Source organism: Pyrus communis, chromosome 10, assembly GCF_041283825.1.
Source record: "Pyrus communis isolate YQ-2024b chromosome 10, ASM4128382v1, whole genome shotgun sequence".
Taxonomy (NCBI): domain Eukaryota; kingdom Viridiplantae; phylum Streptophyta; class Magnoliopsida; order Rosales; family Rosaceae; genus Pyrus; species Pyrus communis.
The window spans coordinates 27641508-27885300 of NC_142574.1; the positions used below are offsets into that span (position 1 = coordinate 27641508).

At 37.3% G+C, this 243793-nt stretch overlaps 28 protein-coding genes, 2 long non-coding RNA genes, 2 other non-coding genes and 3 pseudogenes across 59 annotated transcripts; 16 read left to right on the forward strand and 19 right to left on the reverse strand.

The window, feature by feature from the left end:
• LOC137728491 (putative germin-like protein 2-1) overlaps positions 1-367 on the reverse strand; it is a 759-nt pseudogene extending 392 nt beyond the window's left edge.
• Positions 368-10092: 9725 nt separating this feature from the next.
• On the reverse strand, positions 10093-11929 carry LOC137730124 (putative germin-like protein 2-3). 2 transcript variants are annotated; one of them, XM_088678603.1, is made up of 3 exons: positions 11792-11929; positions 10875-11016; positions 10093-10787 (listed from the first exon to the last, which is right to left on the reverse strand). In XM_088678603.1, exons 2-3 carry the CDS (start codon positions 10987-10989, stop codon positions 10249-10251), a joined length of 654 nt encoding a protein of 217 aa, XP_088534729.1. In that variant the 5' UTR covers positions 10990-11016; positions 11792-11929; the 3' UTR covers positions 10093-10248. The 2 variants fall into 2 exon arrangements, with proteins under 2 accessions (XP_088534729.1, XP_068325289.2); XM_068469188.2 differs by having other exon boundaries at positions 10875-11030; positions 11792-11919.
• On the reverse strand, positions 11735-15261 carry LOC137728492 (small RNA 2'-O-methyltransferase-like; annotated as a pseudogene). The gene is made up of 5 exons (XR_015952657.1): positions 15216-15261; positions 13394-14721; positions 13168-13287; positions 12574-12707; positions 11735-12424 (listed from the first exon to the last, which is right to left on the reverse strand). The product of XR_015952657.1 is annotated as a small RNA 2'-O-methyltransferase-like (transcript).
• Positions 15262-16299: 1038 nt separating this feature from the next.
• LOC137729047 (LRR receptor-like serine/threonine-protein kinase GHR1) lies at positions 16300-20874 on the reverse strand. 3 transcript variants are annotated; one of them, XM_088678606.1, is made up of 4 exons: positions 20555-20874; positions 18856-19934; positions 17212-18735; positions 16300-17038 (listed from the first exon to the last, which is right to left on the reverse strand). In XM_088678606.1, the coding sequence occupies exons 2-4, from the start codon at positions 19913-19915 to the stop codon at positions 16455-16457; spliced, it is 3168 nt and encodes a 1055-aa protein (XP_088534732.1). In that variant the 5' UTR covers positions 19916-19934; positions 20555-20874; the 3' UTR covers positions 16300-16454. The 3 variants fall into 3 exon arrangements, with proteins under 3 accessions (XP_088534732.1, XP_088534730.1, XP_088534731.1); XM_088678604.1 differs by having other exon boundaries at positions 18856-20422; positions 20555-20681; XM_088678605.1 differs by having other exon boundaries at positions 18856-20425; positions 20555-20674.
• Positions 20875-23671: 2797 nt separating this feature from the next.
• On the reverse strand, positions 23672-29379 carry LOC137727953 (obg-like ATPase 1). Its single transcript, XM_068466815.2, has 12 exons — positions 29094-29379; positions 28598-28765; positions 28327-28450; positions 27914-28005; positions 27638-27736; positions 27091-27204; positions 26423-26487; positions 25905-26021; positions 25424-25499; positions 25192-25284; positions 24301-24351; positions 23672-24025 (listed from the first exon to the last, which is right to left on the reverse strand). Exons 1-12 carry the CDS (start codon positions 29178-29180, stop codon positions 23927-23929), a joined length of 1185 nt encoding a protein of 394 aa, XP_068322916.2. The 5' UTR covers positions 29181-29379; the 3' UTR covers positions 23672-23926.
• A 1374-nt stretch (positions 29380-30753) lies between these two features.
• On the forward strand, positions 30754-33392 carry LOC137729337 (GDP-L-galactose phosphorylase 2). Its single transcript, XM_068468262.2, has 7 exons — positions 30754-31241; positions 31458-31600; positions 31687-31746; positions 31838-32068; positions 32368-32544; positions 32647-32895; positions 33048-33392. The coding sequence occupies exons 1-7, from the start codon at positions 31175-31177 to the stop codon at positions 33243-33245; spliced, it is 1125 nt and encodes a 374-aa protein (XP_068324363.2). The 5' UTR covers positions 30754-31174; the 3' UTR covers positions 33246-33392.
• A 705-nt stretch (positions 33393-34097) lies between these two features.
• LOC137728785 (putative receptor-like protein kinase At1g30570) lies at positions 34098-37559 on the reverse strand. The gene has a single exon (XM_068467550.2). It carries the CDS (start codon positions 36774-36776, stop codon positions 34212-34214), a length of 2565 nt encoding a protein of 854 aa, XP_068323651.2. The 5' UTR covers positions 36777-37559; the 3' UTR covers positions 34098-34211.
• Positions 37560-43225: 5666 nt separating this feature from the next.
• LOC137729184 (myosin heavy chain-like protein) lies at positions 43226-48091 on the forward strand. Its single transcript, XM_068468038.2, has 6 exons — positions 43226-43480; positions 44007-46579; positions 46762-46888; positions 47244-47345; positions 47726-47802; positions 47951-48091. Exons 2-5 carry the CDS (start codon positions 44148-44150, stop codon positions 47783-47785), a joined length of 2721 nt encoding a protein of 906 aa, XP_068324139.2. The 5' UTR covers positions 43226-43480; positions 44007-44147; the 3' UTR covers positions 47786-47802; positions 47951-48091.
• A 556-nt stretch (positions 48092-48647) lies between these two features.
• Positions 48648-52073, reverse strand: AAE14 (acyl-activating enzyme 14). Of its 3 annotated transcripts, none has more exons than XM_068468039.2 (10): positions 51676-52073; positions 51260-51332; positions 50995-51166; positions 50799-50900; positions 50584-50681; positions 50247-50440; positions 49958-50085; positions 49381-49769; positions 49048-49262; positions 48648-48935 (listed from the first exon to the last, which is right to left on the reverse strand). In XM_068468039.2, the coding sequence occupies exons 1-10, from the start codon at positions 51873-51875 to the stop codon at positions 48806-48808; spliced, it is 1701 nt and encodes a 566-aa protein (XP_068324140.2). In that variant the 5' UTR covers positions 51876-52073; the 3' UTR covers positions 48648-48805. The 3 variants fall into 3 exon arrangements, with proteins under 3 accessions (XP_068324140.2, XP_068324141.2, XP_088534479.1); XM_068468040.2 differs by having other exon boundaries at positions 51662-51800; XM_088678353.1 differs by having other exon boundaries at positions 51256-51332; positions 51662-51800.
• Positions 52074-53905: 1832 nt separating this feature from the next.
• LOC137730013 (uncharacterized) lies at positions 53906-54649 on the forward strand. Its single transcript, XM_068469075.2, has one exon. It carries the CDS (start codon positions 54090-54092, stop codon positions 54525-54527), a length of 438 nt encoding a protein of 145 aa, XP_068325176.2. The 5' UTR covers positions 53906-54089; the 3' UTR covers positions 54528-54649.
• Positions 54650-56456: 1807 nt separating this feature from the next.
• LOC137729515 (ADP-ribosylation factor GTPase-activating protein AGD12) lies at positions 56457-60725 on the reverse strand. 3 transcript variants are annotated; one of them, XM_068468478.2, is made up of 9 exons: positions 60424-60725; positions 59612-59722; positions 59251-59332; positions 58920-58995; positions 58226-58389; positions 57980-58130; positions 57745-57864; positions 57382-57477; positions 56457-56889 (listed from the first exon to the last, which is right to left on the reverse strand). In XM_068468478.2, the coding sequence occupies exons 2-9, from the start codon at positions 59649-59651 to the stop codon at positions 56608-56610; spliced, it is 1011 nt and encodes a 336-aa protein (XP_068324579.1). In that variant the 5' UTR covers positions 59652-59722; positions 60424-60725; the 3' UTR covers positions 56457-56607. The 3 variants fall into 3 exon arrangements, with proteins under 3 accessions (XP_068324579.1, XP_088533439.1, XP_068324580.1); XM_088677313.1 differs by having other exon boundaries at positions 59612-59679; positions 60424-60552; XM_068468479.2 differs by having other exon boundaries at positions 60365-60504.
• A 1945-nt stretch (positions 60726-62670) lies between these two features.
• LOC137728733 (ferredoxin--NADP reductase, root isozyme, chloroplastic) lies at positions 62671-65338 on the reverse strand. Its single transcript, XM_068467483.2, has 5 exons — positions 65011-65338; positions 64789-64851; positions 64116-64448; positions 63601-63820; positions 62671-63468 (listed from the first exon to the last, which is right to left on the reverse strand). The coding sequence occupies exons 1-5, from the start codon at positions 65032-65034 to the stop codon at positions 62969-62971; spliced, it is 1140 nt and encodes a 379-aa protein (XP_068323584.2). The 5' UTR covers positions 65035-65338; the 3' UTR covers positions 62671-62968.
• A 9530-nt stretch (positions 65339-74868) lies between these two features.
• On the forward strand, positions 74869-79252 carry LOC137729177 (nuclear transcription factor Y subunit A-7). Of its 6 annotated transcripts, none has more exons than XM_068468027.2 (6): positions 74869-75042; positions 76246-76312; positions 76960-77105; positions 78068-78169; positions 78292-78456; positions 78552-79252. In XM_068468027.2, the coding sequence occupies exons 2-6, from the start codon at positions 76285-76287 to the stop codon at positions 78735-78737; spliced, it is 627 nt and encodes a 208-aa protein (XP_068324128.2). In that variant the 5' UTR covers positions 74869-75042; positions 76246-76284; the 3' UTR covers positions 78738-79252. The 6 variants fall into 6 exon arrangements, with proteins under 6 accessions (XP_068324128.2, XP_068324129.2, XP_088533443.1 ...); XM_068468028.2 differs by having other exon boundaries at positions 74902-75042; positions 76960-77084; XM_088677314.1 differs by having other exon boundaries at positions 74956-75215.
• A 10575-nt stretch (positions 79253-89827) lies between these two features.
• Positions 89828-96657, forward strand: LOC137729513 (homeobox-leucine zipper protein HOX32). Its single transcript, XM_068468475.2, has 18 exons — positions 89828-90825; positions 92452-92611; positions 92717-92832; positions 92921-93011; positions 93127-93222; positions 93307-93420; positions 93564-93647; positions 93761-93916; positions 93996-94070; positions 94158-94264; positions 94385-94571; positions 94698-94886; positions 95020-95100; positions 95191-95325; positions 95424-95749; positions 95872-95983; positions 96086-96235; positions 96329-96657. Exons 1-18 carry the CDS (start codon positions 90596-90598, stop codon positions 96473-96475), a joined length of 2556 nt encoding a protein of 851 aa, XP_068324576.1. The 5' UTR covers positions 89828-90595; the 3' UTR covers positions 96476-96657.
• Positions 96658-104822: 8165 nt separating this feature from the next.
• LOC137729821 (kxDL motif-containing protein LO9-177) lies at positions 104823-107921 on the forward strand. The gene is made up of 3 exons (XM_068468865.2): positions 104823-104985; positions 106623-106775; positions 107524-107921. Exons 1-3 carry the CDS (start codon positions 104870-104872, stop codon positions 107621-107623), a joined length of 369 nt encoding a protein of 122 aa, XP_068324966.1. The 5' UTR covers positions 104823-104869; the 3' UTR covers positions 107624-107921.
• An 825-nt stretch (positions 107922-108746) lies between these two features.
• Positions 108747-109808, forward strand: LOC137727509 (uncharacterized). The gene is made up of 2 exons (XM_068466359.2): positions 108747-109237; positions 109361-109808. The coding sequence occupies exons 1-2, from the start codon at positions 109013-109015 to the stop codon at positions 109643-109645; spliced, it is 510 nt and encodes a 169-aa protein (XP_068322460.2). The 5' UTR covers positions 108747-109012; the 3' UTR covers positions 109646-109808.
• Positions 109809-109917: 109 nt separating this feature from the next.
• Positions 109918-113408, reverse strand: LOC148693823 (DNA-damage-repair/toleration protein 111-like). Its single transcript, XM_088678587.1, has 2 exons — positions 112200-113408; positions 109918-110434 (listed from the first exon to the last, which is right to left on the reverse strand). Exons 1-2 carry the CDS (start codon positions 113043-113045, stop codon positions 110138-110140), a joined length of 1143 nt encoding a protein of 380 aa, XP_088534713.1. The 5' UTR covers positions 113046-113408; the 3' UTR covers positions 109918-110137.
• A 3654-nt stretch (positions 113409-117062) lies between these two features.
• On the forward strand, positions 117063-126218 carry LOC137728682 (uncharacterized). The gene is made up of 19 exons (XM_068467417.2): positions 117063-117531; positions 118426-118529; positions 119400-119486; positions 119576-119651; positions 119755-119829; positions 119964-120017; positions 120758-120817; positions 120968-121084; positions 121450-121544; positions 121637-121839; positions 122027-122124; positions 122346-122449; positions 122527-122692; positions 122825-122947; positions 123119-123201; positions 123482-123623; positions 124264-124293; positions 124427-124497; positions 125162-126218. Exons 1-19 carry the CDS (start codon positions 117493-117495, stop codon positions 125760-125762), a joined length of 2328 nt encoding a protein of 775 aa, XP_068323518.2. The 5' UTR covers positions 117063-117492; the 3' UTR covers positions 125763-126218.
• Positions 126219-127253: 1035 nt separating this feature from the next.
• On the forward strand, positions 127254-133625 carry LOC137729187 (30-kDa cleavage and polyadenylation specificity factor 30). Of its 2 annotated transcripts, none has more exons than XM_068468042.2 (7): positions 127254-127924; positions 128308-128700; positions 130387-130549; positions 130658-130768; positions 131327-131395; positions 132121-132207; positions 132552-133625. In XM_068468042.2, the coding sequence occupies exons 1-7, from the start codon at positions 127527-127529 to the stop codon at positions 133356-133358; spliced, it is 2028 nt and encodes a 675-aa protein (XP_068324143.2). In that variant the 5' UTR covers positions 127254-127526; the 3' UTR covers positions 133359-133625. The 2 variants fall into 2 exon arrangements, with proteins under 2 accessions (XP_068324143.2, XP_088534661.1); XM_088678535.1 differs by having other exon boundaries at positions 127380-127924; positions 128308-128736; positions 132552-133622.
• Positions 133626-134407: 782 nt separating this feature from the next.
• On the forward strand, positions 134408-138595 carry LOC137727900 (U3 snoRNP-associated protein-like EMB2271). The gene is made up of 7 exons (XM_068466764.2): positions 134408-135031; positions 135514-135856; positions 136461-136685; positions 137000-137228; positions 137344-137522; positions 137619-137684; positions 138035-138595. The coding sequence occupies exons 1-7, from the start codon at positions 134601-134603 to the stop codon at positions 138131-138133; spliced, it is 1572 nt and encodes a 523-aa protein (XP_068322865.2). The 5' UTR covers positions 134408-134600; the 3' UTR covers positions 138134-138595.
• Positions 138549-140730, reverse strand: LOC137727901 (accelerated cell death 11). The gene is made up of 4 exons (XM_068466765.2): positions 140456-140730; positions 140158-140330; positions 139345-139490; positions 138549-138771 (listed from the first exon to the last, which is right to left on the reverse strand). Exons 1-4 carry the CDS (start codon positions 140636-140638, stop codon positions 138665-138667), a joined length of 609 nt encoding a protein of 202 aa, XP_068322866.1. The 5' UTR covers positions 140639-140730; the 3' UTR covers positions 138549-138664.
• Positions 140731-141913: 1183 nt separating this feature from the next.
• Positions 141914-154839, forward strand: LOC137727989 (187-kDa microtubule-associated protein AIR9). 5 transcript variants are annotated; one of them, XM_068466855.2, is made up of 39 exons: positions 141914-142208; positions 142338-142470; positions 142719-143586; positions 143762-143833; positions 143985-144050; positions 144204-144275; positions 144376-144441; positions 144573-144635; positions 144732-144797; positions 145023-145122; positions 145360-145461; positions 145945-146177; positions 146271-146385; positions 146519-146639; positions 147014-147189; positions 147359-147494; positions 147707-147807; positions 147913-147960; positions 148209-148393; positions 148494-148611; positions 149022-149149; positions 149372-149540; positions 149788-149906; positions 150159-150327; positions 150561-150645; positions 150757-150830; positions 150914-151033; positions 151219-151414; positions 151515-151636; positions 151993-152200; positions 152361-152434; positions 152530-152668; positions 152941-153122; positions 153348-153503; positions 153646-153777; positions 153896-153954; positions 154060-154092; positions 154196-154327; positions 154558-154839. In XM_068466855.2, the coding sequence occupies exons 3-39, from the start codon at positions 142753-142755 to the stop codon at positions 154732-154734; spliced, it is 5148 nt and encodes a 1715-aa protein (XP_068322956.1). In that variant the 5' UTR covers positions 141914-142208; positions 142338-142470; positions 142719-142752; the 3' UTR covers positions 154735-154839. The 5 variants fall into 5 exon arrangements, 4 of the variants coding, with proteins under 4 accessions (XP_068322956.1, XP_068322955.1, XP_068322954.1 ...); XR_015952301.1 differs by having other exon boundaries at positions 141995-142208; positions 142391-142470; positions 152530-152789; XM_068466854.2 differs by having other exon boundaries at positions 141995-142208; positions 142374-142470.
• Positions 154840-155167: 328 nt separating this feature from the next.
• On the reverse strand, positions 155168-159507 carry LOC137729258 (cationic amino acid transporter 1-like). The gene is made up of 3 exons (XM_068468129.2): positions 159224-159507; positions 158713-159127; positions 155168-156748 (listed from the first exon to the last, which is right to left on the reverse strand). Exons 2-3 carry the CDS (start codon positions 159125-159127, stop codon positions 155319-155321), a joined length of 1845 nt encoding a protein of 614 aa, XP_068324230.2. The 5' UTR covers positions 159224-159507; the 3' UTR covers positions 155168-155318.
• A 3800-nt stretch (positions 159508-163307) lies between these two features.
• Positions 163308-164302, forward strand: LOC148693824 (uncharacterized). The gene is made up of 2 exons (XR_015952251.1): positions 163308-163482; positions 163830-164302. It is a non-coding gene; the product is annotated as an uncharacterized LOC148693824 (long non-coding RNA).
• Positions 164134-174079, reverse strand: LOC137729021 (cation-chloride cotransporter 1). The gene is made up of 13 exons (XM_068467839.2): positions 173533-174079; positions 171691-171837; positions 170939-171017; positions 170500-170591; positions 169669-169783; positions 169185-169285; positions 168951-169012; positions 168556-168774; positions 167799-167913; positions 167195-167389; positions 166097-166497; positions 165651-165812; positions 164134-165476 (listed from the first exon to the last, which is right to left on the reverse strand). The coding sequence occupies exons 1-13, from the start codon at positions 173700-173702 to the stop codon at positions 164386-164388; spliced, it is 2949 nt and encodes a 982-aa protein (XP_068323940.1). The 5' UTR covers positions 173703-174079; the 3' UTR covers positions 164134-164385.
• Positions 174080-175600: 1521 nt separating this feature from the next.
• Positions 175601-179956, reverse strand: LOC137728810 (BTB/POZ domain-containing protein At1g30440). The gene is made up of 4 exons (XM_068467581.2): positions 178940-179956; positions 178051-178120; positions 176573-177796; positions 175601-176367 (listed from the first exon to the last, which is right to left on the reverse strand). Exons 1-4 carry the CDS (start codon positions 178996-178998, stop codon positions 175819-175821), a joined length of 1902 nt encoding a protein of 633 aa, XP_068323682.2. The 5' UTR covers positions 178999-179956; the 3' UTR covers positions 175601-175818.
• Positions 179957-184932: 4976 nt separating this feature from the next.
• Positions 184933-185035, reverse strand: LOC137730365 (U6 spliceosomal RNA). The gene has a single exon (XR_011068127.2). It is a non-coding gene; the product is annotated as a U6 spliceosomal RNA (small nuclear RNA).
• A 2769-nt stretch (positions 185036-187804) lies between these two features.
• LOC137729675 (protein ALTERED PHOSPHATE STARVATION RESPONSE 1) lies at positions 187805-192951 on the forward strand. 3 transcript variants are annotated; one of them, XM_068468678.2, is made up of 7 exons: positions 187805-188381; positions 188732-188858; positions 188971-189920; positions 190251-190435; positions 190582-190805; positions 191333-191663; positions 192294-192951. In XM_068468678.2, exons 3-7 carry the CDS (start codon positions 189164-189166, stop codon positions 192741-192743), a joined length of 1947 nt encoding a protein of 648 aa, XP_068324779.2. In that variant the 5' UTR covers positions 187805-188381; positions 188732-188858; positions 188971-189163; the 3' UTR covers positions 192744-192951. The 3 variants fall into 3 exon arrangements, with proteins under 3 accessions (XP_068324779.2, XP_088534480.1, XP_088534481.1); XM_088678354.1 differs by having other exon boundaries at positions 188190-188420; XM_088678355.1 differs by lacking the exon at positions 187805-188381 and adding an exon at positions 188404-188460.
• Positions 192952-193781: 830 nt separating this feature from the next.
• On the reverse strand, positions 193782-195167 carry LOC148693825 (uncharacterized). The gene is made up of 2 exons (XR_015952553.1): positions 194526-195167; positions 193782-194318 (listed from the first exon to the last, which is right to left on the reverse strand). It is a non-coding gene; the product is annotated as an uncharacterized LOC148693825 (long non-coding RNA).
• Positions 195168-195749: 582 nt separating this feature from the next.
• Positions 195750-195852, reverse strand: LOC137730364 (U6 spliceosomal RNA). The gene has a single exon (XR_011068126.1). It is a non-coding gene; the product is annotated as a U6 spliceosomal RNA (small nuclear RNA).
• Positions 195853-198894: 3042 nt separating this feature from the next.
• LOC137730099 (protein ALTERED PHOSPHATE STARVATION RESPONSE 1-like) lies at positions 198895-203435 on the forward strand. 3 transcript variants are annotated; one of them, XM_088678356.1, is made up of 7 exons: positions 198895-198974; positions 199311-199437; positions 199550-200478; positions 200807-200991; positions 201138-201358; positions 201896-202226; positions 202843-203435. In XM_088678356.1, the coding sequence occupies exons 3-7, from the start codon at positions 199692-199694 to the stop codon at positions 203260-203262; spliced, it is 1944 nt and encodes a 647-aa protein (XP_088534482.1). In that variant the 5' UTR covers positions 198895-198974; positions 199311-199437; positions 199550-199691; the 3' UTR covers positions 203263-203435. The 3 variants fall into 3 exon arrangements, with proteins under 3 accessions (XP_088534482.1, XP_068325264.2, XP_088534483.1); XM_068469163.2 differs by having other exon boundaries at positions 198956-199437; XM_088678357.1 differs by having other exon boundaries at positions 198956-199437; positions 202846-203435.
• LOC137730098 (ABC transporter C family member 12) lies at positions 203373-213145 on the reverse strand. The gene is made up of 27 exons (XM_068469162.2): positions 212914-213145; positions 212089-212629; positions 211793-211971; positions 211496-211535; positions 210987-211143; positions 210731-210845; positions 210562-210642; positions 210392-210416; positions 210209-210265; positions 209951-210016; positions 209680-209754; positions 209409-209516; positions 209118-209252; positions 208877-208983; positions 208701-208794; positions 208383-208550; positions 208071-208211; positions 207681-207881; positions 207490-207588; positions 206862-207400; positions 206563-206743; positions 206133-206456; positions 205283-206039; positions 205058-205179; positions 204719-204964; positions 204082-204511; positions 203373-203761 (listed from the first exon to the last, which is right to left on the reverse strand). Exons 2-27 carry the CDS (start codon positions 212434-212436, stop codon positions 203676-203678), a joined length of 4881 nt encoding a protein of 1626 aa, XP_068325263.2. The 5' UTR covers positions 212437-212629; positions 212914-213145; the 3' UTR covers positions 203373-203675.
• Positions 213146-214493: 1348 nt separating this feature from the next.
• LOC137730100 (ABC transporter C family member 2) lies at positions 214494-228244 on the reverse strand. Of its 2 annotated transcripts, none has more exons than XM_068469164.2 (28): positions 227962-228244; positions 226830-227251; positions 226126-226304; positions 225920-225959; positions 225322-225478; positions 224793-224907; positions 224628-224708; positions 224475-224499; positions 224060-224116; positions 223389-223454; positions 223012-223086; positions 222170-222277; positions 221680-221814; positions 221340-221446; positions 221160-221253; positions 220705-220872; positions 220224-220364; positions 219720-219920; positions 219356-219454; positions 219101-219253; positions 218197-218609; positions 217783-217963; positions 217300-217623; positions 216382-217138; positions 216132-216253; positions 215742-215987; positions 215111-215537; positions 214494-214985 (listed from the first exon to the last, which is right to left on the reverse strand). In XM_068469164.2, exons 2-28 carry the CDS (start codon positions 227160-227162, stop codon positions 214894-214896), a joined length of 4896 nt encoding a protein of 1631 aa, XP_068325265.2. In that variant the 5' UTR covers positions 227163-227251; positions 227962-228244; the 3' UTR covers positions 214494-214893. The 2 variants fall into 2 exon arrangements, with proteins under 2 accessions (XP_068325265.2, XP_068325266.2); XM_068469165.2 differs by having other exon boundaries at positions 227760-228038.
• A 5797-nt stretch (positions 228245-234041) lies between these two features.
• Positions 234042-237886, forward strand: LOC137729746 (pentatricopeptide repeat-containing protein At4g21065). Of its 5 annotated transcripts, none has more exons than XR_015952790.1 (3): positions 234042-234163; positions 234683-236478; positions 236851-237886. XR_015952790.1 is itself a non-coding variant. In XM_088678820.1 (3 exons), the coding sequence occupies exon 2, from the start codon at positions 234728-234730 to the stop codon at positions 236420-236422; it is 1695 nt and encodes a 564-aa protein (XP_088534946.1). In that variant the 5' UTR covers positions 234042-234163; positions 234683-234727; the 3' UTR covers positions 236423-236454; positions 236851-237886. The 5 variants fall into 5 exon arrangements, 3 of the variants coding, with proteins under 3 accessions (XP_088534946.1, XP_088534945.1, XP_068324866.2); XR_015952791.1 differs by having other exon boundaries at positions 236854-237886; XM_088678820.1 differs by having other exon boundaries at positions 234683-236454.
• LOC137728493 (uncharacterized) lies at positions 236946-237886 on the forward strand (annotated as a pseudogene).
• Positions 237887-243793: the final 5907 nt, after the last annotated feature.

The following is a 243793-nucleotide window of genomic DNA, read 5'->3' on the forward strand; positions in this document are numbered from 1 at the left end:
TTGACAGGGGTGACTTTTCCACCAACAGGGTTTGAAGTGTTGCGCGGCATGTGAAGTCCACTGAAGAAGAAATGCTCAGTTGTTGCTAGCTTGGAGTCCAAGCAAGGTAGCCCATTCACTCTTACTACTGTAATATATGCACAAATACGATTTACAACCAAGAAGTTAAAGTCAGTAAGAATTGTACATATTTCCAAATGCAAATTAAAGTTTATGATCTTCACATGATTGGTTGAAGATATTGAAACAAACCTAGGCTAGTAGCATTAGCAACGCAGAAATCCTGCAACGGGCTAGGCTCAAAAGCAACAACCAGAGAACATGTTATGGCTAGGAGAGTAGTCAATAGCAGTATTAGGCTTGCCATCTTAGTATTTCAACTTCTTGTATGAGATTATATTTACTTCTATATGAAGTTAGTGCAAATGAGAGATTGAAAGGATTGGAAGAGAGGTGAGGGAATTGAACGTTTCCCTTTGGTTTCCAAAATACTGATCAACACGCATATATATATATATATATATATATATATATATATATATATATATATATATATATATGTATATAGTACGTGTTATATCAAGCCAAAGCTTTATGCTAAATTATACGAGTCCTATCTGATTGACTTGTCTCCAAAGTAACATACGTTCCATGCTAAATACACATACTAAAGTTATAATTATATCAAATGGAAGGCGTCTCTGTCTAGGGTTTACAGACCATACGAGGCTGAGGCTGAAATGGTTAGATAGATTATCAGGTATAATATCGCCTTTTTTCTTTCTCCGTTTGCAAACACTGGCCAGATCTCCCTAACACTAAGTCAGTAAAAAGAAGGATATGGAAATTAATATACATTATTGTAGCATAGACGTGAGAAAAATATGGACTAACCAGTATAAGTTCGACACTCTTCCTGCAGTTTTAATTAATTTAACATAAAATATCGCTTGTTTCAAAACAAATATTTCATTAGTTAAACAATTAAATCCTGATAATCATGATTCATTAACCATTTACAAATATATAACCCACATACAAAAAGAAAGCCGAATAATAGGTAATGACTAACCCAAGATAGTGATCCATAATGCTAATATCAATCCATGATCCTAACAAAATCCTTTTCAGTCCATAGGATTTCCGGTCGGGTCTTAAAACCCTTCCATTTCGCTACTCTATGGGATTGTTGATTACTTGTTTCTGAATATTTTGCATCGGGTAATGCTAAGGAAACTAAATTTGGAGACAAAATTTACAAACTAAATGATGTATTACTAATAGGAATGAGCACGTTTATCAAGATTAAGTAATAAATCAATTATCAACTTCCATGTCATTTAATTTCTAAGATTTTGTCTACAAATTTAGTCTCTCTAGTACTACCCTTCTACATCAATCTACCAATAGCACAAAAATTGATATACACGATATGTTTACAATTTTACACTAAAAAATAAAGGAATACAACTAAACAAATTAACAATTTTTTAATATAACTGATACATTTACATTAGGGTTGTCTTGTTACATTCAGTGGCGTATCCAAGGGGGTCCTTTGGGTCTCGAGACCCTACAAAAGTCAAGAAACATAGAGAGAAGGTCACCGGACTCTATAACTATGTGGTATGGGACCTGAGAATACCCACAAACTTACATTATTGTGCAAAGGGAAATTTTATTTAAACTCATCCAACATATTTCTACACCCAACTTGTTCTTTGCACCATTTGATTTTTAACTAAACTATTAATATATCTTTAAACCCAAATTTAATACCTAATATACCCCCATAAACCCAATTCAATATGTGGATTTATTTTTTTACACCCATTTCTTCAACAATTGCTTCATAAGTTAATATCTAAATAGGCTTGATCCTAAAGATGGGCGTTCAGTGGTCCCATCATTCATGTGACTCAGTGGCTCCGAGACCACCTGAAGAGCAAGAAGGACCATGTTGAGATTCTTAATCCTAAACTTCAAGGTTACCCAGACACACAGGAACAATAAATGCTCCAAGCTCTTGGAATCTCACTCCTCTGCACCAGCAACCGGGCGGATGACCGTCCCACGATGAAGGACGTGGCTGTTAAAGATGCTCCATATGCAGTGCACTGTGCTTTACGGATTCCACTGTGCTTTACAGATTGGAATATGGTTCCCACGTTAAGGATGTATGATTATTCTAAACAACAAGGACACATGCATAGTGGACAGCAAGGCCACTGCATGTGTATACTGACTGATGTTTCATAGACAGCAAGGATGCCACTTCCAGTTGTTTTGTTTATTTGCATGCGTGTGTAGTAAACTGTGTATAAAACTCTGCTGCAATTGCAGCAGATCATTATTCAAAAAAAAAAATATAGATTGGATCCAAGTTTAATATGGTATCAGAGCACCGATCTTGGTGACTCTAGAAAGCTCATTCTGCTTCTGCCACAAACACAACCAGTCCATCTTCATTAAACACAGCCACCATGGGCGACGAAAGACCAACTGAGACGATACCCCATGTATCTGATCCTCTCATTCTGCATCATTCAGACTCACCAAGCCTTGTCTTAGTCTCACAACTTCTTGATAGACACAACTATGGATAGTGGAGCCGTTCTATGCGAATCGCCCTCAGCGCCAAAAACAAACTAGGGTTCATTGATGGATCAATCAAGAATCCCGCAACCACTGATGCCAAGTATCCAATTTGGCAAAGATGCAATGACATGGTCTTGTCCTGGATTTGGCAATCCGTGCAGGGCAACATTGCCCACAGTATACTCTACTGCAAAACTGCATCAGCAGCATGGAGAGATCTTGAGGATCGTTTCTCGCAAGGAAACGATTCCAGGATCTATCAAATTCGACAAGAAATTGCCGAACACCGACAAGGACAGCTATCTGTTTCAGATTATTACACAAAATTGAAAGCTCTCTGGGATGAATTAGCATCATATCATGGGCCCATTGCCTGTGAATGCGAGGGATCCAAGGCACATGCAGACAGGGAAGAAAAAGAGAAAGTCATGCAGTTATTAATGGGTCTGAACGAGAGTTACTCAATCATACGAGGTTCTATCTTGATGATGAGCCCACTTCCAGATACACGACGAGTCCATGGATTGGTTCTTCAACATGAACGCCAATTGGATGTGGTAAATCGACGTGAACCTATCGCCCATGCAATGCAAACCAGTCATTCGACAGCACCAAAATGAGGCTATGGTGCCAACAACCCTAATTCATGGAAGATATTCAAATGCAGCTACTGTGACGGAGGACATCCAGTCGAACGTTGTTTTTTCCTTATTGGATTCCCTGAAGGACACAAATGGCACGGGAAGAATGTGCAGCCCAGAAATAGACGTGCACCTCCAACTTCCAACAATGTTGAAGCATTACCGTCGCCAGCTACCAAAGCAACAACCTCTAACAAATTTGATGCAACGTTCACAACCGAGGAGTACAACTAACTCATGGCTCTCCTTCGCAATAAGAATGGTACCGATCTGCCCCTTGCACATGCAACAGGTATCTATACACCCAACTGCAATTTTGCACATTATGATCCAACATTGTATTGGATCGTGGATAGCGGGGCCACAAATCATGTTTCTCACTTATCACTCAGCCATAATCACATTAAAACCCAACATGATTTTGTTGGTTTACCAAATGGCGGACAGGCTGCGATTGAAACCATTGGGTCCATTAAATTGTCCCCCGAGATAACTCTTGATGGAGTTTTACATGTGCCACAATTTCATGTGAATTTGTTATCTGTGAGTAAGTTGACCTGGGCATTGAAGTGCATTGTGATATTTTACCCGGGTTTTTGTGTTGTGCAGGACATGGCCACGAAGAGGATGATTGGCCTGGGCAAGCAGTTTGATGGACTTTACTACCTCACTCCAACACAAAACCCTCATCTCGCTCACCATGTCAAACGTACCTCGGCACTTTGGCATCAACGTCTTGGGCACCCATCCTCGGCTCCCCTTCACTCTTTATCCCAGACTATCCCAGAAATTATCTTTGATTCTACACATGTTTGTGATGTTTGTCCTTTAGCAAAACAAACTCGTTCATCTTTTGTTTCCAGTTCAATAAAATCAGTTGCTCCTTTTGATTTGATCCATTGTGATATTTGGGGGCCACATAAAATCCATACACACTCTGGGGCACGCTACTTCCTCACCATTGTAGATGACTTTACCCGTTTCACATGGGTTCATCTTATGCGATTTAAATCAGATACACAAACCTTGTTGCACTCGTTCTTTTCTTGGGTCAAAACCCAGTTTCATCGTGACATTAAAACCCTTCGTGCAGACAATGGGGGAGAATTTGTATCTATGCGTTCATTTTTAGACACTCATGGCACCCTTTTTCAACACACCTGTGCACACACCCCTCAACAAAACGGGGTAGTTGAACGCAAACATCACCATCTTTTGAACGTTGCCCGTGTCTTACGATTTCAAGCTAACCTACCCTTAAAATTCTGGGGGGAGAGTATACAAATTGCATGTTACCTTATCAATCGCCTTCCAGCACCCTTACTTTCCCACAAATCTCCCTATGAACTCTTGCATGGGACACTACCTACATACTCTCATCTCCGGGTTTTTGGGTGTTTATACTATGCCACCAACCTTACCCCCTCCCACAAATTTGATGCTCGTGCTCGTCGCTGCCTCTTCCTGGGTTATCCCCTTGGCCAAAAGGGCTACCGTGTTTATGACCTTGATAGCAAACGCGTTTTTTCCTCTCATGATGTCATCTTTCATGAGCATATTTTCCCCCTTGCTACCTCACCACCAGAAAAAGACCTCGACTTCCCTATCTTACATATCCCTCATGACGATCCCACTCCTGCACTCCTCTCAACTCAGCCCCTTCCAACTCATGACCTCCCTCCCACTGCCGATATCACTCCTTCACCCCCAGACATCCCTCCCTCGCCAGACATCTCTCCCTCGCCAGCATCTGCTCCCTCACCTTCGCAACCTCCTTCTCTTCGCCGGTCCGACCGCATTAAACACCCACCTGCCCATCTTCGTGACTACCAGACACATCATGCTGCTTTGCTTCAGCGCAGCGTCATCCCTTCCACCATGTCTGGCACCCGATATCCCCTTCATCGGTATGTTTCTTACTCTCATCTCTCTCCTGCTCACTGCTCTTTTGTCCACAACATCTCTCACTTGGTTGAACCAGCCTCTTATGAGCAGGCCCGTCATGACCCTCACTGGCTTGCAGCCATGAACTCTGAGATTGAAGCCCTTGAAGCCAATCACACCTGGACTATGGTTCCCCTCCCTCCTCACCAACGACCCATTGGCTGTAAATGGGTCTTCAAAATCAAGTACCATTCCGATGGTACCATCGAACGCTACAAGGCCCGCCTTGTCGCCAAAGGGTTCACGCAGCGCGAAGGGATTGATTACAAAGAGACGTTTGCTCCAGTTGCTAAACTCATTACCGTCCGCTGTCTCTTGACTGTTGCTGCTGTTCGCAGCTGGTCTCTTCATCAAATGGATGTCCAAAATGCTTTCCTTCACGGTGCATTGCATGAAGAAGTCTATATGATACCGCCTCCTGGATATCGTCGACAGGGGGAGACCATGGTTTGTCGACTCCACAAATCGTTATACAGACTCAAGCAAGCTTCTCGCAGCTGGTTCCAACGTTTTTCATCTGCCATTCAAGAAATTGGCTTCCAACAGTCCCGTGCGGATTACTCGTTATTCACTCAGGTCTGTGGACAATCTATTATTGTGGTATTACTCTACGTTGATGACATGATCATTGCAGGAAATGATGAGGAAGCCATTAGTCGACTCAAGAAGTTTCTTAGTGGTTGTTTCCGAATTAAAGATCTCGGACCATTAAAATATTTTCTTGGTGTCGAAGTTGCACGGTCCAAGGCTGGGATCTCCATTTGCCAACGTAAATATACCTTGGATATATTGGAGGAAGCTGGTTTGCTTGGAGTAAGACCTGCCAAGGTACCCATGGAACCTGATTTAGTGTTGACAACAACGGGTAGTGATGCTCTCAAGGACCCGACTCGATATCGACGTTTGGTTGGTAAACTGATCTATCTCACCATTACAAGGCCAGACGTTACGTATGCAGTAAATAATCTCAGTCAGTTCATGCAAGAACCCAAACTTCACCATCTTAAGGCAGCACATCGCCTTCTCCAATATCTGAAAGAAGCACCCGGACAAGGCTTAATGTTCTCTTCCCAAAGTGAATTACATTTAATCGGTTACTGTGATGCAGATTGGGCACGTTGCCCCATTACCCGTCGATTAGTGACAGGTTATTGTATCTTCCTTGGAAAGTCACTTGTGTCCTGGAAAAGCAAGAAACAAGTTACAATAGCTCGTTCCTCTGCTGAAGCGGAGTATCGATCCATGGCTGCAGCTACTTGTGAATTAAGTTGGCTGCGATATTTGTTGAAAGATTTACGTGTTGAGCATTCCCAACTGGCAAAGTTATTTTGTGACAACCAAGCGGCTTTACACATAGCTGCAAATCCTGTGTATCATGAACGCACAAAGCATATTGAGATCGATTGCCACACTGTTCGTGAGAGGGTTGAAAGGGGAGAAATTAAAACTTCCTATGTCGGAACGGGAGAACAAGTCGCAGACTTGTTTACTAAGCCACTGCGTGCGCCTATTTTTCAAACGCATCTAGGCAAGTTAGGCGTCATTGACATTCATGCTCCGACTTGAGGGAGAGTGTTAAAGATGCTCCACATGCAGTGCACTGTGCTTTACAGATTGGAATATGGTTCCCACGTTAAGGATGTATGATTATTCTAAACAACAAGGACACATGCATAGTGGACAGCAAGGCCACTGCATGTGTATACTGACTGATGTTTCATAGACAGCAAGGATGCCACTTCCAGTTGTTTTGTTTATTTGCATGCGTGTGTAGTAAACTGTGTATAAAACTCTGCTGCAATTGCAGCAGATCATTATTCAAAAAAAAAAAAATATAGATTGGATCCAAGTTTAATAGTGGCTGCATTGTTGGGAGAAATTCGACACGATCAGGTCCCAGTGGGAAGCGAGGTGCATAAGCCGGCTACCAATGCCTTGAAGAGTTCATCGTCTTCTGTGAAGTCCAGAAATATGTAAAAAAAATTTACCCCAAATTTGGACAGAACTTAATTAACACTAAACTTTATTAATTACAGTAAATCATATTAGAGTCAAACTGCATTATAATTAAAGTGTGAAATCGTAAATACTAGTTTAGTACATGAAATTTTAAGAGAATGTAGGAAGAGAGAACAATATTGCTGTTATGAACAGAACATCGAAAGGATAAAATCAAAACTGGAAAGATGCACGAGATCAAACTGCGAAGTATTGTGACTATCTTGTTGGCAAATCAGGATCACTGCAGTTTACAAGCCCGGTACTACCACACTGATGTCCCCTCGAGCATTCGACAAAAGTAATTGGGCATCAACCGACATACATATTTACACTATTAAGACTAACTTAAATAAGGTCTGAGTTTCGTGCATGATACACAAATTGAGGTTCATGGGTGTCGAGAAATGCTTCGATGTTTTAATCATCTTCAAGATCCAAAATATCATTAGTGGCTACATTCTCTAGCCCTCGAAATTGCTTAAATTGATCCACACGCCCTTGGTATTTTGAGTACAAGTTTTTCACTTTAATATCACTGCTCGTTTGACTCTTTTTGTGCCACATGGTAGAAAATGGTGGTATAGTGTGACCTCCACACAATGTACCTACAATACAAAGTCATGAATCAATTTAGAGTTATCAAATAAGATAAAATCACAATCTTATCTTCACCTCCTAAATCAGACATTTTAATAACAATTACCATATTATTCAGCTTTCCCTATTCACGAACCCATCTAATCAACGCATCTTTTCCTTTGAATATCTGCACGTAACACATTTTTTATTTAGAAGTAAAATTCTAAAATTAACTAACATGTCAACGACACTATAAATATATGATTAACTCATAAGTTGTAAATTGGTCAGTATAATCCACTACACATTCTTGTCCAACCTCGTTGCCTCGATCAGAGTCATCATTGAATTCTTGTTGCTAAAAAAATAAATAACAAAAATATGATTACGGTAACGAGGAAACATGAATTCGCTTGAGTCTAGATAATGTTCAATATGTATATAGATGCAGAATTTGTGTTTGTGCAGAATTTGTGTTTGTTCAATATCTAACGAGGAAACATGATTACGGTAACAAGGAAACACGACACTATAAACATGAATTCGCTTGAGTCTAGATAAAGTAACTGGTCTATATTCAATATGTATGTAGATGCAGAATTTGTGTTTGTGCTGGAGTCTAGATGATCTGTATTTTTTGCCTTGATTAGACTGGGCGTTAGCCGAGCAAGATATGCAAAAGAATTCGCTTCAAGATGCTTTCGTTCTATTTGTTGAAAAAATTACAGTAAAGTAACTTTTACCCTCTAAAAATCAAAATCAAAGAACAAAAAATTCATAAATTGAGTCATACCTTGGTTGGAGGATTCAAAACTTCAAAGTCACCATCCATCAATAAAAAAACTTATTTTTCTCTATGAGAGTTATTAGGGTTTTAGCCAGAATAAACGTAGGATAAACAAAGATTGATCGTAGGGTTTAATTATAGTGTTTGGTTTTATTGATAAATTTGAGTTTTATTATTAATTTCATTTTGTACTTAATAGTGATTATGCAATAGGGTAAAATAGATAATTAACATTTAAAATTTAAATTAGGTGTAAAAAGTGGTTAAATAGGTTTAAATAAAATTTCTCTTGTGCAAATAATGAGAAAGCGTGCATGTAGCGTGCATGATATTGATATGCCATGTCATTTTTATGGTAAGAGATATCATGTTTTTTATATGGTCAAAGAGATTGAATGTCTATTTCACTCCTAATTTTCATAAAGAAGATAGATTTCGAACAAGGAGCCGATCGAAGGAAAAATTTCAATTATCTTAATTTCATATTTGATTGATCAAAATCATGTGGGAATGCTTAACCAAAATGAAATATTTTTTGAGGAATGCATGCTTCTATATTTGCGAATTGGATTCATATAAGATGTTGGAGCAATACCAAAGGTTACAGTTTTCTTATTAGATCTGCATCCTTAAATTTCAGTAGACAATTTTTAGTTTCTAAGATTCTTGATTTCCCTTGAAAGAAATTGCAAACTGATTCAAAAAATCAAATATTATTACAAGCAAATTTTTTTATTATAAAAATGAATCAAAGTTGCAGAAATCGCATGATCTATAGAAAAACGCTAGCATTTTTTACGATTGATACTATGATAATAATACCAAGAATCATGAAAGGATAGAGAAGTTTAGAGAATTGTTTGGAGAAAAGAACAAAAGGAGCCACTTTTGAGGTTGCAGTGCAGGGTTTTGTTAACAGAGAGAATGTGGTATTGAGAAAATAACAGCACCAACTATCAAAAAAAAAAAAAAAAAAATTATTCTCAACCACAATGTCACATGCTAAACCAAATAGTTCTAAATAATTTTAAGCATATGATTTATTATATTAAATCTTTACATAAACAAATGAGATTTTTGAAAGTTCATCCAAAATGTATGTTTAACTTTTTGTTACTGTTTCACTCCAACACATTCTTTGTCCATCTCAAACTAACATGCATATTAGCATTTTACAGTCTTATCATTCTGACAAAGTTTTTTTCTCCTGCTGGATAGCTGCCCCTTTCTCTTTTTACAGTATCGTAGATGGATGGAAGAAGGGAAGTTACAAATACCCCTTCCTCTCTTCACAGCCTCGTAAACAGATGGAAGAAGGAAGTTACAGAATGAGACAAGAAGTGGAGAGCGAGCTGTTATTAAAATATTATGAACGTGATAATTATCATAAAAATTTTCATGTTAATTCCATACAAATCAGTACTATAGCACTGAAGATGAAATATAGAGTCGAAAACATTCATTTTCTTGCCATGTATATTGAAAAACCTCAGAAATATCACAATAAAGTAAACAATACTGATAAAAATTGAACAAAGCATAAGGAGCAATTGGATATAAATCAAGATTGATATCAAAGAATTTCATACAAGACCACTCAATTTCATGGAGACTTTAGTATACACTTCTACAAATAAGTATAAACTGAGGAATGATATGAAATATCATAAGCCAATTTAATTCCACATGGAAAAACATCTAAAATTTTGCTTGAAGATCCCTAATTACGGATTGTTCCGCTTGTAAAGACTTGGCCAAAACATCCTCGGAAATAGCAGGATTGGACCCAAAAACAACATTGGCAATGGTGTTGACTCCAGGGTTTTGGCTGCTCAAGGAAGATAGAGAAATGGCAGTTCCCGAACCCAGGTTTTGCTGATAGTGAACTAGTCCAACAGGGAAAACAAACACATCACCCTTCTTAAGGACCTTGGAGATGAGCTTGTTCTCGGGGTTCGAGGTCACAAACCCAACATTGAGCTTGCCTTTCAAGACCGTCAGAATCTCGGTGGCGCGAGGATGGGTGTGGGGAGGGATAACACCCATTGGTGCGTAGTCAATGCGAGCGAGTGAGATGCCGAGGGTGTTGAGTCCTGGAATCTGAGCCACATTGACAGGGGTGACTTTTCCACCAACAGGGTTTGAGGTGTTGCCTGGGATGTGGAGTCCGCTGAAGAAGAAATGCTCAGCTGTTGCTAGCTTGGAGTCCAAGCAAGGTAACCCATTAACTCTCGTTACTGTTACAATTTACAAACCAACACAAAAAGTTAAGCCATTGTGAAATTAAAGCTTATCTTAACATAATTAAACATTTCGACATGAACCTGAGCTAGTAGCGTCAGCAACACAGAAATCCTGCAATGGACTAGGCTCAAAAGCAATGACCAGAGAACATGTCATGGCCAGGAAGGTAGTTAACAGCAAGATTTGGTTTGCCATCTTAATTTTTCAGCTTCTTGTACGAGACTGTAATTCCAGTTCTTGCAAATATGGAAAATGGAAAGGATTCAGAGAGATGTGAAGCAATTGTTGGATGGACTTGGTTATTTATAGACAAGGTAGAATTAGTGATGGCCTTCAATGAAGAACAACCATACAAAGAAAACGCGGCCGGCCGCCCAGCCGGCCTTGCATTCTAGACACCGGAAGACTGAGGAGCTTTGAGTTAAAGCAAAATGTAAACATGTACATCCACTAAATCCAAATTTGTTCATAGATAATCCTTTGTTCATTTTCTACTCCTTGTTAATGTGATGTGCGTTTAGAAAACTTCATGGATATGTTAAACATATCAAGCCAACATCTGGGTCTAATTTATACCATATTTTAAGAAACCGTGTAAAGAATCTGTAATTTTAAAAAAAAAAAAAAATTTTTAAAAAAAAAAAATCAATAACTAAACCATGGAAAATCTTAAACTCAAATTACAACTAATTAAACAACTAATTAAAGGCGCTGCCGTGTTTTTGTTCCAGCATCCTGCTCCGGCTGGAGCTGATATGGTCAGATTATCAGTCATATATTTGCCGACTTGCAACTTCTGGTCAGTTTATTTCTAAGACTAAGTCTTTGTGGGAGAAGGAAGAATGTAAATTATGTTGTCATTTTTCTTTCCGTTGGCGCAATCGGGTAGTTGGTTGTCCGACGGAGTAGGGCAAACATAAAGGCGGGAAGGGGATCGGAGTTGTACAGGAAATTACTTAAAAGAATTTGAGATGAGAATAAGTAATGCATTGTGCACCTGAACAGCCGCAAATTTTTTAAGATGTTCTAAATCTGCAATATAGGAAGATCATCTCCCGGAGGTAGGGATCCCCGCCTTCAAAACCAGGTTCTCAGTCAGAAGATCCACCGAATCCAGTTCCATGTCAAAATAAACCACCATTTCATTGGTTCGGAAATGCTGCATAAATATCTCAGTTCGTCAAATAGCAGACCTTGGCCTATCTCTGCTGTTCCATTCCCATATAACTTGGTAAGGTTGTTCCAAACCTGAAACCTCTAGAAAAGCAACTTCTTTAGTTGCGAGTTCATGTCTAAAGACAGCAATCTGGGAAGCAAAACCTGGTTCTGTATCACCGGAACCCCCAACTCCACTGAACTCAACACTGTAATTGTGCCTCGCAGCCAATTCAGTTGCCCAGCAATTGAACTGCTCTCTTGTCCACTCGAACTTGTGGCCATGGTTACGAAATTTACGTTGTGCTTGACTTTTGTACTCTTGGTCATCTTCTTGGCTTGACAAATTGGATTTCTGGAGTATCACTTTGTATTCATAGTTTGGAGTGGAGACAATAAGAACCCTTGGACGAAATAAACTTAGTACCACGTTTCCAAACTCAGATGCTTGATCTTCCTCCATATGCTCTATTACCTATGATTTCCAATCAGAGTAAGCAACATCATAAACCAATTACAGTACAACGAGGGCACTTCATTTCTGTGCAAACAGGAATATTTACAGGTTTTATGTGGCAGAACTTTCTAAAGACGGGTTTAAAACAAAAATATGTTAGAAATTACCTCTAAGCAAGTGCCAATATCAAATCCACTCAACCGGGAATCAAAATTTGTAATCGAACCATCATAAAGAATTGCAGATTTCATGGCTGACGTACTGGCATCTGAATTTGAGTTTAACTTGGAATGACGTATATCTGCAATATTAGCAGAAAATTAAGATTCATGGCCAAGGCAAGTGTTTAACTAAACAAACTTTATGGGAACAACATCTCAATCAGCACACTTACACACAAGGAAGAAACAGTTCTATTTCGTTTCCTGTACCCACCATGACCAAGCAATCAAGCATACACACGGATAAGGTTCATCCAAACAAAGGATTTTTTAAAATTAGATAAAACCACTATTAATCCTCGCAACCATAAATTAGAACAAACTCTGTCTTAACAAAGTGTATCACATGTCTACTGGCAAGGCAAGATGTCACCCACTGAGTTTTCTGGTGGCAAAATCACCAGCTACTAATTATATGTGTAGGACCCGGAATATCTATACATCATTTCTTCCTGTAAATGTTTTAATTAAAAGATAATAGCAGGAAAAAAAATCAGATATATACACAAAATGAAAAAATCAGTAGTTGAATTATGATACAGACCTTTGCCGCACGGGCAAGACTCTTTTGTGAAATATAACACCAGCAATTTTTTCCAGAGAAGTTGGATAGTTTAGTAAAGAATCCAACAAACTACCAGAGCCACATCCAAAGTCAACCTGCACCAATTACAAAGGACGTGAAACTTAATGTCATATAAAAAGGGGTAAACTTTTTCGGCTTGATAAACTGTGTAAAGCCAGAAGATGATAAAAACTCATTTACCAAAGTAGTTGCACAAGATTTTTTGATGCTTTGCACTGCATATTCCACACGCTGTTTTGAAAGTGGAGGGCTGAAAAAAGCCTGCTCCATTGTATCCTCCAGTGGTTCGGTTACCCCCAACAAAGTTATAGTGTACTCCAAATAGCAGGTTTCTGAAGACAAAAACGAAAGCATTCAAGCAGAATTGTCAGCTGCAGCAAAACCCAACTCTTGAGGTGGCAAATCCATACTGAAGAAAGCCGATTGACCAACAGTCATTTGTGTGATAACTGACTAGAGATGTGGAATCACTGCTCCAGATGCTACTTTCCAAAAGTTCTTTCATATGTTTTCCTTCAGTCACCAAAGAAACAGAATAACTCGCACATGCTAAGGACCCAATAGATGGAAAAACACCAGAATCCGGTCCTTCTATACTTAAAGAACGAAGTTCAATTCCAGGGAGAACAAATGACGCATTCAGAGTTGGAATACGCTAATTTGCCATCTTCGGTCTCTTTATGCCCAACATTATGAATATGTTGGCACACCATAAATGTTTTAATAAAGGTTTGGGAATCGAATCTAATGTTATGGCCATCAGCAGAAGCATTTAGTCCCTCTAAAGGCACAGTTGGATCCCCAAAATATGCATTTAACCATAACAGAACTTTCAAAGAAGCATTCTGGATAGCATCACTCTGCTTCTTAAAAGTCTCTTTTGGTGAGCACTCTAAAATAATATCCTCAAACTTGGAAATTATTTTTACTTCACATCTAAAACTACCTCCGGATTCAACCATCTCATTTACGCCAGCATCAACAACACAGCCATTTGCACATTGTGTCTCTTTCCCAGCCAAGTCTGTCACCTTTAACTTCTTGTGTGATATTGGTGACTCGGATGATTCTTCTAGAGTGCTTCGAGTAGTGAACATGGTACATTTATGGCTTCTTGAATGATATTGTGTGATAAGGATTACTTTTTCAACCCTCTTTTCTAAAGAACATGGTACATTTATGGCTTCAATTGAAAAGTATTCTCTGGAGTCTGATTGCTCCACAGATGATGACTCTATTATTTCAGGGGTGTATGGATTTTTCCTCCTGATCCAGAGCTCTTCCTCACAAGTAGCAAGCAGTCCAGATAATCTAGCAGCAGCCCTCATAACATATGATATAACCAAGAAACGATTTGACTCCACCTCAGGATCAATGGATTTACACATATTACAAAGTCCTGCATCAAAGACGGCAATGACAGAAGCAGGAATCTGACCAGAAAGGTCACCTTCTCTCTGCAAAGCTGCTCTGAAGTGACCACTCAGAGGATGAAGAGATGGAAGAAACTACAACAGTGAAACATAAGAGAAAATGTGAAAATAAACTCAAATCGGCTTCAAGAATATCTCAGAAACTTATTTCCTAAAGCAATCCAGGTCAAGATAAAACACATCAAGACAATTCCTTCCATCTCCACAAAGTCGAAGCAAATTGAGTCCTTGAAAAAAAAATTACAAGTAAAGAAGAAAGTGAAAGATAGAGAGAGGTTAGAGAGTAATTTACTGAATAAGCACAAGAATTTAAGCATGAGTTACTACAGATAGATTTAGGAACAAAGTTTCAACGTACATATATGTTAATGCATACGGTTGGAGCATGACTGATATAATCAGCAGAAGGGGCTTTCAAAGCTCTCAAATTGAAAGAGATAACAGGGATGCTAGGTCCAAGAAAAAGTTTACACTCTTGTCCAATTGAGAAAGGTAACCATCATATGCTTTTTGCAAAATTAAATGTACACACTTATATGTTGCAGAACATGTATTAACTGTTTACCAACCTCGTCTTCCAAGTGATAACCGTCGGCTCTCTAGTGGTCTACTCTCTAGTAATCGATTCTAGTGGTTAGCTCTTCAGAAGACCATCTTCGAGCGGTTAGCACCACGAATGAGCACCTTGGAAGACCACTTGGTATTGGTATGGTATCACCATTTACTCCAATTGGCAAGCACTCCGAAAAGATCACCTCTCTCAAGTGCTCTGAGGACGACGGCATCCCTGTGCGCTTTTTATAGACTACCATTAAATGAAGACCCTTTGACTATTTGACTAAGACTAGATATTTGTTAGTCTCTAGTATTTGTTGAGCTTTAGATATTTATTAAGTGTTTATTAAGTGGTTTACATGAGGCCACGTCATCTTGTAAATGTGGGTAGCCCCTTGCCACATACATGACCTTTTGGTGAAAGGTCTCTCTCCTTTCCTATTCTCATCCACGTACCTCCCCTCCTCTTACATTTTACTTTTTGTCTTATCGTATTTACAAAAAAATCAATATAAAATGTTGACGTGACTTAACCGTAACCGTTCAAGCATGAGGAGAGAGAAATTAGGAGATGAGAGAATCATCCCCCATATAAAAGGGCTATCAAGTAGAAGAAGGGGTTGCACCCTTCTACCTCACCAAGACTCCTAAGCCTAGTTTACTACAGCGGACCACCCCCATTTATGGATGAACTTCTGTACATCCTCGTGTTTACTCTAGCATCCCTTAAAGTTAACTCCCAGTTTTGAGCGTTAACAACGTGGGTCGCAAGTCCTGATAGACTCGGTTTGGAAGCGAGTCTGGCTACGTGGCCAAGTCACAGTTCTTTACACATGGTGATACCCGATTGGTTGAAATTGACGTCCCGCCACACCTGGCTTTCGGAACAAGTGTCGTTAGACTCGTCACGCCGTCAGCATATGCCTCGCCTCCGAATATCAACCTTAGATCATATGGTGCGTGCGATCAAGAATTCCTCTTCAATTTGATTCGAGTAGTTTAGAATATCGTATTAAACTACATATAAACGACTTGGGGCAATGTATGTTAACTTGAAACGGCCAGTGCTGGTGGATCGTCGTGGAAGCGATACAGAGCTAAACAGAAATTTGCATCCCTTGAAATATAATACATTTCCAATTTTCCAGTGGTTAGTTCAATTAGCTGATCACACTAGAAAAACCAAACGACGTACAAAAAGGGAGGCCAATGAGATATTAAAACTTCCCTCCCACAAACAAGCTAACTTCAAACTATATGGAGGAGAGATCCTCATAGATGTTCTTAATACCTGGCCTCTCCCCAACACTTCTTAAACATCGTAACGATATTCCAAGGACCTCCTTCATTCCCTTCTCTGTTGCTGGCATTCCCATTTCCGGCACCAATGCAGCATCAAAACATTCAGAGCCGCGCCCTTCTGATACCCTCAGCCGGACCCAGTCTGTCAAATCAACCCCACTTCCTTCACCTGAAATCACATCGCCCGCACACCTTCCAGTTAAGAGTTCCAGCATTACCACTCCAAAGGCGTAAATGTCTGACTTGAAGGAGGGAAGCGGCTTCTTGGAAGCAGCCAACTCTGGTGCACGGTAACCCAAGACACCAGCATCAAGAATCTGTTCAATGGTGCCAGCTTGTGTCATGAGGCGGTGGAGGCAGTAATCAGCAACACGGGCATTCAGGTCTGGCCCGTCCAACAAAATATTTGATGCTTTGAGGTTACCGTGTGGAACAGCACGGTCAAAATGGAGATAGTTCAGACCACGTGCAACGTCAACTGCAATTTTGAGCCTTTGGGCCCAGGTCAGTTGTGGACCCTTTCTTCCTGGTCGATCTGAAAATAGTTTAGGCTCATTAGAAATGCAAAGGGAAGTTACCTAAATACAAACACGCGCACAGATAGATACGTGGGATAAAGATCATAATACACGTCTGCATTCTTTAAGAGGAATGTATTTGATCAGTGCAAGATAAATAGGCCAAAGAGACTAATAGAAAACAGCTTACCATAAAGAAAGCTTGCAAGACTTCCAGGTGAGATATAATCGGAAAGAATGAGCTTCTCATGCTGTGTGGGGCCCCAATAGTACCCTTTCAAACCTACAACATTTGGATGCCTCATGTTCGCAAACTTTTTAGCCTCCTTAGCAAACTCGTTTTTCTGTTTCGCCACCCCTTCTCTCAACCACTTCACTGTCAAGAGCAACCCGTTATCAAGTGTTGCCCTGTAAGAAGTCCCATGGCTACTTCTTCCCAGAACTTCAGCAGGAGCCCTTGACAGCTCCTCGGGGGTCAATGCGATTGTGTCATCAAGAAAATGCAACTCACCGACCAATTTATCCGGCGACCTCACATCCAGTCTTGCAAGGTTTTCTGTAGTGACCGACTCTCCAGACTCTGGTGACCAAGAGAAATGGCTGTGCTTTGAAGGAGAAAAACCAGCTACAGCTGCAACTTTTTTGTCGGGGCTGACAATTTCAGATGATGATCCTTTTTGTGAAGCCATGAGATCCTCAGCTGAAGTTCCACGAACACCAGATTGAGTTGGTTGAGCATGCCTGTGGATGTCTTTGCTTGTGGTATGCTCTGACGGGATTCTTCTTGACATGCGGATGTAGTGTACGAAGAGAGCAAGCAGAAGAAGAATGAAGACGGCAACCACACATGAAACTATAATGATTACTTTGACCATTGTGCTGATTGGTCTCCTCTTTGAACTTTCATTTTCAGTACCATTGGATCCCGGAGGACCATTTGGAAATTGTAAACGTGCATTCCCTGGGAAGAAGGAAGATCTTGGAAACTTTCTCAGATTTTCCGGGACATCTCCAGAAAGATCATTGTATGAAGCATTAAAACTTTCAAGACTAGTAGGCAAGTTGTTCGGCAAAGGACCTGTAAAATGATTCTGTGATATGTCGAATGAACTTAATGTGCTGATGTTGGTGACTGAAGTTGGAAGGGAGCCAGAAAAATTATTTCTAGCAACATTGAATACTTTAAGTCCCTTCAATGAACCAAAATGATCAGGAAAATAGCCACTAAGCTGGTTCTGAGAAAGATCAAGAACCTGAAGATTAGACTCACTTGACACAGGAGATGAGATATTAATAGACCCGGTGAGAAGATTATCACGAAGGTGAAGTTCTTGTAAAGTGGGCATTGCTAGCAATTCGGCTAGAATTGTTCCATCGAGATGATTGGAACTGAGATCAAGCACACTAATCTTTGGATACTGTGTTATAACACTTGCTATAGAACTATGAAGGGTGTTATGGGAGAGGTTGAGATAATTTAAACGCAAGAACTGTGGGGTAACATCAGGGATGGGTCCTGTCAAACGATTTTGACTCAGATCAAGATATTCGATGTTCCCCCATTTCACCATCCTGGTTAAGTTTCCTTCAAATTTGTTATTCGATAGATCAAGCACAGCACAACTTCCGGTCAGCAAGGGTAACTCACCAGTTAGCCCATTTGAGGAGAGATTGAGGAAACGCAAATTTGTTGACGTAATCATATTTATTGGCCCTGAGAGATGAACTTAGATGTGAGAGGCAAACTAAAACACACTAAACACACATGACTAAAGTAGAGGCCACAAAAACATATTTGTAACAAACGCAAAACGTAGTATGTAGATAGAAGTACCTGAGAGATTGTTGCCGCTCAAATCTAATTCACTAACAACCAGAGAATCACCTTTTAAAAGACCATTAGGAATATCTCCAGTAAATCTGTTGTTGCTCAGCTTGAGGACTTCGAGGTCATACACGAAATTAAATCCAGGCAATTCCCCTGACAACTGGTTATAGCTGAGATCCAACACCTTCAAGTTTTCAAACATCTGTAGCTCACCGCTGCTTACCAGGGACCCATTGAGCTGATTGTGGCTAAGATTCAAGTACTTTATAGTCTCCGAAAGGCGAGGCAGAAATTTCTGCTGTTGTGAACTGGAACTAACAAACATATTGCCACTCAAATCAACATGAGTGACCTCAGATAGCATCAAAAATTCCAGATCCATATTACCATCAAGCATGTTGCCATGCAAGTCAAGCACGTCAAGACTTGAAATTAGCTCAAACCCCTTTGGTATTTGCCTGGTAAATCCGTTCAATGACAGATTTAGAGACACCAGTTTAGGCAGCTTTGTCAATGCTGCTGGCAGTGGCCCGGACAAGGAGTTGCGACTTAAGTCCAATGACTGAACTGAGGAAAGGCCTGAAATTGAATCTGGAATAGAGCCTGAGAAGTTGTTACCAGCTAATGAGAGGTTCCTTAAGCTCCCTAACCTACCAATCCCAGGCGGTAAAGGTGAAGAAAATAAATTGTTGGACAGGTCAAGAAACTCAAGGCTTTTGAAGTCAGCTATGTTGCCGGGAAACTTCCCCATTATCGAATTGTTGGCCATGGAAAGTCTCACAAGCTTCGTCAGATTCGCAAACACGCTCAAGTCCACATCCGCGGAGAGACTCAAATTATCAAGGACAACTCCGGCAACATTTCCGCCATTACACACGACTCCATTCCAAGAAGAAGGGCAGCCATCAAAGTCAATGGACTCGTCATTCCAAGAATTGAGAACATAGCCAGTGGGATCATGCTTGATACCCTTCTTGAACTCCAGCAGCGCCAAAATATCCTGCGAAGGGAGCTGCCCCATGGCAGAAATAAACAGAAGGGACACCACAAAAAGCCAACGGAGCATACTTGGCCTATATCAATGGCTTAACCCAGTTGAAATGAAAGCTCAAGTTAGAACAAGAAGTAAACTTTAAGCCTCAACAACGAACAAATTCAAGCAGGAAAACCAAACCAATATTCCAACACCAACTAAAGCACAACGCAGAACCCTTGCTTTCGATTTCGAATATAACGAGAAATAGCTATCAATTTTGTGAACAAATGGGGGGGCTTTTGAGCTCTCAAATTCAGAGTACAAGAAAATTTTCAGACTTTTTGCAACCACGACAGTTGGAATCAAACATGCAATCAGAACCCCCAAATGCTCATTAAAATAACACCTTTTTCCTAAGAAAAAGGCCAAACCTTCGAACTTTGAAGAGCTTCAAAGAACCCAGATTCTCCTTCTCAAAGAACAACAAAAATGATTTCACCAACACAGCACAGCATCAAGTTACACAGACTGAAAGCAGTAAATCCCAGAAACAAGCAGCAAAAACTGAGTCACTTTTAGAGATCCAGAAACATTTTCCTGCTAAAAGATCCCGAACTTAGCAACAATGTAGCACTGTAAAAACTATTTTTCTACAAAGATTCAAGCTTTGAAGCAAAACCCAGAATTTGAAACTGCTAAAAAATTAGAGATGGGATGTAAAGGCCTTACCTTTTCCACATTGCTTCTTCACAGACCTAACAGTTCAACCAGCTACAGAAAACCCATGAACAAAAACTAGAAGTGGGTCTTTAAAATATAAGCCAAACTGCAATAAATCAAGGGACCCAGAAGAAATATACCCACAAAAACCCTGTTAAAAAAAAGTACTTTTGGACTTTTCTTAACTGTCCAGAAACTTTGCTCCTTTTTTAATGAAAGTAAAGAAAGGCAGTACCAAGAGATGCATGTGGAGACGCTAAAGAAAAAAACCAAAGAGGTTCTGTGGCATCGGGGGATTAAACAAAAACCCTAAAAAAACCCTAGCCTTTGTGCCCTTTGGGGTTTAACTTCTTTTAATAGTAGCAATTGGAAAGTAAGCGGGAAAATATGAGGGCTTTTTTTATAGAAAAATTAATGAAAAATGTTTGAAAATTTTGAATTTTAACAATAAAGATAAAATAAAAAATAAAATGAATAGTATTAAAATTAATTTTTTAATGTACAAATATAATTTTTCATTAAAATAAGTAATATCAGAAATTTCTTGTTAAAAAATTTTTTTATTAGGATAATACTAGAGGATTACCCGCCAAAACAGGGGACGGAATCTCTCACTTTCCTAGTGGACGTCAAAAGAATTTATGAAATCCAGTTTAAGATTTAGGTTTCACTTTTTGGGGGACTTAAAAATGTCTGAAAAATTAATGGCACGGAGGATCGTGAGGCCAGTGCCAGGTAGGACTGAGTGTGGGCTCCGCCACTGCCCCTTTGACGAGGGTTCTTCACTCCTTTCAAGTTCCCATAAGACCAAAGAGGCGGAGTAGGTGGATGCATAATGATATGTTGTGGCAGTGGGACCCTGAAGCAAACCAGCAGGACCATTGTGGTAATGACACGTGGGAATGATATGTAGGGAAGCTAGACACACGTGACCTGCCTGATAGACTTGGATTACATTTGCGGGGGTGATTGGAGAGGATACCATTAATTAGGGATGAGTTCGGTTTCATTAAGTTTGGGTTTTTGTCAAAATCGAAATCAAACAAAAACTAAGGTTCGGTTCGGTTCAATTCAATTTTTTTTTAGTTCCTTTTTTATTCAATTTGATTTTGTTCGGTTCGGTTTTGGTTTTTTATTTTATTTTATAAAACTTAACCTTTATTTAATGAAAATTTTAATGACAAACTTTCGGCACTATTCATTTTACTCTTTATTTTGTTCTTATCGTTAAAACTCAAAGTTTTCAAGCATTTTTCATTAATTTTCCTTTATTTAATATTGTAATTTGGAAAGAGGCTTGCATTGGTGGACTAATAATAAGAAAACGGGGAAAGTGAAATGTGGGAAGGTAGTTGTATATATACAAGATCATATAAATCAATCATATTCTATCAACAACCTCAATTGCAAAGAAAAATTATCACCGTATCCACCTCAAAAAACAAACAAATAGAGAAGCTCTTTCAGGTTTCAGTCTTCCAAAACTTTTCTTTATAACCAATGAAACATCCTCCCTAATTGAACAAGTATACTCCTTGAAAAAAACCCTAGGTTAGTTTCAAACTTGGCAACAAAGTTTCACAAAAGAAACATCATGGGCATACATTCATGAAGTGTAAAGGGATTCGGTTTGATTCTGTTTGGTCCGGTTTTTTAACCTCCAAAATTGAAATCAAACCAATAAGGTTCGGTTCGGTTCATTTTAGTTTTTTCTTTTTCGATTCTTTTTTTTTTTTTTCAGTGCTCAGTCTGGTTTTTTTTTTTGGTTTTCAATTTTTTGAACCCACCCCTACCATTAAGTACCCTGGCTCTTGGGCCTTTTGGTCATGACTCATGGTGTTGGAGTCATTGTTCTAAAAATTATTGCATAGACCTATTTAGCCATCCACTTAGCCGCCTTGATTTGCTGAAGTATCTGCCTAAGTCGCAACTTTCACATATACAAAAAATAGATAACTTTTATTTTATTTAATAAATTGTAAGAGACTTGTTGAATATTTGGATGAACACTCATTATATGCTTAGTATCCTACCCACCACCCAATTTGCGCCTAACGACTTGTATAATCTTGGTATTTTATATTTTATGTAACCTTCTATTTTGTATTTTACATTTTCCAAATTTCCTATACAAGTATACATTTTTTAATAGGCACTTATTTATGTGATATATAATAAATATAATAAATTTAAGTCAAATCCGTCTAGTCCATCTAGGGGCCTAGGCGCTAACTTCCAGTCTGCCGTCCAACTGACACCTAGCATTTTTTAGAACATTGGTTGGAGCGGAATTGTCTTTTAAAGGATTAGTTATCTTGCAAGAATGCTGGTATTTGTTGTGTTTGGGGGGGGGGAAGAGATTTGATCCTACAATCAACAATAAAAAATTATTGTAACTTTCAAAGGTTTTCATTAACTTTTCTACTTTTGATTGTAGGATCAAATTTTAAAGACCATGATTATTTGATACCTAAGCTCTGAATGTATAGATCTGGAGAGAATCTCTTCCCGTATGAGGGGATCACCAAACATAGGTGATAAAGCCAATCCAATTTCACTACTAATGCTAACTATCAAACGAGAACTTAGATTAACACGTATGGAAATAACAAAAAGGGATGAGGAGGAAAAGAAGCTCAACTCCCTAAAAGGAATTGGGAAACCTCAGTGCTCGGCCAAAAAGCACACCCTTTATGCTGCTAGTGGGAACGGGTTGGTAACCAACACCTTTATATGATATCAACTTTCACATTTTGTCATGCACTATCCTCCTGCAGTTGTTTGTCTCTTGATTTCTCGTTAATTTAAATCACGCGGATACAAACAAGATCAAGGGGCCGAAGAGGACCAGAAAATACTTCCTTGCCACAATTTTACCATCCCCTCTTCCTTCTCATCAAGAAAGAGGGGCAATGGAACCGGGACACGGAAGTCTCTCCTCTAGGTCGCGGGTGTTTGGTACCACTGTTCAACAAAGGTTTTACCCTCCCCAATCCCAATTCTACGAGCTTGGCAGTCGGCAGCAACTCAATGTCCTCATGGAGGGGTGTAACTTGGATAATTGGATTGTTGCAATTGATGTAAAAGATAAGGGGGAGTAAAAGGAAATCAAATTTAGAATCTGGATGGACAGGGAATTTCAGATATATCATGTATTTATATATTTGCTCTCCACAGTCTACATTCAACTTCCCAACAAATATCAGAGTGGCAACTGAACTAGCCGAACAAAAATTTAGCCCCGAAGCGAAGATACAAAACACAACACGCTACCGCTTGTTTCGCCATTTTCACGATGCAAGTGTACAATCGTATGAATGACATCGAAATGCATTCTCAGAATTAGCAAATTAAGATTATATGCTGTGCTGGCGATGATGCTCACTTCTTCCCACCCCCAGAAACATTAAACTTGAAGAAGATGACGTCTGCGTCTTGGACCACGTATGTCTTCCCCTCCTGTCTGTACTTACCAGCAGCCTAAGCAGAGAAATTACATGAAATTAACTAGCAAAGTTAAATCCATGACAATTCCTCACCTGGTAGAGCAAATAGCTGTGCCGAAACAGCAGAAACTAATTCCTTATATAATGCAAAGCCATGGGTGCTAAAAGCCATTGGGTGAGCAACGACTGGCTATCTAGGGATTATGAATCATAGGAATACGATCCTACGATTTGCATGTCATGAAAGCAATGATATGATGAGAATTATATTTAAAGCCTACAAGACATTGTTCAGAACGTAGCCCATACCTTAACAGCTGGCTCACTTCCGAGTTCCTTCAGATCATCAAATTTCATCACCTGCCAATCAAGAAAGAATCCCAGTCAATGAACTTGAGGGATCTGGTACATCCTCTATTCCGAACAGGTAGGAGCACTTTAGTAATGATAACAGAGAAGCAGTAATATAATGGCGACAGCAATCATAGCATACAGGAATGTTGTGGTCCTCTTACAGCAACATGATAACGGTTATAGAATAATAAATAGTTATTTTCATGATTATTCCAATTGAAAATAGTTGTAGACACGTTAATATGATTCTTGTAATAAATTTGTTACAGTGCCAGACTACTAGTATCACCTTTATTAACCACAGTTACCATACAATAAAAAACTCGACTCATCAAGGCCACACCAAACAGGCACTAACGATGCTCCAAGCCTTCAACATAGGTCCACATATATATATATAGCACTATATGAGGTTGCTATTATACGACCAAAAGAATTATAACAGTTGCTATCGCCTGTTGGAAATTATTTTCTCTCAAGGAATAATGTTTGTTGATACATACTGATATTTCAGAAAAGAAATGAAATAGATGACAAAGGGAAGGTGATAGCTCTTTAAAAGCAAGAAAGAAAAGAATGGAAAATGTAAAGTAAATACTACATTCACGCTAAATATAATATTTTTTATCCATATGACAACCTTCTAAATTTTTCTCTCTTCAATTTCTTTTTCATGCATAGTTTTGAACAGAAAAATCATTCACCAATGCCATTTTTCTTTTAATTTTGACTGCACGTGTAGAGAGCCAAGCCATCTCTTGTATTTGTATATCATAGATTAGAGCTAAAAAATATTAATAAAGAAGAATTATTGCCAGACAAGATTTAATATGAGCAAGAAATAACCTCAGCACAGATGAACCCTCTCTCGAAATCAGTGTGGATGGCCCCTGCAGCTTGAGGAGCTTTTGTCTGCCGCCTAATTTGCCAGCACTTAACCTGCCAAATGCGATAGTAGTTGATAGACTCAGATCAAGTACATGTAAAAACAGCTAATCAAAAAGAGTAACCCTAGACAAGTGGCATCAAGTTTAACTTCAAAAGAATAGTAATGAGAACGAATATTAGAAAATTTTACCTCATCTGGACCAGCCGTGAAAAAGTATATGAGATTAATCGCTGAAAATCCAGTCTTTATGATCTTTGTAAGGGCACTGTAGAAGATTTGAACCAGTCAGCATACAAATTACATACTACATATCCACTCTGTTCCTACGCTACAAGATCCTAAGGACTTATTGCCGATGCAGAAAGACATTAAGGGACTCTTAACAACAAATAATCAAACTGAATCTGACAATTACTCAGGAGAATCAGAGTAAAAGTAGCCAATAAAAGATTGGCAACGTCCCCCTAACATGGACAGTTTAACATAAACTTGCAGAAAAAAAAAGTAGCAGTGTGTGCCAGTGTTTCTCTGCATTGAAATAAATATAATTTTCTTCCAAGAAATAAAACACATTAGCTACTAGTCCTTACTAAAATAATGAAAGATTTAAACCATATGCTAGCATTCATTCACTCATCCATTGACACAACACATTAAAGGTTGAACTAACCTTTGCACGTTGTTCTGCTCGCAATACTTTGCTGCTTCTTCAGGTGGCAAATCAGTGAGATTCCTTTCTAACGCACAGCTGAATGGAATAATTGGTTCAGCTCCATGTTCCTGCACCCTATGAAATGAAAAGGGCAATGTTACCTTCACCACATGATTGGTTTCAAGATGTAACATATTTAGGAAAATTAGAAGGAAAATGGTAAAATAAAGCCTAAGAAAGCTAATGTAATGCATACACTTTAAATCAATCTATGAAGCATCTATCTGTTTTAAGCTTTTCATAGCAAAAAGCCTAACCAACAGTATGAATCCCGTAGTAAACTGTGTGAAAATTGAAAAGGATGTGAACTGTAAACACACAAAAAAGTTGCACTTTCATGTATGAACATAACTACCTCCTGTGCACACACAGATAGACATGCACAAGGATGCAAACATACTGACAATGCATGCAGAAGCACGCAAATGCACAGAGCAAGAGAGAGTGGATGGAGAAAACAAATATCAGAAGGTTACCACGCATGGATCTTTGGCAAGAACTTGTTCTTTTTCCTCTGGTAATCTTTCTCATTCATGTTAACCTGTGGAAATATAGTTACAGATATCAAAAATCATCATCCACACCTAAAATAGCTAAAAGCGAGATCCAGAGCTTGAAATCCAGCTAAAAAAACATAAGCGCACAAAAAGGCTGGTAGCAAAACAATTTCTACAATCTGACAATCTAATTTTAGAATCAAAATGTACACAACTAGAATGGTGCTTTGCACATTTATACATGTTTCAGAAATTTTCTTTCGAGGAGTACATTACTATAATTATTAATTATTGTCTATTCAAATTTCTGAAAACAAGATAAAAATAACAAAAACTCTTTCTTCTAAATATTTTGTTAAATGTCCCACCACAGATTCTTCACTTGATTAATTCTAATATATTTTAAAAGAAAGCGTGATACGCTCATGGAAGAACAAGACATTAACGATTCCCACTGATTTTTCGAGGAGGTCAACATGCAGAAGATATACCAACGCTTCATTTTGTTTACAAGAAAAAAGAAATTATCGTTTACGTATGCTGATTTTAGAAAAACTGTGAAGTAGAAAATACTGAACATGGATGATAGATATAAACTGCAACATGCACAGAAAAATTACAAAGCCACCATGGTAAGGAGAATTTACCAAGTAAACAACAGGCTTGGCTGTCAGCAATTGAAAGGTATTCAGGATCTCAACTTCAGCAGCTTTCCAGTCCCCAAGACGGACATCTTTTCCATCCTCAAGCCATGCCTTGATCTTTAGATCCACGGTCATTGTTAAATATTAGTGAGTAATTGTAAATAAATATAAAACAATAATAAAATGCATGCTAGACCATTTTAGAGATGAAAGCATCATGAAAAGACAAAAAAATACTGATGATCCCTTTTACCCCACCTTGCTATGAAATAAAGTTAGTGTGGAAACATTCCAGTTGTGAAATGTAAGAAAGGAAACAACCTCATTTTTTTACATGATTTGTTTCTCATCTCCCTTCTACATTGTTATGACTAACTTTTCTAAATATATTATGTCATCCCAGCCATCATACCCATGCAAAACAAATGGGTAGAAACTAGAAGACGTATATTGTTCACAATGCCTCGGAGAAACTTAATTGATTGTCTCAGTTAAAGGAACTAAAATCATATGATTGTATATTAGACAAGATTATCTCATACACTCAAACCTTTTGGCACAACTCATGTTCAATCTTTAATGCCATCTCATTGCTTCTCTTCATGCTCTTTTCTAGATCTTCTATCCTCCTCTCAATGAATTCAATATCCTGCAAAACATAAGATGTAACTCTCTTAAAATTCAATATGGACAAATAAGTTAACTGCAAAGATAGACAACAACCAAGATGAGATCATAAGCAAATCAAATGATAGTTTTGAATATAGATCACATGCAACAATCAAGAATCAATCATAGTTAGAGAATTATTGACTATAAAGCTCACCTTTAGGCGTAATTCTGCGCTGATAATCTCCAAATCCCTCACAGGATCCACGGTATCATCAACATGGATGATATCCGGATCTTCAAATGCACCTAGAAAAAATGGTAAAAGAGAACAGTGAATTTCATAGTAGCATTACACTCATATAATATCACAAAAAGAAGAAAATTCCCGAAGAAAAAAAGAGACAGACCTCTCCAGATAATTCCCAATAAGATTGCAACACTAAAGAACGTAAATCAGAGTTTACGAATTGGCTGTAAGATAGAGGGAAATTTCTTGTTTCTAAAAACTAAAAGCGAAGATGGGCAACGTCTGGGCAAAATAAGTGATTTTGGAAGTCACAGAAGTGCTATAACTACTAATATAACAGTATTCAAGCATGAAGTACATCAAAGTTATAAACATCTTACGTAGAACGTGAAAAATGCCATCAACTGCACGGATATGGGATAAGAAACTGTTGCCCAACCCTTGTCCTTCATGGGCACCTCGAACAAGTCCAGCAATATCATGGATTTCCAAAAAAGCTGAGACCTGCATGCCAAGAAAAGTTCAAAAAAAAACATAAGAATTCTAGATGCATGAATAATAAACTCATACCAAATCAGAAAGCCAATGGCCTTGCGGAAAAAAAAAATCACAATTCATATTTACGACAGTAGATCAAGTGAGCGGACAAACCTCGCTTTTCGGCTTGTATAACTGGCAAAGCCAGTCAAATCGCTCATCGGGAACATGGACTCGGGCTTCATTGGGTTCAATTGTGCAGAAAGGGAAGTTCTCGGCAGGTATCGACAACTTTGTGAGAGTGTTAAACAGAGTGGATTTTCCAACATTCGGCAATCCAACCTAACCAGAAACAAAAGCTTAGATACAATCATTCCATGCACGATACTTCACCTTAAAAACAAATAAATTAATAATTTTTTGTTAATTTCAAGCTTTAAACTTCCATAGAAGGCATATTAACTACAACTAAACCCAAAAATTAGTATACGGATACGGAAATGACCCAATCAAATACGAAATTCCTTATAAATGAATCGAAATTACTAATAACCGCAGAGCACATGGATTCACTCCGATTCAGTACAATATTTCTCCAGCTCAGTTCCTAATTTTCTCGGGAAACAAACAGAAAATAACAAACGGGGAGAATCAGAGATTGTGAGCTTACGATGCCAATCTTGAGGTGAGAAGAGAATCGGCCGAGGATGGGTCGCTCGGCTGGTGCTTCCTTGGATTTTGCAGATTTCGGAGGCATTTTTGGATTCCGAGAGAGAGACGCAGACGACGGAGTGAGGGTTCTGAGAGTTTCTAGGGGTTTTGTACTGAGCGAGTAATGAGGTGGTTCAAGAAGGAGGAGAGTGAGAAATGTTTCAGCTATCAGTTCCGGGCTTTCTTACACCCAAACGGTTCGAACCCTAGTCCGAGCAGTTGGCACGCACTCGCGTTACCCCAACGCACCAACTAAATGTACTTTTGAGAAAATTATTTTTAAATTAATCACTAGTAAAAATCTAAATAAATTTTAAAAAATTATTTAAAGTGCTTTTTATGATAAATATATAACTGGTGTTTCTTGCCTGAATCATTTTAAATACTTTTAGAATTTAAAAATATTTTTTCTAAAATTATTTTTAGTTATTTTAAAAATATTTTCAAACGAGCCAAAAAACTATTTTTTGTTCAAAAGCACTTTAAATTGCAAATTTTTTAAAATATATGTGTTTTCTTAATCTAAATTTTTTCTTAATGCTAATTATTGTCAAAAAAAAATTTGATGGTTTGAAGCTTTTAGTTATTTGAAAAATACATTCAGATGGACTCTTAACTTACTGGTAAATTGAATAAATAAATTGTAACAAAAAAACTAGGCTTAATTTTGCAATGGACCTAAACTTGATTCCGAATTTAATTTTTGGTTTGAAGTCCAGTATTAGTTTTTTCTGTACTTTGATTTAACCATGTATTATATTGTTGGTTCTTTTTACTAACTTTATCTATTTTTCTGTTCAATCTCACTCACGTACATGAGTTTCTCACATTTTATGAACAATATTAGCCCATAAATTGACGAACAAATAAAGTAATTATTGTATTAAATACATGTAGTATGATAACAATTATATAAATCAATGTTACGGTCTGAGTCCGAGCTACATACAGATCTACAGTAGAGGCATTCACATCATAAAGTAAGTTGATTATACGATTCAGTTGGCCTTCGGGTTCAGAGTAATGATTTATAAGGACAGTCAAGGGTAATTGAATTTCAATTAGAGGTGAAATTCTTGAATTTATGAAAGACAAACAATTACAAAAATGTTTGCTAATGATATTTTCATTAATTAAGAACGAAAATTGGAGACTCAAAGACAATCACATACCATCGAATTTCACCTTAAGGCTCCGCCAACCCAATGGGCTTTGTGATGTCATTTATGTTTCAGCCCGATGCTCTTCTCGAAGAAGGATCCTCTCAGAATCCTCTTTGCGAGAATTCTCAAATCGTGTTTATTTAACTTACATCAGCCAATTTTAGTCAGTTATTGTTTATGTTTAATTTTAAATAAAAATATTTAAAATGATTTTTGACCGAATCGATGAAAGAAGACGATATAAGAATATCCTAAATTCTCATAGAAAATATCCGAAGAGGATCCTTATTCGCCCCCTCTGTACCCAAAAAACCAATAAATAGATCCGACCGAATATCCAAAATCCAAAAACAGTTACGTAATATCTTTACACATGAACGGTTGGGATCGGTCAAAAGACGGAAAACCAGAACACGTGTCCGTCTCCCATTCGCCCCGGTAGCAAACCGTAGATTCAGAACTCTGTATCGCGAATTCAAAAGACGTCACGAGATAGAAGAAGAACAGAAAGAGAAACAGAGATAGACATTTGATACAGATTTTCCGATCGCACAATCATCGACATTCTCGACCAATTTGAAGACTCGGAATCGCTGGTCCGGCGAGGGCTGGCTTCGTAGATGCAATCACGGCTCTAATCAAAGCAATCACCAGTATTAAGATTTCGAGAGGCAGCAGAGAATGCATGAGAGCCTTCACTAATTCGCTGCTTGCATGCCCTTCGTTTCACGGCGGTCGCGGTGCCCTACCATCCGCCGGTGGGCATCCATCCGATCTCACCTACCTTGCCGGCGGCGGTTGCTTCTGAAAACGACGACCGCCTGTGTTTCCCCTTCTGGGTTTTGAGTGTACTTCGTTTTTTATTAAGAAGTAATCAATGGTTACGGTTAAGCAGCTTCAAGATGGTAACTTTACGTCGCAATTCCCTCCATTTTCTCTGCAAGGTTTGTGATTTTTCTTGCTTTTGATTTGATGGGTTTGAATATTTCTGATTGAATTTGATTGGGTTTTATCTGCATTTTATTTATTTTTCTTACATTTGTATTGTTCATGTTGTTTTTCAAGGATCAATCGGTTTATATATTCAGAAGGACTTCAAATTTTGTTGCTTTTATCTTTCCCATGGATTTTTTCGAGTGTTGATGAAAGAATTTTCACAGGTATAAAAATCCCCTTGTATCGTTTTAGTAGCAATTCGATACTGGATAATGGTTGTGTTGGAGGCATTTCGTGTGTGGTCGAAGAAGAAGGAGGAGAAGAAGGAGAAGAACAGAGTGTATTGGATTCTATTCTTCTTGCGCAGGTACGGTTCATTACAAACTATAAGTTATAACCTTGACAGTTTTAGACTTTTGTCCTTGATTTATGTGTTTTTTCCCAATTTGGCAGTGGGAAGATCGAATGTGGAAAGGTCTGTTCAGATACGATGTGACAACATCTGAAATCAAGGTCTTTGTTACCCTATAGCCTGGTGATTCTTGTAACATTGATGATTTAAGTAAAGGCACTTATAGTTGGAGATGGTCCATGGCTTGTGCAGGTCATCGGTGGCAGGAAGAAGTTTATTGCTCAGTTTAACGAAGGATGGAGTAGGGATTTTATTCCAAGGATGGGCAAGAACAAGAATTTCTGCCAAGAAGATGCGTTCAAGTTTAGTTGGATGGAACGGCAAGAGGAGCTACTCTTTTGTGTTTCAAGTGGTGAAAAGTCAAACCCTGAGCTTGTTCTTTCAGCTGCTGTGCCTGATTGTGCCTTATTGATTGCTATCAATGTAAGGCACTGTTTATCTATTTTTGTCACCTGGAATGATCATAAGTTGATAATCATCTATTTGAAATGTCACCTCAGATGGTGCAAACCGGTGATTGTTCAGTAGCTATACCAAATGATCTTAACCATGCAAAGTGTAGATGTTTATTTGTCTTTTGATTTTATATCTTCTTCATGTAGACGCAGAGGCATTAGAGGCTCTTAGTATGTGATGAATTGTTTTGAGGACTTAAAGTTTTGTGGATATCCTGAAATCATGTATCGAGGTAAGAACTAATCAATCCTTTGCTTATTTTTCAGGCATCCCCCGTGGAATATGGTCATGTCTTGTTGGTACCACATGGCTCTAAAATTATTCACCAGTACCTCGATAAAAGGTCATTGGAACTTGTCCTGCGCATTGCTGTTGAAATAAATAATTGCTCTTTTCGCCTATTCTATGACTATTCACCTAGTGCTTCTCCTTTATATTTCCAGGTACAGAATGGCTTATACTGGTTCCTTTTCTTCTTCTTTTTACAATTCAGATCAAAACTTAATTTTTCTCCTTGCAATAATTAAAAATACAATTGCGTGCAGGCTTGCTACCTTCAAATCCCTTTGCCTGTTGAGTTCATGCATTTCGATACAATATTTGGTGCTGGGAAAGAGGGGATGCGCATCTCTTGTGTTGCAGATTACCCCATTAAGACCCTCGTATTGGAGAGCAACCACTTTAATACTATGATGGAGGTTCTTGCTGAGATATGTTCGTGTTTACAGCAAAAGCTCATTCCATACAATCTGCTAATATCTGATCATGGCAAAAGGATATTCTTATTTTTCCAGGTAAATGGCTAATTGTTTTATTTCAGCTGAAAACCTCAAATTTATTGTGCATGTTCACTCTTCACTGTGACAGTGGTACAACGAATATCTTGCTTTTGTCTATAAAATACGTCCACAGTTGATTTGCGTACTAACGAATTTGTTTTATGCAGCTACATACATTAAAAGACTCTTGTACCCTTTCTGCTTGGGAGTGTGGGGGGTATTTCTTGTTTAAATCGAGGTCTGAATTTGATCAAGCTACTGAGCAGGCTCTGCTAAAACAGCTAAGTACCGTCTCCCTTGACGACAAAGGTTTCCAAGCAGTGAAGTTGCTCTGTTGCAGCATTGCGGGTAAGTTTGTATGTTGAATTTGGGAGCTGGATTATTACCCGTGTTGCTAAATAACGAAAAACAGAGTCGATGAAATTCTGTATTCGGATGAAAGTGTACAACTCTGTAATCTGGGATGAAATGAAGTGTATATTTTTCTTATTAATGTAAAATCTATTGATGTATGATATGATTCCGAAAAATCATTTATTCGCTATGGAACCTCTACTTTCCCTAAACCCTTGACATGTCCAAGATGGGTCACAGATTGATGGATTTGGATCCTCTCCTGGGCCAATGGAGAGGATCCTCCTGACCAAGCATTGTGGACCGTTGGATTTTTAATGCTTGGTCAGAAGGATCATCTCCATTGGCTCAGGAGAGGATCCAAATCCCAGATTGACATCTAGTTATCGTTACCTCGGACTTTTGCAACATGGAACCTCTACTTCCCCTATATGTCCGAGATGGGTCACATATTGACATCTAGTTATCATTACGTCGGACTAATGCAACGGTTGGTGGTGTCCAGTTCAGGGAAGTCATCATAGACCGGCACTTTACCTTCTTCTCTTGTACTGCTGAGAAGAGTTTGTGGAACTTAAATCTGGCTTCTAACATGTTACAGATTGCAAGGTTTTTCATCCTCTCATATTAATGTGCACATGATTGACAATAGCAGTCGAGATAGCGTATGTGCTCAAAAAGTCCCTTTCTTTTCCTTTGGTATTGGGTTAGGTCAGTTAGTCATGATAGTATGCCCGCTTCAATGCACCCCAATTCGAAATTCCAGTTAGTCATTTTTCTAAACAATTTTTTGGCTCCTTGTGATATGGTAACAAGGCAAATTTCAAAATTGCCCCAAAACCTCAAAGCAATTACATGAAGTCTTAAGAAGAATCTCAATATATATATATAACATAACTTCAAATTAATATACAGCTACATAAAACAATTATGAAAGAATTATAGTGGAATAATATAGTGAATACAATTTCACTTCCTCAATTTTCATGCCTCTCACCTCCGTCTGCAGATTCATCGGATTCTCTTGTGGTAGACTTTCCGCTGCAACCGGCCTCTTCATCAAAACTCGGAGCTCCTTCCTTCTCTTCTGCTTCTCCCCCGAAAACCTGACTACTTGTAAAAGAATTGTCTCCAGCATTGGTACGCATCCACGGTTCGTGGAGTTGCAAGGCATACTCCAAGTGCCACAGAACTTCCCCCATTGTTGGCCGGCTCTTCCCCTCATCAGCGAGACATTTCTCCGCTATCTCCCCAAACTTCTTCAGTGCCTCGGGACAATAATTTCCTTCAAGACGACGGTCAATGATGGTCTCAAGGGACCTCTTTCGTTGCCACATCATTGCCCACTCTGCAAGATTGATCTGATCTTTTGGCAAGGTTGGGTTTATAACAGGCCTAGCACAAACAGCTTCAAACAGCACGACACCAAACGAGTAGACATCAGATTTCTCTGTCAACTGCTGTCGTCGATAATATTCAGGGTCAAGATATCCGAAGCTTCCTTTAACTGCAGTACTAACATGGGTGTGGTCCAAAGCCGGACCTGTTTTAGACAATCCAAAGTCGGACATTTTTGCGACAAAATTTTCATCTAGCAGTATGTTGGTTGTCTTAACATCCCTGTGAATTATTCCCCTATCTGCTCCAGTATGAAGGTAATGGAGTCCTCGTGCAGCACCAATGCACGCTTCTAGTCGTTGCTTAAAAGTCAGCGGTGGGAGATCACTCCCAAAGAGATGGCTTCTAAGGGTCCCATTTGCCATGTACTCGTAAACCAAGATCATCTCATTTTGTTCTTCACAGAATCCAATCAATGACACCAAATGCCTATGCCTGAGCTTCGAAAGCATCTCAATCTCCGTCTCAAATTCTGCCAGTCCTTGCTGAGATTGGGGGTTGGCTCGCTTGATCGCTACGAGAGTGCCATCATCAGTCTCCCCTTTGTACACCTTACCAAAGCCTCCAAGTCCAATCACTAAACTGTCATCAAAATTATTCGTTGCTGCACGAATCTCTGGTAACATGAACCGCTTCCCAGCTCTGATAGAGGCCACACAACCAGAAGGATTCTGGCTTCCTGCTCCCTTGGCATTGACATTGCTGTTTAAAATGGAGCCATTAAGGAATAACGGCCTCCACCGAGCGGGGGTGTTTTTCGTGTCACTTGATTTTCCTCTCAGTCTTTTGCAGAAACAGTAAATGACAATGGCAAGAATGGCAACAGAAGCGATACCTGCTCCAACTCCCACCCAAAGCATTTGATTTTTTGAACTCCGTGGTGAAGTAACACCTGAATCATACTTCTCAACATACGCGAGATTCCCATTTCTACTGAGCTTGAAAATCTCCAAGCCATTCAAGAGAGCATCAGTTCCTGCAGCCCCAGCTGCTGTGTCAGGACCCAATTGAATCCATAGTGTGTCAACTTTCGGAGACACCACATCGAAAAAGTCCCGATGATACGCTTTGTTCTTGCCCCCCGCACGGACAAAAACATTGAAATTATCTGCTGCAGTCCTGTTGTTTATGTAAATTCTGAAGATCCTCTCGTTTGCTTTGTCAAAAATCAGCTCGCAGAAATGCAGTCGAACTAAATAATCGAAATCAGGATGAACTTCAAACTTCCACGACATGTTGAACCTTTTCTCCAACACTTCAGTGTTGACCATAGTTCTTGCAGTTTCATATACAAGAAGAGGCGCCACCGAGGAATCATTTGCGGATGAAAAGGTAATCTTTGAACTGTTATTGATTTTCAACCCGGCATTTTCTGTGATCATGTAGCTAGAATCCACTTCCCATGTTCTCCAAAGATCTGCATCCTGACCGGGATCAATTTCCAAACCCCCAACATTCAACCTATACATAGTCTCAATCCCTCGCCAACTTATACTCTGATTTGCACCATTTCCACCCACTTTACTAACTGATCCTGCAAAGAATGTATCCACCGCCGGAACAATTTCAATCGCATTTACGAATCCAAATGACCCCTTAACCGGGATGAACTCCAAAACAAGTACATCCTCTTTGATGGCCAAAATGTACTCCTTAACCAAGAAAGAAGTTAAATTGCTCCCTGAACTCAACAAGTACGCATTTTTTCGCGATATCTCACCCGAAACACTGAATTCAGACACCAACTTCAGACCATTTGCAACAACTCCAAATCTAGATTCATTCACATTGTAATGATCAAATGGGAAAGGACAGAAATGGAGCCTAACAAAATAGCTCCCCCGAGTACCTGGGAACGAGTAGTTCAAGCCACCATCGAAAATTCGCGCCGTAACGTACAGCGGCTCGTAAGTTGTTGAATCAACACTTGAGGGAGTTGTGGATGCAGCATTCGCAGGGGAGCTGAGGGTGATGTTGTTGTTGGGGTCTAAGTCACCAACCCATTTCCTACCACTCACAGTGATGCTGGAATTTGTGCCACAATTTATCAGAAAAGATTTTGATTGAGCTTCTGCAATCCTTGCAAATGCAGAGAAAATCACCAGAAAAAGCAGCCCAAAAATCTCCCTGACCGGAAGCGCCATCACCAAATTTCTAAAAGTGGTATTTTTCAGTGAAAAGAGAGGTCCCAATGGAAAAACAAGAACAACCCAATTTCCAGAAGAGCTCAAATTATACTAAAACCATGAAAAACCCCAACCTTTAATTTCTCAAATTTCAACAAAATATTGAGAAACCCCATCAAGGTTTCAACTTCATCACTCATGTTTTTGCATTTAAATTTCCTTGTTTAGAAACATGCCTGCCATGAAGAAAGACTGGTTTTTCTGCAAATTTATATTGCACTCTCAGAAATCAGCAAACCCAATTTCTTTGCAGATCTGAGGCAAGAAAATATGGAGGGCAAAAAGCAAAGAAATGTCACAAAAGGTGGCAAAATTGACAAATTTTTCATCAGTGAGACTAACCAAAGAGAAAAACAGGAGAAAATAACTTGAAAAAAAGGATTACAGCAAAAAAGATTGCAACAAAAGGTGGCAAAGGTGACAGATTTCTCCACCAATGCAACCGAAAATTCAACAGAACAAAAAAAAAAGCTTGAAAAAAAAAAAAGGTTTTTGCTTCAGCAATGGGGGGTTCTATGAGAATAAAGAAAACAAAAGAAGAAAGGGGAACATGGATTGCTGATGTAACAGAATGGAAATGTTTAATTCATCTTTTGCTTTGTCCTGTATATTTCCCCAAAAGGAACCAGGAATCTGACAAGTGACAGCATTAAATTTCTGCACTTTATCACTACATTTAAACTCTTTAAAATTTTAAATTGTAACTGCTGCAACAGGTGGTGTTTGTTAATGCAATTTTCATTTTCTGGTCAAGTTTTGTTTTTTAATTTAAATTTGTTCAAAGTATTTATTATTATTTTTGTTAATTTAGTGAGTGAGAGTTTGTAGCCGTTTGCAGCCTGAGATGGGGTTCCATTATTTATGAAGTGGGTCACATGCTCATGTCTGGAAGATGACAAACATTTGGAATAATATACTTTGTATTTATTCAATTATTGTTCTTCTAAAGAATTTTCAATGTGCCTGAAATATTTCGACACATTAAGTATAACAATATAATTTGTTAGACTCTTGAAAGAAAAAAAATTCAACAAATTGTATTATAATATTTGGTGTGCAGAGTTGTGTTTCCAACACACTTAAAATTTTCTCATTCTTATGGCATATTTCTATTCTACCTCTTGTTCTCGAGAAACTTAAGTCATGAGACATTATTTATTTATGTACTATAATATAAGTTGAAATTAGCGTATTTAGTTAATATTAATAATAGATAGATTTTTGAGTTATAAACTTAAACGTGAGGAAAATTCATTCCTACCGAAAAATATTTGAAGAAATTGTTAATATCCCATGACATCGTGAAATTCGAACCGAAAACTTCTCTTTGTTTTATACTTATCAAAAGCGTGGTGTTATTTGCATATTTATTTTTATTGTTTATATAATTTTTTCGATTTTCAACGGTCAGATTAAAAGAACTAAAAATGATTAATGGATAAAAATTAACAAACGTGCGTAAGAGTTAAAAGAATGGCATGTAAATGATCCTACTCAATAAAAAATGAATAAAATAAAATAAAAAAACTGTGATTTTGTAGTTTGTACTGCCCCGTACTTAGAGTGTACTTGGAAATCTGTGAATTTTGGTCAGGAAAAAAATAGAAAACAAGAAAATTAATTGTGTTTGCCATTAATTCAGGTGAGCCATGTTTCTGTGTTTTGCTATGTCTCCGGCTCTTTGTTTTTGGTTCCATGAACCTTTCCATGTTACATTTGTTACGTTAATCTGAACAAACCTTGGCTTTGTCTGATATTTCAATTTTTGAAAGGGGACAGGATGACAAGTTTTGGAAAGCAATGTTTCATTAGATGAGATCGACGGTATGAATCTTCTAACGTTACTCTGCTCGATAAGCAAAGTCTTTGGCTACCTCATCTTTTTAAAAATTTGTAAATGAATCTACTAGTAAAAACTAAAAACCCATGCTTTTTTTTTTTTTTTTTTTTTTGGCATGGCTAGGAAGTTCTCAAACAATTTAATTAACAGCTAATCAGTGACTAAACAAAGTTACCAAAACAGTGATGGATAGAGAGGTTGGAAAGGGATCCCTTTCGAATCCCTTCCACTAAGTTCATTCATCTGGACCATTGAAATTTGATCCAACGGCTACAACACAAGGGGTTCTATTAAAAGTTATAGTAACATTAGTCGTTTGATCAAATTTTAATGGTCCGAATGGATGAACTTAGTGGACTTGATGGAAAGGATCCGGAGAGGATCCCTTTCCAGAGAGGTTATGACTTATGACCCCTTGGAAGGACATGGACTAATAGGTATAAGTTGCCATCCAACTTTAATATTCTTTTAAATTTTTATCCAAGATGGGTAGATTCTTATTAGGTAAGATTTTACTTGTTTTGCTTCTCAACACCCTTTCAAAAACACTTATAATACTTTATGTATACTTTTTAAACAAGTTTTCTCCACTTTAGGAGGGGAAGAACTAGATAAAATAAATAAATAAATAAAAACAAAACAAAACAAAATTCAAACTCCTCATAAGAAAACGAGCACTTTACTCTTAATTAATTGATTTAACAACTGTCTGCAATTCACAATACTGTCTACAAAGATTAGAACTTAAGTTAATGCAAGCCCCACCGACTTCATCATTCCGCTCCAACAGAACTTTAGCACGTGCGGGTTCGTAAATCTACCATGCAACGCACCAAAAAAGTTAGAAATGGATAGCAGCTGAAGGGAAATTTCCTCAAAACACTGTTAATGAACAGTATTTTTCAGCTGGCTTTTAGTGTAAAGAAATATGGAGTCTATTAACTTGAAGAAAACAAATTTTGGTAAAACAATCTAAATCTAATCCAATGGATGAAGTGACTTGCAGAAGAGAGCCACAAAAAGTTCATAATTTAAGATTTGACGCGCCAACAACCTTGAATATTTTTATCTTAATTTAATTGCATGGTGATCTTATGAATCTTTTTGGTCTTTAAATTGTTGCTAGCAATTGTTGATGATGGGTTTGTCAGTTTTTGTCGTATATCATTGCAGAGGTACTTGGCATATCTAACCCATATGGATTCCAGTTTTGATTTACTGTTGATTTTGGTCCAAATTCGCAAATTTTTTTGCATGTTATCTAAAATATTTTAACGGATAGCATGTTGGGTTTTTATCTATATATTTCTTAAATTATTGTAATAGTTTCGAATCATTTTACTCTACTTAATAATAATATTTTTTTTGTAGATGATAATTATTGAGTTAACCCTAAAAATTGGTACAAAAGGGCAGAGGCATAAAGGAACAAAATTTGGTTGTTCTTTCCGGCATAAAGAAATACAAATCTTTAAAACAATAAAACCTACTAACCAACTAATAAACAAGAAATCAATCAATTCATACCAAAAAAATGCAGAAAGAAATGAAACACAATCCTACGAAATTGCATTAGTGCCAAACCTAGATCAGCAGAACAACCAAACCATGAGCAATAATCAAAAGGACAACCACCCCACCAGAAATATTAATAATTTGTTGGCCAAATTGTTGTTGGGATTATGATTTCCCACATTATTTTTTTTCTCTCTTTTTATACATTTTTGTTCATTTTTTATTCTTTGATTTTGTCGTAATTTGCTGAATTCAGAGATAAATGTGTGCATGTGGAGAAAATTGGAGTACATAAAGCGAAGTTCCAGTAGTTTTTATTTCGCGATTTAAGGTGTGAAGTTTACTAATTGTTGCAATTCAGAACCAATAACTTAAAGTTATCAATTTTGAGGCAAAATTAACATATCAAGAACACATGTGATGGTAAATTAAACTTCCTACAACAATTACCAAAATCATAATTTTCATAAACCTTGCAATGCGCGTATTAAGAGAAAGCGAACGTTCTAGAAAGGACTAACTCATAGCATGGACTGATTCCTTAACCGTTAAATCCTTAATCAAGTATGAAACAATTATAAGTTCTAATTTATGTTATAAGTTGGTAGATACTGGAGACCCAAAAAGAGCTAACTTCACACTCAAATGCTCCCAAGTCCAACTCATATTGCAAAACTCATGTTCCACCAAAAAAAGCCCAATCACGCCAGCGAGAGTTGACTTAATTGGTAAGGTTCATATCTTGTGTGTCACCTAATCAAGGTTCGAGTCACGCTGCTAACAGTTCTCGTTTGTGCTGATTTATAAATTCCTACGTAAATCTGTACCGGTGGCACCTCGCAATTAATGTCACGCATAAGTCTTTCTGACTCGAAATTGTGGGTATTGCATGACGCTGGTAGTGAGATTCCCTAAACTTTTTTTTTTCACCAGAAAAAAAACCCCAATCACCACAAAACTCCCAAGTCCAACTTATAACATAAGAAAACACTAGTAAGAGAGTTAGAACGCGCACCCGAGATCTCATGTTCAATTTCTCATTTTCCCGCTTAGCATTGAATCGAGAGTCAAAAGAGATGATGTAACTTTTGGTGCCAATGGAATACTATGTGTTGGGGAACATGATTGTATGGGTCCTCTGGAATTGGAATGCTAGAAAGAGGGGCAGAAGCTGAAGAGAAGATGCCCGCAAGAGCCTATACTTTAGTGACAAAAATTCAAAAGTAATAGGACCCATCACAGCTTATAATTTGCTGGAGCCTGGAATTATCAATCATAGATAATGATACAACTAACAAGCAGGCCTGTCTCAAAACATATTAGGTGCAGAAAATTAGATGAAGTTCATTTGATTAGGTAAACCTTAGGCCATTTTTAATGGGATTAATGATACTTTGTCTGTCAGGTGTACTAGATTTTGAGTTGAGATCCGCCGGACCTCTGTTTTCGGAGTCGAGGGATTCGGAAATCCGAACTGTTCAAAAAAGGGAGAGATTCAGGTCGTTCAAAAGCTTGGTTTTATGTGAAGTGAGCCAGTAAGATTAACTAATGAGGTCCCAACATTTAAATTGAGGGGGTCCGGTTTTTTGAGTCCAGGGGTTCTAGTCAAAAAAATCCGAAGAGGATCTCAATTACATGACAAAATACAACAAGTTAAAGATTTAAACTAAAGTTAAGTAGGAGGAATGATTATCATATAAAATAAAAAGTAGAAAGAGACAGCACTTGTGATGATACAAACATGATTGCTTAGATTAACTAAAACACTTGTAAAGATTCTTGACTTAAATCTTGGTCTTACACCAGCGGTAGGATGCGCCTCAACTAAATTAATCATCTAATAGAAAACTTAATTACATACGACCTCCTCCATTCTTTTTAAATTACCTAAATTAAATTTGAGCACCATTCATTGACTTCCCATTGGTCCTTAAATTACCTAAAGTCTTTTTTTTTCTTTTTTTTTCTTTTTTCTAACAAACAATATTATTCTACACTAAGAGGGAGGAGGTGGGCTCAGCCTCACAATGAATTAGTAATAATTTAGTTCAAACTCGTATTTGGTGAGACTTGAACCTAAGATATATCATTTACAAGTTAAAATGAATACCACTGGATGATAGTACTAAGTGGCAAAGTCACATTTTTTTAAAACAAACTATTATCTACGCTAAAAGAAAGAGGGTAAGTTTAGCTTCACAATAGACTAGCAAAAAACGTGATTCAAATTCATTTTTGGCAATAATCAAACCTAAAGTCACGTTCAACTCCACAAATGTTTAATTTTTGGATATGCTAACTCCTTTCTTTTTTCACAAACTACAAAATAAAGTTACCTCATAACAAATATCAAAGTCATTACAAATATATGTTGTTCTTTTGCCCATGTAAGTCAAACACAACGTCAAGTGAAGAAAACTATCGTTACTTCGAAAGCTAGTCGATACAAGCTAACTCTTAATGTGCTGCTGATATATATTCTTTTCCATATTTTGAAAAGGTGGCAACGTTGAATCCACCATCAGCATTAACAAAAACAAATGTTTATATTTACGAAAATTCTAGAATAAATCGACCCATGTAATTGTTCTAAAGTCTTGACCCCTAAATCCTTAACTGAAAATCCAACGGCTAAAAATCATAACTTCTGGCCTGGTCATTATATAGTTCTCAAATCAAGAAGTACGAGATCTCAGCCAAAAATTGAAAATAAATATGAACTGATCAGAAAAAAGAGAAAATAATATAGTTGGAGGCTGTCCAATAACAGTATAATAAAAACGGAAAGATATCATTTTCGGATATCTTCCACTAAGATCATCGGATCAAATGATCAGGACTTTGAAATTTCATATAACAGCAGAAATTTATTATAACTTTTAATGGATCAAAATAGATAGGTTGTTGGATGAAATTTCAAAAACCTGGATCAAATGATCCGATGATCTTGATGGAAGAAATCCGATGCAGATCTCTTTCCAATAAGAACAAATTAACTATACGCTTACGTCACGTCGCAAATTTAGGCACCAATTCTAAAGCTGGGTCAACCCTCGTAATTATGGAGAACAACGGGGTCAAACACATAGCCTCCGTCTCCCGCTCCCCAAATCCACCCCAAAGCCCAGAACTTTTCTCTTTGTCCATGAACCCTAAAAAATCAGACCCCAGAATTAGAAAAGTTTCCGTTCAGACGAAAACAAGCAGCTTTGCCCAAAATTCACAGTCGTCTCGGGATTTCCAAACTCTCCTTGGCCGTTGATTTTTACCAGTTGAAGTATCATCGGTGGATTCAGCTTCTTCGTTGGTAAGTAGCTTTTTTTTTGTGCTTCCATTTTTAGGAATTTTGGATTTTTAATTATTTTTATTTTTTTTGGTATCCTGGAATTGGTTTCGTGGAAGCTCTGTTTGGCTGTTGAGAAAATAGTCTAAAAGCTGAATTTTGTAGTTCGTTTTGTTCTTTGAGCTTGTTTTAGCTCTGTTTGGTTGGTGAGAAAGTGTAAGAAAGTGAAAGTATTAAGATAATTTGAATTGTGTACTGGATTTTTTGCTGGCTTAACTTGTATGTTACTAGAAATGAAAAAAATTTCAAAGACTGTAGACTTAGAGATATATATGTGTGTGTGTGTGGGTGTATATTTGTTTTTGCATTTTTTTAAATGACTTGTTACAATTTTATCTTATGTTTTCTTCCATTTTTATTAGCACTTAAGCAGGTTCCTTTGTGATTTGATTCACATTTTCATGAAATTTAGTTGAGTCGACAAGATTATAGTTATTGGGACTTTTTTAATTGTGATTTTTCATAATTTTTTTTTTTTTAACTTTTGCAGTTCAACGGGTCTGCGCAGTGTATTGGTAATTGTTGAGGACGAAGTGATTAACCTTTTGGAGATTGTATATTGGTAGTGGTTATTCTCTGCAATGTCTTGGTGGTGATGTTCGTTTTATATGTGTGAAGAACCGAAGAAGTTATGGAGAGTTTAGAAGTCATGAGTAACGGTGTTGAATCATGCAATGGAGATTCTGTTCAGCTTAGCAATGATGTGAAAGAAAATGATAATCGGGATCTTGACCTTCTCCAGGATTTGGATTCTTATTGGGAAGAAATCAGTGACCGGTTGACCATATCGAGGATGGTGAGTGACTCAGTCATCAAGGGGATTGTTAATGCAGTAACCAACGACGCAGCAGAGAAAATTGCTCAAAAAGAACTAGAGGTGACTAAGCTGAAGGAAATGTTACATGTTTACCATGTGGGTGGTGATGACAATGAATTCTCACCCATGCAGCGAGAGTCAAAAGGAACTGAAGACAGACCTATTAAAAAAGGTGCCAAAGGTGGCATGCGTCCTAGCTTTCTTGAAGCTGTCGTACAGCATGATGGCATAGAAAAAACTTTGGGCATCTTAAGAGGAACAACTGAAGAGCACTTCAGGAAGCTCAAGAATGAAATTGATGGGATTAGAGGGTGTAGTTCGATCAAGAGGATTGGTTCTGGTTCTCAGTTGTTGGGTTTTGGTGACATACTGCAAGATAATGTATCTGACAGATGGATTGCTGTGGATAGATTGCTCGATAGCCTAAAAGGTACAATAGAAGCTGTCTTTCAACGGGTGGAAGGAATGGTTAGCTCGGCAAAGGCATCAGTCTGTGAATGGCAGCAGGAGCAGGATTTTAAAGCAGAAATAGAAGCACTGGTGATGAGGAATTGTATCTGGAGTGTTGAAGAAAAAAATTTGGACTGGTTTCATGGCGATAAGAATTTGCACTGGCTTGGAAGGATGGAAGAGATATCAAGTTTACGTGAGGAATTAGATTCCATTTCAAAATCACTATCTATTTCTGACATTGGGCACCTATCTTCTCACGGGTCCTTGGAAGGTGATGAAGAGAGTAATAATTATAAGAAGGGTGACCGTTTGCATCGCAAAGTTTCATCGTCATTGCTATCATCATCAACAGTAACTTCAACTTCAACACCAACATCAACATCATCATCATCTTCATCATCTCTTTGGGAAGAAAATGGAAAACATGATGAGTCAGAAATAATGCAAGAACATTTGAATGCCACCCGGCTTAGGCATATGTCAATAGATGAGTTGACAAACTATTACAATAATGAGATGATTAAATTGAAGAGAAGTCATGAATCTGAAGTGCTAAATTTGACTGAGCAACTATTCAGCCTCAGAAGAGAATTTTTCAGGGAAAGGGGATCCTCTTTGCCATCAAAGAAGAGTAAGGAGTTTGACTTGTTGAGGAGGCGAATCTCTGAGGTTATTACTAAATTAGATGAAGTGCTTGTCGAAAAGGCGGGCGTGGCTACATTTGATATTTATGAAGAAAGTCTTAGCAGTTTGAAAGACAGACTGGAGTTACTCATTTCAGAAAATAAGCACCTCAGATATTTGCTTGCAGATAAGAAAAGGGAAGTTAAGTGTCTTTCACTTCAAGTTTCTGAGGCTGCTAGGAAAATGTCAGAACATTCCATGGCTGAGGCAAAGTTGTTAAAAACAACTGCTAATCTTAAATCAGCTGCTAAAGATGCGGATATTGAAGCTTTAATTGTTGAAGATACATATGCTTGTATTCTCAGGGGAATGATGGATCAAATTAATTGTATCGCTGAAGAGTCACATATGGAAAATATTTATATGCAAGAAATCTACAAAAGTATACTTAAAGAAGCTGCCCATAGTGCTCAACCTGCTAGCCAATGTGAAATTGAAGATTTGAGTATGGAGTACACTATCAAGCAAGAAATATGTGTACTTGTATTCAAAGAAGTCATGAAAGATGCTGAGAAAAATCTCAACAACCTGAACTTGAAATATATAGAAGAAAATGAACTCCGGGTTTTGATTGAGATAGAAAAACTAGAAAAAGAGAAACAATGTGAAGTGGAGGTTGCAAACACAGTGAGATTAAAGCAAGAAATATTATCTCTGTCTGAAGAAAAGGAGCAGTTGGCGCAGGATGCAACAGCTGCATTGGAAAACGAAAAGGAGCGATATGAATTAGCTGCTCAGGAGCTACATAATTTAAGGGACGAGACATGTCGGCAACAGAAATTGATTTCTGACAGCATTGAAGAGTCAAATGCTACAAAGCAGAACTTAACTGATGCATTGGAGCAAATTGAAAGACATAAGGCTGACATGTGCATGTTAGATCAGAAGCTTGAACTAGCAATGAAAGAGTTAAGCGAAGTTAATGAGGAGAGGAGAATGCTTCTTGATGCGAACCAAGAGAAGCAGAATGCTTTATCTTTGTTGGAAGCAAAAGAAAGGGAACACAAGCAGCAATTGGAATCAATGGCCGTGTATATCCGTGAATTATTGAAAGGGGTTGCTGAATTTGAATGTAGAGTAACACAAGATATTTCAAGGAAATGTTCAAGGTACTTGCTCAGTTATTTTTATCTCTTATTGCTTCGTGTAAATTCTTTTGTGCTCTAGTTCTGTCAGTAGATTTGCTTCCACATTCTTATATGATTCCTGGATGGGGTGATGTTTTGTTAATCTAATGGGATGTGTTTCTACATTCGGAACCCTCATAATGTACCTGTGGCTTTGTTTCCAGGTTGAAGAGTTTGAGTTCTCAATTCCGTTTTCTTAAACAAAAAGCTAATGTCATTGTAAGAAGAGGTTTGCTGTACCGGCAGAGACTTGAAAAGAAATGTTCTGACCTTGAAAAGGCAGAAGCTGAGGTATGTGAATTCGAATCAGATAAGTATTATGCATTCATATGTTCCAACTTGATATTTTGGCGTCATATTATATTTCGTGCTATAAAACCCATGGAATTGAATTGATGCTTGCATATACATGTGGAAGAAGCTGTTTGAGATGCCCTGCTGGATGACGGAACAGTGTAAATATGATTGGAAGTTATCTTCCATTACTGACCCTGAAATGACTTCTGTTTCACAGTGTTATGTTGTAATTTTGTAATGCAAGAAAAGGAATTACATCTTTAAGTATATTGTTAGATGAACTTCTGATTACGAATCAAAGATAGCTTTTATAGTTTGTTATAATTGAGTTTTTGTCATTGAATTTCAGGTTGATCTTTTGGGGGATGAGGTGGGGACTCTGTTGAGCCTTGTTGAGAAAATATACATTGCTCTTGATCATTATTCACCAGTATTGAAGCATTATCCTGGAGTAAGATGCTTTCTTCTATTCATTGGTTGATCATGTTAGCTCTATATAGCTTCTAGATTTCAGGGGAACCGGTGTACAGTATGAATGTATTGATGTCTGCGGAAGTATCAGATGCCCGTGTTTGAAAAAAGATTGATGTCGGTGTAAATATCAATTAAAATTGGCGGAAATGACAGAAATTTATCCCAAGCATGAAAGTTAATAAAAACTTATAATTGATTCTGAATTATAATAAAAATGTTGTGCTTTTAACAAAAGCGCTTCTGCAAATAGGCCCTTGTGTATTTTGTAAGAATTAGTGCGAATATAGTGTGGTGAATGCTTTGATGAACGGAAATAACATCTGTATATTGATCGCGTATTCTCTCTTGCGTTTGCAGATAACTGAAATCTTGAAGCTGATAAGAAGAGAATTAACCGGAGAAATTAAAGCAGCTTGATACACCCTTTTGCCTTGGTAAGGTTTCTAATTTAATGGTCTCGTCTTTCGACAACAGCTCACCATGTCACATAACTCCTATAAATGTGTTTAAATGTTACTTATTTGAGACTGTTGGGTCGAATACTCTTAATGATCTCGCCCTTGCATCTTTCGTGTGACGCATTGTCAGCAGAGTAGTTGTAGGCAATTCATCGCCTTTGTCAAAACAAACATCCAAGAAAAAGTTGAGGAGCATGGAGATATAAATCCCGTATGAGAGACATGTTGCAGAAGCAAAATTTGACGGAGGAACGAGATGTGAAATGGTTTGCAACCAACAGGGGCAGTGCGAAAATCGAAATTAGTGAGCTTGGTTTTTGAAGTATAGTTTTTATTCGATTCTTTTTGTCTAGGTGCCGAGCTAAAACCTCGTCTGGAGTTGACCACTTGTTCCTCCTTCCATGGTTGGAAGAAGTTTTAGAGTCCACTTTGATAGCAATACTACATGTCTGTTTTTTTTTTAGGGGGGAAAACTTGTTTCAGCGCTGCTTTCTGTTGTAAAGTTAAAACTCTCTTTCATAAAATAAATTAATTAATTAAGACAGCGGATCCGGAACACTACTTTTTTTTACACAAACATTTGACACGTTTTTGTGAAGCTTATTCTGTAATATATTTTAACGATCCGAACCGTCTATCTTTGAGAACATCATTCACAGATTATGTTTGCAAAAAGTTGAACAAATTCAAAACGACAAAGGCATTCATTTGTAATAAAGAAAATGAACGAATACGGTTCTACAAAGAAATCATAACCCTTAATTCAATGGTCATATAGGTTAGATTTGGATTTTTAATGAACATGATCTTTGAGAAAGATATAAATGATAAATGATTCGAATCGTTAAAATATATAACGGAATAAGTCCTACAAAAATAGTGTAAAAAAATAGTTGTGCCACAGATCCTTCCTATTGATTAATTAAAATGACAACGAACCGAAAATTCCAACTTTTCTTTTTCCTGTTGAAAAATAGAATCATAGATTGCTATTCAAATGTTGCAGATGAAATACAGCTTCTCCCCGGACTTGGTCTCTTCTGATCTTTCCGGTCGTAGTCGCCGGAAACGGCTTCTTCCATAAAATGAATATTTTTGGTATCTTAAACCTGCAAAGATCATAAGATTAATGTCAACCATTATATTGTAATTGCATACGTGCACAAAATTTTCCGCATGAAGCTAGAACGAGAAATTCGAGAACACTGCTTGGCTCCTTACCCCGTCAAATTCTTTTGTTTACAATATTGACAAAGAATCTCACTGGAGATGTGTGGCATTTGTTTTGAGACTGAGTGTTTGATGGTTGTATTCATCCACTGCCAATCTTCTCTTATTTGAACACACGCAACAACCATCTCGGTGAGGCGAGAATCCGGAATTCCGACGACAACAACGCCGGTTACCCCTGGATGTTGTAATAAGGTTCTCTCCACCTACGGATCGGAGATAAGTAATGAAATAAGTAAATATACTTTTTCTAAATTGGTGAATCCGCGACAAAAAAATTTAGACTGTATGCGCCGGTTATATGTAACTTCGAGGCTCACGTACCTCTTCAGGGTAAATGTTCTCCCCTCCGCTCTTGATCCGACCGTTTGCTCGTCCGATTAGCCACACATTGCCATAGTCATCAACGGATCCAACGTCGCCGGTGTCAAACCATACTTCATTGCCGGAAACTGACTCATTTGGTGGACTTCCGTGCCAATATCTGAGCATCACATGTTGACCTCTAGTTAAGATCCTTCCCACATGAGAAGAGCCATCGACCGAGATCTTTAGTTCCACATGAGGAGCCGGCTTCCCAACACAAACACCCCTTTCTTCATGAGCTGAATGCAGTTTTCGTTCATCATTCAACCGTGGAGGGCCGCCAGAGTTGTCAACGCTTGGATCATACAGAGTCATGAAGGTTAATGACGAGCATGTCTCCGTCATTCCTTAAGTTATCGGAAGGTAAGGAGAAACAAAATCGTAAGATTTTCGAATCAAATTTTCGAGGACTAATGGCTCGTCTGGTGTCTAGGACTAAATTGGATTGGATAACTCATAAAACCAATCAAATCCAACCCTAGACACCAGACGATCTCTAAATAACGAGGGAACCTGCTGGATGAAGAGAACTTACCATAAGCTGAGAGAAGCTTAGCTTGTGGGAACAATTTAATGGCAGCTTTGGTCAGCTCAATTGACAAGCCTCCACCTCCATTCAATATCTTCTTCACACTATCCCTCCCTTTCCATGTTTCCTTCCCCCTGACAGATTCCAGAACATGAACACCGAAAAACAATGGCCGCAAGGCACAATACAAATCGAAAGTACAACACTAAGCGATCCAAAGTACAAGGCCTTGGAAGTCGATCTTCTTTGGACTCGTGCGTGCATTACTTAGAAAGAAAAAAGGGTCATCATTTACCTGAATTTAGAAACCAAATCAGCCATCATTGCAGGAACGGTGATCAGAGAAGTCACGCTATGTCGCTCAATGGCTTCGAGGGCAGATTTAGCCTCAAACTTGGGCATCAAGACATGGCGTGCTCCGATCATTAGCATTGCCAGGGCGGATGACAACCCACCAATGTGGCACAATGGAGCAGTATGCAAGTAAACCTGCAGATATCCACACAATTCAACGTTAAGAAGCCGTTCAATTTTGTGGGCTGAATCTTGTTCAAACCCCGCTTTTGTGCAAAAACCTAGTCCGAGCATGCTCTACTACCTAACTGCAAACTACGAAAAGAACACTTGCGTACATCATCCTCACCGTAGCCAGCAACAGCGATTTTCGCTAGGGACTGTATGATAAAAGCCGAGTGGCTTAGGGTAACTCCCTTTGGCCTTCCAGAGGTTCCTATATATTTAACAAGAACAAATCGATAACTAAAACAAATTAGTGACCGGATTATCTTACAACTAATATCTGAAAAATCTTTTGAGAACAAATAAACACAGTAGAGAGAGCTCGTGCCAGAAGTGAAGCATATGATCACAGCACCGTCAGGTGCCCAGGAGTAGTTCAATGGCAGCGCAGCTCCTACGGAATGCTTTTTAATCGACTCAGTAGTTAACGCTGGCCAAATGAAGAATGAAGATGAACACATTAACCCAATTGGTTTTCATTACAATTTTCTAAATGTGAAATACATGTCTTAGAAACTACATACGATTATTCGAAGCCCTTAAGACATCTGAGGAAGGTGAATCCACCGAAACATGCCACCTCAGAGAAGGTATATCGCGAAGTTGAAGCTTTGAGTACCAAGGGATGCAGCTATCATCAGTCACTAACATTGCTGGCCTCACTACTTCCATTGCCAAAAGTGCTTCTTCATAGCTCTGCAGGGGTGAAAACACAAATTAAACAGATGTTGGGTCAGATTTTGTTACAGAAAAGTAATTGAATTATGGTTTCAAAGTTTACTTACTTACCCATCGGTAATTAAGAGGAGCAGCTATGGCACCAACATATGCAATGGCTAGTAACCACTCCAAATACAACTCACTGAGCATAACGAAACCAAATATTAGTACTTTAGCCATGTTTTGGAAAGGCTAGAAGTGCTTTCAGATTACCAAAAGCGCTTCTAACGTAATTAAAAGAGATAACTAAATGTGTTTATGGACGATAAAAGCACTTTTTCAGCTTTCTCTAGAAGTTTTAAGAGATTTTTTGTGTGCTTCTAATAACGTTATGAGCAAAAGTGCTTTTTAAAGAAACGTTTGAATTTTAGTAAAAAGTTTGTTTCGCTTCTGGTAAAATTACGAGTAGAAGTGCTTCCTAAAATCCTGAACGAGTCCTTAGGATTGACTATCTTTGAAAAAGCATCTTACAAGCGAAGCAGCACCTGTTGAAGGCAGCAATCGAAACGACGTCACCAGAACGTATGCCGAGCGGAAGCAGGCCTCGGGCCAGTTCCATGGCACCCTCCACGAACTCCTTGCCCGTCTTTTGGCGGTTGCCGGTGACCATGACCACTGAATTGCGCCGGAGAGTAGATAGGAGGCTCATGCACTGGCAAATGTGGGCCTGTGAGTAATTACCCATTTCTCTAGGGTGCAAACTAGTAATCTACTAAAATTGCTGTTCTTTTGTGAAGCTCTGAGAATTCCGTTTGAAAGAAGGAGCGGGGAGAGAAAGAGAGGTCAGAGCAGAGTGCCATTGGAAGACTGGATTTCAAGTTATCTTATCTTATGGTACATAATAGCTAAGTTATGAAGCAACTCCCAGCAGCTATGTTACCACACCGATAATATTTTAAGTCAATCAATTATTATTGTGTGTTATTTTTGTTATTCAAATGTTTTAACTTTCTTACATAACAGTACGTGGTTGACTTAAAAATCGCACTAAAAAAAAAAATCATGTGAACGAAAGTTTTACTGTAAAAGTTTGATTTTTCTCCTTTTTCTTAGAATTTAAAGGAGGAAAAAGAAAAGAAGGTGTGCATAGCTATTATTACTACACAAAAACAATGAAGGAGAAGTAACTTGAGTCCGGATTCTCGCCGGAACCTCTTTGTGAGGATCCTGGGAATCTGTGAATCGTATCCGTTTATCGTACATCGTACGGTTACAAATTATTTTAAATATTTTTATTTAAAAATAAACTTAAATAGTATTTGACAAAAACTGACCGTACAATATACAATGAACAGACACAAATCTTCAGGATCCTCATCAAAATGATCCGGAGAGGATCATGTTGGGAGTAACTTGGCATCAAAGTTAAGCCCATAGTAATAATTTACCCAAAAAAAAAGCCCATCTTAATAAATAAATAAATAAAATGTTAAGCCTCCAAATTCTACGCATGGATAAGGATTTGGATCCTCTGGTCATGATCCTCTTAACCAATGTTAGTAGACCGTTGGATTTTTATCCAATAATTATAATTATTATAATTTTTAGAGGGCTTCCATGTTTGTAACCGTTGGATAAAAATCTAACGATCTACTAAAATTGATTAGGAGAATTCCGACCAGTTACCTCGGAAGGATCCAAATCCCATGGATAAAGCTAAAGTCATCTCCCATCACATATAATATTAATAACACCATAAAGCAAACCGTGACAATCTACTTTTGGCATCACGAATGAAATATGACTATTTCTTATCAAGCTCTACAAAAAGAGAGAATACCATTCTTTGAATCTAAAACCAGAATCCAAACTTTACAATAATACAAAGCAAAAGCTTCACCGTCACAACAGATAAAAGTTGCTATACCTAAATTAACAGCCACACCCATCTTTTCATGTCATGCATCGTGCTTATGTTTAGTGTCTCGAATTAGATTGAATTCCGAATCTCATAAAATTTAAATATGTTAAATTGGTCGAAGGCCAATTTTTAAAATTATTCAAGTCATCATCCGAGACTAGTCCGTTCTCTAATTCAACTAGACAAACTCAGTACTTGACTTCCATTTCTTCCTTTGGCATATTGTGAGCCTAAGTACTGGTTTGGTACTGTGATGCTTTTATAAAAAGTAGGTATCAAAAAAAGTTGAGCTCAAAAAGATATTTGGTAAACACTTAAAAACAGCTTATTTTCACAGTTTTGGATGAAAAAAAAAAGCTGAAAACGTGAAGCAGCAAAAATGAGATTATTCTTACAACACAGCAAAAACAGTTTTTTTTCAAAGCACAACAATGCCAACCCAATGCTGAGTAAAAATATCAGTACAGCTAATTGATAAGGATATCGCATATCTCAAATGAGGTCGTATGGAATTAAATGAGACTAAATTGTAAGCAACCCACATAATTGTAAGACTATTGATGACAATCTAATCAAGTTTTTTCTTTTAATTCTAGTGAGCTATCAAATCCAATACTAATCACAGAACGTGATTAAGAATAAGACTTCCCATTTGTTCTCGATGAAATTATGCCCTTTTTCTTCTTTTATTATTTACGGGGTGTAAAAAGTAAAATCCAAAAAAAAGTAGAAAAAGTGCATGTGATTTAGGTTGGCGTGCGAGCCTGTGAATGGTTAATAGCAGAGTACAGCAAATCATACGACGACGTTTGGAGGAATTGAAGCCAATATATGTTGACTTCTGAGTTCTGCCAATTCGAGAGAGAGGAGAGAGAGAGAGAGAGAGAGAGCGCGACCGCCGCTCACTCCCCACTCGTCTCCGACGAAGGACAACAAACTTTAGACTTATCGCTTATCAGTGCTCATACTCTTATAAAACGACGCCGTCGCAGGACCTGAGCCCACTGGAGACAGAGGAAGAGGAAGAGAGGGAGAGAAATGGCGTTTCTCATCGAAATTGGTGTAGCAGCGATCGCGGTGTTTCTGATTGCGGTGGCGATGGAATCGGACGGCCGAGAGCTGCGGCCGTCGGATCACGGCCTCGTGTACCAGGACCAGGCGCCGGCGAGCGCGAAGTCGCCGACGGAAGAGAAGTCGTTCTTCGTCGGGGGAGGAGGAGGAGGAGAGAATTCGCCAGCGGCGGGCGACGCGGCACAGCCGAAGCCGAAGGCGATGAACTCGAGCGACGAGTCGTGGTGGAAGGGCGTGGTGGCACGTGACGGTGGGAGGGGTAGGGATCTCGTGAGGGACGTGCTGCTGGTGGCGAGCTTGCTTTGTGGGATTGCCGGCGTGGCTCTGTTTGTGGCCTCTGCTTTCGTTTACGTCTTGAGGTACCGAAAGCATAAATCTTTACCGTCAGAAGCTCCGTCATCGTGAGGTAATAATTATATCAAGAAATAACTAATGTTCTTGGGATTTTTTCCCTTCAATTTTTTTTTCCACTTTTTTTCATGTAAATAAAATTAAGAGGTGAATCATATGTGATAGAGGATATTCCACATTTTTATTTACATTAAATTTATCTAAACTTTGATAAATAAAGCGGAATTCAAACTTTACTGTAAAGAGATATATAACGCTCTAACCAACTTGACTAAACCGAAATCTACTGAACATTTTTTAGTATTAATCAACATTTATTCAATTGATACTTTTTATCACCAAGTTAGTGGAACATATTCCAAGTTTACATTTCCTTACCTCCAAATGGATAAAAGTTTTAATTAGTGAAGTTCATATCACTGGCTTGCAAGGATTTGTAGCCTTGATGATCAAAATTGTTTCCTCAAACAATATGAGGAGATGATTTTTATTCTTTTGTAACGATACGTCCTAGCAATGATCTAATTATTGCAAGATCTCTAAATTTTATGTGTAAAATGTAAATCGTTGATTTTCCGAACAACTCTATGGTAGATACCATGAAAATAGTTGTTGAATTTATGTTACATACTTATTTTAAGATCTAAATTATAGTTACACTAGGTTGGTCATGTATCGATGTATAGCTTTTATGTGGCATTAAATTGTTAGAGAATGCGAACTATGCATCCTCGTGGTATGTTCCGATATATACAATAAGAAATGCTAAGGAGACTCTTCAGATACTTTTTATCACCTCATAATTTATTGTTAATTTCATGTCAATATCATAAATATTAAGCTAAAAACGTAAAAGTAACATAGAGTCTATAAAGAATTTTATTTTTGAGAGAGTCTCCTTAATATTTCTTTTATATATAATGAATGAAAATATTTTCATGTTTGAAATGGAGGGGGCATTGTGAGGATTTTGGGAATTCTTAAATCGTGTCCGTTTATTGTACATCGTGTCAGAAATCATTTTAAATATTTTTATTTAAAATTAAATATGAATAATATCTAACAAAAATTGATCACACGATTTATAATGAACGAACACAATTTGAGGATCCTACACGATTTATGTTGGCTGGTGAGGTTATAATCCAGGTCACATGACATGGTTGACTTTGGGTTAGCTTGTGGTCCACGTCACAAAGAATCAAAGACGATAATGAACTTAAGAATGCCTGCCTTCAATTCAATCTCCATCACCATTCATTTCATGGGGTCCTTGGCATACAAATCAGATAATGATAAACAACCAAAGAACATGGTTATTTGCGTCGGATCTTTTCCAAAGAATCGGATTCGGTTTAGTGATACCTTTCTTCCCGTTAATTAGTTCTTAGTTTAGCTGTGTAATTTTACTTCAATGTGAAAAATCTCAAGTTTGAATTTCCGTCGAGAAACTTAGCTTGACCCATTACTTTCAAATCAAAGATTTGGTTTAACTTGTGGCACAATAGCCGTATTTTCTTTTCTTTTTCGTCCCATGGACGGAATGGGGTAGCAAAACCTCTCTACGTTTACTAAAGCATGAGTATTGAAATTATCCTATTTCTTGACTCCTCTGCGTTTACTATCACATAGAATCATAAAAGCGTGGGATTTACATTCAAGTCCCATAATGAAATACTTAAAATTTAAAAATCAAGAATTAGATTGACTAGGTGGTACTAGTTGATCCCGAACCATGACTTTTCCGGTTCCAAGTAAACATGTTGTCAAGTCGTGGAAACAGTCTCTTTGCAAAAAAAAGAATTATGATATGATTTTTCTCAATCAAATAGCTATCCATTTGTGACCGAAAGGCTACGGATTTGAGTCGTGTAAACAGTCTGTATGCAAAAAGAAAAAGGAAAAAAAAGGATAAAACTGCACAAACTCTCGCAAAGTGAGAAACTTTGTTGGTTTGGGGTCCCCCTTTTAAAGGGCAATCCATTAACCAGAGAGACAACTGAATTTCTATAAACAAGTACAAAAGAATGGAGACAAGTGTATGGTGCCGTTCCGTACAAAAATATATATAACTCAACCAAAAATTACAGGTTTTTATTAAATAAGATGGACGAAAAATAATTAAATCGTTTACCTATTGCTCAAGGGGCATCCACTCTAGTTCTAAATCTATTTCTCCACACTCAACATTCTGGAGCTTCAAAGACACCTCCTGTTTTACCTTCCCGTCGACAATGTTAACAGTGCTATCGTCTATGAGTGCATTGTCGTGCGACTTCAGCCATTTCCCTATTTGCATGTTCCCAAACATTCCTGCATCCCCGAATGCCATCGCAGATGTTATCAATGGCTGAAGATCAACCTCTGCTTCTCCCATTATGTCATCAGCCGAGAACGTGTCGTGATCAAACACCTGCTGCAATGTGACAAGCAGAAGGATTTCCGTAAAATACTTCCCATGTAATACACAAAGGGTTCTGTTTAGACCAGAGGCAGAGGCTAATCTGCAATCCGTGTATACCACAATTTACAAGTGAAAAAAGGATAAAAGGAAAACCTTTCGGAAGCAATCAGATTGCATCAAAGTTTTCCTTGTCATCAACACAAATTTTGTTATGACATTTAACGTAGGAATAGCGGGAGGCAGACGTGACTGCTTCCGGTGAGTATGGAAGAATGAGAACAAGAATGGCTATTCTACCATGAACGGCTAAGCAAGTTGTAGAAACATGTAGCAACCTAGGTTTAATTTGTGTGTGTGTGTGTGTGTGTAGAGAGAGAGAGAGAGAGAGAGAGAGAGAGAGTGTGTTATCCACGTACGAGTACAAAGAGATGGCAGAGTAAAACATCACATCAAAAACAAAATGTTTGCAAAGATGAAGAGGAAAAAAGGCATAGATATGCGTACCAACTGTAAAGCTCCAAATCGCTCAGGTACAGACAGCATGAGTTCCTCATTCCAGACGGGATTCAAGTTACTCTTTATTACAGTCGTCCGAAGAGTCTACATTATCACCAACATTGTCATCATCAAATAAAGAAATGTCAGTCTCAAATGAATAAAAATTCAAATTTTCTTATTAACATATCAGTTCGCAATCTATAAATAGGCTAATACGCTTAATCAAATCTAGCCGTTCGCATGTGTCAACAACCTTGTTCTTACCCCCATGTTCTTTGTTATATGCACAAAAAAAAAAAAAAAAAAAAAAAAAAAAACAGATTCTGTAGTTTCAATACCAAGGGAAAAGAAAATTGAAGAATTATTAACCTGCTTCCCAAGAGTCAGGATGACATAAGGATCACTTGTCATCATATCTCGAATGGCTAAATTTGTGCCTCTAATCACCTTAACCTTCAATAAACCAATAAATTCTACCATGCCTTCCTGCTGCATATTCAAGAATGGAACAAAGTTATATTCCACTCTCACAACGTATATGAACGTTTACTTTAATACTCAAACTACATAATTGAAAGGCAGACATAATGCGTGACAATATTACCGATTTCTGTGAAGAATTTGAACGGAAACTATCAATAATCTTTCGAGAAAAACTATTTGATTGGAGAGTGCTCTGGAGAGAGTTCTTTCTAGAAGGACCTGAGTTAATCCGCAAGCTAGGTTTCAGAAACTCTTGAAGCTCATACTTTGACCTACATGAATAGGTGACTACTTTAAACATCTGAAAAATAACCCAACAATTGAATCTGCTCCATGGTAGATTCTAGAATTCTATATCATAACTAACCGGATGAATTTTGAACGTTCCTCATGACCGGCATCTGGTCCAGGCTTTGAAAGTCCCTCAGGAATAAAAGCCTCGTAAATTGAATTAGCAGAAGAGTTTCCTCCAACTTCTATCATTGCATCAATTTCATCATCAGACCATTCATCCAGGGTCACAGACAAAACCTGAACATTTCAAATTCATGTTGTTTAAGACAAATATATAATTGTAATAATGCACACGACTGGAGACATCACATCAGCATATAGAAAACATAAAATAATAATGAATATTGATCAATTAAGCAGCATTTGACAGATCACCGAGCAAGCCTGAAATAGTTCTACCATGCCTGTCATCCTAGAAACGAAAGAAGGAAAGCCAAAGAGAGATTTTTTTGGTAAAAGGACTGAAATAAACTTTCCCAGTTTCCTTGCATTGCAACTCAAACAACCAAGGATGAACAATCAAATGAACTTCCTTGATGAAAGCAGATTGGGATCAATCAGTTATTTCGTTCACCGAGTTACAAGTTCCCTTTTGGTCAGTGAATTTTGTATCGTTAATTTTGTTTGTTTAAATTTAGTTATATTACAATCCTGCAAACAAAACCCCAAAGTATGAGTGTCCCTAGCTAGTTTCATGTTTTCAACTGGCAAATTGTTTCCATTATAAAAATTTTAATTGGATGCATCCAGCAATCAGGAGCGGTTACCTTTGATATATGAGTACCAAGACTCCTGTGCACACCACAACATTTTAAGCATATAAAAACTCCAATGTTTGCTGACCTGCAAATGCAGTTACGAACAGGATACCTTCCAAGTCAGAAGGATATAGGATGGAAAGTAAACTGTCCTAAGAATATACATTTATTTTCAAATGTCCTGAAACATGTGTATCCGAATTTGGGATGTCAACTAATAGCTTTACACAACACCCTCATCATTAAGCTCTCAAGCTTACGTACGAAACAAGCATGTCTCAAATTGACTTGGTACCATACAAAAACCGATGCAAAGTTGTATCAATGGGAAAAAACTTACGCCCATTTAGGATCAGGAGCACCACAATCAGCACAATTGCGATTATCTTTTTGCACCAATAAATCTTTTAATCTTCTTTTACCTGCATTGAGACTTGCATGTCATTCAGCTTCTAGATTAAAGTAAAAAGCAAAAAGACACTCTTTTTTTATGCCAAACATGTACAGATTTAGGTCAATAAACCACAGTAAGAAAAGTTGTACAGTCCAGTGACTAGTACACAAACAACGGAAAGTCCCTTCCTTAACCCGAATATTATATGTAATTATGGTGCATAATTCATAATACCTAAAAAATCACAGTTTATAAGACCCTATTCATAATATATTTCTCTTGTTTGAATCAAGTTTTACAAGCATACCTGAGGCAGGCCTCCCAAGATCCATTGGACGGTGATTCATTGCTCCGTTAGTAAATTACGATCATGCACTGGGTGAAGCCTGTTCTTTTCAAGTAATCAGGACACAGTGACCTGAAAAAGAAAAGTAAAACAATCAACCTGAGCAAAAGCGTTCCAGAAACGAAACAACACCACCCAATTGAATGCTTCAAAGTTTGTTCTTCTTTAGCATAAAGTACCCAAACAAGCTAATCTTGTAGAGCTCAAATTAAGCAAATTCCCCCGCATATATGAGCAAAAATTAGTTTGAAACCAATGAAATTCCCAGTGCCACTGAGAATCTGCAATAATCGTTGACGGGTTTTTACCATCATTCAAAGTTGAAGGCAGTCCAGTAATCGAAACATCCACATCAAATTCATAGTAAATTAATGAACAACATACTATTTCGCTTGGCTACAAAAACTTCATAAATGGATGGAATACGTCAAATTATTTATTTTTTGTTGATTTTTTCAGGTTCCAAACGGTGAAAGCTCCAATCAAATGCAACAAAATGAAAAAAATGATTACAAGAAACAAAACCCAAATCAACAACGAATTGGTAATTAATTAATAATTATAAATGATGGGTTCATTCAAAACTGTTAGAGCATGCAATTAAAGGCGGAAACTTGGTCCAAATCAAAGGTTCCAAATCCATCTAAATCATTCACATATAACCAGAAAAAAGAAAATGACAGAAACCAATCATCCAAAAAATAAAAAACTAACCTGACAAATAAAAATATGGAGATTGAGTGAAAGATTGAGGAGAAAGATAGCAAATTTACCAGTGGATTGAAGAAATGGGAAATGCCCTTTTTAGAATGATTGATTCTTCAGAGAGAGGGAGAAAGGGAGGGAGAAAGGGAGGAGGAGGATTGTTGAAACAAGTACAACTGTGTTTTTGTTTTTATTTTTATTTTATTGTATTTTATTTTGTTTTTCTATTTGTTGAATATATTATATTAATTATTTTTAAATTGTAAGATGAGAGGAGAAGGAATGAATAATGAAATAAGGATACTCTTCAAATTCCTTTTGTGAGGATTCCAAAAATTCTTCAATCACATCCGTGCAATGAATCAATAATGGTCGAAGGAGGGATGTGAGCAGTATAAATAATTGGCTTCCCTAAAATAACCAGAACACTTGTGCTCTCTGCTGCTTCCAACTTCCAACTTGGCAGTTGGCTGGCAGTTGGGCAAATATTCATTTATTAATGTATGTTTTTGTAGAGTTATAACGTTTGATTCTTAAATAATTAATTGTTAAGGGGGAGGAACATTAGTGGGAGATTGAACCTGTGTCATGATGGATAGATATATTTTTTCTTAATTAATAGAAAAAATATATATCTCTAATTATAATTTGTCCACCTTTTTTTTTTAAGAACAATATTTATTTTGTCACTAGAATTATGATTCAGTAGTATTATTCTTCATCTAAGGTGGGGTGTTGAGCTACATGTAAATTGAAGGTAGTCATGACCCTTCAGCTCTGCCACTGCTTATAGTGGTAGGTTTCACTTTCAACTCCGGTGAATAATGAATTTAAAATCCAACAAGTGAAAAATAAACCAAAGACAAATTAATTATGTTGGCGACAAAAACAATTCACTACTTGCACACATCGATAGTATTTAGACAATTACTTCTGCAATTGGTAAGTAGTAATAAAAACGAAGTTTGTTACTTTGGTCCCAAAATAATTCAATTTCATTTTGATTCTAGGAATATTCCCCCAATGTCAATATCTAGGTTTGAATATCTAATATATTTCACTTGGTCGGTCATCCAGATCTTAAATTTTATTTTTATTTTTTGAACAATTTTTTTATTTTTTTTATTTTAAGTATTTAGGTTTGATTCATTGCCTTTCTAGAAATAGTTGTAAATGATTGACATTCTTCTAATTTAAATTTCATGAGTCATAACCAGTAATTTTCTTTTTCTTTTTTTTCTTTTTTTTTCTCCCGTTATTTAAGCAAATAAAATGTCAATGTTTAAATATTAAACCTGATTTAATCATGAATTAACATTGAAAAAGCAGCGGTGTGGAGTGTGGACACAATGCCAATTGTACATGAATTCCAACCTGACAGTTGTTCCTGTTGACAAAGTTTATAGTATATGATGTTTGCATGACATCATGACAATTTTTTTTTTTTTTTTTAACAATCAATATTACTAAGGAAAAAAACTAGGTTAGTTTTACAATGGACTATCAATAATATGGTTAAAATTCACTTTTGGCGAGAATCGAATCTAAGATCTCTTAATTACAAGTGAAGAAGAATATCACTATACCATAGTACTAAGTGTCATCATGACAATTGACACAACAAAATGTAAAGCCATGAATAAGAATCATGCCAAACATCAATCAATGGAGTCGACTAACAACTTACATAACACGAGTACACCATTAACGTAATATATCATGTCAATGATATAAAGACATATATGTTTTCATCCAGATAACATTGTATCATCGATGCAGAACGTCAAGATAGCCATGTCCCTGTATCATGTAAGATATTATCGTCATCTTGAGACAATAGAAATTTTGACAGGATAAAAAGACAACCACAAAATTTGTGAGAGATTCTTTGTGTTCCAGCGTTATATAGGGCAACAGGCACATGGGGTGAGACCGGACGAGCGAGCGGTGAGAACAAACACAGGGAGTAGGGCATTTTGCGAGCAGCCGGGCGGCCACATGGCCTGGACGTAAGGTTAAAGATGAACCACCACTCACTTGCCCAAAGAAAATAGATGATGAAATATCAGTCAACAATTAAAGCGTTTCTCTGTTTCTGTAGCTAAACAGAAAATCTCAATGGCTAATGCAATCAAAGGCTGAGGTACAACGGAAGCATTTATGCGACCGCAAGGCTTGGCCACTTTCAATTCAAGAGTGTCATTTAACAAGTAAACGACGTTAGAATCACCTAACCTCAAACGTGATTCAGGAATCGAATAAATCATCCAGAGAACGTTGACAGGACAATTGGACAGCTACAGATCATACGAAAGTAGACAACCTTTCTGATTGTTACATTTATAAATGCTTAAAATACTAAACAGCAGCAGAAGATAAAACATCAATCGACAATAAAAAGGGTTTCTCAACATGGTTCAGCCAAGATGATAGCTTGCCTTGTCTAAAGAGTAAAGATACAGATGAATGCTATTGTTGCTCAGGTTCCTTAGCTAAAGCTGATAAATGGGCAACTTACAAAGCAAAAAGAAACCGAAAATTTTACCTAGCATAAGATGCTTGAGAGCATTTCCTCGAGAAAGAGACACGAATCAGTTCTGAAACAATGCATCATCAGTAGACTTCCACATGCCATTGCTTGTTCTTTTTCAGCTGTGAAAGCTTCTCCTCCCAGCTCTCCCCTCTTTCAACCGCAACCCTCTTCAAGGTTTCTTGAATCCCAGGCATCATTCCCTTGAGCCCGCAGAAGTATATGTGGGCCCCGTTGTCCAATAGCTTAAAGATCTCGTCACTATACTCCTCGATTTTATCCTGAACATACATCTTCCCTCCTCTCTGGTTCTTCTGTTCTCTGCTAAGTGCTATGTCGTACCGGAAATTATCGGGGTAGTCCTTGAGATACTTGGTGAATTCTTCATCATATAGGAGACTATCAGTGTTGGCCACACCAAGGAATAGCCATGCAAGGCCGCCAAACTTGAATTTGGGAACAGATTCCATGAACATACGACGGAGGTAACCTCTGTACGGGGCAATACCAGTGCCAGTGGCAATCATAATGTGGGTGGCATTTGGGTTGTCTTCAGGCAAAAGCATGATCTTGCCAGCAGGCCCTGCCATGTTATAAGTTGAATTAAGTACAAGATAAGGAATGCATCTTAACTACCAGCAAGTGCCAAATCCATAAAATGAAAAGGATGGACCAATAAAAATGTCTGACAGTTCTTTAAAAATTAGGCTCTTACCTGTGATCTTAATTTTATCACCAGGTTTGGAGTTGCATAAAAAGGTGCTGCATACACCATTCTTGGAAGGATCCTCCTTTCCTGTCTCAGGATCGTAATAGACAGCACGACGAACACACAAACTAGTTGTCTTGCCATCAAAATAGTCTCCATACCTTGTGGATGCAATTGAGTAAAGGCGAACATTGTGCGGAGCCCCAGGTTTCTTTGGGTTTTCCCCCTGTCATGCCAGTAAATAAATAAGGTACTGCAATGCAGATGGATCTAATAGCATGACAGAAACATGATTTAAAACTATGCGGTTTAACTGAAGAGATAGACCAAACATCAAATGGGGATGAAAACAATTATAACATAGTCCTCTTAATTTTCAAATCATAGATGCACCAAAAATAATCTCTTAATCACGATTAGTTCAAAAAGACAACCTGAGTGAACTTTCTCAACGAATTTTCTAGGCCAAAAATCATGCAATTATTGATGAAAACATAAATACTATGCAACAAGTTATTTACCGGAGGAATGACACCATAACTTTGCCCTTCCCAGTAAGGCACATTACCACCATGATCAATCACAATATGGCAAGTCTCTCCAGGAGCATTTGGGCCGACAATCCTCTCAACAGAAAGAATGGTTGCAGTATAAGGTTCCTTAGGTTTGTATGTATTTAATGGGGGCTCATTAGCATCCTCAAGTTGTAGAGGAGCTACATTAACTTTAGGCGCACTTGCTTGTTGCACTGACATGCATAGAATGCGCTGATTTCTCAGCCGTCCCTTCTTCGTTTTGAAGTCCAAGGGTAAAATAGGAGGCCATGATTTATCATTAAAGTTAACACTTCGTGCCTGCAGCCAAATTATAAGCAGTTTCAGTGAAAAATCGACAACTATCGACGACCATTGCAGAACATCAACATCACATTTGAATTCAATAGCTAAAGCTGGTTTGTTTGTACTTTTGAAACTAAATTATTAATATACAATGCACACCAAGATTCACAACACTTCTCAAAAAGGCGAATTAGAAAAACTAAACAGTAATTTTTTTCCTATCAGCTTCATCCATGAAAAGTGCTCCTAAGGTCGAGCGGAGAACCCAAGAAATGCTATAAACCAAAGCTAAAAAACAAACAAACAAACAAACACAACTTTACGAAATTAACACCACCAAAAACAAAAATCACACCTTGAACACAGATCTTCGGAGGGAGAAATCACTTCCAAGCGGAACAGTCACAGTCAGTGAACCCTGCAAACAAAACAATCAAAACCCAATTACAAACACAGCATATCTAATCAAATATTTGCAATTTATCCAATTGGGTAATCACAAAACGACCAAAGACTCAATTTTTCTTGCATTTTCTCGGGAAACAAACAGGAATCAGAAAAGGGGTCCGGGGATTACCTGAGAGAGAGCCAAATGAGACATGATTGGATGATCGAGGGTGGTATGAATGAATTGAGAGGGCTTCTGGTGGTGTGAGGGCCGAGGAGTTAATATAGGTGATGGGGGAGTTGGATCATGCAGGAGAATCCCAAGCAGAAGAGTCGTTGAGAAAAAATGGGGAGAAAGGTGATCCTTCCGAGAGTCCCAAAGGTCGGGTTTTTGCTTTGCCTTTGGCTCCTCGGGCTCTCTCTCTCTCTCTCTCTCTCTCTCTCACTGCGATGCTTCACTCGACCTGACGACTTGAAATAATTTATTACGATGATCCGTGGCAAATTCGCATTGGCATATGGTCCACTTTTGTTTTATTACCAAGTATGCAAACTCCAAACTTTTTTTTTTTTTGGAAAAATCCTGTATTTTTCTAATACTCTTTAGATTAAACATTGGTTCTATTTTAAAATTTGATTAGGACGCCTAAACAATAGTCATTTCAGTATTTTTATATTTATTTAGATTACATGTAATTATTGTGTTTTTTTAATTTAAAATGTTAATTATTAAATTCCATATATATAGGTTGATAAATTTCTGTACGTAGTCTTTTTTTTTAGGAAGCCAGTTTCTTCTCCCACGTTTGAGCCGTATGGTTTCTTTTCTCACGTTAGAATTCTATGATCCTCATTTTTTAATTTTGAATGGACTTATCCATTTCAATTAGTGGTTGTTTTCACTATTTTATATTGATATCATGTGAGATAATTAGATGTATTCTCTATTTTCATAGGGTTGAGGCTGGTACGTTCAGATAATATATTTAAACATACCGAATACGTGCCAAAAAGATATATAAAGTAACGTACCAAATATGTTTTTTTAAATAAATATAAACGTACCAAAATAATATATAAATGTACCAAATACATATAAAAAAAATATGAACGGACCAAGAAGATATATAAATTAACGTACCAACTATGTACCAAGGACAAATATATGTTTAATCAAGAGGAAATATATGTACCAAATATGTTTTTTTCTAAAATAAATATAAACGTACCAAATACATACAAAAAAGAAAACAAACATACCAAATATTACCAATAAGATATATTAAGTAACGTATCAAATATGTACCAAGAAGAAATCAACGTTTCATGTGTAATTTGAAAGACTTTTTATTAAAATTGAATACTACAATATTTATCTACAAGATCTAAGGAGTTTTGAGATATTATCTAAGAAATTAAAAGGTATATTAAATATAATGGCAAGTCGCATTTATGTGTATTCTGAAAGACTTTTTATTGGAATTAAATTCTACAATATTTATCAACAAGATTTTAGGAGTTTTGATGTATTATCTAAGAATTAAAAGATATATTTATATAATGGCAAGTTGGGTAATTTAAATTATAAAAAAGGCTACTTCTAATCCATTTGGCACCTAAATTGTAGGAAGATGTTTAATCAAAATTCTAAAAGGCATAAATGTTTAATCTCAAAATTTTAAAACTTAGGCGTCTGTATCAAACCCCCCCCCCCCCACCTTTTTTCAGGTGGTGTTAGTAACACACTAACTTTTACTTTTCATATGCCGTTCTCCATTTTTAACTGTTAGATTGAATAAATTAAAGAAGATTAATGTATAAAAATTAATAAGAAAATGTGAGAGATAAAAATGATGTGTGAATAGTACTACCCTAAAAAATTTGGTTTCAAAAAAACTAGATCATTTTTATGAGAAAATTAGAGCATCATTCTATGAATATGATCGAATTATAGCTTCTGTTCATAAAGTAGGATAATAAGTTTAAGTTCAGGATTTGAAATTCTTCAATATACTATTGTTAAGGATACAATTAGAACTAATCAATGATGTATCTGTTTAGGATTTTACTTAGCTGTTAAGCTATGATTGTTATAGTCGGTTATTAGAATCTGTAAAGCTATTTATATTGGTTGTACACACGGCTTGTCTAATTGTATAGAAATCATTTTTCCACAACAACTTCTCTCTCTAGATTTTCTCTCTCTCTCTACCTTTAGCATTTCTCTCACAGATCTATAACTTTCTACATGGTATCTTTCGCCATAGTCCACCGACTTTGATCCCTCGCTTCCCCTTTCTTGCATTTTCTTGCATTTTCTCGCCTTCCAAACACGTCTTCTACGCCCTAATTCTCTTCAATTTCTTTCTTTCTTTCTCAATTTCTCTCTATTTCCTACAATGACGACGGCTGCGCACTCCTCTTCTCCGGCTGCTTCTTCTGGATCTCATGGCGCTGTCACCAATTCGTCAGTTCAATCGCTCTCGTCTATTACTGTTCAGAACATCACAGGTATGGTTGCGACGAAACTCAATCGTCACAACTATATCACCTGGCGTAGTCTCTTCCTCCCTGTTCTGAAACGATTCAAGCTTTTAGGGCTTGTTACTGGATCTGATGTGTGTCCTTCTCAAGTTCTGCTTGATTCCTCTGGATCTCGATCTCTAAATCCAGCGTATGAGGCTTGGTGTGAACGAGATCAAATCTTGATGATTTGGATTAATTCTACTCTATCTGAAGATCTTCTTCCCTTGACGGTTGGCTTTGATGATTCCAAATCTCTCTGGAAATCTCTCGAGCGTCGCTTCTCTGGTGCATCTCGGACGCATGTTCACAGCTTACGCTCAAAAATTCAAACTATTCAGAAAGGTGACTCCTCGATGACGGATTATCTCAATTCTCTCAAGGAAATTTCTGACAAACTTGCCGCGGCTGGGGAACCGATTTCTGAATCAGATCTTGTTGCATATACTCTTTCTGGTCTTTCTGATGAGTATGAGTCCTTTGTTGACTCTATTGAAACCCGACTTGAACCTGTCAATTCTGATGAACTACACGACATGCTTCTCAGCAAGGAAATTTCTCTTCAAAAACGCAAGACCAGACCATCCTCATCCTCTTCTCAACTTTTCATGCCTATACCGCTCACCAAGGTTTCTCTGGTTCTACCAACCACAGAGGCAACCATCGTGGTCGATTTCAGAATCGGAATAAGTTTCATCAAACTCGGAATTCTGGAGGTAATCGCAACAACTATAACCCCTCAGGAGGTATTCTTGGCCCTGTTCCATCTCCTCGATCCACATTCTCTGGTTCTCAGTCTGCCAATTACAGCTCTGGAAAATCCTTTCAGTGCCAATTGTGCCTCAAATATGGCCATGAAGCTCTCAATTGTGAGAAACTCTCTCAGTTTGCATCTCAACGATCCAATGTTGGTCCTCCATTTGGTATGACTGCTACTACTTCTCCTCCACCGAGCTATTGGCTAACTGATAGTGGTGCCTCTCACCATGTCACACCTGATCCAGCTTCTCTCAACTCTGCCATTCCATACACCGGCAGTGATCACCTGTTTGTTGGTAATGGTAAAGGTCTGTGTATTTCTCACACTGGCTCTGCTTTAATTCGAACTCAAAATGCTACCTTTAAGCTTAATGATGTGTTATTAGTTCCCAAAGCTTCACACAACTTACTGTCCGTCTACAAGTTTGTCTATGATAATTGGGCATCTCTGACCTTTGATCCATTTGGGTTCTATATTAAGGACCTAAGAACTGGGAGGATGCTCTTCCAGGGCCCCTGTGAAGGTGGTTTGTACCCTTTCTACTGGGATGCATCAAATGGCACATCTGGAGTTGCACTCTCTCCTCAGGCATTGCTCGTTCATAAAGCAGATATTCATCTGTGGCATCAGCGATTGGGACATCCATCGAGCCAAGTATTACATACTATTGTGAATAAACACCAACTACCTGTCCTTCGTTCTGTACCTCAAGGTTCTATATCTCAAGGATCTGTTTGTACTGAATGTAAATTGGGGAAGGCTTCTAAGCTACCTTTTTCTGTTTTGCCTTGTATATCTACTAGGCCTTTTCAATTACTGCACACTGATGTTTGGGGCCCTTCTCCCATTGCTTCATGTACTGGTTACAAATACTACCTCATTTTGGTAGATGATTATACTAAATACAGTTGGTTATATCCTATGGTTTATAAATCAGATGTGTACTCAGTTTTCACGACTTTTGTGCTCAAAGTTCAAACTTTTTTTTCTTGTCGCATACAATGCCTACGGTCAGATTCAGGGGGTGAGTACTTGAGCAGGAACTTTCAAACTTTTCTCAATGATCAAGGCATTACACATCAACTCAGTTGTCCTCATACACCTGAACAGAATGGGTGTGCTGAGAGGAAGCATCGGCATGTTGTTGAAATGGGTCGAACTCTCCTTTCTCAGAGTGGATTGGCAACCAAATTTTGGGTTGAGGCTATCTTATCAATCGACTGCCTTCTCATTCTTCTTCCATTAGTCCTTGGGAACAACTTTTTCAAGCTCCTCCACGGTATCATACTCTGAAGGCTTTTGGATGTGCTTGTTATCCATGGTTGCAACCGTATTCAGCTACCAAGCTTGACGCAAAGAGCAGATTGTGAGTTTTTCTGGGCTATAGCCTTAATCATAGTGGGTACAGATGTCTTGATCCTGTTACTAATAAAGTGTATATTTCACGGCATGTTACGTTTGATGAGCAGTTGTTTCCATTCAAGCACGGCATGTTCTCTGATTTCAACCCACCACAACCTGCCTCCTCTACAACCTCTTCTCCTACCTCTGTGACTATTCCAGTTCCTGCTCCTTCCAGTACACTTCCATCTGTCACTGCTGCTCTCCCTCATTCTACACATCAGGACTCTCTCTCACCGGCTCCGTTTACTACACTATCTGCCCCAATATCTCCATCTTCCTTCCCTGCTTCTTCTCATAATTCATCGGCCTCTGTCCCTGCACCACCACCATCTCTTAATTCTCACCCAATGATTACTCGAGCTAAGTCTGGCATTCACAAACCAAAAGTCTTTACTGCCACAAAACATTCTCTTCCTGTGTCTGTTGATTCACTTGCGTGTCTGCCTCCTACTCCTACCACATTTCTGCAAGCTTCCAAAAATCCACATTGGATGGCTGCAATGAAGGATGAGTTTCACGCCTTGCAGTCCACTGGCACATGGGATTTGGTTCATTTTCATCCCAACTTAAATTTAGTCGGCTGCAAATGGGTGTTTAAAGTCAAACATAAGCCTGATGGCTCCATTGAACGGTACAAGGCCCGTCTAGTGGCTAAAGGCTTTCATCAGCAAGAGGGCATTGATTTTTCTGAGACTTTCAGTCCTGTTGCTAAGCCCACAACTATCCGTATTCTGTTATCCATTGCTATTTCTTATGACTGGTTCATTCATCAACTTGATGTCAGTAATGCGTTCTTGCACGGTACTCTGAAGGAAGCTGTATACATGATCCAGCCACCGGGATTTGTTGATTCCACAAAACCCCGCCATGTTTGCAAACTTAACAGATCTCTCTACGGTTTAAAACAGGCTCCTCGGGCCTGGTATGAAGCATTCTACACGGCTATTCTGTCCTTGGGTTTCTCCTCTTCCTCTTCTGATACCAGCTTGTTCATCAAGAAGGATTCTTCCATCACCTTTATTTTAGTCTATGTTGATGACATTATCATTACTGGTAGTTCCCGATCTGTTTGTCAATCTATTATTGCTCAGTTACAAACTATGTTTCTTGTGAAGGATTTGGGTGATCTCCACTATTTTTTGGGCATTGAAGTACACAGATCTGCTAAAGGAATGTTTCTTCACCAATCCAAATATGCTCTTGATTTGTTGAAGAAAACAGATATGATTGGTGTCAAGCTTTGCTCCACTCCTGTTGGTTCTGCAAAGTTAGATCACTCAGGCACTCTTCTCTCTGATCCCACATTTTACAGATCCACTGTTGGTGCTTTACAGTACCTAACCTGGACGAGACCTGATTTGTCATTTGCTGTCAATCAAGTATGTCAGTACATGCATTCCCCTCGTACCATTCACCTGCAAGCGGTCAAACGGATCCTTCGTTATTTGAAAGGGACTCTTGATGCTGGTTTATGGTTTACCCCAGGGTCTCAATGCCTCACTGCATGGTCTGATGCCGATTGGGCTGGCTGCCCGGTTGACAGACGATCAACAAGTGGATACTGTGTTTTCCTTGGTCCCAATTTAATTTCTTAGAGTGCAAAGAAACAGTGCACTGTTGCCTGCTCTTCTACCGAGGCTGAGTATCGGTCGCTTGCCAATACAGCTGCAGAACTCAGTTGGGTCTGTAAAATTCTGCAGGATATCTCTTTTCCTATCCTCCACACTCCTGCCATTTTCTGTGACAACCAGAGTGCAATTGCTCTAGCCTTTAACCCTGTCTTTCATGCTCGGACTAAACATGTGGAAAATTGACTATCACTACATCCGCGAAAAGGTTCTTGCTGGTCAAGTCAGTGTGCACCATGTTGCTTCTCTTCTTCAACTCGCCGACATTTTTACTAAATCCTTGCCATCTGCTCGCTTTGCTGAGTTAACTTCCAAGCTTTCAGTTCGCTTTCCTCCCTTTAGCTTGAGGGGGTGTGTTAAGGATACAATTAGAACTAATCAATGATGTATCTGTTTAGGATTTTACTTAGCTGTTAAGCTATGATTGTTATAGTCGGTTATTAGAATCTGTAAAGCTATTTATATTGGTTGTACACACGGCTTGTCTAATTGTATAGAAATCATTTTTCCACAACAACTTCTCTCTCTAGATTTTCTCTCTCTCTCTACCTTTAGCATTTCTCACAGATCTATAACTTTCTACAACTATAACAAAATTCCATCAAATTGGTATACAAATTTTCACAAAATGTGAAGCATTGGTCATTCAAGCCAACTCCTTGAGAATTTCTGGTAATATTTACCGCATGAAATGCACATGAGCCCGAAGGACTAAGTTGGAGGATTACACATATGCCCTTTTTAAGTAAAGGTGTGTCTCTAAATCAGTGTTAGACTAATTAAGTAGCGCATCGATTGAATCTTTTAAAATTGACATAATGCATTGTGTTTAGTCATTTCAAATACCTCTGTTTAATTTTTTGCAATGCAATGCTGTTTGATATTGATTCTTTAGCTATGCATTTTGATTTTGTTAAGTTTGGGTTTGTTCCGCGAGAAGGTAACTTGGCTGCTTTGTTTGCTACTAAGCTTGGTGCCGAGTTCCTTTGGGATGAGATTGTCTGGAATTTCTTATTTAATATTCTCGCAGCTGATGAAACCTTGTCATTTGACTTTAATAAATTTCTATCTATTTGAGAAAATAAAAATTACAGTATATTCCTAATTAATTTATCTTAATTAAGATGTATATTGGATTTTTTGTTCAAATAAGAATCTAATAGTCATGAAATACTACAATGTAATAATATTTTTTTATTTATAAATATAGAATACATTCGTAGATAAAGAATTCAATATTAGATTATTATGACAATTTATATTGTGCTTAGCTCAAATTTCCACAAATAATATTGTTATATTAACAGGGAAAAAATCCACACCAAAGTGCAGGCCAAGGCCCATAGACCACATACAAAAAGGCTAAGAGAGAAGCAGGAAGCCCATAACCAGGGGACTGGAGTTTGGAGGATTTTGTAGATGGAGTTTTAACGAAACACTATTGGTACTGTTCATTTTTAACGAAAAATGACATTTTTATCTTTTTATGGTACTATTCGCTACATATTTATTTTTCATTTTTCATTAAAACTAAAGTTTTTTTAAATTTTTCGTTAGTTTTCTTTTTTGTAGAAGACTCCAGATATCCAGCCAAAATTGCATTATATGACCTTCGAATAAGACTCGTCAAATCTTTAATACAAGCCTAAGTGAGCAATCTCAATACATTTTGTTTCAGATGAAAAATAGGTGTGCAGAAATCATTCAGTTTAATTTTTTTTTAAACTAGTTGATGCAATTTTCTTTTTTATAAGTGATAGCATTATCGAGTTAAATAATTAGTTATTTGGAGGCAGGAGAATCGGTAGAGATTGAATCTACACTAGAGTGCATAGACATGATTGTTTTCCACTACTACAGTAAAACGTCATCCGCAAGAGATACAATTTCTTTCTTAATAACATGAAATATTATTCACAATTAGACATCATTCAGTCCTCAATAAATTTCTATAATTTATAAATGTGAGTTTAAAATTTATTAAAGTTGACTTATATGTGACTTAGCTTAAATTTTTCTGAGAAATACTAAGGGGATTTTGGTATTTTTTATGAAAAAAAGACTCCTTAGCATTTCTCAATCTTTCTTCCACAACTATCATGCTATGAAAAGAGACTCTAATTACCAAAAAAAGGGATTGAACCGTCCAAGAACAAATACTGATGAACTTCCATAATCCACATATGCAGTCAATTATTATGAGGCTTTTTTAAAACTAAAAATCGAAGGTTTTGGGTTTGAAACCCGTTATTGGTATAGAAGTTTGACTTGTGGTCAGAGAGAGACTAAAATGCTTCTGTAAATCTTCATGACCCCTAAAAAAATTGATAACTGTAGCTTGTCATCAATTATCTCACTTTTTAAAGAAAATAAAATAAAAGTAAAGTATGATCTAAAATATTTCAACAAACCAAAGTATAACGACCACACCAAACACTTGTCACTCGATATTGCCACCATAATTTTTAATCCATAAATAAATCACTTACCCTTCCTAATTCCCATACGGACTATTGTTGTTTATTGCCTATTTTATTTTATTTCTACCTTTTCTTCTTGACTCACATTGGAGAGGGGAATATTTTTGCTCATCGTCTGAAGGGATAGTAATACAAAAGTTATTCGATAGATGTTGTTTTCATGCTTGTTTAAAATACGAATCGTCATATTTAATATTGTTAAATGTGTTTAAATTTTAAAATTTATAGAGTGAAAAACATAATTATTAAAATTTAAATTAATTCAATAATAATAAGTAGGGTAGCGACCGCCAATCTAGGCGTAGCTAGGCAGCTACTCTTTATCTTCCATTTATTCTTCTGGACTTGGTATTGTGAATGCAAATTTCTGCTGTCTTCTCCTTTGATGAAAATGTACTTGCAAAATAATAACACCTAAAATTAAGACCAAAAGGTCTCACGCACCCACGATGAATGAGGGGTTTTGGCTGAAGAATCTCCAATGCCAAAGTTAGAATTGGAAAGATAATGTGTTTGAGAATTTTTGGGTAGAGAATGGTCTAGCCTTTTAGTGGGAAAGTATGACTATTTATAAATGAGTGACCGACCCTATTTGGAGAATAAGGGCCAGCCACATATGGTCAAATTGTGAGTGTAATTGCAAGATATTATTCACATAATATTTTGCAATTAACTTCGTAGTTAATCCTAAATTGAATAGGAAAAATAGGAATCACCTTTTGAGTGAAGATTTGATGAGGAGTGATGAAAGAGTTTTGAATAAATACAATTTTGATTACCCTTGACTCTTTCTTGATTGAGTCGTTATTGTTCGTTGCGTACGTATGGAAATCCCGTATAACTTTAGAGTAATTTTATCATTTTCACTCAAAAGTTCACATGTCATCTCTATAATTTTTTTAATTATTTTTTGCTCCACAGATACCATCACTAGAAAAAGAAACAATAGACTAAAGAAAGTCTTTCGAACCAACAAAAGCAGCCATTGGATCAAAAGTTTTCAATTGAGAGTGATGAACAAAAATGTACACGAAAGCTAACCAAGCTCAATGGTTGCTCTCTGATCCCCCAAGCCCACCCGCGTAGTGGGCTCCATGGAATTCATGGTTCAGATTATCTCCCGGGCAGCACATGCCCCCTGCCCGAAGCACACCCCTCCATCCGACGGCCCACATCCCTCCACCCTTGCCGATCCTGCTCGACACTTAACCGATTAAAATAAAATAAAAACCTTCAGAAAAAGGAAAAAAAAAAAAAAAAAAAAGGAAAATGATGTATGGTTGAAAATAGGCATGCAGTTGAAAGTAGAAATAATATGGAAAGATAGAAAGAGGAATTCTGTTTCCGTCGGACGCCATTTTTGTACCCTGCACTGCAGAAAGAAGCAGAATTTTTACTAAATTAAGAAGCGGCAACCGGCGAGTAAGGTAAATTTCCCAAATTTCAAAACCCTAGCTTTTTTTTGCTCTCTAATTTCTTCTGCCTTGCCATTTATGGGGAATTCTCCAATTGGTGTAATTGGGGGGAAATGCATGGAACTGGGGACTTGATTGTTCTTCGTGATTTGGTGGATTTTATGATTTTTGAGCTATTTCGTGATGTATTTTCAGAGTTAATTGAGCTGAATTTTCTGGGTTTAATCGTGTGTTTCTTAATTTTATTTACTTGATTATGGAACTGGGCATGCAGATGAACTTAGTTAGTTGGATTGGAAATTATTGAGATAGGTAGGGTTTGCTTTCGCCCGTTAACACTCTGAGTGAATCTTTTTTCGCCTTTTCGGAGTTTTCAGGGTACCTCCAAGATTGTGTTTTATGAGTTAAATTAGTTGTTTTAAGGCATTCATTGAAGAATTGTTAAGTACCAATCTGCAGCTGTGGCTAGTGGCTACAACTTATTAGTAGAGGGAGGGGATTCTTGTTTAATGATGATCTATTTATCTATTTATTTCGAACCTAGACGCAATGGTAAGATTGCTCCTTGTGATCCGGTGGTCACGCATTCTAAATGGGAAAAAACCTTTCGAAATGGGGGTAAGGATTTTTACATCCATTCCACCTCGGACTCTCGGTGAAGACTGGAGGGAGACAAAGCCTCCGAACCCCCTTTTTTAAATCTGTTTCTATCCAGTATTTTTATTATGCTTGAAAATGGAAGCTACACTTCGGAAATTAGCAGTTCATACTTGAAGGCAGTTGTATCAATGTCATCGCGTATCTTTGATTGCATCTTGTTCTTTCATTTTGCTGATATGGTTCTGCGATATCAGTTTCTAATTCCCACTCCTAATTGCCCCTACTGTTTTTTGTGGTTCTCAAATATATGTGGTTATACTGCTGTATCAGCGAGCTTTTGGGCTTCTTTGTGGGCATCGATAAGCAGCTGAATTTAAGGGATATTCTTTTCTTCACACTAATTTCGATTCCTTGGTGTTGGTAGATTGGGTCTGCTTGTAATTTTCCGTTTTGGAGATCTTTTCTTAGTGTTATCTAGATGGTGAAACTAATAGAAGATATTAGTTATTGTACAATTCTAATTTCAACCTATAATCTCTTTTTTGATCTAACTGTAGCATACTAGTAGCATGTTATGTTGGTATGACATTGATCTGGGTGATTATTACTTTGCAGCTACATATTGTTTTGGGACTGTTCACATACAACATCCTCATGATTTCTTCTGTGCGCGATCATTCTGGTAATTTTTTTTCCCAAAATTCAAAATATCATATATTCATAATTTCATAGTATCATATGATACCTTTAAGTGATTTAGTCCGTTCAACTTGCTGTAAATGGACACGGACTTATGTTTCTGGCATTTAATTGAGCTGGAGTAGTTAATGTAGAAAGAAATTGAATCACTTCTTGTTTGGATCTTCTGCTTCTTTGATATAAATAATGGTTTCAGTTCCACTCCTTGACTTCCTTGGTTATTCCTGACTTCGGTTTATGACTTCCATAATTTATCATCCACTAATAGCCCATTTACCCCTTTAATTTTAGGTGGGCCCTTAGGAAGACTCTACCTTGTGTTGTTTTAGTCGCCCTTAAGGCCGTCTGGTTATGCTGTTCTATCACGTTTCAGTTAAATGCTTCATATATTGCTCTTATGCTACATATGATCGAGGTGGTGGTGTAGGATTTACTACTCTTTCCTCATATTTCTGATTTTATAGCATTGAAGCTTGGGCTTCAAAGCTTTCAATTTTTTGTCATTAGTTTTGGTTTTTATTTCCTTGTTTGATGCTTGATATCATGGTTTCTATTTCGTCCTCCTTCACTTGTGTAGTACAACCAATTCTCAAATGCAACCTTATATACTTTATGGTATTGGTTTTGCAGATAATAGTGATTCTGATGACCAGCAAAGTCATTCAGAGTCTCAAGTTCATTCATCCTTACCTGCAATTGGAATGTCACATCCTGGAGTTCCAACTCCAAATATGCAGTATGCAGTACCTCCACAGGTTGGAACAGGACATGCAGTGGTAATCCACCTAATTTTTTTTAATATTGACGTGTTTTCATACAAGAGGAAGTCCACTACTTGTTCTACTCTATTTTTGTGCCATCCAGTGTTTGTGTGTGTGTAAGTGTATTGGTGATCCTTTATACCATGTTTGAACGTCAAGACTTAGAATGTGCTGAAGCATACATGTGGTATTAGTTCATCAAATAATATACAGTAATTTTGCTTATTAATGATTTATTAAGTTGTCACTTTATCAAATATGAGATGTTTGCTTATTAAACTTGGGTAACTGGCCCCAAAGAGAATTTGTATAAGTTTGGAAAGAAAGTCTTGTTTACACTTCTTCTCCTCCTTTCCATCCCTTTTACCAAACAAGAGGAAGGAAAAGTCTCCTTCTCTTTAAAACATTCTTATTCTAGAATGTTAAGTATCATGAGTAAGTTTTGCTACTCAAGCTAAGTTTCATGTAAATATTTGTTTGTAATATTGATGTAAATGCTTTAGGTTAGTCTTAAGATATCTGACACATTTGCGTTAATAGTCATAGGAAATCATATACAAACTCTTATATATAGTTGGTACTTGGCATAGATTTTGAAATAAATGTCCCGTGAGGTATCTTTTGTATGTCTCCTCTTGGCCTAAAGGTTCATCTGATTCTTTTTGCTACCTACTCCATTGTAAGAGTTCTTAGCCCTAGACATTAATGCGTAGTTTTTCCCTTCTCCGTTACCTCTTTAGGTGAGCCTTTCCTGTACTACCCTTGTGTACTTTCACTTTCAGTTTGAAACTATTGACCTTGTTTGAACAAATTGGTTGCTGTAAGTGCTTCTGTAACTGAATAAACAGCATATCAATGTTCTGGTTCTGGCCAATTAGATTTACAACTTAGAGAGCTGGAAGAGGAAAAATTTATCATCTGTACCTAATTGAATTTCAAATCTTTTGATACATTATCTTTCGCTTGTCTAATTGAAGGCACAAGGAGGTTACCCCTATCCAGACCCTTACTACAGAAGCATCTTTGCTCCCTATGAAACACGGCCATATCCTCCACAACCCTATGCAGCGCAACCAACGGTATATCTTCCCCTTTCTTATAGATATCCTTTCTTGATAATAGTACTTGAATATGGCGAGTTGAGACCGGATTTTGCTTATGAGCATAAAATTTTATGGTAATTACTGTGTTTTCATTTCAGGTTCATCTTCAGTTAATGGGAATCCAGCAAGCAGGTGTTCCACTGCCATCAGATGCAGTTGAGGAACCTGTGTTTGTAAATGCAAAACAGTATCATGGTATCTTGCGACGTCGGCAGTCTCGTGCTAAAGCAGAATCTGAAAATAAAGCACTTAAGAATCGAAAGGTAATATTGTGGATTGTAAATCCTTGCATCTTGTGTTCAATGAAATGTTTTGGCAGGCTTCATTTATCCATTGACACTTCAAACTACTCTGGCAGCCATACTTGCATGAATCTCGACACCAGCATGCATTGAGAAGAGCTAGAGGATGCGGGGGTCGCTTTCTTAATGCGAAGAAAAATGGGAACCAACAGGATGAAATGACATCGGGTGACAAATCCCAGTCAAATATCAATTTGAACACCGATAAAAATGAGCTTGCTTCCTCAGATGGAACATCCTAAATACTTAAGAAGCAATTGCAACACTCAAGGGGCCACATGAAGTATTTAGTCATCCACAACCGCCAGGAATGGAGGTCCCAATACCAGCGTCGTTAGTCCCGGTAGTGCTTCACTGTGGCTCGACACTTGAGCTTCATTAGTAATAGCATGTGTATAGGTTCTTCAGTAGTAGGCTTGTAGGGAGTTTGCGTGGCGGTGTCTTATTGAAGCGCAGTGATATAACCTTCTCGGCAATGGGTTTCTTTGCAACCCTCTCGCTTTCTTTCACACGAGAGTGAAGCTTGCTGTGTGGTTTACGCTTGCACTTATACTTGTTTGTGAGGTTGGAAACTTGTCCGGCAAAGTTTAGAGTTATGCTGTTTGGTTTGGTAAATGCCTCTTTAGATTGGCAGAGATTAGGTTGGCTGCTGCTTATGTATTAGTATTTAGTAATAGTAGTTATATAACTTCTATTCGTTTGTTATCAATTGGGACAATAAGTTTAATGGTTAATAAAATTGGCATCGATTGAAGAACCTCTGAGCCTGTGACTTGTCATTTGTGCAACTTCTGTCTTGCTGAAGATGAAGGATTTTACTTGATGGGAAATGATTTCTGCACTCTCGTCTCCCGTTTCTAGCGATTGTAACCGAGAGGAGAATCGAGCAACCTAATTAAGGGGAGGAGTGTAGAAAGCGAACAGTTGGTGTTTTGTTTCTTGTTCAATGATGAATGGATTTTGAGATTTCTTCCTATTTCTAAAAATAAAAAATAAAAAAAAGGGATATCACTCGACTAAGAACTAGCAAGTGTAGCAGATGCGTCAGATGGGCTATAAAACGTAGGCTTGATTTGCTAATCTTTCAAAGTACGTTTATTTGAGATCCATGAGGGACAAGGATTGTCTGCCCTCCCATTTTCTATTTCTAAAAAAAAAAAAAAAAAAAAAGGGATATCACTCGACTAAGAACTAGCAAGTGTAGCAGATGCGTCAGATGGGCTATAAAACGTAGGCTTGATTTGCTAATCTTTCAAAGTACGTTTATTTGAGATCCATGAGGGACAAGGATTGTCTGCCCTCCCATTTCCGATGTCCTTCCGTGCCCTCCTGTTTTGTGTGGTCACGGTTAAGACACGTCAACATTTTATATAGTTTTTTTTTATAGAGATAATGAGACAAAAATTAATAGTAATATAAAATCTTGACGTGATTTAAACGTGACCCCACAAACAGGAGGGCACCGGAAGTGGGAGGGCAGAAAATCCTTGTCCATCCAGGAGAGGATTGAAAAGCTTGAAATTAGTCGATGTGTGAAGCTTATGACTTCCAGCAATTTCTGGGTTTTTATTCATCTTTTGGTAAATAATAATAATAATAGTTAATAAAAATAAAAGTCATACAAAATTCTAAATACTTTTAAGATTTTATTGACTTTTTAGCAACAATAATCTTTGAAATTGACATAACTCTTCACTTTGGTCCTAATAAAAAAATGATAGAAGTTGTCCTAATTTGCCAATCCTAATTATTTTGATTTTTTCGTGAAAAGCTGGCAATATCCACGTTAAGTAGAAGAGTTGATTTGACAAAAATATCTTTTAAAAGGTGGTTACTGATAAGCTCATATTTACATATATTTTACATCAAATTCACTTGTCTTTTCTTAATTAGTTTCTTATATTTTTGAGTTATTTACTTTGGTTTTGTGTTTTGTAGGATTTGTCAAGCAAAGAAAAGAAAAATAGCACAGGTGGGATTTTAAGTAACAAATTCGTCAAAATTGCATGTGCGGATCAGCTGACTTTGGAAGCAAGTTGTGGACAGCTCATAATGAATTAGATAATGAGCCTTATATGCTTGGAAAGCTACAGATGTCAATTTTCTGGAGCATTTCGCGGATTGTTAATATCATTTTTCTAGAAGAAGTTATGACCAGTTTAACACTAAAAGGTTCACAAGAGGCTGAGCAGTTTGTAACTGCTATGAAAGCAATAAACCCAATAAATCTAGCAGCAAAAACTGATGCAGCCAAGAACAAGCCAGCTGACACCTAGTCAAATATCAGAGGAAATGGAATTAAAGATGAGGATTAAGTGGGAGTAATTGTCATAAAGGTGAAGGAATACGAGAGAAAAAATAGAACAAAGAAAGAAAAAAATGGAAAGGTGCAGCTGATGAAAATGGGAGGGAAGAAAGCAAGATAGCAAGAAGTTAGACGAGGAAGAAGGCTGAAGCATTGAGGAAGGAAGGAAAGAAGAGGAGACTCGATTCTATCGGTTATATCTTCTCAAACCTAGGTTTTACTTTTAGTTTAATTTTAGAATAATGTGTAACTAACTTTTTAGTAGTTAGGGGTTGTTGTGAAGCCCCGAATATGATTGCGAATGTGTTATGACATTTCGTTGAATTACTTTTATGAATTGGATAAAAATTGGTTCACTACTTATGTCAATGATGAATTCTTTATGTGTTTTCTACGGGGGCATAATTTTAATGCTATAAATATGTATGTGCCTGCCCTTGTCGAATGAGGACTTACATATGTTCTAGAGTAGTACTTGTTAATTGCGATTAACATGTAAACCAATTATAGGACAAGTAAGACAACGCTAGTACTTACGATGCCTTGTGATGACTCAAACTCTTTTTGTTCTTAATGATTTCTACTTGTTAAATTTATGAACACGCCATTCTAGATTGCATGTTAGGGACTACGTTAAGTTGAAAACATCATTCTCTTAACATACTACATAAGAAAGAGTAATAGGTTGAGTTATAACATTGAGCCAACTTGAGCATCTTCATCCGAAAATAAAAGGAATTTGAATAAACATAACATGTTTACATGATTATTTGGTGGTGGATAGCAATTTCCCTAACTCATTTTCTTAACTTGTGAATTACAATCTATTTTTATTCTTTAAAATTTGTTTCTGTCCTTTTTTGTTCGATTTAATTTAAATAGCAAAAATCAACTCTAAAAATCCCAAAAATTTGTGTGAGTGTAGTTCTGTATGTCTAGCATCCGCATATAAAATTTCGTAGACTTTAGATAAGTGGAAGTCGGTCTAATAATTATTTTTCGGTGGCTAGTCACTAGGGACAGCAACCCAGTTTTTGTGACATTTTAAGTTATTAGATAAAACAATCTTCTGTGGGAAATACCCTTATTTTCATATGCTACAATTGACAAATCTTAGTGTTAATAAGGAAAATCAATAGGAAATTTGTGTGCTACTTTGTGGTGTGCTTTTAATTCTATCAGTTACATGATCGTTTACATGATAATTTAACTACAATATTGAAAGATTTTTCACAGAATAACCAAAATGGTTTACGATGGACACACTTAAGGACGAGTTCTATCAATTTCCATTGTCAAATACCCAAATAAGCAATTATGATAATCTTACAGGCCATTTTAACAAAAAATCAAATTTATTATAATAGTTAGCATGGAGAAAATTAGAAGAAAAAAAAGAGGAGAAAATAAGAAGATATATATAAAAATAAAAAAGTTGGCTTAACTGTTGAGCATCATGTCAAAGAGTAAAGGGACATTCAAACAACATGATTAATTCCTGTGAATTATGTGTTGATGGATCAAATTAAGATTTTGGCTTCTTTTCTCTACATTCAACGTATCACTATTTCCTCCTCTTTTTTCTTCTACTTTTATTTACATTATCTGATATTATTCCCAAATTTTTCTTCCATGAAATCATTTCGATTCTTGTCTAAAAGCCCTAACGTCGTCGGAATTTGTCTTTTTCTGGACTAAACTGCATGAATATTTTCAACTCTTGTATGAATTTTAGGGTTGTTGGGAATGGACAACTAGCAAATGTGGAAATGGACTAATAGTCGTATACGTATTGAAGAGTCTTGTAATTAGTCGTGCATGAGCGCGTGAGTTGATTTTGGTCATTTTTGTTTTGTGAATCTTACAAGTATGAATGGTTATACGAATGGTTATAATCAGTATGCACACGCATTTCCAACTAATCTTATCATTTTTATGCTCACGTAATAATATATAGATTTATTTAGTATAAGAAAGTTCTAAAATGCAAAAGTCAGGTGGTGAGCAGGAGCTTAGAACCTAGGTGTCTAGGTGGGACCTAGGCGAAGGCCTAGGTGGTTTTTTATATTTAATTAAATTTATTATATAACATATACATAAACAGACCCTTTAAAGAAATGAATCTTTTTTTTTCTTTGAAAAATGAGGATTAATTGTGGGAGCTACTCCACATTCAACTTCAACAATCCGAATTGGCTATTTTGTAAGTCTCGATTCATATATTATAATTGCAAAAATTCAATTCAATCCGAAATCATTTGTCTATTTAACTACCACAATAAAATTTCCATGTTTCTTAAAGAACAAAGTGTTCTTCAATTCTTGAACTCAATTAGATCCTCAAATATTTTTTATTTTGCTATAATTTTTCAAGGATGATCTATGCGGTGCAACTTGAAAAATAGACGGTTCGGATTGTTAAAGTTTAATGTGGTGCATGCCCCACAACTAATCCCCATTTTTATAAAAAAAAATGGGGATTCCTTCCCTTAAAGGCTTTATATATATATATATATATATATATATATGTCTACTTATATTTAACTGTATTATGATACAAATGTATAAATTATAAAGTATTATAACATATTGAAATCATGGGGAACAATCATACAATGAGTGTTTATCCAAGTATTCAACAAGTCTCTTACAATTTATTGATAAAATAAAATGCAAAATGAATATGTATTTTCTGTCTAAGTGAGAGTCGTAATCTAGACGGGTGTTTAGACAGGTCTGGGTGAGTTAAGTGGGCGCCTACACAGATCTAGGTGTTTTTTCTTAATTTTCAAACGCCTATGAATTAATTAGGGTGATGATCAGTCTAGGACCTAGGCGGAGAATTTTAAAACAATGAAGAATATAACATATGGAATTTTAATGGAAAGCCTGTGGCACTGTTTACTTTAACGAAAAGCCATATTTTTACACTAAAAAGTCAATCATGTACTATTCATTTTACCTTTTATTTTGTCCTTATCGTTAAAACTCAAAGTTTTTAAGCTGTTTTCATTAGTTTTCCTTATAAAATAATCTAAGATGTTAATTCTATTCAAACAAACAGCTTATAACTTTGTTATCATACATAAACCACACCAGAACAATCCATGAATCATTTCCTTGGGAAACGCATGACAAGTTTCGTTGTAATGTTTGGTGGGAAGTAAAATCATGGGTGCCAAAATAAAGGACATCAGGCAGCTTAATTGTCCATTGAAAAGGTAATTAATTAAAAAAAAAATTAATGAAAATGATTTGAAAATTTTGAGTTTTAATGATAAAGATAAAATAAAGGGTAAAATGAATAGGACCATGATTGATTTTTTAGTGTAAAAATATGATTTTTCGTTAAAATAAACATTACCGTGAGTTTTTTCTTAAAACTTCCATTAATTAAAGTCACGTAATATTTACTAATTATGGCTTAATTGGTTACCATACATCACTTCAATTCAATGCAGCTAATACGTCCAATCTAGCTATGCTTTGCATTTGCCACTACGTATAGTTGGATCCTTGGCGAGGTTAACCATTTGGAATCCAGATCCTTTTTGTGAGGATCTTGTTAAAATTGAACATAAACAATATTTAACGAAAATTAATCGCACAATGTACAACAAATAGACACGATTTACGAATCATCAGGATCCTCACAAAGAGGATCCGAAGAGAATCCTATTGGATGATTTTGTGCCTTCTAATTAGCTACGCGTCAATTTGTTTTTATAAATAATAAGATTGTACATTTTTTTTTTCTTTGGCCCTCGTAAGTTTCCATGCATCATGATAAGAAATGAAAAATGCTTTCTACATATGTGTTTATTGCGACGGCAAATCAACCTCCCTTGAAGGATAATTAAGTTTGCATGTAGTTTGTAATTCAAATTGTTACGTATTTTATCTGCACGTGAGGTCACGGTTACGTCCTCTCAATATAGCAGTATGTAATCAAAATAAGCACTAATTAAACTTGAGAAAAGGTTTATATGTAAATGAATGCAAATATGTGACACTACTTATTTTACGTAATTTTATTTTTTGCACATGTTTTTGTGATGTCTATTATGCAATTTATTTTAACGATTCGAACTGTTTATCTTTTAGAACATCATTCATAGATCATATTGCAAATGAGACATCCAAAACTATTTAGACAGCATTTATAGTGAAGAAAATGGACGAAAATGATTCTACAAAGAAATCCTAGACCCTTAATCCACCATTCATATGGTATACTTAATCTTTGAGGGAAAATTTAAAAGATATATGGTTTGGATCGATGAAATACATTACGAAATGGACCTCATCAAAACTTGAATTAAAAATTGTATAAAAAAATGGTGCCATAGAATCATATCATATATTACACCTACACCACCCAAAGCTAATCAACCAAAAGAAGCTTCCGAAAATATCCAAAATGCACATATGTAGTGCCATAATTTAAAGAGTGCATGGTGATCATTTTTGTCATGTTGGTATACAGCTGATGATCACAAATGCCACTAATATAGTCTCTCTCTCACTCTCTCTCTGTCTCATCTCATGAAACCCTTTTAATTTGTTATCTCTCATGGTTTTGACAAAAACATATTCACATACTTTAATCCCACTCCTAATCATTTCAAGTATATATATATACACACACACGATATTGTGCCATAATTAGTAGCAAATTAAACATAATAAACTTTTCCCCCATCACATGAGCAGATCCTATCAAGTTGGGTTCCTCCTCTCTATCGATCCAGGTCAACCTTTACACCTCTTTAACTTCATGCATATGGACCAGAGAGAGGAGAGAGAGAGAGAGAGAGAGAGAGAGAGAGAGAGAGAGAGATGTAAAATGGAAGCAAAGGGGGAGGGTGGGGGGGTCATCCTCTCCACTCCACCACCAAAGGAGAAAAAGGAGAAAACAAATGAAACTTTTGGGTCCCTTTGGATACAGATGGGGCTTCTGGATAGGGACCTCCACGTACCTTTAATGTTGAATTTGCAAAATCACGCAAAATGTCTCGGTGGGGTTTCTGTGTGTTCCAAACCCTAAAACCTTATTCATTATATATTGTATGCTCCTCTTCCTTCTCTTCCGTCTCTTCCCAAAAGGAAAAAAAGAAAAGAAAAAAAGGAAAGCTAGTTAAAAGAAGAAAAAAAGGGAGAAGCAAAGGGCTTCATTATGATCATAATATATATAGGTAACCAAGGAGACAAGAGGACACCAACTGAGTCTGTGTAGCTAGTCATTAACTCTCTTTTTTCGGTAACAAAAAGTTTAGGGGGAGGGAAGGTGACTTACAGAAGATGTCTATAACCTTTTTTTTTTTTTTTTTAACCGATCACCCATTAAGAGGGATTGCTGGTAACGGGACTAGCCTAGGCCTTGGTTTAGCGAAGATAACAATCCTTACCAACTCAACCAACCCTCGTTGGTATTAACTCCTCTTTCAACCTCATCATAAACCCATTAAACCTATACATATGATACATGTAACATCTTACATCGACCGATGAAGAAGAGGTGATGTGCCGTATATGTACATGCTCCCCTTCCTATAACACAACGCCTTTTGGGAACTCACTGACTTTGGATTCCATTGGAACTCCAAAGTTAAGCGAGTTCAAGCGAGAGCAATCCTAGGATGGGTGACCCATTGGGAAGTTCTCGTATGAGTTCCCATAAACAAAACCGTAAGGGCGTTGCCCAAAGTGGACAATATCGTGCTGCGGCGAAGCCGGTTTGGGATGTGACGATGAGGACGTCGGGCCCCTAAGGGAGGTGGATTGTAACATCCCACATCGACCAACGGAGAGAGGATGATGTGCCTTATATGTACATGCTCCCTTTCCTATAGCACAATGCCTTTTGGAAACTCAGTAGCCCAAAGAGGACAATATCATGCTACGGCGGAGCCGATCTGAGATGTGAAAGAGGAACTTAATTTGAAGGGGTATGTAGTGTTTTGCAAGCTTTGGATGCTTTCAATATATGGACCCTTTATGTAAAATGTCAACCTTGTGAAATATGAAAGTCAATTACTTTTCTTATCCATCATCTCTCTCCTTTTCTCTCTCTCACTCTATTGGATTCTTGTGAGTGAAGAGATAGATGTGGGACACACTCTCAATTGTCGCCAAAAGGGTGTGCCATGGTTGGTGCTGGTCGACCTCCTAACCACAAAAGTGAAACTTAGGGTTTAGCTTCTTGCTTTGTAAATTTAAATTGTTTCAAATAGGTCGTAGTTGGTAGAATGTTAGCATTCTACTTAAATTTAACGTTGGTCGACCTTAATCACAAAAGTGTGTTTTAGGGATGTAGTTTTGAAAGTTTAAATTGCTTTAGATAGATCATAATTATTGGAATATAAGCATCTAACTCAGATTCAATCTTCAACGAATAGAGAAATTCAATATATATTGAGTACTTTATGCGACCCTCACGTGATGAGACTCAAAACCCTAGTACTATTTTTCTCATGCCCAATTGGCAATTATAGTCTCATAGACAACCGTGAGCATCGATAATTAATTAAGTTAGGTTTCCGTCTCAAAGTTGTTTGCGAAACGTTCGAATTCGCACATAGTACCAATTGTGTTCGTGTTTGATTCAGTGATATCTGTGTATTTTGAATTTAATTTTTTTGCAAAGGAGGATAAAGAACGAGGAGTTTCAGTTCACCTGTAAAATTTGAGATTTCGGGGAGAGAAGAAGGATGAGAGAGTGCAAGAAGGAGAAAGAGGAATTTCAGAGGATAGAGACTAGTTTGACCATGAATGTCATGTCATTAAAGGTTGCTTCATGAGATTTGTCCACGACATTTGATAAAAACCGATCTTGATTGTCACGTAGGTACTTGATAGTTCTCTTAACTTGGAACCTAACGGAAGTAATGTATATATTTTTTATACATTGGATGCTCTTTTAGAATGTTTGAAAATGTTGAGACACATTTAGAATCACACCAAAAAATTAGAAGAATTTGAAGTACTTAATTCTAGATATAATGATATCATGAATTTTTTTAAGTTGAATTATCTTGTGAACCTATAAATTTACCCTGAGTACGCCCATCCCGTGAGTTTCTCCCCTTCGTTTGACATGCATGTCTCGCTCCTTCGACAAATACTGCCAACTACAAATGTCCAAAACTTGTTTACTTTACAAGTTATCCAGATTTTGGTTCGCATCACAATTTACCCCATTAAAGGTGGTACTCGGCTCCACAAAAATTTTACAATTCCTACACAAAAATATAAAATACAATGGACGATTCATGAGATTTTTTACTTATAATTGGAACTATATATATTTATAAAGATTATTTATTTAAAAAATAATTAAGGATTATGGTAGTTTAGTCAATCAACTGTAGCAAATGAATAGACAATTTGTAATATTTTTATAATTTTATTGATCCTAATGACTGTATGTATTTATACATTTTGATGACAACTGTTTCATATTTTATTAATTTTTGTAGAAATAATCTTTACATAGTGAATTATAATATAAATATTTCAGTTATGAATAGAAAGGTATGTGAATCGGCAACAAACTGTTTTTGTGCAAGAACTCCTCGACACTTATGCAGAACCAAGCATCTCCCTTGATATATTGTCAGATCACTTTGAATCTTTCCATTTCTTAAAAAATGACATGTTTTTTATTTGTGATTCCATTTTTCTTTGTATCCTTAACGTGTTACATATGTGCTATCATGTCATGTATGCACTAGTGTTTATGCATTTATCACGTGTCTTTCCTTATACGACACACATATTTGTTGCATATAAGTTTCTTTCGGACGTAGAATATTGTTGACACAATATTTATTAGGCCTCAATTACACAAAATAAACACTTGCATTTGCTTGTGATCAAACTGTTTAAATTTTAAGGATCATCCAACCCACCCATTGGAAGAAGGGCTATTACATCCCACAATTAGTGGCCAATTTTTCCTTATTTCTTTCTTATTTTCTTTGTACTTCTAAATAAAAAGGAAAAGAAAAAAAAACTTCCAAACCCCTAGAATTTGGGCCTATTGACAAAAAAAAAAAAAATCCAAGATCCGGGTTAAAACCCGCCCAAGTAACAATGAACCCATATACCCAACCCAAGTAATGCCAATTGTCAAGCGTTACTCTACTTTTGTCCATATTTTCTCTCCCTTCACGCTTCCCATGCAAATCCCACAGCCCACAGTTTTCTGTCACTCATGCATGCATCCATATGTTACATACAAAACAACATCCATTCATACATACATACATGCATCCCATGCACATACATAACGTCACCCTTTCGTGGCCATGCAAAAACATGTCCTATTTAATTTGCCATTTGTTCCAATGTTATTAAGGCTTATTATTTAAAGATTTAAGCAGTTCCTGGAAAGAAGTCATACTCATATGAGTAATTTTTCAAAAGCGCTACACATATAATTAGAAGTGCTTTTATTAGAATTTCGTCAAAAATTCTCGTTACGTTATTGAACATTGTGAGAAACGTTTTAGTTGTTAAGCAACACTTTCAACGCAGTGCTGGTAGAAACAACCCAAATAAACCCTTGTTACCTTAATTGTCCAAAAAAAACAAAACCCTTGTTACCCTGTACCGTTGATTAAGTAGATTCTGAGATGAACAAGTTTTAAGATCAGAGATTTCTAATCAAATCACAACATTAAACAAATTACTAGATCTGAAAAACGTCATCTCTCTCTCTCTCATCAGTGGTTGCTTTTGGGTCCTCTCCGCTCCCTCTCACAGCCTGCAGGCTCGTATCATTTCATATCAGCAGTCAGCTCAGCAGCATGCTGCTTTCCTCATTGATTTATTCTTTTCCCTGTTTTTCTCTCGTTTTCGAAATTGTTCACATCACACAAAGTCACAGAGAATGAGAGAAAAAATGTTGAATTCCCATCTCTTTTATTTAGTTGTTTGACTAAAAAAATAAAATAAAATAAAATAAATACAAAATAAATTCATGGAAAATAAAGTTTAAAAGAAAAGAGAGAGAAAAAAAAGGACAGACAGAGCCCTTCACAGTTCAGAGCTGCCGTTCGAGATTTGGCATTGTGTGTTTGTTTTGTTGTGGCTTGCTTGCTTTGCTATCTCTGTCACGACATACAAACCCACAAACAAAGAAACACACATTATCTCTCTTCCCCCCTATCTATCCCTTTCTGCTATTTCTGTGGGTTTTTCTGTTTCCATTTTCTTAATATCTTAAAAACACAAAACATACATACTCTCTCTCTCTATCTCTATCGCTCTCTTAAAAGAAAACTCTCGAGATTGGAGCCCCAAACCGCAAACAGGGCCACACTTTAACCACTGTTGAGCAAGCTAGGAGCTTTTTCCAACTTGGGTTATTCAGTTTTGGAGTTCTTGAGAGAGAAAAAAACCAGAGTTCTAGAGAGAGAGTGAGAGAGGGGAGAGAGAGAGAGAGAGAGAGAGAGAGGGAGGAGAGATAGGCATCTGATGAAGGAGAGAGGAGGCTCTCTTGTCGGAGAGAGCCTGCCCAGCTGCACTAACACCACCACAACCAAAGAAGAAGACGACGACGAACAACACCTAACTCAAACCCAACCATCTTTCTAGACCACCAAACCAAACGTTTCCCACCATTTTTCTTTCCCCTCTTCCAAAACAGTGAGCTCGAAGCCCACATCTTTTCTGGGTTTCCTCTGGTCTCACTTGTTTCTGGAGATTTCCTACTTTTCGATCTATTGGTTTTCGTTGCTTTTCTTCACAAATCTTCTTTAGCTTTTGGGTTTGTTTTGGTGCGTCCGTACAATGGCGCTGGTAATGCACCGAGACTCGCCGGGAAGCAGCAGCGGCGGGAGGCAGCAGATGGATTCAAGCAAGTACGTTCGGTACACGCCGGAGCAGGTGGAGGCGTTGGAGAGAGTCTACTCCGAGTGCCCCAAGCCCAGCTCCCTGAGAAGGCAGCAGCTCATCAGAGAGTGCCCCATACTCTCCAACATTGAGCCTAAACAGATCAAAGTCTGGTTCCAGAACCGCAGGTAAAAACAACAGAATTCAAACCATTTAATTTTTTTTTTAAGTTGGAAAAATAGTAATTTCGATTCTCAAGCTTGCCCTCTTTTCTGTCTTCTTCCATTTTTTTTCATAATTTCTGTAAAGTGATGGACTTTTATTAATTTACATTGTCCTTGTAAAGGTATATATAGAGTTGAAGAGAAAATGTGTTTTGTTTTTATATTTCAGAAATGCATCTTTAACCGTTTTCTGTCCTTTGGAACAAGCAGAGTTCTTTTATCTTTAAACAGGAAAAAAGTTTGCCCTTGTTTCCCTTCCGTTTTCGTGTGTACATATATATATATATATATTTTATTCCTCTGGTCTGCAAATCTGAAGCTACTTTCTTTTAAATTATTTGTATTTGTTATGGAGTGTTTAATGGATATTAATTCAAAAGTAAAACATGTATATTGGTGATTATGGCATACCAAGAACAGGCGAGGAAATTGAACCATATATATGAGTGGTATTAGGGTTATCTATAACAAATAATAAACAAAATTGGGCACGAGGAGGAGACAAGAAAATTGTTGATTACCGGTTGTCTTCCTTGGAAGAGAAACGAGAAAAAGATTTGGCCATCCAGAAAGAAGAGTTCCTTCATATCCAAATCTACCTGTCTGTTTAGAAGAAGAGTTCGTTCGTACCCAAGTCTGCTCATATTTTGTAGAGGGAGGAATCACCATGAAGTGTTAGGGTAGAGGCATGATCTGTGAGGGCTTTTGGTATTTATATTTTTCACTCTACAACCACATTGAAACATTTTTAAAAACTCGGGATTGAATACTACCAGATTTTGACAGATTCTTTTAAAAATCAAGTTTGAATGCCACCAGGTCGACATATTTATTAAAAGTCTTAATTGAATACACCCGAATCTCTAAATTCTTTTAAAATCTATCAGAATATACCTGAATCTCTAATTTCTTTTTAATGCTTCTACACCTCCCACTTCACATGGAATTTGGTATTTGGTATTTTCTCTCTCTTGTTTATGTTTATTTTTAGATAAATGATGATCTTGTTGACATGGAGTTGTGTGCTTACTTTAATTTGCGATTGAATGGAAGAAAACGACAACAATTGTTAAAAGGTAAAACTTTCACTGGGGTTTTCATATTTTATCTTTTGCAGAAAAGTGACTGTAAAATTTTAAACCTGCTTTTGCGTCCTTTGGACTTTTAATGAAGGATAATGACATCTCAATCCACTTTCTTTTGTTGTTTATTAATTTTATTTTTGGGTTCTTGTAATTTGTTCTTTCTTTTCCCGTATGATTCTTTTGAGCCAAGTGACACCTTTTTGTTTAATTAATGCCATTTCTCGAGTTTAGAATTTTCAATGTGTTGGGAACACCGCCTGGAACACTGAAATATCTCTCCATAAACTGAAGTTAAACGTCTGTTCTTGCTAAATTATTTCCAATGAATTAATTTATGCATACCAAACGTATCCTTTTTCTTATTGTGCAAGTGATGATATAAATCGGTATTTTCCAGCGTTCAGAAATGAGTTCTGAGTTGTTTCCGAATGAGATTTTATGTGCTATCAACTGGTAGATTATTCTCTAAACCTTGTGTTTTTGCGTGTTGTTCTTGCTTGTATAGATGCCGGGAGAAGCAGCGGAAGGAATCTTCTCGACTCCAGACAGTGAACAGAAAGCTGACTGCGATGAACAAGCTGTTAATGGAAGAAAATGACCGCTTACAGAAGCAAGTTTCTCATTTGGTTTACGAGAATGGATTTATGAAGCAGCAACTGCATACCGTAATTCCCTCCACCTTCACTACGATGCCTCTTCTGTTCTACGAAATGTTGCATGATTTCAACAGTATAGTACTTATTCTAAATTCGTTTGATAATAACATGTAGGCATCAGGAACGACCACAGACAACAGCTGCGAGTCTGTGGTCATGAGTGGTCAGCACCAACAACAGCAAAACCCAACTCCCCAGCACCCCCAAAGGGATGCTAACAACCCAGCTGGGTAAGTCGTTAATGTCCGTGGAACAATTAATAGAAGCTAATTAGTTTATGATTAAGTAAACTAGCCTATGGTATATTTTTCGTTTCAGTCTTCTTGCAATAGCAGAAGAGACCTTGGCAGAGTTCCTTTCTAAGGCTACTGGAACTGCTGTCGACTGGGTCCAGATGATTGGGATGAAGGTAGCTTCCTTTCTTTTAAAGCAATGAGCATGCATGTGTTCATAATTTACAGTCTCTATTACTTCATATCTGCTAGACCAATTTGAAATGTAAAATTCCCAGCAATATTTTGTAGCCTGGTCCGGATTCTATTGGCATCGTTGCTGTCTCCCGCAACTGCAGTGGAGTAGCAGCACGAGCTTGCGGTCTTGTGAGCCTAGAGCCCACAAAGGTAAATTTTCACGTGGCCTTTGAGAAGTTTGTGTTTGTGCATTTATTCTTCGCAGTCTAAAATGTATGTTTACTTACATTATAGGTCGCCGAAATACTCAAAGATCGTAGATCTTGGTTTCGCGATTGCCGATGCCTTGAGGTATTAAGTCTAATCCCTGCGGGGAATGGTGGAACAATTGAGCTCGTATACATGCAGGTATGCTGTTTTAATCAATTGGTGCTGTGTCATTGTGCATTCAGGCATCAAGTGTTTTTTATTTTATTTTATTTTTATTTTATTTTTGTGATAATTGTGTGTTGTTTTGTATACTTAATCTGTAATTTTTTCTTTGCAAACAGACTTATGCACCCACAACATTGGCTGCGGCACGTGACTTTTGGACATTAAGATATACTACAAGTTTGGAAGACGGCAGTCTTGTGGTAATTTGATAAGTGGTTTCTTTCTTGTCCTAGTTACCAGAATTCAAAACCTCCATAGTTCAACAATCATGTATGTATGTTTGTGTCTTACTGTCTCAAAATTACATTTACAGGTATGTGAGAGGTCATTGACTTCCTCTACTGGCGGCCCACAAGGGCCAACGTCTGCAAGTTTTGTCAGAGCTGAAATGCTTCCTAGTGGCTATCTTATCCGACCTTGTGAGGGTGGTGGTTCCATTATCAACATTGTGGATCATGTTGATTTAGACGTGAGAATATATCATTACTATTTCTTCCTGAACTCTTTAGTTATTCGTTTGCCTTATTAAGTGCCTTTTATGTCTTAAGGCTTGGAGCGTTCCTGAAGTTCTCAGGTCACTTTATGAATCCTCCAAAATCCTTGCTCAGAAAACGACCATTTCTGTAAGAACTTTTGTGCAAATTTCATTTTACGCTGTAGTTTATTCTTACTTTTCATTCACAGTTTAACTTTGTAAATTTGTTTTGTAGGCCCTGCGACACATAAGACAGATAGCTCAAGAGTCTAGTGGAGAAATTCAGCATGGTGGAGGTCGCCAACCTGCTGTTCTGAGGACATTTTGTCAGCGGCTGTGTAGGTATGCCCTCCACAAATTTTCAGTCCAAACAGGGTGGTTGCAATATGAAGTGCATTTGTAAACTTGCAGTTGGGGTTATATTTCTTCATTCACTGAGAATATTTTGGAATTGGGTTTCAGTGGGTTTAACGATGCTGTTAATGGGTTTGCGGATGACGGTTGGACACTTATGGGTAGTGATGGTGTGGAAGATGTTACCATTGCTATTAACTCATCTCCGAAAGTGCTTGGTTCCCAGTATAACACTTCAATTTTCCCACCTTTTGGAGGAGGCGTGCTGTGTGCCAAGGCATCAATGCTGCTGCAGGTAATTCCCTAGCAACTAAACTCAATTGCGGCTCAGTTCTTCCTTCAGTTTTGTATATTTATCCTTGTTCCTTTTTGAGTTATCTGGTTTCTATTGTTGACTAATAACTATCATTTGGTTAATCAGAGTGTTCCCCCTGCTCTGCTTGTTCGTTTCCTGAGGGAGCACCGGTCTGAGTGGGCTGACTATGGGGTTGATGCATACTCTGCTGCATGTCTTAAAGCTAGCCCATATGCAGTTCCTCTTGCAAGAGGTGGTGGCTTTCCGAGCACCCAGAATATTTTACCACTTGCACAAACTGTGGAGCATGAGGAGGTATTGACCTTATCATCCTATGTAAACTCATTTCAGTTACTGCACTTTCTGTGTGTTAAACTCAATTCTATTACTGCTTATTCCCCGTGTTTAAAGTTAATTGTGTACTAATTGGTGTCATTTACTCTTACAGTTTTTAGAGGTAGTTCGGCTAGAGGGTCCTGCTTTCTCTCCTGAAGATGTTGCTTTGACACGGGATATGTACTTATTACAGGTTAGTGAACTGATTTTGCATATCGAATGGATTCATTTAGTGTTCGCTGCTGTTGTTAATTAACAGTGTTCCTATAATATATTGTTGCAGTTGTGCAGTGGAGTTGATGAGAATGCAGTTGGTGCCTGCGCTCAGCTTGTATTTGCACCTATTGATGAATCATTTGCTGATGATGCTCCTCTGTTGCCCTCCGGTTTTCATGTCATACCTTTGGATCCCAAGGCAGTTAAGTGATGTCTCTAATCTTACTTGCATCAGCGTGTTTCTTGTATGCGTCTGTTGTGATTAATCTGATTTCTTTCACTTGTTCCTTATGATGGCAGGATGGACCTACTGCAACTCGCACATTAGATTTGGCCTCTACGCTTGAAGTAGGAACCAGTGGTGCTCGTGCCATTAATGACGCTGATGGGAATAGTTACAACCGTAGGTCAGTGCTAACCATAGCCTTCCAATTTACCTTTGAGAATCACTTGCGAGACAATGTGGCTGCAATGGCTCGCCAGTACGTGCGTAGTGTTGTAAGCTCTGTTCAGAGGGTAGCTATGGCTATTGCCCCATCCCCGCTCAGCTCCCAAATAGGACCAAAACCCCTTCCTGGATGTCCCGAGGCTCATACTTTGGCACGATGGATTTTCAGAAGCTTCAGGTAGCTATGGCTATTGTCCCTTCCCAGCTGAAACTCTTTACTTGAGTGTTTATTTGCATATAACTGTGTTAGAAGTGTGTGGTACTGTTTAGTTGAATATCGCTGAACACATGGCATTTCAGGATTCACACTGGGGGAGAGCTCTTTCGAGTCGATATCTCATCTAGTGATGCTATTTTGAAGCAACTTTGGCGCCATTCAGATGCCATCATGTGCTGCTCTGTTAAAACAAATGTAGTTACTTATCTTTTAAGTTATTTTTAACTCTTAAATTGTAGGCTAGTAAGTACATGCTTAGTTCCCTTTTCAACATGTTTCTTGGACATTCAACTGCAGACGTCGCCGGTGTTCACCTTTGCAAACCAGGCTGGCCTTGACATGCTCGAAACCACTCTTGTTGCCCTCCAAGATATCATGCTCGACAAGATTCTAGACGAAGCTGGACGAAAATTTCTCTGCTCGGAGTTCTCCAAAATCATGCAACAGGTAATAATTCCCCTAATCGTGCTCTCATTGCTTTCCTATTTTGAATTCTTTGTTCAAACAGCTTTTCAACACGCTCTTTTTCCGAATTTTTAGGGCTTTGCATATCTGCCAGCCGGAATATGTGCCTCCAGTATGGGGAGACCGGTGTCTTACGACCAAGCTGTTGCATGGAAAGTTGTTGACGACGACGAATCCAATCACTGCCTTGCATTGATGTTCATGAACTGGTCCTTTATGTGATTGTGATGGATGATAGATCTCACTAACACTTTTAAGTTATCGATTATGTAGTTCCTTCTTATATGAGTACTTCTAGAACTTTTGAAGTCAAAGTAGTCAATAGCAGGATATTTCACGGATACTTTTCGGAATGTCTGTTTATATTTTGGATCAATGGATATGGTATGCAGTCTGCTTTAACATATCACGATGATTTGTGAATGCTGAACTCTCTCGCAAAAAGTGTGCGACCCTTTGTATTTTGGTTTCGCGCAGTGTGAGAGCTGTTCTATTCCGTCAATAGTACTCGGAGTTTCTCTCAGGGTGGTTGGTCTAGTTTTGTAACTTAGTTCTAGGATCGTTTTGACATTTAGGTAACTTGGCACCTGTGTTCTGTGATCATTTTGACATTTACGCTTTTGTTTTAATCGTTCACTCGATGTAATGGATTGTCATGATTAATACGAACAACATAAAAGACTAAATTGGCCAAATTGAAAATCACATGACCATTTTAGTAATTTAACCTTAGAAAAGCCGAGACTCGTTTCTGAACATGTACACTGCCAAAAACGTCTTGAAGATGAAAAGTGTGAGTATGGAATCAGAAACCCCGCTTTTGTTTTAATCGTTCTCTCGATGTAATGGATTGTCATGATTAATACAAACAACATAAAAGACTAAATTGGCCAAATCGAAAATCACATGACCATTTTAGTAATTTAACCTTAGAAAAGCCGAGACTCGTTTCTGAACATGTACACTGCCAAAAACGTCTTGAAGATGAAAAGTGTGAGTATGGAATCAGAAACCCCAGTCGCTTTTAAAACTGCAACAAAATACAGCAGTTCACTAAAAGTGGAGGGCAAGTTTGAAATATTGAATTTACCCAAGGGACCTTGTAAAAAAGTTCCACAGTAGTCAATAACAGTGTACTTTACAATTTGGTCCACTGACATGTTTTGATTTTACTTTTAACCCCAGAGAGTCTCTGCATTTTGCAGTGGCCTGTAAATATAGGTGGACGAAATAATTGAATTAAGGCAATTGAATGCAAAAGATAAGACGGAGAGAGAGGATGAAGATCCTGCCCTATTGCCAAAACTGCAACCCTAAAATCTCTGTGAAACTTTCAGGACAATAATGATATGGTATGAAGAGGCAGACCAAATCTCTCTCACTCTCTCTCTCTCTCTCTCTCTGTGAAAGTTAAGCTCTAACCAGACAAACATCTAAACATGGTATACAAAAGTTAGATCATAAATTAGCTACTATTGGCTTAAAAAGAATAAAACCCTACATCAAGACCATCTTTTTCTGTTGTTTTCTTTTCTTTTTTTTTAGTTAAAAATGAGAATGCTTTGAATCTTCGTTGTCACGGATGAGATTATAATACTCCGTAGTATTGTAGAATTTTTTTCGGTTTGTTACATTTCTTTTATAGCATCTCTTTAGGGATTTAACCTACAAAGCCAGCAAAACTAATCGAACCAAGCTGCCTTCTATATGGTAGGTCAGTTTAACCAACCAACTAGTGATCAGCAAGTCTTACAAAACGTTAATCTTCTGCATTGAGAGTTGTACTTAAGCAGGACGAAATGATACCTAAATACAATGAAAGCATAATTCTTTGTGAGATTGCTTCAGGATCTAGCTTGTCACACTGCTCTATTCAAGTCTTTTCTCTTTTATATATCCAAGTTGGTTCGATTTTTGAGATATGATTTATAAGGGTTAAAGTTTATACCGTCTGATCCGATCCGACTTGTGTCCATCCTTAACTAACATCTGTCAACTACCCAAAAATGTAAGTCTCTCATATATAACATTTTACTAAACAAGAAATTAAAATTTGATTTGAATTTTGAGTCTCGTCCGAGTGAGATTAAACGTTTCATGGCTGCAAGAAAACCAGGCAAGCACACGTCACCTGACGGATTCTGTGTAATTAGCTGTGGTGCTGTGGAGTATGTCATGCTGCCGTACCACTTGGCATGGTGGTGAAGTCATTGGACCTGATCCTCTCTGACTCCCTTTGCTGCATGCGTCGTGCGATTGATGCCATGAGAGACAATCTGCAAATCAGTTTCGAAAATCATACGCTTGTTAAACACCAACCAGTAAACCAGTCGTACCGTAATGATTTGTATACGTAGCATGTTGTATATTTTCACCCACATTGATATTGTGATGAGAGTGCACATAGCAAAGTTTCAAGTGCCCAAAAGAGGCTGGGGAAAACACACGTGAGGTCATTTCCAACCGAAGGGTTAGGCCAGAAAGCTCGTGGGCTCCATGGAATCTGAAAGGGTCAAAAAGTTGACTGCATGCAACCAGCTAGCCAGCAAGGGGCTGGCTAGAAATTCAAAAAATCCTATTAGATATAACCGACAGAAATGCTTAAACAAAAATTTAAATCCAACGGCTAGCTGACTAGTCGTTGTATTCAAATTTTTTTTTGTTTTTGGTTTTTTGGTCCAATTTTTTTTTTTAATTCTTAAAAATTCTATTTTTTTTTTCTTATAAATACCTAAATCATTCATTAAATTTAAGTTCTAATTTTTTTGGTTTTTTGGGTCCGTTACCATTGTAGTTTCTAAATTTAAGTTGTTGGATTTGAATTTAAGTTTGTAGTTTTAAATTTTAAATAATAAATTATGTTTGGCCTTATGGCCCTTTGGTCCTTGGTTGAAGACGGTTTTTTGTGATGAGACTAAAATGAGCCCTATGGCCCTTTGGCCTTTGGTTGGAGACGAAAACAAATATGATCATGTACTGTTTATTAAAATATTAATATCTTAAACAGCTTGAGGTCTAAAACGAGTTATCTGACGAGCTCTCGGTTGAAGATGGCCTGAAAGTCCTTCAATGAACCATTGAATTTCTGATACAATACTCTTGTATCCAATGCTCAATGAAATGTAAGCTCGGCACATCAGTAACAGTACGAATGACGCACTCGACATCCCACTAATTATTCAATGAAGTATCTCACTTGAAAGTTGAAATGTTTTTTTAGCAAGCTGAACGTGTTTTCTTTGTCGGAATCCAAGTTGAATGTTCGAACGACAATCACTTGGTAGAGAACGTATCTAAAATTTCCCGTAGGCATCAGAAATAAAATTTGATTTTCTCCTTTTTCACTGAAGTAACCTAAAATTATTGAAAAAAATTACAATTTAACTATAAAACTAATTAATAAAATAAAAAGTAATCAAATTACTTATAAAAATATATAAAGTTCTTTATTTTCTCGACATAAGATTAGTCCAAGAGAAACTTTTCTACAACCTCCATAATTGGAAACATTGAACTAGCTATAGGATCGTTATATCTGTTGGGGTTGGGGGTTTGAATCTTGAAGTAGGATTCTCTTCCTTCTTTTTTTTCCTTTCCTTCTCTTCTTTCTTATTTGAACGATTACGGTTAAGCCATGTCGATATCTTATATTAATTTTTTATAAAAAAAGAAAAACAAAATTAAAAATGTGAGAGGAAATGATAAAAGGAGATAGAAAAAAAGAAAAAAGAGAATCATAATCCTTGAATCTTAGATGCGTGGGCCAAAATGAATCTCACTAGCCAATGGCCACAGTACACAAGTTTACAAATAGTCAAGGGAGAGGGTGAGGGATCACAACCAGTACACTTCTGAGATGAAGCCAGCCACATCTTCCCTTAAAAGACGTGCCAAAAACCCTAAAACCCCAAGCCCTTCTGCCTCACCAGTCAAATCACCCTTTTCTGCTCTGCCTTGTCTGCTATACGGTATATGCTTGTGGTATGGTGTTGATGGACCACCTACCCTTACTGTGTGGCCCAATGATGAACCCTAAAATTAATCTGCTAATTATTATTAATACGTGCTTGGTTTGGTTTGGTTTGGTGGTAAATTACTTACCACACTGATTTGATTTGACAAATGACATAAAAACGTACACTAGTTCTTCTGATTTTGTCTCATTTTATTGGGATTCATGTCGTTTCCATCAACGTCTTTTCGTTCCTTTTTTTTTTTTTTTTTTGTATTGCAAGACTGCCCAACAGCCTCACAACAAAATGGACTTTAAATTGAATATGCACCCAAAAATAGCCAACCTATATCCCACCAAAAATATTAACAATCGAAGCCAATATAGATAAAAATATTACATGCGTTATATTATATTAACTTGCATGAAAAAGGTTTCACATAAATTTGTTATGCATTTCTTGTTACGTAATTAGAAAGAAAAGTGTTAACGTGCTTCTAATTTTTAATAATGTAACGCTAATCACTTTGTTTATTTAGGACATATTACTTCTTTCTTGAGTTGATTACTGAAAAAATATATATAAGTTTTTACTATAAAATCAAACAGTAGCAAATTTATTTATAAGTTAACGTAAGATTCATTCTCAACAATTAATATCTGATTTTCTTAAAAAAGAATTTGATTTATAGGTTGTTTTATTCCTTTTCTTTTTTCTACTTGTACAAGTTGATTACGACCTACGTTTCTTTTTAGAGGTATTCATCAAATTCCCCCTTTAACTTGTGACCGTTAGCCAATTTCCCCCCTCAACTTTAATTTTGGCCAATTTCCCCCCTCAACTCTCATAATTAGTCAATTTCCCCCCTCAACTTTAATGTAGCCAATTTCCCCCCTCAACTTTTATAATTAGTCAATTTGCACCCTACTGTTAATTTTTTAATTTGATCATAATTAAACAAGTGTGTGTAAGAAACTAAATAAGATGTATGTTAATCATGTTACTATATCTTTATCCTATTACAAATAGATTAAAATTTAGAATTTTACAATTTATCATAGATAGTATTATTAGTCATAATAAATCATTATGGAGTAATTTTATTTGATTTTTGACTAAACAAAATTGATAACGAAAAGGATTGATGTGTAAATTTTTGTATGTGAATACAATTTTCTTTATAAAAGTGAAAGCTAAGTTCAAGTAAATTGCAGAGAATCGAGCTTTAGTGAAAAAAATGGATAGTCTATTCATAATTTTCGACTCCTTATTAAGAAAAACGCATTTTATTGAAATAGGTATGATCCATAAGTTTAGGATTATTATTTCTTCTTCTACATGCTTTAAACCCGATTCATAACTTTTTCTTATAATCAACCCATATCACATACTAATTGTATTATGTTTTTGTATATTTTACCCTATATTATGCAAGTGAGTTTATGTTAATTTTAGTACTTTGTTGGAAGTTATTAGAAAGATTGAAAATTAAGAAAAGAATAGATGGAAAATTAAAAAAAAAAAAATTAACAGTAGGGTGCAAATTGACTAATTTTGAGAGTTGAGGGGGGAAATTGGCCAAATTAAAGTTGAAGGGGGAAATTGACTAATTATGAGAGTTGAGGGGGCAAATTGGCCAAAATTAAAGTTGAGGGGGGAAATTGGCCAATGGTCACAAGTTCAGGGGGGGAATTGATAAATACCTCTTCTTTTTATCATACGTTATTTTCATCCTTATTTTACTAATTCATCCAATAACATGACATGCATGGTACTATAATTACATGGTTTTCGAAATGCACATACATACATCAACATGCATGTTCATACATGAACATTACATGCCTGTTCATGAGTCATATAACAGTTACACGGTTTGAGGAGGGGCCTGTTCTGCTCTTCTACCCTGAGGCTGAGACGTCCTCTTTTACCTTTTCAGCGTTTGAAATTCGAGGCGTTTTAAAGGTGACAACGAAAGGCACAGGCACTGTGAAAATTTCGAGTCTCGTGCTCTACATTTTTTGCGTATTTGTTAACAAATTAATCGATGACAGGTAAATTAAATTAATGGTGGCTTATTTATGATACGAATCTCTCTATCTTTTGGTGCAGAGTAAGTTAAAGCAACTGTTCCCGCATGGAGACACCCACCCAACCTTTCCACCTTTGTCAATACTACTTTAATCTCATGCTTCCGTTTTTTATGATTTTTTAATTAGTTTTTATTTTCTAAAATTTAAAAAGAAAATGATCTTTTTTCAGGTGGGTAGATTCAGAGCTTTCAGCCCAAGCGTGCCCTTTGAATCCTTTCTATGGCACTGTTGGTTTCTCCAACAACAGAAAAAAGGCAGTGCAAAAGAAATGCAGAGAAATATTAAAGTGCAAAGATCTCTAGCTTTTCGAAAACCCTAACCCTAGCTAGGGTTTGTGTTAGTTTATTGGGTTTTGCCTTGCCTGTCTGACTGTGGAAGAAATTTGCTGGGATCTTTAATCAATCTAATGACCTGCAGGTTTCTTAAATATATTTAGCAGCTAGCTAGGGTTTGGGATAGATAGAGTATCATGGTCTGAGAGAGGCATTACTCAGAGAGTTTTAGTTAGTGGTTACTGGTTAACTGGGTGAATAGCTTGACTGTTTGACTTGAGGGGTTGGATTTTTCATGTTTTTGTGAAATGGGTTTTTTGGAGGGTTAGGGTTTTTAGGGGACTCTGAGTGTAAGGGAGTTTTGGTGGAAGATGCAGTGCAGGGAAGGAGGGTTGTGATGATTTGGTGGGTTTTAGGTTTTGGCAATATATGTGTGTTAATCTTGTTTGTTTGAAGAGGAATGGGATATTGTGGATATGGTTGGAGTTTTGCAGGGTGGATTTTGGGAGCGAGCTGGATTGTCTGCCCTCTTCATTTCTTTTTATTTTCTGTGATCACGGTTAAGCGATATCAACATTTTATATTAATTTTTTTTTATAGAAATAATAAGACAAAAAGTAATGAAAATATAAAATGTTGATGTGGCTTACCCGTGACCACATAAATAAGAAGAATGTGAAGGATATGAGATAAGGAGAATAGACAATCTACGTCCTTTTGGGAGATATAAGTCATGATTTTTTCTCTTTCACAAATCTTTACTAGGGTTTTGTGTTGGACCGAACAAACAAGTCTGAAAATCTTGGATTAATACTTCACAACTTTGAAAATCATGTCTATATGTTAACCGAGTATGTTATATTTATTTATTTATGGTTTTTTTTTAGTCAAAAACTTTTTACTTTAGTTCTTAACAACGAAAATCGTTAGAAATTGTTCTTAAATTTGTCTGCAGTGAATTATTTTGCTAATTATGTGAAAAATTTGTTAATATTTTCATTCAATTGTCATGGAAACGACTATGTGATCACCTTTTTAAGCGTAATTATGTCAAACCAACTTCTCTACTCAACAAGAATATAGACAGAATTTTCATAGAAGCACTAAAGCGATTTATGATGGACAAACTCAGAGGGTCACTTTTATCGATTTTCATTATCATGAACCAAAATAAATAGTTATGTCAATCTCAATGATTATTTTGTCTAAAAAAACCTTTATATGTTTTTGTATTTAGTTAGTGCATTATGGTAAATAATGAACAAATTTATAGAATTCAATCCATAAAATATTTTTCAATTCTTCTTATTTCCTTAATATTAATGAAATGAAAGAATTGGGTTCAAAAGCAGCGTTTTAGCATGAATACAAAATATTAAAAATAAGAATTAATAATTAATGCCTTAAACAAAACAGAAATATAATGTGTTGTCTTGATGTGGAAAAAGGACCACCATAGTTTGGTGTTTTCGTTAAGAGTAATGTTAGGGATACTAAATTTTCAAACTAAATTTATAAACCAAATGATGTGTCATCAGTAACGGCATGTTAATCGACACTTGATTAATAATCCAATAATCAATAACCATATCATTTGGTTTACACAATTTGGTTTAAAAGTTTGGTCTCCCTACCATTACCCTTTCATTAAACAAAAAAGAAAGTTTAGATTGTACATATCATCCATGTAGTCATAGAGATGTCTTAACTCTTTTTCTTTAATAAAAGGGGACAACTGGTGGCAAGCCACGGTTATCCACCTATTCCAAGAAGATGTCTTAACTCTTAAAGTGACCTAAATCATAAAAAAATATTAATCATGCCAATACTGTGGAGTCTGTTACCAATCCTAGTGAAGCTTACATACACTAGTAAAAATACCTAAAAAATGACTTGTGGCCAGAATTTGCATCGAAATCTCAATTCTAACTTTATAGATCGATAGGTAACACAAATTTTCTTAGAAGTTGTAGGGCAAAAGCACTCAAGGAAAAAGCATTTTTTGGTCAATAAACCAAAAAGATTGAGCCTTCAAAGTTTCAACCCATACATGTAGGTTGTCACTTTGGACCAATGTCATTCAATATTGGGCCGTTAAATTTAATATTGGGCCTGTGCAGATTGCACTTGGACCAGCCCATGTAATTGAACTCCCGGAATTCCTTGGTTGTTGGATTATTTGACTTCTTTAATTTGGGTTATGGCCCGACCCAAATGGGCCAGCAGTTATGATTTCTCTTCCAACCTTGTCCCTCTGTGATGAGTAGAGAGAGTGGCAGGTAGCAGGAAGAGGAGGAGATGGAGCAGACGGAGAAAGAAACGATCAGGGAAGCATCGGTGGAGGTATCAAATGAATTCAAAACACTAATCGATGCTCAGGACTTGGAGTCCCTCAAGCAATTGCAGCACCTCATGTAATAACTCTCTCTCTCTCTCTCTCTCTTTCTCTCTCTCTCTCTCTGAGCAGTTTTTATGTTAATTGTAGTTCACCATTGTTTATATATATTAAATTTTACAGGCTTGTATATTTTCATATGTTTAATTGGGTTTCTGTGAAATGCTGTCTGAAGAGTTAAAGAGAGAGAAAGGAATAAACTTTATTCATATTGTGTGGTTTGGAGGAGCTGTTTCTAAGAATTTGTTTTACCACCAAGGAAATAAAATCATGGGTTTTTTTTTATTAATTTGGTGTTTAATGTTAAAATTAAAACCCCACTTGGTCATATATTGAATTGAATTGAGAAACTTGAGTGGGAGGAAACGAGAAGTGGGAATCAAACAATGAGGGTCTGTATTGCTTGGATGTAGAGGTAAGGTAGGTATTTGGATAGCGGCAATGACCTTTTCTGTTTCGCTGTGTCCTTTAACGCTTTCAATGTGCACGGTCTTGCTGCTAGGTGTTTATCTATGTAAAGGTTGGAATTTGGCTTTGACGATTTTGCTGTGGTTTTTTTAAAGTTTTTCGTGAGTATAGTCTTGATGCTATGTGTGCTTATCGTCATTCGATCTGTTGCTATAGTTTGGTGACATAGACGATATAATATGAATACCTAGACATTTAACAGTGCATCTAGTCTACTCGTCATGAAGATCTTATATATCTGGATTGAATGAATGCAGTTGAACTAAAGGATATGAATCAGCTAACATGTACCTTTAACTTAACAAGCAACGTGATGCAAAATAACTAGTGGGGGACAATATAGTAGAAAACTTGGAATTGGATGTTCTATTTCGAATAAAATCCGTTTGCGTGTATATTATGCAGAAATGTAATGTTTCCTGTATTTCCCTCCAATGCGGAAACTGTTGTGCCTTGTCTGATTATCTTCACCAACATACAAACCCACAGTTGAATAGTTTAAAATACAAGAAATAAAGACACAGAGAAATTTACGAGGTTCGGCAAAAACCTGCCTACGTCCTCGGAGAGATATTGCTCTTCACTATGAGAAAAACAGTACAAGTTACACATGAGTTAAATCGACATAACCCAATCCCATATCCCTTGTACACCCACTCACAGAATTTTCCCAAGAGCCTCACTCTACCCCAAGAGTTCTTTCACAAGAGATCTTTCACTCTAGCTCTCTTGATTTCTCTCACCCGTACCCATGGTAGAGCCAAATGCTCTCACCATCTCTTTGGATGCTTTTCTCTTCATCCGTTCCTTCTCCTTTGGCAAGGCATTTAAATAAAAAACAACCCCTTTTCTTCTCCTCCTTTCTTCCACCCGAAAGCCAAATAATTATGGCTTTGAAAAAGCCACAAAACAAGGAGCAAATTAAGCCACAAAATAAGGAACAAAAAAGCCACAAAACAAGGAAACATAATCCTCATCATGATGTTCCCTCATCAATATTGTTTTGTTTCCTAGCCTAATTTGGCCACTATCCAACAGAAACAGCAATACCAATGCTTTATGCTTGTACTGAATGGATATTGAGTGGTTATACCTTTTGTATACCATGATCTGTGATTCAGCTCTTATTTTTGTCGTTGCCTTTGGTTGCTCATTTGCTGGAATTTGTTTTGTGCTATCCACATGTAGATTGGGGAGATTGCAAGATGGCAATGCAGTTCTGTCACATTTTAATGAGTTTTCAGAGAACTGCTTTGCCGAGGTTTCTGGGGATTTCTCTAGAAACACACGCCTTTTAAAGTCTATGAAGACTGATCTTGAATACATATTTCAGAAGTTAAGGTATGATCATTGCTTTCTTTTGGTTCAGTTTGTCGTTATTTAAAGTGCTTAATGAATCTTATTTCATTGCTATCCGAATACACTGTTGCTGTTTGGGGCGGTTGGACGGTATTTTTATCTGAAGATACATAGTACATGTTCAAGGGGATGTGATTGTGACAAGTGGTTTCTGCGGTTCTCACTTGAACATTGTAATATCATTTCTTTCGTAAAAAGGAGCAAAGTCTCACGCACACACACGGACGATGGGGAAAATAACAAACCAGGACGAGCCTTTCGGGTTGACTGAATATTCATTTAGAGTGGTGTTTACTATCAAGGATAAGCTAAATAATTTGTACTTTTGTTCCCTGATTCATACATCATGGATAAAGGGATAAGCTTTGAACATCTAAACATATGGCCAGTTACCTGTCGTATTTGGCATTGAGGTGCATACGATAATTGTCTGACTACAAACCGCATTAGATACCATAGTAGTCAATGTGGTTTTAGCTAAACCACTTCATAATTTGAGAAAGCTTCTTCTTCCGTGTCTAGAAAATTTAGCTATCAGGGTCCAAATTTCAAGTTGGCTTGTTGGAATTTCCAGTCGATACAATTTTCCAGTTGATGTGTAAGCTTCCTGATGCTTAGGAAGTTGCACATTTTATGCAAATTTTTCGATATCAAACGTGGTTGAGTTTGTGTTATATTTGATTACTTCTTTGAAATGAGATGTTGATACATTGCGGTAATATGATAACAGGAGCATGAAGTCAAGAATTTTGGCTACCTATCCTGATGCATTTCCAGATGACTCGAAACAAGTACTCGACCAAAGACCGGACCTGGAAATGCCTCTGTAAAACTAGACAACAGGTTCATGCCCTCTTGAAAGAACATGTTATCGGTCTGCTATGGAAGTGTTCCGAGAATTAAGCCTGTCAGCAAATGTGTTCAAGATCTCTATAATCTCTTTTTCCTTGGATTTATAGCTTGCAGAGGCTTTCCTTAGAAGTTTTTGGTAGGTTGGTAGAGTTTGGTGCACGTAGCACAATCGTCTAATTCCGTCCTTGTAAGCTTTTCCATGTACTAATCTGAAATTCAGTTACCGTTATGTAAGATTCTGCTAAACCGCAGCTCAAACTAAACGTTTTTTTTGGATGGCGTTATCTTCTTTCATCTCATTCTGCACACACAGACTACCAACCTCTTTATGTCTTCATATTTCTCAGTTGTATCTGGAAGCTGTGAAAGTTTGGCCTTGATTCAATCCGCCACCTCTGGTTTTCTGTTTGTATGTGCTTGATATTGATCGGAGGTGGGGAGGGAAGGGAGAGAAGGAATACATCGGACGAGGAGTTTGTGATGCGCAGGAGTAGAGGTTGGAGAAAGCGAGCGTGATCCAACATAAATTATACCAAGATTTTTTTTTATTTTTTGTCGAACAATAGAATTGTTAGATTAGGGAACCGATGAGATTCAAATCCACACTATAGTGCAAGGGCAACACATCTCTCTATCATTGTGATAACCACTTGCGAATTATACTGAAGTTTTGGAGAGTATCAATTAGCAAGGGTGAGAGGTATTAAATTGGTGGGGTCGGATTAGTTTATACGATACTTATTTATTACATTATAGTACCAAACCCTTGTCTCGTATTAAAATAATCTTATCCGGTGTGTGATACGGGGAGGAGGATTCTCTCCCCTCCTAATCTCTCTCCACTTCCCTTCCCTCTTATTTAAACAGTTACAATTTAACCACATTAATATCTTATATTAATTTTTTTATAAAGACAATAAGACAAAAAATAATATGTGAGAAGAATAAAGGAAAAGAGATGAGAATAAGAAAGGAGAGAATCATTCTCCGTGATAAGGCAAGTCAAATTGAAACATGCATCCCGTCTCTCAGAAACTCTCTCAGGAGCGCGTGAGCCTAACACCCCAACCCCCGAATCCCCTCTCTGTGCGTGAAATTGAAGCATGCAATTGTCACCTCTCTCTCTCTCTCAAGCTGTCATGTCATGCAGAAAGAGAAACACAGGGAGCGCATGCAGATCCCAGGAACCATCACCACCGTCCAATCCAACCTGTGTACTTTTCTCCTACCCGGACCGTCCGATGCTTACCAACTGCATTCTACACAACTCTGATTCAAATCAAAGCCCGCACCTTTAGCTTTCGTTGTTGACTGAGCTTCAAGAGATAACAGAGAGCAGAAGAAGAAGCGGAGAGAGTCGAGAGGAAATGGCGGGAACGAGTGGGAATGGGAGGAGCGAGAGCGAGAAAGAGAAGACCAAGATGAGGGAGAGGCAGAGGAGGGCCATCACCACCAAAATCTTCCACGGCTTGCGCAAGCAGGGCGGCTACCGCCTCTCTCCCCGCGGCGACATCAACGAGGTGCTCCGGCATCTCGCCACAGAGGCTGGCTGGCTCGTTGAACCCGACGGCACTACCTACCGCCCACCCAACGTAATGCACCTCCCTCTTTTTTCAGTTTTTCCTTTCCTTTGCTTTCCTACATTTTCTCACCATCCAAACACATTTTGTTTATTTTGTTTTGTTTCCTTTCCTCTCTTAATTTGCGGACGGAAGGCTCCTAATTGCTGCCCGGCTTGTGGAACCCCCAAAGCGACCACTCCAGCGGCAACAGCGACACCAACCCCAAGCAGTAGCGTGGTGGTTGGAGGTGGTGATTGTTCAACCACAGCATCTCCAAGTCGATTCCCCGCCTTCAACACCACCACCAACACCAACACCAGCAGTATGAGCATCTACTCGCCATTGTACATGTATGAAGGCGGGCACCCGCAACTGCAGGAAGCCAGGGCCTCTAACAATACCACTCCTGTTGCTTCGCCTCCGCATCACCGCCCTTAGAACATACTTTATCTTCCTTAATTCATATAGATTATAGGTTTGTTCATCCCATACTTTGGGTTCGGATGTGAAATAGTTGGCAGTAATGCAGTGTATATGCTGTGCTGTGATGAAAACCCATTTTCTGCAATCTAATTTTCTTCTATCATATGAATTTACACTATCCTTTACTTGTTCCTTCCTTTGATTTGGTTGTTATGTGAAGAAAACAAAACTAAAGTTTAAGCTTAAACCCTAAAAAAGTGAAGGAAAAAAATGGAGTCGAAACAGCCTGGGAAAAAAAAAACCTTGCAGCACAAGAAATTGGTCAAGCATTCCTGAAGCAATAACAACCTTTCATGTGATTGAACAGAATCCAATCACAAAAGTAAAGCATTACCACTGCTAGAACCTCACATCGTTAATGGGCAATGTCGAAAACAAAGTTTACCTTATCTTTCTCAGTAACTCTACATATGCGGGGAAATTAGCTTGCATTTGAAACTCTGTAATTCAAGTAAAACCTGGGATTTCTCCTGGCATTGGAGCTAACTCGTTGTTGCCGAACCTCTCCTCATCATAGAACGAGGCACGCACCACTCTGCCTCCAAAGTACCGACCATCAAGGTCAACCAATGCTTTAGTCGTTTCCTCAGACCTCTCAAACTGGATAAAGATTCTCACCGCCTCATCCACCGGGAAATTTGGCTCTGTTATCTCAAATATAAGCACCCGCGTGACTGTCCCATATTTTGCACACTCTGATGCTACTTCATCTTCCAATTCATCATCCACCTCTCCAGGGCCCACCTTCAACAACAAAGTACATCAGCTTAAATTAGAATTAACTATCCATAAGAACAAGAAGTCAAATAATAAATCGGTTGTGAAATAAGTTCAAAAACAGACTTTTTCTACATGTTAAATAGTCACTGACTCACTGTGTAATGATTTTCACATAATAAAACCTATGTAAAGCCCTAATTCATTAGCTTCCCAAAGAACCCTGCAGCATTATAGAAAGAACGAGATTGGGGTTTAATATTGAACGCAACTTAATCGGTTGCTCAACAATTTGACTATATACGGTTCATAAATTTTAATCAGTTTTTGTACTTGCACCCAAACTCAACTTCACCTTAGACACTTAAAGAGAACTTGAGCCCAAGTTCATTCATTTCCCAGCAAGCTGTTTCTCCATATAATGTCGTTGCAATTTCACATAATGACATAAAACATGTTCAGTGCTGATAGAGATTTCATGGCTAGATCCAACGTCCATTGCTTAAAACACACACATTAACATGGTTCGTACATCAGATTTTTTTTTCTTTTGGGGGGGGGGGGGCGCGACTGGATGCTAGATTATAAGGGAAAGGATAGTTGAGTGCTTATGTTATGTTGGGAAGGTCAGGGAGTTTTATTCAAGGCGTGAAAAGTTACATTTATTTTTTTTTGTGGGTAAAATTATAGCTAACAATTTCATTCAAAAGTGGCCGTAGTCAGTAACAAAGTGGGTGCAAACAGAAGCACCCTTTTCTTGATGGTTCCTAACAAACGTAAAATAATTCATTTGCTTCAATCCAATGATCAGCCCTATCAAGATAGGTCAGTGGATCGACAATTTTAATCATAGAAAACAAATGTGCTTTAAAATGAAGCAGAAGTTAAAGTCATGGAACTATAGTATTGTTCTGCTCAACAATCTAACGATGTAAAGACTAGACTGATTTCAGCAGTGGAGGTTAAACTTAAGGTCCAGCTGAGGAAAGGAATGGCATTAAAGACAGAAGAGTTCAAGCAGTTGAGGAAAAGCTATACCATACATGGTGAATTCATTAATGATATATACATGAAAATTGTAATCGCGACCAGAAGGTTGAGCACCACAATCAGTTAGAAACTCTAAGACAATCTTCAACCATGCCAGGTCATATGAGTAGACCTAAAAGGACTCATGAACCGGGTTACGGCATTACTTTTAAGTACCTTGCTATGATTGTAGAGATGGTTAAAACATCAACCCCTTGAACAATGATACATAAAATATAGTGGCATGATATACAGGAAAAGAGAATGCAACCTTCTGGAGTTATAAACTTAACATCAGTAGTACACGAAGTTAACAATACATTGTATACGAAAGGGAAGAAGCTATTTGATACAATAACAGTTCCATAAAGACCCTTTGAACAGAATCCTGCTTCATTAGCCAGAAAGTATTTTCAGAAAAGTCCCTTTGAACCTCGTTTTCTTCCATATCCATTTTTGTGGCATACTAAAATAAGCACTAAACTATGTCTTGGAAAATATGGATAGCTAATTACTAGATTGAGAAACTATTTAATCAGCTTTCGGGATGTATCTACTGCTAAAACATAGCCAGTTTTATCCATTTGTTAGGTTTCAAGGGATTGAGGTCACCCTCGAATTTCAAATGATTGTAAATCACACTTGTAGTATCATCTTCCAGAGGAACCAAAAAAAATTTCATACCAGTATCCATACACCAAACCGTATTGCATTTGCATGCATAAAGCATCAATAAGCATGAGAAAGTCAAGGATACACATACCATGTTTCTAAGCAGCAAAACCCTCGTGGGTGGCCCGTTAAGGCTGACACTCTTCGCCTTCTTCTCCGGCTTTGTTTCACTAGCATTCACAATCACCCCGGCTCGCCTATCCGTTTTCTTGGCCATCAAGGGAGTAGTAATCCCCTGCTCCTGCTTACCAAGCCCTTGACCCTGCTTCCACCCCATCTTCGCCATCATTCTTTGTGCTGCGGTCATTTGGCCGCCAGCCCCAAGCCCCAACCCACCACTATCAGACTTCCCAATGATAAAACCATCTGCATTACCGGGCGGGGACGGGGACCTTGGAACTACCGGCGTTGCTGCCCCGCTCATCGCCGCACGCCTCCTCCAGGCTTCCTCACCTGAAATGTTCCTTGATTCTCCTAAATCCCTCTCCCTCTCTCTTTCTCTCTCCTCCCTCTCTTTCCTCTCCTTTTCCTCCTCCTCCTGCCGCCTCCTATCGAGTTCCCGCCTCATCTCGGCCTCCATTGCCTTCTTCTTCCTCTCCCTCCTGTACTCCTCATAGTCATTCGGCCTCGCCGGATCATACTCCTCCAGCACCGTCGACGTCACCCCAACCAGCTCAGGTCGCTCCACTTCATCGTATATCACCGCCGGCGACAGTGCAACCGCCGGTGACGCTGTAATTTTCGGCTGCACCGCATTCGACGATTTAGGCTTGCTCTGTGGCTTCAGAATCGTCTGCGGCGGGGCAAAAATCGACGACGGCTTCCGGAGCGTCTGCGGCGCCATTTTGGTGCTGCTCGACCACACCGTGCTGTTGCTGGGCTTCTCTTCCTCCGCCGAAGAGGGCGGAGGAAGGTCTCCGTACAAACCACCTAGCATTTTGACGACTACCCACTTTCTATCTCTGCAGTTACAGAGCCCTGAAAACCCTAGAGGGAATTGAAGCTTACGGATTGATGTGAATTTAGGCGGGTTCTGATGGGGATTCGGTGGAAAATAAGAAAAGGGTTTTGGGGGGAAATCGGTGAAATTAGCGTTTTGGGGTTCGGATTTGTAGCGAGATTTATAGATTGGTTTGTACTCTGAAGATAAGGAAGGAAACGAAGCGTACCAACAATGGTGGCTGCTGCCTGTTCAGCTAGATAACTCTGCCCTGCTTCTCCGGCTCCAGCAACCGTGGGAAGGCATTGGTTACAAAACTCTTGGCAAAATTGCAGTATGCAGTCCCTGTAGTTCTCTCGAATTATCATTTCTCTCCTTATATATATATTTTTTTCATTTTCTTATTATGGTTTCGTGAATGCAATTGTTTTTCTTTTGGTACGTTTATAGCCCAATAGAGACGGTCCAATATCAAAAAGATCCGGGGCTAAAATTTACTTGCCAAGGTCCATTACAGATGGTCCAATATCTGAATTTAGATCATATCTAATTTGTTGGAAAGGGTCGGAGGCTAAAGGGCAAAATGTACTCCTCAAAACGATGGGAAAGGATCCTCTTTCTATCCCTTCCACCAAGTTCATAAAGGGTATAAATCTGGACTTTTAAAATTTGATTTAACGGCTAAAATTATATAATTTTTAAAGTGGACCTCTATTTGTAGTCGTTTGATCAAATTTCAAATTCTCAAATTTGTGGCCTTAAATTTGTGGCCTTAGGCCTCGTTTGGCAGCTCGGACTGTACTGACTATTTTATGTCGAATATGATAAATAGTCACCGGATAGTACTGACTAAATTAATCGGGCGTTTGGTGCAGTATCGAACTAATAACCGTATTTTTTATACTGTGTTTGGTACTGAATGGATAAGAAAGGGGAAGAAAAAAAATTGACAAATCTTTGTTTCTTTGTTTGTTGAGATCCAAGATGGAGCGTCGAAGAGTCTGCAGTGGAGGAAACAAAGAGAGATGCAGCGGGCGGAGAAGAGGGAGGGAACTCCTTCAGTAGCCAAAAGAAGATGTAGGGAGAGAACCGAAGAGTTTGCGGTGGAGGAAGTAGAAAGAGATGCAACGGCAGAGAAAGATGCAGTGGCGAAGAAGAAGGAGGGAGATCCTGCGGTAGCCAGAAGAAGATGTAGGTAGAGAAGAGTCTTATTATGGGTGGTTGGATGGAACTTGCTGGTAGTGGTGGTTTATGGTGGCTGGCGGAGGAATTGGGTTTTGGGATTTGTGGGATTCTTTGGTTTCTTGGAAGCTACTTGGAATTTTGGGGAGTTTTGATTGGGAAAATGGAGGGAGTGTGGTTGGTTTTTGTAAGCAGAGAAAGCGGCTGGGAAGAAGAAGAGAGAGGGGGGAAACGAAAAGGAAGAACAGAGGGAGGGAGAGAGCCCCGACTGAATTGTCCCATGGTTTTGGAGAGTATAAGGAAGCGGGTATTCACCAGATAAAATAGGTGGGTCGGATTATTTAATCTGATGGCTGTTTAATACGAACGAACACCAAATACCGTACTCCATATAATTAGTACTGTCCGGTGCTTTATACGGTGTGCCAAACGAGGCCTTAGTGGACTTGGTGGAAGGGATCCGGAAAGAGGATCCCTTTCCAAAACAATGATATAGACCATTGATTTTTTTTTTGAATAAAACTAATGAAAATAACTTGAAAATTTTGAGTTTTACGATAATGACAAAATAAAAGGTAAAGTGAATAGTACCATGATTGATTTTTTAGTGTAAAAATATAATTTTTCGTTCAAATTCATTTTGTTTTGTTCTAGCAGTTAGGATTTTAATTGTTAAGTGGATCCCACACTGCCCAAGGCTTGGGCTGGGACTGGCTTGGCCTTTAAATCAATTTGATCAGACAAATTTTGTTGGATTCGAAATTGTTTGTTCTATTTTGGGGCAAGATTATCAATTTGTCTAGGCCATAAGCCTCGCATTTATATTAAATTTTCATTATGAAGTTCCCTTCTCGAGGTTTTATATTCAAGTTCTCATTGGAAGTGATGCTTCTTAGATGTTTTGCACGACAAATTTTTAGTTATGACGGGAACACGGATGATACATCGCATGTTTTTATATAAATAGTGGAAAATTTTAATTTTTAAGTTATTAACTTTTTAACACACATATCTTATCATTTATATAAAGACACGTGATGTACCACTTCGTGTGACAATCACACTGAAAAATCTCTTGTCTTGTACACCTTTGGCGCCTTGCCTTTATTTCACACCCTTTGCTTTCTCACCCATACGTCATTCAGCAAAGCAAAATCTTTTCGAGAAGAAATTTAACGTTGGAGAGTGTATAAGAAAAAATGACTTCGCCTTGTAGCAACGCACAACACTTTCGTCATAGAGATGTACAATTTCATGCTAAGAGTTAAACTATAAATAACATCTTGTAAAGAAACAAAAAGTTGAAATAGTACAAGTGATACATTCAATGCTGGAGAACTCAACCATAAAATGTTGAGACTTTTAAGTAACATCTCAATTTTCTATTAGTTTAATAATATTTTTTCTTCTTCTAATGTTGACAAAAACATAACTTTGATTCCCTGTCACTATTAATTATTTGTTTATTTATTTAGTAATAGTAATTATTATTGTTGATGTACAAAATTGAGTTAAATTTGAGTCAACCTAAAGAATGGTGAATTGACATTCGCGAGGAAGTTTTGATTAAGGCTAGATGGACGAAGCGACCTACAAGGAAGGTAGAGTAAGTACCGAAAGGCACCAATGGGCAAAGAGTCTCTAATGCTTAAGTTAACAAAGTCTGTTTAAGGTGTCATGTGGGCAAGCTTACTAGTAATATAGGTGTTGAACAATAATTAATGATTACCTTTAGAAGGGAGTAAATGTTACCGTTTTATAGAGACAAAGTTGGAGGCAGTATTTTGACTTAGTAAGTATGGGATTGAATGTAGGTAATTTGGTGTTGTGACTCGTCACATTGTGTTTACTCTTGAAGTTGGAGGGAAATCTTCTATAGATTGTGGGGATAGCCAATGAATGATTGCCAATTGTCGTCGCCTCCACTTATTGTGGGGTTAGTTGTGTGCATCAGCATAGGTGCCTCAATGAATATCTTTCAGTGAGTTCACAATGGTCAGCAGTTAATCGATATTTGATAGTTTCGAAATCGATGTAATATGATAAAGGAAACTATTACATTCTAAGTTCAACTCTTATAATATTACTCAAATAATAGATAAAAACAAAGAGGTATTAAAAAAGAAAACCAGCAAAACAAGAGATAGAAGGCACTACACATGAACAAATTTGTCAATAATGCTCCCAAAAGCAAGTGGACAACAAAACTCCAAACTTCCAACTTTAAAGGAGAGCAACAAAACCTACCCGAATAAAATATAAAATACAATGACATATTTTTCCATGCTCAAATGTTAGAATAATCAATGAGGCCATCACAAAGTTCGACTAGTCATCCAATTATATAATATTTTTTCTTTGTTATTATTTTATCAAAATATTGTGTGTTAAATGTTTTTAATATTATGAGATAGCCATCCAAATTTTTGTTGACAACCAATAACGATATTGGGTTGAATTATTAGAATGCGTTTATCTCGGATGCTTTCAAAAGATTCACTTGCATTTTATTAAAGATTAGTTGCAAAAATATTTTCACTAAAAATGAATGTAGCTATTTTAAAAACATTTTCACTAAAAACCTATCTTAAAATGACTGAACGTTTTTTTAGTAATATAAAGGTGAATCATAGAAAAACACTTAAATAATTTATATAAGAAGTATTTTTCGCAAAACACAATAAATGTTTTTAGAATTATAAATTATTTTTGCTAAAAACGCTTTTAGTTATTTTACTTCAAAACGAGCCTTTAATTATTAAGAAAAAAAATCGATAAAAATCAAACTCATATCAAAATTATAAAAAGATAACTACCCTCTGCCAGTGCGGTAAAACGCGAAGACAAATAGTGATCCAATTGATTGAAAACAAAAAAAGCACAGGTTATAAAACACGAAAAAAAAAAAAAAAAAACATTTGAGAGCCATATAATAATTCAACCCTCCATCCCATAATTCCTTTTCATCTCCAACTGCACACTCTATCTCTCCCTCTCACCTCCGCCCACGATTGCAGGCTTCGTCGGGTTCTTCCATCTCTGCGCGGCCCTCGATTTAGATCCAAATCGATTCCGCGGCTTCCAATTTCTAGGGTTTTTGCATCGTATGCCCGGATCACTTTCGGCGTTTTGGGCGGTTCGGCGATTGGAGAATCCTCGGTTTGGGGATTTTGTTAGAGCGCGCTAGGGTTCGGTTCCCGGAGTTTCGCAGATCCAACTCCAGTTTCCCGCGCGGAGGCCATTTTCGCTTCTTAATTCAACCATGTTTTGGCGTATGGCAGGGTTGTCCACGGCGTCTGCGGTGAGTTCTCCGCCGTCGTTTTTGTTTTATGTTTTCTTGTTTTGGCAGTAGGTGTGCGGGGCAAAGTATTGGTTTATTTGTGATATATTCGGATTGAATCTCGGTGAAGTTTTGGGTATTTTTTGTGTTGCTCTGTTTGCTTGGTGAGAAAATGTGGGATCAGAAATTGAATTTTGGAATATTTGGATCTTAAGAAGTGTTGTTATGTTGTGTGGAAACTGATGGGGGATTGGCAATTGAGACTCTGTTTGAAATTGGGCATGTTGTCTTTGGTTTCGGATCTGGAATTGGGAACAATGGTGTAGTGGGAACTATGAACTTTCTACTATGTCACTCTGTGGCAGTCGGAAAACACCTTTGGAAAGATTATTTCTTTTAATCTTACGGTTGGAAACTAGTGGCCGTGTCTTTAGAACATAGTGTATTTTAGTCTAATACACATGGATTTTTTATGAAGTCAGACGGTGGCAATACATTGCATGCCAGTTAGAAATTCGTCAGGGGGTGGTTGAGAGTTGTACAAGGTTTGGAGACCTTTTAAAATTCTTCGATGCTCCAAGCTTTAACCATTTTTGGGTGATTGCTCTTAAAGTGTGGTTTTCAAATTAGGACATTATATTATGCAGGCTTAAAAATAGGTTGTATTCATATTTTTCCATGCCATGCTTCCCTTGAATCATTCAGTTGTATCTGCGCTGGTTTACATAGTTCCTTATGCCCTTCCTAGAGGGCCGGTGATGGTCTCCAGGTGTCACCTGTGCTTGTTGGTTTGCTTTGAACTTGTTTTAGGAGGTCCATATTACTGGTTTCACTAATATGGAAAGCTAGTTTTTTTCTGTTTGTTTTTAGCCTAATTTATGTGTTTTGCGTCTCTTATTTTATTTTGTGGTTCAGGTGGAGACAATTTTGGACAAGGATCATTTCACGTTGGAAGAGCTACTTGATGAAGATGAAATTATTCAAGAATGCAAAGCTCTTAATGGCCGCCTAATCAATTTGTAACTCTCCTTTCATTCCCCAATGTCATTAGATTTTGCCTTTCTTTTTTATTCCCTTTGTTTATCATTGAGCCTCAATGAGTGAGGTAATAGAGGGTTTATATCTTTCTGCTTAGTGTCTTTGGGTAAGGGATGCTTGTCATACATTTGTCAGAAGTGATTTTATGTTTTATCATGTGCAGATGTACCAAAAGATCAATGTGTTGAAAGATAAAAGCAGCAATTTAACACTTCCTATAAAGAGATATTATCAAAATGATTCCTTATAGTGGTTTGGGGTTTTTATATCTGCGACATTGATGTTGGCATATAGATGTAAATCCTTTGCTTTGAATCTGAAATTTGGGGTTTGAGATGTCTACACTGGAAATTTGGTTTTGATTTTTTTTTTCTTTTCTGGGTACTAAAAGTTTAGGGGAGGGGAGGCTACTCCATCCCAGGGCCAGGGCATACGACAAGCCTCTTTTGAGGACTTGCAGAGGGGTCTTAGCCCCTTTTTTTGGTTTTTACAGATTGTCCACCAAGAGGGATAGCTGGCAACGGGACTCAAACCTAGGCCTTGGTCTAGCGAAGAGAATGATCCTTACCAACTCAACCAACCCTCGTTGGCATTTTGATTTTTTTCCTCTATGTTGGAATGTAGTTGTTTTACCAAGCTTTTATTTCCATCCAATTTGAGCAAATTAGTCTTTTATTTCTCAGGCTAAAAAAACATAAGATTGTCTAAAGACTCTAAACTTTTCTTAAATAATCGAAGTGTAGTATTGTTTGCACCTTTTAGTTGTGTTGTTTTCCTCATATGCTTAAGCCTTTGAAAACTCCTTTTCACATGTTGTCTTATTTAATTACTTGTGGTGCCCTATGTTGCAGTTTGCGAGAAAGAGCCCAGGTTGAGCAACTCATCCGATACATTGTTGAAGAAGCTCCCGAGGATGCTGAAAATAGACGAACTTTCAAGTAGGTTGCATTGAACGTACATGTAAGCATCAAGGTTGAAAATTTACTCTACCCATGTGATTGATCAAGTCAATTTGTTGTGTATGCAGATTTCCTTTTATTGCATGTGAGATTTTTACTTGTGAAGTTGATATCATACTCAAAACATTGGTAGAGGATGAGGAGGTTAGGAACTCTAACTATACAATCTGAATGACTCTGTTTGACAGTTTTGCAGAATGTTTAACAGATTCAACTTTTGATTAACTTGGTTATGTCATGTTGCCAGTTGATGAACTTGTTGTTCTCCTTTTTGGAACCAAATAATTCTCACAGCACACTCTTGGCTGGGTACTTTAGCAAGGTATTTCTTTGTTGAACTAAATTCTATCTTCATACTTTGTCATGAGAGTAGTTTTACCAATGTAAATTATATATGTTTACTTGCTGTTTAATTTCTTTTTCCTAGGTTTTTACATTTTTTTTCCTTTATCCTAGGTTGTTGTTTGTCTGCTGTTGCGCAAGGCAGTTCCTTTCCTGCAGTATATTCAGGTAAGTCCATTATTTGTTCTTTTTAAATTCCTTTATGCTTAGTCATTAACTTTCTGAAGTGGTGTTGTGACATGGGCCAATGGGTGTCTGATATGCTTATTCTGGTGGATTCAAAGGGGAAAGTACAATGAAATTTTAAAATTATTTGGGTTTATGTAAGTTTCATTGTAATTTCATAAAGTGTCGTCGGGTTGTGTGAAAAACTCTTAAATGTGACAGTCTGTTTGGCTTTTCGAGCCTTTGTTTACTTCATAATTCTGTTAGTTGGTGTGCATGTCCTAATAATTATCTACATGCATGACTTCATAGATTCATGTTCTCCTCAAATAGATTGAACCTAATATCCTCACTATAACCATGCTACATGTATATTTAGGGCTCGTTTGGATGTGCTTTCAAAATGATTGAAAATGCTTTTAGAGAAAATGTTTTTGGGTTTCAAAAGCACTTTAAGTGCTTTCTACAAGAAGCACCTGTTATGTGCTTCTTTCAGGAGCACTTTAAGTGCTTTTTCAGGATTTATTAGCATTTTTACTAACGATTGTTTCCAAAAATATTTGCACCAAAAGTGCTTTTAGTCATTTTAAAAGCACATCCAAACCAGCTCTTAATTTTCTGTTGAATACTTTCTATGACATCATATATCTTGTTCAAATTAGTAAAGAGCTTTAAAATTTTCATGAGTTGAAGTTATTTGCTTTAGTTTGGAGCTGATGAATTGTTTGTATGTGCACGTTCAGGGTCATCAAGATATTGTCAAGAAGCTAGTTGACCTGATTGGAATTACATCTATTATGGAGGTTGGTGTAGATAACTGTTGTTGTTTCTTTCCGTATTTGAGCTCGTTACTGCACTGTTATTAAAACTAAGATGCAAAAGAAGCATCTTAAGATTGGTAGCTTTACAGTTGGAGGAAACTCTTTTGAAAACCCAAGTTATATGTTTTATAGGTTTTGATACGTCTGGTTGGTGCTGATGAACACATGTATTCTAACTATACGGATGCAATGCACTGGATACAAGATACAGATGTGCTAGAGATGATTGTGGACAAGTTCAGCTCTTCGGTATGTGACTTATTTTACATATAAGCTATGTTCATGTGGTTGAATGACTACACAATGTGGGGTTCCTTGTTTCTTAATCATTTATCAGTATTTTTTTTCCTCTACATGTTTGTGGGAAGTTTTTTTGGAGGAAAGTTTAGAACCATAACTTGCCATTGCTTTGTTAATGGAAGATGGTGCAATCTTAACTTTTAAGGGGGAAAAGTAAAAGGAAAAGTCTAAATTTTTTAATTGCCTGTTGGAAAAAAATTTTACCCTATGTATTTTTATTTTTTTGATGATCTACACATTTTGCTGTATTACTAAAGATGATCTGTTTGCTGTGCATTAAGAATGTTGAGTGTTAATGAGCTTGATTTCTACAGGATTCTCCTGAAGTGCATGCTAATGCAGCAGAGACACTTTGTGCTATAACACGGTTTGCTCCGCCTGGACTTTCTTCTAAAATCTCCAGCCCAAGGTAACATTTAGTTCTCGCATATATTGATTAGTGTTATACATACATTTTCTCTGTAGCTTCTTCGTTAAAGTCCATTTGCGTATTTTGTGCAGCTTTATAGGAAGATTGTTTCGGCATGCTTTGGAGGATTCACGGCCAAAATCTGTTCTTGTTAACTCATTGTCGGTTTGCATCTCTTTGTTAGACCCTAGGAGGCTAACCTTGGGAACGTATCATATGTATGGACGTCAGATGACTCATGGATCCACAGTTACCACTAATCCTGAGACTGTTGTGGGCATGCTGGAGAGCCTAGGTAAAGTTATCTCCTTTTGACTAGGGTATTTTCTTTTAGTTAAATGTGAGCTGATGTGTAGCTGCTTTGCCTACATTCATATTGCCCGCGAAGAGTTTCTATGCTCCTTTTTCTGGCAATTGGAACTTGAAGATTATTTTTTGCGTCTTTTCTGAAGGATTAAGTAATATCTCTTTTAATTATTTAGGTGATTTGCTGAAGCTGTTGGATGTTTCGTCGGTGGATAATACGCTGTTAACTACATATGGCAAGTTACAGCCGCCTCTTGGAAAACATCGATTAAAGGTGAATATTCTAATGTCTTTTCAAGTTGTCCTTGCTCAAATTTAAGAATTGAGTTCTTTCTCTACAAAAGTCTTCCGGTATATTTGGACTGTTTGTTTTGGGAACATTATTAGTTTAATGGAATATTCAATTAATATGTTCACAAGCCACTTGAAACTTTCACAGCGTGTTTAAGGGTGATGTTTATATTTTAATTCTGGTCTGAACATGGTGCTTTTCAGGTTGTGGAGTTCATTTCAGTATTACTTACGGTTGGTAGTGAAGCTGCTGAGAAGGAATTGATTCGTCTTGGAGCTGTACAAATAATTTTAGACTTGTTTTTTAAGTAAGCACAAAAGTTTTCATGTTTACTAAATAGTGATTTTATACAAGGCCTTATCCGTGATTCTGTTGCCTCCCCAGGTACCCATATAACAACTTTGTACATCACCACATAGAGAACATAATTGTGTCGTGTTTGGAAAGCAAGAATGTTCCTCTTGTCGAACATCTTCTTCGTGAGTGTGACCTTGTTGGAAAAGTACTTCAAGCAGAAAAGAATTTTACATTGGCAACTGACTCGGACAAGGTGCTGCTGCTGCATTGTTTTGTAAAATATTAATACCTTGCATCCAGATCATTTGTTTACTTTTTATATTATTTCTAGTCGTAGTTTATTGAAACGGTATTTAAACATTGTTTTGTTTCATATTTCTTTCAGCCAACTGTTCCTGCGGAGGGTAGATCCCCACCCAGAATTGGGAGCATCGGACATTTAACACGTATATCCAACAAACTCATTCAGCTAGGAAATAACAATAGCGAGATTCAGACGCTTCTGCAGGTTTTTATTTATGTTTCTTTGTATTTATAGTTAGCCTTTTTAATTTATGAAAGTAAGTTTTTGGAAATGGAGTATTCTGTTATCTATAAGCTGAATAGAAGATAAGTTTTTGGAAATGAAGTGTTCTGTTATCACTGTCGAAGTCATTTTAGAGTTGTAATTATCTTGCAGGAAAACAGTGAGTGGGCTGAGTGGCAGGCAAGTGTCCTGTCAAAACGTAACGCAGTCGAGAACGTCTATCAATGGGCCTGTGGGTATGTGCTTTTCCCTCACAAAAGCGTTTGGTTTCTTCATGTCACATTTACCGTTGATTTGCGGTGCAAGTTCTAAAACTGTAGTAAATCACATATAGTTACTGGTGGATACAGCAAACGTGATCGACATGCTTTTTATTCTAGTAAAATATTGCTTTTGTTGTTTCATTGATACAATAGTGATTATCAATGTGACCCGTTTCAATTTTTTATTACCTCTCCACTGTCCTTAGGAACTCATGTTTTCGGCTATCTAATCATGGTTAATCAACTGTAACAGGCGGCCAACTGCGTTACATGATCGAAATAGGGATAGTGATGATGATGACTATCAAGATAGAGATTACGATGTTGCAGCCCTTGCAAATAACTTAAGCCAGGCTTTCCGATATGGAATTAACAACAATGATGTGTTAGATGAGGTAACCCCTGACACCTTTGATTATCTTAAAATCCTATATCTACACAGTGTAAGTTGAAAGAGACAACTCAAAGGGAAAATACACAATGGCCAGGAGAAAATAACTTAGTATTTTATGTTAGCCTATATCATAAGTGCGGACAGTGTTTTTTCTTTTAAACCTTTAGACTAGAAAGTACCCTTGGAGTGAGTCAAAAGTTAGAAATAAAGAAAAAAGGTAGAAGATAGACCTGTTTAAATCTTCAGGAGTAATTTACACTATCATCATATGCACATTGCTGGGAGTCGGATATCACATAGAACAAGTTTCCTTTTTAGACTAGACAATTTGGTGCTTTAATTTTTGTTTTCTTAATGTCTTTGTCACTGTGTTTAACGTTTAGGAAGGTTATTAGCCTATTATTCTATCCACTGGCCCCTGGGACGTTTACATGATGATATGTTGTCGGTTGATATTTTCAGCACCTGGAATTTTTGTAATTTTATTGCACCAGCTATGAAATTTAGTGGTGTTTCATAATTTGGTCCTAGAGGAAATGGAAAGATGACAATGTCCCAAAATGTTCCAAACACTTGTGTCATTCTTACTTAGTGTTCCTGTGGTGATGATTACTGATAGTAATACTCTTCATGCATTTCAGGGCCATGGCTCACTTGAACGAGATGACGAGGTATCAAATATGCTGCCAGCTTACTCAATTCAGCGATTATTAATTTTTATCTTGTTGATATGTTTTTGATAATGTTAGGTTGACTACTGTTAAAGGTTTTCCAACTGTTCCTTATGAAATATTTTTGGCGCAGGAAGTTTACTTTGATGATGAATCTGCTGAAGTCATCATATCTTCATTGCGTTTGGGAGATGACCAGGAAAGGTAGGTGGAAAGTCCTTTAATATTTACTCTTAAGATTCTATGAGGACTTTTGGCAAGACAATCCTATAGCATGAAGCTGTTTCCAGAGTTTGATTGCCACAACAAAGCAATGCATGTAGGCTATACCTGGTAATAATGTCATGAAACATTTGAGATTTTTATGGGTGTCTTCTCCTTCCTCGGCCTGTCCGGTAAAAGAATAGGGGTGCTGCTATTGATGCTCTAAAAAAGTCTTACGCTCCAAACTTTTTATATTTAGAAATAAAAGTACACTTATTGGGTGTGTATAATGACTTTTTTGGAGTGTCTCCCAGATCTACTGAATAAATATTTTTTTCCTGCTGGTCCGGTTTGTATCTACTGGGAATATGAACTTGGGTTAAATTACAATTGTGGTGGCAACTAAGTCTACAAATTCTTTGTCGAGTTGATAATTTCCCTTATTTTTTAGCTTATAATGCTGGGTTTGAAGCAAACAGTTTTCTTTCCATGTTGTTCCTTTGGTTTATAGTTCTTTGCATGGGTTGTGGGACAGTGGGACTAGGCTTCTGAATGGATTTTTGGACTCTTACTAGCGGTGTTATTGTGCATATCTAGCTCTCCTGATTATGTGTATAAATCCGGTGCTTTGAACTGCCTGACATGTTTGCCGTTCTGATTGCAGTGGTTCTCTGTTTACAAATTCCAACTGGTTTGCTTTCGAGGATGACAGGGCTGCCACTGATCACTCAATTGGCTCTCTTGCTTCTCCGTCACCTATTACGGCGGAGTCTAATGTTGTCAATGGTGGCGGCGATGATGATGTCATTGTTGGTGAAGATGATGACTTAGTTGACACCGCAACATCTTCTCCGGAACCAGGAATAAAACCAGAAGATTCGGAAGTTGCCGTCCCAAACAATTCGTTAGAATTGGGGCCCGTTGAAACTGAAAAACCACCTGAGTGGGTTGAATGGAGGGAGACTTCAGACTCTGGGGAACCCTCTGATGCCCTACCAAATGGTGAGCTTCAAACGAAATCTGCGGATGCAGCTAAATGTTCATCATCTTCTGAGCCATTGATGAAAGATGATAAAGTTGTTACCGAGCCTCAAGCTGAATCAACAGTTGAGGGAACTTCAAAGCCGGCTGAGCTGTCAGAATCAGGCAATGAGAAGCCAAGTTCTGAGTCAACCACTTCTGATGCTGCAGCTGCCGACGTGGGAACAAAAGGCAGTCAAGAAGCGGCTCCAGGTGATAAAGAGAAAGATAAAGAAGGGAACTAGTGTAAATTCTTGATGATCAGTTAACTGGGCTAACTCATTACACCACGACATTGATCGGGTGGGAAGTTGAACCTAGACACTTGTTGGTTGGGCAAGGGCGACTGTATCTATAGGGCCTGCGCACATCATCGAAGTGGACGATGATATTTTTCCCCCACCTGTAAGAAATTGATCTGTCCTCTCTCTCTCTCTTGCCTCCCTCCCCCCTCACTCCATTTAAACATTGAGGAAAAGGGAAGGGGGGCAGGTTCTCGTTTGCAGACGCTCGTAGTAAAGTAATTTTCATGTTTCATTAATTTGTCTAAAGCTTCTTAGGTGTTACAGAATCTGGATTTGTGACGAGCGCCGCCGCTGTATTTTTTTTAGCAAGAACCTGTCAATATACATAGCTGCCCTCCCCCTCCCTCTGAATATGGAAATTGATTTTGGAAATGAGTTCATTGATTGTCTGGTGCATTTTCGTGTCCTTGATCTGATGGTGGAGTTAAATCGAATTTCCGACGTTACATTTGAGATGTCAACGTGCTGTTAGAATTCGTAAGCAGCATTCCCCATCAGATTATTTTGTTATTTCAGGCTATGACTGTAAGAGCATGGTTTTACTTTGTGTTCAGTTTCACTACTTTCTACGGAGTCTAACCACTTGTATTCGGAGTGTGTTAAGAAGTTTTAGTTAAGCTGCACAATGAGTCATAATTCGTACTAGAAAATGTTGAAAATAAGACCTTCAAGTGGTGGATTTCCCTGCTCTTGAGATCCGGAGAGGATCTCTTTCTGTACAAACTAACGTAGAAATTTGCTTGTACTAAGAAAATAAAAATATAATACCACTAAATCTTGGCCCCATATCGAACTTAAATATAACCATTGTTATAAAAATCTCTGTCTAGGCCTGCCCCGATTAATGCCTAGGCGTTCGAAAATTAAGAAAGCGTTTAAATTTGCTGAGGAGCCCACTTAGATCGTCTAGGTTGCAACTTACTTAGATAGAAAATAGATAACTTTCATTTTGAATTTTATTTTTTTCAATAAATTGTAAGAGACTTGTTGAATACTTAAATGAACACACAATATAAGCTTGTTCCCCATGTTTTTCATTATGTTCCAATACTTCATAATATAGTCATTCTATTTTGTAGTTTATGATGAAATTATATATATTTTAAGTATAAACAGACAATTATTTATATGAAATATAATAGATTTACTTAAAACCACCGCCTAGGCGCTAGGCCCCAGCCTGTCGTCCAATTAGTGCGTAGTGTCTTTTAAAACCTTGAATATAATACCATTCAAACACCTCATTTTATCTTCCACATATTTTTGATAATTTTTCTTCATTTATCTATTTCAATTTATTTGATTCGACGGCAGAAAATTGAAAGAATTTGTAAGAAATAAAAATAAGTGTATGGATAACACCTTTAAATGAAAACTCCGTTGCATGAGAGGCCTTTCTCGTTTTGTTGGGCCGGACTGCGATTTTCTTTCATCCCCAAATTAGACGGGATGAAAGCCCAAACCCGGATACCCTTTCTCCTCTGCGAGTCCTGGTGTTCGCGCTCTTTGTTGTTCCCTGTCGACCGTCGAAACCCACGCTCCTTCTTCTTCCTCCTTCATTCAACCTAGATCACCAAAACGCACGTTTCGCATCTCTCTCCTTCTCTCATCAGAATCTCTAAAACCCTAATTATCTACGCAAATCCCTAAATCTCCCGAACATACAACCGCGCACAACAGACAAACGAATACTAAGCTCACCCGATGGAGGACTCAGACGGAGGCCTCAACTTCGACTTCGAGGGAGGTCTCGATGCACCCGCCACCGTCTCGGCCTCCGCGGGCCCCGCAAATACGGTCCCAACTTCGAATTATTCCGTGGTGCAATCCGACTCGGCCGTTACCGGGCCGGGTGCCAATCAGGCCGCTGCGGCGCCGCAGCCCAATCAGAATGCGAACCGGACAGGTGGGCGGAGCTACCGCCAAACGGTGTGTCGTCACTGGCTGCGCAGCCTTTGTATGAAGGGCGATGCCTGTGGGTTCCTCCACCAATACGACAAGTCGCGCATGCCCGTGTGCCGCTTCTTCCGGTTGTACGGCGAGTGCCGCGAGCAGGACTGCGTGTACAAGCACACTAACGAGGACATCAAAGAGTGTAATATGTATGTGTTTGCTCTTCTCTGCCAGTTTCCTGATTCATCTTTGTTGGTTTTTGGTTGAATTTTGTTGTTTTAATTTGGTGATTTTGATCTGGAACTTAACGGATAGGTTAAAGTTTTACTGAATTGAATTCAATTGTCCTATTGTGATATTGCTGTGGTGGATTCCTTAGGAATTGTTGCTATTGGTTTTGTGGGATCATATGATTTCGACGATTCGAGGTGCATAAGTGGAAGGCAGAAGGAATAAAATTATCTAAAGTTGTTGCTTCTCCTCATTATTTAAACTTCTTTATCCGAAATATTGGTGTCTAGTTTCGGTGTGAACAAAACCATGAATTTATCGAAAGTGTATTTGTTCTTATGGAAGGGTTTTGTCATTGTAGGTACAAGTTGGGTTTTTGTCCAAATGGTCCTGATTGCCGGTATAGACACGCAAAGCTGCCTGGACCTCCACCTCCAGTGGAAGAAGTCCTTCAGAAGATCCAGCATTTGACTTCTTACAATTACAACAACTCAAATAAGTTCTATCAACAAAGGAATGCTGGTTTTCCCCAACAAGGAGATAAGTATCAGCCTGCACAAGGACCCAACAATTTTGTGGGAAAACCTACTACAGCAGAGTCTGGGAATGTCCAGCAGCAGCAACAGCAACCGCAACAGCTTCAACAAACCCAACAACATGTTGGCCCCGCAGTCGCACAGACACAAAATCTTCCCAATGGCTTAGCTAATCAGGCAAATAGAAGCGCGTTGCCTTTGCCTCAAGGAACATCTAGGTTTGTTCAGAGTCCCAAGGTTTTTTATCAGGTTTTGTAAATCAATTTATGTATAAATTGTTTGTTCAATAATTCCCGAAAGAGTTCTGTCCATTCTATCGGCTGTAATTAGCTTTCTTTAAAGTTTGAACCTATTTTAGCTAACTTTATGAGTAATTACTCTGTATAATTTGTACTTGACCACATTATGTACGGATTTTTCTTTTTCGTATGTAGTTATACACAGAGTTGCTTTCTCCCAATAAGTTATTGACCTAGTTATACTTTGTTATTGAGAGATGAATGATATCCTCTTCCATTCTTCTATTTTTCCATTGTACTGCACTAAGGAAAATATATGGCAAGATTGACTTGCGTGGATACGATAGTGTAATAAGAAACAGCTGAAATTATTTACATAACTTAGTAAATTTCACCTTTTTTGGTGCTAGGAAAAAAGTTTGTATCTTTATCCCCGATATATGGTATTTGTTGCATATGGCTGTGGTATGTTAATTATAACTTTCTTGGAATCTGGGAGACTCCTAAGAGACCAGAAAGTCAAGACAGTTCTGAACTCTTAAGTAGGGTTTAAGCCTGAAATGTTTGGCTTTTACAAATTTACAACTGGAATAATTAGTTGACTTGTCAGTAGGTAGGGAGGGAAGAGGGAAATAAAGAACAGGGTACCCAAAGCAAATGTATTTTGATTTTTGAGTTGCAATAAGAAGCAAAAAGCTCAACTTTGTAAGCCACTTGGATTGAGCAATGGTGCCTAGATAGGTTCCTAGATGTAAGCTCAGGGCTTAAGTTGGACCTCGGCTGAAAAAGATGTTGTATCTTGAGCTTCCAGAACTAGAAGTCATACAGAACAGTGATTTTGTTGATGAGGAAGGTCCATAGAAAAATATTTGGATGAGTTTTATGCAGAGTCTGGGAACAGGTCCTTCGTTGTGGGTAAGGGGGAATCCCGACTCTATGAACCTGAGGAAGGGCTGCACAACCATAGTAGGGGCATTATGACCTGAGCTTTTCGTAGTGCTAGTAGGAATGCCAGTGCATGAATCCCATCCCATAATGAATGGTTTGGTGATGTGTTGAGTTGTAGGGTTCCAATATGTGTTCTGTCAATGAACATACAGATTCTGGAATATACTCTGACCTGGCTATGCAGAAAATTTCCTTGGGAACATGAGTCAAATATGTTCCTACTGTCAAACTGCATTTGATATTGTTGGGGGGCTAAGGTGCCACAAATATAGGTTGTGAATCTCAAAAAGCTTGTTTGCTATCAATCTTGATTGCCTGTTCCCAATGTAGATTTGGACCATCTAGATACAGTTAGAAAATATACATATATGTGGTTATTATATCAGTTTAAGCTGCTTGATATGTGCTACCAAAGTGTGTGCATCATTGCTTACTGCTTGCTGCTACTCACTGTTAGTTGTGGAGTTTTGTATGATGGCTGTATAGGTTCAAAGATAAAAATGCACTGCCAACCTGCGTGCTGACATTTTATGAAATGTCATATTGTGATAATCATCTTCCCATTAAATTTTGTACTGTATAGTCAATAGTCATATCATTCTTCCTACCTAATGAAATCTCTTGACTGTTTCTCTCCATGTATTACTCTTCTTTCCAATTAGTTCACCCGTTTTATGAAATTGGATATACTTATTTATTTCAAACATCAAACCTTAGGTATTTTATTGTTAAAAGTTGCAACCGAGAAAATTTGGAATTATCTGTACAACAAGGATTATGGGCAACTCAGAGGAGCAACGAGTCCAAACTTAATGAAGCTTTTGACTCTGCTGAAAATGTGATTTTAATTTTCTCAGTCAACCGGACTCGACATTTCCAGGTAGGATTGCAAATTACATCCCAATGTTTTTTACATCGCTTTCTATTTTTAGTTATATCAAGTTATCTACTGGGGGTGCTAGAATTAAAATCGCCTATTATTTGTTAGGGTTGTGCAAAGATGATGTCCAGAATTGGTGGGTCTGTTGGTGGAGGGAATTGGAAATATGCACACGGAACCGCGCATTATGGGCGAAATTTCTCTGTCAAATGGTTAAAGGTATAATTTTGTTTAAACTTTATGGCAACCTTCTTCTCATTGAGCTAGAATTTGATTCCCTCTTTGATATTTTTTCCTGCTGCAAACAAACAGGATCCTACAAAGCTTCTTGTTAGAATTATCAAATCTGTTTTATTATTATTGTTGTTTTCACTCTTACTGATTGGCATGCTAATGAGTATGCCTTTGCTTTTATGTTCCTTGTTGGCTATAGTTCACAGTATCTGTTTTATTTATTTGAGGGCTTGTATCTTAATAGTTACGTAATTCTTTTGATCCTATGATCTCAAATTGTTGGTTTGAAATTGAATCAAGATTGGAGTTGATTGTACTTGTATCGACTTTAAGTTATTTGGACTTCTTTCAATGTTTTAATTCATAACATACCTAAACTCCCATCTGTGTGCCAACTTGAGTCAAGTTTCAGTTGGGATCACTACTTACATCTGGAAATTAGGAGAACCGGTTATGATGGAAGACCTCAGTTTAATTTTTAATGGGCATGGATAAGCAGTAAATGATAAGATGTGATGACTAATTGCAGTTTCTTTGATGCAGCTATGTGAACTGTCCTTTCACAAAACTCGTCATTTGAGGAACCCCTACAATGAGAACCTACCAGTGAAGGTAAAATCTGGAGCCTTCAAACTATAGAAACACCCACATAAACACGATTTGATTTTTGTCCTTTCTTGGTTAATTGTGAAATCACCCAATTTTTATTTCTGTCGGGATTTTCAATACGTATCAGTAGGCTGCAGGTTTCTCATGCTAATCCATGATTCAAACGGCTGAAAACATGTTCTTACATTTATAAAAGACATACTTTCATTAATTAAAATGAAAGTTACAATCCAGGGGACTCGGAGTCCACTGAACAGTCATGAGTACCAAGCTTAAATTGACAACCAAAAGCTCAAAAATAATAACAATATAACCTGTATGACTAAATGCACAATCCATGAATATATATGTATACATGTATTTTTGTTGGTCCTTCTGTGGTTTTTGTGTAGGGTATTAACATAACAGATTAGTTGGCATTGTTTAGAACCCTGCTGAAGAATCATTGTCTAATGCCATGATGTATCACTTGGCTGCGTGTTGCTTAAAAATATGTGTTGATGCATCACTTGGTTCTGAAACAGAACAAATCTGATAGAATATTATGTTAATAGCTTCTTTACGTGGGTGACTATTTTTTATTAGCTGTTTCACCATGCCTTTTCACTTGCAATCATTACTATTGTCGACATGTATGCTTGCTCATGTGATACTACTTTCTTGTGTAGACATACCTTGAGACGAAAAAAATAACTTCTGAGCTTATTGTCGTGCTTGTACTCTTGCAGATAAGTAGAGATTGTCAAGAGCTAGAGCTCTCCGTCGGTGAGCAGTTGGCGTCCTTGCTTTATCTTGAGCCAGATAGTGAACTTATGGTATGTTAAAAGTTCACAGGAAACTAGTTAAATTTTGCGAAAAAGAAATTGAAATTGAAAAAAAAGGGTTAAAAGGAAAGAAAGCAAAAAGAGAGAAAGCAATAGAGTTCCAAAAATATTTACAGTTACAGTGTGTTTATCAATTAATTTTTAACATAGGAATTTATCTCGATACTTCTCCTCTCTTAGTTTTCATTTGTGTTGTCCATTAAATTAGAGGCCATTTTGCTGGGGCAGGACAAGATCTGTTTTGCACTATAATGTGTCCTTTACTTTTAATTTTATGTTATTAAATGGCCAGAACTTGATGAATCTGAATCTTGTTTATCGTTCCCTGCGTACAGGAAATTTCGATTGCGGCAGAATCAAAACGCGAAGAAGAAAAAGCAAAGGGAGTCAATCCAGAGAATGGTGGTGAGAATCCAGACATTGTCCCATTTGAGGACAATGAAGAGGAGGAAGAAGAAGAAAGTGAAGATGAGGAAGATAGCTTCGGTCAAGTTCCTGGAGCAGGAAATGATGGCAGAGGAAGGGGCAGAGGAGGAGGAGTCATGTGGCCTCCTCACATGGCTCTACCAAGGGGTGGCAGACCTATGCCCGGGATGCAGGGTTTTCCCCCAGGAATGATGGGTCCTGATGCAATGCCCTATGGACCTGACGGATTTGTAATGCCAAATCCGTTTGGTATGGGGCCTCGGGGTTTCAATCCGTATGGTCCCAGGTTTTCAGGTGATTTTACAGGGCCCAACCCTGGCATGATGTTTCGTGGGAGACCACAACAACCTGGATTTCCACCTGGTGGGTTTGGGATCATGGGTCCTGGACGTGCACCATTTATGGGAGGGATACATCCAGGCCGAGGTGGTCGGCCAGCAGGTATGTCTCCAATGTTTCCACCACCCCCACCACCATCATCTCAAAACCCTAACCGGATGCCGAAGAGAGATCCAAGGGGAGCTTCCACTGATCGGAAGGGACAAGATATGTCAGGTCCGGCTGGTGGACCAGATGATGAGACACAGTATGGCGCTGGAAACAACTCTAGACATGATGATAGCGAAAGTGAGGATGAGGCCCCGAGGCGGTCGAGGCATGGAGATGGAAGGAAGAAACGGCGAGACTCGGAAGGAGATGCGACCTCCGAGCACTAGCAGCTCGGCAGTACTAGTGATGCCATGCCCATGCCACTAACGAGGGAAACCCATCTTCCTCCACACCAGAGGCTTACTGCTTTTTCTTAGAAAATGGAAGGTTTCATTCGTGATATATGGATTCTTTAGTGCTACTGATGTCTTTCCATTTTGTTAGAAGTTTGAAATATGCGGTAAATTCTGTGATATTCTTGTAACTATCCTGGTAAAAGTAACTAAAGGTAAAAGGTTAAGGCAGCGGAATTTATAATTATATACTGTTTTTAATCCTCTGCTGCAAGTTCGAATCAATTTAGTACAAAATATCGTTAGTATAAAAATAAAGGAAAACTAAAGAAAAAGATTTGAAAATTTTGAGTTTTAACGACAAGGACAAAAAAAAAGGTAAAATGAATAGTACTAGAATTAATTTTTTAGTTTAAAAATGTAGTTTTTCATTAAACTGTACTAAAATTTTTTTGTTAAACTTCCCTTAAAAATAAAGAGGACAATAAAAAAACAATGGATTTTCGTGTTCAATTTTTAGTCGTTTGCACTTCAAAATAGAGTAGCACGGATTTAAAGTGGAATTCTCTCCAGCACATTATTGTCACGAAAAAGCCGTTAGTGTTAAATCTCAATGTTTATTTTTTGTGTATTGATGCGCAGAGAGCATCGTGCTAAAGTTAAATGTAGTTTAAAATATTAGTATTGTTGGTTTAATATGCAAATTTGTGGAATATCAATGAATATACCGATATCACTATCGGTTGTTTTTTATGAAAATGATGAAAATTTACTTTAAAACGTGAACATTTAAAATGAAACTTTTGGAGTATCATATGACAATTTATCGATATTTAAGTGATATGTCTAAAAATCAACAAAATCTGTTGATTTTACTTGAAATTTAAGTTTATATCTTGTGAAATTTAAATTTCATCCCCAATTTTATATTTTTTTCTGATTTTTTTCGATATTTCTACGATAATATCGAAGAAGTTTCAAACAATGATTATGAGTTATAACCGAACGAAACAAAACATTTGGGCCTGGAAAGTAGAACAATTGTTACGAGTTCAAATAAATCGGACCCGGGTCACTATACATGGACCCACGACCCGAAATTCTAACACTTCCTCACCGTCTTCCTCGCCGCTTAAACCTTAAACCCTCCAAAAACCAAAACCCTAGCAAACCAGTGCAAGCAGCAGCAGCAGCATTTCCGATTTCCCCTCAACACTCCGCACATTGATTCCGACCATGAAGAACAAGAAGAGAGGCGGCGGCTCAGCTCCCAAGGGACCCAAAAAGGGCAAGGCTTTCTCTCTCGACGAAGATCCCTTCTTCGGCACCGAATCCAAGAAGCGCCGGAAAGTCGAGCGCGATGAGATTGAGAGCGAATCCGACGACGACTACGGGGCCGTCGGGTCGGACGGCGAGGGCGGCGGAGAGGAGGCCGACGAGGAGGAGGATGCTATAGTGGAAACGGCAGACGAGAAGAGGAATAGGCTGGCTCATGAGTTCTTGGAGAACACTCGGGAGCTGCTGAGGAGGGCCAAGGAAGATGATGAGGATGATGATAGCGGTGAAGAGGGTGTGAAGGAAGGCGAGATGGACTCGCTTGTTGGGAAGATGTTGCAGCAGCAGCAGCTCGAGGACAGCGGCCGAGCTCGCCGTGCCATTGCTTCTAGGTAATCACTGCTTTTTACCTTCCTTTTTTTTTTTTTAATTGAAATTGTTTTCATTAGAAGTTGTTTATCTGTTTTTGTTGTTTTCGTTTAACTTGTTAGTCAGCATTTCTATTGTTTGCCAATTTTCCTTTGGTTTGTGCCAAAATTTGGTTACTTTGTGTTTATTATTTTCGATTGTGGGTGTTTATGTTGGTGATTAGATCGTAGGTGATGTTATCGTTTCAAAACTTGGCCAACATGTGGCGGCATTTTGATCGGTATTTGGATTCAAAGTTGTGATCTTTATAAACCTCCGTTTTGATTTAATGCTACTTTGTTCAGATGCTATCATGCTACCATCAACTTTCTTGCTTAAGCATTTTCTTGTCTGACATTTAAGTTTGATGGGTATCTTGGAATTTTACTTCCGTCTTGTGGGTTATTTAATCTGTTACTTTGTGGTACATTGTTCCTAATTCCCATGTTGAATTCTCTCATTTTAGGGTTAAAAAGCCAGAATCTACTGATGAATTTCGGATATTAGTGAAGCATCGACAAACTGTTACTGCTGTGGTTCTTGCCGAGAATGACCTCAGGGGCTTTTCAGCTTCTAAGGATGGCACCATTCTACATTGGGATGTAGAGAGTGGGAAAAGTGAAAAGTATCTATGGCCTAGTGATGAAGTACTTAAGTCCCATGGGGTCAAGGATCCACAAGGTCGAGCTAAAAAGCATAGTAAACACGTGTTAGCACTAGCAGTTAGCTCTGATGGTCGGTATTTGGCAAGTGGGGGCTTAGATCGCCATGTTCATTTGTGGGATACTCGTACACGAGAGCATATTCTGGTAAATACGATTGATTTGTTGCTTCTTTTTGGTTATGGAGTAGAATAATGCGTTAATATTTTGGAAATTGTTAGTAGGTTTTGGTTTAATAAACTTAGTTCAATCAGGATAGGGAGTGCAGTTGACCTCTCATACTGTTAGGACAATTCAATAACTGTAAAATCACTAGTGCATAGACAAGGGCCTATGTGCCTATATACAAATCATTTGTGAATGCCCTAATTTATTTTATTTTTTACAAGAAACACAAGAAATGCTTTTGTTTTTATCCAACAGAAGTACATGTTTTTCTTTGGCAAAAGCAGTACTATCTGTAAGCTTACTCACATGTCGTCCGTATATTGGGATTGGGATGCATCGACATGTTAAAGACACTGATGAGGAATTATGTCTGGTTTTGCTATAGAAAGGTCCTAAACAAAATAATGAAATGTCTGGGCTGTGGATGTATTGTTTGTCAACTTAAGTTTTGACAGTAAGCTAGGATTTTTTATTATGCATACGCACTCTCCACTTCTCCCTCCAAATTTTGTTAGAAGCAATATTTGTAACTACGGAAAGGTTTTATGATCTGTTCTTAATTGAACTTTGTGTTTGTTAACAGGCTTTTCCAGGTCACAGGGGCCCCGTTTCATGTTTAACTTTCAGGCAAGGGTCTTCAGAACTTTTTTCTGGTTCATATGATCGAACAGTTAAGATATGGAATGTAGAAGATAGAGCTTACATAAACACATTATTTGGTCATCAAGGGGAAGTATTAAGTCTTGATTGCCTACGGAAAGAAAGGGTATTGACTGTTGGACATGATCGAAGCATGCAGTTATTTAAGGTAAGAATTAAATACTTTCTATGTTTTGGGAACACTTGTAAGTAAAACTTAGGTCAAATCACGTTGGCGGAAGCTACCATTTCATATTATTCCTTTCCTTCTCATTTCTAAAATCCCCAAACTTCCTAGGAACCTTTAGCTTTCCTGTGATTAACTTTGGATCCCAATGCTATTGAATTGCAGTACTGCATTAGCCAGACTTTTAGGATAGACTTTCTTTTTCTTTCAATTATATGTTCCAGAGTTACTTTGGTGTACTTACGGCATGTAGTCTATCTTAGTTTTGACACAATCATCTGTTACCTGAAACACAGGTCCCAGAGGAGTCACGTTTAGTATTCCGTGCCCCTGCATCTTCATTGGAATGTTGTTGTTTTATTAGCAATGACGAATTCTTATCCGGCTCTGATGATGGAAGTGTTGAGCTTTGGAACATGGTGCGGAAGAAGCCTGTTTGCATAGTTAAGAATGCTCATCCTTTATTGGCTGCACACAAAGAAGTCAAACAAAAGGATGGTGATAGAATCCCAAATGGTCACATAGGTAAATTTATCTAAAACATTCTTAAGTTTTTTCGGGCTTCAAGTTTTACTCTGCGGACGCTTTTCTTCCCAGTTAGTTGTGTTCTAACAGGATGGTATTGAATTTTGTTGTGCAGAAAATGGTAACCACACTTCTGAAAGCTATGATTGTTCATCAACCAATTCTTGGATCAGTTCAGTCACTGTTTGTAGAGGCAGTGACCTCGCTGCATCAGGAGCTGGTAATGGCTCTGTTCGATTATGGGCTATTGAAAGTGAGAGCAGAGTGCTTCAGCCGTTACACAACATCCCATTGGTATGCCAAATCAATTAATAAAAAACCTTGTTTGCCTCATGTAAATCAGAAGTTTAACAAGGTTTTTTCTTCCCTCAATATTCTTGTTACGTGCAGGTTGGATTTGTGAATTCTTTAGCTTTTGCAAAATCTGGACGGTTTCTTGTTGCAGGAGTTGGGAAGGTGACCTCTCTTTTCTTTTTGATTTTCACTTATTTCGCAATCTTGCAATTTTTGCTTTCTCATATTCCTTTCAACTTCATCGATTGAAAGGAATGCTCAACTTTTAGATTGAACTTCGAAAGTGGATATGAAAGTTGAAACATTATAGTAGTGCAGTGCAAGCGTAATGCTGCTAGAGCTTAAGGTTTTTTGGGGCAAGGAGAATGACGCAAAACTTAAATTTCTGTTTCTTTGAATAATTCATCGGGATATTTCTGAACCCGTGTCTATTTTCTTCAGTTTCGTTTCCATATTGTTCACTTTACGGAAACAATCTCAGCTTCTAACATTGCCAGTGACCTTTGTGACAGGAACCTCGTCTAGGAAGGTGGGGAGATAACCCAGCTGCTCGTAACGGAATCGCAATCCATTCCATTAAGCTTTCATCAGAAGATACAAACACTCTCTAATCTCTCGGTTTTGACAATCATACGTTCTTGCACCTCCCAATTTTGACAACATTGAGTTGATGAGTTAAATGAAATGATGTTCCTTGTGCTCAGATTTTATGTAGTTGAGCTTTTGTTCTTGTACTGCATCATCAACGACGTTGAATTTCATGCGACAAGGAGGGCAACATTTTTCAATGTGCATTTGAATCAAAAGTCGAATAGGAGAAAGTGATGTAAGAATTTGAAGACCTAAATTAGTAGCCTGTGGTACATCATAAGGGATTTTTCTGCAGAAGTCGCTTGCGACGATGTGTAATCCACCGTTCTCTTCGAACAATTACAAGCTCCGAACAAAAATACGTTCATTGTAAAAGCATGTGGAATTTTATGTAGCAAAATTGGATCATTAACATGTTGCAATTATCAAAAACAGTTGTAAACAGAAGAGTTTATGAGCATTTTCAATTATTTGTAACAGTATACAATGATGTTTTCTAACAAGTTACAATGTCAAGTACAAATCTCCAGACGTACAATGCAAGCTCTGCCCTACCAATCTACGCCCAATTTCCGCGAATGGAAGAGTTTGTCGATGTACAGACTTAGAGGTGCAGATGCAGCAATATAACTCTGCATTTGAACTTTTGCCGAGTTCTCTGAAAGAAACAAAGTAAAGGGTGATGTGAAGTTAACAACTTAACACGACCAGTCGATCGAGTATAACAATACAAGTAAAAGTTTCCCTGAAACAAACAAGGAAAATATTGAAAAGGGTTTTCCTTCCCCGCTTTTATTTTACAATCCATTTGCAAAGTGACATATGTAACTGGTGCTAAGTGCTCAAACTTTCGACTCGAGACTCAAATCATCTAAAACGGAGCCTATACATACAAAATGTGAATAATGGAACGCTTGATATTCACAAGTTATATAATGAAAGAAATGGTAGAAGTTACACTAAAATCTATAAGCCCAGCAAAGTCGAAAACTCGGCAGGGATAGCCGAGCATTAGTTTTCAACTTTTCACTATATTCAAAACGGCACAATGCCATAAAGCTCCGCTCAAATCAATCAAAGGTCAAATGGGTGTGTAAAGGTTTTAAAATAAAACTACCAGTTCCAACCGTTTTGGAGCAAAAGGTCCAAATGCAACTATCTTTGCTGCCCAATCAAATTTACTGAGATATAGAATTTAAGAAACAAATGTAATATCTCGTAATACACTAACCGTCTTCATTGAGTTTGTTCATTAGTTGTTCCCTAGTAGGAAGCGCATACATCCCTGCAGCAACAGCTTTCCTGATGACCCATCCATGGTGGGGAGCAAACACCTGTGCGTAAGCCTTGGAAGCTGGATCCTTCAGCGAATTTCCCCTACCATATGAAAACAAGGAAATTTCAATACAATTTAACCACTTAATATAAACTTAAGCATCCAAATAATTTGTATGAACCTCGACATCTTAAGCTGGATTCACTTTGGTTCGTGATGTTTCCACTTGAACAAGCTATACCAAACTTTTACAAATTGTAGCATGTTAACCCCGTTTAATGTTTATGTTCAATCAATCATACCACTACACCAGTCGCCGCAGGCTTGCAGCGTCACCATTTAAACCAATTCAAGGAAGAAAAACAGGTGAAAACTATGTTCGTGCTTAAAACATAACACACGGTGGTTGCAACAGCTCGAAACAACAAACGACATGCAGCAAACGGAACGCATCCAAGTATGATTGTACAACTAGTGCAGCTGCTTGTATGGTTTACAACAGTTGCAGTCCGTCAATGTGCAAAAGTTTGTAAATTTATGGTGCAAAATCAATTTATTTTATTTTATTTTTTATTTTTATTTTTTTATACCGAAACTCTAAATACATTTCGCACTTATAATTCGCAAATAATCCCCTATTAATTTCGACATAATCCCAACAAACTTTGTACTAAAAAGCTAATTAATTTAACTGGAAAATAGTAAAATGAAGATGATCAAACAATCGAGCTATGATGCAAATCAATAGTTTCTGATAAAATTACGTACTTGGTGACTATAATTTGCTCGAAGAGCACTCTAACCATGTCAATCCCACGCTTCACTCTCAACAAATTCCTCGAGTGACTACCGGCCTTTCTCACGCAATCCGCTTCGATATCGCGATCGAGCAGAACCTGCAACGTCGAGATTGAATCCGACGCCTCCGATAGATCATGGACCTGTTACAATCCCGATACCGATCCAATTGAAGCGGAAATTTTCAGACTTTGGTTTGAGCACGTTTCTTCGATTTGCTCGGCAACCAAACAGGAAAAAAAAAAAAAGGGACAATGAAATTGCGTACCTTGGCGACGTAGTCGATCTCGGCGAATTTGAAGGCGATTCCCAAGCAGCCGAACAGAGGCGAAACGAGCGAGCACGCATGAGAGAACGGAGCCACCTCGACGTCCGCCGCTGGGGAGTTTACGGCTGCCTCAAGCTCTTTGAATGCCTCCGCTATCTTCCTCAGCGGCCTCTCGTCCGCCATTGCAGCTCTCTCGTTCTCTCTCCTCTTGTTTCTCTCTCTAGAATTCTCTCTCCGTGTTAGTCTTTTGCTTTGCTTTTCTGCGGACCAGACCAACGCCGTGGCGACGAAGAAGTGAATAAAATAATATTTGGGGATGTTTGGACACGGGCAATTCTATGATCCTGTTCTGGATTAGAATTATCCTTACGTCGGATTAGGATGAACATTTATCCGTGTTTTGTCATTTTACAATTTTACCCATCAGTTGTCTTGTGACAATAACCTTGTAACGAATGGTGAATTAAATTTAGCCAAAGTTTCGTACTAGTAATAATGACAACGATTTCCCACCCGACAATAATTGCTTTTCATTTCGGTCAGGAATAACCGAATAGAAAGTCTCCAATTTGTTACCCTTTTGAAAAATGTGTGTATTTTTATTTTTTCAAGTAATCCTCGAGCCCGACAAAACTGATTTGAAAAGGAACTGAATCCGATGAAATGCACTAGATAAGCAACAAGAAGTAAGGATGTTTGCTGCATTGAAAAAACACAAACATCTTAGGTAAGATGGCTTTGCATTCTCTTCTTTCAATTTGCAAAACAAAACGAAAATTTACATAACCAAATTAAAAAATGTTTAGTCATTTAAATTAGATGGTCGAATGAAGTTTGTCTACTAAAATGATAATGATATTAATTATACGACTAAATAATCTTCAGTTGGATAAAAATTGAAGATTTAAAAGTTAACAATCATGAACATCATACGTAAAAAGGCAATTACGATACAAGTTTTAAATCTAAATTAATTTAAAGGGAATTGATATTAACACTCAAAAAATCTCATTTGGTACTCCAAGCTTTCTATAATTAGAAAGAAAAATAAACTTACGAGGGATTGTAGAATAATATTTTTGAAGTGCTGATAATAGTTCCCTAACTAGAAACGTTTTTGATCATTTTAAAAGTATTTTCAACAATCTTTTTTTTTGGTGAAATCCCAAAATAAAAACACATTACTTTTTTATACAAACTTGGTAAAGAAATTAGGGATCTGCTATCTACACAACCCATTTTACTTCTCACACATCTTTGATAATTTATGTCCGTTGATCTTTTTCAATTTATCTGATTCGATGATTAAAAATTAAAAATATATGCGAAAAATAAAATAAAATGTATGTATATCAAATTAAAGTAGTCAACTGCACTTTAAATTTCACCAACCGCTTCCCCTTTTTTCTGCCCACTCACACTTTACATGGGGAATGGGATTCACTGCACAGTGTTTTCAATCCTAATTTTTTTTTTTTAACATTTGCAAATTTTATCTGGAACCGAACATTTTCCAAATATATTTTAATATCCCCACATGGTTGTGGTGTGGCCAAGGCTTTTCCAAATTCTTAGCTCAGCAAACAGCACAGTTTCTCAGTTACTCACTCTCTCACTCCATCACTTTTGTGCTTTATTTTTGGTGCCTTGCGAGCCTGCTCTGAGCATCTTCTGCCATAATAATCAAACCCCAGAAATGCTTTACAGTTTTCCTTTCAGTTTTGTAACCCCCCAGATCTGAGACATTGTCCAGGTGATTTTTTAATTTATTGTCCTTGTCTCTCTCTCTCTCTTCATTTATTTCGTCTTAATCTTTTTACTGTGTGTTTGCATTTGCCCTTCTGAGTCCACATTTGTTGTTTTTGAGCCTTTTTCTCAAAAGGGTTTGGCTTAAATCGAACTGGGTTTTGCTGAACAGTCTGCATTTTGTGGTAGATCCAAGTATGGTCCTTTGTTTACAAGGACTGGGGTTTTGGTCCTGAAAAAAGCTTCAATCTTTATCAAGTTCTGGACTTGTAAGTACCTCCTGCTTTTATTTTATGAAATGGGTTTTCCATTTTTTTCACATGGAGTTTTAGTTGAATTGAATTACCTTTTAGTTGGTGAAAATTTGAGGTGAGGAATGAAGTTGAAGTTTATAGCTTAGTTGAGTAAAGGGTGTGAATTTTTTCAAAACTGCACTTTTTTCTTTTATTTTCCTCTGCATTTTCTTGGAAACCAAACATAAACTTATTCGGTTTTGTTGACTGTTGGTGGAACGTAGCTTTTGGTTTTGAACGCATTTGTGGTGAACCAAAATGGAGGACAGTTTAGTGCCTGCGGGCGAAGAGACAGTTGAAAAGGTCCCCATTCCAAAGAAGCAGTCCTCTGTTTGTTCATCAGAAACTGCAAAAAGTATTTCCAAAAATGTGAAACCTGGTGGTGCAGCGACATCGAAGGTCTCGGTTCCAACTAGTTCCATTAGACAGAAAGTAGACCCGAAAAGTGGTTTGGATCCTAATTTAAGTGTCACCAAGTCAAGTGCAACTGGCGCTACCCGGAGTTTGAATTCAGTCCCTGTAAGGCGCAACAGCACTGGAGTTTTGCCTCAGAAGCCATCAGTCTCCACCGCAAGAATGCAAAACACTGCTACTACGGCTGCAGTTAAAAAGACTCCGGACGCTGTAAGGCGGTCTCTCCCAGAGCTTAGAAGAAGTTCAGTGCCTTCAGCTGCTACTACTAAATCTTTGACTAGAACCAGCGTTTCAGAGGTTAGAAAGTCGGTTTCAGGATCGCCATTGGACCGGAGCCTGAATAAATCAACTGGATCTAATGTGAGTGTAACTAAACAAGAGACGATCAGGAATCCTGCTGTGAGGCCAGCATTGTCCACTTCTTCTTCATCTTCAAGAAGGGCGACTTCCTCATTGGACAGTAGTGCTAGCAGTGGAGTCAGGAAGTCGGTCTCAAAGCTTTCTTCCCCATCAGCTCGATCACCTGCAGTTACTAGTGGGCTGAGAACCGGTTCTTTGTCCTCTTCTCTTGATAGAAATTCTAGTTTATCTGGACGTAGGAAAACAGCAACTCCTGAACACCGGGATTCTCGGTTCATTGTACTTCCACAAGTGGAAATCAAAGCCGGTGATGATCTGGTAAGCACCATTCCTCTTCAATTTCACATACGCTTCGTTGGATACTTTATTTGATTTGCATCTGTGTGTGTCATGGTGTTGAAGATGACTACTTGTAAAATATTATCATATCACAGGTGACAGACAGTCCTTTCATTCTGTACTTATTACTGCCTTATATTACTTTTTGTGCCAGAGGTTAGATCTTAGGGGTCACAGAGTTTGTAGCCTCAAGGCTAGCGGGTTGAACTTGTCACCAAATTTAGAGGTAAACTGATTTCTTATTATATGATTAGCATTTAAGAGAATTTTGCGATCTACCTAACTACATACCTTGTCAATTATTTTGTTAGTTTCCATAATCGTTCTTCCTTGCAAGCGATTATAGTTCTTCCTTTAAATAACACTCCTTTTGGCAGTTTGTTTATCTTAGAGACAATCTATTGTCTACATTGGAGGGAGTGGAAATATTGACACGAGTAAAGGTTGGTTAATAGGACTCAAAGGTTTCCATCCACGTGTTCAAATTATTTGCCAAGTCAACAATTTATTACTTTGCACACAATAAGCATGTAAACATGTCTGCAGATTTGAAAATAAATAGCTTAATAATGATTGATGGTTTTCCTTATTTCCAGGTTCTGGATTTGAGCTTCAATGATTTCAAAGGGCCTGGATTTGAACCTCTTGAAAATTGCAAAGTCTTACAGGTTTGTGTTTCATATATGATTATTATATATACATATATTCATCTTTCCGGTAGAATGCAGATATCCATGTAATAGGGTTCTTAAATTTTGATCTATGCAGCAACTTTATCTTGCTGGAAACCAAATCACGTCACTTGCAAGCCTCCCTCAGCTCCCTAATTTGGAGGTAAGGATTAATGAATTGTTTTCAGTTGCTGATGTGCAATGGCAGTTTTCAATTTGTTATAACCTCCTGAGTTGGTCCCTGGTGGTAATAATTTTGATGTTTCTGACTTTTGTTTGTTTTTTCTTGTATAGTTTCTCTCTGTCGCTCAAAATAAGTTGAAGTCTCTTACAATGGCAAGCCAACCTAGATTACAGGTTTGTTGTTGTAGTAGCTTGCAACTTGTGGCTTCTTTTCCCCGCTCCCAGTGTTTGAAATGCTTATTATTTCAATCACTTCAAAATTTCAAACAGGTATTAGCTGCCAGCAAAAACAAAATTTCAACTCTAAAGGGTTTCCCCTACTTACCAGTCCTTGAGGTTAGTTTCAAAATACCTACATTTACCCCAAGTTCTCTTGTGTGGGTCTTTATCTTTAGCAATGGAGCTGAACATCTGGCACATTTAACGTCACATACTCATAGAGACTAGCTGTGGTGATTGTATTGGTGAAATTCAATGTGATTTACATCGAGCATGTCATTGAAAGGGATTGATGCATGTGTGTAAACTCACATACTCATACTTTCTTGTTTTGTGCCACAGCATTTACGAGTGGAGGAGAATCCCATTCTTAAAATGCCTCACTTAGAAGCAGCTTCCATTTTGCTTGTTGGCCCTACCTTAAAAAAGTTCAATGATAGAGGTATCTTGTAGAATGATTGTGATTTGGTTTCTGCATCTCTACTGTGTTTTTCTGTTTCCTGCTCTTATTTTTCTTCTGCCCCACCTCGCCCCCCCCCCCCCCCCCCCCCCCCCCCCCCCGGGGGGCTCTCTCTCTCTCTCTCTGTGTCTATCTATAATTTTGTGTGTGTATGTCACTAGTTTTATTTTCCATTAATGTGTTCTAACTTCTTACAAGTTAATGTGAAAATTTTGCCAGATCTTTCCCGAGAAGAGCTTACAATTGCAAAGCGCTATCCTGCACACACCTCTTTGTGCATTAGAGATGGTTGGGAGTTTTGCCGTCCAGACCATGCAGCAGGTGTGTAATTTGATTTTTTTCGTTCTTTTATGTTGCAAAATTCAGTTCTTGTGAAATCTTTGGTGCAGAGCTTATGTTTGGTTTTGAAAGGACAAGTCGCTGGTGGAACTTGGAAGTAAAGGGTTTGAAGGGATGCCTTACTGTCTTGCATAATTCCTTTTGGAGAGACAAGTTGTTTTTGATAAAGGGACTGCAAATCTGATGGTTTATCGTGTGTTATGCTTCATATGATAATAATGTATTGAAATGCATGAACAAAGTTCACAATAAGCTGCATTTAAATGCCCTTCGAATGAACTTACCAAATTTATATGTATATGTCTGGAGATCTGGGTGTTTATGGATAGTTATTTTCTATGATTGGCGCAGCTGTATTTTAGTTTCATTTTTGTCTGTTGTCAGGAAATATTAGGATGTTTAACCTTGTTTTGCAGCTGTAGGTGATAGTTTAGTTAAACTAATGAAATTTTGTTTCTTGAACAGACTCAACTTTTCGTTTCCTTGTTGAGCAATGGAAGGATCATTTGCCTCCTGGCTTCCTGGTCAAGGAGGCCTCTGTTGAGAAACCATTTGAACAAGATACCTGTCGCTGCCAGTTCACTTTTGTACAAGAGAACACTTTGGCAACTGATCCACAATTAATCTTAAAATACCAATGGTTTGTAGGAGAAAGAACTCCTTCAAATTTCACCATTATTCCTGATGCCACTGGAGAGGTAACTGATTCTTTCAGTAAGTTCAATGTTTTGAAGTTTAGGGCTGCAATTTATTCTTCGTGCAATCTAATTTTGAGCTGATGATGAACATAGGTCTACTGGCCTAAGCATGACGATATCGGTAAAATTTTAAAAGTGGAGTGTACTCCTGTATTAGGAGAAACGGAGTATCCTCCTATTTTTGCTATATCTTCTCCAGTTAAACGAGGTAAATACCAACGGAATAATTTGCCAATATATTTCCGTGTAAAGAAGCATACCTTTGCTTATTGGGAAAGTTTTTCTATGGTGTAAGGAACTTTTGTCATGCTACTGATTATCTTACTGTCTCTCTTGCAAAGGAAGTGGAATCCCAAAGGTTGTGAATCTTGATGTCCATGGAGATCTGGTGGAGGGAAATACTATTAGAGGCCATGCAGAGGTTGCGTGGTGTGGTGGTACTCCAGGGAAAGGTGTTTCTAGGTGAGAATACCCATTTAAACAATTTACGTACATGTTTACAAAGTTACATTGACAATGCTGGATATTTTTGGCTTGATATACATTGTTATCCATTCCAAAATAGCTGAAGATTGGGTATATGATAGTCTCATGTGTTCCAAACCTCTGATCCTCCAGCCACCAGTAATTTTATCAACTTTTAATAGTGCAGGAGTGCGTTGCACAGGTTGTTGGCCTATTTCTTAGCTTAGGCTTTGATGTACAATGGTAGTCTAGCACATATCTGCGCAAGTTATTTACATACATATGTTTCTTACAAATATGTTTGTCCGCACATTTGTATGTAATGGTACAGAGAAATAAAGTAATGCACATACATCTTTCATATTTTTCAGTTGGTTGAGGAGAAAATGGAATAGCAGTCCTGTGGTTATTGCGGGAGCTGAAGATGAGGAGCACAAATTGACCATAGATGATATCGATTCAAGTTTGGTTTTTATGTACACACCAGTGACAGAAGAAGGTGCCAAAGGAGAACCTCATTATAAATACACCGATTTTGTAAAATCAGGTTTGTAAGCCTTCCAACTTTTGCAAAGATCTTGTCCATAACTTTTGTGGCATGACTATGTCAAGTATACGATTCATTGAGTCTGTTTTTCCCTCTTTTATCACTGCATTTCCTTTTCGGCCCAAAGATTATGATTGGGGTATTAATTGTTCATGTTTCATGGTGGCAGCCCCTCCATCAGTCAATAATGTACACATTGTTGGAGATGTTGTTGAAGGCAGTACCATCAGAGGAGTTGGTGATTACTTTGGAGGAAGAGAGGGTCCCAGCAAGTTTGAATGGTTATGTGAGCATAAAGACACCGGGTTAGTATGCTCATATGTTGTGATGCTCCAAAGGAACTTATATGGCCTTTAGTTATTATGTTTCTTCATGTGGAAGTTCCTCATAGTTTTGTTCCCTTAATCTTTTTTTCAATTTTGGCCTCTTTTTTTTCTAATTTTTTTTTTTTTTTAGATTTAATTTTGCATACTTGAGCCTCCCTCCTCTTATTTCCTCTAATGGCTTTTCTTGTCAGAGACCTCGTTTTGGTATCAACTGGTACATCTGAGTATACTTTGACTAAGGAAGATATTGGCCATCACTTGGCTTTTGTGTATATACCTATCAATTTTGAAGGTTAATACATTGACCTTTCCTTTGGGAACATTTTATATATAGTAACAGTGTGGCTTACTCCTGAATTGTCATTTAACATTGTGTTGGTACTTTTCCATTTTTCAGGTCAAGAAGGGGAATCGGTTTCGATAAGGTCCCATGTTGTGAAGCCAGGTATCTTGAATAATGTCAACAGTCTTGAAGCTAGATTTGGTTTACTTTTCTAAGGAAAAAAAAAAAAGCATTCTTTTAATTGATGTCATTTTCCTTGTGGAAGTCTTCTGGTTGATTTTGTGGATATCTGTTGTGATGTACGGTTGGAATTTTAGCCTGTTCTATGTTTCTATTTTGGTTTTATGATGTTGGCATGTTGTCACTGACTTCCTCTTGTTTAATATTTTTTTTGCTCTGTCAAATTCCAGCACCTCCAAAGGTAATAGATTTGAAGATAGTTGGTGATCTAAGGGAGAACAGTAAGGTTACTGCAGTTGGTACTGTCACTGGAGGAACGGAAGGGTCTAGCAGAGTACAGTGGTTTAAAACAAGTTCGTCTACTTTGGATGGTGAGAAAGGTCTTGAATCTTTGAGCACCTCTAGGATTGCAAAGGTTTGTGATCTCATATTCTTTGAACATACGAATTCAGAAATCCTAATTGAAGGGCTTTCATATATGTGATGCAAATTGTATTGATGATACCTTTGTTTAGGCGTTTCGCGTACCCTTAGGAGCTGTTGGCTATTACATCGTTGCAAAATTTACTCCTATGACTCTAGACGGTGAATCTGGTGAACCAGCATATGCTATATCAGATAGAGCAGTTGAGAGTAAGTAAATCTTTTTTATGTTTGTGTATTTAATAGTATTTGGATTTCAAGGTAATATACAGTAATATCAGCCTAATACAAGGATTTTGCCACCACTGATATAGAAAGAGTGGTAGAAGGTATATCTTTCCCCGCTTATCAATGAAATGTTTGCGGCATTCTACCACAATTATCTTGGTGGAAAGTTGGAAACACAGACAATTTTTTAGTATATTCACAAAAATTTCGGTGGAATTCTATATGTATCTTTTTAGAAACTTTATAAACCCAGTCGTGGATTTCCAACGGCTAGATTGAAGGTTGCATCTGTTGCTAACAAGGGAGTTGCTTAATCCATGGACCTTGCACCACCCATTCTTGATGCGCTAATAGAGGTAGTGGATAGCTGACCGTTATCCTGCTTCTTGCAGCTCTGCCTCCAAGTCTAAATTTCTTATCAATTACTGGTGATTACACCGAAGGTGGAATGTTGACGGCATCATATGGTTACATTGGTGGTCATGAAGGAAAAAGTATCTATAATTGGTATCTTCATGAGGTATACCTTTATCAAATTCAAGACATGATTTAATGCTTGATCTTTTGGACGTCTAATACCTTTCTTACATATTTTTAACTGATTTATCTACAAAAATGAGAGAATCTTCAATGTTACACTGGGTCGTATTAGGTTTTTTTTCCCATGATGTGCTGTGCAGATTGCTAGGTGATAAATAGAGGACCTATGCTTATAGTTACTTGTTTTCCTGGGAATTGACAGGTTGAAGCTGACTCCGGATCTCTAATACCTGACGTCACAGGACTTCTTCAGTATCGTATTGCAAAAGATGCAATTGGTAAATTCATTTCATTCCAATGCACACCGGTGCGTGATGATGGGATTGTGGGTGAACCAAGAATAAGCATGGGCCAGGAACCCGTTTGCCCTGGTAATTTTGTTCTCTTGTTTCTTGATATATATTGTGCCGATTATTTGCATGTTTGTTTTTGCTAAGTGGACAAAAGAAAAAACACAGTACATTGGTCTTTAGTTGGTTTCAATTGAATATGCATGCCAATGGCATATGCTATAATTTTCATTGTGGACTTGTGCAAACTATGGTGGATACCTATGCATGCTGATATATATATTTTGTGCTCGAGTCATTCTTATGAAGCATGCTACTTCTTAATCAGGGAACCCTAGATTGCTTTCTCTACAAATCGTTGGGAATGCCACTGAAGGAACTACACTTAGTGTGGAAAAAAAATATTGGGGCGGTGAAGAGGGAGATTCAGTTTTCTATTGGTTCCGGGTAATTTCATTTAACTTTGTGCTGCTAGTAAGTTATCTTCTGTTCTCAATTTGTGAAATTTTGGTGGCTTCACAGAACCTTGTGTGTGAGAATTCCTTGTTTAGTAGAAATTTACATTTTAATATTACCAGAAAGTCACAATTCCTTGAGAAAACACGTCGTATACAACCTTGTTTGTGGTTGCTTTTCTCAAGCAATAGAAAATTGCCAACTGGTACAACTTTTGATAAAAGAAATGTGATGCATTGGCAGACTACTTCAGATGGAGCACAAACTGAAATTAGGGGTGCAAAAGCTGCTTCATACACACTCTCAATTGATGATATTGACTTCTTTGTCTCAGTGTCATGTGAGCCTATCAGAAGTGACTGGGCTCGTGGTCCCACTGTTCTATCCGAACAAATTGGACCTGTTATACCTGGTAATGAGTTAATTTATTGTTATCTTTACTTATAATGGTAGGATACTATTGAAGGTTTCTAGTTTTTTATTCTTCCCTTTCCCACTTTGGCTTGTATAGCTGGTTATCAGTAATAATATGGTCATATAAGTTTGATACGCATACCAATGGTGCTGATAAATGCCTATTCATCTTTCCAGAAGAATAAAATTAAGAAAGAGAGTGTTTATTATAAGCTTGTATTTGGACTGCAGGCCCCCCAACTTGTCGATCTCTGGAGTTTCTTGGTTCAATGATAGAAGGGCAATGTCTCAGCTTTACTGCTTCTTATAGTGGAGGGTCAGATTTCCTTTTATTCTTATTGTATTATTGTTTTCTCCTCCTTTGGATAATCCTGGAATTTTGGTTTTATGACTGTTCACACAATGGAAGTCCTTGTTTGTGATTCAGGGAGAAAGGAAATTGCTCCCACGAATGGTTTAGAGTGAAGCGTAATGGTGTCAAGGAGAAGTTGAGTACTAAAGGTGAGTTCTTTAGAGTAATTAGTTGAGACATATTTCACATCCATTTAAATTACAATTTGAAATGGTACTTTTTCTCGTGGCAGATTTTGTGGATTTGACCCTTGATGATGTGGGAACATGTGTTGAACTTGTTTACACTCCTATGCGCAAAGATGGGATGAAAGGAAATTCTAAGAGTATACAATCTGATGTGATTGCTCCTGGTTAGTTAATTTATTTTCAAGAGTTCTGCAGATTCTTTTTGTAGTTTGGACGGTCAAATGTTAAATTCGTTTTGGATTATGGTGAATCCATCTTCTTCTATCCATTTCTTTTGTTTTCATTTGCATTAAAGAAAAGATTATTTGATTATTAGTAAACCAACTCAATTTATTGCTTCTTGCAACAGCGGATCCTGAAGGGCTGGAGCTTGTCATTCCTGATTGCTGTGAGGCTGAAAATTTACACCCGAAAAAAAGATATTTTGGTGGAGAAGAAGGTGTTGGAGAATACATTTGGTACAGAACAAAGAATAAGCTGCATGGATCTGCACTGCAGGATATATCTAATGCATGTGAAGATTTGGTTATATGTGGTAAAACATTGTAAGTTCTGATACTGGGACTGGGAGGTGATTTCTAATGATTCTAAGTCTGTTTTTCCATTTTTGAAAAGATGTATCTTAATGGTTTGCAAACGTGGTAGAACATACACACCAGTACTTGAAGATGTGGAGGCATATTTAGCCTTGCATTGGCTCCCCACTCGTTCTGATGGAAAATGTGGACAGCCACTAGTTGCGATTTGCAACTTTCCAGTTGCACCAGGTACAAACTTAGTTCTGATATTTTCATGCTTGTAGGTTCTTTGGTTATCGTTCACATGAGGACATACCATTAATGCTGTTTTATTTTTCTGATTGGAAAAATTGATATACACTCCTTCAAGTTCCTTAAATTTCATGTGGTCTTGGATTTTAAGGAAGTTACATACTTGAGAAACTGTTTCAATTTAATTTAGCCAAGAATCGAGACCAACTTTATAGTTAATTGATCAGTTCCATGTTCTGTACCTGCTATGTACTATTGTCGATACATTTCATATGTTATTGTCTAGGTCTTCCAAGGCATTCATATATCCATTTCTTTTGGATCATTGACTGTTTAGTGAAATAATGTTGCAGCTCTTCCTGTGGTTTCTAATGTTCGTGTGAAGGAGTTGTCACGAAGTGTTTATTCTGGAGAAGGACAGTATTTTGGTGGATATGAAGGATCGAGCCTGTTTAGCTGGTATAGAAAAAATAATGAAGGAACTATTGCTCTTATTAATGGAGCCAACTCTAACACTTATGAAGTCACCGATGCAGACTACAACTGCCGACTATTGTTTGGGTAAAAGTTCCATCTCGCATTTTAACCTTTCCAACATCTGACAACTTGCATGTCAAATCTATTCCTTGTTAGTTATATGTATAGCCTGTGGAGTTTTGTGGATGAATATGTAGATATCTATATATACACAGTAATGAACTTTTTCAAATGCATCTCATAGATACACACCAGTTCGTTCAGATTCGGTGGTTGGAGAACTGAAGTTGTCTGAGCCGACTGATATTATTCTTCCAGGTAGAGTCCCATTTGACCGTATCAACACTTCTGGCCTCTGATATTTTTGATGGACTTAAATTTTAATTTCGTTCGGATATGGCATTACCCTCCAGAGCTTCCAAGACTAGAGATGCTCGCTCTCACTGGAAAGGCAATCGAAGGTGATGTTGTAACGGTTGTTCAAGTGATCCCTGAGAGTGAGACTCAACAGATTGTTTGGAGCAAGTACAAGAAAGATGTCAGATATCAATGGTATGGTGTTATATTTTAGTAATCACCGGCATGATTCCATTCAAATGGGACTACAGTTGGGTCATAGTGTCAAGTAACATATTTTTCCAATAACCAGAGGGCTATTTGAATCTTTTAGAAGGTATGCAGCGGTTTCTAATGTCGTCTAATGTCATAACTTTCAAGTCTCGAGATGCATTCAATTTGTTGCAATTTTCTTATTTCTTGTCTCGAAGTCTATCAGCTTGTACTATTTCAATTTGTTCATTATATGACACAAAGGGATGCTGCAGGTATTTTTCTTCAAAAGAGGAAGATAAGAAAACCTTTGAAATATTACCTGCGCAGCAATCTTGCTCCTACAAGATGCGTCTAGAAGATGTTGGCCGCTGTCTAAAATGTGAGTGCATTGTGACTGATGTCTTTGGAAGATCAACTGAGCCTGTATATGCTGAAACTGGACCTATATTACCAGGTATTCCCTTTCAAACACATCCATTAGGCCTCGGGTTTGGTGATTTTCTTGGGATCCTAAAGCATGTAAACTGGAGACTAGTAAGAAATGCTTTCAAGCCCATTTGATGAATTGAAATGCAAAACGTGTGGAAGTTGCCACGGCTCCATATTTTAGCTTTTAACCGTATTCGTATATGCCCCTAATTTTTGTTTAATCATATATTTCACTTCTGCTAATCTGTAGGGATCCCTAGGATAGATAAGCTGGAGATTGAAGGGAGGGGTTTCCACACCAACTTATACGCTGTACGTGGAATTTATAGTGGAGGGAAGGAAGGCAAAAGTAGAATCCAGTGGCTCAGATCAATGGTTGGGAGTCCTGATCTTATCTCTATACCAGGTATAGTTTTTCTTACACAAATCATCTTTCCGTTCAACAATTTGTGCAGCTTTCTGAATTTCGTTTGTGATGCTAAATAGGCTAGCGAATAGCATATGGTTTATCTTTCCACTGGAATATTGAATGAAAATTTTACTTGCAGGGGAGGTAGGGAGAATGTATGAGTCTAATGTGGACGACGTAGGGTACAGGCTTGTTGTGGTTTACACTCCTGTAAGAGAGGATGGAGTGGAGGGGCAACCTGTTTCTGCATCAACAGATCCGATTGCAGTTGGTAATTTAGAATCCCGTCTCTCACCATTTTTTTCTTTTTTTCTTTTTTTCTTTTTTCTTATTGCTTTTAAGTTTTAATAGACTGACTGTTTATAAAATTGGCATCGATTTTCATGCAGAACCTGATGTTCTTAAAGAAGTGAGGCAGAAGCTTGATCTTGGAACTGTGAAATTTGAGGTATTGAAATCATTAAACAAATTGATATTATCTTCCATGTGTAGTAAATCCTATAGTATCTGTCGCGAAAACCATTTCTAACTACATTTCACTTATTCGGTACAGACATTGTGTGACAAGGACCAATCTACGAAAAAGGTTCGTCAACTGATATCCTCTTTCTTCGATTGTAATTAATCTGCTCCCCGTTGGAAACGATTGAAAATTTAATTGTTTTTTTTTTTTTTTGTTTTTATTGCAGGCTCCTGCAGTGGGAAGTCTTGAGAGAAGAATCCTCGAAGTCAATAGAAAAAGAGTCAAGGTGGTAAAGCCCGGTTCTAAAACCTCCTTCCCAACGACTGAAATTCGTGGAAGTTATGCGCCTCCCTTTCACGTAAGTTCACGTCACTAACTTCCTATACACGCTTTCTAATCCATCTTTGCTTTCCCAGTTGCGCGATGTTTGGAATGTTCAGCACATCGAAGAAATTTCAAACATAGAACTTTAGCACAGGCTCATTGTTGTTCTAAGCCTAAGATGGCTGGATTTCCTTTCATTTTCCTTCTGGCTTTGAGTTGCATTTCTTATGTCCTACAAACTTAAAAGGTGGAGAACTTTGTCAGGTGGAGCTGTTCCGAAACGACCAACACCGTCTGAAAATCGTGGTGGACGGCGAGAATGAGGTGGACTTGATGGTGCAGTCGAGGCACCTGCGGGATGTGACAGTGCTTGTGATCCGAGGGCTTGCTCAGAGATTCAACAGTACATCCCTCAACACCCTCCTCAAAATTGAGACATAAATATATAATGTACGTAATTGTAAGGTGTGCAGTGAGACGGGGATATTACAATGAGGATTGTGTTGGCATTATTCAATTAGTTAATGATATGTGCACGTTTATTAATCGGTTTTGCGAATTTCTACAGGAAGTATAAAATTTATTTTCGTGGAACTTTCACGGCGTCATAAAGGTTCACTAATTTCTTTCGTCTTCTAATTGCCATAGATTTTTCGGAAGTTGACTCAAATGATCGATTTACAAATCTCAATGATCTAAATAAAACATTGATGATATATGGATCAAACATTGGCGATATCGATCAAATTGAGATCTGTAAATTGATTATAATAAAAGGGCGATCTTAAGCCAACAAGATTTTTTGCTTTGCGAGAGTCAAAGGGAACGTTAGTTGTAAGGGAAAAAAAAAAAGCTTAATTCACAAAGAAAGGTGTGAGTGATAACAATAAAAGTACTACTTTAAATCATATTTTAAGACATATCATTGTAAATCACATTACTAATAGGCAAGCTGATAACAAACTAATACAGAATTAGTCGCACACAAACACAATTAAATCTTGACACATTCAACAAACCCTTTCTTAATTAGCAGGAGTTACAGAGGCATAGCTACCATTTCCGCTGCCTAACCCGGAGTCCCTTGTCGCAACCCCTGAAGCTTCGACCTTCCTCAACTCATTGCCTGTGCCGCCCTCCAGCCTCTTCGCTTCGGAGTCCTTTGCCGTGTCATAAGACGCGTGCAACCCGAAGATGAAGTAGTAAACCAAGATGATCAGAGTCCACACTCCAAACCTTATGAATGAGGCGTGATCGATTGACCCGAGCAGGAAAATGTTGATGGCAATTGAAAGAGATGGCAACCATGGCACCAGTGGCACTCCCCAGAGCTTCGGATTCCTTGCTTGGGGGACAAGTAACCAAATCCCTAAAGTACCCAAGAACCAAAGCGGCGCGGTTACCACGTAGGCAGTCCATTTATCTGTTCTGCTCCAGTAGATAGAGGTGGCAATTGAAGAGCTAATTATGATGAAAAGGCAGGCAATGAACTTGTTCCTGTTGGCCTGAGTTGTGACGCCGCTGACATAGTAGCGGCGAACAAGGAGAGCCATGGCGACAAGGCTGAAGATGAACAGAGTGGAGATGGAGAGAAGGTTGGCCAGAACGTCGAGGCTCGTGAAGAAAGCAATGACTGCGGTGGCTGCAAGCATGGTGACCGTGGCATTGACTGGAGTGCCGGTTTTGGAATCAACTTGCGCAAACCATGGCGGCACCATGTGGGTTCGGGCAATGTGAGTGAGGTACCGAGCCTGTCCAACTGCCCCGACAAGCAGCACGCTTGTCATACCTTTCAATGCGCCTGCTGCCACAACGTACTTAGCCCATCCCATCCCAACAGCTTCAAATGCAACCGAAAATGGAGCTTGTTCGTTAATGCTGCCATACGGCTGCATAAGGCATAATGTCACTGCAAGCAAGCAATAGACCACTGTGGTAATCACCATTGAACCGACAAGACCAATTGGGATGTCCCTTGCGGGGTTCTTGGTCTCCTCCGCCATGGTTGAAACAGCATCGAATCCAACATACGCAAAGAACAGTACAGCTGAGGCTTGGAACACACCGCGGGGGCCAAAAGGGGCAAAATCGACGTAGTTTTTGGTATCAGCTTTGGTGAGGCCGGCAATGATGATGAAGACAATGACAATTACATGGACAATCGAGGCAATGTAGTTGAGACGAGAAGAGCCCTTTGTGCTGAGGACTGCGAGGCAGCAGATGCCGATAATGACAACAACGGCAATGGGGTCGAGGAACCTGTAGTCCTCTGGCAAATCGTGGGCTACGATGCGGAAATCATTGGTGTCGCTTCGGTTGCAGAGGGTGGTGAAGTAGGAGGTCCAGGAACGAGCAACGGCTGCGCCGCCTATGACATACTCGAGGAGGATGTTGCCTGCTGCAATGAAGGCCACGAAGTCCCCTAGCTCCACCCTTAGGTACGCAAATGAGCCCCCTGCAAAATCAAATTCAAAACGTTTTCACTTCTACGATCAGTTGGCTAATCACATGAAGAAAAAAAATGGGTAAATTACATAAAACTACTTTAATTATTGGGCCAGTCACAGTTTCATATTCCATTTTTAAAAAAATTCAATGTCATACCTCATCTACGAATTTGTTACAATTTTATATCTTCCGTCAGTTTAATTATGATGGTATTACTACTTTAATTACTTCGAAATATCAGATTAGACATAGCAAGATAGGATCAATAACTATTATGTTTTATAGAAGCGATACAACAAGATTCGAACTTGAGACTTCGAATGCAAGAGTAAATGCTCTTAACTTTACTCACTCAATTTGTTAGTACCTAATGAACCAGACAATACTAGAATTAAGTCTAAATCGAGGATAATTGTCCCAAAGAAGTCAAAACCAGGGATAGATGGTGGGGACAGGACGGCCGGGTCATTCATCAGAGTTCAAGAGATAGACCGGCCTACGTTATTGAGTCATTGACTTTGAATAGTTAAGCAAACAGAAAGTCCACAAGGAAAACGAAGAATGATGTGCAAAGTAGCAAAAGCATGCGGGCAAGCAACGTAATGGGCTCCCTGCCAGATTTCCCAAATCACCCATCTATTCATTCAATATTTCTTGGATTTTTTTATACATCTTACTAAAATATCTTCAGAATATTCAAAAGGATTCCTTAATGTAAGCATTTGATCATTTGACGTTTTGCTTCTTCACCTAAATGGGTTATTTAATATTCAAACAGAATTGTTATTAATATTTCAAAATTTTCATCTTATACTTTAAATTTTATATAATACAAAGGAAAAATACATTTATGAGGAATGATGCAGAATGAAAATTTTTAGAGTGCTATTAACAATTTCCGGTTCAAATTATATGATGTTTATGTGATCTAGCAGTCCTAATTATGATCAAAATAATAGATTCAGAACTCTGTAATTTTTTATTTCATTTAATGGTGTGATGGGACCAATGAGATTCTCTCATTCAATGGTAAGGAGATAGAGAGATTAATTTCACAATTATATAAAGATTTGTCCTGTTCTAACAATATTGGTTCTAATATGTGCTTAACTCTATTGAATAGTAAGAACATATAGTTTGAAGAAAGTAGACAACATTTTTAAGCATGTGACGATTTCTCTTCTACAAATAAATTTAATTATAATTGATTTATTGGATATGTAATCATAATTTCTTCTTGTTGTGATTTCAAAATGTCTTAGGCTAAAATCAGTAAAGTTGTATAAAACCTCAAGTCAAATACCCTATGGAATAGTTTAATTTATATAATTTTACGATAATATTCTCAAAACATACGTTATTATATAAAGGAAAAAGACAAAAAGAGCTCAACTTTTAAAATACTCGAATTGCCTCTGTCATTAGGAATTTCTAAAAATAAAGAGTAAAAATATTCACACAAAAAAGACGTAGTGAGACCGTTAGTGATTAGTAAGTTTATTATTTTTCAAAATATATTTTAATGAAAAGCACGTAATAAAATAAAAATGGTAATGTTAATGAGACCAAAATTTTAAATCAACTTTGCAATCTAAAATGATATGTCATTAGTACGAAATAAGCACATTAATCAATGCTTAATTAATAATCTAATTATCAATCATTTCATTTCAAATTTAATTTAAAAATATTTACGTCAAAATCGAACCTTTTTTATTGAATTTTATATATCCAACCTTTTTTAAGTATTTTCCGTCAAGATCAAATATTTACGTCCAGGCATACACATCAGTTGTTCATAAAAATTATATTAAAAATTACTAGAACCGTTGCTTGTTGAAACAAGAACGATAATATGCAGGCAAAGGCTAATTTAAAAGTAATAAAACAATTTTTTACCAAAAAAAAAAATTAATACAAAAATAATATTTAACAAAATTGCTCGAATATTCAGTAAGTGTGTTGCCGTACCTGCAACAGGAATCTCGACTGCGAACTCGGTGTAGCAGAAAACAGAGAGCAAGGCGGAGACGCCCGAGACGACGTACGACAGCACGACCGCGGGGCCCGCGTGATTTTTCGCCTCCAGTCCGGTGAGCACGAATATTCCGGCGCCGATGACAGCGCCGAGTCCGAACCAGATGAGGTCCCACCAGTTGAGCGTTTTCTTCATCTCGTTATGACTCCGCGCCTTCATCTCCACCAGCTCCGTGCTGTCCGCCGACCGGGTCAGGACCCGATCCACGAACCGGCCGGGCGTCTGCCTCAGCGCATTGACGTAATTGCCCCAGCTCTGGAACGACTCCTCGGGGAGAAAATCGTCCCTTCGGTACGTGCAGCCTCTCCGCCGTAGCCCCTCATCGACTCCTCCGCCGCCCGCCACCATCTGTAAAAATTCGAACTCAACATTTTAAGAAAACACCGAATTTATTATCGAAATAAATAAGTAAATCAGATGATCCAGAGAGGCTTGATTCAGTACCCTTAGTTTCTGTTTGGTTGCCGAGAAAGCTGAGGAAAATGATTAGATCCGTAACCGTACGTCTGAATTTGGCTTATATATACGAAATAATAAGCGATTATTCCAATATCTGCATATTTGTAGATTTTCTTCGAGGGAGAGAGAGAGGGAGAGAGAGAGATTTATAGAGAGAGAGAGAGAGAGTAAGCTTGCGTTTTTCTCCGGTGGCCGGCGGAGAGAGAGACAGAGAGAGACGCGGGAAAATTCGTTCAGCAGAGCAAGCAGTTATATACGCCCACTTCGTTGACCGCTCATTACTCGCGTGTTAAGAATAAGAGCTGTTGCATTCTGGCAATGATCGAATCTGAACCGTTGTTTTTTAGAGTGTGATTCATTCCATCAACTGTTTTAGTTGCATACTACAAACGATCTCAACCGCTAGATTCAGTGAATCCAACGCTTCATCGACGGTCACTAATTATTTGAGGCGATCATTGGTCGTTGATTTGGTGAATCTCCATATGAGATTCACTTTATTTATGTGCTCGTGAATAATTGACGCTAATATTTTTTTATATAATTGAAAACAGCTTTGTTTGTTCTACGAATGGAAATTTTTTGTTTTGGAATTATATTACATGGAAATGCAAAGCTAGAATCTTTTTAATATTTAATTTTCTAAATTTGATATTTTTTAGTAAATCGTAAATAATTTGATACTTGACTAATTAAATTTCTACCCAATTATGTCATGATATACGAAAAAAAAATTTCATTTCAAAATTTAGGTAGTATTAATTTAGAAAAGAGAGCGAGACAAAAGGACATTGAATGCGGACAAAATTCCGTAGTTTTTAAATGATGTCCTAATAGGACAATTGATATTTTATTCCTAAAAAGTACAGTTATCATGACGCGGATAGTGATTAGTGAGAACCCCTACAATTAATGTCGTCTTAATTGGTATTTAGTGTGAAAATGCAATTTAATTAGGTCTTAGTTGGCAGATACATGTTTGAGGAAATATACCCCTCGCGGCAATGGCTGGCCTTATACGCTTACCCTTTTGCTCTTTTCCTGTTTTTTTTATATGAGATTTTTGTCAAGAATTATCAAATAGGGTCCCACCAATTAAAAATTAAGGGTAGGAGATCCAACTGGAGAAATTAAAATTGGTAATTATAGATTAAATTAATTTCTTTATGGGTTGTTTTCACACTAATCAAAAACTCAATAGGAGTCCATTATATGAAATAAAATTTTTTCATAAGCACACGTATTTGACACACAGATAGATTGTGTTCATATTACTGAAGAAGACTTGAATCTAAACAACAAAAGTTAAGGATACACCAAAATTATATAATTTTAAAATGGGCGGATCTGTGATATTATTTTTTTATGTGATTTTTTTATTACAGACTGACTTTTGTGAGATCCACTCTATAATGTATTTTAACGATTTGAACGGTCTGACTTTTATAACATCATTCATAGGTTATCTTTGTAAAAAAATTAGAGAAATCCAAAACCATTAAAACATTCATTTGTGGTGAAGAAAATGGACGAATACGATTCTACAAATAAACCATAACCCTTAATCCAACAATCATATGTTTCAGATTTGGGTGTTTTTTGGTAAACGTTACTTTTGAGGGAAGACCTAAATAATAAACAGCTAATATCGTTGAAATACATTACAGAGTGCGTCTCACAAAAACGTGTCAAAAGTTATGTAAAAAGTGGTGTTATGGATCCGTCCCCTTTAAAAAGTTAGGAACACTAAAAGGAAAACCAATTTGAGTATGTTCGCATAAATGAGTAGTTGAACATACGGAGCTAAATTTTTAATTTTTAACCCCTTACATTAGAGATAGCCTAATAAAATGCATGTAATAGTTAACGAATAATTATTATACGCATCAGTTCATAATTTTAAAGGATGTGTATGAGATTCGTATCGAGCTTCTGCATTTCTCCTTTCAGTTGCTCTAAGCATTGGAAGGATTGAGATAAGATTAATTAGGGTTTACGGTTCAAAGTTTAAAGTTAATATAAGATTAATTGTGCTACGTACTAGCTACTATAGTTGAAATTCTCTAGATTTTTTGAAAAGTTAAATAATTTTTAACCGCACGATATATGATGAATGACTGAGATGTGAGGATCCCCAGAATCCCCATAATTTGGATCTAGGTGGAATCCAAATCCTGCATGGTTTTGGACAAAGTTCAGCTACAATGATATGTATCATCGTGTCGTATAATTGTGCATGGTTGCAAAATTTTAATCGCGCAAAATTTAATCATCGTAAAAAATTATTAAACTTTATATATAAACGTTAATTTTTTGGACCAATTATTAATGTGTACTATAGAAGACAAAATAATTTTGGATGGACCTTTTTGGATATATAATCCAAGTCGAGAGTGGAGTTACGGAAACAACCATTTGATGGAAAACAACTTTGACGTTCGGTTTCAGAGAGTATTTTTTTCGTTGAAAATTCCTGGTTCCCTCATGGTCCGAATTAGAGGCTCTGACTCGGGCGCCTCTTTCGTAGTGGACATGTGAACTAAGGTGATAAGGGCTTAGTCTAAAAAGTCTCCTACATTGTCCCACCTTTTTTGTGTTTTGTCTCTTGGTTTCGAAGTTGGATAGTGCTTCCATTAATCATTGACTATGATCAATTGACCAAGACTATTTTTTGTTTGTAAATTTTTTTGGTAAAACATTATTAAGAAAAATTTAGACGGTTTAGATACTTAATCGCCTGCATAATTCAACATTTGTAAGTTTTTTTTTTTAAATAATTGGATGGAGTGGAATTATACTTTGATAATCATTATGTGTCTTATTTTATCTTGATATTTTCGAGTGCAGGGCTTTACGTTCTTCAACATTGTACATGATTACGAGTTGAAATTAGCATGATATTGTATTTTATATAATAATATGGTAATTTACACTAAACTCTTTCCATTTACAAAAAAAATGAAGAGTGTGAACCTGAAAACGCAATGAGTTAAAGAAAAAGACCTATTCATTAGGACACTCCCTCGAACCAAACAAGTCAAGAATTTATTCTTGATCATCTTCAATGGTGTAGGAAAACAAAACGGAAAAAATTGTACTATAATGTAGTAAGTTGCCTACCCAATCGTCTCATGAACAAAAGTGTGTCGCTTTAATGAAATAGGCAAACCAGATAGGCAAAATTTTATTTTATTGCTTTACTTCATCTTTAATATCTACTTTTTATCTTTTAATTTTGTCTTCCTCTTCTGCATAAAATGTTTTATTAAAAATAGAGTCGTGGGACGCGATTGCCCTTAATGTTGAAAGTGGCAATATTGCTTACTTTGTTGGTGGGGACAAAATTTGCATACCCACTTGATTCATGGATTTTAAATGTGTCCGAAATACGAAACAGAACATCACATGTTGTCATATAATTGGAAAAATGTTTTATTTTCAAGTGTTTTTCCAATTGTAAAAATAACACATGATGTTTCACTCCGTATTTCTGATACACTGAAAAATCTCAATTGACTAGCCACCCAACCTTTGGCATTGACTTTGAAACCGAATGGTCAAAGAGCCCAAGAGAAAGGGATCATCTCCGGATCCCTTTCTCTTAATCCATAAGTCTGGAAATCTGGGCTGTTGAAATTTAATTCAATAACTACAAACAGGAGTTCATTTTAAAAATTATAATAACTTTAACCATTAAATCAAATTTTAATGGTCCAAATTACCGGACTTGGTGAACTAGGACTCCGAGCCGAAGTGGTCTCTGCTGTGCCATTCAGTCATTGAATAGACTTCCAACACGGCAGATTTTCTCTTATGCGGCATCATCCGGATAGCAACGATAGCGACGTAGACGACAATGGTCATATAAACGTCATGCTAAGTTGGTGTCATGCTAAGTTGGTGACAACGTTGATGTTCGGTAGATAGTAGGCCATTTCTAATAAAGATAGCTAAAGGTCTAGAAAGTAAAAAAAAACCTCATTTGCACAAAAACTCACTCCAACTGGATGTTGGGGCTATTATTTGGCAAAAGGGCATGAGATTGGCCTAATGTAATCCACTTCTTAGCTTTTTTTTTAATTTTTTGGACCAGCTCTTCAGTTACAATAATTGATTTAAATTCAACAGCTTAATTTGAAAACATTCAAAGGTAGTTTAATTAAATTACTTAATAAATTTAAAGTATAAACTGAAAACTAATAAATTATTGAGAAGATTTTGTTTAGCCGCTTCGGTTAAAGATGGTATAAAGGCTGGTTTGGTATTGATGTGCTTTGAAAAAAAACTGATTCTGTTGTGCTGTGAGAATAAGCAGCTGTGAAATAAAGCAGCAGAGTGTTTGGTAAACTTTTTTGTAAAAGTGCTTTTGAAAAAAAAAAACAGTATTATAGTGTTTGGTAAATTTTTATGTAAAACAGATGTGAAAAAAAATCGATTTTTCAAATCTGGGTTTTGCAACTTCTTGTTTTTGGCTTTTTTTCATCCAAAACTGTGAAAAAAAGCTGAAGCTGAATGTTTACCAAACACAAAAACAGCTCCCAGCTTTTTTTTTATACCACCTTTTTTCAAAATCACCTCAGTACCAAACCAGGTCTAAGTATGGTCTGTCACTATTCATTTAAAACAAATATTTTGCTAGACTAATTCTGGACGACACTACATTTAACCATTTCGATTGGAGATGACCTTATATTAATATCTAATAGATATTGTCATTTGATCTTTAGGCTCAGTTTTTTGGGATCCAAACAGGATCTGTCTTCCCGTCGCTCAACCAAGTCATGCAAATGCAAAGGCAAATGCAAGGTACTATGTATTGCTTAATTTGCTGCAGGATGTTTTAGGAGAAAGCAAATAAACACCAAAGTCAAAACCAACATATCTAAGCTGCAAGATGACAACAATAGCAAAAACTTATCACCCTACTCGGGGTCGGCTGTATGAATCCGAAAAAAAGTCTAAATTTCAAAATTTTACAAAAACAAATTAAGGGAACTAGTAAAATGCTGCTCTAGCCCTAGGGACGGTGAAATGAATGAATGTAACGTTTTAAACTACAAAAGTTTTAAAAAAAAAAATTATGAACAACTAGTGTTGGAAAATGCGGTAATTTACCATTCCAGGACGGACGCAGTCTTCCACTGAAACTATGTGAATAGAGTTACAACGTCTCTACGGTATCCTCTCACCATCAGAAGTCTCGGCACGTTCTCCACCAGCAAATCCATGTACTCCATGTAGAAATATGCAGGATGGTTGGTCGGCGGTGGAGGTAAGCTCACAAGCACAACCGCAGCCATTCTCGAGTATCTGAGTATTGTCGAGTTCAGCTTCAGAGTAGTGTAAAGAAACTTCTCCACCTGCTGTTCATCCACAAAAACTTGCTTCCCGTCAGCCATCAGCGGGGTCCCTTGTTTCTCAGCTATTGCCTTCATGTTAGCCATGTAATCAGCTATCCGCCGCCGAGCACCAGTGAACGCCTCCACAGATTCATCTTGAGGAGACCCACCATCTGCTTGCACATCCCACGATTTCATTGTTACAACAATCACTTCAGCATGCATCCGAAGATCATATAGAAACTTTTTCACATCAAACTTGAGCCCCTCTGCATCAGTATCCTCCTCTGCGATGCAGAAAACCTGGATTTTGCAACTCTCAAAGCTTTCCTTCGTGAGGAGGAGCTGGGACAGAAGCAGCATGAGACCTCCATCTCTCACAATCCAGTACAAGTCAATGGTACCATACTGCCTCTGATACTCATTAGGCCATTCATCAAGTCCCTTGACGATGACAACGGCCTTGTTCGCAACAATGCAATCGTTAATTATTTCAACGAAAGTGGCTGGAATTTCCGTTAAGTTTTCACGACGCCATATCTCAGGATACCGCATCACTACAATGTTTGGCTTGAGGTTTCCAAGACCCATTGTCTGGACGATGCCCCGAAAGCCTTCAGACATACTGGGGGCCACGACAATCTCAGCTACACCTTCACAATTCTTGTAGTCAAGGTAGGTCGCAAGCTGTTTGCATGCCGTCTTAGCATCTTCAGCACATTCACGGTAATCACCGTCTAGAATAGAGAAAAAAATGGACATTCCCCTGCCCTTCTTCTTCATACAGTTGGCAAAGTCAGCAAGTTTGGGATGGCAGGGCACATTTTCTGGCAGCTTCCCCCATGGCCGGCAGAATATCAAGGGGATGGGATACCAATTCTTTGGGTGTACCTGGTTTGCTGCATGGATAGTGAAAAGATGAATGAGAAAAGGTTAAAATATACTAGCACGCAAGCACAAACCATGGCATTAGCATGCACTTCGTTCAAACCATCAGCATGCCCCTGGCAACCACACAACACAAACATGGCTCCCACATTAAAATTTTGTCCTAGAGATGCAAGTACACATACCTCCTAGAGATCGAAGACTGCGGAGAGCTAGTTGGAAATATGCACTCTTGAAACCATCACCCCAGTCCCCAGCCTTGCCTTTGATGCTCACATAATAATATATAAGGCTTGCCAGGGCTAGAGACACGATAGTGAATGACCAAGAGATCAAGAACATGATCACTGTATACAAAAAGAAAAAAGAAGACACAGAAGTTAATATAAAGTTCAAAAGAAATCGAATTTGACCTACTTACATCACACATAGCATGTGGCTACAATAACAGAGTATGACAGTAACAGAATCACGTCACTGACAGATATTCTTTTCAAGCACAAACTAGTGCCTAATTTTCAAGAGCTGACAGTTGATTTCCCCTACCTATGCTTTTACTGCCTTTCTTAGCACGTCTATACAGAGAGCATAATGTTACAATCAAAGTACAAAATAAATACAATAGGTATACCTATACAAAGTGTGGCTCCAAGAAGAGAGAGGCTCCAGTGGTGAAATTTCCACCGAGGACGCCAACTGGGAGCATCTAGAAGATCCAGAAGGAAGCAAGATAAGTTCACACCCGCATAACACAGAAGGAAAAACATAGTTATAGTTGGCGTGATAAGATCCAGGTTCCCAATAACGACACACCCGATACAGAGGAGCGCGGTAAACAAGGTAGCAATGTGAGGCTCATTCCCGTCTGAAACCCGAAAGTAGTTAAGAACAGGTAAAATGTCATCATTGGCTATTGCTGCTAGGAGACGGGGGGCACCAGTCAGGCTTTGAAGAGCGGCACCTAAGGTTGAAAGAATTATTCCAATGTAAATGAATACTGGGAAAGGCCAAGCAATTCTAGCCGAAAGTAGCCTGCAGAGGAACTCCAGTTTCAGCAATGAGATAAACAATGAACAAAGTACATTATTTTGCTACTGCAAAATTCTAGCTGACACATACACAGGAAAACAATTAACTGGACAGATACTCCCAACTTTTAGAACTCAATTTGACACAATAAAGATAATATATTAAATAAGTGGCCCTGGAAGAAACTCCAAACCAACAGATTTAGCTGTTCTAAACCACGAAGAGTTCAGAACAAACGAAAAACAAAAGGAACTCCCAGACCACAGACTAGTTATATATTATGAACTCACACAAATCTTCTCACTTCTGACATTAGGTGTCAAGAACTTCAGCACAAAGGGGGACGTTTTTATATGTTTCTAAGAAAGAAGAGCCATTGACGAAAGAGGGGGAACTATAACAGTTTAGAAAAAGATTTCAGTCTCTCCTTTCTTATGTTGAAGAATTCCGTCTTCCCTTCAAATTTTCGACTTCTTATTTCCATAGTTGATGAGAAAAAAATGGAAATGAAAAAAAAAACAGATGATTTCTCGAGCTCATTGACACACTATAATGAGAACAGAAAGGGAAGAAAAAAAACCAATTATACAACATGCAACTTTTGAATAAATAGTTAAAATGATTAAAAAAAAAATACAAAAAAAAAAGATAGAAATTTATGTAAGTGCCCCAAGAAAGGACTATAAGAACATTTGTATACCTGTCAGTCAGAAGCTTCTCCCTGGTTGCAAGAGCTCCAAATAGTAACACAGAGACCAGATACATTGCAGTAGTTGAAAGAGTTGCAGCCAGTGTTCCAATAGGAATTGAACGCTGAGTATCTTTCAGTGAGGCTGACCGATTTGAACCTGCCATAATTCCTGTCACAGCAGGGAAAAAGAGGCCGACCATTGCACTGGAAACAAAGATTAATAGCAGTTAGAAAAGCAAAATTTTTTTATCTCCGCCCTAGATTCATAACAAAGCATATAAATTGCTATACAAATATACAGCCAGCATGCAAAACAGCCTTCACTAGAAAAAAATAAATTAATTAAATTTTAAAAATAAAAAAAAAGAAGAAGAAGAAGAAGAATAGTAATAACATGAATAGAGAGTGCGCAAGAGAGAGAGAGAGAGAGCAATAATAAGAACCCAGATATCCGCATATTACTAGTTTAAAGAAACAGATTGACGAATTGGTGATTTAAAAGAATGTCCTCCAAAATCATAAAAAAAATCCACATATTTGAATATTTATAAGTTTAACTTACACCAGCAGCAAAGTAAAACTATCTAAGTTCGAAAATTAATGCCATACTTACTTGAAATTCCAGGATACTTTTCCGTCAGGATCAGGAATTCCATTGTTATTGGTCTTCTTATAATCTGAGCCCCAATTTTCTTTGAAAGAGTGCGAACTCAAGCCCGTGACCCCATCTGTAACAAATATTGCAAGAAATATTATCCATTTATCCCCACCAAAACCTTAAAAGAATACATTTGACTGGAACAAATATTTTAGAAAGTCAAGTTACTATAATGCAATAGTTGACTTCATCTGATGCGCACCCCTAAGTAAAAGTCAGCTAATCTTTAAGAAACTGATCCAGGCATGCAGCCTTTGACCACTAAAATGAAAAAAAATAATAAAAAAACAGTATCCAGCCTTCAAAGATACTTATTTTAGTATAATGTTCTTGAATGTGGGTAGTGTTGCTTAGATTATTGACTTTATTTTGTGCTTTTGGTTGAATTTATCGTATAAGCTTCCTTATATTTTCATTTATTTTTATTCATAAAATTTTTGTTTTAGTAAAATTATTATTGTTGTTAATATTTGTATCATTATTATTGCAAATAATATTATCTCTAGCATTGTAGTAGTAATAACTAATAACAAAAAAAAACAAGAAGCTGATAACAACACAACACTCTAGGTTCACAGCATTATGTTATGTTAAAAATCATACCTATATATTATGACCTCAAAATGGCATAAATCATTAATAAAACGAGGCAAAAACATATATCCATACTGATAAGTGCCAGTTCCTGAAAAGAAGTTAAACCTTCACTAACCTACAGGGTGATTCTTCCTCGCCAAAGCAATCCCGATATATATGCAGAACAGTGAGAACAAAACGGGTATGAGGAAGGCAGGTGCAACCCGATTGATCATTTTCACACCACCAAACACAATAAAGCACAAAAGAATAGTCACAACTATCCCATAGATTTGCAGGTCATGAGAACTCGGACTGTGTATTGCAATTGATGTTCCATTAACTCTTGTGGTCTCTGTGTTAGACAACATGAGTAAAGAAAAAGAAATTACATACACTCCATTCAAATATTAGAAACAAGTCTTTGCCTTTTTTTAACCTGAAATTTTTTTGGTTTTTAAACCAATTCCCAGCAACAATTTTCAAAGAAAAAAGGTTCTATTATTGTGAACCGGAACATTGCTAAATTACCTTTAAAAATCCCAGCTGCTGGCACAGCTTTCAAGAAGGTTTCAACAGCTCCCAAGACATAACTAGAACAACAAGAACATGAAAGCCCAAGTTCATTACTCAACAACCATCCAGCATCAAGCACAAAGCAATCAAAAGAATAGAACACTTTATTCAAGACTAAATCCATCTGCCTCCGGACATCAACCATCATGTCATTATATCATCACAATTAAGTTAACAGTGAAAACTCACAGAGATCCAGCAACAGCATTTCCTAGAAAGAAACATAACCCAATGCTAACTCCAACTTCTGGACCAAGAGCACGACCAATTAGATAGTAAGGTCCACCACCCTAGTAAAATGAATACAAAGCAGAACTCAGTATCCTTCTTTCACAACCCTATTCGGTCAAGAATAAATTAACTCCTAAAATACAGTGTCAGAGTACGCAAAAGGAAAGAACCATAACTCAACGTGCAGTACCTGATAATAATTGGAATATTACACAGTTCATTAATATAAAGCACAAGGTTAAGGATTCTTTGAAAGTAGGAATAACTGTTAAGATTAAATCTCAATTGTAGATGCACCACCGTGTAGCAATCTAAAATGGTATCACAATCCAGTTTAAGAGTCGCTAAAGTATTGCTCTGCTATTTTATGATAGGGTGTCGATATTCTTATAAATTTCACCATCTAATATTTTTCTAGTCTTATCATATATATATTGTGTACCTTCATAGCACCATTGGTTGCAATTGCGCTCAATGATATTGCAGTCAGGAAAGTACACAAGCCACAGAAGGAAACCAAGAATAGTGACTCAGCTATGCCAGCCATACCAACAATCCTGCCATTTTAACATATTCAGAGATAATATCAGTAGCTTTTTTTTTATTAATAAATAAATTTAAAAAACTTATATCAGTAAAAACATGACTGGTTTATAACGAAACAGAAACATGATGAATTCAATCATTTAAAAGCAGTGACAAAAATAATCATTTAAAAGCAGTAAAATATTATACAAAAATATAAGCAATAATGATCAGATTCGTCAGGCATGCAATTTCCCAGTTCTACTAAGCCTAATAAAGAGCTTTAGAAAGAGAAAGAAGCATGCCGGACAAACAGTCAAATTTACAGCCTTTGCAGAACAAACTAGTGAGAAAACAAGACAATCCCACTTCCATAAAAAGCAGGTGCTGTGGTGGCTGCACCAATAGGTCTTGTAGTTGTATTTGACATAGATAAAAACAAGCTTCGAAACGAAAATATAAAGGTTTTCTTAATTTCAGAATCTAAACAAGTTCCGCTAGAACAGCACTAGGGGGACACAAAACAATGTGGTATTAAAAGGAAAACATAAATTCACCAGAATTTTGATAGCACGTCGAATAATGCACAAGAAAATCTACATTGCACCCTCCATATACAATATCAACATCTAACAGAAAATCCTACCATAAATATATAATTGTTCATGCATCCTATAGACAATTTGAAAAATAGAATAAAATAGTTGAATACCAAAGAATGATAAACCTCAAGCAAATCAAGAATTACCAAGAAAATCGGATATAGTAGATAATTCCCAAAATGTTCTGAAGGCACGGCACAAATACACCCATCAATGTTCCCAGTTTGAGATCACTTGGCTGCATGGTGAATGCACGTCAAAAGATACAGAAAAACATCCGAAATTCAAAATCAGTTCCAACTTTCAGGAAAGCATAACAATATGAAACTTCAACAATAAAGCAAAGGGGTAATAAGCATATACTACAAGTAACAATACCGTCAAAATTGGTAGTAAAATGTCAGAAAATTGAAGGGAATAAGGGGAAGAAAAAGAAGGATTGATGTTGTTGAGGATGATGATGACGACCTAACACAATAGTTACACTATTTTGCCTTGTAATTGCTTCTATTGAAACCAAGCAAGCAACAAGATAAAGGAGGGAGTTATGCAACAGACAGCAGAATTGTCAATAAATTACCATACCTTTGGTCGCCCCTGAGTGATAGCAATATCTTCACCATCTCTAGGACTTGATGGTGCTGCAGTCTGCTCATCCGTCATACTGTAGGAGCATGAAACAAATAATTACCTACCAATCAGCAACAAAATTTTATACCAAACTATAGTAAATAACTTTCATATCAAGAAAATTCTCCAAAATCAAACATGTGGGCAGAAAATTGCCAAAATATTCTCTCGTCCTTGCATCTCTTCTCAGGAAGAGATTAGGCAGGAAAACATAAACCATATATCAGAAAGAATAACTTTAAAAGTGAAAGTAGTTTGTACGTGTGCCGGTATCCCTCTGAATGCCTAGACATGTATGTATATGGGTCAATAAAATTATGTTCCAAGGGCACCAGACACAGGATACATAAACAATGCAACAATATGACAAATCGTAAAAACTAGGATATAGATATAGCCACAACGAATAAGACAACAAAACAAAATAAATATGCAAGGTGTTTCCTCTTTTTTATCAATGTTTTCTTTTCATGTTAGCCCTTAACAATTTAAAACTACCAGCAGACACATGATTTTCCTAACAATCTCAAAATCACTGTTCCTATTCACCATGTACATGCCATATTCAAGGGTCAATTTGAATACAGATTTGGAGTACCAAAAGAATGTCAATCAGATATTACATACCCAAAATATGTTGCAGTATCTGCGTTTTAGGGTGACAGAGCATGATAAAGAAACAATACTAATGAACATAACAAACATACCTCTTCAGACCAAGAATGTTGACAAGAGAATCAAAACCAAATAGTTCCAATTTGGATTCTTTCTGAGGGCCTTTGGCTTGCACTTGAGTAGAAGGCCCTTCATTTATGTTAGAACCCATGTTTTCTTGTGTGCTCACTTTTATTTTCCTGTCCACCACCAATAAGCATGTACAAAGACTATAAGCAAGAATAAATAATATTATATTCTAGTACACATGTTGCTTGATCTTCTTTACATGCAATGAAGAGAAATCCGCCTTTCAATATGTAGGTACAAAAAACCAAACTTACCTGAAAAACAATATTAGTTTACAAGTATCCTTATAGCTATCAGAAACATTTTGACAAGGGAAACTCAGATTTTTTGTCTCAAGGAATTATTGCAACACCTCATAAATAAGATATCCTTAGATTTTCATGGATTTTGATGCTATGCCAAACCATAGATTGGGATACCCATGAATGATCAAAAGATGTATAAGTGAAGAATGCAAGAATTAGATTACATTCAACTCAAAAATCCCATCCAAAATGATTGCAGTTAAAGGAATATCCTGAAATGCTTGGATATAGATGACCAAAATGTTAGGAATTGGCTCGTCAAAGTAAGTGTCCTATTTTGTTTAGGATTGTGTTAGGAAAGAAATAAGTTTCCTTGTACAATTAGATTGGGAATCCTAGAAACATAATTGGAAAAGGAAAGAAAGTGTACTTTCCTATTTCATATAGAATAGGAAAGAAAGTGTACTTTCTTACTCCATACAAAATAGAAATAATTTACCTTCCTATTTCCATAAAGAATAGGAAACTTAGTAAAAATAGGCATGTAAACCACACCCTATACTTATAAATAACGTGCGGCAAGGCTAGTAAAAGAAGAGAACGCCAGAGACAGCCGAGAGGAAAAGAAAGGGATTAATTCTAAGGTTTGCAAAAGTACTGTAACTCTATTATTAATCAAAGAAGTCGTTTCTCTACCTAGAGAAATCACAACTGGACGTAGGCAAAAGTTCTGCCGAACCAATATAAATCCTGTGTGTTTCTAGTTATTCTCTATTTTGCTAAATTTAGTTTGTTGCCAGATACATCAAAGAACAAGATCTAGAGGAGAGTCAGAAATATAAAACACATAAAAAAAAAATTCAAACTCTATTATAGTCCAAAACGCACCCCAATTCCTCCTCCGTAACCTCAAAATACCTCTTATTTCATTCCAACCAAACAATCCACATAGAAACCAATACCCCACAATGCCAAATGATAATCACATTACGTTGGCCCCAATTGATCATCTTCACCAGCAAGGAACAACATTTTCTAAGCTAAACCTAAACCACCCCCAACAGTTTCATCAGCCTAACCCAAATTTGTGCTGTAACAGGATCAGCACTCTCCTACTTGGGCAGAGCTTTATATTAGGATTCAGAATCCAAGTATCTTATGATTTCCCATTTTTTGAATTCAATAGCTCAGTCCACTTAACAAACAACATTCTGGCAAAGGCACTTGTGGGTTTAACTCATTGTCGATTTCCAACAAGAATTCGTCATACACAAAGCAGCTTGAGGCATCAAATTGCCTTTGTGGGTTTAGCTCATTTTCGAATTCCAACAAGAATTAACAATACACAAAGCTTAAAGCATCAACTTGCACTTCTGGGTTTAAACCATGTTCGATTTCGGACAAGAATTCACCATACACAAAGCTTAAATCATCAAGTGAACTTGTGGGTTTAACTCATTTTCGACAATTAACCCATTAAACCAAAAGCATAACGCATCAAAATTCATTCTTAAACCACCATTCAAATCCCTAAGTCTCAGATACAGAAAACACACATACTTGAGGGAAGCCTGGTGAACCGGGAGAGAAGACGACGATGAAGAGGAGGAAGGATCCATGGGCGACATCTCGAGCACGGCCCGATCGTTGTCGACGACGGGGCGGTACTTGCGACCCCTCTGGCCACGGAACTCGTTTTCCGCACCAGCTTCGACGTCGACATTGTCCATTTCTTATCCCCTGTTTGAATCGATCCGATACAAAGCTACTCCTATAGAAGGTGGATTTAGATCTGTGCGAGAGAGAAAGAGATAGAAAGAAAGGATTTTTATATAATATTTGTGGAAAATTAAGAAACGATGATATTATTGGATATTGATTGTTCAAAGAAACGCAGAGAAAATGAAAGAAAGAGGCGGCTTTGAATTGAAGAAACCTTGAGACGAAATCATATGAGAAAAAGAGGAGAAAAGAAATTGAGAAATGACGACGTCAAATTTTGGAACCACAGTTTTGCTTTTGTTAATAATAAAAAATTAATTTGCTCTTGGTCCTGAGTTCCTCCTCAATTCGTTAGGCAGTCATCCTACGTTGATCGTACGTTGACGAAGAAAATTAAGATTACTTGCAAATTTTAAAATGACGAAAATTAAAATTGTTAATTTTTATTCTTTAAGATTTATGAATTTTCTTATTTGGTTAATGTAAAAGAATAATATAATTGAATACGAAATACTTTTTTTTAAACTCTCCATCGTATAAATTGAAAAATGACACATATTTACTTGGAATTTAAACTTGGGAATTAAAGGTCCTAAATTTTAAGTTTTTTTACATGCTGAAATTCTAAATTTATATGTTTATGAATCCAAACAAGAATTGGTGCATGTCAATTTATAAATTATGATTTTCATCCAAATTCTAAGTTTATTTCATACTTATAATCATAACCGTTATAAAACATTTTGTAAAAATTATCTATACAAAAAATTAATAAAATATGAGATCATTTAGTCATCGAATTGTATAATAATAAATTGACGGATTTAGCAAAAACATTAAAAACCGTCTATCTATTTGTTACAATTGATTTATAAAACAACCATAACTTTAATTGACTTTTGTAAGGAATGATCTTTACAAAGAAATCTGTAACATGTACGATTCTGAAATACGAAGATCTATTAATCAATCATTAGTGTATTAAGCATTGCTCACTATATTTTATGTTTCTCTCGTGTTATAACAAAAATTGATAGATGGTTATAACGTATAAAATTTGTTGATCCTATGCAGGTAGTGTATTGCGCTCCTGGAGACGATCTTTGACTACAACTCAGTGCGTCTTGGTTTTAAATTTTCTCTCTAGTCTAGCTTAAAATAGTAATTTTGAGTGTAAAAAAATGTTGCATAAAAACTTTTCTCTTTAATTCACTGCGTCCCAAATTCAAAACTAAAGTCGTCTCTCGTCCCCGCAGCATTGAAGGGTACACACAAAAATTATAAGACAACAAGCTTAAAAACTAAAATCTTACAATTCAATGAGTTCTCACAAATTAACTTTGATGGTGAGTTTTGAAGGTACCATGTAAAGGAGGAAGGATGTGTTATTAAAAATATAATTACTTTCGACACAAAATTTCTACAATGAAAATATGTTACTTCATCATGGCCCAATGACCTTGTGACCCGAACTTTGGAAGTTGACATTCATTTATCCTTCAACGAACGTTAAATCTAGTGTATTTTTCACGTCAATTTCAAACCAAATTCAATCCTCGACAACAAACCAAACCTTCAACGTACATTGAATCCGGTGAATATTAATCAATTCATATCAATATTTGTTTTAAACAAATACATCTAAGAGGTTAAAGATTGTTGCATTTCTCCTGCATGAGTTGGATAATAAAATCCACAGCTGCATTTTTCATCGTTGCTCGCGCATCTGCGCTAGCAGGATGCGTTCACCGGGAGAGCTGCGACGATGGTTTGTTCCATCTCGAGGCTCTCTCCCCACTTCCTCTAATCCGCGGGAGGTCAAATTTAGGTTGCTGCTCAATTATTTTAGTGTAACTATGACCTCCCGCGATTAACAAGAACACAGAACGACTTGCAACAAAAAGGATTGACTGATAAGGGTCATTTGAATTTCTCATGAACTTTGTTGAGAACCAAATTACAAGGTAACTTCGTTTGTCGATCTCCACTACACATAATTACGGCAGAATATTATACAGCAAAACACTAAACAGGTGTATTAGCACAAAGAGGCAAACATTGGAACTTACTTTCCAAACCGAAATCGAAGAAACATCCAGGTAAAACACAGAAAACACTTCAAAACTATTCATCTTTAACAGAGTCTTTCTTATGCTTACCATGCCTCTCCTTTAGCTTCTCGACTTTCTCACTCCCGTTGCGTTGATTGGTGACGGATCCCTCTTGAGCACTGCACATCTGGGACTTTATCTTGAACCCGAATTTCTTTGATACGTTTCCCCACGTGCTAGACCCTTTTACGCGACCCAACTTCTCGATCTCTTGTCTCATGTTCGAACACTCCTTCTCAAGCTCGGATACCCGCATCCTCATATTGTCCATCCCAACCTTTAAAACCTGATTCTCCCTCACGGTAGTGGCCCAGCCTCCCTCGTTAGACATAGCAAACCCACTTCTTAACTGTCTTGACCCATCAAGATTTTCTGATACCAGAAAGCAGTCGGCAATTGACGACCTAAGCTGAAGCTGCTCGAAGAAGAGAACTTGAACAACTATTCTCAAGGGTAGCCTCTCATTCTGTGCAGCATGAGTGCAAGCTTCCAAGGAAAGCTTCTGGCAGTCCATCAACCGGCAAAGCTGTTCCCTTTCGGACTCCACCAACCATGGGTGCGACTGCAGGTTGTAAACCATAGAAAACAATAAGCCCAAAAGGTTACAGGAGTGTCCAATACTAAATTCATTTTATAGATTGTAATTCTAGAAACATTTGAGGTTGAGAGAATATTTCTAGGTGGATGCGATGTGGTTGATCGATTCAATGATCAATCTTATAAAGGAAAAATGAATTACATATGAACAATTGATCGATGCCTATTACCTTCAAATAAATATCTATGGCGCGGTAAAGACCATCATCCAAGGGTCTGGCATATTCTGGAACAGCAGCAGCAAGAGCCTGAAACTTGGGGAGCTTCAAGTTGACATCAGGGGCGACCTCTGCAAGGTATCCATCGATGAGTTTGGCTACCATTGTGATTGGGGTCAGTGAAGGGCCTGAAGACCCGATCAATTGTTCATCATCGACCGAACATGGAGACACTCCTCCTGTTTGTTCCATGGCAATGAAGTGGTCTAGAATTCGTTGCACACAGTCAACATTGTACAGAGTCTCCATAGAATAAGAGAAGTTGGGCATCAAAAGATCTTCCAAAGTAGCTTGATCAAGCTGCATGCCAATTCTTTTCTCAAAATTTGATATGCACGAAGGGTTGGCTCGAAGAATCATGGCTGTTCGAAGTAGACCAAACAAGAATTTGGTTGGGACTACACGCTTCTGAAATGGAAGTAACCGATCAACCTCTTCAAGTAAGAGCTTCTGGTCTTCTTCTGATGGTGGGGACCCCAAGGACACTGGTTTAAGATGAGTACTAGAATCATTGCCTTGACGCCGATTCAGCCCAGGAAGGTACTTTTTTGCATAATAAGTAATTGAGGCTGCAATGATCTCCTGTTTGATGCCACGAGATTCCATGACCGAAATCAGCCTCTGGTAGAGAGGCAAGCTTAAGGTTGATGCATCCTCATACCACCAATCTGAACTTGATTTCTTTGGTCTAGCCCCCGTACTTATCCCATTCCACAGGACACTCCCACCAGGACTTTGCATAGGGCCACCATGCTCCTTGACAGGCCACCCAAACAAATTAGGATCAGTAGATGCTTTTGTGGCTAGTGACTCAATGCACCTTTTGGTAATGTTGAGTTCTTCAGCATAAGGGAGAATATCATCACAAGTCTGAAGCGCCTTTAAAGAGTCTTTCCAATTTCGAAGGACTACTTGATTAAGAAAGGCTTCAGTTTGTGTGATTAAGTTGTCCTCCCCGTACTCTTCAGTCATTTCAAGATGCTCAGCAGCACATCGAAGGTAGACAACATTTGAGGCAGTAAGCTCAAATTTCACCCCATAGCAGAACTTGGCTACCAATTCAAATGTTTTTACCCCACCAGGAATATCAGGGATGGTTATGACACAACCTTCTTCTCCTTCAGATGCTTCGGAAATCAATCTTTCCATAACCCCACTTCTTGAGAGCAAAGGAAACTGCACCAAATGGCAATTCAAAGGTGAGAGTAGCATTCAGATGTGAAATCAGGCATGCATTATGCATATGGGGTTGACACCAAATTATGATTAACGACTCAAAAGAAGAGTCAGTGAACCAGATAAAAGAAGTCAAAAGTCATTCTCCAAAACAGGTCCATAACGAATTGTCCCAAGTTACAAGAACAGTAAATCAAGTGATAGTTATACCAACCACAGAGAGGTAAAAGTAAACAGGGAACCAGGAAGCTAACCTTATGAAGATGGAATGACATCTCTCCAACCTCAACAGCAATGTCACTAGGAAGCCCAGTGGTGCAGAACCTATATCATTGCAAGACATATATAATGTCAGTCAACAAATAAGAAAGTATTGGGAACTAATTTACTCAAGAAGAATTGATTCAGTGTCTGTAGTAATAACATATAATCAGCTAATCAATCATGAAGCACAGACATCGTAATCCAAAAGGGTAATCGCTACATGGCTTTCGTTTCACAACATTCATACAATTTGTTATATATACTCATTACCTAGTAGAAAAAAAAAAAATCAGTCCAACATCATTTCATATTGTTAATCACAAATATGAGGTTCAAAAACAGAAAAAGATTGCTAGCACAATGCAATGTACAAAGAGAATACAATCACCCACGTACTACACAGGAACACGCAACAAGTAGATCCTAAATCCCAAAGACAATATCCAGAACACGGATGGTAAAGGAAGAAGAAACGTCTTCTGTCTTCCAAATTAAGTCATTCTTCAAACTACCAAACAACTGTGCTACAGCAAGAATCCATCAATTATTAACAAGCAGCGGACATGTTTGTATCAACCGCCTTTCTTTTAAGCATTCTTCAAACTACGAAATCCCAAAACACCAATGGAAAAATAATAGTTTGAAGGTAACAACTCTCAATACAAATTCAACTTACAGGCAACATATCAAATTTTACTTTCCATACAAATTCAAGTTTGCAAACTGAATATAAATGATGTAAAAATAAACAAGTTTAATTGTGACACAAATTCAGAACAATTCAGAGCATATATACATATACATACATACATAGATATACACACACACACACACATTCGGTCATAAAGAGTATCAAATTAAAGATGTCAGGATGCATACCAGGCCTGTCCTTGTCTATGGAATGCATCAGTTTTAGATCCCAATTTCACGCAAGCCATTTTTTCTCCCAGTGAAAGCAGAACAGAAGAACTTCAAGAACAACTTCCCAACAGAGACAAGCTAATCAAGTCTGCAGAAGCAAATCCCTCAAGGCAAAATGCACTAGTAACTGCCCAAATCAGGCAAAGGCAGAAACCCAATAAGCACTTTCCCTCAAAAACCACTGTAAAAGCCCAAATCAGCCAGAAAAATCCCTGAAAAACAGCCAGAAGCAGAAACCCAACAGCACCACAATGGAGCTTTCTTTGCAGAACCTCACTAAATTTTCTGGAAAAAACTGACCCAAAAAACCAGCAGATATAACAGAAAAAAGTGAATTCCTTTACAAACCCAGTTCTGAATCCATGAAAATTCCTCCAAAACAACTCCACTACAAATACCCACCTCCAAAAATCCCCAAACCTGACCCCAAAAACCCCACAAAAAATTAAAAATTAAATAAAAACTCAAACTTTCTAATTCAGACAGAGAATTTAGGTCAACCCCTCCAAACTGGTGCCCCAGAAACCCCAAAAATGAGATGCTTAAATAATTTAACTAAAAAGAAATTTCCAAATATTGAAACCCCTCAAGACACGAGACCAAAACCACTGACACCTTATTAAAGTAAAAGGAAAAGGAGTCCTCCTAATGTCTGCCAATGCAAACCGCAAGACCCATTTGCCCAAAAGACAGCCAGGCGCCCGGAAACCCTAACGTGTCAGGGCCTTGTTATCAATGGCAGCACATCAGCTCCCTCTCTCCGTCTGGCTCCGAAGGTAGGAAGACCTTCTCTCCTCTCACACGTACATGTGGGGTCCTCTGGCTTGCGACACACTCATTGCACTTTAAGAACTTGGTTTTTTTTTTTTTTTTGGAAGCCTAAGAACTTGGATTAGGAGATGAGAATCTTTACCCAACGTAATGATTTTAGTTTTGAAGTGGGTGCAAATTTCCGCTTTTGGTCTTTCAAGTTTCAATTTTCGCGATTAGTCTTTTCCTTTTCTAATGTAAGAGAAGAAATGCTACGTAGATTTTTTAAAGTGAAATTTTTTTTTTGAATTTTCCGTTATTTTAGGTTTTTGATATAACGTTTTATAATTAACATTAATAATTTGAAAAAGATCTTTTTCGGACCTCTTTCATTAAGATCATCAGATCAAATGATCTGAGCCCTTTAAATTTGATCTAACGACTAAAGTTATTATAACTTTTAAAGGGATCTGTTTTTAGCCTTTAGATTAAATTTCAAGGGTTCATATCACTTGATCTGGTGGCTTTAATGGAAAAGATTCAGAAATGATCTCTTTCCCTAACAATTGGGCCAATTGATATTTTTTTTCTCCCCCCACCCTGACAAAAATAGGAGGTGACTCTCACTTTTGAGAGAGGTGTTATTCGCATACCTTTTTTTTTCTAAAAGAGGGATAACTGGTGGCAAACCATGGTTATCCACTTCTTCCGAGGGCCGGGAAGACTTACAGAGGCATTTCAGCCTTCCCTAGCCACAAGTCTGGCTTCTACACCAACAATGGATTTCGAACCCTATATCTCTAGTTTTTAATTTTAAGGAAACCTCGTAATTCATACACCTATTTTTATCTCGCACATTTTTTTGAATTTTCATCCGTCGGATCAAATAAATTTAAAAATATCAACGGACAAAATTCACAAAAGTGCGTAGGAGATAAAAATATAAAAAAAATTTAAAAAAAAGGTTTATGAAAAGCACTACCCTAAAAAAAATACAAAATAACGCTTGTGTGACATATGTGAAGGTAAATTAGTTCATTTTTTATACAACGACAAACATAACACTTATGTGACATATGTGAGCGTAAATTAATTTATTCTTCATACAATGATATATTTTTACATTAAGAGTGAGAAAACAAATTATTATTAAACTCGTCATTCATGAAGTTTAAATCTAAGATCTCTTGCAAGTAATAAATATATATTTTTGGAGGTGGAAAATAAAATAAAACAACCACAACACATAATCAAGGCATTACTTTGAATTATGACGATTATAAATCCTAAAATTGAAACTATAAGAACTAAAATAAAATGAGAAATGCTAAAGAGACACTCTCAAAGTAATATTTTTACTTACTCTTTGTTACTTCACAGTTTAATGTAATTTTCGTATTAACATTATAAAGCATCTCTCTGATTGATAAGACTTTTCATTTGTCAAATAAAATATCGTTCTGATTGATAAGACTTTTCTCTTTATCTCACTATAAGTTTCATGTTCAAATTATTCTTCCTTCTTCGTATAGTTTAGTCTGCTTATAATATTAACATCGATTCTAATAAGAAAAAATTTAAACTTGAACCAATCTATGGACGCTAAAATCATAATTCTAAAACAAACGAACAAAAACATAAAGTACACAACAAGTAAAGGGAAACTGCAATTTGACCAGGAAAGGGATAATCTTGTCTAATTATTAACCATAATTCTTTAGCTTTTCTTGTTCTTGTAGTTTAATGACAAAGAATAGAAGCAACATCTATCTGTTTCATCCAGCAAGCCCATGTGGGTGCGTCGCTAACGCCCATACGAAAATTAATTAATTATTCAGACCAAAAGAAGAATAATAATTAAATATAGTACGTGGACATTTTAAGTGAGATTTTGATTGATTTGGGGGAATAAAATTAAAAACAAGAAATTGATAGGGTTGATCGGAAAGATGGTCAATTTATTGTCCCATGCGGATGCAAATGCAAGAATTTGGAATTGGGACCGATCCATTCCCTCCCCCCTCCCCGCTGTATGGACGGCGACGAGCCTTTATGTGAGGGGTATATGTCGAATTTTAAGTTGTTTTTTTTTTTTGGTACAAGTGATATATTTACATTGGTCCCATTTCCTTCCCACTCCCCGCTATATCGATTGAGATGAGCCTTTATGTGAGGGGTATATGTCGAATTTTAAGTTTTTTTTTTTTTTTTTTTTTTTTTGGTACAAGCGATATATTTACGTTGGTCCCATTTCCTTCCCACTCCCCGCTATATCGATTGAGATGAGCCTTTATGTGAGGGGTATATGTCGAATTTTAAGTTTTTTTTTTTTTTTTTTTTTTTTGTACAAGCGATATATTTACACTTATAAGTTGATGATTGAGGTTAAACTATATGATGGGTTAGTCATAGTGACTTGGTATCGAACTTATCATTCGCGATAATCGAACTTAAAACTTTCTACTCATAAGTATTAAATAGTAAGATATATCACTAGACCGTAATACTAAGATGACAAATAAATGGAAACTAATTAGACAAGTAAATGAAGATGAAGATTAGGGCTGGGTTCAGTCGGAAAACCGTGTCAAATTCCTTGTGCCACCTGCCAGCCACGTACACATAATTACCAAAAAGCAGTTACCGCTAGCCAATCGTCTTCTTGCGGTTGCCAAAATCGATTCAGCCAAAATTATTAGCTTGTTCGGTTGGTAAATGGCACAACCGATGGTGTGCAAATAAGCTACAAAAACAACAGCTCAAGACCACACACCAAACCATAAAAGAGAAAAAGAAGTTGCTGCAATTTTTCAATTGATGATAAGCCAACATAAGCATAACTTAACAAATTAAAATGGAAATCAAATCAAAACTTAATAAACCAACAACAATGTCAACAAACATAATGCAAAAGGTATAAGTTCACAAACTCAAACTTCTTAACTAATATAATTGTCTGAATTCAATTGTAGCAACTAATGCATAAACAAAAAACTCAAAAGTACGATTCTGGTTATAAGAACCCCTTATTGTAATTCCAAAACAAATAACTTGTTGTTTTGATAATGCAACATCACTAAAGTAGTAGCAACTAATGCATGTGAAATCTTCCATGAATCAATTCTTCGAAGCACTTGGAATTGATGTTGCTGCTTGAGATGTAGAACCATCAACTATTTCAATTCAAATGTTATATAAAATAAAATAAAGTATGATTAGAATAAGAAGTAATATTGAATAATAAATTAAAATTATCAATAAACATTAGATTGAAGTACTATAATTAGAATTAGAAAAAATATAGCAATACTTACAATTTTCCAGTTCTTCACATGTCAAGCTTGTAAAAAATATCTAAAATATCAAAATAGAAAGAAAAAAAAATTATATATGTATATATATAGATATATATTGGTAGGTATGACATACCGTGGGTATGCAAAATCCAATACCATTAATTGTCGGTTCGGTCCCAACCGATTATGAAAAAATATCAAAACTATACCATACCATTATAAACCGACTGATATGGTTCGGTTGGTAAATCGGTTTATGGCAAAATTTTCCACCCCTAAAGATAACTTTGCATTTAGTGTTAATTTTCCAGCCCACTTCCCTATCAATGATGACCAACACATGTAAACCAGGGGTGAAATAGTAAATTGGGTGCAACATTAAAAAAAAAAAAAAAAAAAAGTTGAGAATAGGCGACAGTAACTGAAGGGCAATTTCGTCAAAATACTGTTAATGAACAATATTCTTCGGCTAAGTCTTAGTGTAGAATAATCTGCTCAACCAACTGAAAGTAAATAGGTGGGTAGGCCTAATCTCACTCTTACTCAATAGTCAATAGATCATAACAGATTAATGAACAAAAGAATTTAAGTAGGGGTGTCTTTCAACGTCATTAGCTAAGCAGCTGTCACAAAAGTTGAAAAACTCGTGTATTTTTGTTAGGCATGGCCTTACATTGATCTACTAGATGCGTGAGTTGCCTTAATTAGATAATTCTACCGAAATTTCTCTTTTCATAATAAGTTACAAAACCAAGCATAAAGATAAGAACTACAATCAAATATTATAAAAATAAATGTGAAGAGCCTTTAGCATCATTCAACTTGTTTTTTTTATTTGTTTTCACCTGAGGTTGAACTAAATATATTGGACTAAATTAATATACCATTGATTAAAGTTTCATGTTCATTGTATTGCTTAACATATATAATTAGGATTTGAACAAATAGAGAAATGCTAAGAAGATTATCTACCACTTCACAATTTAACGTCAATTCTTGTACCGACTTATAAAACATCGTGCAAAAAATATGAGGTGACAAAGAGTCCCTTGAACTGTGACGGTTAAGCAGGTCAATATCTTATATTGATTTTTTTATAGAGACAATAAGACAAAAAAAAAAAAAAATGTGAGAGGAGGAGAGGGAAGGGGATGAGAATAGGAGGGAAGAGAATCCTTCTCCCTCCTTAGCATACGTAGGTGTGAAGTTTTGTCCAAAGTTCAATGCAAAATGTGGAAACCCACATAAACATGAGTATTTATAGTGTATCATAATTTGTGTTGTTTGCTTTTTACTTCTTAAATACTTTGCAAAACAATAGACAACAAGTCACGCGGACTCAAACATTCAATTTTTTGAAACATTTTTATTGTCTAGAGAGAGAGAGAGAGAGAGAGAGAGAGAGAGAGAGAGAGAGAGAGAGAGAGAGAGAGAGAGAGAGAGAGAGAGAGAGAGAGAGAGAGAGAGAGAGAGAGAGAGTCAAACATTCAAGTTCAACTTACTTGATTAACGAGTTTGATACCTAATTATTATGATTGGATATGAAGTGTGAAAGAAGTAACTTTCTTAGCACAAATACAAAATAATTGTGTTAATGATTCAACTTCATATGAAAAAAGAATTGCACGTGTTATTAAATTAAGGACACGTGATATTATAACGTCGTATGCTACCGTTAAAAGTCGCCGCCACGGACCACAGGAGGATACATCCTCCTTCTCAGGTGCTTGCACCCCACTTCACTACTATCATATGTTGTACAGAATCAAAGGACAATGAATTACTGGAGATAAAAGATACTTCCCTGTAGCTTAAAACCCAAAACCTCATTCAGCTACGTATTTTACCCTTCGGATTCCGGCAAGCACCTTGATACAGCGGGAAGACGATGAAAAAAAGGGCAAAAAAAATTTGGACCATTTCTCGATTTATGCGTGTCATCCTTGCGCAGGGGCCATGCTAATCTTCTCTGTATCGTTCCAATTTTATCGGATGTCCCCGAAGGGACAAACAGTGTTATGGAGCAAACGTATATAAAGCGTCGAAGAATAGCATGACTGATCGATGTGGGACGAGTGTTGCCTTGTTTTCAAGGCTCAGTTTTCCTTCTTTACTAGTCAGGAGTGAGGCCCCAGCCCAATCTCCCTCAGACAGACCCAATAGGGCAATTTCTTCGTGGGTTGGATTCAATTTATCAAATTTAAATTACATTCTTCCTTTTCGTAGAGAAGCCCAAAGAAGAAGAAAAACAAAGATATCAAACACGAACATAAATATTTCGCCCCTTTTAATAGCCAAATGGTCAAAGGGTGGATCAAACTTCCAACTTCTAATTTTTATTACAATTTTTCAAGTTTTCATGAGTAATGTTATTTATACCATGTTTTTATACCATATTTTTATACTATCTTAGGTGGCATCTGATATGGACAATCATATCATTTGAATTAATCAGATTTTTAAATTTAGTTCATTATTTAATAAACTAATAATTAAGAAAAACGAGTTAATTAAATGATAATGATGGTATACGAGGAGTCCTTCTCCTTCATTTCCTTAGGTTTTTGCAAATTTTTCAAATGATGTCCACATTAGATGCCACATAAGGTGGTATAGAAATGAGGTATAAAAATATAGTATGAAAAGAGTAAAATATAGAATTCGTCCATGAATTCACACCCGAGTAGAATTTGTTTCTCAACTACTTTTTCATTAATTTACCAAATAAGCACCATTCGTTCTTTTGGTGAATGTTGTCAGCTTTTTTATTCAAAAAGGCTCGTGCCATACACGTGAGGTATTTTTTTTCAGCGGTACATTGGACGAGAAGAGAAGAGGGAAAATGCTCACAAAATAGATGGAGGTTATTTTGAGCAAATGGGCATGGATGCGAGATGTTAGCGGTACTATTGTGGCAATCATGGCAGGAAGAGTTGAAGGAGTGCGATCACCATTTCAGGTGGAGCTGATGGCTCCCAGGCATGCATGCATTATATTTGAAGCAGATTCAAAAGACAGATCACGTGCTTGAGGAATGAGGAACCACCCAACACTATCACCAACTTGTTAGAGAATAGCTCACGTGTTTAATCTTTACAATGTTGTACTCCTTTTCCTTAGATGAGTTGAAAGTTCTGGCAAGATTTGTTGTGTTCTATCCTCCATATAATATAACGTTTAATGTCTATGAATATTGTACCTTTAACATCAACATAATCTCCCTCAACATCCTTAGTATTGTGTGTTGAATTAACTAGAGGAAAACTGCACAGAAGCTTTACTTGTACCAGAAACATCCACAAATCCTTCCTAGCACAAGTCATTGCTTAGGTCAATTGGGACGTCAATTATGGCAACACACCCCCTGTGGTCCAATACAGGAGGAAAGTACATGAAACAAAGTGTTGCGTTCCTTTTTGGGTTGTGGGTTTTGAAAATTAAAAAAGTAAATAAAAGTGGATTGGTGTGCTATCCTATGTACTCTTGAAAAACATCTTACGTGCATGACACCTCGCTTTTTTAATGAGAAGGCTAACTGCATCCGTCAGAAGGATGAATGATACACGTTTTGATAAATTAAAGGATATAAATTAACGAAATATTAGTTAAACGACGAATCTAAACTCAGATGCGAGTTTAGGAAGAATTTTAAATGCAGTTTGTTTATACTTATTTCTACTCGTAGATGTGAAGTTTTAAATTCAATTCATATGAATACTATTTGATAGTTAAATATAGAATATTCAATAATCATAATATTATTGGATTGCTAGAAGCCTATTCGAACTCTCTCTTTAAAATTTAAAGTATATGCTTCCACATGAATTTCAGCAATCATTTGTTCTTATTCTATAAACTGAAACGAATCCAATGATTGATTCATTTTTTTAGACTGTGTTTAATGGATATCTTTAGGTCATTATTCAATTTTCATAAATTATAAAAAGCCCTTCCAATTTTAGATTTTTCAAAACAACTCCTTACTGAAACTTCTTAACTCATAGATTGATTTTAAATTCATGAACCGTCCCCCGAAATTTTTTTTTTGATTGTACAACTAATAAACACCACATTATAAAAAGAAAGATGAATTCGCAACTTAAGAAGTCTTTTCGAAAAGTGAACTTTGGTACTTTAGAAAAAGTAGTTTTCTGAATTCTTGTAGTTATCAAAACTTTAATTCAATTCATGATAATTGTTATTCAACGTAGGTTTTGAATATTTTTTCAGCAAACCCTATTAATGGTAGAAGCCTAGAAACACCACATATCATGCTTTCTTAGTACCTAAGAAATAAAAGTTATTACAACTTAATTACAATTAAAAACTCGAGAGAACGAAAAAAGTAGAGAAAAAGCGAACAGCGGAAAGAAGATACAGCAAAAGAGCTTTTCAAACACAAACTGGAAAAACTGTAGTGGGAGCTTTATGAACAAAGCCACCCAACTTCTCCTCGGCCCTCTTTTGCATACCAGAATGCGCACCTTTAGGTTTCACGCAGGTCATACGAAAATACCAACATAACATGGTCACGTAATGTTATTAATTTACTTTATATTTTGAGTAAAATAAGTTGACGTATCATGATAAATTACATGCTGATGTATGCTTTATATACTCAACAGTCTTTTTTTTTGTGCGACGTCACTTAAGTTTAACACGTGTACAATACATATTGAATGACGTAAGAGCATATTGCCATCAGGCTTAACATGCGACAGATCACGTAAGCCTAACACGTAAAAATATAAATTGAGTAATGTGAACCGTTGGAACTAAGACATTAATTTTCTAATGTAGAATACACACTCTCAATAATTTGTAGTTTTACCTCTCATTGCTAAAATGCGCCGAGGGGTAACACACTCTCTGGACCTCTCTGGGCAGCACTGTTGCAATTGGCGGAGTGGCCTTCCAAAAGGAAATCATGTCTGTCATTCATATGAAATTTTTTTTTTTATTGTGACGGAATAAACGTTATATATTTTTATATAAATAGCGTAAAACTTTACTTTTTAAGTTATTAATATTTTAACACCAAAATCTCATAATTTGTATAACCACATTGAAAAATTTGTCGTCATTCGTGATCGTGAGTTGCTTCTTGGGTAAGTATTTTTATATGTTGTGCTATAATGCGCCATCTTCCTCTTCTTGTCCTTGGATGCTTCTCTTTCTCTCTTCGGTCTCGAGCTCATCTCTCTCTTTCTCCTTGCTTTCTCTCTCTTCTCTGTGTGCTTGGAGAATGGTCTCCACTTGAGAAGCATGGAAAAGGCTACACACATTTGTTGAAGAAGATTCTACTTTCTGGCACAACGTTTTGAAAGCCCAATTCCCTGGTGCTACTAATAGCAGTGAGTGTCGTTTTACTGCTGTAGTTTTTTCTGGGCAAGGCAAATCTCTGCTCTTCTTTCTCTCTCTAACAGTTTCCATGTCAGAAGCATTGTTTATCTTGTTTTTTTGCTTTCCATTTTTTTTAATTAATATTTTTATTTATTTTATGAAAGTTCAAATTTTTATGTAATAGCATTTTCAAACACATCTGTGGAACTGCTTGGCAGGAAAAACACTTCTCTGAAAAGCTGCTCTAAAACCCATTTATTTTTTAATTCCAGTTCTGTTTGCTTATGGGGGGATATGGAGATTTTGGGAAGTGGGTAACTTTTTTTTTACTGATATTTTTGTTTTCTTTGGGGACTTGAAGCTCCGGAAGTGTGGATGCATGCAGTGCAAAGATAGCAGATTCATGATTTGGAGGATGAGACCTTTGATTCACTGGTGAAAGATGCCAACTTTATCTGTGTATGCTTGAAAATTCACTGAGAAGAAGGGTACCCACTTTACTTTTTCTCTTTTTCTTGTTACTTCTACAACCTCTGAAGCCTTCTGGTTTATGAAGATTTTGAATTTGTTGGGTTTTTATTTATTTATTATTATTTTCAGTGACCAGATTAAAAGGAATGCATGTAGTGGAAATTGTGAAAATTGGATGTGGAAGTTCTACTGTAGTTTCTTGATATGATGAGTTCTGAGTTCTCAAAGTAGTTAAAAATTGGATTTGGAAGTTTTGGTTTTGTAATTTCAGAAACTAGGAAGGAGATTGTGTTGTTTTTGGTAGAATTTGTTAATCTGGAAAATGGGTTGTGTTGCATCTAGGATTGATAAGGAAGAGAGGGTGAAGGTTTGCAAGGAGAGAAAGAAGCTAATGAAACAGTTGGTAAGGTTTAGAGGTGAATTTGCTGAGGCACAATTGGCTTATTTAAGATCATTGAGGAACACTGGATCAACACTTAGACAATTTACCGAGTCGGAGATGTTGGAGCTTGATAATACTGCTCCATACGGCTTGGAGTCGCCAGCTTCACCACCTCCCCTTTTGCCTCCTCCTCCGCCGCCACCACCTTTGAGCCCTGATTCGAGAAAGTTGGATGATAGTCACAGAGAAGAAGTTGGTCAAGAGGAGTACATAGAACGTACTGAGGATGATAGCAGCACTCCACCACCTCCTCCAAACCTGAGCTCTTCCTCACCAGAGCATCATAAACATGATGAAACGGTGGAATTGCTTGAGGAAAAATGGGAAGAGACTAAGATGGAATTTGAGGAAGACGAACAGGAAGAGGAAACAGTTGCTAATGTTGTGAATTCACCGCCTAAGAATCTGCAGCTCGCAGAAGCCATCATGGAGGATGTATCAGTGAAGAAGCGGCATACTAAGGACACTGCAGATGTGCCCATGGTACTATGGAGAAGCAAGAAGACCTTGGAGGGTATAGCTAAGGAGTTAGATGATTATTTTCTGAAATCATCAGATGGTTTAAAGGAAATTGCTGTTCTTATGGACATCAAAGGAGGGGACACTTTTCTGCCACTCATTACTAGCGAAAGCAAAAGTAAATGTTGTCGATTTTTGGATTTGGTTTCTCTTATACGTTGTCTCTTTTTATTTCTTGATAATTTTTTCTTTTGACAGAAACACAAACTTTATAACAAAGTTGGAGAAAAGTAAATTTAGCATGGTAGAGAAGTTTGTAAAATTAATTTTTACACTTCTAACTCGAAAATACATATCACATTAAAGTTAAAATTTCACATGTATTAGTTCTTTACAACACTCTGTTATTATGCAGCTTAATGCAGTCTCTATGTCTGTGTACTTGTGTTTACTGGCTATTTCACTTGTTAAGCTCTTCCACATATTTTCTTTGCTGTGCGATTTACAGGGGAGAGCTCCAATTCCACAAAGGTCTTTAGTGCATTCCCATGGAGCTGGTCTTCTAGGTCACTTCAATTTCCTAAAGATGCGGCTGAGTCTAGTGGTCCAAATGAACCATGCAGGCCAGGAGCTCATTGCATCACACTGAAAAAATTATATGATCACGAAAAGAAACTTTACAAAGAAGTTAAGGTAAGAATAGTAATTGACTAGTGTATCCAGTGAAGATAATCGGAACGCGTATTTAAATATCACAAACTAGCCTCGTTCCCCTCCTCCTAATCCTCCTTTTCCAGCTAGCCTTGTTTCTAGAGAATTTACTCATTTTCATTGTGCAGGAGGTAGAGTATACCAAATTTGAGCACGATAGGAAATCCAAATTACTGCAAAAACAAGAGGATGGAAACAATGACTGGACCAAGACTGAGAAACTTCGGTTAAGCGTTGAGAGTTTGGAGTCTGAAATCTTACGTCTTCAGGATTCAATCAGCACTACTTGTTCTTCAATAGTGAAGCTCATAGATAATGAGCTGTATCCTCAGTTGGTCACGCTAAGTTCCGGGTATTGTTGAGATTATGAAAGCCATTGTTTTTTTTTCTTGGTCTAGAAAAATAATATGGATGCTATTCTATTAGCTTTAAATTATGTAGGACAGTAGAATGTATAAAGTACTCTTGATCACTCAGGGAAAATTGTTCGTCACAATGACACAAATTATCTTTTTTTCTTTCTGTTCTCATTCATCTCAGTCACCCATGATGATATCATATCCTCCTCATGGTTCTATAAATGTCATTAGTACTCTTTCCTTCACACTTTTCTCTTGCATACAGCGGGGTGTTTAGTGGTCTTTCTTGATACCAACCAAGTAGCGAATACATGGAACAAGAAGTTGTTTTATCCCTAAGCACCCTTTTACTGAAGAAAAGCTTGATTTAATTGTATTTGTTTTGTCTTCAGAATTAAAGTTGCCATACCCTGAAGATGGAATTCTCAACTGCCCTTCTGCACCTTTTAATGGAATGTGTTGAAACACTTCCCTGCTTATTTGTATCCTGAGATGTCTTCTTTGTATGGTCCTCTTGCAGGCTTTTGCACTTGTGGAGAACGATGTATGAATGTCACCGAGTTCAGCATGATGTTTCCCAGCAGTTGAATATTCTTACTGATATTCAAAAGCTAGACTTGGGTAGCAACCATCATCACCAAGCTGCAGTTCAACTAGAAACCGAGGTCTCTTGTTGGTACAACAGCTTCTGCAAAGTCGTAAATTCTCAAAAAGAGTATGTTAGAACACTTACCAGGTGGATCCAACTTACAAACAGTCTTGTCGATGATGATCGAAAGAGTCTGTACTCATCTTCTGTTCACTGCATATGTGAACAATGGAATCTTGCCTTTGAAAGATTACAATATAAGGTACTTCTGTTATAACCTTATGTTGGCTATCACTGATTTTCCAGAAAATCTAACGTTCCTAAAAAGAAAATTCTTGATGATCTTATCTACGAGCTACTATATAAATGTTGTTGCTAAAAGTGGAGTGCACCATTAGATATGTTCCCATTACTCGTTTGGTTGGAGGAAGGTAAATTGCACATGGTAGTGGAAAGGACGACCTGGTCTATGTTTTTCAGTCTTTCTCACTTGTATTACAAAATACAAGGAGTTGGACGTTTGCTGTGCTGAGGCAAAACATGTGGTTGGCTTTTGACGGAAAAACAAATTTACGTGCATTTCTTGTTGCATATGATGAGAATGGAGAGGGTGTTCGATAGAGTATTAGATGCTGAGGTATTAGGCGATCAAGATCTACTAAGATATGGGAATTAGATGAATCAATTGTGAAGTTAAGGATATGGGAATTAGATACTGAGGTATCCTCGTAAGCATTTTGAAGTTAAGGATAACTGATTACTATTATGAACCATTCTATTTCGTAACTTAGTTTGTGCTTGGCGTTGTACTTATAACTCTGAAACTATAAATTACCTCCTGTGTTGTTTTATGTGGGGAGCTTTAACTTTTTATGCTTTTTCGTGCTTGCAGGAGGCAGCGGAGGCCATTAACAGCCTTCTATTAGCCATCCACTCGATTCTCATGCAGCAAGAAGAAGAGCACAATCTGCAGAAAAAATACGAGAAACTTGACAAAAGGCTGCAAAAGGAGTTAAATTCATTAGTTGAGATGGAGGAAAGGAGCACTGCCGAAGATGAGTACTCCAGTTTAGGCCCTAAGCATCCATTGTCACTTAAGCGTGCTAAAACTGAAGCCTTAAAGAAGCAAGTGGACAGCGAGAATGCTAAATATCTTAACTCGGTCCAGGTTAGTAAGGCCATGACATTGGAAAACCTGAAAACGAGCCTTCCTAAAGTATTCCAAGCGTTAATGACGTCTTCACGTCTCTATGTGGAAGCCATTGAATCTGTTTGTGGGCACATTAAACCAGCTGATGGTTTTGATTCCACTTCGGAAATTGCACTGCCCCCAACTTCATAGATTTATGCTTAGGGGGCTAGTGGGTTATCAACGTAGTTGAAGATTCATAAAAATCCTGAGCATTTTGTTAGATTGGCTGATCTTAATTGCTTTTTAAGATGCAGTTAGTGCTGTATTGCCCTGGTAACCACATCTGTCCCAAGAAACTAAAGAGGGGGGCGGGGGGACGTTTGTAAATCACATCGGAATGAAGTTACAGCTTTGATTACTTTGGGTCTTCGGAATCATTTGAATCGAAAATTAGCAAAAGAATGTCAAAATAATACTAAGCAGTACGCATACTTGCAAAAAGAAGTGAAATTTTTTTCTTTCTAAAGTACAGGTTGTTATAACAACTTATGAATTGTAGCTATATGCAGAGATGATAAAACTCTTTTCTGCTTGTTGCAATTTGGACATCTAAAAATCCTTGGCCCATGCAAATATGAAACATTTTTTGCTCTGATGGGTGAAGTCTGTCAATGGGTGAAGTCTTCGAAATCATCTTCTAATGGGTGAATTCTGTTGTGAGCCTGCCTGCCAATCACAGCCATACCTGAAACAAAAAGCCAAAGATTTGATAACGAAAAATCGAAGGGAAGTTGATTTTTGCACACCCTTTTTCTTCTTATGCACATTGATCGTTTGTGTTTCTTGATTCGTTCAATTCAAAGGTTAGAAATGAACATAAATGTGCAAGGGGAAAAGTTGCTTTTGCGAAAACCATTTCCCAAACAAGAAAAGCACACTTTAGACACTAAAATTTTTAGACATCAAGAGGGGAGCATTCTACAACCACCACCACCACCAAGCTTTATCCCACTAAGTAGAGTCGGCTTTATGAACCCTAGAATGTCATTATACTCGGTTTTGTGCCAAGTTTTCCATTGGCTCGAGTACTCCATATGTTTTTTTATAGTCTTTTTCAAGAAAAGATATGAAGAAAAAGCGAGTGCAATCGCGTTATATGATTCATACAACCGACTCCACCTAGTGGGATAAGGCTTGGTGGTTGTTATAGAATGCTCTCCTCTTGATGCAAATGTCTCCGCTATATCATTTTTGTTCGTCAAACCATTTTTCGGCATCAACATACATGGTTTTGTACTTATATGTATTACAATGTACTTGTACATGTGTGTATATTATTGAATGAGTTCAAGATTTTACCTTGTACTACTCTGAAGAAAGCTGACCACCATCCTTCCCTTGGTATATGGTGTTGATTCAGTGTGTCTTCTGTAACTTTGTCATGCTTCCCTTCCAAAACTCCCTGTAGTGTTATTACTGCATCATTTGTTTTCATGAGGATATTGTTTTTGTCTTCAATGTCCATTCCTCGAAGGTCATTTTGCGAAGAAGTGAGACTAATAAGGCTAACTGGGCAGCAGCGGCCCAGCGCGAAGAGGCTAACCATCCCCTCTGACTCTGACCAGCCAGCTGCTCCGTTCGGTCTCTAACCACCTTATTCTGTTAACCTCCGAATACCAGGCCGCGCTAGTATTCAGCATTCGCAGGTCCTGTGCTCTTGACCATCTTGGAGAAGGCACTCTCTTCGTTTGATAGGAGTTTGTCCGGGGAGTCATGTTCCAGGACCTAAATGGAGAGGACGAAGGTTATGAGTTTAAGTACTCGGAAAATTGGTAAAATATTATTGTATGAGCCCAATACGATCTTCCTCTCACAAAATGCACGTGAGAACCGTTTTTACATAGCGGAACCTACATGCATATCCTGAGAGGGAGGTTACATTTGACGGGCTCACACAAGGATTCCTGCTTGCATTAAAGTGAGGGCACATACCTGACCGGCATCCAGAACCAGAATTCGATCACAGTCAATTACGGTATTTAATCTGTGAGCAATAACGAGCATGGTGCATGATTTGAACTCTTCGCGAATGGTTTTCTGGATAAAAGCATCAGTCCCAACGTCGACAGCAGCAGTTGCTTCATCAAGAACAAGAATCTTTGATCTTCGCAGCAATGCTCTAGCAAGACTTAATAGTTGCCTCTGCCCAACGCTAGAGAGAGAGAGAGAGAGAGAGAGAGAGAGAGAGAGAGAGAGAGAGAGAGAGAGAGAGTCGAACATTCAAAAGTTCAAAATGACGAATTTGATACCTAATTATTCTGATTGGACATGAAGTGTGAGAGAAGTACTTTCTTAGCACAAATACAAAGTAATCGTGTCAATGATTTAACTTCATATGAAAAAAAAATTGCACGTGTTGTTAAATTAAAGACACGGGATGCTACAACATCATATGATGCCATTAAGAGTCGCCGCCGTGGACCACGAGAGGATACATCCTCCTTCTCAGCTGCTTGCAAACCGGTTCACTACTATCATATGCTGTACATAATCAAAAGACAATGAATTACTGGAGATAAAAGATACTTCCCGTAGCTTAATACAGCGGGAAGACGACAGAATCCTCCTTCTCAGCTGCTTGCAAACCGGTTCACTACTATCATATGTTGTACATAATCAAAAGACAATGAATTACTGGAGATAAGAGATACTTCCCGTAGCTTAATACAGCGGGAAGATGCTTGCAAACCGGTTCACTACTATCATATGCTGTACATAATCAAAAGACAATGAATTACTGGAGATAAAAGATACTTCCCGTAGCTTAATACAGCGGGAAGACGACAGAATCCTCCTTCTCAGCTGCTTGCAAACCGGTTCACTACTATCATATGTTGTACATAATCAAAAGACAATGAATTACTGGAGATAAGAGATACTTCCCGTAGCTTAATACAGCGGGAAGACGACAGAAAAACGACCGGTTCACTACTATCATATGCTGTACATAATCAAAAGACAATGAATTACTGGAGATAAAAGATACTTCCCGTAGCTTAATACAGCGGGAAGACGACAGAATCCTCCTTCTCAGCTGCTTGCAAACCGGTTCACTACTATCATATGTTGTACATAATCAAAAGACAATGAATTACTGGAGATAAGAGATACTTCCCGTAGCTTAATACAGCGGGAAGACGACAGAAAAACGACAAAAAAAATTTGGACCATTTCTCGATTTATGCGTGTCATCCTTGCGCAGGGGCCATGCTAATCTTCTCTGTATCGTTCCAATTTTATCGGATGTCCCCGAAGGGACAAACAGTGTCATGGAGCAAACGTATATAAAGCTTTGAAGATTTGCATGACTGACCGATGTGGGACAAGTGTTGCCTTGTTTTCAAGGCTCAGTTTTCCTTCTTTACTAGTCAGGAGTGAGGCCCCAGCCCAATCTCCTTCTGACAGACCCAATTGGCCTTTTTCTTCGTGGGTTGGATTCAATTTATTAGATTTAAATTACATTCTTCCTTTTCTTAGAGAAGCCCAAAGAAGAAGTAACACAAAGATATCAAACACGAACATAAACCTTTCGCCCCTTTTGATATCCAAACGGTCAATGGGGTGGATCAAACTTCAACTTCTAATTTTTATTGCAATTTTCAAGTTTTCATTGCTTCCTAGAAAAGAGTAAAATATAGAATTCATCCATGAATTCACACCTGAATTTAGAATTTGTTTCTCAACTACTTTTTCGTTAATCTACGTCTCTTGATTTGACAAAATAAGCATCATTCGTCTTTTTGGTGAATGTTATTAGCTTTTTTTGTTTAAAAAGGCTCATGCCACAGACGTGAGGTATTTTTCTTCAACGGTACATTGGGCGAGAAGAGAAGAGGGAAAATACTCACAAAAATAGATGGAGGTTATTTTGAGCAAATGGGCATTGGTGCGAGATGTTGGCGGTACTATTGTGGCAATGATGGCGGGAAGAGCTGAAGGAGTGCGATCACCATTTCAGGTGGAGCTGATGGCTCCCAGGCATGCATGTATGCATGCATGCATTATATTTAAAGGAGATTCAAGAGATAGATCACGTGCTTGAGGAACCCACCCAACAGTATCACCAACTTTTTAGAGAATAGCTCGCGCGTTTAATCTTTACAGTGTTGTACTCATTTTCCTTAGACAAATTGAAAGTTTTGGCAAGATTTATTGTGTTCTATCCTTCATATGATATGACGTTTAGTGTTTATGAATATCGTACCTTTAACATCATCATAGTCTCCCTCAACATCCTTAGTATTGTGTGTTGAAATAACTAGAGGAAAACTGCACAGAAGCTTTACTTGTACCAGCAACATCCACAAATCCTTCCAAGCACAAGTCATTGCTTAGGGCAATTGGGACGGCAACCATGGCAACACACCCCCTGTGGTCCAATACCGGAGGAAAGTAAATAAAACCAGTGTCACGTTCCTTTTTGGGTTGTGTGTTATGAAAACTACAAAAGGAAATAAAAGTGGATTCACGTGTTACTTGATATACCTATGAAAAAACACCTCATGTGCGTGACACGTGATCTTTTTGAACAAGAATGCTTGTGGCATTCACCAAAAGGACAAATGTTGCACGTTTTGGTAAAATAAGGAACATAAAATAACGGAAAATTAGTTCAAGGACGAAATCTAAACTCTGCTTCGAGTTCATAGATGAATTCTATAATGCAGTTCGCTGATACTTCTTTTCACTCGTAAATGTGAAGTCTTAATTCAATTCATATTAATACTATTCCATACTTTAATTTTGAATACTATAATCATAATAGAACACCACATTATAAAAAGAAAGATGAATTCAAAACTTAAAAAGTCATTCAAAAAGTAAACTTTGGAACTTTAGAAAACCCTAGTATTATTTTTCAATTCAATTCATGGTATTATTATTTTCAATATTTTTCAGCAAACCCTAGTAATGGTAAATACATTTTATTTATTTTATTATTATTATTATTATTATTATTTACTATTAAGGAGAGAAATGATGATTTAAAACTATTACAATAATATCAGAGACTAGAGTTTTGAACTCAGAAATTAGGACGCCAAGGTAGAAATCCAACATCCTATCCACTAAGATATTAGACTACATGCACGATCAAAGCCTAGAAACACCACATATCATGCTTTCTTAGAACCTAAGAAATAGAAGTTACTACAACTTTTTTTTGTTTAGGTACGACTAAAATACTTGAGAGAAGAAAAAAGTAGAGAAAAAGCCAACACCAGAAAGAAGATACAGCACAACTGGGTGACCCATCACCCTTAGGATAAGTTATTGCACAATGCTTTTTAAAAAGGAAATGGAAAATCAAATAGAAAGAATAAGAAAAGAATGACATTACCACACACACTGCACACAAGCTGGAAAAATTGTAGTTTAGAGCTTTTAAGAACAAAGCCACCTAACATCTCCGCCGCCCTCATTTGCATGCTAAAATGCGCACCTCTAGGTTTCACGCCACGGATACCAAGGCACGCAGGACGGTTATATAATGTTATTAATTCACTTTATGAGTAAAAGAAAGTTGATGCTTTGTCATAAGATTACATACTCATGCAGAACTTATACTTTTAATAATTTTTTGTTGTGACGTCATTTAAGTTTAACACATAGATAATACATATTAAGTGACGTAAGAATATATTAGTCATTAAGCTTAACATATGACAATTTACGTAAACATAACAGTGAAAAAATATATTAAGTGACATAAACGGTTGAGATCAACACGTTAATTTTCTAATGTAAAATTCACTCTCCATACCTCGTAGTTTTTTCGTTATTACAATACCTATGGAGCACGGAGAGGCCAACCCAAATGGAATCATGGCTGTCATTCATGATCGTGAATTGCTTCTTGGGTAAGTATTTTTATATGTTCTTGTGCTAAAATGCGCCGTCTTCCTCTATCTTGTCCTTGGATGCTTCACTTTCCCTCTTGGGTCTCGAGCTCATCTCTCTCTCTCCTTGCTTCTCTCTCCTCTCACCTCTTTGTGTGCTTGGAGAATGGTCTACATTTGAAAAGCATGGAAAAGGCAACACACATTTGTTGAAGAAGGTTCTACTTTCTACGACGACGTTTTGAAAGCCCAAATCCCTGCGGAGGCAGATTGTCTGCCCTTTTGTTAGGTGACATTCCCATCCTCTTTTATTTTGTGCTGTTACGGTTAAATCACGTCAATATTTTATGTTAATTTTTTTATAAAAATAATAAAATAATAAATAATAAAAATATAAAATATTAATATAACTTAACCGTAATCGTAAAAATAAGAGGAGATATAAAGGACACCCGACAGGAGGACAGACAATCTGCCCTAATCCCTGCTGCTACTAATAGCAGTGAGTGTCGTTTTACCGCTGTAGTTTTTTCTGGGCAAGGCAAATCTCTGCTCTTCTCTCTCTCCAACAGTTTCCATGTCAGACCCATTGTTTATCTTGCTGTCTTGCTTTCCTTTTTTTTTTTTTAGTAAATATTTTATTTGTTTTTATGAAAGTTTAAATTTTTATTTAACCAAATAAAAAAAGCTAACATTTTCAAAAACATCTCTGGAACTGCTTGGCAGAAAAACACTTCTCTGAAAAGCTGTTCTAAAACCCATTTATTTATATTTATTTTTTTAATTCCAGTTCTGTTTGATTATGGGGGATATGGAGATTTTGGGAAGTGGGTTACTTTTTTTTACTGATATTTTTGTTTTCTTTGGGGACTTGAAGCTCCGGAAGTGTGGATGCATGCAGTGCAAAGATAGCAGATTCATGATTTGGAGGATGAGACCTTTGATTCACTGGTGAAAGATGCCAACCTTATCTGTGTATGCTTGAAAATTCACTGAGAAGAAAGGTACCCACTTTACTTTTTCTCTTTTTCTTGTTACTTCTACAACCTCTGAAGCCTTCTGGTTTATGAAGATTTTGAATTTGTTGGGTTTTTATTTGTTTATTATTATTTTCAGTGACCAGATTAAAGGGAATGCATGTAGTGGAAATTGTGAAAATTGGATGTGGAAGTTCTACTGTAGTTTCTTGGTATGATGAATTCGCAAACTAGGAAGAAGAGATTGTGTTGTTTTTGGTAGAATTTGTTAATTTGGAAAGATGGGTTGTGTTGCATCTAGGATTGATAAGGAAGAGAGGGTGAGGGTTTGCAAGGAGAGAAAGAAGCTAATGAAACAGTTGGTAAGGTTTAGAGGTGAATTTGCTGAGGCACAATTGGCTTACTTAAGATCATTGAGGAACACTGGATCAACACTTAGACAATTTACCGAGTCGGAGATGTTGGAGCTTGATAATACTGCTGCATACGGCTTGGAGTTGCCAGCTTCACCACCTCCCCCTTTGCCTCCTTCTCCGCCGCCACCACCTTTGAGCCCTGATTCGAGAAAGTTGGATGATAGTCACAGAATAGAAGTTGGTCAAGCGGAATACATAGAACATACTGAGGATGGTAGCAGCACTCCACCACCTCCTCCAAACCTGAGCCCTTTGTGGGAGCCTTGGGATCTTTTTCACTCTTCCTCACCAGAGCATCATAAACATGATGAAACGGTGGAATCACTTGAGATAAAAAGGGAAGAGACTAAGATGGAATTTAAGGAAGACGAACAGGAAGAGGAAACGGTTGCTAATGTTGTGAATTCGCCACCTAAGAACCTGCAGCTCGCAGAAGCCATTGTGGAGGATGTATCAGTGAAAAAGTGGCATACTAAGGACACTGCAGATGTGCCCATGGTACTATGGAGAAGCAAGAAGACCTTGGACGGTATATCTAAGGTGTTAGATGATTATTTTCTGAAATCATCAGATGGTTTAAAGGAAATTGCTGTTCTTATGGACATCAAAGGAAGGGACATGTTTCTGCCACTCAGTACTAGCGAAAGAAAAAGTAATTGTTGTCGATTTTTGGATTTGGTTTCTCTTACACGTTCTCTTTTTATTTCTTGATAATTTTTACTTTTGACAGAAACACAAACTTTATAACAAAGTTGGAGAAAAGTAAATGTAGCATGGTAGAGAAGTTTGTAAAATTAATTTTTACACTTCTAACTCGAAGATACATATCACATTAAAGTCAAAATTCCACATGTATTACTTCTTTACAACACTCTGTTATTGTGCAGCTTAATGCAGTCTCTATGTCTGTGTACTTGTGTTTACTGGCTATTTCACTTATTAAGCTCTTCCACATATTTTCTTTGCTGTGCGATTTACAGGGGAGAGGTCCAATTCCACAAAGGTCTTTAGTGCATTCCCATGGAGCTGGTCTTCTAGGTCACTTCAATTTCCTAAAGATGTGGATGAGTCTAGTGGTCCAAATGAACCATGCAGGCCAGGAGCTCATTGCATCACACTGAAAAAATTATATGATCACGAAAAGAAACTTTACAAAGAAGTTAAGGTAAGAATAGTAATTGACTAGGGTATCCAGTGAAGATAATCGGAATGTGTATTTAAATATCACAAACTAGCCTCGTTCCCCTTCTCCTAATTCTCCTTTTCCAGCTAGCCTTGTTTCTAGAGAATTTAATCATTTTTATTGTGCAGGAAGAAGAGTATACATTTGAGCACGATAGGAAATCCAAATTACTGCAAAAACAAGAGGATGGAAACAATGACCGGACCAAGACTGAGAAAATTCGGTTTAGCGTTGAGAGTTTGGAGTCTGAAATCTTACGTCTTCAGGATTCAATCAGCACTACTTGTTCTTCAATAGTGAAGCTCATAGATAATGAGCTGTATCCTCAGTTGGTCACGCTAACTTCCGGGTATTGTTGAGATTATGAAAGCCATTGTTTTTTTCTTGGTCTAGAAAAATAATATGGATGCTATTCTATTAGCTTTAAATTATGTAGGACATTAGAATGTATAAAGTACTCTTGATCACTCAGGGAAAATTGTTCATCATGATGACGCAAGTTATCATTTTTTTCTGTTCTCATTCATCTCAGTCACCTTAGTTATCAGACTGTGATGACATCATATCCTACTCATGTTTCTATAAATGTCATTAGTACTCTTTCCTTCACACTTTTCTCTTGCATACAGCGGGGTGTTTAGTAGTCTTTCTAGTTGATTCCAACCAAGTAGCGAATAAATGGAACAAGAAGTTGTTTTATCCCTAAGCACCTTTTACTGAAGAAAAGCTTGATTTAATCGTATTTGTTTTGTCTTCAGAATTAAAGTTGCCATACCCTGAAGATGGAATTCTCAACTGCCCTTCTGCACCTTTTAATGGAATGTATTGAAACACTTCCCTGCTTATTTGTATCCTGAGATGTCTTCTTTGTATGGCCCTCTTGCAGGCTTTTGCACTTGTGGAGAACGATGTATGAATGTCACCGAGTTCAGCATTATGTTTCCCAGCAGTTGAATATTCTTACTGATATTCAAAAGCTAAACTTGAGTAGCAACTATCATCGCCAAGCTGCAGTTCAACTAGAAACCGAGGTCTCTTGTTGGTACGACAGCTTCTGCAAAGTCATAAAATCTCAAAAAGAGTATGTTAGAACACTTTCCAGGTGGATCCAACTTACTGACAGTCTTGTCGATGATGATCGAAAGAGTCTGTACTCATCTTCTGTTCACCGCATATGTGAACAATGGAATCTTGCCTTTGAAAGATTACAAGATAAGGTACTTCTGTTAAAACCTTATGTTGGCTATCACTGATTTTCCAGAAAATCTAACGTTCCTAAAAAGAAAATTCTTGATGATCTTATCTACAAGCTACTATATAAATGTTGTCGCTAAAAGCGGAGTGCACCATTAGATATGTTCCCATTACTCGTTTTGTCGGAGGAAGGTAAATTGCACATGGTAGTGGAAAGGACGACCTGGTCTATGTTTTTCAGTGTTTCTCACTTGTTTAACAAAATACAAGGAGTTGGACGTTTGCTGTGCTGAGGCAAAACATGTGGTTGGCTTTTGACGGAAAAACAAATTTACGTGCATTTCTTGTTGCATATGATGAGAATGGAGAGGGTATTTGATAAGAGTATTAGATGTTGAGGTATTAGGCGATCAAGATGTACTAAGATGTGGAAATTAGATGAATCAATTGTGATTTAGATATAGTTCATATCCTTGCAAGTATTTTGAAGTTAAGAATAACTGATTACTATTATGAACCATTCTATTTCGTATCCTAGTTTGTGCTTGGCGTTGGTACTTTTAACTCTGAAACTATAAATTACCTCCTGTGCTGTTTTATGTGGGGAGCTTTTACTTTTTATGCTTTTTGCGCTTGCAGGAGGCAGCAGAGGCCATTAAGAGCCTTCTAGCAGCCATCCACTCGATTGTCATGCAGCAAGAAGAGGAGCACAATCTGCAGAAAAAATACGAGAAACTTGACAAAAGGCTGCAAAAGGAGTTAGATTCATTAGTTGAGATGGAGGAAAGGAGCGCTGCCGAAGATGAGTACTCCAGTTTAGGCCCTAAGCATCCATTGTCACTTAAGCGTGCTAAAACTGAAGCCTTAAAGAAGCAAGTGGACAGCGAGAAGGCTAAATATCTTAACTCGGTCCAGGTTAGTAAGGCCATGACATTGGAAAACCTGAAAACGAGCCTTCCTAATGTATTCCAAGCGTTAATGACGTCTTCAAGTCTCTATGTGGAAGCCATTGAGTCTTTTGATTCCACTTCTGAAATTGCACTGCCCAAAACTTCATAGATTTATACATAACAATCCTGAGGATTTTGTTAGATTGGCTGATCTTAATTGCTTTTTCAAGATGCAGTTAGTGCTGTATTGCCCTAGTAACCATTTCTGTCCCAAGAAACTAGAGAAGGGGATGGGGGAACGTTTATAAATCACATCGGAATGAAGTTTACAACTTTGATTACTGTCTTCGGAATCATTTGAATCTAAAATTAGCAAAAGAATGTCAAAGTAATATTAAGCAGTACGCATACTTGCAGAAAAAACTGAAATATCTTTCCTTCGAAAATATAGATTTGCTGTTGTTCATAACGACTTATGGATTGTAGCTAAAAGCAGAGATGATAACTCCCTTCTGCTTGTTGCAATTTGGACATCTGAAAATCCTTGGCCTGCACAAATATGAAACATTTCTTGCTCTCTGTTCAACTCCAATCTATGGCTTTGTCTTCAAAGTCTTCTTCTAACGGGTGAAGTCTGTTGTGAGCCAGCCTGCCCATCACAGCCATACCTGAAACAAAAAGTCGATATTTGATGACGAAATATCGAAAGGAAGTTGATTTCTGCACATCCCTTTGGGACAAAATGCTTGTGCAGAAATCATTTCCCGAAACAAAAAAAAGCACATCTAAATTTAAGACACTAGAATGCGCCCCTCTTGACGCAACTATCTCCTGTTGTTCAGTCCACGCTATATCGTTTGTGTTCTTTGAGTGTTTGCGATTTTACGCTCTCTATCTCGTTGAACCATTTTCGGCATCAAAATACACGGTTTTGTACTTTGTACTACTATGTATTACAATGTATAGGTACATGAGTTCAAGATTTTACCTTCTATTACTCTGAAGAAAGCCGACCACCATCCTTCCCTTGGTATATTGTGTTGATTCAGTGTGTCGTCTATATCTTTGTCATGCTTCCCTTCCAAAACTCCCTGAAGTGTTATTACTGCATCATTTGTTTTCATGATGATATTGTTTTTGTCTTCAATGTCCATTCCTCGAAGGTCGTTTTGCGAAGAAGTGAGACTAACAGCTAAGGCTAACTGGGCAGCAGCGGCCCAGCGCGAAGAGGCTAACCATCCCCTCTGGCTCTGACCAGCCAGCTGCTCCGTTCGGTCTCTAACCACCTTATTCAGTTTACCTCCGAATACCAGGCCGCGCAAGTATTCAGCATTCGCTGGTCCCGTGCTCTTGACCATCTTGGAGAAGGCACTCTCTTCGTTTGATAGGAGTTTGTCTGGGGAGTCATGTTCCAGGACCTAAATGGAGAGGACGAAAGTTATGAGTTTGAGTACTCGGAAAATTGGTAAAACATTATTGTATGAGCCCGATACGATCTTCCTCTCACAAAATGCACATGGGAACCGTTTTTACATAGCGGAACCTACATGCATATCCTGAGAGGGAGGTTACATTTGACGGGCTCACACAAGGATTCCTGCTTGCATTAAAGTGAGGGCACATACCTGACCGGCATCCAGAACCAGAATTCGATCACAGTCAATTATGGTATTTAATCTGTGAGCAATAACGAGCATGGTGCACGATTTGAACTCTTCGCGAATGGTTTTCTGGATAAGAGCATCAGTCCCAACGTCGACAGCAGCAGTTGCTTCATCAAGAACAAGAATCTTTGATCTTCGCAGCAATGCTCTAGCAAGACTTAATAGTTGCCTCTGCCCAACGCTAAAGTTTTCGCCTCCTTCGGAAACCTTGATGCAATAAAGATAGGTTAAAACTTACTAGTAAATTGTCACTTTTCAATGCTCACTTAAGCAGCTTCAACTTAACAGATGTACTTATACCTCAGCATCCAGACCGAGAGAATTCCGCCTAATGACATCCTTTAGATGTGCCCTCTCTAGAGCTTCCCAAAGGTCAGCGTCGGTATGCTCGCTGAAGGGATCAAGGTTAAACCGCACGGTTCCTAGACGAGAGATGATGGAAATCAGTTAGAATGCTGCATTATATGTATATAGGTTGAAAATATCAGCTCAATCAAAGTACATATAGGTTGAATAAGTGCATACCTGAAAAAAGAACCGGTGACTGGGGTATGATACTAAGAACTTTTCGCAAATCCGTCAGTCCAAACTTGGAAACATCACAACTATCTATCAAGATTCTTCCCTTTTCGATTTCTACTATCCTAAACAATGCATTAATCATGCTAGATTTCCCTGCACCAGTTCTTCCGACTATTCCTAGCTTTTCACTCGCAGAAACTGTAAAAGATAATCCGTGCAATACCGGAGGAAGTCCAGGCCTATAACGCAGGACGACATCTTCAAACTCAATTGATCCTGACGATGGCCACCCAGGTTGGGGACGGTTGCTTTCAATTACAGCCGGCGCCTCAGAAGGCAGTTCTATATAGGATCCAACACGCTCAACGGCATTTAAACTATTTTCAGCCCGGCTGGCTGTCCTGAGAACACCGCTCAACAAATTTGTGATATTTAAAGTATAAGTGAGAAGTAGACCCATTGTAGATGCAAATGCTACTTTGTTTTCTGCTCTTCCGTTTTGCATGACAGCAAAGCTTGCTATCAACCAAATCATCAGACCTCCGAGCGTTTCCAACCTAATCGTAAGCCAGCGATTTGAACTGATATTCACAAGGGTGAATCTGATGTTCTTGTCCATGGACCTTCCGCTAATGTTGGCCATCCGATCATACGCTTTGTAGGCGCGAATGGTTGACAAACCATTCAATGCCTCTCCAAATTGTGCATAAACAGGAGATCTGCTAATGGAATCCAAGCGTTTCACTTCACGGGATGTGCTCTGTAAAACGCATAGATAAGTATAAAGATTTTATGAATGATGATACTAAAGAAACGGAAGAACTAATAAAGATCGATACTATGTCAAACTTACCTGATAAAAAAGATAGGCTGCATAGAACAAAATCAGAAGTGGCATTATGGCCCAGAGGGATATTGTGCTCACAATGCCTATGAGCACAAAAGTTGAAAAGAGCTGCCATACTTGACCCATAAACATGTTCACAACCATTGCTACGCCGCGATCTATGTCACCCAGATCTTTTGCAAACCTATTGATTATCCGTCCTGTTGGATTAGTGTGGAAGAATACCATTGGAGCTCTCATTATAGCATTAAGCAGAGCATCGTGCAATCTTCTGGCTGCACGAAGGCTTGACGTGATTAACCAAAAAGAGTTCGTCAGGGTCACTATTACCTGAATCAAGCAAATTCAGATTTAAGTATTTTATGGAAAAACTGAATAAAATGATGTAGCTAACATGCAAAAGTGAGAATCTGCTCCCAGTTACGCGTCGGCTCACCTGACCAAATGACAGAAGACCATACACAAGAATGAAGAATCCAGGTTTATAACTCTTCGATGTGCTTTTTGATGTCCAAACACTTAACCATGTGCTGCTCGAAACTCGAAGAACTTCTGTTAATGTATAACACGCAAATAGAACCATGACCACCCATAGCCCTCCTAATGCATTTTTGTATCTGCAACAAGAACGAAGAGACTCAATTCATTCATCGATGCGTGATGATCAGATTAAGAACTTGCCACTGGCAATAAATATTGTCAAAAAAGACTAAAAGCATTCACGACTGGTATTACCTCATTAGAATTTTCCAACTGACAATGCCTGTTTCCCTTTCCTCTTGTTTAATGAGTACGGATTTCGCCCCTTTCCCTTTCTTTGGGTTGCTTGCATCTTTTGGCAACTCATTCGACACCCCATTGGAAGTAGGTGTTGAGCTCTCATGGTCATCATTTTCACTCTCTTCCTTTTCTTCGACATGTGCTTCCATTTTCCCTGCATTTTCCATTAGCTTCTGGAACAGCGTACTGCTTTCAGAGAGCTCCTTAAAGGTTCCCTCACCTTTAATCATACCTTCAGAGACTAAAATAATATGATCCACTTGAGGAAGAAAATGTAGCTGATTTGTGACCAGCACCCGAGTTTTCCCGTGCAACTCTTCCTTGATACAGCGGTTGAAAACCTCTCTCGCCACATGAGCATCTAGAGCACTTAACGGGTCGTCAAATATGTAAACATCTGAATCAGAATATACAGCTCTAGCCATTGAAACTCTTTGCTTTTGACCGCCACTAATATTCACCCCTCTTTCACCTATCTCTGTTAGATCTCGACCCTAGAACATAAGTGTAGTAGTTAACTAATCAAGACCTTTACATGCTAGAGCAGTACTTGAAAGCCTAAAAATTCACACAATCCACTTACTGGAAGTAAGTCTAGATCATGCTGTAACTCGGTCAAATCAATGGCCTTCCAATATCGTGCAGATTCGAATTTAGATCCAAATAATATATTTTCGCGTACCTAGAAAAATGAATTTTGTAAGCTCAGAAGTGCACATAGGGGTCACAAGATTAAACATTGGTGGTACTCAAATAAGAGAAGCCGTGACTCACAGTAGCGTTGAAAATCCATGAAACTTGGGGAACATAAGCTACAGTCCCCCTGATTACAACACTGGCAACTGTTCTGGGAGGCAGCTCACCAAGCATGGCTGATACCAGCGATGTCTTCCCTTCTCCAGTTCCACCAACAACTGCTACTAAGCTGCCAACTGGTATATCTAAGTTGATGTTCGATAATGTGGGATTCTCTGCCTGAAAAAGAAAAAAAAAACAAAAAAAAACAAAAAAAAAAGAGAAGAAGATAAGAGGCATGCTTGATACTCAGTATCAAGTACGAACAAATATTCCCGGGATTTCTACACATTTTCTTATGCAACATTTCAACGTAACTAAGAATGTACTATATATATATATATATATATATAATCATCAAGCGCTGACCTTTGAATCCCATGAAAAGTACCCATCCTTAATTGAGATGGCTGGAAGCCCTGGTTCAGCAGGCAAGTTTGGTACTAGAATTCTCTCCTCAGTTAAAAATAGTTCCTCCAAACGTTGTAACGACACATTTGCATTCACAACCTGTTAAATTAGAGCAGAGTTACAAACTCACGAGGATGAGGAGAAACTAGGTAACATTCCATTAAGCACAAACGAAACATATATTACACGTTGAAAGGAGACCATACAGGTTTAGATGTTAAGCCAAAAGCAGGAAGTCAGATAAGTGAACAGGTAAGAAACTAATGGTACCTGACTTAGTAAGCTAGGCAGCATGTTTAGAGGAAACCGTAGCACTGCAAAAAGAGAAAGGGACGTAAATGCCCTTGCAGGTGTCAATTCGCCGCCAAGAGCAGTGAACACCCCGAACGATGTTAATGTCACAACAACTGGGATGCTGTTCAGTATAAAACTGTTAAACTGCAAAAATGGTGGCATCTGGTCAGAGAAACTCTACGGTCACGAATGAGATAGTCCTCAGAAAATGTGTTATCCACCAAATCTATTGACACAATTGTGCTTTAGGTGTTTAGGGAAATAAAATTTTCAGGACGATGTGCTGTGCCTTACAGAAGATAGTAATTGCGCTTTACGGAACCTTGACAACTCATCATTCCTTATACTTTGAACCCGGTGTTGGAAACTTGTCTCCCAGGCGTAACATCTGAAACATTTTATTTCAGACGAATGTGAATGGCTTGCTATCTAGAAATGTAAAGGGAAGCTGCAACCAAATTCAACCATACTTCACTGTATCCATGGCTGCCAAAATTTCATTCATGAGGCCAACTCTCTTGTCAGTTTGCTGTAGTCCATCCTTTGTCAGTTTTCGCATTTTGCTGATCACAAATGTCTTTTCACAAAGGAGTTTAAAACAAATGAGTCATTTACACAAAAACATGTAACGTTATGGAAGCCTAAGCTTAACTTTCGTAGCAAAGTGGTAATCTAAACAGACTTTTGGTAGAAAAAGAACCGAGTCCGTACCTGTATGGGGATCATGAGAACCAGCATTCCTGATCCAATGAGTGATGCCACACCTAGTTGCTGGTAAAGAAGAACCATAGCTACAGTGATACGAAAAGGAGCTGACCACAATCCATGAAGTTGTTGACATATTTGCTAAATCATGAGAAAGCCCATATCAGTTATAAATCCACAATTCAATAAAATTACTTGAAATACAGCGTTTCAAAGAATTAGAAATGGAATTTCCATTTAATAGAAAACAAGACATCAGAAAAACTGTCTCGTACCCAATCTATGTCTAGAGCATACCTGAAGTGCATTAGCATCTGTTGACATCATATTTGTTATCTTCCCAGATGGAAACTTCTTACGGCCTTCATGAGTTATTCTTATAGATTTACGGAATATAGCAGCAACCTACAACAAGGGAAAACAAAAGCAACCAACTTTTCATGAATCACACAACAGGAAACGGAGTTGGGAACTTGAGCTGACCGAAAATTCATTGCAGACAGAAAGAGAATAATAAAAATAAATTAAAATGTACCAACGAATTAGTTTTATATTTATAAAACATTACCAAAGTTGATCTGAGCCTAAAACCGACCCGCATAACATTCTGGAAATACTGAGCTTCACAGAGCACACCAAGTGACTGGACAAAGATGAATAAACTTGTCAAGATAATTCACGTCGTCTTTGAAATATGCTGCACATTTAACTTCTCAGTTCTTGGTTACTCAATTAATCATCCATTTTCCTTAAAGTTAACGCAGGTCAATTAGCTGTTGCTTGCCAGAAAAAGTTGAAAACATGATGTTACTTGAGAAAGTAAAAGACGAAAACCATACCACACCAGCGAAAATTGAGAAAGCATAGATGTAACCAATCCAAGTCGGATCGCCTTGTTGCATTGACTGCACACCATAATGCGACAATTATGAACTCTCATGTCGAAACACAAGCTAATAATAACTTACAAATTCTTGAAGAATATTAGCATTGAAACTTCATAGACTCGAACATGAATTCCTTGAACCACTTTCGATACAACAAACTGTAATATGGTAGAAGCGAATACTAATGATGCTTTGGCGAGAAAGACTGACCTGCAAGAGATGACTTAGTAGAACCGGACCCGCAAACTGAGAAAGATCATTTCCAATCTACAAGATGTTCAAGGTAATAAAACTTTAGAGGCAGATAAAGGGATGCTTGTGAAATTTACTCAACAAATACTTTCTGAAAATATTTTGCCTTTCGACTTTATAAACTGGCTATATGTTCATTACCTTGAATAAGCCTCCCCACCAGAACCTACACAGAATATTCGACAAAATCGATTCAAATAAGATAGAAATGAAATAAAGTGTTACAAAATAGGGTGTTTTATCAAAACCAACTTATTGCTAGAACTGAGAACTTATTCAAAATTCACAAAAAATCGTAGTTTAAACATTACCTTCCTCCAAGGCTACAGTTCAATGCTCTTAGAAGCCATGGCTTGGGCCTTTGAGATTCTTTATCCCAACATGTCTGGAACCTGCAAACTCAAAACTGTTATGCATGTTCTGCGCTGGACATACGAAATTATGTCGAAGCAACTGAAAAGGAGGCAACATGAAGCGAACTTTTTAATTAGTGTCTCAGTCTGATCCCACGTATCCAACTTCCAAACATCTGATTCGGTGATGGGTTTTCGATACCCTAGCTGCATGAGTGGAGTCATCCATCCGAAATATATTCCTACAGAGATGCACAAGAAAATAGTAAGTAGCTCTAGAACACATAAAGCATCCACCAAAACATAAAGAAAAGAAACTTAAAGACCCTCAACCAAAGTTATAAAACTGTGGATTAATTATGCCAAGTTCAAGAATTACTTACTGGAAAATATATTAACATGTCTTTCAGGGCAAATTTGTTCTTCTCCAGGTAGTGCTTCATATTCGACATTATCAAGAGGCTCAGATTGAAGAGGAATGTAACCCGGATAAGGATCCAAATTAGGAATATAAACGAGAAGTAGAATTCCAAACAGCACCTACATCAGAACAAGAACCGTAGACCAAAATGTAATTAGCATTATACGAAATGATCGGAAACAATGAACTAAGATCTAAGTTTTGTAAAAGTATAACCGGCTTAGGTGTAAATTTTAAATTTCTTCGACAAACTAATGAGATATAAATTACTCAACGAAGTAGAGCAAGGTCTAGAGGCTTATCAGCCAGAAAATATTCAGACAGAAAGGCTGTCAGCCTTAATTTGGAGACTACAATATTATGATGGGAGATGAAAGATGAAGAAAAAGGAAAAAGATTTTATTGATCTAACAACTTATACACAAGCAATAAAATGAAGAAAACATAATTAGTTCAGAAATTGGGACAAACCTGGCAACAGACCGTGCTTATATACATATACAGAGTACCTCTGCAAGAGTGAAACAAAAACGAAGAATAAAACCACTCAGCAACGACTTATATGATAATCATTTCCGAATATTCTTTCATCTTTAAACACAAGGGCATTGTCTGAAATTGGTTTAGTTAACCATTATTCCCAAAAGTTAAAGTTCTTACGATGTAAGATGAACACTTATTGTATATAAGAATATTCTCCTTCATGTGTGGACCTTCAAACAACACTGAAAATAAAGCATCTGGTAAGTGAAGAGGAGGAAAAATAACCTGGTGTAGTAATCTGCCACTGAAAGAATAAGGTTTAGCACCACAGCATCTCCCACCAAGACATAAATGACTCCAAACCTTACATACCACCGGAATTCCTTTATGTATATCTTAGTCTCCAAGCCAATCATAATTAGCATGGAGCACCAAGCAATTGCCTCAATGACTGCAGAAGTCATCTGCAAGCGGTTACACTACATGCGTAAGCTTCATTTCGTATCAAAATTTACTGTAGATTCCTATCAATAAGGCACATATCAAAAGTAGCACAAAACAAGAAAATAAAAACAACCCACCTCAAAAGGAGCAGAGCCAGATTGTGTGTTCAAGTTAAAATATGACATGCCCATCAGCAACCTCAGTAAGGGCTGTGCAGTGAAGTAACCAGCCAACAAACCCAAAATGTAATTGTAGTAATTCGACCTCAATCGAAACCTCCGGGCTTTTGAACTCATCTTGATCATCCATATCCGGTACCAGCAAAGGCCCATAAGAACCAAGTGAGAAATGCAGATGGCCAGGGAGTCAATTGCACAAGGAGTGTATGAGCCAAAAGCACTTGCTGCTTTAGCTGCCCACACCCAATTAGCTCCTGGTTGGCAATACCAATCTATTGGCTCAAAAACCATGGCTTGTGGCGGCATGCTCGCAATCCAATACAATTAACTTCCTGCCTATACCCGAGGCTCAGAAATTTGGGGTATACAACCCCAAAACAGATGTTCACTACTGAAGGCACACTACAAGTACAAACTCATACTTCTTAATGCAATCTTACTTAATCTCAAATTTCTTAATTACTTCACAAGGAAATAATTTCTCACACAGAAGCACTTCCTGCAATATTAACAAACACACTAATTTCAAAACATGAAAAAGCAGATTCAAAGATTCAATTTTTGTATAGAAATAAGCCAAAAGCACTAGCTGCTTAATGTGTGAGCCAAAAGCACTTGCTGCTATAGCAGCCCACACCCCATTAACTTCTGGTTGACAATAATAAATAGAATCAAAGATTCAATTTTTGTATGCATCAAAAACCCACCTCCATTTTCATAGTTTGTAATCTAATTATATCAACAAATAAACAAAGAGAAGTGGAAAGAGAAGAAAGCCGTCACCTTTGAGCTCAGTTGCAGAGGAAAAAGAGAACCCAAAAATCCCGAAAAATGGGCAACAAGTTAAAGCAGAGAAAATTATATATTCAACGTCCAAAACGCAAATTTCCAAATTCAATACGTAGCAACGATATATTTATTTATTTATAAATTAAAGAGTAGCAAATAAACAACACTAATCAGTCACTGCACACGTCACGGCTTACGGAAACCACACTCCATTCACTGGGAAAACGACATGAAATTGAAATCAAAGAGATTAAATAATTGGCGGGTATTTGGAACCGCATATATCATGCTGGTTTGGTAGTGACACCCTCACGAGTCAGCCAAATGAGAGGATTCGGTTCCGGACCACAAGATGCCGAGAGGATCTAAATTCTGTCGACAATACATGATCTTTGTTTATGGAATACGATGAGTGTGTGACTTCTGAGAAAAAGTTCTCGATTAGAGATAACAACTTTTTTTTATCATTGAACAAAATCTTGAAGGTAAACGCTTGTATATCTTTTTTTATTTTTATTATTACGTAATATATATGATCAAAGAGATGGACAGATGCAAACAATTATATAGACAAAGATTGTCTGCCCTCCAACTTCCGTGTCCTTCTGTTTGTGTGGTTACGGTTAAGTCACGTCAACATTTTATATTACTATTTATTTTTGTCTTATTATCTTTATAAAAAAAAATAATATAAAATGTTGACGTGGCTTAATCGTGACCACACAAAACAGGAGGGCACGGGAGGGCAGACAATCCTTATCCCAATTATATAGGCGCTAAGGAATGTTATAGTTACGACGCTTGACTATGGAGCTGAGGCAATCTAATAGAGAGGCTAAAGCTCCAAAAGTTCAAAAATAGTTTGAAATGCCAAAAAACTAATCTTCAATAGATGACTAGGTTCCTAAGCTATAATTCTATGAGCCCAATAAACCATTATTCGGCTCAAGGCGCGTTAGGTTGGCCAAGTGTAGGCCACCTATCAGCCATTTTTAGGACAACTCTTAAGATGCAATAATTAATTTAAATTCAACGAGTATATATAAAAACATTCAACGGTAGTTTCATTAAATTAATCAACAAATTCAAAGTATAAACTTAAAATTAATAAATTATTGAGAGGACTATGTTTAACTCCTTCCGTTAGAAATTATTTTTTTGCAAAACTATAATCTGGATTGACCTATGTTTAGCCCATTCAATTGGAAATAACCTCAAATCCTAAGAATTAGTATGTAATGATTGGAGACTTGGTCCACTAGAGCTTTTGAATTAAATAATTGAAAATTAAATTACAAAATAAACAAGAAAATGTTAAAAAGGAATAAAATGTTAACTAAAGTAGACTACGTCACCTTCCTCACATCTCTCTTACTCCTCCTGGTCCTTAATTTTTCTTTGATTTGTTTATTATAACGGTTGAAAAAAAATAGAAACGTAAAAGAATGCGCGTAAATTATTTTCCTTTCCATTGTCCATCAGAAATACATCGATTTATTTTAAAAATCGACTTAAATTAAGTGATTTCTAATATAACAATCTCTTTTTCAATCCACTTAGCAGGAAAGATTAAGTTTTCGAACCCAGAAATGGCCAATTGTTATAGACAGTAATTATCCCACACAACATTTGAGCCACTGCATTAGGTAACTACATCTACAAGCATAAGCAGTTTTACAGCTTACTGTTCGTTGACACTGGACAATCCATATCAAGGATTTGTCCGTCGTCGAAATTAACACAACAGAAAATGGCGATCTGAAATACCAGATCGTCCTCGGTGTTTTCCCGTGTATGAATTTCACAACGGACCAATTTATTGCCATATCCGAGACCCGAGCAGGACAGCTTAGAATGTCCTGTGACTACCACCCTCACAATATAAAATCCACTAGAAAAATTGCAGTGTGTAGAAGCTAAAGCGGTAACAATTAGTAGTATGAAACAGCTTTCACCAAGCCAGAGACAGTTTTCCTACATGTCAGCATGGTCCCAGTCAATTCTGTCGCCAACATTTTCTGTTTGATGAAGCCGGTTCCTAGCTAACCTGCTCATCACAGCAAGACCTGGAGAAAAAATCGTTTAAACGCAGTCAGATTTGGAACACAGATGAAAACATTCATCCAGAATCTACTAATTCTGTTTTAAGGACATAATGTGGGTTGAGAAAACAACTGGAGTCACACGGTACCTTCAACCATTTTGTAGAGAGCCGACCACCACCCATCTCTAGAGACCTGATTTTGATCAAGAGACTCTTCGATCTCTTTATCGTGCTTTCCTTCCAAAACTCCTCGGAGTGTTATCACTGCATCCTTCGTCTTCTTAAGGATGCTGTTCTCGTCTTCAATTTCCAACCTTTGAAGGTCATTCTGGGATGAACTGAGGCTCACAGCTACAGCAAACTGAGCAGCTGCAGCCCAGCGAGAAGAGGCCAGCCATCTCCTCTGTCCATCTATTTGTCTGTTTTCTTCTCTCGCCAACCTGTTTTCTCCTTCCCCTCCAAGTACCAAGCTTCGTAAATATTGAGCATTCGCTGAGCCCGTACTTTGGACCATTTTAGAGAAAGCGCTTCCTTCGTTAGACAACAGGCGCTCTGGTGTATCAAATTCTCGAACCTGGAAGCACAAAAAGTGATCAACAAAAAAGAAAACGACTTAAAAGCTTTTAAGTTCAAAAGCTGCCAAGAGCTCTCGAGTATAATTGACTCAAATTTACAATATGGATCCCATAAGACATAATTCATAACCTCTCCACACTGGTAGTCAAAAATCAGCAGAAAATAAAACAATGAATGATAAGTAACTCTGATTGAAGCATACCCGGCCAGCATCAAGCAGAAGGATTCGGTCGCAGTCAATAATGGTATTTAGACGATGAGCAATAATAAGCATTGTACATGACTTAAATTCTTCGCGAATAGTTTTTTGAATAAGAGCGTCAGTTCTGACATCAACAGCTGCAGTCGCTTCATCAAGAACAAGAATCTTTGATCTTCGCAACAATGCTCGGGCAAGACTTAATAATTGTCGCTGTCCAACACTGAAATTATCTCCTGCCTCCGAGACCTTGACATATCACAAGTAAGAGAGAATTAAAACACTATTGCATTAAGGATATGACTTCTTTACCACCCCTTGAGTAACCTCTAAATGAGGAAGAACCTATATACAATAAGACCGAAATCACATCAAGCAAAGTTGAATGTATACCTCAGCATCTAATCCCAAAGAATTCCTCCTGATGGCATCCTTCAGATGTGCCCTCTCTAAAGCTTCCCAGAGGTCAGCATCATTGTGTTCTTGAAAAGGATCGAGATTAAACCTCACAGTTCCTGAGAAAAACAAAAAAATAGGATCATTAGAACAAACGTACTTTATTAGGTGTTGTCAACTAAAACATATCAACTTCTTACTGCTTCTGACTAATATTATAGCTTCCTAGGTCAACGTTTGCATGTACCTGAAAAGAGAACTGGTGACTGAGGTATGATACCAAGAACTTTACGTAGATCTGTCAGTCCAAACTTAGCAACATCATAATCATCAATCAAAATTCTTCCTCTTTCTAATTCAACAATCCGAAATAATGCATTTATCATGCTGGACTTTCCTGCACCAGTCCTTCCAACAATTCCAACCTTGTCAGTTGGAGAAATTGTGAAAGACAACTCATGTAAAACTGGAGGAAGTTCAGGTCTATAACGTAAAACAACATTCTCAAACTTAATAGATCCAGATGAAGGCCACGCTGGAGGGGGGCGGTTGCTCTCAATTACAGCTGGACCCTCTGAAGGCAACTCTATATATGTACCAACCCGCTCAACAGCATTTAAGCTATTCTCAGCCAGACTTGCAAGTCTCAGAACAGCAGTCAATAAACTTGTAATATTAAGTGCATAACTGAGAAGGAGACCCATAGTGGATGCAAACTCCTGCTGGTTCTCTGCCCTTCCGTTCTGCATAACAGCAAAGGTAGCCGTAAACCATATCATGAGACCTCCCAATGTTTCCAAACGAATTCCAAGCCAGCGGTTTCCACTCATGTTCACCAGTGTGAATCTGATATTGTTGTCCACAGATTTTCCATTAATGTCTGCCATCCGATCATAAGCCTTATATGCACGAATAGTTGCTAAACCATTCAGCGCTTCACCAAATTGTGCATAAACAGGGGATCTGCTGATGGAGTCCAGGCGCTTTACCTCACGAGCCATGCTCTACACCAATAGAGAGAGAAAAAATAGAGGATATTAGACAATACAGAGTGCAAATAAAAAATTGATACCAAAGTGACCAACACGGTAGTACAACAGGCTAAGTACATGAAACCTAGTAACCCTAAGTTAAGGGTGACTCCAAAAGCATATCAAACATGTACCTGATAGTAGAGATAGGCTGCATAAAACAAAACAAGAAGTGGCATAATGGCCCACAAGGACATAGTGCTCACGATCCCTATCAAGATAAAGGTAGAAAGGAGCTGAGAGACTTGGCCAAGAAACATATTCACAAATGGAGCAACATTCCGATCAATGTCTCCAAGATCCTTTGCAAATCTATTTATGATCCGTCCAAGGGGATTGGTTTGGAAGAAGACCATTGGAGCTCTTAATATAGAGCTAAGCATGGCCTCATGCAACCTCCTAGCAGCATAAAGACTAGAAGTAATCAACCAATAAGAGTTTGCCAGTGTCACCAAAACCTGAAACCAAGAAATGTAGTTGGATTTTCATCACAAGAAACAAGGTGGTAAAAGTGCTTCAAGTTTCTCTGTACAATTCGATGCAAAATCCTCCACAAGATAGTTCACACCAATTACAACACCTAACTTAAAGCAACTGCTGTATAACTGTGTTCTTACCTGACCAAATGATAGAAGTGCATAGATCATGTTGTAGAAACCGGGGTTATAATTCCCTGTCATGCCTTGATCAGTCCAATGGCTCAACCATGTGCTACTTGAAACTCGTAGAACCTCGGATGAAATATAGCACATAAAGAGTATCATAACCACCCACAAGCCTCCTAACGCATCCTTATACCTGGATAAGATAAATTGCAAATTTACAAGACTTGTAAGCATTCAATACCTAGGTAATGTGCAACTAGCACATAGTAGTAGTCCCCTTCACAATGTATGTGCAAAAGAAGTCCAATTGACGATAAACACCTCTGAGACCAAGATTTCTTAAGAATTAAGGGATGACTCAATGTACCAGAGTACTAGGGGAATTCAAGGGGATACTGAAATTTTGTTATTGAAAATCTGATTTACCTCGCCAAAACTTTCAGGCTAACAACGCCTGTTTCCCTTTCTTCTTGTTTGATAAGAACAGATTTTCCTTCTTTTGGTTTATTTGCTTGGCTTGTACTTTTTGGTATACCATTAACCATCCCATTAACAATAGGTTTTGAAGAGGCACTATGCTCCATCGTTTCATTGTTTTGATCAATGGTTCCACCATCTTCTTTTTCTTCTTCTTCATATTCTTCCATCTTTCCCGCGTTTTCCATTAGCCTTTTGAACAGCGTGCCATTATTGGAAAGCTCTTCAAATGTTCCCTCCTCTTTCACCATACCTTCATGGACCAGGATGATTCTATCAACTTGTGAAAGGAAATGTAGCTGATTTGTAACAAGAACCCTGGTTTTCTCTCTCAATTCTCCCCTGATACATTTATCAAAAACCTGGTATGATACATAAGAAATGTTACACGAATATACAAAAGAATAATTAATAACCAACTTTCAGCAGCCAGAGATAGGGCTTGCAAGTGTAGAAAGAAATAACATAATTAGGAAAATGCAAAAGAAAAGATAAACCAGCGTGTATTTACTACTTAGCCATTGCACATCTTTTCAATAAAATATCCATAAGCCTTACAGTAGAAATATAAGGAAGATAGAACTATACTAGTAGAATCACAGGTCCGCGAACACAAATGCTTAAATAAAGGTATGCCTATGTGGGTAAGTCCAATTAACTCTGACAATACAAAGATTCAACCTAGTATCTGAAATACTTGGTAACTTACCAAGAACATGCTTGTGGAGATGACAAAAGACATGATAAACAACAGATCATAGATTATTTTTTATATTTAAAATTAGAATGTAGGAGCAATAAGGATAAACCAACTCTTGAAGTGAATAACTTAAGTGAGATGTAAAATAGTAACCTGTCGAGCCACGTGAGCATCCAGAGCACTCAAAGGATCATCAAAAATGTATACATCAGAGTTGGAGTAGACAGCTCTAGCCATAGAGACTCTTTGCTTCTGCCCACCACTAATATTCACTCCTCTTTCACCAATCTCGGTCAGATCACCACCCTAAACAAGTGAGAAATTTAGGCCCACAAATTACCAGGTAGCATCGGAAGTTTGCAAAATGCACTATAAGAGCTAACACGATAGAACTCTAACAGCACTTACAGGCAATAAGTCCAGGTCATGCCTCAATGCAGTCACATCTATTGCCTTCTCATATCTTCCGGAGTCAAAGTATGATCCAAATAAAATGTTGTCACGTACCTGAAAACATAAATTCAGAAAGTGACCCATTTGCATGAGCAAGTAGATTGCATTGTAATAATTTAGTACTCAAAGTTAAACTATGTCCCAGGGCTCTGTCTCCAACTAAATTACCTTGATAACAAGAACAAGTACTATTTGTGACAGCACATTTCAATCACAAGAATTTCCAGATTCACAGAAACGGTAAATAAATGCAAAAATTCAAACACATACTTTAGAAAGACGTAAATAAATATATAAAATGGGGATGCTCAAAACTTACGGTTGCATTAAAAATCCATGAAACTTGTGGAACATAAGCAACCATTCCTCTCATTACAACACTTGATTCTGCTACAGAAGGAAGCTCCCCTAGCATTGCAGATATAAGTGATGTCTTTCCTTCACCAGTACTGCCAACAATTGCTACCAAGCTCCCAACAGGGATATCCAAATTAACATCCGTCAGTGTGGGCTTCTCTGCCTGAAGGAAAACATATATGTCAGGTCTGTTTGTTTCACAGAGAAAATGCAAAACACTTCTAAGCTTGTTCAAGCACTAGATTACTTATTTACAGAATCCTTCTACAATACACACAAACTTATATGATGTAAGCACTATGAAAACTAAAATTGGACAACAGAAATAAAAGCTGAGCTCAAGCCCGTAACAAAAATGTACAACTTGACCATATACATGAACACATATAGGAAATCATGAATCAAATGTGCGATGAAAATATTCATTACAGCCACAGAGAAACTAAAGAAACATTATCAATTAGACCTTTGAGTCCCAAGAAAAGTTTCCATTCTTAATTGAGATGGCCGGCAGTCCTGGATCAAGAGGAGGGTTTGGCAGAAGAACTCTCTCTTCAGCTAAAAGCAGCTCCTCTAGGCGCTTTAAGGATACATTGGCATTAACCGCCTGTAAAAGTAAAGTAATACTAGAAATTAAGTAACAGAAGAAAACATGTGAGAAGTTCACAAAGTTGGCAGACAAAGAACTTTATTTGATGATTTACAAGAAATTGAAAGACAGTACATAATGCTGAAGAGGCTAACATATTTTTAAACTGCTTATTCAAAGTATTGGCAAGAATTGTGTTCAGAAAAGAACCAACAGGATATAAAACACTGAAATATTCTTGCATATACACCACACTACCCAAAAAAAAAACATCTTCAAGAATAACCTAGAGTTTGAACCACGATAAATGTTTTGAGGAAAATATTATCATTTTTGGGTACCAGGAAAGAAGTCGAACCTGGGTTATTATATTAGGAAGCATGAATAGGGGAAACCGAAGCACAGCAAACAGAGAAAGTGAAGTAAATGCCCTTGAAGGTGTAAGATCCCCACCAAGAAAAGTGAACAATCCAAATGAAATCACAGTGACTACAACTGGGGTGCTATTTAGTATAAATCCATTGCACTGCAAAAACAAGGGAAAGAGTCAGTAAAAAAAAAAAAGTTGACATTCGTAACATCTATCTCAAGGAATTTGGATATGTACATGATCATGATTGATGCAAGATCATGCAAAATGCCTACTTCAGTAATCAACTGTAGCATTCTGATGGCATGTCATGAATAATGAAATCAGAAGAGATTTTCTTATAGGAATGAAAACCTTCTAAAAAAGAGAAATGAGAAGAATTTACATCAAATGGGTGGATATGGTAAGAAAACGAAATTTCAGAAAATATTGCCATGCCATACCGCTCCCAGCAGTGATGCTTTTCGAAACCAGAACAACTCATCAGTTCGAACACTATGCACCTTGGATTGGAAACTACTCTCCCATGCATAACATCTGAGCCATTGGAAAATACACAATGAAAAACAGTCCATATAAATCCCCCTAACATATATAGGCATGTCACCAAAATTGAGTCATACTTCACAGTGTCCATTGCTGCCAAAATTTCATTCATCAGACCAATTCTTTTGTCTGTACGCTGTAACCCCTCCTTGGACAATTTCTGCATTTTGCTGATCACAAATGTCTGTCCCAAGTAAATCACAAAGATTAGGACACATTAAATTGAAAGGATATCTAAACATGTATAAGGTGGAAAATATAAAACTGTAGTGTAGTTACTAACTACTCAGCACAGACAGGCACACTCCATTGTGATAGTAATGTCGTCACTACTCAGAATTCTTTTAGGTATAACTAAAGCATATTAACATAGTTTTTATGCAAAACAAGCAAAATCAAATGGAACAACTATTTTACCTGTAGGGGGAACAAAAGAACTAACATGAGGGCACCAAGTAGTGAAGCAACCCCCAATTGCTGATACAGAAGAACCATGGAGATAATGATACGAAATGGAGCTGACCACAAAGTATGAAGAGATTGGGATATTTGCTGTGCAAGGAACAAAAACAAATTAACAAACCAACCAAAACATCTTCACAAATAATAGCACAAAATGATTAGTACACTTAATTTGTTTGGTACCACCTGTATATATTTTGAAAAGGATGAGATAAACCCAAATCTCAATTGAAACAAATTTTGAGTAGAGAATAAGTAGAAAAAGAAAACTTCTTATGTTCTGAGATTAAAGTGTCCAGAGAAGTCTGGCTCCAATCGCACATTCAGGGGTTTTACTATCGTCTGACTGCAGGAAATTGCTATAGTAATCTCTAATTAAACAATTAATTTTCACCTTCAAAAGATAATTTTAAGGACACATGCAAAAACTGTTCAGAGTGCGTACCTGAAGTGTTTCGGCATCAGTTGTCATCAAGTTGGTTATCTTCCCAGAGGCAAACTTCTTTCTTGCTTCATGAGTCAGCCTTAAGGATTTCCGAAATACAGCAGCAACCTAAAATAAGAAAAGTATAGAATCATGCTTCACAAAATGATATATCAAGTTTAATAGCAAGTCTTGCATACCTTCATGCAATTATGAGTTCAATACTTCCCCACATTATTATACCAATCAGAAAACCATACAACTAGCTAACCCCTCAACATAAAACACTAAAAATAAACCCCACTCCATAGAAAAGTAACAAGACCTTAACCCACTCAAGAATTCCTAATTAACCAGCTAAATGTCGCAAGCCCCCAGTAAATAGCATGGTAAAATTGTTTTTGAGTTTGGCATTCCATGATTCAAACCAAAAACCTTGCCATTTCAAAACCAAACATTTATAGACATCCCTGAGCTAAGAATCTACTGCAAAATTCCAATCCTCACTCGCCCAGGGACCATGACCAAGTAAAAGGCCCACAAACTGATAGACTTGCATTGGTTGCTAAATCTCACACATGCCATGGATGTGAAACGAAAGTTATACTGGGAGGGAGAGTGGTGGGGGTAAAAATGATTGTTTATTACCGATTCACCCTTACTATATTAAAATCCTTCAACATAAAAATGAGCATAGATGGAACCTAGTCAAAACTCCTTGACAAAGTGGCTTCTCTTAAATAACAGTATAATTTGGTGACAGAATGGCACTGATGATATTACCAACATGGAAAAATACAAACGTAAATTAGAATGCGGTTAATAGCATTAAAACGAGGTTGGAAAAAGTAAAAACAAAATACCAAGGTTGACCGAAGCCGGAAGCCAACGCGCATGACATTCTGAAAATACTGAGCTTCACATAACACCCCAACAACCTGAAAGCAAGGCAAATCTCTCATTAAAAAAAAAAATGTAAGATAAGTTCCAGGGTTCAAACACCAGCTAGTGGATATTGTGCAAGTTTCTTAGGGAAAAACAGGAACTTCAAGAAAAGAGGGAGCAGGTTATATTAGGTAAGCAATTATTGTCAATTCACCAAGCAGGGTAACTGCAACATCCCTTGAAATTGATAATGCAGCAAGAGTATGCAAATGTGTGTGATACTAAAGGGTAGCTGTGCAAAACAATCTATGCATTGGAAATGACGTAAATACAAAACAGAGGATTTATATCATACCACTCCAGCAAATATTAAGAAGGCATAGATGTAACCAATCCACGCTGGATCCCCTCGTTGCATAGACTGCAGACAATTTCAGATTAAATAAAAGAAGGATTATGATAATTACAATAAAGGATCAATTTCCAGGAATCTGATACACTATATCTGATTTCAGAGATATGCAGGAATTGTGACACACCAGTAACATAAGTTTCAAAATAAAAAAACAAAGAATTAATGCATCATGGATCAGTATCCACAAAATTAACACACCTGGAGAAAGTTAGGTTAAAGCTAATCTAACATTACAGAATTAACACACCTGAAGAAGGTTAGGATAAAGCTAATCTAACGTTACAGAATTAACACACCTGGAGAAGGTTAGGATAAAGCTAATCCAACATTACAGTGACAACAACTTTTGGGTCATTGAAGTCTCATTGTTGTTTTCTTTTCTTTATTTCCTAGTCAAAACTTCAAATTAGTTATCAGTGTTTCAACAACAATTTCATGACCAAAACACACAGAATTCAGGAATGCTTGACTAGCACAAGTTAAATTAAAAAACAGCCCTCATATGGGCCCAATCATCAATTTCCTTATCCCTACTAATTTGCATACTGAAATAATTAGTACCAGAGACGGACAACATAGAAAAGGGAAGGGTATAAACAATAAACACAAACCTGTAAGAGATGATTCAAAATAAGCGGCCCCACAAATTGGGAAAGATCATTCCCGATCTACACATTGTCAACAAAACAATAAAATAAGTTATAGCAATCGAAGCGTTCAACTTTACCATGCAAAACTTTTCAGACAGAAAATAGAAAATAACTCTTCGTATGTAGGACAACTACCTGAACAATGTGACTAGCATATATGCTGGACTAAAAACTACTAAACAAGCAACACAATCCAATAAAAAGTAAAAAGTAAAACAACAATGACAAAGAGCAGTAAGTGTTGATTAAAAAGTTAAAAAAATATACTATTCCAATTAGTGAAATATGAGTGTAATGCCCTTTGCATACTATTACATGTATCAAACTTTGCAGACTATTACCAAACATAAGCAATTCTGAAGAACGAGCTAATTACCTTCCAAAAGCCTCCAAACCAAAACCTATAAAGAGCACAATAAAATATGAATGAGAAGCATGTACATATAGAACTGCATAGGATGCGCAAGGGCAGTAATGACAATAAAGTGAAGAAGATTCACATCTAAGCCACGGGTCATGAAAATATTACCTTCCACCAAGGCTAGAGTTCAATGCTCTTAAAAGCCATGGTTTAGGCTTTCGACGTTCCTGAGCCCAACATGCTTGGAACCTGGAAAGCCAGTAAAAGAATTATGATGAAAACTATGATGTACTAGTTTAAGTGGAAACCAATTTGAAAATAACAAGCACACACTTATTGTTCAGTGTTTCAGTACGATCCCAAGTATCCAATTTCCAGATATCTTTCTCTGTAATGGGTCTTTGATAGCCTAGCTTCATAAGTGGATTCACCCATGAAAACAACATTCCTGATAAAAACACAACCAAGATATGAGTTGAGAAATAAGCCATGGAAAGAGGGTTCAATGCAGTCTTCAGAATATTATGAATGGTCTATTCTCTATATCCTTTGTCTTTGCATCATGCAAAATTAGCAAGCAAAAAACAAATACAGAGCGAGGAAAAAAAAACTAAGACTAAAATAGATTGAAATGGATTTGAATCAAAGTTAACTACATGAAACAGTAGCACAGATGTCAAACAACAAAGAAATAACCTTTAACAAAAGCATTTTATGATGGTTCAGTAGACCATACTAAAGTTGGCATACGTACAAAACAGAATTAATTCACTAACAATCACACTAGCTCTATCAGCATTTAATTCTCCATAAATTTTCTTAAATGTCAAGTATTAGGATCTTATCAAAATTATATACATACTTGACAATATGCTTGCATGCCTCTCAGGACATATTTGCTCCCCTCCAGGAAGTTCTTCATATGCAGCATCATCAATTGATTCAGTACGGATTGGAGTATAACCAGGATAATCAACCAATTTTGGAATATACACAAGCAAAAGTATTCCAAACAAACCCTACATCAGAGTGAAAATACATATATAAAACAATTTGACATTCAATATGCAGTCTAATCAAACATAAAAATAGCAACCTATAATAACGAACAGTAGTAGAGTTTCCCACCTTTTATTCTTTGTTTCTCTTTTTATTGAGTTTTGGTTTCTTATAAAAACAGAAAGGCTTCTGTTTCCCACCTTTTTTTTAATTTAAACATACTTCCCATCTGTTTTTACTAAATAATTTGTACCTATGTTAGACCAACGGCATACACAATGTATGTGCCACGGGGCAGTGCAGGATGACTAGGCAAATTAGACTGCTTAAACACTATTTCACTACTTTTAAGAAGAATAGCCTAAACATTGTGTGATAAAATTACAAAAAGTAGACATAAGAGGAAAGAAAAGCATAACCAGCGAAAATTAAGGTTAAAAGCGAAAAACAAGCCAACAAACCTGGGCAACAACTTCACTGATGTACAAATATAGTACAGATCTGCAAGGGTTACACAGGAAGATTGTCAGTTTGTCTTGCACAACCAAAAACCTCCAAAATGTACTAGCAGAGTGATATAAAACAGAAACAAAAACTTTGAAAATATAAACAGTCAAATCAATTATTGGTAAGGCAGTACCAGTTTTAGGTAAACAGACACACAAACCTGTGGTATAAGTCCCTTAGTGAAAGAACAAGATTCAGCATCACGGAATCCCCCACTAAAGTATAAATTACTGCAAATCTAACAAACCATCGGACCTCACGGATATAGATCTTAGTTTCCACACCAATCATTACCAGCATAGAGCACCAAGTAATGGCCTCTAATATCAGAGAAAACAACTGCCAAGAAAAGATGAAACTAAAATATTAGGCATATGAGTGTAATCTTACAGAAAGTTTGTTTTTGTACACTTTCTTCTCCCTTCAATGACAGTTTGTTCCTTATCCAGAAAAATAAAATGTGCAGGTTAATGATACTCACATGTGCAAAATGCTAATCCTATGGTCTAAAGCTAACTGAGTTTTTTAAGTGTAAAGCCCCTAATTTCATTGCATTTGAATTGATCACAGTTCGTGACTTGTTAAACTCGATATCTCCTCAGAAATTTTGGGAACTTGGCAGCTGAAATTTTCTTTAGTTCCAAGTACAAAACCTTGGTTTCTTTTGTCACTTTACTTAATGGGTGAGGAGTACCAAATTACCCTACATCTGATAAATGAAAACATTGGTTTCTTCAATTCACTTCGTTTATTTGTAAATTTAACATATAAAGAATTTTATCTATGCTAACTACTGTAACACAACATAGAGCAGCTAAACGCTAAACGATTAATTCACAGTACACAACAAATCAACAAACCAACCTCAAATGGTGCAACGCCAATCTGCCCATCTAAATTCAGCACTGAAATTCCCATGATCAAGCGGAACAAGGGCTCGGCGGTGCAATAAGCAGCCAATAAACCCAACATATAATTGTAAACTTTGGACTGCAAACAGAACCTCTGGGCTTTGAAATCCTTCTTGATCCGCCATGTTCGATAAATGCACAGGCCCAGAACAACCAAATGAGAAACGCAGACAACTAAAGAATCAACCGCGCAAGGCGTGTATGCACCAAAAGCATTCTCCACTGCTCTTGTCCAGACCCCACCGGGCACCGGGCGGCAATACCAATCCAAAGGCTCAAAACCCATCTTTTTCGTCACTTTTTTCACAAGAATTATTCGCTTTTAAAGCACACAATCCATCACTCGGGCCTCTCAGTCCCCACTGTGAGCTATTCCTGCATTATATGATAAAATTGAATTTAGCCACACAAAAAAAACCCAGGAACCAATGAAATCTCCTTGAAGGGTAAAATAAAAAACAGTAAAAACTCCAACTTTTCAGATTAATGGCCTACTTTTCTGACTAGCTTAAACTTTTTATCCACGAGAAATTACCATGGCTCGAAAGAATATGAAAAAATAAATAAAAACATTCAAGCATTCTACTTTTCTAAGCACCGTCGTTCTCAAAAATCCCTAAGAAAAAGTTCAAACTTTCCATACAACTTCAAAATTTTCAGAAATTCACGAGGAGTTTTCTGTTTGCCACAGTTACCAAAACTCAATATCTATTCTGGCAGTGTACATTTTCTCAGTAACCAAACAGAGGACTACAATCAAGCTAGAAAATGAAATTTCTTCAGAAAACAAACTTACAGAAACGTATAAAGCATTTATTAAGCCAAAAACCAAAACTCAGAAATACAGAATTCATAATTTTCAAATTTCAAAAGCACTGAACACCTCAGAGACTGGTCTTGCACTCAAAAACCCAGAAACAAAAACTGAAAGAGCAAAAGCGCTGCATTCAAACGAGCAGCTGACGACCTTCTCAGATCAAAGAAGGGAAATTTTTGGGGGAAAACAAAAGAATCAAAAGCTGTTGTTTGGATGCCGAGAAAATGGAATAAGAACAATCCCAATTTTCATGGAAAGTTTTGATTACCCTTTTCGTGCTTTTTCTTTGGGTGTAGCTCCCTGTCGAATTAATGGACAGGAATTGGTTTCTAACTCTTTGAGCCTGTGGAGGAGCCGAATACCAAGAGCATTTTGTCATTTAAAAAATCAAATGGGCTTTATTATTAAAAAAATTGGAATAAAAAAAAATGCTTTGGTTTGGCTTAATGCGTCATCGATTACGATAAAGATCATTTTGTTTGAGTGAGAATGGTTGTTGGATTCTTTTTGTCAGGATCTAGAAATTTTCTAATCATATTCGTTCATCGTACATCGTACGATCAGTTTTTATCAAGTATTATTTATATTTAATTTTAAATAAACAAATTTACAATGATTTTGACCGCACAATGTACGATAAACACATGTAATTAAAGGATCTCTATGATCTTCACAAAAAGGTTCTGACGAGAATCCTCCTGGATTTTGTTTTCCTTACTAGCATGAAATATGCCATTATCATGTACTGCAAACTTATCTAACAATAATAAATAGGATGGTGAACAAAAATATACTTTAATACCAATGTATTTGTAATATTTAAGTTATCATGTATTGCAAAACATGTTTTGCAAAGAAATGTTAAAGAGACTCTTAAAATATAACTCTCACGTGTTCACATTATAAAATATTACATTAAAAACACGAGATGAGTCAATAGAAAATTCATTTCAATAGAATCTCCTTTCTTATCATTTAAACTCTATTTATCATTTTTTTATAGGTACATTTCTACTGTGTGGTACAAAATAATTGTTTTGGTTTTCCCTATATTGCGGGGATAATGTGCAAATCTGTGCTTTTGTTCTCTTGTGTGTATGATAATGTGGAGGTGGGAAAGAGATTAGGGTATTTTTGTCTTTTTGTTGAGAGAAAAGGCACCTTGTTGTGATATGGTTAATGATTCTTTAATTATAGGTAGATTATTATGTTGTCATTTTTATTTTGAAATTTTCACTAATAATTCAAAATTTCTTTGCGAATTTTGAATTACGGATATTAATATGTAATTTTATAATTATTTTATTATTCTTATACATAAATAAACTTGTTGTAATTTATAATAATCTAATCATATTTCAACCTATAATAATCTAATCATAAATAAATAAGGGGAGAACAATTCCAACAATAAAAATAATCTAAGGGGAGAACAATTCCAACCAATAATAATCTAATCATATTTCCAACAAAAAAAAAAAATTTGATCCACTACTATGTAGTCCGAAAATAACAGCTTATTTTGTATAATTTAATAATACAAAGAAAATTTGTGCAGTCGCATAGCATGTGTCAAATATCACCTGTAAACTCGTTTTTAATTTTTATTCTTAGCATATTTGTTTATTTGTTCCCGAGATTTGTATGGAGTTGTCAATTTTTTTTCTTGAATTTTAATTTTGTCGATTATCTTCCTGAACTTTTATAATTGGTCAATTTACTTTTTGAATATTAATTTTGGTCGTTAGCCCCTAAACTTTTATAAATAGCCTATTTCGCTCGGATATTAGATTTTAAAATTTTTCATCCATATTTATCACGCGAACAACACATGACAATTGTATGAGAGTAAAAAGTATGGGAAACTGGATGGATGAAATTTTTTAAAATCTAACGCAAAGAGAGAAATTGGCTATTCAAAATAGTTATAGGGGTAATTAGCCAAAACTAACGTTCGTAAAAAATCAGCTAATTATCTCTACTCATTATCAACCAAAATTCTATGAAATTACCAGTTTAACCCTCTAATTAAAGAATAAGAAATATGAGGCAGAAATGTAATTTCACACAACTAAATTTTGCAGTTTTTTTCCTTCAAAGTCTCACCTACATATAATCCTAACATATCTCTAATAATAAAAATAAATAAATAAATAAATAAAACCTCTCAATCTCACATTCTCTATCACTTTCTTCCTCTCTCCTTCTATTTCAAAAACAAAAATAAATATCACAACACTTTGTATGTGCCCATATGCTAGTAAAAGTTAAGAAAATAAACGGTTGAAATTAAATTTAAAAAAAGAAGTTAATAACTCTATAGGAACAAATCGATAAATACTAGGAGGCGAGGGACCATTCATATTTGTAACTTTCTGAACGTAGGAGCCAAAACCAAAAACCAAACAGACAAGTCGTTCTCTCAAAAACAAAAAGACTAAAAAGTCCACGAGAAATAGAAAGTCGGCAAACGTGTGATGTGTACCAGTTTTTTTAGGTCAAAGTATCATGTGAGTTTCAATTTGCAGCATAAAGAGCCAAATTAAAATTGCACATCATATATCAAAACAAAACTAAGTTGTAATTTGCAGCATATCTATAAGGAGTGTAATTTTGTAGTTGATGGGTAAACCAAGTTGAATTTAAGTAGCGAGCTAGATTTTCAATAGCTTGCGAAGCCTTTTCCTTATTTAGTTCAAATTCTTCTATTGACTATTCTGAAGTCGCTAGAGCTAGATTATTTTTTCTTTAGTTTTTCTTTTCTCTGTTTTTTTTCCACGTTACCGGAAAAAAAAAAAAAATTGCATCCAACTCAAAGTCGAAAGTGGATGTTGAGCAAAGTTTGGACACAATTTTGTACTAATAAAGTCACGTTGAAATTGAATTTATGATATATGAGTATATTTAAGAGTAGATTGTTTGGTTAGACTGCTAGGAATGACTTGCAGGAATCGGTCGTCTTCAGTCGGCCTTCAAAATCACTTTCAAATTATGTCCCCAAGGGCCAACCCTTTACTTTAAAAGTCTTATTTTACTAGAGAGACTTTTCAGTGTGACTGGTACGTAAGGTGGTCCATTATGTGCCACTATACAAATAGTGAGATATGTGTGTTAAAAAGTTAATAACTTAAAAAATAAAATTTCTCACCAAAATACGTGGTGTACCACTTGTGTTCCCGTCACAACTAAAAATTTCTCCTTTTACTGAAAGCTTCACCAGCACAACTCCATAATTTATTTGTTTATTTATTATTAATATTAAGCAACCACGAGGAAGTCTGTTGAATATATATAAAGTTATAACCAATAAGTTATTGACCGGAAGAAAAAAATATATATATAACCAATAAGTTTCATGAAGTTTTAAAAAAATGAAAAAAAAAACATAGTCAAACTTGTAAATAAAAAATAAAATAATAAAAAAAACCAAATTAAAATAAAATAATTTAGAAATTTGGTTGAAGAGGCCAACTTTGCTTCTGCAACCAAATTAAATTATAATAATTTAGAAAATAAAATAAAATAAGTTTGCTATCTGGTTTGCGTCAACCGCGTTCAAAGAGTTTTGCTTTATTATTTTTTTAACAATTAATTGACCTTTATCTTTGGTTGAACAATTCATTGATTTAGTAGGGTGTAATGAGAATTTTAATTGTCATAAGTGAGGTTAGTTTAGGAACTAAATTTAGGTTTAAAGAGATAATTAAATCAAATGTTGGTTTAAAAAGTAAGTTGAGTGTTGAGATATAAAATGTGAGTTTAAATAAAATTTTCCTTGAAAATTTGATTTAACAAACACCGTATATTCTTGACTAATGAAGGAAATTTAGCATGAGAAAGGAATCTCCTTCTTAATATAAAGCTCAACCGTCACTTAGTATTACGGTTTAGTGATATTCCACTTTATTTGTAAGTGAGAGGTTTTAGGTTCGATTCTTGCCAAATACGTCAAATTTGAACCATATTATTACGACTCACCCATTGTGAGGCTTAGCCTACTCCTTCATTCCTTTAGTGTAGATAATATCTCTGGTTCAAAAAAAAAAAAAAAAAAACATAAACCTCAATCATACTAGGATATATAAAATATAATGATAAATAATTGGTAGTTTATAACTTTGGAGCATCTTTAAAGGAGATGTTCAAATCAACACTAAGAGTAAAAAAGGCAACGACAATGTTTTCCAATTGAAAAGCCAAATTTAATGTGGTGCATTAATAGTTAAAAAGGATAACAACAATGTTTTCCAACCGAAAAGTCAAATTTAATGTCGCGTGCCAAGGATTCGCAGCTCTCACCTTTACCGCCAAAATTGACCGCAGCTTCAAATCTTTTTTTAGTTGATTATTAAAGGCATTTTATTATTATTTTTTTGTTATGAAATATTTATTATAATAGTTTAATATAATATAATAAGGAAATGTTATTATCACTCTAAAAATATCATTTTGCAATCCTTATAAGTGTATTTTTATTTTTTAAATACATAAAGTTTTGAGTGTAAAATGAGAATTTGGGAGTGTCAATAACAACTCCCTAAAATAATAGTGTAGTTTGACATATCAGGTGAAGAGTAAAACTTTAAAAGATGTCAAGGTGTCACATAAGCTATTAAATTTAAATTTAAGATAAATGATAAGCAGACTCTCTCAACCTGAGACTCTTCATGGATTATCTGTCATCTAATGTTTTGGACACAATATTTATAATGTTGGCATGAGAATTAATGTTAAACTGTGTGGAAAGTTTCATTTTTCAGAAAGTTTCCTTAGCATTTCTCTTAAATTAAAGTTTTATGATTAAAATCTGACATTTCTTGTCATTCCGTACTACGGTCTGGTAGTATTTTTCTTCATTTGTAAGTGAAATGTTTTAGGTTCGAATCTCATAGATGACGAATTCAATATCAAATTAAGTTGCTTATTGTGTGGCTTAGCCGAACTCCTACAATTCCTTTAATGTAAAATATATTGTTGTATTAAAAAAAAAATCAGACAAATCTTAATTAGCTTAGGTTGAGAATATCTGGGGGGGGGGGAGGGGGATGAGGATGTTTTTGTATGCTTATAAATGAGACACGATACACCAATTATTTATCTTTGAGCTTTTGCTTTGTCTAAAATCATATGGAAGAGACAAAGTGCTGTTTTGATTTTGTCTTGGTTCAAAAAGAATCGTTCACACTATTTTATGGCATTATATGTCAAATGGAATCTCAAGCACCACGCCCCCCTTCCTGTAATTTCTAGGGCTCTAAACTAGGGTTGAAAAAGAATGCTTGCTTCCAACTAGTTGTAATTTGTTGGCTTGTGTTTTAGGTGGGGGGTGCTACATAATTACATATTCATATTCTACAAATTGGGTGGCATCTTGTTGGATTCTAAGATGTTAAACTGTTTCGATTCGTCGGGAATATGTCAAATTTTAGAATGTAAATATAGTTGGAGGAGAAAGAGTTGATGCGTTAAGAGTTGAGGGGCCCGAAGCAAAGTTATGTTTGTTTTGACGAAACATAACAAACTTCGATTAACCGTAGTAGTAAGTGATGTGATTTTCTTTAACTATTACCTCCTTATGGATTGTAAGTTTTTCATCTCAAATTTCTGCCCCTTCAAACTAGAAAATTTGATTTTGAAGTTGTAAAATGCACATGTCGGGACTAGGGGTGTTTTTCGGAAGGATCAGATCGGAAATGACGTTTCTAATTTCCGTTCCAAAATTTTTGGAATTAAATCGGATCGGATCATAATTTTCAAATTCGAAATTTTTGGCATATTCGAAAATTTCAGAATCGGAGTAATCTCTACAATATTTATATATTTTATAAGTTTTTTAATATTCTCTAACTTTTTCATACATGCAGTTTATCGTTCTTTCTTAACATTTGATGTATACTTATGTATAAATTCAATTAATTTGTGGTATACTAGTATGCTTATCATTTTAATATATAAGTATACATATAATATAAAATCAATGATCAAAATGCATCCAAAACTAACAGTAAAATACAAAAATTGACTACAAAACATATAATTTGAATAAATAACTATAAAAATCTAAATTTTTTTTACCCGAATAAGTTTTGAACACTTAAATTTCAGATCAGAAATTCGAAATTCTCAAAATCTCTAAATTCATTCCAATTTTCGTTCCAATTTTTTTTTTTTTAAATATGCAAATTAAAAAATTTGACTAGCGGGACAGTATACCAAGTTGGACGAGATATTCAATGGGTTTGTTTGGACAAGTGGGCTTCGACAGGCTCCAGCCCAATATCCCATCTAAAAGCCCATTTTTTGCCTTCTATGAGCCAAAGCCCATCGGTAAACCCAGTGCCTTAAACCCTTCCCTCTTTCCTTGGTTCGTCTCTCTCGCTCGAATCCCAGCACAGCAGTAGCTGACTGCACTCTTCCTGTTCTTCGCTCCTCCAGCCCTCGTCTCTTTTCTTCGGTACCGATTGTTGAAGGTAATTTATCTCCAGACTCTCCCTGTAATTGTGCTAATTTTAAGGTTTTTTTATTGAATTATTGATTAATTGCTTAATTTATCTCCAGACTCTGTGTGTAACTGTGTAGTTATGTATGTTAAGTTGTGATTTGGGTTTTCGTATTTTTTTTTTTTTGTTTTGATTAATTTGGTGTTGCATAATTTTACCAATTGCATTTGGCAATGCACTGGTTTTTTCGTGATGATTTCTGCTTTGATTGCAGTGAGTAATGAAATGCTTATTTTTTTAGAGAGAGATAGAAAGAGAGTAGCTTTTGAAGAAAGTACTTTGGAAAAAATCAGAAGGGTGGTTTTTTGTTGGAGAAATACTACTTCTTCCGCACCAGATTTTTTGCAGATTTTGGGTTTTGTTAAATTATGAATCTCTATTTCACCAAATGTTTAGGAAATATTGAATGGGCAGTGCCATTTTGGCGGATAGTTTTGAAGGATTCAAGTTAGCAGAGTGGAGCTAATAAAATCTTTCCTCTCAAGACAGGTGGCTATTTTCCTAATTAAGAGACGAGAATTGCAATGAGAAAGAATGATGTCAATGAACAATGTGTACAAGCTCCACGCTTGGTTCATCAAGATTGGCTGCGACAACCACCCTACGTCCCTTGGACGCCTTCTTCTTGGGTGCACTGCCACATCATACCCTGAAAGCTTAACCTACGCTCGTTCTCTCTTCTCCCACTTTCCCTTTCCGGACACCTTTGCTTACAACAGAATCATTAGAGCCCATGCAGCAGCCCCCTCATCTTGTTGTCATGCACTCTCCTTCTTTACCCAAATGCGTCACCAAGGTGTCCCACCGGATAACTTCACCTTCCCATTTCTTCTGAAGGCTTGTGCTCGCCTTCAACAGGGTCAAGACCTTCATGCGCACATTCTTAAGCTTGGCTTTGATTCAGACATATATGTTCAGAATGCATTAGTTAGTTTATACGGGGGTTGTGGGTCAATTGAGCTTGCAATGAATGTGTTCCATGCAATGGGCGAAAGAGACTTGGTTTCTTGGTCTTCCATGATGTCTTGTTTCGTCAACAATGGCTTTGCATACGAAGCTCTTGCTTTGTTTCAGCAAATGCAGCTTGCAGAGAATCTGATGCCAGATGAGGTTACCATGCTCAGTGTGATATCTGCCATTTCAAGCTTAGGGGAAATGGAATTGGGTCAGTGGGTTCATAAATTTATTTACAGAAGTGGGCTAGAACTTACAGTTCCATTGGGTACAGCGTTGATTGACATGTATTGGAGATGTGGGGCCATTGATAAATCTATCAGAGTCTTCAATGAAATGCCATTCAAGAATGTAAATGCATGGTCAGCATTGATTAGTGGCTTTGCAGCGCACGGCCGTAGTAGAGAAGCCCTTAGAATCTTTTATGAGATGAAAAGCTCTGGCTTGCAGCCAGATCATATTTCTATAACTGGGGTTTTAGTGGCTTGCAGTCATGGTGGCCTTGTTGAGGATGGCTGGAGAGTTTTCAAAAGCATTGGGGATGAGTACGGCATGGAGCCAACACTTGAGCATTATGGTTGTATGGTTGACCTGCTTGGCCGAGCCGGCATGCTTCACAAAGCGTACGAGTTCATTGAGAAGATGCCAATAATGCCAAATTCGGTAATTTGGAGGACTTTGCTAGGAGCATGTGTTAGTCATAACAATCTTGTGTTGGCTGAGAAAGTGAAGGAGAGGGTCCACAAGCTAGATCCTTATCATGACGGCGATTATGTGCTTTTATCGAATGCTTATGGCGAAGCTGGTAGATGGGTTGAAAAGGCAAAGGTTAGGAATTCAATGAGAGAAAAGAGAATTAACAAGAAACATGGCTATAGTTTTATCAACGTAGACCAAGTCATTCATGAGTTTGTATCAGGGGGTAATTCTCATCCCAGGTCGGATGATATTAGAGAGTTCTTAGATAGCATAATTGAAAGTATAAGAGACACGGGGTATACTCCCCATACGAAAAATGTGCTACATGACATTGAAGAGGAGGAGAAGGAGCAATGTCTTAATTATCATAGTGAGAAATTGGCCGTGGCTTTTGCACTCCTGAATGTCAAGGATAGCACGACAATAAGGGTCATGAAGAACCTTCGGATTTGTCATGACTGTCATTCTTTCATGAAGCATATTTCGGCCAAATTTGGTAGAGAAATCATCATTCGTGATCGCAGACGATTCCATCACTTTGTTCAGGGATCGTGTTCTTGTCAGGATTATTGGTGATAGATGGTCCAATCCAGCTCTTCTCTTCCCTTGTAATATCATCTATCAGACTGCTCGTAAATTTTCTTGACCCTCGTTTCTCTTTGTGAACACATATTTGATATTTCTTTGTGAACACATTTAATTCCTTACTTGATGCACTACATTCTGCGTTTATGGATATGGTATTACAATCTTTGACTCGTATAAGCCTTCAGCTATATACACATTGCACTATTGAAGCTTTAGTTAAACTCCATAATCTTATAGTCAAGCTGCATGACTGAGGTTTCAGTCCCCATCATCTTAATGCGTCTCAGCATATGCAATTTCCAGAGTGAGAATTTTAGTATTGCATCAGAGAGCCTTTTCTTTATTGATATTTATCCGTTTGATTATGCTTTCAATTTGTGATATTTTATATTAATCAGACCTTGTTTTTTCAACAGCAGATTGCGAAAAGTAATCTATAGGAGGAATCAATCCAATCCAATCCAATCCATAGGAGGTGCCGTGTTCCCTAAGCTAAAACTGAAAACATAATCAAACGGATTGCTACCCCAGATATATATCCGTGTCCATCAAGACCTGGATTCATGAACTTCAATAATCCTTTGTTTAATATCTTCTTGATGATTCGGTGCCCTTGGTTCTTCCTGCTTTCATCTCAAATGAAGACAGAGTTCATAATAATCAAGAGGAGGAAGATAATTATCAGGTTTCAGAAGGATATGGTTGCGAGTCAGAGAAGCCTCTGTTTCCCCCTTCTTTCGCTGAACTTGAGTTGGAGATGAAGGAATCAATCCAATCCATAGGAGGTGCCGTGTTCCCTAAGCTAAACTGGAGTGCACCAAAAGGCTGCTTGAACCAGCACAACTCTCAGATGCTCCTCATCATTGTGATTGCACTGCTGTTATTCATGCATCAAGACCCCTATGCAGCGACAAAACCTCATAAAGTCCCCAGAGTTTCTTCCTTGCACTTTGTAAGGGCACCAATCCCTTCAGCCAGAGATGGAATTCTGCTGCTTTGTACGGAGTCAGAATCTAGTCGGAATTCCAATGTGAGGTTACTGCCTTTTGCCCTGCTCTCCCTCAGAAGATGATCTTTGAGCATTGATCAAAGAGTATATTTACGGAGAACTTGAGATCAACACATTTGAATCAGAAAATTACACCTTTGATGTGAGCGACGAAGGATGAACAATTCAATGCACGACGTGCATTTTTTTCCTGGTACCTCTGATGCTTACCTTGAAGTAATTGGATCAGAATCATGATGAACAAGAGGAAGAAGGGAGAAGGAAAGGCAAACGAAGGAAAATTTTGTTTCATACAGACTCAAATCAGATTGGTAGCTTTTTCTTATATAGGACATGCGTGTTTAAACAATTTTTAGTCTCTTTGTTCCCTTATTACGTTGGATCTATAGATTAACATAAATGAATGATTGATTGATAATCCAAGCGGTGGATTGTTCTGGTAATTAGGGTGTATTTCTTTAACCCACTGCTTTCTCGGTTCAAACCCACACCACTCCTCTTTAGTCTAATTAAATTAGTAATATCCTTCGTAATAAAAAGAAATGATTGACTGATAATGTTTTCAAATTATTTAAGAATGTAAAAACACATAGAAACGAGCTTAATTAATAATTAAGAAAATACTTTTAAGGTTAAAGATTAACGATCATCACAAAGCAATTGGCAAAACAAAAGTGGGAATGCCGTATTGCTGCTCAATACTATGATCTAGTGATATTCTTTTTCACTCAGATGTGAAGGGTCTTAGGTTCAAATTTCTTAGATGACAAATTCAATACCAAATTAGGTTGCCCATTGTTTGGCTTTGCCGAACTCTCTCTCCCCTTAGTGTAAAAATATCAATGTACTTAATAAAAAAAAAAAGTGGGAATGTCATAATTGTGCGGCCATATTTATACTGAGTCTCCTGTAATCTCACTAGTGAGATTTTTTAGTGTGTTGAGAACATGTCAGTATGCCAAGTGCCATAATATAATTGGTTGATTTTTTTCCAAGTACAATTGACACTTGTTTATCAGAGCGTATTTTTTCCCAAGCACAATTGACTCTCATTTTTCAAAGCATGTTTCCGACACACTGAAAAATAACTCATCAGTAGCAATGCCATCACAAACAAAAAGAATAAATCAATTAGAAGTCAGTTCGAATCACGCTCATAAAGTATCTATGTATCATCTGAGATGAATTTAAAATTGATGTACATATTTAACTGAGATTAATCAAATCAGAGCCATCTATTGTTTTTTTCCTTTTTCTTTTTTGAAAAAAAAAACCGTATCGTCGTATCCATCCATATGCATTGAACAAATCAACCGTTTTTCGATTCTTGTTTAGTATAAATCCATCTGTTATAGTATGGTATTTTTGGGTAATATATATATAAGAACCATGCACGTTGAACACCCAAAAAAATTCCAGAAGCAAGCAAATGGCTTCTTCTTCTTCTTCTTCACTCGCTCGAAATAATGTTTGGTGCTGATATTTCTTGTAACTGTCAACAGTGCCACTATACGTGACCCAATTATACAACTGGGCATTGTTGTTTCACTGACTAATGATTTGGGTCCAGGCATCAACCTCACAGTTCATTGCAAATCTGGCGACCGCGATCTTTGTGTTCATGTCGTGCCTTATCACGGATTCCACGAATTCATTGTTCATAGACTTGAAGGTTCACTAAACCTGTGCAGTCTCCAATGGCATAATATTACACATACTTCGGTTACGTTATACGAAAAATCAAGAGACTGGCCTGCATGCGGACACAGGACCGCATGTGCCTGATACCCTTCGGGAACGGGCCTACAGAAGAAAATTGCTACCCTTGGGATTCCTAAGGAATTCACATAACAAGGAGAGGACTTGAAGTTTTTCTCTTCTTATTTTTCATGAACTATTATATTTATTCGATCGATCGATCTTCTCTCTCACTTGAACCAAACTTCTCTGCAACATGTTTGTTTCTATTGTGCCAAAGATGTTGAGTTTTACTGCAGAGGTTCAATGGCAGCAGTCACTGCTTCCAAAGAAAGATAATGGACTCCAAATATGCTTCTTAATTGTGTTTGTTTTTGGAAAAGTGGGATTGTCTTCAGAAGCAGCTTCTGCCTGGCTCGGTGGATAAAATCTGCTTTTTCCTTAAAGATGAAAATTTGTAGTTAGCATCAATCTCTTCATTTAACTTCACTCATTTGTGATTGATTACCATACATTTCATATAATCTGTTATTATTTTCATTTTCTTTTGAAACCGTTTGGTCATATGACTCATATCCGTCAATCCATATGCATTGAACAAATCAACCATTTCGATTTTGTTTAGTATATAATCCATGTTTATAGTATAATAATTTTGGTTTTCCCAGAAACAGTTAGAGGAAGGAATGAATGTTTTCGTTATATATAAGAACCATGCACGTTGATGTTTGAACACCCCAAAAAATTCCAGAACCAAATGGCTTCTTCTTCTTCACTCATTCGAAATAATGCATTTTTGGTGCAGACATTTTTTTTTTTCCAGCAGTGCTGCTAGATGTGCTGACATTTCTTTTTAAGCACTTAAGAATCGAATCAAATCTTGATACATTTGTGTGTGTGTGTGTGTGTGTGTAATGCATAAAACTACATCAATTTCGTGGCCTGTGTATTAGAGAAAGTGAGTCAAAGTTAGGCAAGGAAAGTTAGTCAATGTTAGGTATGGTTGAATAAAAATTATTAGGTGCAATTAATGTGTTTTGTGTGGTAATAAATAATCTTAGTTTAATCATTTGGTTTGCTATAAATACCTAAGTTCTCAAGCATTGTATATCATCCAAGAAAAACAAAGCCTAGAGCTAAATAAGAAAAGCTTTGCTAATTAGTTTGTTTTGTGAGCTTTCTTTAAGAGTGTGTTCTATTTTCTTCTTCTTGGGATCATTAGAGTTATCTTTGATACTCTTCTTATTCAACAATTGGTATCAGAGCCAAGTCGGTCAGGGATCGTTCTTGGTAGAGCATTGGTTGTAAAGTCTCTTGAAATTCCGAGTATGCTCTGTGGTTGCAGTTTTGACTGATCTTCCACATCAGAAAAGGTTTCTTGAGATTATTGCTGGGGTTATCACAAACCTTGAGAGGGAGCTTCTTTGTGTCGAGAGTAGTGTATTACTCTGCACGGTAATCACTCAAGCTTGTTCGGTGTAGTCAAAGTCTTGCCGATACGATGGGTGATCTTCAAGTTGTTGGAGGAATCAAGAAGCTCAACAACCAAAACTATAACACGTGGGCAACGTGTATAGAGTCTTACCTTCAAGGTCAAGACTTGTGGGAGGTTGTCGGTGGTAGTGAAGTTACACAACCGGCAGCGGAAGATGCTAACGGCGTCTTGCGAAAGTGGAAAATTAAAGCAGGCAAAGCGATGTTTGCTTTAAAGACCACAATTGAAGAAGAAATGTTGGAGCACATTCGGGATGCCAAAACGCCAAAGGAAGCATGGGACACTTTTGTTACACTCTTTTCGAAGAGGAACGATACAAAATTGCAACTTCTTGAGAATGAGCTGCTATCGATGGTACAACGCGACATGACGATTGCCCAGTACTTTCACAAGGTGAAGTCGATATGCCGCGAAATTTCAGAATTAGATCCAACAGCTCCTATTGGGGAAACCAGGATGAAGAGAATAATTATCCATGGTTTGAGACCCGAATATCGAGGGTTCATTGCCGCTATACAAGGATGGCCGACACAACCATCGCTTGTTGAGTTTGAAAATTTGCTTACAGGTCAAGAAGCTATGGCCAAGCAAATGGGAGGAGTCTCACTGAAGAGTGAAGAGGAAGCGCTCTACACCAAAAGTAAAGGCAGCTTTAAGCAGCGTGCTGGTGGTGGATCTAAAAGAAATGGTGACAAGGAAAAAGGTCATCAAGGAGGAGGGAGTTCTCAACCAGGGGGAGCTCCGAAGTATCACGGCAACCGTGGTCAGTCCCAGAATAATAAAAGATTTGAGGGCAACTGTTACAATTGTGGAAAGAATGGCCACATGGCGAAGGATTGCTGGTTCAAAAGGCCTGCAGAAAGTAACGTCGCCAACTTAGAGAAGAAAAGTGAAGATGATTGGGACGTCATTGCGTCTCTAGCCCTGGAGGAAGAATGGGATGCAGAAGCATCATCTTGTTGGTGCTCAGAAAATGAGGCGTTGCCCGACCCAAAAGATTTAGAAGATACATTGCAAGGGAAACTGGGAGACCAAGCTGCCCAAATCCAATCAAGTCCAGATGAGCCTGAAGATTTGCTTGCTGGAGACGATGTCGAGCAAGAAGTACCTAAGAGTCCTTGGCAAACAGGTATGTACCAACAACCACAAGAAGTTAGACCTAGTGAAGTGGAAGTATCAACTCCACAAGCACAACTAAGAAGGTCAACAAGAGTACGAAAGCCAAATCCTAAATATGCCAATGCTGCCATAACTGATGGAGCACCAAAAGAACCTGAGGTGTTTGAAGAAGCATCACATAGTTCTGAATGGATAAGAGCTATGGAAGAAGAAATCACTGCGCTTAAGCAGAATCAGACTTGGGATTTGGTGCCAAAGCCAAGGGATGTGAAACCCATATCCTGCAAATGGGTGTACAAGATAAAGCGTCGTCCTGATGGTTCAGTTGAAAGGTACAAGGCTCGGTTGGTGGCTCGAGGCTTCTCTCAGCAATATGGACTAGACTATGATGAAACGTTTAGTCCAGTAGCAAAGCTTACAACCGTACGAGTCCTACTTGCACTTGCAGCTAACAAAAATTGGAATCTATACCAAATGGATGTGAAGAATGCTTTCTTGCATGGAGAGTTAGATCGGGAGATCTACATGATGCAACCAATGGGCTTTGAAAGTAAAGTTCATCCCGAGTACGTGTGCAAGTTGAGGAAAGCACTCTACGGTCTAAAACAAGCACTAAGGGCGTGGTACGGTAAAATTGCAGAATTTCTAACGCAAAGTGGTTACTCAGTGGCGCATGCAGATTCCAACTTATTTGTTAAAGCTAATGGAGGAAAGTTAGCTATCGTGCTGGTGTACGTAGATGACTTAATCATAACCGGTGATGATGAGGCAGAAATTCTTCAGACGAAGGAGAATTTATCAGTCCGTTTCCAGATGAAGGAACTTGGTCAACTCAAGCATTTCCTTGGTCTAGAGGTTGATCGCACACAAGAAGGAATATTTCTCTGTCAACAGAAGTATTCCAAAGATTTATTGAAGAGGTTCGGAATGCTCGAATGCAAGCTGATCTCTACGCCGATGGAGCCAAATGTCAAAATAAGTGCACATGAAGGAAAAGATTTGGAAGATGCGACGATGTATCGACAATTGGTAGGTAGTCTGATCTACTTAACCTTGACTCGACCTGACATTTCTTATGCAGTTGGTGTGATGAGTCGGTACATGCAAAATCCAAAGAAGCCTCACTTGGAAGCAGTTCGACGAATACTGAGATATGTGAAGAGTACAATTGACTATGGTCTTTTGTACAAGAAAGGTGAAGACTGCAAGTTAGTTAGTTACTGTGATGCTGACTATGCAGGAGATCATGACACCAGGAGATCAACAACTGGGTATGTGTTTAAGCTTGGTTCTGGAACCATCTCTTGGTGTAGCAAGAGACAGCCAACGGTATCTTTGTCAACCACAGAAGCAGAGTATAGAGCAGCAGCAATGGCAGCTCAAGAGAATGCATGGCTGGTACAGTTGATGAGTGATCTACATCAACCAGTAGATTATCCAGTACCATTGTACTGTGATAACCAATCGGCCATTCGCTTGGCGGAAAATCCAGTCTTTCATGCAAGAACTAAACATGTGGAAGTGCACTACCACTTTATCAGAGAAAAGGTTCTACAAGAAAAGATTGAGATGAGACAAGTCAAGACGAATGATCAAGTTGCGGACTTGTTCACAAAAAGTTTAAGTACAGGCAAGCTCGAAAATTTTCACTGTCTGCTCAGCACAGTGCAAAGAATGAGAGCTGACATTGAGGGGGAGTGTTGAAAATCAATGTCAAAGTTAGGCAAGGAAAGTTAGTCAATGTTAGGTATGGTTGAATAAAAATTATTAGGTGCAATTAATGTGTTTTGTGTGGTAATAAATAATCTTAGTTTAATCATTTGGTTTGCTATAAATACCTAAGTTCTCAAGCATTGTATATCATCCAAGAAAAACAAAGCCTAGAGCTAAATAAGAAAAGCTTTGCTAATTAGTTTGTTTTGTGAGCTTTCTTTAAGAGTGTGTTCTATTTTCTTCTTCTTGGGATCATTAGAGTTATCTTTGATACTCTTCTTATTCAACATTTTTGGTGCAGACATTTTTTTTTTTCCAGCAGTGC

Coding starts and splice junctions, on each gene's coding strand:
- LOC137730124 (XM_088678603.1), bottom strand. CDS start 10,989: ATGGCAAACCAAATCTTGCTGTTAACTACCTTCCTGGCCATGACATGT. Junction 10,788..10,874: donor TGCTGACGCTACTAGCTCAG/GTTCATGTCGAA, acceptor AAATTGTAACAG/TAACGAGAGTTAATGGGTTA.
- LOC137729047 (XM_088678606.1), bottom strand. CDS start 19,915: ATGCTCCGTTGGCTTTTTGTGGTGTCCCTTCTGTTTATTTCTGCCATG. Junction 18,736..18,855: donor GAGCGGCAACAATCTCTCAG/GTACTTCTATCT, acceptor TTCATCTCTCAG/GGCCAATAAATATGATTACG. Junction 17,039..17,211: donor TCTTGCAAGCTTTCTTTATG/GTAAGCTGTTTT, acceptor AACTATTTTCAG/ATCGACCAGGAAGAAAGGGT.
- LOC137727953 (XM_068466815.2), bottom strand. CDS start 29,180: ATGCCTCCGAAATCTGCAAAATCCAAGGAAGCACCAGCCGAGCGACCC. Junction 28,451..28,597: donor TATACAAGCCGAAAAGCGAG/GTTTGTCCGCTC, acceptor CTTGGCATGCAG/GTCTCAGCTTTTTTGGAAAT. Junction 26,488..27,090: donor CCAAGCCTGTTGTTTACTTG/GTAAATTCTCCT, acceptor ATATTTCCACAG/GTTAACATGAATGAGAAAGA.
- LOC137729337 (XM_068468262.2), top strand. CDS start 31,175: ATGGTTACGGTTAAGCAGCTTCAAGATGGTAACTTTACGTCGCAATTC. Junction 31,242..31,457: donor CCCTCCATTTTCTCTGCAAG/GTTTGTGATTTT, acceptor GAATTTTCACAG/GTATAAAAATCCCCTTGTAT. Junction 32,069..32,367: donor CCTTATTGATTGCTATCAAT/GTAAGGCACTGT, acceptor CTTATTTTTCAG/GCATCCCCCGTGGAATATGG.
- LOC137728785 (XM_068467550.2), bottom strand. CDS start 36,776: ATGGCGCTTCCGGTCAGGGAGATTTTTGGGCTGCTTTTTCTGGTGATT.
- LOC137729184 (XM_068468038.2), top strand. CDS start 44,148: ATGGAGAGTTTAGAAGTCATGAGTAACGGTGTTGAATCATGCAATGGA. Junction 46,580..46,761: donor ATTTCAAGGAAATGTTCAAG/GTACTTGCTCAG, acceptor CTTTGTTTCCAG/GTTGAAGAGTTTGAGTTCTC. Junction 47,346..47,725: donor TATTGAAGCATTATCCTGGA/GTAAGATGCTTT, acceptor TTGCGTTTGCAG/ATAACTGAAATCTTGAAGCT.
- AAE14 (XM_068468039.2), bottom strand. CDS start 51,875: ATGGGTAATTACTCACAGGCCCACATTTGCCAGTGCATGAGCCTCCTA. Junction 50,901..50,994: donor CTTAAGGGCTTCGAATAATC/GTATGTAGTTTC, acceptor TCATTTGGCCAG/CGTTAACTACTGAGTCGATT. Junction 50,682..50,798: donor GATCATATGCTTCACTTCTG/GCACGAGCTCTC, acceptor TTAAATATATAG/GAACCTCTGGAAGGCCAAAG.
- LOC137730013 (XM_068469075.2), top strand. CDS start 54,090: ATGGCGTTTCTCATCGAAATTGGTGTAGCAGCGATCGCGGTGTTTCTG.
- LOC137729515 (XM_068468478.2), bottom strand. CDS start 59,651: ATGAATCACCGTCCAATGGATCTTGGGAGGCCTGCCTCAG. Junction 57,865..57,979: donor CAAATTCTTCACAGAAATCG/GTAATATTGTCA, acceptor TTGAATATGCAG/CAGGAAGGCATGGTAGAATT. Junction 56,890..57,381: donor GATTTGGAGCTTTACAGTTG/GTACGCATATCT, acceptor GTCACATTGCAG/CAGGTGTTTGATCACGACAC.
- LOC137728733 (XM_068467483.2), bottom strand. CDS start 65,034: ATGTCTCATTTGGCTCTCTCTCAG. Junction 64,449..64,788: donor TCCGAAGATCTGTGTTCAAG/GTGTGATTTTTG, acceptor ATTTGGCTGCAG/GCACGAAGTGTTAACTTTAA. Junction 63,821..64,115: donor GTTATGGTGTCATTCCTCCG/GTAAATAACTTG, acceptor CTGGCATGACAG/GGGGAAAACCCAAAGAAACC.
- LOC137729177 (XM_088677314.1), top strand. CDS start 75,144: ATGCATGGAACTGGGGACTTGATTGTTCTTCGTGATTTGGTGGATTTT. Junction 76,313..76,959: donor TTCTGTGCGCGATCATTCTG/GTAATTTTTTTT, acceptor TTGGTTTTGCAG/ATAATAGTGATTCTGATGAC. Junction 78,170..78,291: donor CCTATGCAGCGCAACCAACG/GTATATCTTCCC, acceptor TTTTCATTTCAG/GTTCATCTTCAGTTAATGGG.
- LOC137729513 (XM_068468475.2), top strand. CDS start 90,596: ATGGCGCTGGTAATGCACCGAGACTCGCCGGGAAGCAGCAGCGGCGGG. Junction 93,223..93,306: donor TGAGCCTAGAGCCCACAAAG/GTAAATTTTCAC, acceptor CTTACATTATAG/GTCGCCGAAATACTCAAAGA. Junction 95,326..95,423: donor TACCTTTGGATCCCAAGGCA/GTTAAGTGATGT, acceptor TTATGATGGCAG/GATGGACCTACTGCAACTCG.
- LOC137729821 (XM_068468865.2), top strand. CDS start 104,870: ATGGAGCAGACGGAGAAAGAAACGATCAGGGAAGCATCGGTGGAGGTA. Junction 104,986..106,622: donor AAGCAATTGCAGCACCTCAT/GTAATAACTCTC, acceptor ATCCACATGTAG/ATTGGGGAGATTGCAAGATG. Junction 106,776..107,523: donor TACATATTTCAGAAGTTAAG/GTATGATCATTG, acceptor ATATGATAACAG/GAGCATGAAGTCAAGAATTT.
- LOC137727509 (XM_068466359.2), top strand. CDS start 109,013: ATGGCGGGAACGAGTGGGAATGGGAGGAGCGAGAGCGAGAAAGAGAAG. Junction 109,238..109,360: donor CTACCTACCGCCCACCCAAC/GTAATGCACCTC, acceptor TGCGGACGGAAG/GCTCCTAATTGCTGCCCGGC.
- LOC148693823 (XM_088678587.1), bottom strand. CDS start 113,045: ATGCTAGGTGGTTTGTACGGAGACCTTCCTCCGCCCTCTTCGGCGGAG. Junction 110,435..112,199: donor TTTTGCTGCTTAGAAACATG/GTATGTGTATCC, acceptor TTGTTGTTGAAG/GTGGGCCCTGGAGAGGTGGA.
- LOC137728682 (XM_068467417.2), top strand. CDS start 117,493: ATGTTTTGGCGTATGGCAGGGTTGTCCACGGCGTCTGCG. Junction 118,530..119,399: donor AATGGCCGCCTAATCAATTT/GTAACTCTCCTT, acceptor CCTATGTTGCAG/TTTGCGAGAAAGAGCCCAGG. Junction 121,840..122,026: donor GGGCATGCTGGAGAGCCTAG/GTAAAGTTATCT, acceptor TTAATTATTTAG/GTGATTTGCTGAAGCTGTTG.
- LOC137729187 (XM_088678535.1), top strand. CDS start 127,527: ATGGAGGACTCAGACGGAGGCCTCAACTTCGACTTCGAGGGAGGTCTC. Junction 127,925..128,307: donor GACATCAAAGAGTGTAATAT/GTATGTGTTTGC, acceptor TTGTCATTGTAG/GTACAAGTTGGGTTTTTGTC. Junction 128,737..130,386: donor AAGGTTTTTTATCAGGTTTT/GTAAATCAATTT, acceptor ATCAAACCTTAG/GTATTTTATTGTTAAAAGTT.
- LOC137727900 (XM_068466764.2), top strand. CDS start 134,601: ATGAAGAACAAGAAGAGAGGCGGCGGCTCAGCTCCCAAGGGACCCAAA. Junction 135,857..136,460: donor GTACACGAGAGCATATTCTG/GTAAATACGATT, acceptor GTTTGTTAACAG/GCTTTTCCAGGTCACAGGGG. Junction 137,229..137,343: donor AATCCCAAATGGTCACATAG/GTAAATTTATCT, acceptor TTTGTTGTGCAG/AAAATGGTAACCACACTTCT.
- LOC137727901 (XM_068466765.2), bottom strand. CDS start 140,638: ATGGCGGACGAGAGGCCGCTGAGGAAGATAGCGGAGGCATTCAAAGAG. Junction 139,491..140,157: donor GAGCAAATTATAGTCACCAA/GTACGTAATTTT, acceptor TTCATATGGTAG/GGGAAATTCGCTGAAGGATC. Junction 138,772..139,344: donor GAACAAACTCAATGAAGACG/GTTAGTGTATTA, acceptor TGTTTCTTTCAG/AGAACTCGGCAAAAGTTCAA.
- LOC137727989 (XM_068466855.2), top strand. CDS start 142,753: ATGGAGGACAGTTTAGTGCCTGCGGGCGAAGAGACAGTTGAAAAGGTC. Junction 151,034..151,218: donor ATCTGATGTGATTGCTCCTG/GTTAGTTAATTT, acceptor TTCTTGCAACAG/CGGATCCTGAAGGGCTGGAG. Junction 153,778..153,895: donor AACAGATCCGATTGCAGTTG/GTAATTTAGAAT, acceptor ATTTTCATGCAG/AACCTGATGTTCTTAAAGAA.
- LOC137729258 (XM_068468129.2), bottom strand. CDS start 159,127: ATGGTGGCGGGCGGCGGAGGAGTCGATGAGGGGCTACGGCGGAGAGGC. Junction 156,749..158,712: donor AGTCGAGATTCCTGTTGCAG/GTACGGCAACAC, acceptor TTGATTTTGCAG/GGGGCTCATTTGCGTACCTA.
- LOC137729021 (XM_068467839.2), bottom strand. CDS start 173,702: ATGGACAATGTCGACGTCGAAGCTGGTGCGGAAAACGAGTTCCGTGGC. Junction 171,018..171,690: donor AACATTCTTGGTCTGAAGAG/GTATGTTTGTTA, acceptor ATGCTCCTACAG/TATGACGGATGAGCAGACTG. Junction 169,784..170,499: donor TACTATATCCGATTTTCTTG/GTAATTCTTGAT, acceptor TTAAAATGGCAG/GATTGTTGGTATGGCTGGCA.
- LOC137728810 (XM_068467581.2), bottom strand. CDS start 178,998: ATGGCTTGCGTGAAATTGGGATCTAAAACTGATGCATTCCATAGACAA. Junction 178,121..178,939: donor CATAGACAAGGACAGGCCTG/GTATGCATCCTG, acceptor GCAATGATATAG/GTTCTGCACCACTGGGCTTC. Junction 176,368..176,572: donor CCATAGATATTTATTTGAAG/GTAATAGGCATC, acceptor TACAACCTGCAG/TCGCACCCATGGTTGGTGGA.
- LOC137729675 (XM_068468678.2), top strand. CDS start 189,164: ATGGGTTGTGTTGCATCTAGGATTGATAAGGAAGAGAGGGTGAAGGTT. Junction 189,921..190,250: donor CATTACTAGCGAAAGCAAAA/GTAAATGTTGTC, acceptor TGCGATTTACAG/GGGAGAGCTCCAATTCCACA. Junction 191,664..192,293: donor TTGAAAGATTACAATATAAG/GTACTTCTGTTA, acceptor TCGTGCTTGCAG/GAGGCAGCGGAGGCCATTAA.
- LOC137730099 (XM_088678356.1), top strand. CDS start 199,692: ATGGGTTGTGTTGCATCTAGGATTGATAAGGAAGAGAGGGTGAGGGTT. Junction 200,992..201,137: donor AACTTTACAAAGAAGTTAAG/GTAAGAATAGTA, acceptor TTTATTGTGCAG/GAAGAAGAGTATACATTTGA. Junction 202,227..202,842: donor TTGAAAGATTACAAGATAAG/GTACTTCTGTTA, acceptor TTGCGCTTGCAG/GAGGCAGCAGAGGCCATTAA.
- LOC137730098 (XM_068469162.2), bottom strand. CDS start 212,436: ATGCCGCCACAAGCCATGGTTTTTGAGCCAATAGATTGGTATTGCCAA. Junction 209,755..209,950: donor TCTCAATTTTCGCTGGTGTG/GTATGGTTTTCG, acceptor ATCTTTGTCCAG/TCACTTGGTGTGCTCTGTGA. Junction 206,457..206,562: donor GTCTTCTGTCATTTGGTCAG/GTGAGCCGACGC, acceptor TGCTTGATTCAG/GTAATAGTGACCCTGACGAA.
- LOC137730100 (XM_068469164.2), bottom strand. CDS start 227,162: ATGGGTTTTGAGCCTTTGGATTGGTATTGCCGCCCGGTGCCCGGTGGG. Junction 223,455..224,059: donor TTTTGAATCATCTCTTACAG/GTTTGTGTTTAT, acceptor AATTGTCTGCAG/TCTATGCAACGAGGGGATCC. Junction 219,254..219,355: donor ATGACCTGGACTTATTGCCT/GTAAGTGCTGTT, acceptor TCACTTGTTTAG/GGTGGTGATCTGACCGAGAT.
- LOC137729746 (XM_088678820.1), top strand. CDS start 234,728: ATGATGTCAATGAACAATGTGTACAAGCTCCACGCTTGGTTCATCAAG.